This window comes from Notolepis coatsorum (assembly GCF_963971535.1).
Source record: "Notolepis coatsorum genome assembly, chromosome: 3".
Classification (NCBI taxonomy): domain Eukaryota; kingdom Metazoa; phylum Chordata; class Actinopteri; order Aulopiformes; family Paralepididae; genus Notolepis; species Notolepis coatsorum.
Genome location: NC_140167.1, coordinates 51588439 through 51866093, shown reverse-complemented (window position 1 = coordinate 51866093; position 277655 = coordinate 51588439). Strand labels below are relative to the sequence as shown.

At 43.8% G+C, this 277655-nt stretch overlaps 2 protein-coding genes across 4 annotated transcripts in view; both read left to right on the top strand.

Moving 5' to 3' along the window:
- The window catches only part of pacrg (PARK2 co-regulated), a gene marked incomplete at both ends in the record, with an annotated part of 495713 nt that extends 487844 nt beyond the window's left edge, over nucleotides 1-7869 (top strand). The window contains one exon of the mRNA XM_084311203.1: nucleotides 7709-7869. Within this exon, the coding sequence (XP_084167329.1) occupies nucleotides 7709-7869 (161 nt within the window). The remainder of the gene's footprint in view (nucleotides 1-7708) is intronic.
- A 32507-nt stretch (nucleotides 7870-40376) lies between these two features.
- qkia (QKI, KH domain containing, RNA binding a) lies at nucleotides 40377-206137 on the top strand. 3 transcript variants are annotated; one of them, XM_084310862.1, is made up of 8 exons: nucleotides 40377-40751; nucleotides 108572-108714; nucleotides 143658-143774; nucleotides 164448-164591; nucleotides 195988-196075; nucleotides 199644-200060; nucleotides 202803-202874; nucleotides 204121-206137. In XM_084310862.1, the coding sequence occupies exons 1-8, from the start codon at nucleotides 40607-40609 to the stop codon at nucleotides 204135-204137; spliced, it is 1143 nt and encodes a 380-aa protein (XP_084166988.1). In that variant the 5' UTR covers nucleotides 40377-40606; the 3' UTR covers nucleotides 204138-206137. The 3 variants fall into 3 exon arrangements, with proteins under 3 accessions (XP_084166988.1, XP_084166987.1, XP_084166986.1); XM_084310861.1 differs by lacking the exon at nucleotides 204121-206137 and having other exon boundaries at nucleotides 199668-200060; nucleotides 202803-204010; XM_084310860.1 differs by lacking the exon at nucleotides 204121-206137 and having other exon boundaries at nucleotides 202803-204006.
- The last annotated feature ends 71518 nt before the right edge of the window (nucleotides 206138-277655 follow it).

Below are 277655 nucleotides of genomic sequence, written 5' to 3'. Positions count from 1 at the left end.
TCATGTGATGGCTCCCAACAGAAATATGATAATGAGAAACATGATAAGGAAGATGTTACGTTTGCTCCATTATGGTGTCACATTAACTCCCGGTCTCCCCAGCAGCAGCATCATTTGAAGGTTCTGGGGAAGTCGTGGTGGAGGTCATTTACAGACTTTTGCTGCATCATTTCAGAAAGTTAAAGCCAGTTGAGAGTGTTGTGTAATGGGATCAAACAAACAGCTGATCAGTCATGTGTGACTTTTCCACAAATGCGTTTCTACAGCCAATTTAGTGCATAAAATCCTATCATATCAGCAAAAGCAAACACTACCTCAAGCGAGAAACCCTTTTTAGCAATATTGGGGACGTTTTTAATACATTTGGCCATTTCCATCCAGCTTTTCCAATTCGATACTTATTTCACTTAAAGGAACACTCCAACATTTTGGGAAATTAGCTTATTTGCCATCTACCCTGGAGTTAGACAAGAAGATACATACCTTTTTCTTCTCTGTGCATGCAGTAGGAGTAGGAAGACGTTGGGAACTAGGCTAATGGAGGAACCTACTTACAGTGACTGACGCTAAGCTAGGCTAACGGTGCGCGTCTTCCTACTCCTACTGCATGCACAGAAAAGAAAAAGGTATGTATCTTAACACTCCAACATTTTGGGAACCCTGGAGTTAGACAAGAAGATGCATACCTTTTTCTTCTCTGTGCATGCAGTAGGAGTAGGAAGACGTTGGGAACTAGGCTAATGGAGGAACCTACTTCCAGTGACTGACGCTAAGCTAGGCTAACGTGCGCGTCTTCCTACTCCTACTGCATGCACAGAGAAGAAAAAAGGTATGTATCTTCTTGTCTAACTCCAGGGTAGATGGCAAATAAGCTAATTTCCCAAAATGTTGGAGTTTTCCTTTAACATTATTCACTTAAAGGTACTTTAAGTTTATGGAAACACAACTGCTGTCACCAGGGACACAAGTGGCAGAAGATACAGGGGGCTTGGGAAGAGGCTGCCCTCTCTCACACACACATTACATGTATACATACACACACATACACATACACACACACACACACACACACACACACACACACACACACACACACACACACACACACACACACACACACACACACACACACACACACACACACACACACACACACACCCACATACACACATACTTGCCCTCTCTCTCAAACACACATTACATGCATACATACACACACATACACACATACTCGCCCTCTCTCACACACACACACACACACACACACACACACACACACACACACACACACACACACACACACACACACACACACACACACACACACACACACACACACACACACACACACACACACACACACACACACACACACACACACACACACACACACACACACACACACACCACTCCAGGTCACTGCTCATGGGCCGTGTGTGCATCAGCAGTGCGGTGTGTAACAGAACCCAAGCTCAGACCTACTGTACTGCACATGCTTCAGCCCCACACGCTTCATTCTGCCCTTCACTCCACACTCTGCCTCATTAAACCTACAGTTGAGCCATTAAGAAACACTGCTGTACCATTGAGTCACGAGTTGTCAGGAATAAGGGCTGTTGTGTCCGAAATCAATTGGAAACATTACGTTACCTGTGTGGCAGATTGTGATTTATCAGTGCAGCTTGTTTGAAGGTTCCGTCTCTGTATACACCTCTCTCTCTGTCTCTCTCTCAGTGTGTGACAACATGGGCACGTAGAGAGGCTGTGTAGAACATGGAGCGTTGGTATTTATTTATTTATTTTATTTTATTTGTTTATTTGGACGGGACAATGCAAAATTAATGAACACTGTGGAGTGTAAAAATTGCCGGATTTAGCACAAGGCTAATTTCCATCCGTTGTCCCCAAACATAAAAACAGGACTCCTAGAAACAGTAAGAAATGTACAAATACATAAAAACAGGACACATAAAAACAATAAAAAAAATGTACAAATACATAACAGCATGTCACATGTGTTCACATGACTGGTTGGACTTCAGCCATTTTTTTAGTTGCCCTCTAAAAGAAGCAAGGGTGGGGCTTTCCCTTATGGAAATGGGGAGACTGTTCCATGTTTGACTGCCTTTTATGGACAGGACGTTTTGGCCAAACGTGGTCAGTCTACGTTGGACCATGCAGTCACCTCTGGTGTCTGACCTGGTGCAGAGTCCAGTGTTTCTTTTTTTGTAGATGAATTCCTGTACAGGAGGAGGAGCTAGTCCATGTAGGCATTTGTAGACGAAACAAGAGCTTTTTAAGACTTTGAAATTTTCAAAGCTCAAAAAGCTATATTGTTTCAAAATATTGCAATGGTGGTATGCCAATGGTTTCCTGGCAAATACCTTGATGAGAGGTATTGAGATGGCGCCGCAACGAACGGCTGCCTGTCTGTGCGCTCCGTCGAGACTGTGCTTACTTTTGTTAATATTTATAGTTTTTAGAGTTTTGTTTGTACCAACTGTTGGTGCATTTAATGTATATGACCGTCAGTCACTCATAGACATTGGATTACGGGAAACTTACCAACTGGATTACTCACTGGACCAGCTTTCCGAACCGCAACAATGGCCTGAAGAAATTCTCCGGAGATTAGGACCAGATCCTTTGTTCCTTGATCCCAGGAAAAGAGGACCCAGACGGCGAGGAAAGAGAGCTGGAGTCCGTAACAGGCTGAGAACCAGGCGGCACAGGACACCACTACCCAGTATATTGCTAGCCAATGTACAATCAATTGACAATAAACTGGATGACATCCGAGCAAGGATTCAATATCAAAGAGACGTTAGGGACTGCAACGTTCTCTGCTTCACTGAAACGTGGCTCACGCCGGAGGTCCCAGACCACGCAATTCAACCGGCCGATCACTTCTTTATCCATCGCAAGGATCGGACATCAGAGTCCGGTAAACAACGTGGAGGAGGTATTGCCTTCATGTTTAACAAAAATTGGAGCGATCCAACTAACGTGAAGGAATTATCCAACCACTGCTCCCCAGACCTGGAATATATAACCATCAAGTGTCGTCCTTTCTTCCTCCCGAGGGAGTTAACGGCGATCATCCTGATCGGAGTGTATATTCCACCGCAAGCCAGCAACAACGCCGCGCTCTCCAGACTCCACGACGAGGTAAATAGAATACAAGTGGCGAACGTTAACGCCGCCATTTTGGTGCTGGGCGATTTCAACAGCGCCAATCTGAGAAAGGTATTACCTGACTTCTATCAGCATGTGACTTGCAACACCAGAGGCGGTAACATCCTAGATCACTGTTACACGCAATTTAAAGGTGGCTACAAGGCTCATTCTGATAGTGGCTTTGGTAAATCAGATCACGCGTCAATCTTTCTTTCACCAAAGTACAAACAGAGAATTAAAAGTACTCCTGTAGTCTCGCGAGAGGTGCAGAAATGGGATTTGACGTCAGAGGAGACGCTCCGGTCTGTGTTTCACTGCACAGACTGGAATGTGTTCCGCGACACAGATAACATTAATGTCTACACGGAGACAGTGCTGGACTATGTTTGTACTAGGGTGGAAGAAACAATCCCCACTACCACAATGAGAGTTTACCCAAATCAAAAACCCTGGGTAGACAAATCCGTCCGTGAAGCTCTGAGAGAGCGCACCAAAGCATACAAAGACGGCCTAGTGGCAGGCAACATGAATGACCACAAGGTGGCGCGATACAACGTAAGGAGGACAGTGTCAGAGGCCAAACGGCGCTACAGGGATAAAATTGAACTCCAGTTTGAACAAGCTGACTCTAGAGCTATGTGGCAGGGGCTCAAAACGATGACAGACTACAAAGGCGCCTCCCTCAAACTGAACAGTGACATCTCCTTAGCAAATGACCTCAATACCTTCTATGCGAGGTTTGATGCTGGTAATAACAACACCAGCTCACAAGCCACGGCAATGGGGGGGGGGGGGGTCGGCTGCTGATGGAGGCGCAGTGTTCAGGGTAACAGAGCATGAGGTGAGGCGGACCTTTAAAAAAGTGAATATCAGGAAGGCAGCAGGTCCGGACGGCATCCCCGGCCGCGTCCTAAAAGTCTGTGCCGACCAACTGGCCCCAGTATTCACTGACATATTTAACCTGTCCTTAGAACAGGCTGTCATCCCCACCTGCCTGAAGAAGTCCACTATTATCCCTGTACCCAAAAAATCCAAGCCTGCTTGCCTCAACGACTACCGCCCTGTAGCTCTCACCTCCATAGCCATGAAGTGCTTTGAGAAGCTAGTAAAGGGCTACATCTGCTCCTCCCTCCCCATCAACATGGACCCCCTGCAATTTGCATACCGCCCCAACAGGTCCACGGAGGACGCCATAGCCCATGTGCTGCACACAGCAGCATCACACCTGGACAAGAGGCAGGGGAACTATGTGAGAATGCTATTCATCGACTACAGCTCGGCATTCAATACCATAGTCCCCTCCATACTCATAGCCAAGCTCAGGGACCTGGGCTTGGGCTATGACCTCTGCCAGTGGGTCTTGGACTTCCTGACTGGCAGACCCCAGGTGGTGAGAGCAGGCAACTGCACCTCCTCATCCATCACCCTCAACATAGGGGCCCCCCAGGGCTGTGTTCTGAGTCCCCTCCTCTACTCCCTGTACACACACGACTGTGTGGCTCAGCGGAGTAGCAATACAATCATCAAATTAGCTGACGACACAGTGGTGGTGGGCCTGATCTCTGCCAACGACGAGAGGGCCTACCTGGAAGAGGTCAAGGTCCTGGCGGGATGGTGCCAGGAAAACAGCCTCTCCCTGAACGTCAGCAAAACAAAGGAGATGATTGTGGACTTCAGGAGGTCGGGGGTCAAGGACTACAGCCCCCTCAGCATCGACGGGGCACCGGTTGAGAGAGTCAACAGCTTTAAGTGCCTCGGAGCCTACATATCCGAGGACTTGACATGGACCACACACATTGACAGTGTTGTGAAGAAGGCACGACAACGCCTCTACTTCCTCAGGCGCCTAAGGAAGTTCCAAGTCAGTCAGAAGATCCTTAAGAACTTCTACTCATGTACAATAGAGAGCATCTTGACCGGCAACATCACCTCCTGGTTTGGGAATAGCACTGCACAAGACCGAAGCAGACTACAAAGAGTGACACGTTCAGCCGAACGCACAATTGGAGGGGGGCTCCCCACCCTCCAGAACATTTACAACAAGCGTTGCAAGGGCAAGGCTAAGAGAATCATTAAAGACTCCAGTCACCCGAACAACTGCCTCTTTGAACTGCTGCGGTCAGGCAAGCGATACCGGAGTCTCAAGGCGAGCACAGAAAGACTCAGAAGAAGCTTCTATCCCCAGGCCATCAGGCTGCTAAACGAACAATGAATGAACACTACACAACAACAACCACCAAACGCACATAGCACACACATCCACACGCACACACTCACTTTAAACAAACACACTGTAGCACCCACTCCACACACTTTATAGCACACACCCACTTTAAACAAACACACTGTAGCACCCACTCCCCACACTTTATATTTATTGATGAAGGATTGCACTACAACTCGTACACCTTACTGTAAATTGTACCTAAAATTGTACCTCATCCCATTTCTGCTTTGCACTAGATAGTACTGTACATTAGTACACTGCATAGTATTGTATATTATATGGTAACTCAGAACATTGTACATATGTCTATACCGAACACTGTGACCTCATTTTTCTTCTTCTAAATTACATGCTATATTATGTTATTTGATACTATCTTGTCTAGCACAGTCTCTGGAGCGTAACAGTAAGAAGCATTTTGTATGAAAGTATTCTGTACTTCTGTATGACAACTATTAAAGAACTTGAACTTGAACTTGATGGCTCTATGATAAAGCTGTTCGATGTGTTTCATGACAGTCACACCAGCAAATGACCAGTTTGTGAAGCAGTATTCAATATGTGAGAATATCATGCAATGAAGATACGTTTTTGCAGCATCAACTGTTAAAAAAGGCCGGATTTGTCTAAAATTAACTAAATTAAAATTAATTGTGCGTTTCACTTTTTTGACATGTTTCTTAAAGGATAGGTTCGAGTCCAAGATGATGCAGAGGTACTTGAAATGGGAAACCAATTCCAGTTCCTCCCCCCCAGAAACACATTAGATCTAGTGATTCTGACTGGTCGTTTGCTGAACATCATGCATACAGTTTTTTTTGTATTTAGCAGTAGGCATGAGTTTTGCAACCAGTGTTGGACCTTGTTCATTGCATTTGAGAGGCTACATGAGATCAGGTCAGTTTTTTTTACCATGTACAAAAATGACTGCGTCGTCAGCATACATCTGTACATTGAAGTCAGGGCATATGTCCGGCAGGTCATTGATGTACAGGGAAAACAGCAATGGCCCAAGAATCGATCCCTGCGGCACACCGACTGGATTGTCAAGATAAGGAGATTTGACACCATCAACCATGACACATTGTTTTCTGTTTGTTAGGTAAGACTTAAACCATTGAATTGTATCTGCAGATACATTGAAATGAGACAACTTTGCCAAAAGTACTTGATGGTTGACAGTGTCAAACGCCTTTCTAAGATCCAGGAACACAGCACCTACATATGGGTTTTTGTCCAACATATATTTAACCTTTTCAATAAAAACACAGTTTGCAGACTCAGTGGAGTGCTGAGCGCGGAAGCCAAATTGAAGTGGGTGGAGTGGGGTGTGACCTTTGTCCAGATGTTTAATGATAAGTTTCAACACCCACTTTTCAGCAACCTTAGATATGGTGGATAGGATGCTGATTGGCCTGTAGTTGGCTACCGACATCCTGCTACCAGATTAAAAAATTGGTGTTACCGTGGCCACCTTCCAGGAAGATGGTACCACCTTTGAACTGATCAATTGATTCACTAATATGGTGATAGGTTTTACTAGAGCGTCGGAGTGTGTTTTTATAAAATCTGTGTCCAGGCCATAAGTGTCCCTGGCCTTAGAGCGTTTCAGCGCCACAATGATTTTTCTTACCTCATCCTCTGTTATTTCCTTCAGCTCAAAGAGGGGCTCGGCTTCCACAGTTGGACTGGGTGATGCACCAGAGGGGGCAAAGAGTTTTGTTATTTCCAATACACTATTTAAAAAATAATCATTAAAAGTACATGCCAGTACAGTGGGGTTTTTAATCAGGATGTCGTTGACTTTTAATTCCAGGATGTCATTTACCTGTTTGTTCTGTTTACCTAGTAATTTATTTAAGATATGCCATACCTTTTTACCGTTTCCTTTTGCATCTTCAATTACACTGATAAAAAAGTTGGCTTTGGCCTTTCTTTGTTGGTAACTTTACTTGTATGTATGGATGTGGAGATGACTGTGTTTGTTTCTCCCTTTTTCTATAGGAGGCTGCTGTATTTATTATTCCACTGGACAAGTTATTATTAACTTACTCTGTGAAGACATGTTTTAAGACCTGTGTATGTGTCTCTCAACCCTCTGCTCAAAGGTTGTGATCAATGGGAATTTCTACCCCTTTCTTACCCTCGGTCTCTCTCTCTCTGTCTCTCTCTCTCTCTCTCTCTCTCTCTCTCTCTCTCTCTCTCTCTCTCTCTCTCTCTCTCTCTGTCTCTCTCTCTGTCTCTGTCTCTCTATCTCTCTCTCTCTCCCTCTCTCTCTCTCTCTCTCTCTCTCTCTCTGGCTAGTCAACACTGGGGACGGCATTGTCTACAACCAGCAGAAGAGAGAGAATATCGGGGAACTGATCCAGGAGACCCTGGAGCTGTTTGAGCATAACGGAGGACAAGACGCCTTCATCAACATCAAGTACATGGTGCCCACCTACCAGTCCTGCATGATCAACTGAGGCCTTGCCCAGACGACCCCATTACATTTACCTTTGCAGCTGTCTGTGTTATGGGTAATGCCACTGTATTGTTCTATAAAACTTGTACTGTTCTTCTAATGTCAATGCAGATTCCACACGCATGAAAAAACAAACTGTCCGTCTGCAACACTACTATCACCGACATCTAAGAAGGGAGATCCCCCCTTGAATGGCCCTTCTAAGGTTTCTCTCCTCCACATTGCCTGTGGTGCATTTTTTCCTATTGCTAGGTTTTAGTGAGTTTTTCCTTACCTTTGCGTGGGGTATGTTGCATTCATTTATTTTGCATTTATTTAAAATTTGTTGGACCTTATGGTGTTCTTGTTTTGTTCTTGACTTATTGTGATGTTTCTTCTTGACTTGTTTAAAGAAGACGTGTCCGGCCCATGGGGACATTAACGTGTTGTCGGGCCTTACAAATACATTTTATTTGATTTTATTTGATTTTATTAAAGCATTCCTGTCTCATTCATGTCCCATTATTTTGTGACCTTTTGTTTATGTCTTTTATGACGTTTCGTCAGCTGGCGAAAGGTGTCAGTATGTTGGAAAAGGAATGTTGGACTTGTCTGAAATAGACACATGCACGGTTGAATATGGAGCCCTTATAATAAGTACTCTGTGCGGCTTTGCAACACCAGGATGACCACGTGTTGAGTGAATCTGAGTAGTTTGGCCAGCAGGCCGGTGCTGGGGCGGCCCAAACCCAGTGCAGATCTCCGTATTCTCTGCAAATCTTGTTTTTACAAACCTGCCGGTTTCCGCAGTCGCTATACTGCCGCCGTTATGCGGATAACATGTTTCCTACTCGTTATACATTATGGTACCACATTTTAAGAACTGCTATTTCAGCTTCAGATTCAGATTTTATTGTCACATCATTCATACACTGTTACAGCATAGAGCCGATAGAGGAGTGACATTCCTTTTGTTCTGGCCTCCTCTGCCTTGCAGCAGCGTCACCAATAAAGTAGGACACAAAAAGAAAGCAATAGAAATAGCAGCATGAGCAACGATAAAATAGCACTAATTTACAATACGATAACCACAGTGTAATAATCACTGTGTGGGTGTAGTGTCTGCAGATCAGCAGTAGAAACAGCGGTAACAAATCACAGTCACAGGCAGGTAGCTTTTAAATGTAAGATACATGGATTTCCCATTCAGAAATGACAACCATCTCATATAGCTGCTATAGGGTTTTAGAGGCACTAGGCAGTTATTTTGTGAAACAAATTTGAAACGTAGATAATAACAAATGCATTATATGATATATTTTCACAACAGAACAAATTGTTCTCAGAAAAAAATGGGGTTGATTTTGATATATCATGTCATAAGATAAAATAATTCTAATTATTGAATGTATAGTAACATTTAAATGTAAGTGTTTTGGGAAGCAACAGTTGTGATTGGAGGATCAAGAAAAAAGGACAGGTTTAAGGTCTATAGGGAGGTGTAGTCTGACTTTTTTTTCTGACACTTTAGTTTCCCGCGCGGTCCACCCGTATAGTGATTTATCATTGGGACAATTTATTATCAGTTATTGTAATAATTCTGCCTCATGAACATTGGCAAGCTTTCCATTTTTGCACAAAATGAGTTCCCTTCTATCACTAACATTATTGTTTAAGCATTTTTGGTTCAAATAATTATTGTACGATTAATTGCTAATTGTTTCATGTTGAGCTATAGATTGTGGATGAATACACACAGAAAGGTACGCCATGCCAATGTTCATGCTTTATTTGTTTTAAACTAGACGATTTAGAAATGTGTCCATTGGAAATACATTGCAATTTCAAGTGAGGTGGACCAGCCGGAAACAACAATGACATAACCACTACACCTCCCTATTGAAAGGAAGAGAATGGTGACGGTTTCAGCAACCCTGCTACCTCTTCTTCTTCTTCAATCCAGCCATATTGACTGTGTTAATTAACTATGTCAAACACTAGTCCACAATCCAGAATATAACCATGACCAATTATGCAGAAGGATGTTTGTATCCATAATCTCACAATGAAAAAAAGCCTGTTTCCTTTGTAGCAACAGCTATTTTAACAGCTGCTGGATAATATGTCAAATTTGTAAAAAATTCAAAATAAGAAATAAAATCAAACAAATTGAGACACCGTTAATTATTATTATTATTATTATTATAAATGTTTGGAAAATTTTACATTCTGTCCTCCTGCCTGGCCATGGACTGTCTCTCTCTATTCTCCCCCTGTCTCTGCCATGGACATGTGTTCCCCCTGTTCTCTCTCCTTATGTCTGTCTGCCTGCCTCCCTCTCTCTCTCTCTCTCCCTCTGTGTCTCTTGCTTTTCTATCTCTCCTGTCCCTAGTTTAGTGTTTAGTTGAGTCATGTATGATGTTTCTCTTGTCCAGGTCTAGTTTTCTTGTATTATGTTCTCTGTTTAGAATTAGTCTTTGTATGATTGTTTGCCCTGTGTTTTGTATTAGGTTCCTTGTCTTGTTCTTAAGTTGTAGTTTCTTGTTTAGTTTCTTAGTTCTTTGTTAGTCTGTTTCCCCTCCCCGGTGTCTCTAGTTGTAATTATCCCAAGGGCGTCTCGTTTGTCGCTTGGTCCCTGTGTATTTGAGTTGCTTGCTTCCTGTTCTATAGGCTTGTCCATTGTCTGCTGTTGACGCTGTCTGCTGTTGACGCTGTCTCTGCTGTTGCACGTTTCATGTGGGCTTGTTCTTTGTTAGTCACGGAGGCTTCTGTTTTCTAGTGTTAGTGTTTATCTCACCAGTGTTCCTTTGTAATCCTTTGTATGTAAACACTTCTTTATTTTATGTATTTTTGCACCTTTGATTTGGCTTCTACACCCCTGAAACCTTCTACAGTTGTAACAGAAAATAGGTGCATTACAGCAGAATGTGAGCATCAATTCTGAGCAAATTAGCAAAAATCTGATTGTTCTGTTAAATTATTGCATTAAGTATTATTACATTATCAGTTGAAAGAAATTGTATCACTTTGTACATATTTCCTGCTGTCCTTGGTCTTTGACTTTGCCACTAGATAACTGCATCATAATGGTTCACAGCAGCAAGTCACAGTGAGAATGCAGGGCTTCCTGCTCGGCCGCAGTTTACCACCAATGACGTGTTTGTTTACAATAATGTAGTAGACGTGTCACTTCCTGGTCCTGACTATACTGTATTAGTGGCAGGGCTGCACGATTTTTGCTAAAATGTTAATCACGATTTTTATCTCTAAGAATTGAGATCACGATTCTCTCACACGATTCTTATTTTTCGTCATCATTTAAAAAAGTAAAGTAAACATTTTTTTAAATTATAATTTAAGTAAATTATCGTCATAATTAAAAAAAAATCCGATTAATGGTATACGGTACCAGTGTTTCCATACTGTCACAACATCTAAACACATTGGGGAAGGTCCAGAGGAATGATGGCCAGCAGCATTCTTCCTGAGACACACCCACGCACCTCTTTACAGCTAATTTACAGCTTTTGTAGACCATCACATTAAAAGTATCCAATGGAGTGTTCTTGTAGAACATGTGATATACAATTTGTATAGCAATATTACCCAAGATAAAGGTTTGGAATGTTTCCTAAATACACAAGCAACAAATGTTCCTTCTGCCATATTCATTCTCAATTTAGCTGCTTTTGTTCTGAAAAGTAATTACTTCTTTTACAATGATGTTGTCATGACTCTGTGTATTGAACCCAATATGCAGATAATGAGAAACGGCAGACAGGTCTTGTTAAAACCCGGTATGGGTATATTTAATAGAATAGAATAGACAGGTCTCCAGGCAGAGGTCGATTACACAGGGGGATTCTCTTACAGTCCAGGGGCGTGCACGGGACAGGATAGTCAGACAGGCAGGGGTCGATACACGGGTTACAGGGTAGTCAGTCAGGCAGGGGTCAAAACGGGTACAGGTCCTCATACGTTCCGGGAAAAGGCAAGGAGAGTTGTCAAGCAGGCGGAGGTCAGAACACGTTTTTCGAAAGCCAGAGATCAGGGTGAAGAGCCAGGTAGGACTGCGGAGAAAGGAGGACAACAAAGGGTTAGGCACGGTCAGAGAACAACAAACTAAATAACTATATGATATATCACTGACGTAATTGGCCCACAGACGTCAATCAGCTGCTCCGCTGACAGCAGCACACGGTCACCTGAACTCCATACCTGACTAACGAGAGAGAGAGAGAGAGAGAGAGAGAGAGAGAGAGAGAGAGAGAGAGAGAGAGAGAGAGAGAGAGAGAGAGAGAGAGAGAGAGAGAGAGAGAGAGAGAGAGAGAGAGAGAGAGAGAGGAAGGGAGGGAGTAGCCAGGCAGAGACTGTGACAGATGTCCCTGCCCTCCAGGTTTTTGGTACAATCATGTAAAACTAAAATGGTTTGTTTGTGTGTGGGGAGAATTGCGGAGGATATTCATCATGGCCCACTTAAAAACCCTTTACTGTAATACGTGGAAATGCTAATGTTGATGAGGTTTTTCTTTCACAGAATGGTAATGTTACAAAACTCCACAATGTCCTTCTATATCTGAATTCCAATTTTGAAGGTTTGAAATTCACCCTGAACCATAGTAGGCCTACTAAAGTGATCAATTTCTACGTTAAAGTAACTGAGAAAGGATCCCACCTCACCTCTGACCTTTACTCCAAACCTACAGACAGAAACACCTAGAAGTTATATGCTAGAAGTTTCCTTTAAAAATGTGTCAACTCACAAGGCTCCCAATTAGTCAACTCACAAGCCTCAAACGCATTTGTGATACTGAAGAAAATAATATGAAAGGAGTGAATCTCATGTTGTCAAAGTTCAAAGATAGACAATACAAACAGGAGTGGTCGGATTCTTCTGAACAAAGGTTGGAACAAAAAAACAGATTGCATCCAGGTTGGAATATGAAGAACATAATGATGAAGCATTGGCACATCCTCCAAAGTGATCCATCTTTGAATATTGTCTTCAGTAACCCTCTTTTTACTTACAAAAGGGCAAGCATTTAAGAGGGTTGTTACTTAGGGTAGGGTTGTTTGTGCCCTAATGAGTACTCACTATCTCACCAACTCCTTTAAATGTGGTTATTGTTGTGAAACTAACACTTTACTAAAAACATTCAACCACCCTGTTTATGGCACAAGTGCACAACTATCATGTAATACCAGGAATGTGATTAATGTTCTTTATTATCCATGATCTAAAAGATATGTTGGTGAAACTGCAAGACTTTTGAAACAACATATTTCTGAGCACACAAGTTGAATTAAAAGAGATGCCATGGAAAGTCCTGTGGCCATGGACGTTTAAAAGAGGCAGGAAACCAGTCCCTCTCTTATTGTCTTTGGTATCCAATGAAAGAGGGGAAACATGGACTATTTAAGAAAACACAGAGACCTTCTGGATCTATAATCTGTTTAGTATAAAGTAACGTTTTTTTTCCTACAAGCATGAATGAGGGATTTACACTTAAATAATTCACGCAAAACCATTTTCCTACAATGTGTTTTTGTCTTTTATTTTGTGTCCATGCCCTGTGCAGACTTACCTTATATATGTGTTTACAAACACATATATTAATCCGATTATGTTGTTATTATTGTGCTCTCTATTAGCAGCTTGTTAAGCTCCTCCCATCACCACCTGGTTATAATATCTGAACTCCTCCCTCTTTGTCTAACGAGATGTGTTTTAATTTGCTGGTTTGATTTTTGTTTTCATTCTGTTGTCCCAAAAGGAGTATTGACTTTTGTATTTTTCAAACAAGCTTATTTTTATGTACTTTTTTCAATAAACAGAAAATAATAAGCATGCCAGATATCCATTTTCTTTTCTGTATTTTTACACACGTACACACATACACACACACACACACACACACACACACACACACACACACACACACACACACACACACACACACACACACACACACACACAACACACATTATTAAACCTAATCTGTGTCGATCAATTGATTAAATGGTAAATGGCTGCATTTATATAGCACTTTTATCCAAAGCGCTTTACAATTTGTTCCATTTTACCCATTCACTCACATATTCACACCGCCGGCGGAGGCGACCATGCAAGGTGCCAATCTGCACATCGGGAGCAATTAGGAGTTAAGTATCTTGATCAAGGACACGCAGCGGGAATCGAACCGGGAACCTCCATATTACCAGATGACTGCTCTACCTCCTGAGCCACTTACATGAGATTATATCAATAGTATGTTAAATCAATGTATTTAGGGGTGCCAGCATGCATTGGCTTTAATTAATCTGAGATTAATTGGGAGTGCATGCTCTCCCAAAGTCTGTAACTTGAGTTACAGTAGGTCATTGGCTATTACTAAAGTCGGGGGTTGTAGATTAACCTGCATTTATCAAAAAGCAAGAAAAAGCCCAAAGACAAAACACTTAGTTACGATGATAATGGTGACAATACAATGATAATGGTGCCATGATAATACAATGATAATGGTGCCATGATAATACAATGTAAATACTGCCATGATAATACAATGATAATGGTGCCATGATAATACAATGATTATACACACACATGCTGCACACGCTCACACTCAACGGTCACTTTACAAAATGAAAAGGTCACTTTAAAAGGAAAAAATAAAGAACGGGAGTGGTTCTTGTATAGTAAATAGATGGATATAGCAAGATAGCATAAGGATATATAGTATAACTGTAGATTGTATAGTACAGTATTGTATAGTAGTGTACATAAGACTCAGTGCCTCATCCGTAGCTAACATTGTATTGCACTATCGCAGGACCTTAGCATGTCTTTTACCATGCTTTTTGTAAACTTTATGTACATTATACCTGTTATGTCTTATTCTTATTACTTGTATTATTGCACAAATGTCTTAACTTATTACTTGTATTATTGCACAATCGCTGCGGGCATGACCTCCCGCATTTCACTGTATGCTTGTATGCCGTGACAAATAAAACTCTTGACTTGACTTGACTTGCCATGATAATACAATGATAATGGTGCCATGATAATACTGCCATGATAATACAATGATAATGGTGCCATGATAATACAATGATAATGGTGCCATTATAATTCAACGATAATGGTGCCATGATAATTCAACGATAATGGTGCCATGGTAATTCAACGATAATGGTGCTGTGATAATGGTTCCTCAGGCCCTGGTGAGGCCTGCAGGGTGGGTTCACAATGTACGATCATTTGATCCTTTTGTGACTCTTAGTATTATCATTTTACTTATTCACATCACATCCCCTTTGCCTAAAGGACAACGTCATTTTAGTTCCTGTCATTGTTTACGGGGGACACATTTGTGTAACGGAAATCAGACAGCCTATTTAAAGATTTCACAACGGTAGGCTAAGTGGAACCTGAGCTGATAAGGTGAGCCTGTTATTTATTTAATTTGTAGATGCTGAACAGGCCACAACTTGTGTTGTTATAGTTTATGATTATAGCTTTTAGTTTATTGAAAATCGTCCTCAAAATACGATCAGCTTAATCCTCTGCTATGATTTTAACACAATTTTAACATTTCCCATCTGGCAATGCTGGAGACTCCACAGGCAATGTCTTTGGGGATGGTGTGTCCTACATTCCTAGAACACAGTATATACTGTATATATAGGTATTTTCACCATCTGTCAGGATCCACACATGTGTATCAACTAAATGCTTTGTATACGTGTGTTGGTTCCTTGTGTGGACATGTGTCCACACATGCATGCAAAACATGTGCACACATATATGTTACATATATGAGTATATATGTAACTTGTCTAAATAACTTTATTTCCTTTTTTCCTCTCTCATGCTGTCCTTTCCACAGTTTTCCTCAATACAGTTGATTTATGTTGCTCAAGAGTTCACTGAGGTCGAATAAAAGCACTCACGAGTACTATTTTTAGAATAGCTTCACGACACTGCATGCTACTGTAGCTGCTCACTTTTTTTATTAGCAAGTTTACCATTGTAGCTTTCCGGGTGTGATCCTTACCCCTTTCGGAAGCTCTGTAATCCAGGTTGGAAAAGCAATGTCCTTTTGGAGGCTTAATTTAAAACTAATAAATCCTACTGTGAGTGTGAATGTCTTCTGTGATAATTTCCCCATGTATCCACGTTGAAAGCAGCTGTTGTTGTTGCTGTTAAAGCAGCTGAAGCCTATACTATGTATCCCATAATGCATTGGTTTATCTGTTGATGAATCAGAGGCCATGTTGCTTGTTGCTGAGCAGATCGATGTGGACATGGATAATAGAGTAACATGAGGTCCTCCACCTTTGCTTTAGTCTGCATGCAGCCCAACAACTCAAATAATGAGTGGAATATCTTGAGCATAATGTAGATTATCCTTTGTGCATTTGGATAGTATTGTAACATATTATATATATATTTATATACATGATAACCTGTGGATATATAGTTGGTATTCCATTTGTACCAGGTAATTGGTATAATACAATTTATAATGTTTTTTTTTATATAGAATTGTATTGGCATATACAAAAAGCATGACAATAAAGGTGTAACATTTTGGGATCCCTCCTTCCATTTGCCAATCAGCCCAAGACAAGCAGGAGGACCATTGATTTAGGCAAAACTGTAGCAATTATGGCAAAACTAACGTATTGGACAAAGAAATGCATAGGGACTTGTTAATGGTGTGTGTTGGCTAGCATGTTTCTTTTTTCCCCTTGACTACCAAGGCCTAGAAGAACAGATTTAAAAAGCAAAAGGTCTTCTGCACTATTGTTCTATAGGTGATTTTAATAAAAAACTGAGATTAAATTGTATTTATCTTTTTCTATTCTACGTTTATGTTCATACAACTATTTATACGTTTGTGTGACATCACTGCAGCATACGTATTCTTATAGTCCAATTTGTCCCGAAAACAAAGATGTATAACATGATTGTGTGTTACAGTGTTGAGGTTGTACACACATTATTACACAATTACACCCAGCAAACCAAAATAGAAAGAAGAATGGCTTAGACAGATTACTCAGAGCTTAAAGTCACAATGCAAACATCTTCCCCAACACAATGGAAGTCTTAGTCAGCCTGCTACACACACACACACACACAACTCCAAGTAGCCCACAAGGGAAAACTGTGTAATTGATTACTAATATTCACATGGACTCTCACACTCTCTCTTATTACAAGTTATTCCTTCAGAAAAAGCAACTGTACACGCCTTCAGAGGAATCTATTCTCAAGCAGGACAGGTTCATAATGCTCATATTTCAACGTGTGTTCGTGATGAAAAGAAAGTTGGTTGAATAGGCGCTCCGTGCTGCTGAATGTGACAGCGCTGTTTTGCCAGGGGTTTCATCCAGAGTTACTGGTCAGACTGCTGTTCAGTTTGTGCTGCGTGGGCAGGAGTTACTGGTCAGACCGCTGTTCAGTCTGTGCTGCGTGGGCAGGAGTTACTGGTCAGACCGCTGTTCAGTTTGTGCTGCGTGGGCAGGAGTTACTGGTCAGACCGCTGTTCAGTCTGTGCTGCGTGGGCAGGAGTTACTGGTCAGACCGCTGTTCAGTCTGTGCTGCGTGGGCAGGATGGATGTGCGTAGTGCAGAGCATGGTAGCCTATTACTGTATGTCATCTTAATAAGACTAACCCTAGTAGAGAAAAAACAAGTTGGCTAGATCATGGGTACAGATACGTACACTGTGTAGACAATAAAAAAGGGTGCAACCAGGGCTGCACTGGGACCAAAAATCGGCCCTGGCATTTTTGGCCCAGACCGGCCCACCATAATCGGTCGGACACCACCCACCAGTACACCATCCTTGCGGTCCCCTTAAATATGCTTACCTACTGTACTATTCCCCCAAACCACTACAAAGCTGGGTAGTAAGTGCCATGGACAAGTGTACCAGTGCAAGTGGACCAGTGTACTCACTCACTCTTGGCTGAATATTGTTTTGGGTGGTGATGTAAAAACATCTGCATCATAGCAGGCTCAGGATGGGCAAAGTAGTCTATAGCCTGTTCATCCCTGTCTCTCTCCTCCACAACCTGGCTTGACTAGACATAAGGAGAGAGAGATGATTACAATTAACTGGTACATTCAGGTCCAGAATTGTTGGAATTCCCTGACAAAGATGTGCAAAAAGCTGTACAATTTAAACAATACCATACTGGTAATGAGCAAATAGTTGTTTATTCAATGAATGCATGGAGCTGTTCCATCTTATTTCATTTGATACTAACTACTCAGTTCATACAGATTTCAAGTATTCAAATATCAATGATGAATATTGCATAAGGTTTACACAGTTAATAGATCACCTTCTTGTTTTATATTCATGTTCAGAGAGGAGTAATAGTTAGATCTTTGTATGTGATTTATATGGCAATTAAATCAATGGTGTGCTTGTTCGTTTTGGGAATTTGACCTATAGTTAATGTGCCTACCATGTGAAGGTGCATGATCAATGGACAGCACAAAAACTATTTGTGTAGGTGGAGACTAGAGATACCACAGATAGTAATAAGTTATAAGAGTAAGTAATCCATACCATATATATCCTAATAGTTACCTTATTACCATACTTGGCTGAAAAAAAACGTTGCTGCCTGTTGTGAATGTGTTTTTCCCTGTAGGCTAATACATAAGTAGGCATACATTTTTGCAGTTGAGCAAAAATTAGCAGTTGAGTAGGCTATATGTGCTGTGTTTTTATGTCTTCCATCGAGGACCACGTTGGAAATAAGTGTTTTAATGAATGCTTTTAGGTGATATCCTCAGGAATACAAATTGGTCAAGATAATTTGTTTTTATGATGTTTTTTTAATTTCCAAATACAAATCTAATCAAATAAAAAAAGCAGTTTTTGCAGTTGAGCTACAGGTGTTGTATATTATACAGCCTTTTCATGCATCTTTATCAAGGGAACCCTTATCCTAATGATTTTTTAAATAATATTATGATGATACAATATGGACCTAGTAGTTGGGTCATCTGTGGCACTTCGTTTCTCAATGGATTTGTCATCTAGGAGGGTTAATAAACAAATTTAGCCGGGGTGTATTTTTTTTAAAGGCGGGGGAAATTTGTGAGAGACCAAAATCCAAAATGGCTGCTGTGGAAATAAACTTTTTAGTGGTTTGACCTACAATGATGCACAATACATGGTACCAGCCCCCTCTCAGTCATGTACCAGCCCCCTCTCAGTCATGTACCAGCCAGCCCCCTTTCAGTCATGTACCAGCCCCCTCTCAGTCATGTACCAGCCTCCTCTCAGTCATGTATACCAGCCCCCTCTCAGTCCTGTATACCAGTCCCCTCTCAGTCATGTACCAGCCCCCTCTCAGTCCTGTATACCAGCCCCCTCTCAGTCATGTATACCAGCCCCCTCTCAGTCATGTACCAGCCCCCCTCTCAGTCATGTACCAGCCCCCTCTCAGTCATGTACCACAGCCCCATCTCAGTCATTAGTTCTTTCTCACCTTGACTACTGTCCAGCTGTCTGGTCTAATGCCTCAAGACAAGAGCTCAATAAGATCCAGCTCACTCAGAACAGAGCGGCCTGTCTGGCCCTGAACTGCTCAATGAGAAACAGTGTGGAGGGGATGCATACCAAGCTGTCGTGGAAGGTGGAAGACAGACTGGATTGCAGCCTGATCTTGTTCATGAGGAATATATATATCTCAAGAGATATCTCTGTTTGTATTCACAGCTAACATGTACACATGATCGACATAAGTATAATACTAGGCATGCCTGTAGGGAAACGTTCACACTGCTACTACCAAAAACCAATGCAGCAAAGAAAACTGTGTTATAGAGCCATGTCATATTGGAATAAACTGCCAGTACATCTTACTCAGATAACCAGTAATAGGCTATATGTTTTAAAAATAATTTGAAAAGAGCATTGAGAGATAAAGAAATTCGTTTACATTAAAGAAAAACACAGATACTGTAGTTTACACTGTAAAGATATGACTGTCTTAATCCATTTTATTGTATTTTCTGTGATCTGATACTCTGTTTGTGTACTGTAATGCTATTTGGAATTATTTTTATATGTAGGAATATTGGAATATATTTTTAAATGTATGCTACTATAATGTTATGTATGTATGTACTGTTTTTGTTGTGTGTGGACCCCAGGAAGACTAGTTGTTGCTGTGGCGATGACTAATGGGGATCCGTAATAAAGATAAAAAGATAAAAGATGTACCACAGCCCCCTCTCAGTCATGTACCACAGCCCCCTCTCAGTCATGTACCAGCCCCCCTCTCAGTCATGTACCACACGACTGGTGGGGGGTGCTTAGTAAGAGATGTGATTGGGCCAGCCCAGTGTTAGTCAGTACCAATACATGGTACCAGCCCCCTCTCAGTCATGTACCAGCCAGCCCCCTCTCAGTCATGTACCAGCCAGCCCCCTCTCAGTCATGTATACCAGGCCCCCTCTCAGTCATGTACCAGCCCCTCTCAGTCATGTACCAGCCCCCTCTCAGTCATGTACCAGCCCCCTCTCAGTCATGTACCACAGCCCCCTCTCAGTCATGTACCACAGCCCCCTCTCAGTCATGTACCAGCCCCCTCTCAGTCATGTACCACAGCCCCCTCTCAGTCATGTACCACAGCCCCCTCTCAGTCATGTACCACAGCCCCCTCTCAGTCATGTACCACAGCCCCCTCTCAGTCATGTACCACAGCCCCATCTCAGTCATGTACCACAGCCCCCTCTCAGTCATGTACCACAGCCCCCTCTCAGTCATGTACCACAGCCCCATCTCAGTCATGTACCACAGCCCCCTCTCAGTCATGTACCACAGCCCCATCTCAGTCATGTACCACAGCCCCATCTCAGTCATGTACCAGCCCCCCTCTCAGTCATGTACCTGCACGACTGGCAGGGGGGTGTTTAGTTTTTTTTAATTTTTTTATTACAAAAGAAAATAGTTTTTTTTTTTTTTTTTATAAATACTTTTTTTTTTTAATCAAATCATAACGGCCCAAATATGCGTCGGCCCACCATTTGCCCGGTATGCCAGATGGCCAGTCCAGGCCTGGGTGCAACTCGATTTCTGTTCTCGCTCATGGCCTGCAGCTCTGTTGAGGTGTATCAATGATACCGTCCCTCCTCACTGTCCAGTTCCACTGAGCCACGGGCTAAACGGCGTTGCGGAGGCTAACAGCTCGATAGCAGAGGAAAGAAGGAGTATAGACAATGGATTGAACAGTGTAAACATTTCTCTTAGGATTTTTTTCATAGATTGACACGTAAACGAGTTCTCCACAGAAATCTTGTCAACATCCCTCAATTATCTCATCAGCATCCTTCATTTACCTTCCAACGACCTCACACGCTGCCAAGAAGTATCACACAGCCTCTAATGTAGACAAATAGCTCACATTTCGCTTGGCTTCGCCACAGGAAAGGCCAGGCTCATGTTGCTTTGGCTCAATTAGGTCACATCACAGGAACTAATGGGCGTTAAAATGCTAAATTGTGTCCGTTTCTACCTCCTCTGGAGCCCATGAAGCTCATTAGGAAAGGTGAGAGAGCCTGTAAAGGAACATCCGCATGTGTGGCCTGTCCCGGATGAAGACATGCAGGCATGCATGACGACACTCACATCTATGGTACACACACACACGACGCACACACACTCACAACATACTGTAATTGTCTACCAATTGTCTCCATGCTCATTCAATAATGAGCACAAATTTGCTTCACATCCAAACGACAATACAGAGCAATATTTGCTCATGCAAGTAATAGAGTGAGCTGTGAAATGAACGGGAAGGACGGCCAATAAGGATATTTCTATCTCAGCCATATCGCGCATGACTGGCCCTGACCTATTGGCACGGAAGACTCAGCATGACACAAGTTGAACCCCCTCCCTCCCTCCCTCCCTCCCTCCCTCTGTTCCCAGACATGGAGAAAAGAAATAAAGAAAGAAAAACCTTTAAAACAAATCCATCATAGTCTGCTGATCAAACCCTGCTGATCATAATATTCTGAACCCTTTCCAGAGATATAATGAGTCATTTATCATGTTGTCACTGTGGGTGCTGGTGTAAACACAACAAAATAAATGGTCTCTTCTTCGGTTTGTCTCCCCAGCTACAGAGCACAGGTTATAACATCATGCTCTATTTCCCTACAGCCGATAGCATCTGCCGCAGATAAAACCCTGTTATTATTATATATATATATATTTTTTTTTACTTCAGAGGATTTTTAGAGGGTTTGTTTGGTTCTCTGCCTATTGTGAAAGATCTGCCCGCCGCCGGGGCATGATGTGCAGAAGATATTGATCCAACAGGTTATTCAACCATTTTTGCAAAGTCTCTGTATTTCTCCGGCCGCTTGCTTTGAGTTCTTCTTTCCCGACGTTCCCAGATGTGTGGAGAGGAGATTGAGGAGATTCCAGCTTTGCCAAAGTAGCCTCCGTGTCACGTCTCTCTGCAGGATCCTCCTCCCTCCTTTGGAGGTTTGGTGGAAAAAGCTGAATCTGCTGGTGCGCACTTGCATGTATCCTAATCTGTTTGTATTATACACACTCCCAACTGAATGGATTTGAGAGCAAAACAACGTATGTGAGGCTAGACTGGTATACAGTGTTACTGACCCACCCTTTTCCTTAGACGTTAAAAGGACCCAAATTACAGAGGTTTTTGAACCACTCAAATGTATTACACAAAGAGTTGTGCAGTAATACACAATACCTTCCTGCATTGTTAAAAACACTGTTAAAAAAAAACTAAAACTAGGGCAAAAACGCAATGAAAAAAAAAAGACAGAAATGTCTCTTGTTTCGTTTTTTTTTATGGCTTAATTTTTTTCATATGCCAGCACTTGGCTGCCCACAACACACTGAGGTTTTGGTTCCTCTCTTTTGTTCTCAAGAAAACCGATATTTAATGGCGACATATTTGCTTTCCGCCGTGTTTACATGCTCAAATGAACGTATGTCCTTCAAAATAAAAGCCTATCATCAGAAATTCTGTAGACTCCCCCCCCCCCCCCCCCCCCCCCATTCACGACCCACCAGTAGAGAACCTTGTTGGGACTAGTAAACATAGTACCTAAAAACACACTTGCAGCGTGATTCCATTCATAGCACTACAACCCTAACATTACCCAGTGGGAAAACATTCTGGTACTCCACTCTCTTCCACCACCATTGGAATGGCCACCTCCCCAAAGGGGTGAAATAGCTTTCCCTAATACACAACCTGGCTTAATCCTCACCCTCTGTTGCAATTGGACTCCCGAGGGTCACCCATGAACGACGTGGGGCAGTGTGGGGGTTATTATTAGCCTGGCGAGGTCAACAACCACAGCAGCTGCCTCTGCCCTGCTGCTTAAGTCCTTCACCAAGAAATGCGTGCAATTTCACCCATGCACACACACACACACACACACACACACACACACACACACACACACACACACACACACACACACACACACACACACACACACGCCTCGATACACAAACGCATACACACATTCACACTAGCATTCACAACGAGTGTATATAAGGACGCCTGGGCATGTGGGGACACATGTCTCTAACGCACAAACACACTGAGGGCCTGTGTGGCTGGCACTCCACTAGCTCCTTCAGCAGGGTTAGCTAGCGTCGCAGAACGGAAGGTGACTTTCCCCAAAGCCCCGTCCATGGAGCTCACGTTTGTCCGCGGAGCTCAAGTTTGTCCTTGCGCGTCTCACCGCATCACAGCGGTGGCAGGCCAACAAAGGCTTTCTCTACTGCTGTGAGCCGCGCCAAACAAAGGCCACACAAACACACCAGTGACATTCTGTTGACGGAGAGGAAAAAAGAGATTGTGGAAAAAGTAGTGAGAGAATAAGATGAAGAAGATGAAACTGAAAAAATAAGACACTTATGGCAGAGGAAGACAGCATGAAAATGTACTGTGAGGAGAAAGAGAGAGGGGGAGAGAGAGAGAGAAAGCCTCTTGGAGAGAGAAAAAGAAGAGATTGCAGCCAAGCGATGTTGACCGACCAAGATGAATCCAGAGGAGAGAGAAATGGTGCGAGTGTTGGGCTGCATCAGAACTGACGAATGAAGCGGAGGGGGGTGTTGTGTCACCTGCTGGGGAAAGAGAGAGAGAGAGAGAGAGAGAGAGAGAGAGCTGTCTGGCTGCATCCTGGGGATTTAGGGGCAGTCAGCTGCAGAGAGAAAGAGAGGGAGAGAGACCCAGAGGATCTACAGAACCACAGGCTCCGCTCCACAACTTGTTTATCTCTCTCACTCACTTGTGACAAAACAGAGAGACAACTGAGGCAACAACTGGCACTTAACGACATCACCACGCTCACGTATCTGTTCAAGCAGGCTGAATGCGATTGTCCCTGTTCGTGTCTGTGCATAGTGCATACCGAATGCATCTCCCTCCCTGTGACGGAAACCATGTAACGCGGAAGATCCACGTGGAACTCACTCACGACGTGATCAGAGATGTACGTCTCTCTCATGTTGTAATGCAATCATCTCTACAGTGTAGCTTTTATTACCGAGCGATGAAGTATCTCTGTGTGAAATCCCTTTTTAATACTGGAACTGTATTAATCCCTCCTCCGCTCTCCTATCACTTCCCCTCTCTCCTCTCCTCTCCCCTCCTCTCCTCTCCTCCAATCCGCCGGTCTCTAAAGGTAGATTGTTAGGAGCAACAAGGAGACAGGGGGTTGTGCCGCGCAACAGAAATAAATTTCCCTCTGGGAACAATTCGTCTTGTTCGAATCTTCCAGGCAGAGGCCACACTCAACCCTGGGAGCCACTGAGCATGTGCAAGACGGGACGATACAATGGAGATTTATCTCTCCTTCCTTGGCACCGGGTGCCTGCTTCACAGGCTTAATTCAACAGCAGGGAGGATAATGTAAACACTTTCAAAGGGAGGCTCATATTCTGTTTTCCTTGCACCTGTAAAGCGCTTGCTTAAATATTAATAAAGCTGCTCTGGCCCGCCGTGCGCCACTTTCCCTTTACCTGCATGTTTAGGTTTGTGATGCACTTCCTTATCTGCGGTGGGCAGTGTTTGTGTGTGTGTCGATCTCAGTGGAGACCACACCACAGGGTCAAGCCTCTGCTCAAAGGAGGTGATCAATGGGGAGCATCCAAAAGCTGCAATACATCCAGAACAGCGCTGCCAGGATCCTGATGAGAGTCCGTAAACACGATCACATAACCCCCATCCTTCACTCACTACACTGGCTCCCCGTCTCATCCCGGATCAACTACAAAATCCTTACAATCACCCATAACTGCATAAACGGACACGCACCCCTCTACCTTCAGGAACTCATCACTCCACAATCCTTCACCCGCACCCTCAGATCCGCAGGTAGCCTGCTCCTTCAGGTCCCCAATACCCGGCTCTGCACCATGGGTGACCGAGCCTTCTGCACGGCTGCACCACGCCTGTGGAACAGCCTCCCCATCCAGCTGAGGGCACCACAGAGCCTGGACTCTTTCAAAGCAGGCCTGAAAACCTATCTGTTTAAAAAGGCCTTTGACTGTTAGCCTTTTATTTAAATTTTATTGCGCTCTGTTTTTAAATTGTCTGTTTATACTATGTTTTTAATTAACTATGTTCTATTTTTATTCTGTATTTTATTTTATTGTTTTACTAATAACTATTTTATTCTATTTTTTTTTTAACTGTTTTAACCATGTAGTGTAGCACTTTGGGATCCCAGCGAACAAAAAGTGCATTACAAATCCAATCTATTATTATTATTATTATTATCTCTCTCTCTCTCTCTCTCTCTCTCTCTCTCTCTCTCTCTCTCTCTCTCTCTCTCTCTCTCTCTCTCTCTCTCTCTCTTCTTACTGTCTTTCTCTCTCTTTCTCTCTCCTCCCTCTCTTTCTATCTCTACTCACAATGCTTCTCTTTCATGTTCCTCTCCTACTGGTCTTATCAGTCACAAACACTCTTTTCCATCCATACAAAACACACACACACACACACACACACACACACACACACACACACACACACACACACACACACACACACACACACACACACACACACACACACACACACACACACACACACACACACACACACACACACACACACACAATGGTAAACAGACAGGTATCTGTCTGCATGAATTTGACAAAGTGTGCACAACTGGTCACCAGAGCTGCCTCTTCACATTCTTCCCCTGGAGAGGGAGAACTCCGCTGTACTCCCCTGAAATCTGAGTTACATGTGTGATGTCACTAATAGATCAGACCTCTTGTGTGGTAAGTGGTAACTTGACAGCTTCCGCCTCAGCTACACAGAAAGCTGAGTAGGTATCGACATGTCTTGAAGGAATATAAGCTGCCGACTTGGAATTCCTGGTAAATATCAATGGGTGCTCGTATTCATAGATCCTTGTATTCTTAATGAGGGTAAAGGTAGCGAAGCTGCTAAGACATTTTCAGTGGTTTATTGAACAATTTCGTGGGAAAACTATATTTATACAAATTGTTCAATAGAACATGTTTGTAATATTCATGCTTTGAATATATCTTTACTATATTATTCATGCTGTGAATATATCATTTACGACAGGCGCGCCAGGCGCACCTTGCTTATGTATACCTGACCAGGGGTCCTCACAGGCAGTTGGCTGCCAGCCGTGAATGGAGTTACACTCATGCTGAACGATGCTTACCTTTGAATAAACATATAAACGTTATCTCCTCGTCCTGAAGATTATTCTATTTAATCGAATACGACATGGTGTCAGAAGCAGGGTGAACATGGATATCAACGGAGTCCCGTCGCCACGGATGAATTGGGATTCTCTGGACTTACCGGGAGAATGGAAGAAGTTCAGGCAGCATGCGGAGTTGATGTTTTCGGGCCCACTCAAGAAGAAAGGAGAGGACGAGAAATGTAGCTACCTGCTATTGTGGAGCGGAGAAAGAGGGAGAGACATTCACAACACATGGACTCTCAGTGCAGATGAAGCAAAGGTATTGAAGAGCTACTATGACAATTTCGAAGCATACGTACTTCCAAGGAGGAACACAATCTTCGCCAGGTACAAATTCCATGAGAAAACCCAGCAACCGAGCGAGTCATTCGAACAATTTGTCACTGCATTGAAACTACTGGTGAAAGACTGTGCATATGTGAACAATGATGAGATGGTTAGAGACCGCATAGTGTTTGGCATACACTCAGCAAAAGTAAGAGAGAAACTATTAAACGTAGGATCAGACTTGTCGTTAGACAACGCGATAGATATAGCTAGAGCCCACGAGCTAGCACAATCACAGATAAAGAGCTTTACTGGCGCCACGTGCAGCGCGCAGGAGCAACTCGTGCACGAGGTGCACAGACATGAACAGAAGCATAGCGCTCAGAGATATCGCCCCAGAGCAGAGTGGACAGAGAGAGCAAACAGAGCGAGCGACACAGACACACGTAAGAACTGTGGATACTGTGGGGGTAGAGCTCACAAGGAAGGGGATAATTGTTTAGCTAGGGGAAAACAGTGCACGAAGTGTGGAAAATGGAACCACTTTGCCAAAGTCTGCAGGGCCGGTAGCTTCCAGAAAAAGTCAGTACACGAGATTAGCATGCGCTCTGAGTCAGGAGAAGAGTCAGACGAACTGTATGTAGACACCGTGACAGACAGACGGTTTGATGCAACAGAACAAGCGTTCGCAGACATACAAGTAGGAAAACAGGGCACAGAGCTTAAATTTAAGTTAGACACAGGTGCACAAGTAAATGTAATTCCTTTGAGAGAGTATCACAGTTTACAAGATAAACGCAAAATACAGCCTACCTCACGCAGACTGACAGGATATGGTGGAGAGAAGCTAGTGGTAAAGGGCACATGCATGTTAAAGTGTAAATACAAAGAGCGTGGCATGTTGTTAGACTTTTACATAGTAGACACTCAGGCACCCCCAGTTCTAGGTTTACAGGCATGCCTGAATATGGACCTCATTAAACTAGTATTGTCAGTGAATGCACACACAGATAAACAGTCCATCATGGAAGAATACCACGACGTGTTTAAAGGGATAGGACTATTCCCAGGAGAGTGTCACATCCATATAGACCCAGACGCCAAGCCAGTAGTCTGCCCACTGAGAAGGACACCGATCGCCCTGCGTGGCCGACTAAAGAAGGAGCTACAGAGTATGGAAGACACACAGATCATCGCTAGAATCATCGAACCAACGGAGTGGGTCAGTGCACTGGTCATTGTTGAGAAACCACGCACAGGCAAGCTCAGACTATGTTTGGATCCTAAGGAGCTAAACAAGGCTATCAAGCGCCCGCACTACCCTCTGCCGACACTAGAGGACATCACACCCAGACTAACAGGCGCACGCTATTTCAGCGTACTGGATGCAAGGTCGGGATACTGGTCCATCAAGCTCTCCACAGAATCATCGAAGCTGACGACGTTCAACACACCGTTTGGACGGTACAGATTCCTACGATTACCATTTGGGCTCGCTTCTGCCCAAGACGAGTTCCAACGAAAAATCGACGAGACATACGAGGGACTGAACGGAGTAGCAGCTATAGTAGACGACATCCTTGTATATGGCGCGACCAGAGAGGAACACGATAAGAACCTACATGCAATGATGGCGAGATCACGGGAGAGAGGCGTTCGGCTCAACGCAGACAAGTGCACCATCGGAGCCACCGAAGTGAGCTACTTCGGGCACATCCTTTCAGCCGACGGCATGAAGCCTGACCCAGGCAAGATAGCTGCCATCAAGGAGATGGAGGCGCCAAAGAGCCGTGCAGAACTGGAAACCGTGCTAGGTATGGTCAACTATCTGGCGAAATTCGCCCCGAGCCTCTCCGAGATCAACGCACCCATGAGACAGCTGCTTAAACAATCGAATGAATTCCTGTGGGACGCGCAGCACGACGCTGCATTCCAAAAGATGAAAGACATACTTACCAGTGAACCTGGGCCAGTCCTCATCTACTTTGACCCAGATAAGGAGCTCAGCTTACAAGTGGACGCATCAAAGTATGGTCTGGGTGCTGTGCTGATGCAGGAAGGGAGGCCCATTAGCTACGCATCCAGATCACTCACGGACAGCGAGGTCAACTACGCACAAATCGAAAAGGAGATGTACGCAGTCCTTTATGGATTCAAACGTTTCCACCAATATGCCTACGGTCGCCATGTTATGGTGCAATCTGACCACAAGCCCCTGGAGTCGATCATGAAGAAGCCGATCGCCGCAGCCCCACCGCGGTTACAGAGGATGATACTGCAACTACACAAGTACAACTTCACGATCGTGCACCGCCCTGGGAAAGACATCCCAGTAGCCGACACGCTGTCCAGGAAATCACTCACCTCTCACGACGACGGTCTCAGTGAAGGGATGGACCTTCAGGTACACATGGTGTACAACAGCTTACCTGTACACGACGACAGGCTACAGGAGATCAGAGAAACAACAGACAATGACACACAGCTAAAGCTGCTCAGCCAGGCTATCCTGGAGGGATGGCCTGAGGAAAGAAAACAATGCCCCCAGAACATTACCGAATACTGGAATCACAGAGATGAACTATCCAAGACGAATGGAATAATTTTCAAGGGGGAGAAAATAGTCATCCCTACCAGCCTCAGAGGAGATATGCTGATCAAGATCCATGCAGGCCACATGGGAATGGAAAAATGCAAACTGAGAGCACGAGACATCATGTTCTGGCCTGGAATGGGTAGACATATAGAGCAAGTCATGGAGAAGTGCTCAATATGCCAAGAGCGCCGCCCATCAAACACCAAGGAGCCCATGATGCCTCATCGTATCCCAGACCGCCCCTGGCAGGTTGTAGGGACAGATCTCTTTAACTGGAACAACCAGGACTATGTTGTGACCGTCGACTACTACAGCAGATTCTTCGAACTAGACAGACTTCACAGCACCACATCGGCAGCTGTTATCCACAAGCTAAAGGCAGCCTGTGCCAGGCATGGCGTCCCAGAGACCATAGTCTCGGACAACGGACCACAATACAAGTCTAAAGAGTTCGAGGCATTCGCCAAGTCGTGGGAGTTCACACACGTCACGTCAAGCCCACACTATCCGCAAAGCAACGGACTAGCGGAGAGAACCGTGAAGACGGCAAAATCACTCATGGACAAGGCTAAGGCAGACGGAAGAGACCCGTACCTAAGCCTCCTGGAGTATCGTAATACCCCAGTCGACAACTTCAAATCGCCGGCACAACTGTTGATGAGCCGCAGGCTATGCTCAACCCTCCCGAGCACCAACCAACAGCTGCGGCCAGGGGTAGTAAGCCAAAAAGATGGACATAACAAGCGAGTGCAAAGACAACAGCACCAGAAGAAATACTATGACAGGTCAGCTAGACCGCTGCCCCCACTACATTGTGGTGAATCTGTCAGGCTACAAGAACTTGGACGCTGGAGGCCAGCAGTAGTCATACAACCAGCTGACACTGCGCGGTCATACCACGTTCGCACCCAAGATGGACGCGAATACCGCCGCAAACGCAGGCACCTGAGGGACACGAAAGAGGAACACTTCCAGGACAGCGACGGTATGCCAAGTCCAGAGAGCGTCGATCAACCGCCGGAGACCAACGACCCTGAACTGCCAGAGGACTCAGAAGAGAACTCAGCTTCATACTACACCAGATCCGGCCGAGCAGTGAAGCCTCGGGACATTTTAGACCTATAAATGTACAGGGTGCAGGCGGATCGCTGCCCTATTATAACACCATTTGCCCCATTGAAAAAAAAAAAAAAAAAAAAAGGGGTGGTGAAATGTAACAAATATTAATGTATGCTGAAATGATGACTTACTATATGTGTTGAATCTATGACCTACTTACCTTGCTTAATTGTCGATATATTCCCATTTTGTTAGCAAGCTACTTCTACAAATAAGAACTGCATATGGTAAGAGTGTTGAGACACGACCAAATAAGCCATGAATACATACCTTATTCACAGCTGAAGTATTCAAATATTAAAGCAGACTATCCAGAATAAGAGGGCACACAATATGAACTGTAATACCTTGATACATGAATCTTTATGTTTAACATATTAATCCTACCTGTTTACATTGCCTGGTCTTGACACAGGTAACGCACTTGTTATTGTTTACAAAGAAACTCTTACAGAGTATTGCACAACCATTCCTAATTTCAATTTTGTTCATAGCTTATTAAGCTTTCTCTAAAAGAAGGAGGATGTAATATTCATGCTTTGAATATATCTTTACTATATTATTCATGCTGTGAATATATCATTTACGACAGGCGCGCCAGGCGCACCTTGCTTATGTATACCCGACCAGGGGTCCTCACAGGCAGTTGGCTGCCAGCCGTGAATGGAGTTACACTCATGCTGAACGATGCTTACCTTTGAATAAACATATAAACGTTATCTCCTCGTCCTGAAGATTATTCTATTTAATCGAATACGACAATGTTGTAACTTGTAAGGGTTTAAAATTACGGAAGCCCTAAGGGGCCATACATTCATACATTTTATTTACTCCGTTTTCCTGTGATAACGAGTTAATTTAATTTGTTTTCCCGTGATAACGGGATAATTTTCTCGAGATCTCGAGATCACAAAGTCCGTTTTCTTGTGATAACGACTTATTATTTCGTTATCTCGACATAACAACGATCGTTTTCTCGTGATAACGGATTAATTTATCTCGTTATCTCGAGAAAACGAAGTCCGTTTTCTCGTGGTAATGGATTAATTTATTTCAGGGGGGTACATGACATACAAGTATACACAGTACTGTTACATTTGTGACATACAATAATATGCAAATATACAGTACTGTTAAACAGAGATCCTAACAGAAAATATATACATACGAGGGCGGGGGAGGAAACTGTACATTTGGAGGGGGTGGGAGGGGGTACGTCGTTATCACAAGAAAACGGACTTTGTGGGCGGCTGGGTGGCGCAGCGGAGATTGCGCTCGTCACCAATGCAAGAGACTCCGGTCTCGAATCCGGGTGTCAGCATTGCCTCCGGCTTGGGCCAGTCGTCACACTATCTCAATTGGCAGAGGTAGTGGATGGAAGTCGATGGGTGGGGATTGGACGTTGTGGACAGCGACTCCTACAGGTCGGTTGGGGACGCCTGCACAGCAGAGACAGGAAGTAGTGGGGGTAGTGTGAGCCTCCCATACGTTACACCTCGCCAATGAGAGTCTGCGCTGGCAGGTGAAAAGATGCGACAGGCTGCCTCCTTGTGTACCGGAGGGGACACGTGATGCAAGGCTTCTATCCTCCCTACGACCGACCAGTGGGAGGCATAGTCGAGCAACGTTCAAGACAGGGGAGGGGAGAATTGGAAATACGAAATTGGGATGGGAGAAAAAATTTAAAATAAGGAGAACAAGTGGATAAAAAATAAATAAAAAAAACTGACTTTGTTATCTCGAGATCTCGAGAAAATTATCCCATTATCACGAGAAAACAAATTAAATTAACTCGTTATCACGGGAAAACTGAGTAAATAAAATGTATGAATGTATGGCCTCTTAGGGCTTCCGTATAAAATACATCTGGAGGGGATCTTTAATTATGACCTGGGACAGATGTAACATTGGCTGGACTGCTGTAAGCTGTTTTGACACTGGTGCATTCAACACAAGGAACAGAGAGGAGGAGTCAGTTTTACTGTTTGTCCATATTATAGGTTGTTGTAAGTGAGAGTGTGTGTGTGTGTGTGGTGTTGTACAGCCCTGGCCTATTTTTATTTCATAATTCTATTCTATTCTATTGTGCTTCTATCTTAATTGGTGTAGTGGTTGACACTGTCGCCTCACAGCAAGAAGGTCCAGGGTTCGATTCCTGCTTGGGGACCAGGTTTCCATGATGCCAGGTACCCAGGTGGGGTATCTCCCAGGCCTTTCTGTGTGGAGTTTGCATGTTCTCCCCATGCTCGCAAGGGTTTCCCCCCCGATAAGATAAACCCAATGGAAAAACATGCACAACAACAGATCGCTAACGCTGTGGCGTCCTTGACGAAGACGGGCAGGAGCACTTCGATTGGTCCCTGGGCGCGGCCCTCGCCGACGCCTGTCTGCTCCCGGCTGCCCTTGGGGGGAGGGACGACGGGATGGGTTAAGCGCAGAGACTAATAGCAGCGGCGATCCTACAAAGACAATGCATGCGTGTGTGTTCCGGTGTGTGTGTGTGCTAACCATGTGTGCTAACCGCTAAACATTGAGGATAATTGCATGCCAATTAAAGACCTCTGAACAGGTCCTGCATTATTATTATTATTATTATTATTATTATTATTATTATTATTATTATTATTATTATTATTATTATTATTATTATTATTATTATTATTATTATTATTATTATTATTATTATTATTATTATTATTATTATTATTATTATTATTATTATTATTATTATTATTAATTTAGTTCATATTTCATCTGAAAGACCGCGGACTGAGATGCGGTCAATGACTCGGTTACGGTCAGACTCACCGGAAGCACCGCGGACTCAGATTCGTTCAACGATTCGGGTTAGCAATCTCCTGTTAGTGGAGTAATAAGTTAAATATTGCAATAAATGTGGCGTTATGTGGCTGATATATTTTATGCACATGCTATGATGATGATGATGATGATGATGATGATGATGATGATGATGGTTATGATGATGATTATTATCCGTAGTAGTGGTATAGATAAATAATGCATATTTTATTGTAAGCAAAACAACAACAAACTGTAGTTATATTATTATTATAATTGTTAGACAACAGACAAAAATTGGTTTATAGGCTACTTTAGGACTGTACCACTTAAGGAGTATCATAGCCCTACCTCCATTGGTTATTTTTCAGACTGTTTGATAATAATAATTATAATAATAATAATAATAATAATAATAATAATAATAATAATAATAATAATAATAATAATAATAATAATAATAATAATAATAATAATAATAATAATAATAATAATAATTGTTGTGAAGGGCCAGATTAAACTGAATATATATATATGTATCGTTTGATATACTTTGTATATTATTTATATATATACACAGAATATCCCTTTACCTGCGTACAGACCAGAGTAATATTCGCTCTCCTATTGGACAGCGCCCCCAGGCGCCAACGCGCAAGCCCCCAACGGCAAGTTCAAAGACAACTGCAGGCATGTCAGAACATGCCCAGAGTCTGCGTAGTAATACGAGACAAGGACTGAGGTTGGGACTAGATATTCACTTAAGTATAAATACGGCGCAGGTGTAAACGGCAGTACCTTACCTAAACCTTACCTAAACCTTACCTAAACCTTACCCACCTTCACCACGAGTCAACGTGCAGTGAAGTGAGCAACCTTGCATCTAAATAGAGCATTGAGAACCGCGTGCGAATAGAATGTTAAAGTGTCAGAGTTTAATGAAGTAACGTTGAGTTTGACTTAATCTAATGTGAAGTCAATAGTCGATCATTTATTGTATATCGTGCGGTCACAGTTCTTCCGTGTGTAGCATTACCCATCGGTTCGTCGTGTCTTTAGCTAGTGCACTTATCCAGGCTGTGTGGCCTAAATACGTCGCCCACACCCGATGAGTCCTAGGCGAGAACCGTTGGACATGTACACAGGAGAATCGGCGCCGGCGACTGCAGAACCATTCCTGGTTGGATTATATTGATTTGGGACGTGACTACCGGAGAAGAGCACCGTTGATTTCCACTATCGTTTGGGATTTAACCTCGTGAGGATTACCACTCGGGCCTGCCTCGTGGACGGGGCTGGCTAGCTGTCGTCAATGCTGTCGAGCATCTTGGATTACAACTATTGCTTTTGTCTGCTGATCAAGGGAGTACAAGCACCGACTCCTGTACCTGGAGTCTCTTTATTCCTCGTTGACTCAGACGGAGTACCCGAACATTCCTCTACCCTCCAGGCCTTACACCCCGGAGGGAACCCATTGTCTCCAGTTGGTACCGGTGTTGCCCTATATAATTGCTACTATACAACAGGTGGCATCAGCTTAGACCCATCGTAGGATTCCTGCTATTCTTAGTGACTTATGCTCTTGACTGACTTTACGTATATTCTTCGCCATACAAGCGCGACCCTAATTCTCATTCTGTAACCTAACGTTGCCTAATAATAATAAATTACCCTCCAATAGTATTTCTGTGTCAATGCCGTGTTCTTGTGGGTGTTCACCATCTATATTTGATGTACTGTCTGGCCAGTAATTAAAGTACATAACTAGCAGTGGTTTAATCTATCACAATCTTTAATACAGTCAGGGTTTTGTAACCCCTCAGTTACAATAATAATAATAATAATAATAATAATAATAATAATAATAAAATAATAATAATAATAATAATAATAATAATAATAATAATAATAATAATAATAATAATAATAATAATAATAATAATAATAATAATAATAATAATAATAATAATAATAATAATAATAATAAGGGGCGGCTAGGTGGTGTAGTGGGCAAGGCACTCGCCACCAATGTGGAGACGCTGGGTTCGCATGTTCGAATCCAGCTCTCCACATTGTTTTCAGTTTGGCTGGTCGTCCGTACTAATACAATTGGCAGTATTAGGGGGTGGGAAACTGATTGGTGGGGATCGGGCGTTGTGGACAGCGACTCCTACAGGTCGGTTGGTGCGCCTGCGCAGTAGAATCAGGAAGTGTCGGGGGCAGCGTGAGCCTCCCACGCGTTACTCCTCGCCACTGAGAGATCGAGCTGCGCAGGTGAAAAGATGCGACTGCTGTTACCTCAAGTACCGGAGGGGACTTGTGCTATGTATGACTTAGTCCACATTGCAGCCGGCTTGTGGGAGGCAAGAAACAGCGTTCGTGACAGGGGAGGGTTGAATTGGATGATACGAAATTGGGATGGGAGAAAATATAGAAAATGGGAGAAAAAGTGGATAAAAAAAAAAATAATAATAATAATAATAATAATAATAATAATAATAATAATAATAATAATAATAATAATAATAATAATAATAATAATAATAATAATAATAATAATAATAATACATTTTATTTGTAATGCACTTTTCATCACAGGATCTCAGACTGCTACAAGTTAAAAACATAGCATGCTTTTGGGGGGGGGGGTCAGCGATCTCCTGTTAGTGGAGGGGGGGGGGGGGGGTTAACGATCTCCTGTTAAGGGGGGGGAGTGACTCACGTGAAACGGATCACAGTGAGTGACTCACACTAACCCGAGTCCATAAAATTAACCGGATTTACCACCACTAGTGTATACACATGCGCTAGCTTGCGTGAGTGTGGTGTGGGGCCTTGTTCGGACATGTGTCGCCGGTTTGGGAGACTTGTCCTATCAGAGCACTCCACAAAAAGGTGGCGGGCTGCAGCTGTCCACATCCCTCCATCGTTTCCTCCACTCTCCACCCCCCCCCCTCTCTCTCTCTCCCACTGGGTAACAAGTTAACAACAGGCCTCTCCCTCGACCAAACACCAGACGACTGGAACAGCTGAAGAACAGCGGCCAACAACATGACCTCTGACAACAGTGAATAGCTATGGTAGCTACAGCAGCATGGGCTCCGGTACCTTAACACTCCACCAACCACCATTTCACCAGAAACGCCCTGGTCGGGCCACTGCGGTAAGGAGACGGGACCTCTGCCCTGGGTTTGATTAGAGCTGTGAACTGGGCGTCCGTCCTGGAGTGGGGCGGAGAGGCCTCCATCCATCATGTGATATCTGTCGCCTTCCTGCTGACTGGATTACCAGCCTAATCCACAGCACCACCAAAGTAAACACGTGGGACGGGAGTGAGAGAGGGCGAGGTTTCTAGTCTCGGAGCTAAAGAACACCTCCCCATCCTATAGCCCAGAAGACAGGGGCTCACAGGAGGAGTAGCTCATCTGTCTGTTTTAACATTCACCGATGCTAAAACATGCACATACTCTTGAATGCATGCACACAAATACATAAGCATATACACACAGACACACACACTCTCGCACACACAGACACACACCCTCACGCATGCACGCACGCACGCAAGCACACACACACACACACACACACACACACACACACACACACACACACACACATACACACACACACTCTCTCGTGCACAGATACACACAGAAATTACATTTGTTGTTTCATGATCATGATAGGAGTTATAATGGAAAATACATTATGTGCTTTTCTGTATGCTAGATAGATGAATGCTATGGTTGCCAGGGGAGATGTATTTATGTTTTGCTGCGCTCACACCTTTCTAAAAATGAAAATGACCCAGATTCTGACCCCCCCCCCCTTCCTTCCCATAGTCCCCAACAACACTAGTACGTGAAAAGGAAACAGGGACTGTGTTTGTTGTGTATGTTGTGTTTGTATGTTGTGTTATCAGAGCCTGTGGGCTCTCTGTTCTGACAGAGACACAGGGCTTATCACACCCAGCATTGCCTCGCTAGTGACACCAATTTCCCCTCAGCAGCCTCCGGCCGTAGCCCCTGCTGCGGAACAGGGAGGTACAGGGCCCCTACCGAAGGGCCCCATTGTCTCTTCAACGCCTCGGCTAACTGTTCGCTAAACCCAGGGCACTCTCCCAGCGCACCGCTGGTGAGCGAACAGCCTCCCTCTTCAGAAAGGGGCTAAATTCATGTTCATTAATTATCTGGAACCTTGTTAATTGGATTAATTGTTGAATAGAAACGCGTGTTATTAAAAATGACGAAAACACAAGGGCTGGGGGAGCAATGGGGGAGGAATTATAATCTTTACTGTTCACTCCCAGGCTATCAGGAGACTTACGCGTGAACACACACACACACACACACACACACACACACACACACACACACACACACACACACACACACACACACACGCACACACACACACACACACACACAGTCAGGCATACTTTCACTCTTCTCTTTCTCTCATTTACACACACACACACTAGCATAAGCAGCACGTGACGCAACTTGGAAGAATCAGCGCCAGGCAACATGCAAATTGCCATGCGTGCCGATAGAGATAAGAACTAAACCCATTTTCAAAGCCTGGAATAAATGCCAGATTCTTTTTGAACCCAGAAGTCTGTGACTTCCGCTTATATTCAAAGAAGGCCAGGGGAAGAAAGTGAAAATATAAAGCAAACACTGTTCAATATATCACCGTCACGTGAAATACAGATTCTCAGTCTGTCTGCCTGGCGATTCACCCTTGGTGTTTGAACTGAAAGGACCTTTTTTATCATCAGACATTATGGAGGTATGGGTTTGCATGGTAGGACCAATATGCGGCAGTTGAGACCAGTATTAAGACTAAAATCATGAAAGTATTGTTCTTGGTATCATCTGGGCCCAGTCTTGGTCAAATGCACATTTAAATACTAGTATAGACAATCTTGCCAGCAAACTGCAAACTGGTTCTTATCGAAACAGATCCAGCTTCCCAAAAAGGATTGTTGAAGCAGTTTTCATATCAGTGTTGGATTATGGAGATGCAATTTATAGAAACGCTGTTCCTTCCACACTTAAACCCCTAGACACAGTCTATCGTTCTGCCCTCAGATTTATTACAGGTGATAGTTATGGTACTCACAACTGCAAAAAGGTGGGTTGGTCTTCTCAGAGAGGTGAAATAAACCTGGTGGTATCTGTTTATCTTTATCTTTCTGGGAAATTACCATCTTAAATCGCAATGATACTGGATTGGAACTATGGTCCCTATCTAACTCGCTTCTTCCGATCACTGTCTGAAATTAAAAAGAAAAAAGTGGAAAAAATAACTGCCTTTTTTTTTTATTAAAGCCCAAGCTTCTTTGAATGATCTTCAACACACACAAAAAATCAATTCTCCACAAATGTATGGGCAATTTAAAACCATGATCACAAAACTTGCTGGCTCAATATAACTGTTTGAACAGCTTTTTCTTCATTTATTTGCATTTGTGTTTTATTCTGCTTATTCAACATGTAACTGTTACTGATTTTCTTTCCTTATATTTGTGTGTTTTGGTTTTGATTATTTATCTTACCTGTAATCTCGATGTCATTGCAAATTAGGGCAATCCTCAGTGATTCTCGAGTATAAATAAAGGTTGAATTAATTAATGATTAGACTGCGATGGTCTGGACTACAGCTGCCCAGCGACCACCACACTGATATAAATATAATGCAGCCATTGGCTGAAGGGCAGAGGAGCAGCATCCACTCGATGAGTTGTGTGGGTTGTTAAGGCAACCGTATCTGTCTTCCTGCTTAGGTTTGGAGGACCCTGTCAATTAACTTGCTCACCCTAAGCTAAAGGCTCTTATCTGGACTGAAGGAATGTGTCTGTGTGTGTGTGTGCGAACGTGTGCACATCTTTAGTGAGTGGTGTACATTTCCTGTGGGAGATTGAAAATTAGGTATACAAGGATTATTGTTTAAAAAAACACCTGATTTGACCTAACTGGATAGTTCAACCTTGCCTTTCTCAACTATCTAAGGAACACGGGTTCATGAGTTTGGAAACTAGAACGCTCTATGTCTGTTGTATAGGCCCTTTCCTAGCCTGATATAGCGGCGACAAATTGAAACCAGAAGGTCATAGTGCAGCTGTTTGGGTATTCATGCACTCAGCCCAGGGACCACTTTTACAGAGACATGAGAGGGAGAGCGCCCAACGGACACATTGGACGAGGGCCAAGGTCAGGGCTCAGATTTAAAAAGGCCCCACTCAGTCGACAGCTGTTAAAATCAAAGCAGGCCAATATGGTTTATTTACATTAAGCTGGATGCAGGAGACCGGAGGTAGCTGGTCTGTGTGTGTGAGTTCCATTGATCATGGTGTTAATCTTCAGAGGATGTAATGGAAAGGTCTTCCCAAGGACAGGACGATGAAAATGCTTTATTGATTATTGGCATATTGATTCATCATTGGTCCAGGACAGATCACAAGATGTACAAGACAATAAAGACATGTGTAACAATAGGCACCTTGTGTGATATTGAATGCATAAGAGAAAAGCAATGTTCACGTATGTGGATCATCAATCGAAAGCTAACCATGACTTCCATGATGATCAGCATACATGTGTGACAAGGTCAGAGATCGTAGGCCTACGGAGACCTGTGTAGACTGCTACCTGGCATTTTATCACCTTTCAATCTGTAAAGGAAAGGGGGGATAGCCTATGTGTGACTGACTACTACCCCTCTATCTAAGCGTGCATTCCTGCACACTGCTGCACACAATTGGCCCTAATCTCTGTAGATCATTTAACCAATGGTAACTATTGGCGCTTCGCCGCCCACATGGTGCGGTACTATGCGCCTATTCGTGCTTTCATCAGTCCATTGAAAGCCCTTCTGGCCAATGGGCGTTGAGGAGGAGGGACCCTCTCGATGAATCCTGTCTCGCGCTAACAGTGAGAGTCTAACGTCCCCGAGCCACACGGTGTTAGAGAGCACGGCGTGCCACTTGGAAGGAGATAACGGTTTCTTTTTACCCTTTCCGCTCAAACAACAAGAACTAATCAAACCATATTTTTTGGTCCAGAGGGTCGTCTAACCACAGCGATCGAAACGTGGGGGGGAAACGAGGGATTTGATCCGCAAGTTTTTTTCTTTTCATAAAAGAGGATTCTGTTGGTGGCGGTTTGTTCTCAACACACTCGGCGCAAAGATGATGGTCGGGGAGATCGAAGTGAAGGAGCGACCGAGGCCGAGTCCCGACTATTTGATGCAGTTATTAAACGAAAAGAAGCTGATGACCAGCTTGCCGAATCTCTGCGGCATCTTCACACACCTTGAGAGGCTTCTCGACGAAGGTAAATGGCCGTCTGGAGCGGCAGGGGGGGTCGGGAGGGGAAGCGTGACCACAACGCGGTCCGGCGGCACGGGTTCGACGGGCTGCATGACACACACTATCACACACTACCCACCGAGCACAACCATAACTCACAACAACGAATCACTACTTCACGGAACGGGATAGCCTACAAAGTCATATCTTAAGACGTCGTATTAGTCAATAAGAGGGCGTGAACAATTTGAACAGTTTTCTAACCAAGTGGTCCAGACAGACAGGAGCTCAGGATTGTGTCTGCTGAGTTTGTTTGACTTTAGTGACGACGAACGAAAAACTTTTCACCCCCGCTCAACAACTAAAATAAATCTCAGTAACCTCACCAACGTCGCCGTGTTGTTGTTTATACGGTGTTTTAGTTAAGTTATGTAAATAAGTTAGGAGTTGTGGGCTGTATATTGTCACCAGAAGCTCCGGTTACGGCCTGATTGCACAAGTGGCAGCAGAGCAACTTAGCTTATTAGCTCCAGTGTAGCAGCGCTGTGGGCACGAGGAGGGAGGACCGCGAGCCTCCCCGCTGCTGCCCGCGTGCCGAGCACTGGTGACGGTTACATGAGGAACTCGAGCCTCGCTGTTCAAACTGTTCCATCCAAGAGGTTTATTCATCACATTATTACACCAGACGACGAGGAGAGCTGCTCGAGCCTCGCTTTTATAACTGAATAAATGTAACAAGCAGAGGCTTTAATTACGACGCGTGTTGTACATTCGTCTCGCTGTCGTGATATTTGTTTTATATTTGTTTCTCAATAGTCGTGGACATGTTTTTCAAACTAATATCACGACAGCAGCGAGACGAAGGTCGTCGTATGGCAGCACATCGGAATGTGCTCCGGTTGTTGCCCAAACAATGGAGCAGTGAGTTGTGGGTCGCACGTATATTTTGTGTACCGCTTTCTTTGCTTCGAGAGGGGACATGTGTTGACGTCAATATTTTGTTTTAAAAGTCTACATTTTCTCCTCCCTCGGTTTTGCTGCAGTCGTCGTCGTTTCGGTCTTCCACCACCGAGTACAATGCAATAAGAGGACAATCCCGCCTTTGTCAGTTCCACCGTAGTGGCTCGCGCTTGTTACCCAGTAATGCGCTCTCTCACGTGGCCATGTAGTAACCACTGCCGCGGCGACGCCTCGCTGTTGACACTAGTATCGATCACCCGAGCGGCTTTGGTGGAAGCTTTGAGTTGAGGTTCATGTCATTGAGTCGGGGACACTAGAGAGCGCCACATCCCCCCCCCAGCACACTGTCCCCACGGTGTGTATTGGACAGCAGACGCCTAGTCACTTTGATGAAAGCAATCATTCATGTTATTTTAATTTTTTTTTTTTATAAGTCTCGTCAACGTGACTGAAGTCTTGTAGGCTACATTTACATTTAGTCATTTAGCTGACGCTTTTATCCAAAGCGACTTACAAGTACGACAAGTCATTTTAATTACATTTTTTTAATATTATTTCAGATAATGGTTGAAGTGCGTCTACACACCATCTACTTGGTTTCAGTGGCATATTTGGTAGATTGGCCTGAAGTTGTTAAACCGGTCGGGAAAAGGACGTCTGCGTCCCTTGACAAAGGGTAAACAACACATTTATGAGGCAGAGGTGTAAACTACTGACGGCTCTGCGAGATGCGTTTATTTATTTTGCTTGGGAGTTTTGTAGACACTCATTAACACAACGAATGGAGCATGTTATGTGCTACTGCCAGAAGAAAATATCTGTATTTTATCCACTTTAGTCTGCTAGTGACATTGTTGTCAAATACAGTGCCAAGCAGTCTTGGCCCACAAAGCAGCATGTTTTCTATTGAAGCATTCCTAAAATGATTGCGCCACCTGAAAACGTGCCTCAGCTATTTTGACTTTGCTCTTGGAGGGGCGGGGAGGGTTGAAGTCATGTTTTTATTGGGGGCGGTGAGACAGGAAACCGGGGTGTTGTCTTTTCTCCCCCTCCAGTGCCTCTCTTCCTGATTCCCGACCATGAACCCCACAACTCTCCCGTGAACAATGAGGGAGAGTGCGGACCCTGCTCCCTTTGCGGGCCTCTCTTACCCCAACGCCTCTCTGCTACGGCCTGCACACACTAACCCAACGTACACCAGGCATGCTGCTAACGGCTTACTAACAGTTGTGTGGATGATGTTTTGGAGGGTAATCTTTTCTTTTGCACTCGGGCACATGCACACCTCTGGAAGAGATGTACTGGTAGTCGCACTAACGAAAAAAAGTCTTGTGGCAAGTAAGAATGGCAGAGATAGAGCTGTGTTTCTTTTGGGTCGGACGCGGAGGGGTGACAGAGCGGTGATTGGACCCTAGATACTCCTGCTTTCTCTCTTTCTGCCTCTCACCCCTCCTCCAAGGCCACACGTCCCTTCAGTTTACTGGGAGTTACCACAGCACCAGTCCAAACTTTACTCCTCCGCCAAATGTTGCGTGTGCGTGTGAGAACAGCCCAGTGCAGAGGAGTCCCGTCTGGTTGGCCTCTCCCTGGACTGGGCCGGGGTTCCGATGTGGTATTTAGGCTGCTTTCCTCCTTGTAGTCCCCCACCCCTGTCACACCCTCATGTAAACCTTAACCTACTCCACCCAGGGTGAACTGTGTTAAAAGAACAGTAACATCAACTTGTTGCTGAAAACCACTGCTGTAGCTTCACACTTCTGTAGTAATTAGCATTTAGTCTTTTAATACATCATGCTACTTTAAGAAGAGTGTTATTATTGGGCTGTACTGACTTGTTGCATTAGATTGTTGTAATTGTACAGCGGTGCCATATACTTCCAATTCAGCCTGAACATGGTTTGGTTATGTTAATTATCCAAAGCCGCCCCAGATTTTCGCCGGTGGTTCAGTCAAAGGTAACGCTTGAAAGTGCTTTCATTCCAGCAGGAAATCTTTCAGACAGGAGACCCCCCCCCCCCCCTCGGGTGTGACCCAACAATCAAGCAGTTCTTCCTTCAGTACAGACGTCAGCACGGAGAGGCCTTCTCCTCCGGCTGTTCTTTTTCCCCTCGCCGGTGCGCCTTGAGAGGGCGACAAGGACGAAGGAGCCAATGCTTGAAAGCGAGACGGAACAAGTCATTCGCCACTGGACAAATAATTGAAGGTAGCTAAAGGGAGAGCGAGAAAGAAATTGTAGGGCACTCTTTAGCTGTCAAGGAGATTTGGCAGCTGTGTCTCCTCAGGGGAGAACATTTCACCCAGTTGTTGATGAAAATAGATTGGGACGTAAATTGCAGATGCCTGTCGCTTCCTGCCTTGATTGGAATACATAACGTGTCCTTCCATTGTCTGACTTAAAAGAGTACCTGTTAAAAACAACGGTGAGATGGTTCGAAGGGGATTTTTTTAAAACAAATTTTCCCAAGTTGTCTCCATCAAGATGCCTTCTGACAGCTGCACACACACACATATGACACGCATTCCCCCGACCACCCCCCTCTTTCTGTCTGCGTGTGTGTCTGCGCAGCTGTTTCCATGGCGAAAGAAAGCCGACACTCCGGGCATTACCCCCTGTGACCCCCGTGTGTGTAACAACTGCTCCCAGTCTCCCCCGCTTTATGGGTTTGTGTGTGGAGGTCCCTATATTGCATAGAGCCAGTCGAGCCAGTCAAGGTCACACTGGTACAGTTGACAGCCCTTTCAGAAATCCCCTTGCGTTGCAGTTGTTCGTCTCTCTGAGGTGACACCACGGAGGAGTTTTTATTTTTTTTATTTACCCCTCCCCTCCTTGATGATCCTCGCTTCACATACCAGCCAACAAGCTGCGTCAAATTGCTATATTTTCTCTTGGCAGGAGGAGACGGCCCATATAACATCAAGCGACAAGTTTGTAGAGCGAAGTACGGGCGCTGTTGTAAGTTAGTGGAGCGGACGAGAGAGTCAGAGTCACCTTTTTGACTGCGTGTGTCCTCTGGCTGTCGCTCCTCTGAGCGGTCCCATTGATCTGAGACCATTTACCCCTGATGTCTCCTTTTTCCTTACAGGCTTCCAATTTGAGCCTTGTTTTTGTGTAGGCTAATAGATTTAATAGTCCGTTGTTGCAGAGCGTGTCCTCCTCTATAGAGGGAGTCTGCTTCATGGCACAGGTTCCCGACTACACCCCCCCTCCCTCCAGCCTAGAGTTTCATGTCTGCCTGCTTGTCTCTTCTGCTGTGATTTAATAGGACGCTCCCCGGTGTGTTTTGGAGGGAGGGGCTGTCAGCTGACTAATGCAGCCTGTGTGTGTGTGTCTGAGACTAGTCCCAGGAGACTACAGCTTAGATTAGAGCTTTGATAAATACCAGTAGGGTAGTATTATGCTTGCTTCCCTGTCTGTGTTTGGTCATTCCCCTCTTAACTCTTTCTTTCGTGGTTTCTGGCTGGAGCGGCACTTGATTTCCCGCTGTAGACTGACCCTTAGCCATCCTTGGCGCAGGGATAGACTGCACTAACCTCCGACATGCAATCAATTTGCCGGCTAACAAGATTGAGTGCCGCTCGCAAAGTAAGACACAGCCAAGGGCCAGGAGGGAGCCCAGATAGGGAGACTGACTGAGGGGGAGAGAGGGATGGAGCGGAGGAGAGGTTAAGGCGGGATTGTTGTGTGAGCTCAAACCTGTTATATGGCCCTGCATGTATGCCCCCCCCCCCCCTCTCCCAAGCCACCACTTAATAAGCTGGAATTTAATTAACAAGAACCACTCTGTGAGCAGCTTTACTGAGCCGCCACCACCAGTCGTAAAGCTGAGTTGCAGGCTTATTGTGTGTCTTTCTGTGTGTAGCGCTCTCGCTGCTCTCCTCTCTCCCCTCTCCCTGCCTCTCTAGTGATAAATTAGCTGGTGGCTGGACTCTGACAGGGTGAGGTTAGGGTGCATAAGGGGAAGTGGTGGGGCCCTGGTCTGTCTTCCATCCCACCTATCTACCTAGCTACCTGCCTGGATGTCTCCTCCTTCTAGTAGGAGGCTCTCTATCTGACAGCCCCTCCGTGTTGCCTGTGTGTGTGCCCCAGCCACCACCAGTCCTGGCCCCAGCCAGCTTCCCCTGGCCCAGAGCCCAGCCCTGGTCCCTCTGGTGCCCGATAAAGTCATCCAGCGACAGCCTGCAGCTCTTATCTCAGGCCTCAATCCCATGAGTGGGGCCGCCTTATCGCTGCAGCCTCTGCCTGTCCTCCTGTCTTCCTGCCCTGGCTGTCTGGATGACTATTGCTAAAAAGAAGCGATCCTATCCATTATTGCTGTTTGTGTTGCTTGACACATTGCTACCGTCTTCATCTCCTTTATTCCCAGAGTCACTTAACACAGCTATTCTGACTAGTAAACAGTGAATGCGTTGAGCAGATGTACAGTGCTTAATAATGAGTTATATGCAGGCCCACTGCATGTTTCCTGTAAAAGAGAGCGAGTCATTGTTTTGTTATTTGTTACCTTGGCCACCATGACACAGCTCTGTGTTAGGGCTGTCCAATTGGCCAAAAAATTATGTTAGATTATTCCTTCCTTTAAAAAAAACGAATGGGTTTGAACTATTCAAATATCTATTATGGCGTGTTATGTCCACAAGAGGGCTAACCAATGCAATGACACATAGTACAGCTGTTCAACGGAATGCAGTTGGCATCGAACCAGAGTGTAAGTAGCAGCAAAGTGCACAGACTTATATAAATAAATGTAAGTACATAGTGTACATTACATGCGTAAAGTGCACAGATCAGATGCACAGCATGGATATACACATACACAGGCACGTATATAGATCTAAATGGATGAATACACAATATTTGCTGTATGGTGATGTATACTATACTGTCCCCTTTCCCTGTCGGCGCTATATACACGTTTTGACAAATTGGTGCCGGTCTTAGTTAGAGGCGGGGTCTACGTTCATTGTTATTTCGGTTAGCACTGGTTTCGCTTTGTTTTTCTTTTTGTCATAATCTGCAATTATAAGTCTGAGCAAAAAACTAAGCGGACGTGAGACCTGTCTGTTATCTCTCCGTCTCTCCCGAGCTGGTCGAGCCTGATGTGCAACTTTGTACTGGTGCCCCCACTGACACCAGGCCATGCTCATTTGGGTGCATATTTTTTAGATTGTTGTCCCGTTGCTATGGTGGAACACCTGTAGCTTAAATAGCCTGTGAACAACTTTGTCTCAAGGTTCCAATATGTTGCAGTCTACTGACTAAACCCAGACTGTGCTTTTTAGATTCTGGGGAGTGCACACTGGTCTCTTGCCACACGCAGTTGTTGAGTTATCAGCTTGTTTCAGCTCAAGGGATAGACAGACAAACCTTTACAGTAGAAATCCACGATAAAACACATACATGCTCTTACTCGTTCTTCCCCCCCTACCGGACCCCCCTTGAATACATCCATTATTCCGTTTGATACCAAGGATTAATAGTTCATATAATGTTTTATCCTCTCCACCACCCCTAACCAGATTTCTATGCTGGCTTCATTAATACCTAGAATTCGTGCGGTAGATATCTCCAGGTAAATCACATCAAGATATGTAAGAATCCATACCCATATCTATATCCAATCCATACATTTGATTTTCAAGTTCGCTGCGAAACGAACATGGCATTATGGTTCCTGTAGCGCACTGACCTATGCGAGAAATTTTTTTCTTTCACATTTTAAATATATATATAAAATGTATATATTTTCATTATTTAAAATGAATATAGAATATTGGTTAACAGCTCTAGTGTGTGTCTTGACTGGTAGTGTGAGAGAGGAAGAGGGATAGGCTGCTGTGTTGAAATAATTATGTCACAACAGCTTTTCTGCACTGTAAGGTTAGTTGTATGTGTTCAGTTATTTAGGCTACTTCTTGTTCCCGTGGCCACAGCGCCTCCCTGTTGTTTTTCTCACAGGCTACACTTTTCCCCTCCAGTGTGTGTGTGTCACACAAAAAAACATCTCCAGGAAGTAACGCCCGTTTTGGACAGGAAAGGACTCCGTAGCAACAAGCCAACAGTTTATTTTTCCTCCACACAGACTTGAGAGAGAAAGGAGGAGAACGTTGAGCCTCTCTCTGCTAGGGATGGGTACCGAATTCTGTACTTTTAATTAAAGGTACCGACCGAAACACGTCGTTACTACAGAGTATCGATTCACGTGAGATCCAACGGTCCCTACTTTCGGTTATGAGAAGGAAAAGAAAAAAGTCAGATGACGTCACACGTTTTGTTTACTGCAAAACTAAACCGCACGATATTAATGTCAACGGCACAATTACCGCATTACCGCAGTATCGCTGTTACATCACGGCCACCGCAGAGTAGGCTGAATACCGCATCACCGCTGTTTTTTATAATAATAATAATGAAGTACCCTCCTCTCGTTGGGCTTTCGGCTCTGCAGATATACCCTACTCCTATATCGAGGTTCCAAGCGACCCTATTGGGTACCAGAAAAGTCACGTGAAACATTGCAGACCACTGATTGGTCAGAAGAGAGACGCGTCACACGTTGGGAGCGTCCTGCAGTTTTTTACATCCTGAATGTCAGCCATTGATCAGAGCTCATCACAATACGGCTAATAACGTTAGCTTTAGCTCCCCGCCGGAGTGGACTACCATCGCTCATCAGGAGTACTAAACGAGACATAATGATTTTACTGTCTGCAACGAATGTTATAATAAAAGCCCTTCGTTCTATACACTTGTCTGATTGAAAACTTTATTAACAGACCGCAGAATGGGACTACTCAGCACGCTCTGAGCAAAGAAAGGAACTGAGATGGTCCGGTAAATACGCTGATGTTATTGAACGTATAACTATATAATGGTAATGCCACAAAACGAATGCCTTTATTATAAAGTAGTAACTTTATAGTAATAATAATAAGAAAGGGTCGGGGGGTAACCACCCCTGCCCGCGACACCGAGTGAACGGCGCACGAATCCGTGTTTCACTTTCAATAACTAATGCGTGCTTGCCGAATCCCAAACAATATTCATGCTGCAAAGTCATCCTCTAAAGATCGACATTTAGACTAGAGGCAGGCTATATGCTATAAAAAGTAGACTACTACTACTAAAAAAAAAATGCATTCAAAAATATTTTTATTTTTTTTGTGTGTGCGCGGTAATAACCGCGGGCGGTAGGAAATATTTTGCAAATCCGTGCGGTAAGGAAAACATCAATACCGCGGCAGCTCTAGGCACAATACATGTTTTCAAACTCTCTTTGGGTGTTTGCAATTCGTGGGGAGCAGGGTTCGAAATTAACGGGGGCTTGGGGCATAATGCCCTTGAAAATGGATAAAATGCCCTCGAAAATCAGTTAAGGGGGGCACTTAATGCCCCCGACAGTTTACTAATTATATATATATATTTATCCGGTAATGGAGCGTCTGTGTATCGTATACGGTTCAGATGACGCGCAAATAAAAAAAATCATTTGGCGGAGCCGGTGTTCTGCACTGGCTGCAGCAGCAGCAGCAGCCAGGTGCTAGTCAGTTTGTGTAAAAATGGCACGCACAATATAAATCAATCTTCATTACGACTTTAAAAACATAGCCATTAACATTACATAGGCCTACACACATCTTGCCATAGCGTTAGCAGTTTGTACAATGTTTGTAGCTGTTAGCTAGCTAGCCCTTCACAACAACAGCTAACACCGTAGCTACTAGCTACTGTAGCAGAGGAGGAAATGGGAGTCTGAGAGGCGGGGTGTTTAAAGACAATGATAGGCGTTTATTCAACATCCAAGAAGGCTAACATACAACTGTGTTTTACTAACTCCAACCGGGACTATTGCCGCTTTCGCGCTGCTTGTTGACGTTATGAACTGCTCCTAACGTGACCGGAGCTGAAGGTGGCGGTGCCACACGCTAAAATGTCCGTGGGGGCGCCAACCCATAGATAGTTCCAACTCACCGAATTACGTAATCCACCACAGTTGCACTCAATATTTAAATAATGTTAGTCTAAATATATGTAGACAGAAACATAATAATTTCAAGCAGAAAACGAATCTTTCCATTAAGAACTGACAAGCAGGGAATTTAAACATGGTTGACTGTTTTTGTGTGTTTATATTAATTAAAGAAAGGAAAGTCTAGTGCTGGCTGAGCATATTGTTTGTTTGCACTAAATTAATACTTTGACAAATGTAGCCTATATTTTTCAGTCAGTTCGGTCTTTGCGTGCCAAACATTATTTAAGGCTGTAAACACTGTAAACCTTTTATTTTATTTTTAATAAATGAGAAACATGTTTAGATTTGAGTGTTATAGAAAAAGAAAGCAATACGCTTGGACCAGCACTCACAGATTTTGGTATATTTAATGGCAGCCTGAAACAAACATGTTTCGGAACGATTATGTTCCGAAACATGTTTGTTTCAGGCTGCCATTAAATATACCAAAATCAGTGAGTGCTGGTCCAAGCGTATTGCTTTCTTTTTCTATTATACTCGACGGGATTTCAGCACCCAGTGTTATAATTTGTGAGCGCAGTCTATCTTGACTTTTAGATTTGAGTGTTAAATTTTTTTTAATAAAAATTAACGTATATCGAACTGAAAACCGTGACCCCAAATTCGTGATATGAACCAAACCGTCCATTTTGTGAACCGTCCCACCCCTACCGTTTATCATAAAAATTCAGTGCCCCCGAAATACAAAAAAAAGCCCCCGAAAATCAATTAAGGGGGGCAAAAAAAGCCCTTGAAAAAAAATGTTAATTTCTAACCCTGGTGGGGAGTATACTTGTCTCTGATATCTTGGTACAGTTGGGAGGTATTTGTGTCTCTGATATCTTGGTACAGTGGGCAGGTTGTTAGAATGTGTAGCTCAGTTTTCCACCTCTGCTCTTGCGCTCTGCTACTATCTCCAAACTTCCACTCCTCAAAACTTTATTTTATTATGTGCTCGCGCCGCAGGGGTTTTTCTTTTTAGCGGTCGGCTTACTCCTTCCATATAGTTTCACATATTTTGTAACTTATTTAACGTTATTAATTAAGCTAACGTTAGCTAAGCGTTGGACATAACGTTAGCTCCGTAGGCTAAGAGTAGGGCTGGGCGATATGGCCTCTAAATGATATCGCGATATTTTTTGGCCATATTGCGATACACGATATATATCGTGATATTTTGACATTTCCTCTAAAGCACTTAAAAATGCTTGATTTAACCCTTTGATGCATACAGTCACGCCAATATGATGATTATAATCATATAATAATTATATAATAATTATATAATAATAATTATAAGTCCCTGCAACATATGTTTGCATTATTAAACCATGAAGATGCTTTAAAAAATAATTTAATGAAAATGTACTAAGAGTAGTCTACTGACGCACTAATACATTTTTACATCTAAGACAATTTATATAAAAACTCTTAAGACTTTTACACAGTACTGTGTTTTCTATCCACTTTAGCCAAACACACACATATATATATATATTAGAGCTGGGCCGTTAACGTGCTGCGTTAACGCGAGACTAGTATCGCGCGATAATATAATTGACGGCGTTAATCTTTTTCTCAACGTTGGGTCTGTATTGTCCTTAAATACTTGCCGTAGTTCACAGCTGTGGTGCCCGGAAGTGATTGCACGTATGTACCGGAGCTGTAGTCAGAATAATGTGTTAAACTAAAGTAACTTTAGTGGTCCGGTAATCATTGTTATACAGGTGAGGTTAAGAAGTCCTCAGGATATAATACAATTCGGCGATGAGGACGTCTGAATTTGCGCAATGCAAGAAAGAAGAAGTCCGTTGAGAGCTTTGTTTACATTATTAGCGTTAGCTTAGCGAGTTAGCATGTTAGCTCACGTTGATCGGGCGGCACTTCTACAAGAGGAGGAAATCCACTTTACACACTAAAGGAAGGATCGACTGGACTATCGTGAGTGTTTACAACAGAAATGGCTTGGGTTATTGGAAATATTGGACCGTTTGATGACAATGTGGAGCAATATGAAATGAAAATGGGAGACCCTGATGTAAACAAGACAAACATCTTTCTCTGGTCTGCATCCCCTTAACAATTGTGTGTATTGAGCTAGGGCTGGGCGATATGGCCAAAAACGTTATCGCTATAAAATTATAAAATTATTTTCATATAACTCTATCGATAATTATCGTCGATATAATGTCTGTCAAGTTTAATTAACTTCTTATGCCCGGCGGCGATGGACGGGCTATTAATAGCATAGATATATATATAATAGACTTGTTTTGCTGCTGCGAATGTTGATGTCGTCATCAGTCCGCGCACGTTAGCAGTTAGCCGACAAGCGTATCTCATGACAATGTACTAAATATTACCCCAAAATACTCTCTTCCGCCCCAATATATTGAAACGACGTCCACTGTATACCCCACACTACTATAAACGTGGCCTCAGAATTCACGCCACACACATACTCGGCACGTAAATATATAAAACAGCGCCGTGCAAGCTAGTTATCCTAGCCAGCCTTGTTTACTACTAGAGTCCTACCTCTCTACCCAGAGGTGCACCGCGGGTCTCCTTCACTGTCGGCCATCTCCTTCACTGATTGGTTGTTAGTGTGTGTGCTCATATCCAAGCTTGGAAAATCGATATATCGAAACTTTGCGACCACGTTTCATGTTTATATCGAGGAAATAATTTATCGCGATAGTTATCGTTTTATCGCCCAGCCCTATATTGAGCTGTACTCGGACTGTAGTAGTTGTTCAGTGTTCTCTTGGAGGTGGACCTGAGACTGCAGTAGCTGTTCAGTGTTCTCTTGGATGTGGACCTGAGACTGTAGTAGCTGTTCAGTGTTCTCTTGGATGTGGACCTGAGACTGTAGTAGCTGTTCAGTGTTCTCTTGGATGTGGACCTGAGACTGTAGTAGCTGTTCAGTGTTCTCTTCATTCATGGAACTGTTACACTGAGCTTGCACTGAATTTGTTGAGAAACCTGCTTCTGCAGCAGTCTGTGTGTGAGCAGCAGCATTGTGAATTCAGAGATTCACTAAAAGACACATTGAGAGACAGGTTTGTGTGTGGATTAAGAAATTAAGGTGCACAGAAAAAACTACTGACATAGAGCGATTTGACACTGGAGAGAGCTGTCAATATCAGTGTAACAATGTTAATGGCATCAAAGAAAGGGCACAGAAAATTACGATAAATCTGGTTTTAAAAGAAACACTGGAAATTACAAAAAGAAGAGAGATGTTCATGCTGTTGAACAAGGAGATAGAACAGCTAGTGACTCAGATGAAGAGGAGAGGATAAATCTCCTCTGGTCATTATTTGGGTAGAACACACACATATTTTGAATGCCTTCGGCAGATTTTTTTGAGCCATTTTAATCTAGATTAATTCCAGGATTGCAGGTAGATTAATCTAGATTAAAAAAAAAGATCTATGCCCAGCTCTAATGTATATAATATATTAGGCTTGGGCGGTATCCTTTTTTTCACACTGTCAAACATAATACCCCGGTGCACGGTATTTGACGGTATGACTTTTCATTTTCATCAGCGCGCGGGGGGGGGGGGGGGGGGGGGCAACCCGTGTTACCAAGTAAACAAATCATCGTCAGCTCTCAGAATGGTAGTCCCGCACCGGTAGAAGCCTGCACCGTTTTAGCGTTGGCATCTAGCCATGGAAGACTATTTGATTCCATGGTCATATGCTCCTGTTGTTTGGCTACTTCTATGTGCAGTGAAAACTACTCTAATGCTTTATAACCTAGTCATTGATTTAGTTCAGGGTAATCTAAGATTAGCCGCAGAGCTAACGCTAGTTAACGTGAGCTAACGCTAGTTATTCAAGCTCAGTAGCTCACAGAGAGAGAAACAGCTGACAGCGGATAGTACAGGACTGTACAAATACAATAAAAAGGCGGGTGGGGGCTGTTGTGTAAACCTTGTACTCTTTAGTTCACATATAATAAGAGACGGATTATTTGCTTGCTCCACCAGTTGCTCCACAACAACACACACCAACTCTCATCACAACGCTTTACGGTATTTTCACAGCACTGTCGCAACATTACCGTAAAACGTGAACACCGTTGTGACACACTCGCTCCACTAGAGCGGTCTCACCCTCTGCTGGCACGTGTGTGCACTACACTCAGTGTGTGCACTACACTCAAAACTCTGTTTCACTGTTATAGAAACTGAAGCGCATCTGATTTTGATGGTGACAGGACGGTATTGATTTTCAATACCGTCGGGATTTCTAAATACCCTGGTATACAGTCATACCGCCCAAGCCTAATATATATATATATATATATATATATATATACATACACACACTACTGTGAGAAAATAATAATCACACACAAAGGTATAATGGCTTATAGCAGACTTAATGATTTTAGAATATTTCAGATAATGAAATTAAATGTTTATCATCAACTATCCAGTTAGTATTTATACTGTCTGTAACGTTTGGCTACTTTAAATCATTGAATGTAGAGAGTGAGCGAGGGAGAGAGAGAGGGGGCGAGAATGAACAAGGAGAGCCAGCCCCCCCCCCCCTCGGGTTTTGTTCTAGGTTCGCGTTTTGATCGTCTAAGCTGCCGTAGGTGATGACGTCACACTCTAATGTAAACGGGAAGAGATGGAGATGGAGACACACGGAGATGGAAATTGGATGATATACAGAAACGAATAACTAATAAATATGAAGTTGATATGATGTTTAAGCGTTGTCAATATAACCCACCCCCTTTCCTCACGAATGGAACTAGTCTTGTGGAGTCCGCTTTGACCGTTTTCCAGGGTTAGCAGCTATCGCTAGTTAGCTTAGCATAATCCTAATGGATACCTTGGTTAGCAGCTACCGTTAGCTCATTGCTCTTGTCAATTAAATTGCATGTTATTAAAGGTCCGCGCTGGTCTGTCTAATGAAATTACAACCGCAACATTATATCGCACTGTACAGCCCTGACTACACTAACGTTAGCCTATAGCTCCGCCGTCCCTTCTCGAGGAAAGCACTGCGAGTGTCTCTCGGCCGCGGGCGGTGCCATATAAACTAATACTCGATGTTCGCGATATAGTACAGTACTACATCTCGGGTAGAACAATCCGCGATACATTGCCCACCCCTAGGTAAGAGTAGACAGAAAAATAGCGGATGTGACGTCGGTAAACAAGCCACAGGCTGTTATGTAAGACCAAACGCACCGCAGAGCGGGTCTTCTCCAAAGCGGGGGTGGAGCGAAAATAACTGCTAGAATACTCAATCAGCAGCAGAGTAGTTCATTGCTGCTAGATTGTTTGTTTACCCTTGTTTTATACTTGTTATTTAGTCAAATACAATACCTTTATTTATTTTGTATTTAAATATATAGATGTGTACTTTTTGTTAAACATATTTTTTTAAATAAACATAACATTTATTTAAAGATATGTGTGTGACTGTGTAATATATATATATATATATATATATATATATATTCTAAATAATAACTATTTGTATATAGCACCTTTCATACAGGGGATTGCAGTTCAAAGTGCTTTACATCAGTAAGATGTAAATAATACATTATTTATTTATTTAAGTTTTGAAAAAGAAAAAAAAGTACCGGTGTCGATGTACAGGTATCGGTTCAAATGTGAACGGTACCCATCCCTACTCTCTGCCTCCTCTGTTGTCCTGCTGCCCCAGAGTCCTGTCTCTTTGCTTTCCTCGCTAATTTAGATTCAGTTGTGAAAAGGCCATCTGGGACCCAGTGTTTTATTTATCATACATTCCCATCCCCCGCAGACGCACACGGCACACACAGCAGAGAGGGAGTAGGGGCCCCACCCTGTTCACATTCCTTGACTGCTTGGAATAGCCCCCCCCCCACTCATAGTCTCACAGTACACCCCTCTCGCTCTCTCTGCGTGTCTTTTCTTGAGTCTCAGGCCCAGTCCACACGAGCGCTGGATTTAATATAACTATGATTGTATGTGCGCAGTTGCACTGTTCAGCCACACACAACCGGGGGTTTGCTACACTGCAACCCCGGTCTTTGAAAACCGGAGTCCAGGGTGAAGTTGTGCGGTTTTGCGGGTGCGTGTGGGCATAGCAACCGAGGTTATTCCCAGTGTTTACAGCAGAGCTGTCACAATTATTTCCCATGTTCACGGCAGACTGTCAAACAATAGCAAGCAGGGGAGGAAATTAGGCCACTTTACTCGCCAAATGCGAGTATTTTTTACGTTTGGCAAGTGATTCATGAAGACCACTCGCCAGTCTGGCGAGTTGACAGTGCCACGAGAGCACTGCACAAGACCCGCGGACATATAATGTTTAATAAAAGTTCCCGCAGTACTGGCCAACCCGCGGACATATATAATGTTTAATAAAAGTTCCCGCAGTACTGGCCAACCCGCGGACATATATAATGTTTAATAAAAGTTCCCGCAGTACTGGCCAACCCGCGGACATATATAATGTTTAATAAAAGTTCCTGCAGTACTGGCCAACAGTCAAGGAAGCACTCGCAAACAGATAACGTTAAACACAGAAGATGGAAAACAGACAGACTGAGCAACGGGGAACTGCATCCAACCCTAGTACAACTCTCGAGTCCAAGGCAAGGACACATTTAAATTACAGAGGTGTATGTTAGTCTATTGCGCACCGGACTACGACGTAAGGTTAGACATTTTATTTCATGCTCAAAAGCCCCTGGCTTGCACATCGCAGTCACGAAAGGGGCTAGCTCAACCAGTGCACAACAGCAGACCAACCCAACTGACGTTACCACAACACTTGACGCCGGTACTTCACAGCACTGTCGTAAGGCCACCGTGCCGTCTTAAAGGCACAGTGAACACTCGGATGCATACACAACATTGACGTGGCTTGACAACCGAGGTTCAAAGTTAACTTGATTGACTGATTGAAAACTTTATTAACAGATTGCAGAATGGGTACAATACAGTACGGCTCAATACACACAATTGTTAAGGGGATGCAGACCAGAGAAAGACTTTCGTCTTGTTTACATCAGGGTCCCCCATTTTCAATTCATCATAACATATGACATACACGACATACAGATAGACAGTACTGCTACATCTATACATTTCACATCTATCTATCTATACACTTCACAACATACTTCGGTTTTTTTCTTTCACTGCCCAACCCAGTCCAACCCAGCATCTTTCACTGCCCAGTTCAGCCCAACCCAGTCCAGAATAGATCCCTCTTTCATGTTAATATGTGTTATGCTAATATTGTGAAGAGTAGAGACTGTTATTAATGTTTTATGCTAATAAATATTTTAAAGAGTAGAGACACGGTGTGATTATTACTATGATTGAAAATCAATTTAGACGAAGACATACAAAGAAGTAATTATCACAATTAGCAATTTTTTTTGGCTGGTAAAAAATCAGTTTGTCTGGTAAAAAAAATCAGATACTTGCCAGTTGGCTGGTAAGCCAAAAAGTTAGTTTCCTCCCCTGATAGCAAGTTAGCAACCGAGCGCCGGGTAGAGAGATTAGAGCAGAGCCAGCTACACCAGTGTTTACAGCAGAGCTGTCCCAAGTAGCGTTATATGAAAATGATTGTTGAACAACTTTTGTTCGAAACGTATTGTTGAAGAGTGTGATCGACTGATGTCTGTTGTCTCATTCCTGACCCGACCAGAGTAGCTGTAGCTGCGGCTAAACTAAACTCATGTGTTAAGTTATTGTTATAAGGAACCCAGTCCAGACTGCATCCCCTTAACAATTGTTTGTATTGAGCCGTATTGTATTGTACTAGGGCTGGGCGATAAAACGATAACGATAAATATCGCGATAAATTATTTCCTCGAAATAAACATGAAACGTGGTCGCAAAGTTTCGATATATCGATTTTCCAAGTTTGGCTCCGTTCAGCCTCGGCTCAGCACACTAACAACAACCAACGTTACGTGATGACGTGCTTACGCACCACAGCTCAGGACTCAAGGCTGCTAGGATACTTAGCTTGCACGGCGCTATTTTATATATTTACGTGCCGAGTATTAGGGATGCACCGAATGGGAAATTCTTGGCCGAAACCGATACCGAAAATAGGAAACAGTTGGCCGAAAGGCCGAAAATGATTAATATAAATATATATGTTTATTTTTTTTTCTTTAGCTACCCGATTATGGCAAAAGACATGATTATGGCTAAACTTAAATTAAATAATATTAATAATCACTATTATGGGCCCATAAAACATTTATTCAGCACTTTTGAATGCATACATTAATTCCAGACTGTTAAGACTAAAAGACTACAACGATTGATGACGACTTCCTGTCCTCGCATTTCCATTTGCGGTTTAACGATACATTTTCAACAACAGATTGCTGCTAATTAAACACTTCATTTAAACGGAGTAACGTTAACGTTATGTCTAGTTCATACGTGTAGTGTAGTATGAACTCGTCATAACGTTAACATTACTCTGTGTCCACTGTTGCTGCCACCGTTGCGTCGCAGATGGATGGTACACTGTTAGCTCCGTAGCTAATCCGCTCCTAGACTACTGATAGCAGTACCGTTAACGTCGGAGCTGATCAATACTCCGGTTTTTTCTAATTTAGTTTAGTACCGGGTTTCGGGGGCATCCCTACTCCCAAGAGGAGTTAATTATCACAGGCTGTAGAATGCAGGAAGAGCTGCCAAGCTGCTCACGTTACATGTTGCGCATGCTACCGGTATGTCTGTAGTCGCGTTTTGATGACGTCATCACAACAACACGTTACTTATTTGACTTTCGGTCATATATTTTCGGTGCTAAAACCCTTTCGGCCGAAAGAGCCGTTTTAACCATTTTCGGCCGATAATTTTCGGTAGCCGAATTTTCGGTGCATCCCTACAGAGTATGTATGTGGCGTGAATTCTGATGCCACGGTTATTAGGGATGGGTACCTTTCACATTTGAACCGGTACCTGTGAATCGATACCGGTACCCAACGGTACCTTTTTCGGTACTTTAGTCTCTAAAAATTGTATCTACCTACCTCAGTTGTAAAAAAAAAATCCAAACTTAATATTTAATAAATAAATAAATAATGTATTATTATTTACATCTTACTAATGTAAAGTATTTTACAACTGATTAAACAAACAAACAATCTAGCAGCAATGAACTACTCTGCTGCTGATTGAGTATTCTAGCGGTTCTTTTTGCTCCACCCCCGCTTGGAGAAGACCCGCTCTGCTGCGGTGTGTGTGTGGCTTGTTTACCGACATCACATCCTCTACTCTTCTGTCCCGAGTTGTGCCGGCTTGCACTGTAGCCCTAGGAGCTAACGATATGTCCGACGGTTAGCTTAGCTAACGTCAGCTTAAGAACGTTAAACGGGTTACAAATATGTGAAACTATGGAAGGAGTAAGCCGACCGCTAAAAATAAAACCCACGTGGCAGCGCGAGCACATAGCAAAAGAATGTTTGGAGATAGTGGTGTTTCAAGAGACTGGCTACAGTAATATGATGCTGGGCTGTAGTGATCAGTTGTTCCGTGTGGCGCAAGTATGTAAAAAAGAAAAACAGAAACAACACGTTTGTCATCTGTAGTAAATAAATTAAGCTGGAATCCATTCGTGACCATGAACAGAGCCAGTGTCCCATTGTGTCCCGGATTCAATCTCCTCTCCTCTAAAGACGCTCCGTGGCTAGGCTAACCGCCATGTCAGACAGAGCAGATGTGGAAACTGAGCTACACTTTCTAACAACCTGCCCACTACCAAGATAGATATCAGAGACATATACTCCCCAGTCCCCATGAATTGCAAACACCCAAAGAGAGTTTGAAAACATGTATTGTGCCATAACGTGCGGTTTCGTTTTTGCGGTCAACAAAACATCTCTCCTTGTTTACCGACGTCACAGCCACCACCTGCTTGCACTGTAACGTTACGCACGCCTGCTATACCGATTAGCTAACGTTAGCTTAATAGCGTTAAATGGAAGGAGTTAGTGTTGTCACGATACTGGAATTTCGACTTCGATACGATACCTTGAAAAGTATCGATACTTCGATACCATTTCGATAAAAAATATTTAAACAAATTTAGCTTTTGTTGCTGGTTGATTCTCCTCAGCTTCTCTCTGGTACTATAAGAGAAGATAAATATAACACTTTTAAAACCCTTTGTTTATCTTTAGATCACACATTTAAAAATAACTAAATTATCTAATCTAAATCAAACCCCTCTTAAAAACAAAAACCTGTTTAACCTAGCCATCTATAAAACATCATGCTAAAACTGTGAACCAAACTCCTAAAGAAAGAAATACATAGCAAACATGACTCGGTTATGCAATAGTGCTGCTGCTTTTTATTTGGTTACAACAACAACGACAACAATTTTCATGAGAGAGAGATCTCCGGGAGCTATGCTCTGACTCGTAGCATTTATTAACTTTACATTTTCAACAAGATTGCTGCTACTTAAACACTTCATGGAAACGGGGTAACGTTATGTCGAGTTCATACGTGTACTAGTGTAGTTAGTATGAACTCGACTTAACGTTACTCCGTTTCCATGAAGTAATTATAAAGGTGGCCAGCTAGCTAGCATAAGCTAATGTAGCTAACGGACGGAGCTAACAGACTAGCTAACGTTAGCTAATAGCTTTGTTTACAAACTGAAGACAGGTCTGACGCGTCTGTGAGGGGGAGGAGGCTGCAGCAGCTTGTGTCTGTTGGTCTCTGAGGAGGAGGAGGACAGCAGCGTGTCTGTCTGTCAACAACTTGCGGGAGCAAGCCAGCTGGTATCAATACTGCAGAAAGTATCGGTATTTCGGGAAATGAGTATCGAAACCGTTTTAAATATTCACTATCGATATGTATCGATACTTCGATATTTTTGACAACACTAGAAGGAGTAAGCCGGCTGCTAAAAAGAGAACCCACTGCGGTTTTCACAGACGAAAAGGATGAGCGGGACCACCTAACAAGAGAGTTTTGAGAGGAGTGGAAGTTTGAAGATAACGGCATACCCCTTCAGTTGATCATGACAAATCCTCTCTTACCTTGACGATTAAAAAGTCTCCATAATTTAGTAATAGTATTCCCATGGCTGGTGTTGAGCTGTAGCCAGCCAGCTAACATTGATGCTTTCAAAATGCTATCAACATTAGCTAACCAACTAAATACAATAGACAGTGGTATCCTGAGGTAACGTTAAATACAGACAACGTTTGCTAGTCGAAATGACTGGACATGGGGACAAGTTAAACATCAATCAATTACTTTAATACAACACAGGTAGTTTGAGCCGCGGGCTCTCTCTCTCCACTCTTTTCGAAACTAACGTTACGGTTACGGTAGCTCAAAATCACAGAACCGGATGATAACACAACGATAACACTTCCGGTCGGGCGGTGTCAAAATAAGAGCGACGTCTAAAACAGGAAAGACATTTATTTTGTAAATTTGTGGCACGCACTTATTTCTTGAGATGATTTCGTTTTACGGAAACCTTTTTTAAATGAAAACGAAATGAAAAAGAAAATCGTTTTAGTCTGGACAAGGCCGCAGAGCTGTCGTTACAGATGTGGTTTCCAACAATTGCAGTGTGGGCTTTTTGTCACCGCATATCCCGTTCCTTTTTCATTCCTTGTTTTGTTTTCTTCTCGGAATGGAGCTGAAAAAAAGAGCTGAATGCTCCCTCTGTCTTTCTCTCGCTCTGTCTGTGTCCCTCTTTCCCTCGCTCTGTATTTGTGTCTCCCTCTATCTGTCTGGTGTCTCTCTCTCTGCATCTGTCTCTCTCCCCGCCGCTGACCCTGCCTGCATTCTTTTCTTTTTTCTTTCATGGCGGAATGGCAGGTGAGCGTTTGCATTCAGCTCAGGAATTTCACCGGGAGTGCAGTCACTTAACCTCCCGCACGGTGTTTGTTTTTCCTCCACATACTCTTTCATGGTGCTGTTCTTTTTAGATTTTCTTTTTAAAACTCTGCTTGATACAGCAGGTAAACACCACAGTTACTCGGATGAAGTAATTCCAAATGATTGCAGGCTAATTACTTTGTAATAGGACAGAGGTGATGTAACGCACAGCTGGCGATGGAAACCTCCGCTCCACTTGTGTGATGGTTGGTGTTTTCTCCCGTTTAGAGTCTTTGCTCGCGCAGGTAACCCAGTGTTAAGTCTCTTGTTTACCTTTGCAACATTTCTCTTGGCTTTCCCTCAAAGCTTTTAACCCCCCCCCCCCCCCATTCCAAGCTTTCAGTTGCCCCCCTTTACCCCAAACTGGCCCTAATAGATCGGTCCGCCTTGCGGTTTTGCAACCTTTGCCTCGGCTTCTAGCCGGTTGCCGGGCCTGTCCGATTTAAATGAAGGATGAATAATTTACCTGTCTGAGCGGCTTGTGTTGTTTCTGTGAGGCTCGGCAAGGGCAAGCAGCCCTGCCCTAACCTTCCCTGAGGGGCCACCGAGTGCAGCAGAGCACAAGAAAAAGAGCATCATTCAGCCATCAAATAATAAAGAAAAGACGGCCATCATTCTGACCTTAGAAAGGCCCCCCCCCACCCTGCTATTTCAATACTGCCGGTGATGCATTTCTCATCCATTTTGATCGCACAGTTGATTCCCATGTGACTCACAACAATTACCGGCCTCCCTGGTGCTTTATTTGTTCTGTCTGTGGATCTGGGGAAGCATGTAATGTATGTAAACAGCCACAGAGATTTGACCTCTGAGAACGAACACAAGTGCATCGGCGTAAAGTGGAGGCCTGTTTCGTTTGATGGGAGTGCTTGCACTCTTGACTGAAGGGGGAATACGATCTGTTTTTAAAGAATGAGGAACTGGTTTGAGTGCTTGTCAAGCGTGTAGAGTGTAAGGAGGCAGCAGAGGAGGAAGGGAACGGAGGGGCAGGGTGAAGCATCACATCGGAGGAGTTCCCAGAAGCCGCACGCTGTACCCTGCCTGCTGCGTCTCGGGGCTGAAAGAACAGCTCAGTCATTCCATACGGCAGTTGTGCAACTTCTTTTTATTTTTTTTTATGTTATTCTGAGCAGTCCCCACCTGCCCCCTCCCCTACCTCTCTGCAGGCCTGTGATTGGACACAGGCTGCTTGTGTCATCAGATCGGGTGATGTCAGTCAGTTGGAGCCAAAGCGGCTGAGGGTGGCATGCTCTACTCGCTAAGATGAAACATTGGCAACATTCTCGGGTGAAATCTCCCCAGAGCAGTCTCTTTACTGTACACCACCGACGAGATCCTACACAACGCCCTTTTCTCCGAAAGTGTCACGAGTTGTTAAGTTTGTTCAACTGCAGCCACATCACTCTTGTGTGAGAATCCAGGGACAAAGCCTAAGTAGGATCACGTTGTAACCAACTGTGGCAGCCTGCCCCACAGTGTTCAGTGCAGTAATGCAAAACAGGATCTACTTAGCATAATTCATGCTCAATGTGACCGAACCGGTGCCCTGAGTAAAGTCATGGGTTGGTGTAACCACGGAGTCCCGTCTCCCATGCCGTTTGCTCAGCCTGTTGTTGCCGCTTGGCTGTTCGCGGCGAGGCTTAAGTCTGGTCTGTTCTTATCGGGAGCCGTGGTTGGGACCAGATTACACGGCCGAAAACAAAGGCTGGGTTTGTATGATTAGGTTTTAATTGGAGAAACAATGGGGCTCTTTAGCACCATTAGGAACACGGGGAGGAAAGGCAGTAAACCCATAGATGACTAGCAGGGGGAAGAATGTGAAATCATTGTGGCCTATGGAAGGGTTAGCGAGTGTGCTGCGGGGCCTACTCAATTGATTGATTGTGTGCACTGAAAGGGAGAGGGGAGGGAGAGGTGATAAAGAATGACCGAGAGAGAATTCCAGTGCTGTGAATGAGGTCATCTGGTTAGCTAAGAGGAAGGTCACTGACCCTCCCCATCTAACCCTCTGCCTCTGTTTCCCCTCCCCCTCTCTCGTTACTGATATACAATAGACCTTTGTGTTGTAATGGACCAGACGTACATGCAACCGGGGTCATTGCAACCGGGGTCATTGCTACAACAAGTTCACAACATAGGAGTAGATGTGGGCAATATGACTATTAGATTGTCACCTCTGATATTCTCACAACTTAATTTATGTTCATAACTTTCGCTACAGCCGCTCTTAACACTTTGTCAGCTAAGTTGCACATTATTGTGCAGAGATCAAGCTGTAGTGCTTAAGGAGACTACACGCTACATGACTGAAACTCGTCAGATCGCTGTACTGTTCATGCAAAACGACTTTCTCTCTTGTAATCGTGGATCTTGAAGTCTTTGTGATTTCACAGTACATGATGGATCGGGGACAGGGTGTTGCACATTACAAGATCTTTCACCAAGAGTAATCGCTTGACGAGTTTGTTTGGTCACAAACGACATGCTAGAAGTGACGAGGGTTTTGGTCAGAGGAATACACTGGAGAAAGCACAAAGCAAGTTTTTAGTCAACACAACAGTAATGGCTAATGGGCTGTACAGTTAGGGATGGGTACCGAATTCGGTTCTTTTGAGGTACCGAACCGAAACACGTCGGGAGTATCGATTAAAGTGAGATAGCGTTTTTTTTTTTTTTTTAATTTCTTTTAATGTCAACGTTCACACGCACAATATATGCTTACCTAGGATTTGACTTGATTCAACAACAAAGCAGTTGGAGCAATGGCAAGCCGAAAACGGTCAAAATTGTAGTTATTTGAAGTTAGGATTTTTTTTTTGCGACTGAGGTAGGTAAATAATTTTTTTTTTAGACTAAAGTACAGAAAAAAGATACCGTTGGGTACCGGTATCGATTCACAGGTACCGGTACCGTATCGGTTCAAATGTGAAAGGTACCCATCCCTATGTACAGTAGGCTATTTCTCCGCCCATCTCCTTTAAAAAAAAAAATGTGTCCCTAAAATCACAAATAAATTAGTGACCACTATTGACACGGCAGGGTCATTGAGCATTGCAATAGGCTGAACAGTTTTGTAATTTTCCTGTTCTGATTCAGACAAGACTGCTTATGAAACTACAGCTTTTCAAGACCGAGTTTCTTCATTCTGTTCACGGTCCCTCACTAAGTCGATGCAACTCAACCACAGCAGAATGCTCTCTCTCCCCGTGCTCTCATTGGCTGTTGGGACTCCTCGACAGGTCCAGATACTTAGCCTGCTTGATATCTGTCTGGCGTCTACGATGCACCACTGAGGGCTAGATCCACAAAGAATGGATTGCACAGAGCAGGGCTGTACGCTAAGCTTTTTCACTAGGGGCACACTTGCCCCTAAATGAGAAATTTAGGGGTAAAAAAAAAAAAAATGTTAGGGGCAAATTTTCGATTTTTTGATTTAAATTTTTTTTAACATTATTTTATAATTTTTTTTTAATAAAATATATATATTATATAATCATACTTGTAGTTGTATTATCTGTGAGACATCGCCACCACGCAACAAGTCAAAATGCTCGCTATATGCAACCAGCTCCACTGTCTGTGTGTACTCGAGTAGCCTCCAGCTACGGCCAGGATTCTCCGGAGCTGCAGCTGGACCCTATACTGTAGCCTCCAGCTACGGCCAGGATTCTCCGGCGCTGCAGCTGGACCCTATTGACTATATTCAGCGTGCCCTCAGCTCGAATACGCATCGACTCAGTGTTATAACTTATAAGACATTGATATCAGGAGCTATCTGAACTATTTAGTTTAATGGGACGTTTCGTTTTGAACAGTAAGCTAACGCGAGCTATCATGCACTACTAGACTTGCTGGAGGATTTGTTGATATCAGTAGCTAGCCGGCTGGCAGGCTCACCGAGGTCCGTCCCAGTGTCCCACTAGAGACTAGTGTTTACAACAGCCACGGGTGCGGGAGGAGCAGCAGACGCCGCAGCTCTCTCCGTGTGTGAGTTCAGTTCAGTTCGGCTCACTATAGGAGGTCGACCGTGTCAAATATGAAGCAATACTAACTTTACTTTTCTTCATAGCTAAATCAGACAGTCAGCCAGTCTATCAGAGTGAGTGCTCAGTCGATTGTTCCCGCTGATCATACCTGCTGAGTGCTCACTGCTCAGCTCGCGTGAGTGGCGTCATCACCAGGCCTGTACGCTGCGACGAGATCGTCGCAAATTGCCCCCTAATTTGGCCGGTGCGAATGAAAAATTATATCTACTCGCAAGCTTGCGAATAGTGATTTCACCCCTTCATTCGCATTTCACTACACTAACATTAGCCTACAACCAGGGCTGTACAGGCGACATAATGTTGCGGTTGTAATTTCATTAGACAGACCAGCGCGGACATTTAATAACATGCAATTTAATTGACACGAGCAATGGGCTAACGTTAGCTGGTGGTCCCGAGTGAAGCAGGGACGGCGGAGCTATAGGCTAACGTTAGCTGGTGGTCCCGAGTGAAGCAGGGACGGTGGAAAAGTGAGGAAAGGGGGTGGGTTATATTGACGAGTGACGACGCTTGACAACAGAAGTTTAAACATAACTTCATATTTATTAGTTATTCGTTTCTGTATATCATCCACTGTGACTTTCCATCTCCGTGTTAGACTCTTCCTGTTTACATTCGAGTGTGACGTCATCACCTACGGCAGCTTAGACGATCAAAACGCGAACCTAGAACAAAACCCGGGGGGGGGGGGGGGGGGGGGGGCTGGCTCTCTTGTGCGTTCTCGCCCCCTCTCTCTCTCTCGCTCTCTCTCTACATTCAATGATTTAAAGTAGCCAAACGTTACAGACAGTATAAATACTAACTGGATAGTTGATGATAAACATTTAATTTCATTATCTGAAATATTCTAAAATCATTAAGTCTGCTATAAGCCATTATCCCTTTGTGTGTAATTATTATTTTCTCACAGTAGTATATATATATATATATATATATATATATATATATATATGTATATATATATATGTATATATATATATATGTGTGTGTGTGTTTGGCTAAAGTGGATAGAAAACACAGTACTGTGCAAAAAAGGGCACCCAAGAGTTTTTATATAAATAGTCTTAGATGTAAATAATTTTTTTTTATTAGTGTGTCAGTAGACTACTCTTAGTACATTTTCATTAAATAATTTTTTAAAGCATCTTCATGGTTTAATAATGCAAACATATGTTGCAGGGACTTATTATAATCATATTGGCGTGACTGTATGCATCAAAGGGTTAAATCAAGCATTTTTAAGTGCTTTAGGAAATGTCAAAATATTGCGATATATATTGTGTATCGTGATATGGCCAAAAAATATCGCAATATCATTTAGAGGCCATATCGCCCAGCCCTACTATAATGGTAAAATAGTTATTTAAAAATTTGCCCCTAAAAAATATTCTTTGCCCCTAAATTTCTCAATCAAAATGAGTCTGATTATCCTAACACTGATAACATAGATTCCTTACCTGACATCAGATGGTATCCAACTGGTATATTCCAATTCCTGATCACCATTCCAAAAAATCGATAGTGTATAGATCCGCCGTGATACAGTGATACATGATTCCGCGGGGCTCAGAGGATCCAGAATGAACTGTGATAACCCCGGCTGCATCAGTGGACTGGAAAATGTGGAGTACAGGATTTTTTTCCCCCATCCATTTTCATTGAGTCCATTCCAAAATCCCTTATGTCATCTGGGAGACGATAGGGGGCGCTTTTTTCCACATTTGATCGCCGGTGGCGCTCGGGTAGACTAGGGTAGGCTCGCGTGATGCAATATGATTTCAGATCGCTAAAAAAATAAAATAAAAAAAATTCAGAGAAAACTCGTGAGTGGCATAGAAAGTGTTAATAGGCATCAGATGGTAAATGTGTGAGGAATAGACTGTATAATCAGCCGTTCTGCGGGGAAACGAGGTGTGTGAAGGCTCAGTGGGAGGCAGGTGTGTGCACCACCCTCCAGGTGACAGACTTGTGTCTTGAGTGGCTGCGTTTACATGGACAGTTTATTCCCCTTTTCATTCGGAATTAACGTTAAATCCTATTTAAAGGTATCATGTAAACATCTGAAAATACTTAATTCCGAATGAAAATGGCCATTCCGAAATAAAATCCATTCCGATGTAAGTGGCCGGTTTATTCCGTTTATCATTCCGAATTAAAGCTTTTTCTGTCCATGTAAACGCTTTTCACGCATTTTTCGGAATTAGTTCCCCCCGGTCTTTCTGCGCATGATCGCGCATAGGCTACAGTACACATAGATGATCGCGAACAGGGGCACATATTGTTCCATAGCATAGGCCTTCAGTTGATCATGACAAATCCTCTCTTACCTTGACGATTAAAAAGCCTCCATAATTTAGTAAATAAAGCTGTAGCCAGCCAGCTAGTATTGATGCTATACAAAATTCTATCCACATTAGCTACATAGCTAACCAACTAAATACAATGGTATCCTGAGGTAACGTTAAATACAACATTTGCTAGTCGAAATGACTGGACACACACAGGGACAAGTTAAACATCAATCAATTAATTTATTCCAACAGGTAGTTTGAGCTGCATGTGAGCCGCGGTCTTTCTCTCCTCTCCTTTGGAAACTAATGATGATACGTTAGCTAGAAAAAGCACAGAACCGGCCGGCAAAAGTTAAGCTGCTAGCAACAGACACTATAATACTTCCGTCGGGGGATTTCAAAATAAAAGAGCGACGTCTAAAAGCACCGTAAATACGTTTATTTTGTACATTATCTAACGTTAACACGAACCTAAACTAACTTTAGATTAGTTTAGGTTCGTGTAACGTTAGATATTGTAAAGAATAAACGTATTTACGGTGCTTTTAGACGTCGCTCTTTTATTTTGAAACCCCCCGCCCGGAAGTAAAAATTATGCTTATTTGTCTGCTTGTTATCAATGGGTTGCTACATACGGGGTACAATGTTACATAGGCTGTGCGTCGATGTTGCAGAAGCATAAAGGCAGAGTGTCTGCAACACCTTTGCTTTGTCGATGTTGTGGTGCAGTTGCTTTGAAGTTGCTGTAGCATGTAGAGGCCTTTAACGTTAGCAGAATAGACACACCGAGAGTCTGGTTAATGTTGTTTGGTACGCTAGCACAGTAGCTGAGAATACCGGTCGCAGCTGTTTGTTTACTTCCGGTAAACGTAATGGCGTTAACATCCTGTTTACGTTTACCCAATCAGAAGCCTTCCCAGCCCCAAACCTTACGATGACTCGAAAACTCCCGATTAGACAGTGACTTTCATGTAAACACCTTGTCGGAATTAAGATTTGACATGTAAACTCGCATGATTTTTTTTTACATCCGAATGATTTGATTCCGAAGTTATAATTCGGAATTAAAAGTCACCATGTAACCGCAGCCACTGTTACCTCTAATCACCCCCCCCCCCCCCCCCCCCCACACACACACACACACACACACAGCTCTACTCTTCTCTTCTCCATCTCTCCTGGAGAGAATTTGTCTGACAAGAGTTCAGGCTGTTTGTGATGGGCGCTGTTCCCTGGGTCTTATTTTTATTGAGCGTCTGACACTCTGGATGAACCAGACCTCTCCTCCTACCTCATCACCATGTACAAAACGCTCCCTCATTCTCTCTCTCTCTCCCCAGGCGCCCGCCCGCCCCCCCCCCCCCCCCCCCCCCCCATGCACGCTCATCTCCCTCTTTCTTCCCCGATTCGCACCCTCTTATCTCGCTCTCACGCACACCACACTTCTGTTTTATATTACACGGCTGTCCGCTTTGCAGGAGATGGTTATTATTGTGCTACTCGATGTGAAAGATGGACACGCCGGCCGTCGGTGTTTTCCAAAGGAGGGGAATCCGTATCTGGTCTCTCATAGGAATCCATGGTGACTCATTTTCCCTAGCTTTGTCTTTTTAGCCATTTATTCACTCCAGAAAATTCTCTCCACCGCCTCTCTCTCTCTGTTTGTTTATTCACTCATCTCACAATCCTCCCCTCGGACCCTGCTCTCTCTCTCTCTCTCTCTCTCTCTCTCTCTCTCTCTCATTTCCACCCTTGCCTCCTTGCTTCCACTTTTGTCATCCTCTCTCTCTCCTCTGGTCTCTCTCTCTCTGTCTCTCTCTCTCTGGTGTCTCTCTCTGTGTATGTGTTGTGTAGTGGCAGTAATCCAGCCTGGGGGCTACATCTCTTCTCTTTCATGTGGGACCAGTGGTGACATTAAAGGCCTGGGATGCGGCCTGTCGGTTTGCATCAGGCCCGGCTCGGCGTGTCTCGGCGTTCGGGACGCTACCAGACGGTCTCGCTGACCACGGGAGCTGCTGCATGCACACACACACATGCTTGTGTTATGGTACAGAATAACATGGCTATTGGCTACTCCCCGGCAGTAATCACATGACACACATACAGATTCTGTCTTCAAGCCCAATTGCTTTGAGGAAGATCAATGGCTAAAGTCTTAAGCAGGGTGGAAGCCCAGTTAATAACAGTTTAATCTGGGACGGAAGATCTGTCTTTCTCTCTGGATGACATCTTGACAACCCTACCACACACCACACACACACAGCCGCTTCACACGCCCTGCTCTAATCGGGATACTCTGTAAATCTACACTAAGCAGATTGGCAGGATACACTCTAGGAGCAGACCAAACACACCACCACACAGACCCTCCAGACCAAAGGCACCACCACATGGACCCAAAGACTCCTCAAATCATCTGCTCTGATCTGCAGGTGGGAGGCGTAGTGCAGTGGTGCGCTAACTCTGTTTCTTCTCTCCTCGTTTTATTGTCTTTCCCCTCCGGGCCATGTAGTCGCACCATTTGGAAGCGTCCCAGGGAGCTGCGAGAGAGAGAAACTATTTCTGGAGCTGAACAGTGGCAGCGTTGTTTGTTCTTCTCAGAGAGACATAAACTAATTTGACAGATCTACAGGCCAGACTATTGTTCACACGCCGTACTCCCTGGATGCTTGGCCCAATACAGTCAAGGAGAAACTCCTCTGTACTCGGAACGTAGTTTCTACACCAACCTCAAGTTGTGTCTCGTACAAAGCTCCTCGCTCGAGATAACATTTAGTTTCTGGAAGAGAGGGATAAAACCGACATGAAGACACAACAGCAGGTGCCATGTGAGAGCCCCTGTATCGTCACTGCAGGAACAGAGAGGGACGGGTGTTGGACTGCAGCAGCTACAGGCCCCAGCATGCCCTGTGTGTGGGAAGCGAGGGAATTACCAGCTGGAACACACACAGACTCGGTGATGTAACCTGTTTTGTCTGCCTGTTCATGCATTGGTCTTGCTCTGGACTAGCATGTGTTTTCTTTAGTATTAGCATCTCACAGGCCATTGATGTCTTATCTTGATCTCACCCTCTTCCATGACTTCAGGCCTTACCATGTTAATCACTATTCTAACTCTTCTCCCCCTCAGTCTGTCTCTTGTCGTGCTATAGACTCTTCGTTGTCAGCGCTTGACCTCATTTCCTGCTAATGAGATGGAAAGGAATGTGGCTGTTCCTCTAACCCCCCCCCCCCCCCCCTCTTCGGTTTGTGGATGTCTCCTGAGTCCTGATACCGTTCTTATGAAGATCCAGGGTTAAAACACAGCTGCGGCCCTCAGTCGGGTGCCATCTGATTATGGTTGTGCGACTGCCGATAGTCACACCGCCACCATTTCACTTTCACTTTAACTTGACACTGCCTCCGTCAGACATTTTGTCTCTTCAGTTAGGGAAGCATAGCAGGTCCTAAACCTGTTTATTTACCTTTTCAGAGTCATTACTTTTCCAGTATAGACTTTGAGATGCAGGCTAATACAGTTAGAGATCTGTCATCTTTGTGTAAAAAAAAAAAATGCTGAAAGTCACGTTGCTTTGCTTAGATTACATGATTCACAATGGCTCTAAGGCCGTGTTCACACCTGAAAGTCCGCGGATAGTCCGGACTTTCTGGTGGACCAAATGTGAAAATGATAATGTTTGATTTTGGTCTGCTTTCACACTGCCCTTTTTGGTGCGGACCTAATTTTTAAACAAAGGACATACAGTCGCCAAGCCATTCATCTATTGGACTATAGCACTCACAAATGTAAACGGTTGCCGACAGCGTAATGAGAGAGAGATACTGTCATTACGCGCATGGCGCAAGTCGACGAGAGAGAGAGAGAGAGACTGTCCGCGCGCTGCGGTAGTCTGGCTTCAGAGCCACACTGCAATGCACTGTAGGCTACTTTGCTTCCTAGATTAGGTACTATAGTTCGATTAGAAATGGACAGTCCCAACTTTTCAAGAGGACCATGGTTTGGTTGTTTGGTCCTCAAAATAGTTCGGTTTGTGTTCACACCTCTACAAACGAAACGGACTATTGATTTAAAGGGACCATGGTCCACTTAAAGTGGACCAAACAGGGTAGGTGTGAACACGCCCTAAAATGTTCCTGTACTGGGATCTGTGCATCTCTGTTGACAGTAGGGCTGTCTTAAATACTTCGAAGCTTCGAAGCTTCTTTCGATGGCACAAGCTTCGAACCTTAAAAAAAAATCGAAGTTAAAAAAAAAAAAGTGTGAGAACTACCCATCCCAGTTAGGACAGCCGAATCCCGTCCAATCTTTCGCCGTCGACTAAAGACTCACTACTTCAACCATTATCTGAAATGATTAAAAAAATTAAATAAAAAATCTAACCGTGACTAACCTTACTGTCATGCACTTTTCCTAATAAACTAACCTACACTGTAACACGCAACACTTTGATAAACATTGTTACTCAGCTGATAGAGTTGTACCCTTCTTGCTGTCTTGTCGTACAGAACTTGTAAGTCGCTTTGGATAAAAGCGTCAGCTAAATGACTAAATGTAAATGTGTGTGTGTGTGCGCGCGCATGGGGCCATTGGGTGGGGCCGGGGGACAAATACACTGGAGGAAAGTAACCCAGCTCAGCACTGCCCAAATTATATCATCACTATTGCCTGTTTGAAGGATATCATCCTCAAATACATATACACCTACATGCCTTGTAGAATTCCACACATAAGAAAGAAAGATACTGGGATGAATAAACAAAATAGGAAATAAAATTTAGATAAGGTGCTACTGAGATGTTTTGGTGAGTTCTTTGTTTTTTTGTGGAAGTTGCCCTTCTTAAAAATGCATGAACATTCACTGATAATTGGTCTGTAGTGGAGTCTACAAGGTCTACATTGCCGGACCATGTAGAATCCGGACCTTGTAGACTGACATAATTCTGTGCATAGTTTAGCCTACACAGGCCATATTTCACTTACTTCATTCATCTTAAACATTCTTGATTTGGGGGATTGGTAGTTCCCATGAAATCTGAAGTTGTTCAAACGACAACAGCGATCCACCTTGAATTAAATCACACAGCCGAGTGAAACCTTGTTGGCTCAGTCACGAAAGGGGCTACTTAATTAATTAATCCAACCCACTTTATTTATAGAGCACATTTAAAAACAACAAAGTTTATGAAAGTGCTGTACAAGTCCCACAACATAAGATAAAAAAAAAAAAAATTCGAAGCTTCGAATTAAAATCGAAGCTCGGCCCCGAAGCTTCGATTGCCAAAAAAAGCTTCGAAGGTCAGCCCTAGTTGACAGTATCTCTCCTTGTAAGCATTTGTAACTAGGTACGCATCACTTCAGACCAACATGAGGCCAGTGTATTGAGCCTGCTCTACTCTCCCTGCTCCCCAGACTTGACTTATCTCAAACCCGCCCTCTTTTCTTGATCCTCCAATCACTGCTGTCACTTTCCTTGGGGGAAGCAACAGTTGTGATTGGAGGATCAAGAAATTAGGTTGGCACTTGAGATAGGTGTGGGAGCTGTCCTGTTTGTATGATGCAAACGTCATTCATAAAGGACAAAGACCAAGATCACCTCTCTCCCCTCCTCCTATTGGCTGTGGGCGGTGCAGTCTCCATGGTTACAGGAGGCGGGACAGGAAGCGATCGCTGGTTTATCTGCTCCAGTCACATTGACAGTCAGGGCCCTTCCTTCCTGCCTCGCTTCCTCCCCTGACGGCCGGACCTTTCCTGCCATTGTTGCATGACTGAGAAGAGGGGGAAGATTGAGACGGACAGGGAGAGAGATATCGAGATGGGAGGATTGTATTCATGTGCCTCCTCCAACCACATACACACTCGTGCAAACCACAGGAAGTGTAATATTGTGACGGGAAGTGTACAGTGGTGGTGTGCAGGGGAAAGCACCCCCCCCCCACACATACACACACACCATACCATCAGCCTTGCATCCTGACACCTCATCCTGTTATTCTCCTCTGTTCTTATCTCGCATCCTCCTATCCTAGTGATCTCAGTGTGCATCCTGCACTACATAGCATCTCCTGCATTGTTCTGTGTGTGTGTGTGGAGGGGGTTATGGCCTGGGGCCATAGTGGATAAAATAGTTTGTGTTTGATTTTAGTTATTTTGTGTTTGTCTGACTGGAGTAGCTAAATGGGTGAAGACTGAGTAGAGACTAGAGTGAGTTCCGAGTAATTGAGTACAGCAAAGTGCAGCACGACTCGGGTCTGGCTTTGTTTGCGTGCATGAATTCACTGGCAGGTGAAGAATGTGAAATGAGTTCCACCGAGATGATGGGAGAACCAACAATCTTGTTTGTGTGCGTGTGTTCATTGTGAGAAAAATGTTGCATGGTCAATCATAACTAGGGATGCCCCGATCACGTTTTTTGCCACCGATACCGATCACCGATCGTCGTGAGCCATATCGGCCGATACCGATCGTTTTTGATTAAAAAGAAATTAAAAATTATTTTATATAAAACGTTTTTTTTTTTTTTTATAAAATATATATATTATATAATTAGACTTGTACTTGTATTATCTGCGAGACATCGCCACCACGCAACAAGTCAAAATGCTCGCTATATGCAAACAGCTCCACTGTCTGTGTGTACTCTATAGTAGCCCTAGCTCCAAAAAGGATTCTCCGGCGCTGCAGCGGGACCCTATTGCCTTGGTAACGTTATGCTTTGGTCATTTCACATTCAGCAAGCCCTCAGCTCGAATACGCATTCAATCAATGTTATAAGACATTGATATCAGGAGCTATCTGTAGCTACTGCTAGCCGGCTAGATGACGTTAAGACAACTATTTAGTTCAATCGGACATTTCGTTTTGAACCGTGAACTAACGCAAGCTAACGCAAGCTAACGGAGATATCAACATGGGCTACTAGACTTCCTGGGGCATTTGTTGATATCCGGAGCTATCAGTAGCTAGCCGGCTAAATACCGTTAGACAATGCCTACTAAAAGTGAATAGTTGACTGGGTAATTTTGTTTAAACAGTAACGATAGCTAGGTAGCTAACGTTAGCTCAGGTCGAATGCACTATCTAGACTCAGCAGAGGAGGTCCGCCTCCTCTGTGTTTACAAACTCTACACGGGTACGGGCGGGGCTAGGGAGGAGGAGCAGTTTGCAGGTCCTGTGCGTCTGAGACAAGCGAGTGAGATATCCACTTGATCAGTTTCCGCGATCGGCGAATATGACTAATTATCGGAATTCCCCGATCGCATATTTATACTGATTATCGGCCGATAACGATCGGTGGCCGATCGATCGGGGCATCCCTAATCATAACTGATTAAAACACCCGTTATCTGTAAGCCTTTTGCCGCTCAGGATCCTTTTTTAAAATTATGCCAGGCATCTCTTTCTACCCTAACACACAGGCTTCATACCATGGGATCTCTTGGTGTTATAGCCTAGTTTTAACAGGACTGTCTTTTTTTCCTCTGAAATTTGTGGAACCATTTTCTGCTTATGAGGTTTCCCTGCTAAAGCCTGTTAAATTACTATTGCTGTGTCTTCCAATTTAACGCTACATATCCCCTCTCTCTTAGATGGCAAAAAGTGGCAGTAAAATGGCCACTCTTAACTTGGTATTTTACTCGGAGTCTGCATTTGTGTGCGTTTAGGGGTGGCAGTTTCAGCTGAGCTAAGGGCATCAGGCTACTTTTTTAAAGGTGAGGAGAGGAGGAATTGGCACATAGCTGTAGGGTTTACCGCTTTGGGATTTACCTCAATATCTGAATAATTACCGTGTTTGGACGCTACGCTGGAAATGTACTCTCTGCAGTGGGTTTCTGCCAAGTACTGCTCGTGTTAAAAGGGTGTTTTCTTTTGTTGTTTTTTGTCGAGGTGTGTGTTTATATACGTGCGTTCACTTCGTCTCTCTCTGCTCCCAAGGGTGATTTGTCTGTATTTTGTGTGAATGGTTACTAGGGACATTCACTGGGAACTATTTGTCCTTTGTGTGAAGGAAAAGGGGCTGTTGTACCAATGTAGGAAAGGCCTTGCTTTGCTGGGCAAATTCTTGCAGCCTGTCTCATTCTTCAGGCATCTGCGTCAACGCATTACTACCAGGTGTCGGGTAAAAAACAAGGGAAAATCTTATTTTGTAAGACTAGACGATAGTCTCAACTACTTTTATAATTTGATGACTTCGAAAAGTCTGAAATCATGACTCATCCTAATGGTTACTGACTGTGCGAAGATCCTTCTCGCTAGGCTTCCAGCTTGCTGGTACACCCTGGGGTACCTTCCTGACCTGTGTGTGTGGGGGTGCGCATGTGGCACGTGCATAGGGATGGGTACCGTTCACATTTGAACCGATACGGTACCGGTACTGGCAGGGAACAAAATAAGTACCCGCCAAGTGCCAATGGCGGGCAGATTTAAGGTTTGGCGAGTAACAATGAGAGGTCTGCCCGCCACCTGGCCGGTAACAAAATAGTTCATATCGATACTCTTATTTAGAAAATCCTGTGGCGGGTCTCATTTTATTATATATTAATAATAACACATGGCGATATACTAAAAAGATATTTATAATTTTTGGCTGGTAAAAAATCTGCCTGGCTGGTAGTTTAAAAATCTACCAGCCAAATTAAAGTCAAAAAGTTAATTTTGTTCCCTGGGTACCGGTACCTGTGAACCGGTACCCAACGGTACCTTTTTTTCGGTACTATAGTCTAAAAATGTAATCTACCTACCTCGTTGTGAAAAAAAATATCCAAACTTCAAACTTCCACACTTTCGACCGTTTTCGGTTTGCCATTGCCCCGACTGCTTTGTTGTTGAATCAAGTCAAATCCTAGGTAAGCGTATATTGTGCGTGTGAACGTTGACACGAAAAGAAAAAAGTTAAATAAATAAGTGTAAAAAAAATTAATATTTTTTAACGGTATCTCACGTGAATCGATACTCGATAGTACCGACGTGTTTCGTTAAGTACCTTTTCGGTACCCATCCCTACACGTGCATGCATACAGACTAGCTTCTTCACCCCAGGATCCTTCCTAAAATCCCCTGACATGGAGAGTAATGAATGCTGACCCTCGCCGCGGCAGCCATTAAGAGGAGGCCATTATGGCTTAGCGTTGAGCCCGCCCTCCCCGCCAGTTTCACCTCACTCCATGGCAGACCCCACTGTGCGCAGGAAGCTGGCACTCCTATGCCTCATTGAGTCGCTAGCGTGCCCCCCACCAGCATACAGCCCCATAAAGCAGTTCCACATCATCAAATATGATCCTTCTTTCTAATTTTAGCCTGAGATCTTAATGGCTCTGCAGATATTTAATGAATTTAGTTATTCAGCAAGGCCTCTTTTTCTCTGCTGCATACAGTGAATATTAGTGTGACGCCAGAAATGTGCTTATCATTTCAATGACGAAACAACTTATTACTAGTGTACATAGGACCCAGTGCCTTAATCCGTAGCTAACATTGTAATCTCGGGACTTTATCATGCCTATTTTATGCCCATTTTATTACCGGTGTATTATGTCTATTTTATTATTTAGTATTATTGCACAAAGCGGGCATGGCCACCTGCATTTCACTATGCCCTGGTATGTATGACAAATAAACCTCTTGAATTCTTAGAATCGTTATGGCTCTGCCATTTTGTATCAGATTTCAACGCTGATGGTTGCTAAATGTTCACAGAAGGTAGACTCCCTAACTGCGCTCCAATCTATGCCAATAACGTTCAGTTTTGTGATGGAGTATCCCGAGAATTATTATAATTTTTTTCATACAGAAGTAATTTGCTTGCAGGAAGCTAGAATTCGCTGGGTACTGTAGTTTTGTTTTAACGCTCATTGAGAGCTCTGGCTGCCCTGTACTCGTATCATCATTCGGTTAATAAAAATATTAACACATTTCAAACGAATCTCACCAATAACACTTTAACCTATTGGTAAACAAACGTATTGCTGAAAATATACACTGACTGCTGTTGTGACATGGTTAGGATGTTTACTCTTTGATACATTTGGAAAAAAAACGCAACATTATGTCATAGTCTAGACGGATTGATTTATGACTATGGCATTTTGGGACTGGTACCGGACCCGTCGGGCTTAAGAGGTTAAGACTAATTATTAGTTGATTAATGGTCTGTGCTCTTTTTATTGTCTTAACTCTGTCCCATCTACCCCGTCGGTTGTCTTGTGTCCAACAAGAAGTGATGGTCTGTAGTAGGGCTGCAACTAATGACTAATTTGGTAGTCTACTAATCTGCAGATTATTTTTTCGATTAGTCGACTAATCGAAAACCAATGTAAACAACAACAACTAAAAAAAAAAAGATTTTTTTTTTTTTTTAATTACCTATCTTTGTGAAAGTGGCTTCTCAGCTCTGGTCCAGCTGAAGACAGAGCAGAGGAACAGATTGGACATTGAGCATGACCTAAGAGTTGCTTGTCTACCATCACCCCAGACTTTGAGATTCTTGTCAGGACCAAACAACAACATCATAACATGATGATCCCATAGCAAATTAAAATAATGACTCATGAAACATTTGAATTTGGATCTTTATGCCACTTTAAATGAAAATGTATTTGAAGAACAATACAGCAATCACTCATAACAAGATAAATAAATTAAATAATACAAATTAAAGTGGAAGTGTACTTTAAATAACTTTTGTTTGCTGTGTGTGAGAGGAGTCCGTGTGTGTGTGTATGTGTGTGTGTCTTACTCTGATCGCTGTGTGAGTGAGAGGAGTGTGTGTAATTTGTGTGCGTGTCTTACTCTGATCGCTGTGTGTGAGTGAGAGGAGTGTGAATGTGTGTGTGTCTTACTCTGATCGCTGTGTGTGAGAGAGAGGAGTGTGAATGTGTGTGTGTCTTACTCTGATTGCTGTGTGTGAGTGAGAGGAGTGTATGTGTGTGTCTTACTCTGATCGCTGTGTGTGAGTGAGAGGAGTGTGTATGTGTGTGTCTTACTCTGATCGCTGTGTGAGAGTGAGAGGAGTGCGTGTGTAATGTATTGTGTCTAGTCTGATCATCATCTCCTGCAGGGGAACAATGTTTTCAATGTCCAAAATTTGCTATGGGATCATCATGTTATGATGTTGTCTGGAACCCTGAGAAGCCACTCTCACAAAGATTTTTTTTTTTTTTTCTTTTGACTAATCGACGCAACAATTTCTCGTCGACGATTTTTTATAATCGCCGTCGTCGATTATGTCGACTAATCGTTGCAGCCCTAGTCTGTAGACTCTACAGCTACCTAACACTAGTGTCTTCTCTTCCCTCCGCACTACTTTCTCGCTCTCTCTCCGCTCTGTCTGTTTGCTTTGTGTAAGCGCCACTCTTAACGTTCTATGACACAGTCCAATATCGTCGCCATGCTGCCAGCGGCAACATTAAGCTACATCCAGTTTGGCACGTCCCTCTTTCTCTCTGCATGCAGTCACCGTAATAGTCATGTCAGCCTCACGATACCCTGCATTCAATACTAGCACAGTGGCTCCACTGCTGGCCGTTCCCTGCCATTATCACACCTCCTATAGAGTAACATTAGCATAAATTCCCAGCGGTGTAGCCCTAGTTGAAGAGGTTTGTACCCGGTCTATATTATTCAGCCATAGTCATTAGTGGGTCTCCTCTCTCTCGCCTGTGCCTTGAGAAAAGGGTGGATATACTATGCCTTCCTGCATAAACCCTCGATTGCATATATTGCGTCTGCCTTGTCTTTACCAAAGAAACAACACGGCCTCACGGTGGATGAACGGAGCCAGGGAGAAACCAGGAGGGATGGGGTTCAGACTGGTCTTTTTTACCCTCTCTCTCTGTCTCGGCAGGTTAAAAGGAGCCGCCAGTGTGTTATAGTGGCTGGCAGTGGCTAGGCGAAGCTCTAGCGATATTTCCTACTTGTTTCCTGCTGTATTTGTTCAGTAGATTTTCTCCCTCCCTCCTGGGAGTGTTATTTTTGTGGGTTCTGTCTCAGGAGAGCTTCGCCTGTAAACACACAGCCTCATTAGTTTGTGTGTGTGCATGTGTCCGTGTTTTTAAGGTCTGATTGGATGTTTGTTTTATCATGTGCGGGTATTGTGTGTGCTTTCATTTGTCAGGACCGATGCATTTCCTTAATGTGTTTTGTTGGGAGTAAAGATGATTTGTGCGTGTGTCTTCAGCTCATTATTGATGATCAGAGTGTAACAAGCTTCTTTTGGGGAGGTAACTGTCTAGGGTACCCAGGCCTAACAAAAATAATAGTTGGTTTCAGGTTGGTTGTCAGTTTGGCCATGGGTAGGTAGGGAATTTTATTTTATTTTTTTATTTTATTCTTTCCCACGGCGACTATGGATAGGGAATTTCTTTATTTAATTAAAATGTTCACAACAACATGGATGCATGTACTCTGCCAGCATGTTTAATATCCATAATACTAAATGTTTGACTAAGATTTCTATGAAACTTTATTCTAAAAAAAAAAAAAAAAAAAATTTTTTTTTTTCTTTTTTTTTTTTTTATATAATTTTTTTTAAAAACTCATAAAATATATTGGGTCGCACCTAAATCGGCAGGGTCGGTCGGCAACCTGAAACCAACCATTATTTTTGTTAGGCCCCACAGGCATGTGTATACGTGCACACATAGGCCTGCCGCGATAAGCAATAAATCGATTAATTGCCGCGATAATTAAAATGAATGCAATGATTTTGACGGGCACGATTAATTGCTATTTGCGCGTTTGTTTTAATGAGGCGGAACCAGTGCCCCTTGCAGTCTCTCTCCGTGTGGGTTGGCCGCTGGCGTTACTACAGAGCACAGCACGGGAGCTCCGTGGGGCAGTAGCAATGCCACATATAGCTTAACTACATTTCTCAATAGTGTTGCTCCTTTTAACCAAGTAGCGTTATTTGTAGTGTAACGTTAGAATAACACAGAATAACGTTAATACAATTACATGCATCATTGTTTACAATGAACGGGTGGGGCTAGTCAAAGCACTGGAGACGGGGACAAGTTAAACATGAATTAATTTATTATAACGGGTCGTTTTCGAGTCGTGCTGCAGTGCCTACGCACCACAGCTATTCTATTATATACTGCTTTGACGCTTCCTCCTCATCGTTGATTGCCTGTAGTAGCTGCATCTAACGTTAGTAGCTAACGTTAAAACTAAAAAACACAACCACCGGACGAGACAAGTTGTCGGCTAGGATAATCACAACAATACTTCCGGTCCGGTCGGTGGGCTTCAAAATAAAAGTCTTAAACCGGAAAAGACGGAGCGGTGGGCTTCAAAATAAAAGTTTTGGGAAATAAATTTCTCAAAAAAATTCTCTAACCGGTCGCAATAATATCGCTTATCGCGATATTTTCGGGGGCAATTAATCGCCCAGCAAAATGTGTTATCGTGGCAGGCCTATGCACACATTTGCTTAATCTGTCCACACATGCACACAGTCGGAGCAAGCAAGCTCTTTCTGCATCAATTTATGCTCACCAACAGAGACCTACAGCATGTGTGTTTGTGCAGCTGTAGTAGAAAGCAGCAACCTTCTATCCCCAATTTGTGTGTATTTATTCCAGATCTTCTTGGCTCGTCGTTTGCCCAAGGGACCTGTGTATGTGGAGGATTCAGAAACCTTGTTACGCCAGTCGTTTATTGAGTGGCCTATCTGCTTAAAGACCTGATGCCGGAGCTTTCTAACCACCCAGCGTTGGGAGAATCCCCTCACACACGACACTAAATCTGTCCCCTCGGCTAGTGGCAAAATGCACTGTCAATCATTTCTACTGCCATGTAGACTGTAGAGCCATATGAAATCCGCGTTCACGGAATCGCGGACGGAATCGCGGAATTGACCAATAAAAATGGAATCGACTGCAAAACGTGGAATATTGCAGAATTTGGCCTAATCTGGACTGAAATTCCGTTTTTGGGTGGAACGCTTGGTGCACACGCGACCGGGGAGGCGGACGCTAGAGCGGGTTACACACAACACAGGCAGTCTCCCAAGCGTCTCGCTGCTTCGGTGTTTACATCGTCAAGAAGCTAATAAATTCCCCAATAAGCCCTCAATTCAGAGCAGAGCAGTATCCTAATGACTTTTATGCCTCCGGCGATAAGGTGTTTTGCTAATTCTGTCAACGTTCCGTGGTGATTAAATAGCTATAACGTTAGGACATGATCGCTTCTTGCTAAATCTAGTGCACCCATCCATTTGTTTAATGCAAACGAGTCATTATACACTGCCCTTTATAATCGAAATAAACTTAAATAGCTATGAAACGTTTTACAGTACATAGGACTATAGATGGAAATGATAGCTTCTTGCTAAATCTGGTGCAATCCATTTGTTTAATGCAAACGATTGTCATTATACACTGTCCTTTATAAACGAAATAAACTAAACTAAAGGTGCCTAAATTATGCATTACTATATTTCATCACAATAAAATAGATATAGCTAGGCTACTGACATTGTGATAATGTCAGTAGTAGCTAGCTGTATCTATTGTTTACACTTGAAATGTGTATTTTTATTTTGTCACAATATTATTTGAAAAGTATTGTGTAAAATGTAACTGTATTTCTGAGTTGCAGCACTTAAAAACATTAAATGGACTGTTATGTCATATTCAATTGTAGACATTTATTCATTCCCACTTATTAGACACTATTTCTGATGGTAAAATGAGCATAAAAAGCAAAATACAGAATTCTGAAATATTAAAACGGAAAAAACGGAATTTGGGAAAAAATAAAATGGAATTTGGAAAATAATAAAACGGATTTCATATGGCTCTAGTAGACTGCTCAGCCTGCAATGGGGCCTGCAATTATATCCACATCGTCACTGAGTAGTGAAAGTGTGTGGGGGGGGGGGGGGGCGGGGGCACAGTGCTTTGTAAACTACTTGGTGGTAAAAAGAGTACCTTTAAAAAGAATTATATATATTTTTTTTTATTCATGTAAAACTTTATTTTTTTTTATTCTTTTTTCCTCCGATTTTCTAGTCGTATGCCAATTCCCAATCCCCTTCCTGGTCGCTGCGCACTTACCCCCCACAGTCGGATCATCTGGGAGAGTGGAGGCTAGGGCTGCAACTAATGACTAATTTGGTAGTCGACTAATCTGCCGATTATTTTTTCGATTAGTCGACTAATCGAAAACCAATGTAAACAAAAAAAAAAACAAAAAAAAAAAAAGGATTTTTATCCTTTTTTTTTTTTAATTACCTATCTTTGTGAAAGTGGCTTCTCAGCTCTGGTCCAGCTGAAGACAGAGCAGAGGAACAGATTGGACATTGAGCATGACCTCAGAGTTGCTTGTCTACCATCACCCCAGACTTTGAGACTCTTGTCAGGACCAAACAACAACATCATAACATGATGATCCCATAGCAAATTAAAATAATGACTCATGAAACATTTGAATTTGGATCTTTAAGCCACTTTAAATGAAAATGTATTTGAAGAACAATACAGCAATCACTCATAACAAGATAAATAAATTAAATAATACAAATTAAAGTGGAAGTGTACTTTAAATAACTTTTGTTTGCTGTGTGTGAGAGGAGTCCGTGTGTGTGTATGTGTGTGTGTCTTACTCTGATCGCTGTGTGAGTGAGAGGAGTGTGTGTACTGTGTAATTTGTGTGTGTGTCTTACTCTGATTGCTGTGTGAGTGAGAGGTGTGTACTGTGTAATTTGTGTGTGTGTCTTACTCTGATCGCTGTGTGTGAGAGAGAGGAGTGTGAATGTGTGTGTGTCTTACTCTGATCGCTGTGTGTGAGAGAGAGGAGTGTGAATGTGTGTGTGTCTTACTCTGATCGCTGTGTGTGAGTGAGAGGAGTGTATGTGTGTGCGTCTTACTCTGATCGCTGTGTGTGAGTGAGAGGAGTGTGTATGTGTGTGTCTTACTCTGATCGCTGTGTGTGAGTGAGAGGAGTGTGTGTGTAATGTATTGTGTGTCTAGTCTGATCATCATCTCCTGCAGGGGAACAATGTTTTCAATGTCCAAAATTTGCTATGGGATCATCATGTTATGATGTTGTCTGTAACCCTGAGAAGCCACTCTCACAAAGATAGGTAGTGCACAAAAAAAAAAAATTAAATAATTTTTTTTTTTTTTTTTTTATGACTAATCGACGCAACAATTTCTCGTCAACGATTTTTTATAATCGACGTCGTCGATTATGTCGACTAATCGTTGCAGCCCTAGTGGAGGCTATCACGTGCTTCCTCCGACACACGTCCAGCCAATCAACCGCTTCTTTTCACCTGGCAGCGCGGATCCTCCCCGAGAGGGCGTAGCGTGTGGAAGGATCACACTATCCCACTCAGGTCCTATCCGCGCTTAGCAGGCGCCCCGACCGAACTGTAGGAGTCGCTGTTTACAACGACCCGGACCCACCCAGCCAGCTTCTCCCACCCTCTAATACAGCCAATTGTATTAGTGTGAACGGCCAGCCAAGCTGGTGACAACCCCGGAGCTGTGAGCTGGATTCGAACAGGCGAATCCAGCATGTAAAACTATTTCTATATTTGAGGACAATCTGACCAATATTTGGGAACATAACTCCTGGAGCAAAGCCTAGAGATGCTACCAACACATCCCTCTGATCCCCCAGAAAACCATCCAGGGTGCTGCTGCCACACGTAGTCATCTCCTCCAAATCCATTCTCTGTGGAGCGCTACCATGGCTTCACATCCCAGATATACACTTGACTCTTGGTTTCCACCTATTTCAGATCAATGTTCCCCGCCAGAGTCGGAGCAGAGTAATATGATGGCCACTGCTATTCCCTTTGTTTAGTCCATACATAGGCATGTGGCACCCATTAACGACACAGGAGAAAGTCGCCACATTAACATCAAAAGAATCGGTGCACAAGGCCTGCTGTTTTAAATCAAAGATTAGGGAGTAGAAAAATAAGACTGGGAGGAACATGAGGGGAAACTTTTTTTCTTTTTTCTCTTGTGAAGAGAGGCTGCAAGTTGTCGATAAGCCCTGGAAACGCATACGTTTTCATGGCTCGCTCACCCCGACCGCTGCACGTCATAGTTCTGTTCTCACACTTTAAAGAAACCTCCCCTCTTTCATACGCCTTAGCTGCCAAACCCCCCTCCCTCCTGAACGGTTGAAGTAGAGTGTCTCTTTTAAAAGTAGTCTGTGGGGTGAATAAAGGAAAGGAATGCATTAAAGCCTAAATCCTTTCGCCTGCAACGGTTAGCCGGGCTTTTGTGATGCTGAAGTGCATGGCTTCAAAGTGCAAAAGCTTGTACCTCACCAGGGTCTTGTCTCACTCACTGTCAGAACATGTGGGGGGGCTATTTTTTGTGACTATCCTATTCGGATCCCTCTCTCTACCCCTCAATCTCTACCTCTCTACCCCTCAATCTATACCCTTCTCTCGCTCTCTCTACCCCTCAATCTACCTCTTGCTCTCCATCTCTAGCTCTACCTCTCTTGCTTGGCATCGTATTCAATCACTATTCTTTGGATATCTGTTTTAACTATACAAATATTTCCAAACTGAGGACTCCCGGATTCACTCTCCTCTCCTAGGGAGAATTGGCGATGCAAAATTGGAGAAAAAATTAGGAGAAAAAGTGGATAAAAAAAAGTTTTTGAATTGGTGTAGCAGCTTTTTTTATAGTTCTTTTTTTTGTATTGGCGTTCCACTCAGGGACCGAAACTAAAGCCCGCCGCCCGCCAGGGGCGGTCTGTTTTTACCTTTGGCCCATGACACTTAGAGGGCTGCCCGCCGTGTGGCGTGTAGACGTGTAGTTCATAAGCAGGCCCCTAAAAATATTTGTATGCGAACGGTAAAAATCAATTACGCGCACGCTGTGCGAATACAGATTATAGCCTCTCTCGTCTTTTTTTCCCTCCGCTGCGAGATCGTTAAAAAACTACAAGTCCCACATTGCACTCAAGCCAACGGTCCAATCACAGTAGAGTGAAGTGACTGGTTTCATGGGAAATAAAGCAAATGACCAATCGGAAGCTCTCATTTTTCTTGTTTACTTCCTGAAACTCCGCGATCAGGGCTCTCGTTTTCCGAGACACCAACTTATTATAGTCTCTCTTACCAATAGCAATATATTTTAGAACACCTAGATTTATCGATAGCAATAGTAATATAACATTAATGCAACAAAACGAATGCCTTGCTTTGTTAATCATAACGTTGATGCAGTAGCGTATGTCGGTGTGTTGGCTGTAACGGACATGACAATAACATAACGTGTACACATTAAAATTGCGATAATCTATTCTAACATTTTCAAATCGATGCAGTTGAATTTCCCCCTTAGGATCGATGCATTGTTACACCCCTACACCAAAGTCACTGGCCCACTGTGTATCTGTGTGTATAATAACTTGGCTAGCGTTATCAACAGCAGAGGTGGGCAATGGGTCCAGCTGCAGCACCGGAGTGCAAGCGATGTGATGTAATTGGCAGACTCGACTGTCAATCAATGGTCTACCTGACACGCAAACTCAAACAATGTTTCTGTACTGGAGGTGTGATTGATTGATTGATTGAAAACTTTATTAACAGATTGCAGAATGGGTACAATACAGTACAGCTCAATACACACAATTGTTAAGGGGATGCAGACCAGAGAAAGACTTTCGTCTTGTTTACATCAGGGTCCCCATTTCAATTAATCAGGAAAGTGTACAGTATTTCAATAGGCAACCCTGAAAGGATTATTTTTCTAGAAGAGCAACACAGCCAAAACAGACAGTGGAGCTGTTTGCAGATAGCAAGCATTTTGACTTATTGCGTGGTGGCGATGTCTCGCAGATAATACAACTACAAGTATGATTATATAATATATATTTTATTTAAAAAAAAATTGTATATATAAAATATATATTGGCAGGTAAGAAATATGCTTGGCGGGTAGACTCTTCCCATCTACCCGCCACTGGCCGGTGAGTCAAAAAGTTAATTTCGCTCCCTGGTTCCACTCCATCCATTTCAGGTGGTGGGTATCAGGGTTGGAAATAAAATTCAATGGTTTTTTTTTGTCCCCCTTAATTGATTTTCGGGGGCTTTTTTTTTCTTTTTTTCTCGGGGGCACAATTTGTATAATGAAAATTAACATAAAGATTATAAAACATTGTTGACACTTTTTTTTACAGTCTTCGTCCCTATGTTTGATAACGTAATGTTAATGTCTCCATATATAGGGCTCTACGCTAACCTTTTTCCCAAGGAGCACATGTGCTCCTAAATAAAATGTTAATAAATTAAATCTAAATACAAATTTAGGAGCACACAAAGAAATTTAGGAGCACAGTGACAATTGTTCAAGTAACACACACACACACACACACGATGTGTGACATGGCTTGGTTTCATGTTTTGAGGTACCTTCAATTATCTGTAAATAATACATGCATACTCTATCTAAATAGATTAAATATCATTGTCCCTGTCCTGAGGGCAAGTTGTGTTGTTGTCTTGATATATCTACAAATAGCAGACGAATAGCCGGTTGCCTCTGGATCAATGAATGTCTAATATTGAATAATATTATTAGCTATTTTATTTTTAACATCCCTAATTCCAACAGTCAAGAGGCTTGTTTCAAATTGATACATGAAAAACCCCACACACGCAACAACATCCACCTCAAACACAACAAAAGAACAGAGCATCTCATGAACTTATGTCATGGACTCTATGGACTGTCAGCTGAACTCTCACCAATGCATAGGGAAATAGTCAGACATCCCAGAATTATTTCATAATACAAGTTTTTAATGGACGTTTGGATTAAAATCATCCCGAAGACAGCACTGGAACGTTTGTGAGTATAGGCTCTGGCCAGATCTATCAGTGAAATACCGATACGTTGCGCGCTCAGCGCTGTGGAATGAAGGAAATGCGCATCGGGATCGGATTTGGATGTTATTCTTTGAAGTTGTGTTACAAATGGAATGGTCTTTCCCCGCCGAACACAAGTTACTTAACGTTACACAGGTCGCGCTATGCAGATGCTTAGCTTGCTAACGTTAAGATAGCAGTGTAACATACTTGATGAGAGCAGAGCTATCCGTCTGTCTGCGTTCGCACCGCTCAAGTACCCTGTAACACGCAGCGGGTCCCGCCTCCCTCCCTCCTTGCAACAAACCTTGCATTCCACCCAAAAACTGAATTTCAGTCCAGTTTCTGAACTATTAACAGCGGAGCTGTTTTGTAATCTTCACTCGTCTCGCACACTGCAAGTAAATTATTTTTCCGGTTCGCACACGCACATATTATTAGGGGCAAATACAAGGGAAATTCTCGCACTGTAGAGCATATATATATAATTATATATATAATTAGTAAACTGTCGGGGGCTTTTCTTGCCCGCCTTAACTGATTTTCGAGGGCATTTGGTCAATTTTCGAGGGCATTTTGCCCCAAGCCCCCGTTAATTTCGAACCCTGGTGGGTATTATCAGGGTATTATCAAGCTAATGCCAGGCATCACAAGGCATCTAAAGCTGCTTTACTGAGGCAAGCTGATCACACTGATTTACTCCACCATTACACTTCTCTCTCTCCCCTCCACACAATGAGACACTTACAGCACACAGGCACTCTGTGGTTTGGAGAACAATGGCTGAGAGCTGCATGATGAGGGCAAAACAGCTATATTGTCCCTATGGATGCATGTATATTTCTGGCTTGTTAATGGGCCAGTTCTCAGCCACTGGAGGGACCGATCTAACTGGCTGATCTCTGCTCCTAAACCTGATTACATAGCTCCTTCTGGACCTCCTGTCATCTTTTTCTTCTCTTTCTCTCTCCCCCCTTTTTTTCAGATTCCTTTATTTTCACTTATTTCAGTACTTTACAGCAAAAGTGAATCTATTTATTGTGGTCCCTCGCAGCTTCCAATAATAATTTTAGCATAAAATAAGATGACTAAAATAAAGATTACTTTATACAGTTCTGTGCATTGCAGATCAGGATGTAGATATTATACTATGAAATTTGAATATGTACATTTCCAAAAAAAAAACTCTCCTGCCTACAATCTCTCCTCTCCTCCTGTTTATTCTACACTACCGTGACGCTACCAGTAGTTCATGATGTTTTTGGTGTCAGTTTGTGAAAATATTGAATAAAAAGCTCTTCAACCCCCCTTGCCCTGTGTTCAGAGAGGCTGCCTGTCAGAGATCACTCACATAGATGAGTGGGTGGGTTCATGGAACACTATAGCATCTTTTAATGTCTTGCACGCTCATGAGTGACACACACACGCATTCACTCTTTCTCTCCAGCGCTAGCTTTCCTGCGGAGCACCTAGGGGTTGGTGGATCGTGTGGGTGAAAGTCTGTCCTCTGTACTTGTGATCTCTGAGCTGCTGCTGCCAGCCACACTGCCTGCTGGCACGGCAGGGGACCTAGCCTGTTAGGAGCCAACGGCAGGGGGAGAGAGACATTAGTATGAGGGAGGGAGAGGGACGGAGGGAATTTAAAGTGTGCAGTGCGAGGTGAGCAGGCATAATGTCAAGCTCGTCCTGGGGCAGCTCTCAGCCTGTGAGTGCCGGGTTCATTTGAAGCTCCTGAGTGTTTTCACACTTGTGTATTTAGCTGTTATTAACTGATTCATTAACACAATCGATGCTTTGAATCAATTTGGGTATTTGTGATCGCTGCTGGCGCTACCGGCAGTTTGGTTTTCAATATGAATAGTCTCTGTTGGAGCAGGCCATCTATTTGAACTTAATGTTTAGTTTAGTGTGCGGTGTGGGTTGATGATGGTATTATTGAAGGGCCCGGGCCGGCTGGGTTTTTGAACATTAACATGTTGATTTCCTCACTATTTGTACCGACCGAAGTAAGACTGGTAGATGATTAGATCTCATCAGTGGAGTTGAGACTAGCTCCGTATCCATGGATGGTCTGCATCGGGTGATTTGGACTGAAAAGCACGTTCAGAATCTATATTCTTACGAGGGCACTTTTGTTTGAGTGTTGCTTAATAGTGTCAAGTGAGCAACTAGTTTAGTTTAAAAGAACAGATTAGCCTACATTTTAGTTAATTTATCCTTGGAATTAACTTCGACATGTCTGAAACGTCTAACCTGTTTTGTAGCTGCATTTGGATTAAAAAGTATCTCGATGAGAGTGATCAGTTATCTATGGTCGAACCATTCCTAGTTAAGAAGGGATATCCTCAAAGGTCCAAACTGTTTCTATCTTGTCATTCTATATAGACCATACATGGGCGAAAGTGGCTCAGGAGGTAGAGTGCTCGTCTGGTAAACGGAACTCCCGGTTCAATTACGGCTCCCAGGCAACGTGCAAAGTGTTCATGAGCAAGACACTTAGCCCCTAACTGCTCCCGGTGAGCAGGTTGGCACCTTGCATCGTTATCTCTGCCGTCGGTGTGTGAATGTGGGTGAATGTTAAAAAGCTCACAGCATGAAGTCACACAAATGGCCCATCCACAACATCTCACCAACTTGCAGCGAGGTGCTCCATTGTCGTAATAGATGAGAATGAGCCCTTATAGGGCTGGGTGATATGGCCAAAAATTATATCACGATAACTATGATAGTCATCATATAATCATTACAGAAAATGCTGGAAACGCCAGAATCCTCTTTTCCACTATTAATGTACTACTCAACACTGCCCCTACACCTCCTCAGTCATCAACGGTTAAGTGTGAAGAACTTGCACTATTCTTTAACAACAAAATAACCTTGATCAGGGCCAGCATTACTCATGATGGAAATAAAGTTGATTGCGGCAAACCGTGCAATGTAACCATGAGAAGTTTCACATGCATCACATTAGATGTACTCTGCAAAACTGTCTCAGAATGTAACTCCTCCACCTCAGACATTGACCCTATACCTACAGCTTTCTTCAAACGGGTATTTAATAGTGTTTCAAGCCCTGTGCTAGATATCATAAACACTTCCCTTAGGACTGGTATTTTCCCGGATGCCTTTAAAACAGCAGTTGTAAAGCCATTACTAAAAAAACCTAACTTGGATAGTAATGAAATGGCAAATTATCGTCCAATATCCAACCTACCATTCATTAGTAAAGTACTTGAAAAGATAGTTTCAGTTCAAATAAATTCCTTTCTTGAAGAAAACAACATCTTAGAAGAATTTCAGTCAGGATTCAGAAAATATCATAGCACTGAAACTGCCCTCACCAAAATAATCAGTGACCTCAGACTAAACTCTGACGAGAATAAGATCTCCATCCTTATCCTGTTAGATCTCAGTGCAGCATTTGATACAATCGATCACGATATTCTAATCGATCGTCTTGAAAACCATGTCGGTTTCTCAGACCATGTGCTAGGCTGGTTTAAAACATACATCAGAGGGAGGAAATTCTATGTTAAACTAGGAGATCACATGTCTGATATATACGACAACAACTATGGAGTTGCACAAGGGAGTTGCTTAGGTCCTTTACTCTTCTCCCTTTACATGTTACCGCTGGGTGATATCATCAGAGAACATAATGTAGATTTCCATAGCTATGCGGATGATACACAACTGTACATATCTGCTGAACCAAATGATACAGCGATTAGCTCCATTACAGACTGCTTACTGGCAATAAATAAATGGATGAGTAAGAACTTCCTGAAACTAAACGAGAACAAAACTGAAATTCTAATTATCGGCTCCAAAACTAAAAAAGAAACATTAATAAAGAACCTGGGGGGACTAACCCCTTGGATCAAATCTGAGGTCACTAGTCTTGGGGTTGTCATAGATTCAGAACTGAACTTCAATTCTCATATTAGCAAAGTGACGAAAACATCGTTCTTCCATCTCAGAAATATAGCAAAAGTACGACCATTTATTAATCAGAACGATGCTGAGAAGCTAATTCATGCATTCATATCTAGCCGGTTAGACTACTGTAATGCACTTTTCACAGGTCTCCCTAAGAAAACCACAGAGAGGCTTCAGCTAATCCAAAACTCTGCAGCCCGACTGCTAACTAGAACCAAAAGGAGAGAGCACATTAGTCCAGTCTTAGCCGCTTTACACTGGCTTCCTGTAACATTTAGAATTGACTTTAAGGTCCTTCTCCTTACAAACAAAGCTCTAAATGGACAGGGACCTAGCTACATCGCCAACACTCTAATAAATTACACACCAGCAAGAACACTGCGATCATCAGCTGCTGGACTACTAGAGGCTCCCAGAAGCAGTCAAAAGAGGATCGGTAATGCAGCCTTTATCAACTATGCCCCAAAACTATGGAACAAACTACCCCAAAACATCAGGGAAGCCAACTCGCTAGACATCTTTAAAAGACAGCTTAAAACCTATCTCTTTGCTCAGGCATTTCACTGATAGATATCTGCTACCACCTAGTGGCAAGAGGAAACATCAGGGATATCCTGACACAACTTGTATTTATTCTTACCCTGCCTACTCTTTTATAGAGCCATATGAAATCCGCGATCACGGAATCGTGGAATTGAGCAATAAAAATGGAATTACCTGTAAAACGTGGAATATTGCAGAATTTGCCATAATTTGGACTGTAATTCCGTTTTCGGGATAACGGTGGAACGTTTGGTGCAAAGCAAACATGACCGGGACGCTAAAGCGTGTTACACCGCGCGCGTCACTTCCACACTGCTTCACAACAACACAGCAATGTCCAAGCGTGTAGCTGCTCCGGTATTAACAGCATCCAAAAAGCTACGAAATACCACACTAAACCCTAAATTCAGAGCAGAGCAGTATCCTAATGACTTTTATGCCTCCGGTGATAAGGTGTTTTGCTAATTCTGTCAACGTTCCGTGGACTGGACCCGCAAAAACACTTGCGACACTATTGTGAAATAGCTATAACGTTAGGTCATGATAGCTTCTAGCTAAATCTAGTGCACCCATCCATTTGTTTAATGCAAACGATTGTCATTATACACTGCCCTTTATAAACTAAATACACTTAAATAGCTATGTAACGTTATAGGACTATAGATGGAAATGATAGCTTCTAGAAGTTCTAGCTAAATCTGGTGCACCCATCAATTTGTTTAATGCAAACGATTGTCATTATACACTGCCCTTTATAATCTAAATAAACTTAAATAGCTATGAAACGTTACAGTACATAGGACTATAGATGGAAATGATAGCTTCTTGCTAAATCTAGTGCACCCATCCATTTGTTTAATGCAAACGATTGTCATTATACACTGTCCTTTATAAACGAAATAAACTAAACTAAAGGTGCCTAAATTATGCATTACTATATTTCATCACAATATAATAGATATAGCTAGGTTACTGACATTGTCATTGTGATAATGTCAGTAGTAGCTAGCTGTATCTATTGTTTACACTTGAAATATGTATTTTTATTTTGTCACAATATTAATTGAAAAATATTGTGTAAAATTGAACTGTATTTCTGAGTTGCAGCACTTAAAAACATTAAATGGACTGTTATATCTTATTCAATTGTGGACATTTATTCATTCCCACTTATTAGACACTATTTCTGATGGTAACATGAGCATAAAAAGCAAAATACAGAATTCTGAAATATTAAAACGGAAAAAATGGAATTTGGGAAAATAATAAAATGGAATTTGGAAAATAATAAAACGGATTTCATATGGCTCTACTCTTTTACACTGCCTATCAAATTCATGTGTCGGTTATTGCACTTTTTACTTCTTACTGATTATTTTTAAACTGAATCATTTTAAACTATTCTTATTATTTGCAATGCTAGCTCATGCCTGTTTTTTTTTTTTTTTTATGTCCGTCGGTTAGTGCTGTAGCATTGTAGTAGAACCAGGTTAACTGTGTCCTGGCTGTAGTAGTAGAACCAGGTTAACTGTGTCCTGGCTGTAGTAGCATTGTAGAACCAGGTTAACTGTGTCCTGGCTGTAGCATTGCTGTAGCATTGTAGTAGAACCAGGTTAACTGTGTCCTGGCTGTAGTAGAACCAGGTTAACTGTGTCCTGGCTGTAGCATTGTAGAACCAGGTAAACTGTGTCCTGGCTGTAGCATTGTAGAACCAGGTTAACTGTGTCCTGGCTGTTGTAGAACCAGGTTAACTGTGTCCTGGCTGTAGTAGAACCAGGTTAACTGTGTCCTGGCTGTTGGTAGAAACACTATGCTTATGGCAGATCAATCAGCATGGATTGTCTGTAAACTTTAATACATGGCAGTTTGGTTTGTTAGAACAGACTGTAATCTTATGCTTATGGCAGATCAATCAGCATGGATTGTCTGTAAACTTTAATACATGGCAGTTTGGTTTGTTAGAACAGACTGTAATCTTCACTTGCTTATGGCAGATCAATCAGCATGGATTGTCTGTAAACTTTCACTTGCTTATGGCAGATCAATCAGCATGGATTGTCTGTAAACTTTATGCATTGTTGTCAATTGCCATATCTTGCTATGCTCGCTCATGCCTGTATTTTTTATGTCCGTTCTATTTTATAATTTTTATTTTATTTTATTTTATTTTTATTTTACTATTTTTAAACTGAATCATTTTAAACTATTTTTACTATTTGTGTTACTGAAAACTGTAAGCGGAGAGCCTATTGGGATGCTAGATCCTAATGTGAAACACTGTGATTCTACCTGTCTATCTTTTTATGCTCGCTTATGCCTGTATTTTTTATTGTTGTGAAGCACTTTGAACTGCAACCTCTGTATGAAAAGTGCTATACAAATAAAGTTATTATTATTATTATTATTATTATTATTATAACAATATCGATAATATATTGTCGGAACAAAATTTACTTTTTGGCTTACCAGCCAAGGTGGCTGGTAGATAAAAAAAAACTACCAGCCAGGCAGATTTTACCAGCCAAAAATTAGAAATAGCTTTTTAATTTATCGCCATGTGTTATTATTACTATACAGGGCTCTACGCTAACCTTTTCCCCAGGGAGCACATGTGCTCCTAAATAAAATAAAAATTAGGAGCACACAAAGAAATCTAGGAGCACAGTGAACATTTTTCAAGTAACAGATTTTATTAACAAACTATTTATTACATGCATATTATAGGGGTGGACTGTATAAACGGTATACGGTATAAACGGTATTAATTTGCTCTACGGTATGGATTTTGAATTTGCCCCTAAAAATTGATAGAATTAGTCATAGATAATAGATATGTGCAAACTGGAAAAGGTTATTTAGGAGGCTTCGCGCAGTGGGCGTGTCAACACGCAATTGTCATTTCATAATAAACACATCACCGCGGCGCACAGCAAGTTTCAATTTCAGTTCCTGGCATTTTAACCAGTGGAGAAAGGTAAGAGATGTCCCTATCGTTTTTCTTATATGAATTATTCTACGTTAATAAAACATACCTGGTGATCAACTACAGTTTGCTGTAAACATTATGATATGCGTGTAGTGTTATGATAACGACGGCTGCAGCGGGAGCCGGGAGGACGGCGGCAGCAGTGGATTCGCGAATAGCATGCAGCTGCAGAGCCGCAGAGCCAGCGGCGCTTTCAGGTCAGGTCCGCTCAACAGCGCCCCCCCACCCAACGGCTGAAAGCTGTGACCAGACCTGAAAGCGCCGCTGGCTCTGCGGCTCTGCAGCTACATATGCTTCTAGCAAAATCCAGCATCCTGCCCGGCTGTTTGCAATGGGAGCAGCACGGACTCGGGACTTATTTTATCTGGAATATAATGACTTTATACGCAAAAGTTGCCTAGTTTTAAGTTAAAATATTATAAATCTACATGCCTTGAGGATGTCATTCTTTATATAGCCTGCCTATCAGGCAAAAAAAATTATTCTAACGGAAACACTGATACCGTGATATATACCGTTACCGTCCATGCTTCAAATTATACCGTGATATAAATTTTAGACCATACCGTCCACCCCTAGCATATTATACTGTGCGTGCGTGTGCATACTAAGGGTCAACATCTGTGCAATAGCACATACCACCAAAATCACACATTGGCCCATGCCTACTAGACACAAAGTGTAACTGAGGGGTACAATTCCCTGACTGTATTGATAAGTATGGTATCATTAAACCACTACCGTCTTATGTACATTCCTACTGGCCATACAGTACACGGGTATCTAATGATGAACACTTCCCACAATGACTCGGTTCCACACAACTGGATTTAAGTATTTATTAGCAGTAATGATAGTACATAATATACTTTACTTTAGATGCGCTTATAAGGCAAAGGAATGTGCGTAGGCAAATCAATAACGTATGTCCATTCTCATATTACGCAGGAGATAATAATACAACCTGAATCTTAGGAATTATATCTATGGTACTCTGGTAATATAGCGGGAGATACTGGTAGGGTCCCCCCGGTTGTAAGCCAGCAAGGGTAGAGGATTTGTCGGTAGTAGAGTCTGGGTCAACGATGATAAGGGGACTCCAAGTACAGGAGACGGTGCAATAAGATCTTGATCCGCAGACGAATACAGCTGTTCTCCGTAGCATGCAGCTCCACATGGAAGAAAGCTAGCCGGCCTCAGGCTTCTGAGAGGCGGACTCGACGTGGCTCCTCACAGGGTAAATCCCACACAATTGTGGGTGTCGGCGATTCTCCGCTCCATTAATTACAGGACCAAAAGCAAATATAATCCAGCCGAAAAGGGCTATGCAGTCGTCGGTAGGTTATCCAGTGTACATAATCCACACGGTCCTCGTCTAGGGCCCCTCGGGTGAAAGCGCCATGGTAAGCAGCCCAGCCTGGATAAGCACTCTAGCTGGTACGAGGAAACGTTGGTGATGCTGGTCACTGTAGAACGGTAGCCGCACGATACACTATACACAAATAGACTATTACTGACTTAATAGAATCGGTCGAACTCGACGGTACAGCGTTAAACTCTGACACTTCAGTTATTAATTCGCACGCGGTCTCAATGCTCTATTTGGGGCCAAACAGGCCATACTTCACCGCACGTTGTATCGTGGGTGAGGCTTCAACTTATTGGGTAACTCTACTTCTGTATTCACCTGCGCCGTATTTATACGTTAGGTGAACAAACTAGTACCAGCTTTATTCCTGTCTCATATCCTTGCGCAGAACCGTTCATGTCCAGGCAAGTCCCCGGCGGTGACTTTGAACCAGACCTTGGAGGTATGGCAATGGCGCCTGTGGACCGCTGTCCAATAGGAGAATGAAATATTATGGTCTGTACTAGGCTAAAGGGATATTCCGTGTATATGTACAAGGAATATACAAGGGATATCAAACGATATACAAATATTATGCAATATATATCAATCAATAAATATATATATTCGGTTTAATCTGATCCTTCGTAACACAAAGGATATCGGTTGTCAAGCTGCTTTTGTATGTTGTACTGTTGTCACAATACCAACATTTTGACTTTGATACTGATACAGATAGGAAAGGTAATGGAATATATTATTAGATGACAGAACATGGAAAATTCTTTATACAATTATTTAATTCATTATAATTTAAATGCTATTGAATAATAGTTAATCAATAGTAATTAATACAATTATTCTGTTACAGCTACTGAGCTATATACTATTAGCTACTGTCCATCAATATCTTCCTTTTGAATTAAATAGGTTCAGGAGAGAGATGGATGGAGGGAGGGAGAGAGGGAGGGAGAGGGAGAGAGGGAGAGCTAGCTCCCTTCCCTCACTATGCCTCTGAGCGTCCCCAGTAGTTAGCGTTAGCAGGTTAGCTTAGTTGGAGTACTCAGTTAGCAGATAACATTACAGTAGTTATTGTTTCTTAGCGTGACATGGGTATAACTGGCGCGGATGCAAATCATGTTAGACAATTGGAACTGCTGCTCGCAGAGTTTCCGTTGCACATAGAAGCAGATTCGAGATGAGTTGTTAGAGCTGATCCACGCTGCTCCATCTCTATTATGAAATGACAATTGGCAGTTGACACGCCCCCCACTACGCAAGACTATTACTTGCACACTGTGCTCCTAAATGATTTGTCCGGTTCGCACAAACCTATTTTTAGAGGCAAATGCGAGTGAAATGCTCGCACTGTATAGCCCTGATATAATACTCTAATATGCTCACATGGCTCCCAATTATTTTACACGCCAGAGTGGCTGAGTAGCCTCTGTAATTTACCAGCCAAAGAGGAAATCTACACGTCATTGGCGTTTGGCGGACCGCTTATTTTGTTCCCTGTATATTGTTAGTGTTACAGCCCCTCACACTCCAGTTCTCAGGCTGCAGCTGGTTTGAAAGCGAAAGTAGGCTTCTCTGCTGGCTGTTGCGCACTCTACCCCCTACTGTCGGTCTGGGAGGGCGGAGACTATCGCATGCTTCCTCCGACACATGTGTAGCCAGCCCACCGCTTCTTTTCACCTGGCAGCGCGGACTCTCACTGGGAGAGTAACGTGTGGAAGGTCACACTACCTCTCCCAGATCCTTCCCTTGCTGTGCAGGAGCCCCGACCGAACTGTAGGAGTTGCTGTTTACAGCGACCAGAACCCACCCACGCCGGCTTCCCACCCACCCGCTAACACTGCCAATTGTGTTAGTATGGACAGTCGGCCAAGCCGGAGGCACCACGGCCGGATTCGATCCCTCTGGCTCTGTGGTGGTAGACAGACGCTTAGTCCGCTGCGCTACCCGGCCGCCTTCAAACTGTATTTTAAATCAAACGAAATAAATTAGGGATGCCCCGATCGATCGGCCAGCGATCGGTATCGGCCGATATTCAGTATAAATATGAGATCGGTGAATTCCGATAATGCTTTATTTTCGCCGATCGTGAAAACCGATCGATGACACGGAAAACATGATCCAATTCTCAGTGGAGTTCTCACTCGCTCTTCTCACAGCCACACAGCTGCTGCCTGCTGCACGTCTTGCCCCTCCTCCTCCCAGACCTGTCATGTTATCAACAAACCCTTCGGCAAGAGTCGAGTGCATGAGCACCGCAGAGCTCCTCTTTCAACATAACAAGCGTTAAACAAAATGGCCCAGTCATCTATTCACTTTTGTTTAATACATGAGGCGTTGTCTAATGTTATCTAGCTACTGATAGCTCCTGATATCAACGTGACAGTTTGGCATTCGTTTTCGCAAGTGCTGGGTAGCGTTGGCTAACTAGCTATCGCTTGTGAGCTACCGAGCTAACGTTACTGTTTAAACAAAACTACACAGTCAACTATTCACTTTAGTTTAATACATGAGGCGTTGTCTAACTGGCTAGCTACTGATAGCTCCTGATATCAACAAATGCGCATTTCAGTTTAAGAATGATAGGGATGCGCCAGCATGATACCTCCGTTAGCATAGGTAGCTAACGTTAGCTCACGTTAGATCACTGTTAGATCACAACGAAATGATCCAGTAAACTAAATAGTTCACTTTATTTTAATACATGATGCATTGTCTAACGTCATCTAGCCGGCTAGCAGTAGCTACAGATAGCTCCTGATATCAATGTCTATATAACATAATTGACTTTGTTTTTGCAGCTGAACATTGGCTAATTAGCTATCATGCTTCACATCTTATACGTTTCAGACCCTGTTGAACTATCGCTCTGACTGGGGACGCTGAGGGCAATGCTGAATGTGATTTGACCAAAGCAGAGTATACACACAGACAGTGGAGCTGTTTGCCGATAGCAAGCATTTTGACTTGTTGCGTGGTGGCGATGTCTCGCAAATAATACAACTACAAGTATAATTATAATATATATATTTTATATAAATATATTTTTTAAAGTATATATATATATTTTTTTTTTATATAAAACCAAAAACGATCGGTATCGGCCGATATGGCTCATAGACGATCGGTGATCGGTATCGGTGGCAAAAAACTTGATCGGGGCATCCCTAAAATAAATGGACAAGAGAAAAATAAATCTCAATTTGGTCAGTATTGTCATTTGGACAAGCAAAGCCATTACTATAAGTTGCAGGCAAGAAAGAAAAGTCTGTCCACTATCTCTGGTTTTAAAACTGCCCTGTTGCAGGTAAAAAAAAATTAAAAAAGAGTATTGATTTGTTTAATTATCAATCGATATCGATTATTAAAATATATCGCAATAATCGTTTTATCGCCCAGCCCTAGCCCTTAGTCTTGTCAGTGCTTCAACCTGCTGTGGTGGATAAGCCCTCTAGGCCTTCCAACCTCATCTGCCTCAGTCAATGTGTTCATATTTACATTCCTGTTCATTATTTATTTTCTACCGCCTTGTTCTTTCTCCATATTCTTCAGTCCTCCCCTCCCTTCTTCCTCACCCAGCCCTCTCTTCTTCCTCTCACCCAGCCCTCTTCTTCCTCCCAGTCCTCTTCTTCCTCCCAGTCCTCTTCTTCCTCCCAGCCCTCTTCTTCCTCCCAGTCCTCTCTTCTTCCTCCCTGCCCTCTCACCCAGCCCTCTTCTTCCTCCTCTCACCCAGCCCTCTTCTTCCTCCCAGTCCTCTCTTCTTCCTCCCTGCCCTCTCACCCAGCCCTCTTCTTCCTCCTCTCACCCAGCCCTCTTCTTCCTCCCAGTCCTCTCTTCTTCCTCCCTGCCCTCTCACCCAGCCCTCTTCTTCCTGCCTGTCCTCCTTTCCCTCACCCAGCCCTCTCTTCTTCCTCTCTCACCCAGCCCTCTCTTCTTCCTCCTCACTCACCCAGCCCTCTCTTCTTCTTCCTCCTCACTCACCCAGCCCTCTCTTCTTCCTCCTCTCACCCAGCCCTCTCTTCTTCCTCCTCTCACCCAGCCCTCTCTTCTTCCTCCTCTCTCACCCAGCCCTCTCTTCTTCCTCCTCTCTCACCCAGCCCTCTCTTCTTCCTCCTCTCTCACCCAGCCCTCTCTTCTTCCTCCTCTCTCACCCAGCCCTCTCTTCTTCCTCCTCTCTCACCCAGCCCTCTCTTCTTCCTCCTCTCTCACCCAGCCCTCTTCTTCCTCCTCTCTCACCCAGCCCTCTCTTCTTCCTCCTCTCTCACCCAGCCCTCTTCTTCCTCCTCTCTCACCCAGCCCTCTTCTTCCTCCTCTCTCACCCAGCCCTCTCTTCTTCCTCCTCTCTCACCCAGCCCTCTCTTCTTCCTCCTCTCTCACCCAGCCCTCTTCTTCCTCCTCTCTCACCCAGCCCTCTTCTTCCTCCTCTCTCACCCAGCCCTCTCTTCTTCCTCCTCTCTCACCCAGCCCTCTCTTCTTCCTCCTCTCTCACCCAGCCCTCTCTTCTTCCTCCTCTCTCACCCAGCCCTCTCTTCTTCCTCCTCTCACCCAGCCCTCTCTTCGTCCCGCCTGTCCTCCTCTCACCCAGCCCTCCCAGAGACAGACTCATCCCAGTCAGGTCTTTATCTGAGCTTCCACAGGGCAGATAAGGATATCTGCAGCCACGGACTGTGACATTTCCTTTTCTTGCTGCAGATTAGAGGGAGAGAGAGAGAGAGAGAGCGGAGAAAGATGTGTTTTAACTTACATGGAGGTAGTGGAGTGCTGCAGTCAAGAAACCAGTCTCCTTTCTCTCTTAGCGCTGTGCTCATCCCTTTCTCTCAGTCTGTCTGTCTCTCTCACACTCACTCTCACCCACCCAGTCTATTCTCTCTGGTTTCTGCTTGCCAGACGTCCGGATAAGAAGCTGAATGGAGACATTCATTCTTTCCCCAACTCTTGTGTGTGTGTGTGTGTATGTGTGTTTCTCAGCCCACACTTAGGTGTATAGACAGACCTGACAGTCAAGTGCTGTGTGTTGAAAGGGTTAGACTGCTGAGTCAGTTCCTGGGTGATACACTAGCGCTGAGCTGAGAGATGGTGGAGGAGCACAGGTTGTGTTACTGCTCACAGCCCTTCATATAACCCTCTTAACACACACTAGTGTTGTCATAAATATCCAGTATATATTTATACTGAATATTTCAAACTGTTTCAATACTCATTTGCCACACCATTCATACCCATCGTCTGCACCTGCATTTTTCTCACTCCTGACGGTGACACACATACTAGGTGCTGTCGGTGGGTGCTACACACAAACCACTGCTCAACAGTCTGGTCTCCTTTCTTCCACTTCACTTGAAAATAGTTTGTGGATCTTATCTGCTGTTGGCTTGTTAATAAACAAGGAAATGGGAAGGATACACAGGGCTCGAAATGTAAATGTTTACTTGGTAGCACCAGCTAAAATATAGTAGAACCCACCAAAATGTAAGGAGCACCAACAATATATATGTAATATTTTTTTTATTGATAAAAAAACGACTATATAACAGTACTGTAATGCAGTAAAACAGTGAAAGTAGCCTTAAACTATAGTATAGGGTAGAGTGACCTAGTAGTGTAGCTTATAGTGTAGACTAGGCATGTGCCGGTATGACATTTTGAGGGTACGATAACCTTGGGCAAAAATACCACGGTTTCACGGTATTCGGTACATAAAAAAATTGGCAGCCCTAATTATTACTGGATTAAAGTGGATTAATCTTTTGTGGTGGCTCAACATAATTCACACACGGAACTATGTGTTGGTGATAAGGGTTCCGCACGGACCATTATTGTTTGTCGGACCACATTGCTGTCGGCAAACAAGCTCAGTGTCAACCTAGTGTTGACGTTGAGATGATGTTAGCTGCTAGCTGGCTACCCGAATCCACAACAGCCAAGCAGCCAACCGTACAAAATACAGTCTCAGCCAATCACATCGATGTCTACAGTTAGTTAACTCCACTCCATTGCGAATTAAAAGGTAGCCATTAGCCAGCCAGCACAGCCCGTATTAGCAAGCTAACATTAGCCACCCGAATAACGGTAGCTAACGTTAGCCACAGCTGCAAAACTAATTTCAATTATGTTATGCGCTATCAGTAGCTAGCCAGCTAGATAACGTTAGACATCGCCTCGTGTACTAAACTAAAATGAACAGTTTACTGGGCCATTGTTTAATTGTTGCTTCAGTGATGTTAAAAGAGGACCTGCACGCTTGCTATCTTCGGTGCGAATGAGGCGGGGAGGGGCAATGAGGGTGTGTGAGCGTGTGTGTGCGTCGACTTAACCAATCTAAAATCGGCATTAAAGGTAAGAACATCAAGCTCACTTTTGATTGGTTAGAATCGTCACTGTCGATTCACATACTGAGTGACTTAGCGAATGGACAGAGAAAGGGATGTTCGGGGAGGGAGGAGGAGGTTGCACGAATGCTCCCAATTATATTTTGAGATACAAGATAGATACAAGCGTTTTATTTGTCACAGCATACAGGTATACATTGAAATGCGGGGGGTCTCACCCGCAACGATGTGCATAATGCAAGTAATAATAAGAGTCCAACCAATAGAGCGACATGGTGCAATAAACAAAGTAGGCATATCGGTATCTGTACATGAGCTATTTACAGAGCATGGTAGGACATGCTAGGTCCTGTGGCAGTGCAGTACACTGTTAGCTACGGATGAGGCATTGGGTCTTTATGTACAGATTGCACAGATACAATTTCAGTCGCATATGCAACCAATTCGTTCGCAATTTCAAGCCCTGATACATTACTAGCAAGCCCATATACAAACGATGCTACAGAGCAGTGCCAAACAAGGCGGGGTGTTAATGCAACAGATTTAGCAAAGCACCCAACGTTCAAGGTCCGACACACCAAACTCTAGTCAGTCTATAAAGAATTTCAAGATGTGTCACAGCTCTGGTTTCAATATCACTGAAGCATTATGTCTCAGATCGCTAAGCTTACTCCTCTCACGGAACATGCAGTACACCTCTATAATAAAGCCTAAGAAAGTGATGCATATACATTTCTACTTAATTTCTAAAATTATATAATTATTATAAAAAAGTTTAAGAGCTAATATAAGCAAAAATAATGTATCTTTTCTAAATATGGTGATATTCCTTTTTTAGTATAAGAGATGGAAATTAAACCAACACTCGCAGCCTACCCTATATATGGATTTGAACAACAAAGTATAATGCAAACTTGTATGAAGCTAAAACTGCACACATGGCACACGTGTGTATGGCTCGTCTAGGCTAACGCTTCCCAACTCCAGCTAACTTTCCTTCCATTCCTTTGCAGTTTTTTAAGGTGAGACCTCTCCGTCTCAGTCTCTCCCCCTCCCTCTCTCCCTTTCCCCCCTTCTCAGTCGTGGCGTTCTTTCTCCCCTGGGTGGACAGCTAGACAAATTATTTTGTCGGAAGCGCGAGGCAGGGGGGGTAATTTTTAGGTGAGCGCAGCGCTTCAGAAAAGACTTGTGAGGAATTTTTTACGGTGCTGAAATTAGAGGTTGTCAAATGTCGCACGTCTCCACTGATGCCCCGGCTTGGCCTCCATATGGTAATGTGGCATTTCACATGGAAGGAAATGGGATGGAGGGGTGGTCGTCACGTGCATGTGTTCCACTTCATTCTTTTGTGGATTGGTCACATTCAGATGGATCACATTCTTGGCTGGATTGGTGTGTGTGTGTTAATATGTTTTATGCACCTTGCCCTTTTTTATGTCTTTGTGGGTTCATGTATGCATGTTTGTTTCAGGACACTAGCAAATGATATGACATACCTTCAGGACGTTGTAGTTTCTCTAACATTAGAGGTCCCACACGCCAGGGCTGCTCGATTATGATATTGAAATTAGGGATGGGCATTTTAAAGAAATCCAGATCGATTGATCGCATGCTATACTCTATTGATCGTGTATTACTCGAAAAGGGGGGGGACGGACGGGGGACGTAAAATGTTTTACTTGTTTTTGTTCATTCACGTATATATGTTTAAGGAAACCAACAAACGGTAGAATCTTACACATACATGTGAAAAGATATGTTAAAAAAATCATCATCAAAATTAATAATTTCGATATTTTATTTCGCTTTTACTCATAGCTACGAGTAATTGATTATTACTCACGCCCATCCCTAATTGAAATCACGATTATTAAAAAAAATAACTATTGATTTGACGGGCGCAGCACACAGCTGTGAAGGAAGGGTGCGCTGCATTTACAAAACGAGACCAATTGAGAGCAACACGCCATGCAGCATTTTAATAATTGTATGTCTATCTTATTTTCATGACTGTGGGAAGCCAACATTGTAATTTGAAATTGAAACTTGATTAATCGCCCAGCCCTATCACGCAGACATATTCCCTTTAGTGGCCAGTTCAACAGGGTGTTGTGTGTGCGTGCGTGCAGGCTGGGCGAGGCTGTGGAAGCTAGGTGCTTTAGTCAGTGGGGATGAGATATTCCATAATCCACAAATCTAAACCCATCCTGTTCTAATGAGCATTTCTGGTTTTCTTCTTGGCTTGTCCTCCTGCTCACACCCGCGGCCCCAGTGTAGAGTTCCACTCCCTATAGCCCCTGTTCATATAACTGCAATATGGGCCGAAGTCAAACGAGCGGTGGGAACGGATATGTAATATGTCTCCTTAGGGCCCGGGTCCACCTATCTCATATTTATGGGCGCCAGCGCTTTTTTTCAATGTATCCCAATGGGGAGGGAGCGTATGCGGCCGCATGCGCCGCCTATAGGAAATGCGCTGCAGTCGGCTTCTTTTTTCAGCTTTTTTGTGCGGCCGCACACAGCGTTTAAAGATGAAACTTTCTGAACTTTCCAGAGCGGTGCGCTGAGCTCATTTTCAGACAACCAATCACAGCCATTCATATCTACCACTCTGTTTGTAACCTGACACCGGAGTTGCCTGCCTGTCTTGGCTGTCTAGTGTCTACCCACAAGAGACGGGCCATTGAGATTTGCGACAAAGCACTTAATACACTAATAATAATAACTACACGAATACACTACTAAAAAGCTAATAAAAAGCAAAGGGCGAACTGTGGTGTCAGGCAATAACTATATATATAATTAATATACAATAAAGTGTATTAAAATATGCTATGTGCAAAACCGCGGCAGGAAAAAACGATAAAAAGATGGCTGTAGCGGTCATCTACAAGATGCGCTTCATGCCAGCACTACCGGTGCACTGCCAGCGTTTTTGTGAGATGGGTGGACGGTATAAACGTATACGGTATGAATTTGCTCTACGGTATGGATTTTGACTATACCGTGTAACCGGTAGATAGCAATGACGTCATGTAACCACAGCGCGACTATTTCACTCGCATTTGCCCCTAAAAATAGATAGAATTAGTCATAGATAATAGATATGTGCGAACTGGAAAAAGTTATTTAGGAGGCTTCGCGCAGTGGCCGTGCCAGCCCCTACCGCACGCATGTAAACACGGGTCTAGTAGTCTAGTGGGACGGGACACGGGAGGACGGCGGCGTCTGCCTGAGCTAACGTTAGCTTAGCTACCGTTACAAAATGACCCAGTCAACTATTCACTTTTAGTTTAATACATGATGAGGCATTGTCTAACCGAACGGTATCTAGTCGGCCAGCTACCGATAGCTCCTGACATCAACAAACGCTCCACAAAGTCTAGTAGAGACGTGTGTGCTACCTGTTAGCTGTTAGCTCACGTTAACGCAAGTTAGTTCACCGTTCAAAACGAAATGTCCCATTGAACTAAATAATTCACTGAGGCGTTGTATTAACGTTATATATCCGGCTAGCAGTAGCTACAGATAGCTCCTGATATCAATGTCTTATAACACTGATTCGATGCGTATTCGAGCGGAGGGCTTGCTGAGCACAGTTAAGTAACGTTATACCAATAGGGTCCAGGTGCAGCTCCGGAGAATCCTGGCCGTAGCTGGAGGCTACTAGAGTACACACAGACAGTGGAGCTTGTTGCGTGGTGGCGATGTCTCGCAGATAATACAAGTACAAGTCTGATTATATAATATATATATTTTATAAAAAAAAAAAAAAAATTATATAAAAAAAAAAAAAAAAAATTTAATCAAAAACAATGATACCGTGATATATACCGTTACCGTCTATGCTTCAAATTATACCGTGATATAAATTTTAGACCATACCGTCCACCCCTAGGTGGACGCATGCCCTTACTGACCCTCCGCTAGATGCAGGGAGGATGAGTTCATATGGTATTAAGTGGGTATACCGTATAAGTGTGTGAGTGAGATCTGCTCATGTGGTTAAGGTTAGAGTGGGAGCTCTTAAGTGGAATCTCTTCTTCCCTTGTTTGTGAGGCTTGATGTGTCTCCCTGTTCCCCCAGTCTGCACAGCTGCTCACCAGATGTGCGTCTGTGACCCCATCCATCACTGTGCTGTCGATACTTTTATCTGGGGACCCTGAGTAAACACAACTCGATCCGTGTCGAATCGCACCGTTTTTTCTGTCCTTTCTATAGCAGTAGTATATAGGTTCACATTGATCCCAAATCATATCGTAACCACTTACATGAACTGTGCATTCAGAATGTCTTCTTTATAGGGGTGTAACGATGCATTGATTAATCGAAATGCATCGATTCTAATGTGTTCGATTCGATGCATCGATTTGAATGTTAGAATCGATTATAATCTAAATTAATCTAAATGTAAAGACTTTTTTTCTTTTTTTGTGTATTGTTTTTATTTACCTATAGTCCATTCATGCTGAGTGAATCAGTTCCCCCAGCCACATTAGTGTATTCAACATTCTTTGGGGAATTAACTGATCCGAAAATTTATCGAATCGTGGTCAAATGAAGAGATTTCATGATGCATTGAATGATGCCTGAAGAATCGTAATCTAATCGTTGTGAGGTTGAATCGTTACACACCCCTACTTCTTTATTAATCTATGAATGTATTCTGCTTGAACAATATAATTGTTTTTTTTTCACAAGCAAATGTTTTGTGGGCTAGTCAGTTCTAACGTCAAGAGAGACTGAAAACTAGATTTTGTTTGAATTTCTAAATGTATTCTTAAACCTTTTTTGAAGATTGCTTCCTTCTGACAAAGAAGAGGGTGTGGTTTGAGGTCTGAGGTCAATTGTTATACATGACGTATAGTTCTTTCCTGCCTTGTACCTTGTGTTCTTCTTGCCCAGAGGGGCTCCGGTGTTCAGGGTCAGACCTGAATCTCTTGAGGGCTCCAGTGGGAAGCGGGGGAGGGGGTTAAATGGAGCCCCAGGCTTTCTGAGAGGCCCCACAGGTGGAGACCCCCCCCCCCCCCCACACACACACACACGCATTCCATTTGATTCCATTCCACATGGCCTGACCAGTTGCTGTCTGTCGGGTTATTTTATTTCATAGTCACACACTCTCCATCTGTTCCTTCATTTCTTGCTCTTTGGCTCTGGGATTGTGTGTGTGATCACTGCACATGCGGGAAGTCGGTTAGCGTGACCGATGAGTGTGTCCTCTGCTAAAGGGTGTTACGGCTGCAGTCGTCAACCCTCATCACATTGCAACACACACACACACAGTATGTGTGTAACTCTGGGCAGGATGAATGAGCGCCTTGTCTCTCCGCCCCGTGGGACTACATTCCTCAGCGCTGTGTGTGTGTGAGAGAGAGGGAGAGAGAGAGAGGGATTTGTATGATTTAAGGGTGAGTGCACTTGTGTTAAACTTCTTTCCTTTTTTAGTGACTCAAATGGAGAAGCACTTTTGTCTCCAGTTTTTTGGGCAGCAGTAGTACACTGCATAGATTTCTGTTGGAGAATAGAGCTTTTAACATGAACATTTAACTTATTAAAAAAAAGATGTTTCATCCCCATGTACTTCTTCACCAAGTATTTGACGTGTTATTCTCCATGTTGTGTTTCAGAGATCAACAGAGTTCGTAAGGACATGTACAGCGACTCAGTCAACGGCCTGATGGACAAACCCTCCCTGGAGCTGCCGGAGCCACAGGGACCCATCGTACACATGAACGAGAAGCTCTTTGTGCCCGTCAAAGAGTACCCAGACGTAAGGACCACACACACACACACACACACACACACACACACGGATACATCAGAGCATCAGTACCAATGTACTTACTTCATTAACACAGTTTGAGTAATATTAATATATTCATCCTTTTAATGTCAGTATTGGATCCATGCACCTTGTATCAGTCCAACATGCACAAGCAAGCGAACAAGTAGTCTGTTACCTTGCCCTTGGCTGCGTGTCTGGGTGACGTGGCATCACTAGCCTGATGGGTGCTGATGGTTCAGCAATCTGTCGGCACTGGGGACAGTCTCTTTCTCGGTTTCTCTCTCCTCCCCCTCTCCTTTCTTCTTTCATCGTATGCCAGTGCTGGAGTGGTTAATTACCGTATGCCAGTGCTGGAGTGGTTAGTTACCGTATGCCAGTGCTGGAGTGGTTAGTTATCGTATGCCAGTGCTGGAGTGGTTAGTTATCGTATGCCAGGGCTGGAGTGGATAGTTATCGTATGCCAGGGCTGGAGTGGATAGCTATCGTATGCCAGGGCTGGAGTGGTTATCGTATGTGTTGAAATGTTTATCCTTGCACCTCACAATAAAAATAAGCTATTATGATCTGTGTGCACCGGTGACTTTTGTGAAGACACTCACTCTTGTTACAACTTTAAATGGACTTGTCAACCGAATCAGGGTGAAACTGGGCTATTTATTCATCCCACCCATAGAAATCCACTTTCTATTGACTGTTTATTTACTCCGCCAGTTTCTCTGTGCGTAGCGTGTGTACCAAGTTGTTAATCTACCACCATGGCATGGCTATATCAGTCAGCAGGCTAAATCAGTCCTGGCCAAAGGAAAGCACGGTCAGCTGTTTACAGGCAAGCTTGGGGGCAGGTGAGGGTAATAAACAGGAGGAGAGGGCAGTGAAAACTACTTTTCCATAAATGCCCAGGATGTAGAAAATAGAAGCTAGTGTTCAATGAGTGCTGCCAGAGGGCCTGGTGGACACATGAGACTGTCGGACAGACAGAGGGGCAGGGCACAGGAGACGGTCAGACAAACGGAGGGGCAGGAGATGGTCAGACAGACTGAGGGGCAGGACACGGGTAGGGCTGACCTTCGTTTTTTTTTTTTTTTTTTTTTGAATTCGAAGCTTCGGGGCCAAGATTCGATTTTAATTCGAAGCTTCGAGATAAAAATATATATATATATATTATAATTAAATTTTTTTTTTTTTTAATGTGGGACTTGTACAGCACTTTGTTCAACTTTGTCAGTGCTGTAAAGTTTAAACCTTTTTAAATCTTAGACAAACAAAACACTTTGCTTTCATGAAATATTGTAAGCCGTCATTTGAGGCAGCACAATGAACACATCTGTCAGTGCAGAGTCCGACAAATGTAGCCTATATTTTTCAGTCAGTTCGGTCTTTGTGTGCCAAACATTATTTAAGGCTGTAAACACCAACACCGTAAACTTTTTACATTTTTTTAATAAATGAGAAGCATGTTTAGATTTTTTTGAGTGTTAAATTTTTTTTAATAAAAATGTACGTATATCGAACCGAACCGAAAACCGTGACCCCAAAACCGTGATACGAACCGAACCGTCCATTTTGTGAACCGTCCCACCCCTACAGTTTATCATAAAAATGCAGTGCCCCCGAAATAAAAAAAAAAGCCCCCGAAAATCAATTAAGGGGGGCAAAAAAAGCCATTGAATTCTTTTTTTAATTTCTAACCCTGAATCAAAGACCCCAGCCACCCAAACAACTGCCTCTTTGAACTTCTGCAGTCAGGCAAGTAGGGCTGCAACGATTAGTCGACATAATCGACGATGTCGATTATGAAAAATCGTTGACGAGATATTGTTGCGTCGATTCGTTTTTTTTTTTTTTGCTGCACTACCTATCTTTGTGAAAGTGGCTTCTCAGCTCTGGTCCAGCCAGCTGAAGACTTCTTAGCTTAACATAACAGACAGACAGTAAGTTTGGGGGAACTAATGGGATAACTGGGGATGTTGTTTGGTCCTGACAAGAGTCTCAAAGCAACTCTGAGGTCATGTTCAATGTCCAATCTGTTCCTCTGCTCTGTCTTCAGCTGGACCAGAGCTGAGAAGCCACTTTCACAAAGATAGGTAGTTAAAAAAATCCCCAGGCCGCCTATTCTTTAATCCCAGCCGAAGAGTGCTGCAGAGTGCTTCCGCATTTTCCCTGATTGGCCGCTCTGCCGCGGCATTATGCAGCCGTAATCCCCCCTCTTTTAACATCGACGGTTATTTCAACTCGTTCGCCGCCTTGCTGTGGAGCCTGCGGTGCGTTGGTGACGAGTTCGAATCACTTCAATTTTTTTTTCTTTTTTTTTTCTTCCGTTTAATTAATTTATCATCTCTCGCTATAAACGTGCATTCTTTCGCCGGTTAAGTTTAGGCATTCTTTCGGAGTTGGTTAAGGTTAGGGTTTGGTTATGGTTAGGGTTAAGTTTAGGCATTCTTTCGGAGTTGGTTAAGGTTAGGGCTGGGCGATATGGCCAAAAATGATATCGCAATATATTTTGGCTATATCGCGATACACGATATATATCGCGATATTTTTACATTTCCTCTAAATCACTTAAAAATGCTTGATTTAACCCTTTGATGCATACAGTCACGCCAATATGATGATTATAATAAGTCCCTGCAACATATGTTTGCATTATTAAACCATGAAGATGCTTTAAAAAATAATTTAATAAATGTACTAAGAGTAGTCTACTGACACACTAATAAAAAAAATTATTTACATCTAAGACAATTTATATAAAAACTCTTGGGTGCCTAAGACTTTTACACAGTACTGTGTTTTCCAGGGTTAGAAATTAACATTTTTTTTCAAGGGCTTTTTTTGCCCCCCTTAATTGATTTTCGGGGGCTTTTTTTTGTATTTCGGGGGCACTGAATTTTTATGATAAACGGTAGGGGTGGGACGGTTCACAAAATGGGACGGTTTGGTTCGTATCACGATTTTGGGGTCACGGTTTTCAGTTCGATATATGTTAATTTTTATTAAAAAAAAATTTAACACTCAAATCTAAACATGCTTCTCATTTATTAAAAATAAAATAAAAGGTTTACAGTGTTTACAGCCTTAAATAATGTTTGGCACACAAAGACCGAACTGACTGAAAAATATAGGCTACATTTTTCAAAGTATTAACTTAGTGCAAACAAACAATATGCTCAGCCAGCACTAGACTTTCCTTTCTTTAATTCATATAAACACACAAAAACAATGTCAACCATGTTTAAATTCCCTGATTGTCAGTTCTTAATGGAAAGATTCGTTTTCTGCTTGAAATTATTATGTTTCTGTCTACATTTATTTAGACTAACATTATTTAAATATTGAGTGCAACTGTGGTGGATTACGTAATTCGGTGAGTTGGAACTATCTATGCGTTGGCGCCGGGTCCCCACGGACATTTTAGCGTCACGGACCACCAGCTCAGACAATGTTATCAGCTCCGGTAACGTTTAGGAGGAGACGTTCATAACATCAACATGCAGTGGAAAAGCGGCAATAGTCCCGGTTGGAGTTAGTAAAACACAGTTGTATGTTAGCCTTCTTGGATGTTGAATAAACGCCTATCATTGTCTTTAAACACCCCGCCTCTCAGACTCCCATTTCCTCCTCTGCTACAGTAGCTAGTAGCTACGGTGACATTTCATTGACTACAGTATTAGCTTGCGGGCTGCGTCGGGCTACCATAGTTAAAACGTGCGTTGTGTTTACAAACTCCTAACGCTATGGCAAGATGTGTGTAGGCATATGTAATGTTAATGGCTATGTTTTTAAAGTCGTAATGAAGATTGATTTATATTGTGCGTGCCATTTTTACACAAACTGACTAGCACCTGGCAGCTGGCTGCTGCTGCCTGCAGCCAGTGCAGAACACCGGCTCCGCCAAATGAATTTTTTTTATTTGCGCGTCATCTGAACCGTACTCCCACAGACGCTCCATTACCGGATAAATATATATATATAATTAGTAAACTGTCGGGGGCATTAAGTGCCCCCCTTAACTGATTTTCGAGGGCATTTTGTCCATTTTCAAGGGCATTATGCCCCAAGCCCCCGTTAATTTCGAACCCTGAGTGTTTTCTATCCACTTTAGCCAAACACACACATATATATATATATGTATATATATATACACACACCCTACTGTGAGAATAATAATCACACACAAAAGGTATAATGGCTTATAGCAGACTTAATGATTTTAGAATATTTCAGATAATGAAATTAAATGTTTATATCATCAACTATCCAGTTAGTATTTATACTGTCTGTAACGTTTGGCTACTTTAAATCATTGAATGTAGAGAGAGAGCGAGAGAGAGAGAGAGAGAGAGAGAGGGGGCGAGAATGAACAAGAGAGCCAGCCCCTCCCCCCCTCGGGGTTTGTTCTATGTTCGCGTTTTGATCGTCTAAGCTGCCGTAGGTGATAACGTCACACTCTAATGTAAACAGGAAGAGATGGAGATGGAGACACACGGAGATGGAAATTGAATGATATACAGAAACGAATAACTAATAAATATGAAGTTATGTTTAAACTGCTGTTGTCAAGCATTGTCAATATAACCCACCCCATTTCCTCACGAATGGAACTAGTCTTGTGGAGTCCGCTTTGACCGTTTACCAGGGTTAGCAGCTATCGCTAGTAGCTTAGCATAATCCTAATGGATACCTTGGTTAGCAGCTACCGTTAGCTCATTGCTCGTGTCAATTAAATTACATGTTATTAAAGGTCCACGCTGGTCTGTCGTAATGAAATTACAACCGCAACATTATATCGCACTGTACAGCCCTGACTACACTAACGTTAGCCTATTGCTCCGCCGTCCCTTCTCGAGGAAAGCACTGTGAGTGTCTCTCGGCCGCGGGCGGCGCCATATAAACTAAATACTCGATGTTCGCGATATAGTACAGTACTACATCTCGGGTAGAACAATCCGCGATACATCGAGTATACTCTATATATCGCCCACCCCTAGTTAGGGTTAAGTTTAGGCATTCTTTCGGAGTTGGTTAAGGTTAGGGTTTGTCGCAGAGCATGGCAATAGAATGCCTGTCTGTCTTTCTTGACGCGGAGGCAGCAGCCTATTTCCGCTCTACCGCGCGTCGCGGTCACATGGGCGTCGTGGCCAATCAGAGAAACGCGAAGCACTCTTTGGCTGGGATTAACACTTTGGTCGCCAGGCTTATATTCTTAATAAACCATCCCACGCCAGCTCTATTTGTCTATGGAGAAGTTTCCCTTCTTTGCAGGGCTATAACTTTTTAAATTGTATTGCTAAATTGACATTACTATGGCCCATTCAACATCAAGTATCTATTGTTCAGGGTGTAGCAACGTTATACTTTTTCATTCACATATTCATACTAAAATACGGTCTAAAGTATAAGTATGTTTTTATCGTTTGCTGCAACTTTCTCCAGAACGTGATTTATAGCCCTAAATGCATTATATTGATGATTGTATACAGTTTGATAGCAATCGGCGCGAGATAAAACATTTCAAATGGACGTTGTTACTACTTAACAAAGTTACTACTTATCATCTGATGTTGACCGGATGGGGGGGGGGGGGGGGTCGTTTATAATTCCGTGGCCAACGTTAGATGATTCATCTAGTGTGGGTGATATGATCATCAGAGCAGTTTATATCGAACACGTTAAAAAATAACGCTGAATCTTACCGTAGCTTCCTCGGGCCGTTGGGCGATGAGCGTGGAGCAGAAATATTCCTATTATGGGATGTAGAAATATGCGATCCATCTCCAGGTTGTATAATAGTATATACGTCCAAATCATGTTGTTTATCGAGTTATTGGTAACTGATTGCTATCCATTGTGTCATGCTCGAGTCCCGGGACCTATAGCGATTGATCGGACCGAATTGGAATGAGCACCAGCTTCCATTTCCTGTTTCCGGTTTGAGCGATCCGCCGATCGGCCACCAGATGGCGCTCTTGAACCGTTGGAGAGTTGAGAGGGGATCAACAGTAGATCTCAAGTCTCTGGGGGAGAAATATGATTGCGATCACAGATTTTTGAAATATTGATATCAAAGACGTGGTACGGCGTCTTTGGCAGAATGAGCATGGCGGGGAATGACGTGGTAAGGCGTTTTTGGTGACCATAGTGTTAATATAGACGCCCCCAGGCCATCAGGATGCTCAAGGAACAATAACAGACCATCAAATACACCCACAACACACACATCCACACGCACACACACTTTAAAATAAACAACACACTGTAGCACCCACTTTACCCACTTTAGACACTAACGCACACTTTATATTTATTGGCATCAATCCCATGCACCTCATTGCACCTCACCACCACAAGGTGGCACCACAAGCTAAGCTATACCTCACCATTCTACACTGTACTGTATAGTAGCTGACTATAGACTGTACTGACGTACTTGACTTTCTATTTTATACTTATATTATACTATTTACACTATCTTGTTATTTTATCTAAGCAAAACAGAAAGAAGCATTTCATGCAAAAATATTCTGTATCTCTGTATGACAACTAATAAAGAAACTTGAAACTATACCCTTCAGAGCCTGTCTGAGCTGGCAGACGGTCAACACTGCCCTCTACTGCCAGGCGGAGCTATTGCATCTCATTGTGAGCGCCCCGCTACGACGGCCATTTCATGTATGGACGAGGAGACATAATAATGATGATCTAGCGTTGATTTCAGGTTGATTAGATAATCAGCCGAAAAATTACAACGTGATGACTGGATTACAGTAAAATGCCTTTTTCTCCTTTTTCCTGGAATTACTGAAAAACACCCAAACCATACTCTATTCAAAACGGTATAAAAAACAATCTGTCTCGGGCATGTTGACTAGAAGCAACTCACTGAGACTCGACGGCGTTATTAGATGGATATAATATAAGATATATTTTAAGCACTCTCAAATGTCAGTCTAAAACTATATCCATTGAATAAAGACCTGGCTATGAATGGGGTATCGGCGCCCCCTGCTGCTGGCGGTCAATCTGTTAAGGTAGATAAAAAAAAAGATTTAAAAAAAATGCGATTAATCGTGAGTTAACTATGGACAATCATGAGATTAATCAGATAGAATATTTTAATCGATTGACAGCACTAATATATATACACACACACAGCTGAGGGCATGTAGAGTGGTCAGTCTGGCTGTAGAGGTAGGAGATGATGGAGGAGAAGTTAATCTGAAAGCCTTGTCTGGAGGGTGACAGATGTGTGTCTGGGACTGAGGTGTGTGTACTAGGGGTGGGAATCGCCAGTTTCATCACGATACGATACGATATCGATTCTTTGGACAACGATACGATATTTGCTGATATCACAGTCTGCCACGATACGATTCGATTCAGGTGCCTGCGATCGATATGAGACGATATTATGTGCCCATTTTTTGTTTTATGTTGCATGATGCTCGTTTAAATATCAACATTATCTGTCCATCCTCAGTAAATAATATCAATATAATAATACTCCTGACTTCATCTGGTATTTTCAAACACACACACACACACACACACACACACACACACACACACACACACACACACACACACACACACACACACAAAGACGGAATGCCCCCCCCTCCTCCTCCTCCTTCCCCTCTCCTCTCTCCGTTTCTCTCTCTCTTAGGCCATGGTTAGACTAGTGTATTTGTGGCGTTTTTTTTATATGTTTTTGAATACGTTTCATGTCCCTATTACACAGAGATGCGTTTTTTGGCGTTTTTTTGTGGATACGGCTGAAACGCTAAATTGTGTTTGCGTTTTGGAGAAACGCTAAAATACGCGCCGTCAACAGCGTGTAGTCTGCACGGAGCCGTTGTTGCGAAAACGCCCATGCGCAGTAGATGCCATCTGCGTGCCCTTCCGGTGACAACAGTGTGTGTGTTTGGGACATAGCTCCGTGTCCCAAATAGCTTCAGCTACCATGTGTTGTCAAGTTATTGTTATAAAGACCCCAGTCCAAGCTACAACAGTCTGCATTCCCTTAACAATTGTTTGTATTGAGCCGTATTGTATTGTACCCATATGCAATATGTTAAATAAAGTTTACATCCATTCATTCTGCTAGCATTACCGATTGCATGAGCAGCTGGCTAACGTGAGCCATCAGGATTCAGACCCTGTTAGCTCAGAGCTCCTCTTTCAACTTAACAAGCATTAAACAAAATGGCCCAGTCATCTATTCACCTTTGTTTAATACACACAGCGTTGTCTCTAATGTTATCTAACTACTGATAGCTCGCGATATCATCAGTTTGGTGCTGGCTAAGTAGCGTGAGCTAACGTTAGCTTCTAGCCACAATGCTATATTGTTATAATGGCATACTCCATTGACGTTAGCATGCAGCTAACAATGCTACCGATCGTTTTTTAGACTAAACTATCCGCTCTTGGTGGTCACTTGTGTTGATGTTAGTTTTGTTTCATCAACAAATGACAGGCAGAACACACAGTGAATGTATCCGTTTTGTTTATTGCACTTTTATTAGGCTTTGCTGAAAAAAGAATTGCTGCATTGAGTAAAATAGCAAGATGGTGGCGCGGCATAGGCGCCTGCCTTATTGACATTTTCTTTGCTGGAGCTTCCACCAGGAAGTGTATTGGCACATTCGTTCTGATTGGTTGAAATTGCCTTCATGTTTGCCACCTACTGCCACCTACTGCTTTGGCAGTGTACTACATCAGTGTGCTCGGCTGACAAAAACGAAAAAAAAGTGTGACTCAGGCGCACGGCGTCGCGGCGATACGCGGCGATACGCATAAGAAAACAATACGAAGATGATACGAAAGGTGTAACCTCAGCCTCAAGTGGTGTGTGTTGAGAGAGGGTGAGAGACTGTTTGCCTGAGCAAGGGCTCATTCAGATCTAATCGGACAATGCAGCACCTCGCCGCAGGTTGGTGCATTGGTGTGGATGGGCCATTTGTGACATCAGGCTCCATTCTGCATACACTTGCATATACCTGCCTGTTGATGACAACCATCCATTTCCCTGGATGTGATATTAAGGATAGTTTCTAGTGCACACACTGAACTCCCATTTGTGAATCTCCTGTTTCACTATTTTCTGCTTTTGTGTATTGTCCTTTCATCTGGCTAACATGCCGAGCACAAACGGTAGCTGATTAAGAAAAACACCTTTTTTATATATGGAAATATCAGCCACATTCCAAAAGCAGTCTAGTCTCTAAGCCTTCTATCGGGTGTCCTGGAGTGAAGAAGCCTCTCAGTTCACCTCTGCAAGGTTAGGAAGAGAAGCACATGATGCATGCTGATATGATACATAGTGTTAAATACGTGTGTGTGCTAGGGGTGGACGGTATGGTCTAAAATGTATATCACGGTATAATCTGAAGCATAGACGGTAACGGTATATATCACGGTATCATCGTTTTTGATAAAAAAACATTTTTTTATTTTATAATTTTTTTTTTTTTTTTTATAAAATATATATATTATATAATTAGACTTGTACTTGTATTATCTGCGAGACATCGCCACCACGCAACAAGCTCCACTGTCTGTGTGTACTCCAGCGTTTCCGTTAGCCGGTAATTACCGGTATTTGACTGGCAAAATCTGTTGAAGTCCGACAAATTTAATCTCTCCGGTCATAGTGTCCGGTGAAAATAGTTCCCTCTGGGCACAGTTTGATTATTTGAATTGTATTTGGATGGGCTGGAGTTGGGTGGCCTATGCGATGAACGAAACAATCATTGCGTTTGTTGTCGTTGCTTCGCTCAGCGAGAGCTTGCTGCTGGATTTGCGGAAGGCATGCAGCTGCAGACCCACAGAACCCACCAGCTTTGCTGGCACAGTGCGGTCCCCAGACCTGGAAAGCTGCTCTGCGGGTCTGCAGCTGGATGCTTCTTGCAAACTAACTGCGGCGCTCGCGCTGATATTGTTGGACCGGCTGCTTGGTGGAGCAACGATGAAACGAATGTAATGAATCGTTCGTCGCATGGGCTATTTAATTTTGGCCTGTTTTGGTACGGTTCGGGTGGTCAAGTTGTGCTTGGAGGGAGTTGTTTTCACCGGACATTATGACCAGCACCAAGTCGTTGGGACTAGGTGGAGATATACATCACGCAAACCCACGATAATGTTGCCGTCTCTCTGCCAAATTTCTCAGTTCTTCGCTTGATATAATTAATACAAATGTCCAATATAACGGAATTCGTTAGCTCATAAATGTGATTATAACAGACTGCTGTTTATTAATGTCGGGCCGACTGCCCACAGACACAGGTCTATTTGATTTAAAGTCGGCAGCAGCACGGAGTCTCTGGACTTATTTTATTTGGAATATAATGACTGTATACGCAAAAGTAGCCTAGCTTTAAGTTAAAATATTATAAATCTACATGCCTTGAGGATGTCATTCTTTATATAGCCTGTTGTTTTTAAGCTCAATAAACTCTGACCGGAATTTCTCTCATTTGACCGGTAGATAAAAATCTACCGGACCCTGAGACCGGCAACAATTTTTTCTAACGGAAACCCTGGTGTACTCTAGTAGCCTCCAGCTACGGCCAGGATTCTCCAGAGCTGCATCTGGACCTATACTCGAGTAGCCTCGAGCAGAGCTACGGCCAGGATTCTCCGGCGCTGCACCTGGACCCTATTGGCATAACGTTACTTAACTGTGCTCAGCAAGCCCTCAGCTCGAATACGCATCGAATCAGTGTTATAAGACATTGATATCAGGAGCTATCTGTAGCTACTGCTAGCCGGATATATAACGTTAATACAACGCCTCAGTGAATTATTTAGTTCAATGGGACATTTCGTTTTGAACGGTGAACTAACTTCCGTTAACGTGAGCTAACGGCTAACGGAGCTATCATACACGTCTACTCTCTACTAGACTTGATGGAGCGTTTGTTGATGTCAGGAGCTATCGGTAGCTGGCCGACTAGATACCGTTCGGTTAGACAATGCCTCATCATGTATTAAACTAAAAGTGAATAGTTGACTGGGTCATTTTGTAACGGTAGCTAAGCTAACGTTAGCTCAGGGAGACGTCCCGTCCCACTAGACTACTAGTAGACCCGTGTTTACATGCGTGCGGGAGGGGCTGGCACTGCGCGAAGCCTCCTAAATAACTTTTTCCAGTTCGCACATATCTATTATCTATGACTAATTCTATCTATTTTTAGGGGCAAATGCGAGTGAAATAGTCGCGCTGTGGTTACATGACGTCATTGCTATTTTAGAGCTGCACTACCGGTTACGGTTACACGGTATAGGCAAAATCCATACCGTAGAGCAAATTCATACCGTTTATACCGTATACCGTTTATACCGTCCACCCCTAGTGTGTGCATGTGCACTCACTCACCCATGGGAATGTGTCATGGAAAGACTAACCTGTGCATGTTTCTGCCAACTCCTATTAACCTCTACAAGTTTACGACTTCTATTTGTGTGTGTGTATGTCTGCTTGCCTGCCTGCCAACCAACCTTCCTCTTTTAAGCTCCACACCAGTGTCGGACTCATGAGACTGTGGAATGGCACCTGTGGCAACAGCGACTGGTGTGACTGGTGAGGCCGACCCATAAACACGGCTCGGCACCCTGGGCTGACCTCGGTATCCTGATCGCTGTGTGCGTGTGCTGCGCTGTGCTCTGTAACCCTGCTGAGCCCCACTGTAACACAGTAATGTGTTTACGAGCTGCCCGGCAAGCTCCTAAATTAATTAGGCTTCCCCCTGGTGGCTAAGATGAGTCACTGATGGTCTAAGCAGACAAACATACACACACGTGCACTTTCACACAGGCATGCGTGACAAATGGCAGACATTACACATGCCTAGTTTCTCCCGTTCACTCTTTGTGTGTGTGTCGCGCGCGCTCGCACACACACAACCAGAGTGTGTCATTAAGTACATAATGGAGTAGAAAAAGGCCACAGCTCTGCTCTATATATAGCAGTGTTGATTGAATCCAGGAGAATTGTACAGTAGGCCTTTATGTAGAGCCATATGGAATCCGCGATCACGGAATCGCGGACGGAATCGCGGAATTGAGCAATAAAAATGGAATCAACTATATAATTTTTTTTTTTTTTTTTTTTTTTTTTTTTATTATATATACTTTTTTTAACTTTCTTTCTTTTATGTTGTGGGACTTGTACAGCACTTTGTTCAACTTTGTCAGTGCTGTAAAGTTTAAACATTTTTAAATCTTAGACAAACAAAACACTTTGCTTTCATGAAATATTGTAAGCCGTCATTTGAGGCTTTAATAAAAGCAGCACAATGAACACAAATCTGTCAGTGCCGAGTCCGACCTCATCTTAAATAACAAACAGCATTGCTTGTTGTAGTTAACAAAGAGAGGCAGAGTTGATTTTGCAGAAATATATACACACATATATATATATATATATATATATATATATATATATATATATATATATATATAATATATTTCTTATAATCGAATTCTTTTTTCATATTCGAATCCCATGCCCATCGAACGAAGCTTCGAATTATTTAAGACAGCCCTATTAAATGGACTGTTATATCTTATTAAATTGTGGAAATTTATTCATTCCAACTTATTAGACACTATTTCTGATGGTAAAATGAGCGTACAAAGCAAAATACAGAATTCTGAAATATTAAAACGGAATTTGGAAAAAAATAAAATGGAATTTGGAAAAAAATTAAACGGATTTCATATGGCTCTACTTTATGGAATGAATGAGTTGGGAGTAGCTGAGTTCGCTATTATGGGTCAGGAACACTACAAGAGGTAAGTAGAGTGGGACTTCTGAACTGTTTGGCTTGTCTTGTGTTTTCCTGTATCAAAGCCGTAGAAGATGCTCCTTGCATCTTCTCTGTCTATGTTGGCTTCTTGTATTGTTTATAAGGAGGAGAGCAGGAGAAGTCTTTTACACAAGGAGAGACGAGAGGGGTGGGGGGTCAGGCATGAAGAAAGTGGAAAAAGCTAAAGAAGGGGGAGAGAGAGAGGAGGGATGTAGGTATTAGTAGGGAAGAGACATGTCACTTCCAATCCACGTCTCCCAGCTGTTTAGAGGAAACTAACGATCATTATTATTAGACTGTGGAATATCCCCCCACACGCGTTTCCTTCTGATTTCCCCCCAACATGTGTTGAAGCAGGATGCTGGCTCTGTGCGTGTTTGTCTGTGGCACTGATTCAATACTATGTACTAGGGATGCACAGAAAATTCGGCCACCGAAAGTTTTCGGCCGAAAATTGCCAAAAATGGCCTTTCGGCTTTCGGCCGAAAGAGTTTTTTCACCGAAAATATATCGCCGAAACAGAAGCAACCTGTAACCTAACGCGTGTTGTTGTGATGATGTCATCAAAACGCGCATTCATTACATGCGCGCTGTGAGCTCTTCAGTCCTGCGTCCTCCTCTTGGGAGCAATGCATCTCCTCGGTAGTCGCGCTGTTTCTATGTAAACTCTGCGCGCAACGAGTCCAATAAATGCGTCTTTAACATACTTTATCCTTATTTACTATATGCCCGTTGCGGTTAATCACTGAGTGATCTAATATGCATATTATTCATGCCATAATCATATATTTTTCCATAATCGGGTAGCTGAACAACATTGGTAAAAAAGAATTCTATTCTATGAATCATTTTCGGTTTTCGGCCAACTGTTTCCTATTTTCGGTATCTGTTTCGGCCAAGAATTTCCCATTCGGTGCATCCCTACTATGACGTACTCCCAAGAAAAGTAGAGAACAGCGGTCCATATTGCGTTCTTGGCATAGAGACGCTCCTGTCTTGCCGTGGAAAACGCGTCTTCATTCATCCCCCTTTTCCCCCCCCTTTATTTTCCAGCCTGTCTCCCCAGTGGTTGTTTGGTGAAATCATCTATAATAATGTTTGCGATTCTGCATCAATGTGCAAAATTCAATGATACATTTTCTTAATACGGTTTTCCCAGTTTTGAACGTGTTGCAATTTTAAGTCCAGCTAAATGGTGCAGCGTCAAACAAAACGTGTTACAGCTGGATATGCCATCGTTGTTTACATAACCTCACTCAACCTGGTGGAAGAACAATTAAAATCACAATGTATTGAATGGAAAAATGGCTGTGCATCAAGTAGCCCTAATCATCTGTCCCTCCCACTCTTCTCTCTCCTCCTTTTTTCTCTCTCTTTTACTCCAATCTTCTCCTCTCCTCCTTTTTTTGGCTTCAAACTACTCCTTCCTACTTTCAAAAACCATGACCTCTTTTTCCCCTGCCCTAACCTAACCCCCCCCCCCCCCCCCACCTCCTGCATACCCATCAGTTTGGTCTCTCCTCCCTCCCTTCACTAGCATATAATTAGATTGTCTTGGTGCATGTCAATTCCACCAAAATAACTTGTCTTGCCAGCATGCCCCTGCTCTAATTCCTTTATGTGTGTATGCCTGCTTTTGTGTGTCTATGTGCCCAGTCCCTTGGTGTGCTCTACCTCGTTCGTTTGTTGATGTCATTGGTGTGCAAAGGTGTGCCGTGAAGCGTCACCGTGGTGACTGATGTGACTGACGGCAGAGTGGCGGGCCATCTGATAACTCCCGCCTTCAATTAACCACTATCTGGCTGGCTGGCTCGCACGCACACGACTACACGCACACACGCTGATAGGCGACTGACTGACAGCTCAGTGTGTCATTTTCCCTGACCTTCAGGCTTCGTCTGATAGGAGGCGTGTGTGTCATTTTGTATGTCTTTGCCTGTACTTCCTTCCCTGTGAGTTTGTTTACCTAGACTTTTATTTCTGCGTATGATAATTCCTATGAATGAAACTCCCCAACACCCAGCATGAACACACACACACACACGCATACATACACACGCACACACTGACCCTCCACCCTAGCTGTGCTGACTCCTCTGAAATGGGACACCTCGTCAGACGTAAGCCGTTGAGCAATTGGCAAACGGGCGTGATGAGCTCTGAAGCCACAGCAGAGAAGAGGAGGGTCTCTTAGGCCGGAGTCTGTTACCGGTGTTATTCTGTGTTTAGGCATCGACGAGTACATTACTGGCCCACCACCCCTACCGGTGTATACTTTTAAAATATTATTTATTTTAGAAATAAAACTAATTTAGTTCATTTTCGCATATCCGTGCCCACATTCAAATAAAACAAACCTACATTTGTAAAATACTGAGCGTGTTACGTGTTACCAAGTAAACAAATCATCGTCAGCTCTCAGAATGGTAGTCCCGCACCGGTAGAAGCCTGCACCGTTTTAGCGTTAGCATCTAGCCTATAGCCATGGCAGACTATTTGATTCCTTAAGGGCTAGAAATTGCCTGGGTTTTGGTGATATGCTCCCGAAATGCTCCCGTTGTTTGGCTACTTCTATGTGCAGTGAAAACTACTCTAATGCTTTATAACCTAGTCATTGATTTAGTTCAGGGTAATCTAAGATTAGCCGCAGAGCTAACGCTACTTAACGTGAGCTAATGCTAGTTATTCAAGCTCAGTAGCTCACAGAGAGAGATAAACAGCTGACAGCGGATAGTACAGGACGGTACAAATACAATAAAAAGGCGGGTGGGGGCTGTTGTGTAAACCTTGTACTCTTTAGTTCACATATAATAAGAGACGGATTATATGCTTGCTCCACCAGTGCACCACAACAACACTGCTCTCGTCACAACGATTTACGGTATTTTCACAGCACTGTCGCAACATTACCGTAAAATGTGAACACCGTTGTGACCCACTCGCTCCACTAGAGCGGTCTTGCCCTCTGCTGGCGCGTGTGTGCACTACACTCAAAACTCCGTTTCACTGTTATAGAAACTGAAGCGCATCTGTGATTTTGACGGTGACTGACGGTATTGAAAATCAATACCGTCGGTATTTCTAAATACCCCGCTATACCTTAATACCGTCATACCGCCCAAGCCTATAGTGAAGGTCAATTATTTTGCGACAATGACAGAGTATAGCTATACATTATCCCGCTTATTACATGGCTAACTTACTAACAATATACCTAATTCATTTTACACCATCGACGAGACGAGATCAAATGCAGACACAGTTGTTCTGTGGCTCCGTCTGCTGTCAGCCCAAATAAAGTTATTATTATCGCCGGCAGGTGTGTGGGCTGATTGCACTGCTGCAGTGCGTCAGTGGGCTTGATTGCGAACAGCGGTCATTATTGCTCGGCAGAGTTCTGTTATTGAGTAATAACGGACCTCTGACGAGCGCTATTGACCAATCACAATCAAGCATTTCGGCGAATGTTAAAACGCCATGTAATAACATTACTTAGTGAGACACCATTATAAATTGAACTTGTCTGTGCGGACAGCAGATCTATTGTATAGGTTATCGCAGTATATACAGTACAGAGTAGCTTAAGTTTCACTTTCAGAGTAGATTTAACTTTGCGTGAATGAGATAAAGGAGGCTCTAGAGACGACACGACGGGTTACACAACGATGGCATGGAAATATTTCAGATTAAACCTGGTAGCGACTGGAGATGAGCTCAGAGGACCAGTCCAGATCAGCAACAGTGTTTGCGCAATGCACTAAATAAGGCTGCAGCTACATTGAACAGTCAATGAAACTTAAAAGCATAGAACATTTATGGGAGGTAACTGTCTGTTGGTTTATTTTTAAATTGGAACATATTATGTCAACTCTGTCTGCCAACAAATGGATACTAGTCATTGCAAATGTATTAAAAACGGACTAGACTCAGCAGATCAATGTAGCTGTATAACATTAAATATCAAATTAACCGCTCTAAAGATATTGAGTGTCATTTAGTAAAATGTCCAGTGTCATCGGTAATACTGTTATGAGTATATTAGTCATGGGAAATTTCACATCACCGCACAACCCTGTAGACTGCTGGCAGATTATTCAACTCTACCCTACATTAGTTTCAAACTTTCAACTCCATCCTACATTAGTTTACTTGATTTGATTAATATGGAGTTAATCCACTCTTGTGTATAGCTGCTTTGTTGACTATGGAATAGTTTACTTGCATAACACTAACCCAAATGTAATGTTACTCTGTATAACCCCACTTCCCTGTATGTTACCCTGTGTAACCCCACTTCCCTGTATGTTACTCTGTAATCTAACCCCACTTCCCCATATGTTACAATGTATATAACCCCACTTCCCTGTATGTTACCCTGTATAACCACACTTCCCTGTATAACCCCACTTCCCTGTATGATGCCCTGTACAACCCCACTTCATTATTTGCCTGTGTTTTGAAGCCAAATGACAGTTGAGCGTGGTAAATGGCTTCTCTGCTCTTCTGGAAAAAAAGCAGTGATTGATAGAAAATGGCCTGTCGTCGTTGGGCAGGATGTCTGATGCAGTCGCTGTTGTTGTGATAATGCAGGATAAATAAGGATCAGATCAGGAGCTGTTTTTATTGACACTAGCACGCAGCATGGGTTAAACACTCATCAGACAGGCTTAATGATTTGTTTTCTTGGTCTGTGTGTAGACCCCCTCGCCATCTAGCCTCTGCCCTCTCTCACAACAAGGAACATACCAAGCTGAAAGTATATAGAGTAGAGGAAATGTACTGCATGCAGAAGCCTTTCAAAAGGCCTTGTCAAAAGAAACTGCAGCCTATCGGTACACACAGCAGGGACAGCAGGCTCACCCTAACTGAGTGGAATAATGACAAATTGAGTAGCAGTGTAATTTCCAGTTTGTGCATGAATCTGCTTGCATGCTGGGGACAATAATTAGACTGGAGGCCGCTGCAGACACACTCTTCCTGGCAGGTGGACAAGATGCGTGCTACAGTAATTTCCCTTGTGAGAGTGATCGTGTTTTCTGCGGCAAGTCTTAATGAGTGACCAGAAAGAACCAGAAAGGGGAGGATCAGTGTAAAAGAGCGGAGGAGGGAATCATCCCTGACCTATACTGGATGAAGGACAGATTTCAGAATTCAGACGGATGAATAAAGACGGACTGGGAGGCTGCAGGTAACTGGGCAGAGTGGATCACGAGTTAGTTACTGCAGTGAAATAACGGCTCAACCAACCAGGTAACTGGGCTCTTGAGTGGATGGGGAATGATCTCCCTCTCTTTGCTGCAGTTAGCATAACTACGCTCCCACCAGCCAGCCAGCGCGCTTCAACGTGAAAGTCATCAAACCCGTTTCCCATGAGGAAAGTCATCACTTATCATGCCTGCTCCTTATATCCTCCCAGCGCCCTTAAGTCATTACTGGCACACAGAGCTCTCCTCGCCTCACCTCACCTCGCCTCACCCCATATCGCCTCTCCTCGCTAATTGAGCCACAGAGATGGGAGAGAGCAGTGTTTTTGATATCTCTGGCTGTAACTACTGAATCCATCCCACCAGATAGGGCTTTCATCTCCAGCTAGTTAACTATTACATTAGTGTTTGATTATGATGATGGTTTCGAGAGAATTGGAGGAGATTGTGGTTTGTTGCAGCCTGTTAATGTGATCATGGAGGATATAGTAGATGAGTGTTTCACGGCTTCACTGATGCTGGTGATGGGCTCCGTATTGGCTACCTGTGTTCGCTGCGCCAGGTGGATTTATTGGACTTGACTGTAGGTGATGGTGTATCCAGCCTCCGTGCCCTCTCAGTGTCTGTAGTCATTAAGCCGAAGGAGGGAGAGATGGGGAAAGAGAGGGAGATGGGGAGGGAGGGAAAGCGATGGGGAGGGGGGGAGAGAAGAGATGAGAGAGGGGGGGGGGAGAGAATTAAGGATGGAGGAAGCGGGTTGCTCATAGAAGCATCAAAGGCTGCACCAGAGGTGTAGTGAATGTGTACAAACATGCACACACATACACGCACACACAGGAGATGTGGATTAAACATGACAGTCGTCACTCCTCATTGCTGCCAACACATCCCCACTGCTGCTGATGGAGCATGCATTACACACACACACTTCCTTCAGTCATCCACAACCATAACCTTCATTCACACAGGCTCGCCCTTCATACATCCTGATATCATTAGTGTCCTGTGTGTCATTACAGTCATCTATCCTGCTCTAAGAATAGGCTACATGGTGTATGTCCAGGGCGCCTCTACTTTTAAGGCGGCCCAAGAGCCCTTCCGAGCGGCAGAGCGGAAATAGGCTGCATTCTATTGCCATGCTCTGCGACCAACTCTAACCTTAACCAACTCCGAAACAATGCCTAAACTTAACCCTTCTAACCTTAACCAACTCCGAAACAATGCCTAAACTTAACCCTAACCTTAACCAACTTCAAAACAATGCCTAAACTTAACCATAACCTTAACAAACTCCGAAAGAATATTGCCATGCTCTAAGACAAACTCTAACCATAACCAACTCCGAAACAGCGCCTAAACTTAACCCTTCTAACCTTAACCAACTCCGAAACAATGCCTAAACTTAACCCTAACCTTAACCAACTCAAACAATGCCTAAACTTAACCGGCGAAAGAATGCATGTTAAAAAAAAAAAAGAAAAAAAAACTGAAGGGATTCCAACTTGTCACCAACGCACCGCCTGATCCACAGCAAGGCGGCGAACCAGTTGAGCTAACCGTCGATGTTGAAGGAGGGGGAATTATGGCGGCGGCGTTGTCACGTGGGGCGTCGCGGCCAATCAGAGAAACGCGGAAGGGCTCTTGGGCTGCCTTTTTAAAGATTTAGCGTCCAGGGCCATGCGATACACACGGCCTGAATATTCACCTCATGTCTTTATTTCATAGAGAGCATGCATGCGTCCACGTATGTGTACATGTTCACTTCACACACTCAGATTTACTGTCTGTGTTTTGTATATTAACCAAAATAGGAGATCTGGCTAATCTTACTTGTGTCTGATCTTGTATATTCTGTATTGCTTTCTCTCTCTCTCTCACTCTCGAGTATGGCTGCTATCCTGCGTAGTGTGGCTAGCATAATTCCAGGATGCTCTCAGCCTTGTCAGAGGGCAGCAGCCTCCTATTGACTTTGGCTGATTTAACCAACGCTCTGACGGACACTTGAGGGAGAAGCTGGATGTTATTTAGGATCTCTCTCGTTTCTCTTTCTGACTTATTTAAGAGTTCATGACCTCTGCTCAACCCTCTTACCTCCCATCCTTAGTCTGACTGGCATCTCTTCTTTCTACCATCTCTCCTCCTTCTGCCTCCTCCTCAGTCTATTTTACTCTTTGCATGCAACCCCGAAATAAACCCAAACAGAATTATCAAAGGAGCCAAGGATTAGGTGCTAAATGCTGTGCTGAATAGAGAGCTTTGAAGTCTATAGGGCTTTGAGGAGAAAATGTCACCCGTCGTAATCTAAAGTCTAATTTTCACTGCCTCGCCTCGTCCTCCTCTGCTCCTCTGTCCCTCCCCCATAGACGGAAGAGGCAAACGTTCTACTCCAACCCCCCCCCCCCTTCCACCCCAGCATCCTCCACCCCTAACCCCTTGCTCCATAATGCCGGCATCCACCCTTCAGTGAGATGTGCCAGTGCAGAAGAAGGGGATATGTAGAGAGGGAAGGAGTGTGTGTGGGTTGGGCAGTGTACTAGTAGAGGTGAGCGAGACAAATTAATTAGATCAGATTCTATTGGATTCAAATGTATTGTCATTATACAGCACAAGGTACAGTACTCGGTACAGTACAACGTAAATAAGTTTGGCGTGCAAATGTAAAGTAAGTAAGTCCAATAGTAGGGGTGGAACGGTTCACAAAATCCACGGTTCGGTTCGTATCACTGTTTTGTGATTATGGTTTTCGGTTCGGTTCGATATACGTTGTTTTTATAAAAAAAAATTAAACATGCTTGATGCTTCTCATTTATTTGAAAATTTAAAAAAAGTTTACAGCGGTTTGCCTTAAATAATGTTTGGCACACAAAGACCAAACTGACCAAAAATATAGGCAAAGTATTAACTTAGTGCAAACAAAATAATTAAACCTTTCTATTTTTTACTGGTGGCTGGGGAGTGTAGTCTGAGGGGCCTTTCTCACTCACCCATTCGGTTCCGTTCTAGTCCGTTCCGAGATCTGATGCGAACTCCCCCCCCCTCTAGTTTGTGTACACACAACCCAACCCGAGTTACCAAGTAAACAAATCATCGTCGGCTCTCAGAATGGTAGTCCCGCACCGGTAGAAGCCTGCACCGTTTTAGCGTTAGCATCTAGCCATGGCAGACTATTTGATTCCTTAAGGGCTAGAAATTGCCTGGGTTTTTGTATGCTCCCGAAATGCTCCCGTTGTTTGGCTACTTCTATGTGCAGTGAAAACTACTCGAATGCTTTATAACCTAGTCATTGATTTAGTTCAGGGTAATCTAAGATTAGCCGCAGAGCTAACGCTACTTAACGTGAGCTAACGCTAGTTATTCAAGCTCAGTAGCTCACAGAGAGAGATAAACAGCTGACAGCGGATAGTACAGGACGGTACAAATACAATAAAAAGGCGGGTGGGGGCTGTTGTGTAAACCTTGTACTCTTTAGTTCACATATAATAAGAGACGGATTATTTGCTTGCTCCACCAGTGCACCACTCGACAACAACACACACCAACTCAAGTCACAACGCTTTACGGTATTTTCACAGCACTGTCGCAACATTACCGTAAAACGTGAACACCGTTGTGACCCACTCGCTCCACTAGAGTGGTATCGCCCTCTGCTGGCGCATGTGTGCACTACACTCAGTGTGTGCACTACACTCAAAACTCTGTTTCACTGTTATAGAAACTGAAGCGCATCTGTGATTTTGACGGTGACGGACGGTATTGAATCAATACAGTCAGTATCTCTAAATACCCCGGTATACCTTAATACCGTCATACCGCCCAAGCCTAATGTCATTGATCTACTGGTCGACCACGGCCGACTGGTTGGGCACCACTGGTCTAATAGCAATAAATGCATTAGAACAAGAAACCAATGTATAGACATAGCATGGCAAACAAAATTGCCATGCCTAATGCGAGCCAGGGAAGTGCTGTGCGTTTGTAATGTGGCTTCATGTTTTCATCCACTGAGCTGTGAGGCTCCACAATGCTTGTTTTTGGTTGAGGTCTGAACTCTCAAATTCCCCATAAATATCGTTTTTGTGGGTATTGTCCAGTTGTTGCTGTGTGGTTTTATCTGCCCAAAATTCAAGCAAGCATGAAAGCATATTACAGTAACAACGTTGTGTGTCACGCCCCCCGCTCCCACTGGCCCGCACCCGAAACCACCTATTTCAACCGTCCCAGGTTCAGCGGGGGGTATTCCGAATCAGCGCCGCTTCGCATCCAAAAGGGGTGTGTCCGTCTGAGTGAGAACACTCCCCCCCCGTCCCCCCACGTCCCCGGGGGCGCTGATTCGACCCCGATTGGTGAGTGAGAAAGGCCCCTGAGAGAAACATCCATTTATACCAGAGAGCCGCTCAGGGGAGCTGGAGGGAAGAGAGATGGATATGCAAAATAGCGATGACTGGATAAGACTACAGAGAGGGGAGAGATCTTCTGTGGTTCAGGAAGTGAGCTGTGAAGGGATGCGGAGAAGAAAGATGAGTAAAGAGGAGGAGGTGAGGCCGGGGCGAGGTGGGAGAGCAGTGGTTAATGTCCACAACCAAGAGCAATGTTCAACCGGACACCTGCCTCCCTCTCTCCATGCTTCCCCCCGCTCCTAGAGGAGAGGGCACACAGGGTTGAACATTGCTCTTGGTTGTGGACATTAACCACTGCTCTCCCACCTCGCCCCGGCCTCACCTCCTCCTCTTTCTTCTCCGCATCCCTTCACAGCTCACTTCCTGAACCACAGAAGATCTCTCCCCTCTCGCGTGTATACTTTCCCCAACGGAGTTCGGTTTCCGGGTTCCTCTGATTGGCCGCGACCCCCACGTGACCCGCCCCCCTATCCAGAGCGAGCGGCCATGGACTTGACTTTCGCTTTCAATTTGACGCTCGCTTCCTACGCTTTGCTCGCTGCTGTTTAACACTATGGTCGCCAAAACCGCCGTACGACGTCTTTCCTCGCCATGCTCATTCTGCCAAAGTCTTTGATATCAATATTTCAAAAATCTGTGATCGAAATCATATTTCTCCCCCGGAGACTTGAGATCTACTGTTGAGCCCCTCTCAACTCTCCAACGGTTCAAGAGCGCCATCTGGTGGCCGATCGGCGGATCGCCCAGGGCGGAAACAGGAAATGAAAGCTGGTGCTCATTTCAATTCGGTCCGATCACTCGGTAATAGTCTCAGGACTCGAGCTGATAGCAATCCGTTACCAATAACTCGATAAACAACATGATTTGGACGTATATACTATTATACAACCTGGAAATGGATCGAATATTTCTACATCCCATAATAGGAATATTTCTGTTCCACGCTCATCGCCCAACGGAGCGAGGAAGCTACGGTAAGATTCAACGTTATTTTTCAAAGTGTTCGATACTTACTGCTCTAATGATCATATCACCCACACTAGATGAATCATCTAACATTGGCCACGGAATTATAAACTACCCCCCCCCCCATCCGGTAATCATCAGATCATACGTAGTAACTTCTAGAAGTACGTCCATTTGAATTTTTTTATCTCGCGCATATTCCTATCGAACTGTATTTCATCATCAATATAATGCATTTGGAGCTATAAATCACGTTCTGGAGAAAGCTGCAGAAAACGATAAAAACATACTTATACTTTAGACCGTATTTTAGTATGAATATGTGAATGAAAAAGTATAACGTTGCTACACCCTGAACAATAGATATAGGACGTTGAATGGGCCATAGTAATGTCAATTTAGCAATACAATTTAAAAAGTTATAGCCCTGCAAAGAAGGGGAACTTCTCCATGTTAAATAGGGCTGGCGAAGGATGGTAAATTATGAATTTAACCCTGGCGATCAAAGTGTTAATAATATTGTCGCTTTTCACATCGCATGCTCTTGTGCAGTCATCTAGTTAAAGACAGTAGAGGTTGGCGTCAGTGTAAGTTAGTGTTGTGTTCATTCATAGTTAAAGACAGTAGAGGTAGGCGTCACGGTCAGTGTAAGTTAGTGTTGTGTTCATTCATAGTTAAAGACAGTAGAGGTTAAGTGTTTTTTTTTAACAAGTGTTTTTCTTTTTCCCTTTTTTTTTTTTTACATGAAACAAGATAAACAATACAGTAACTAATAATCAACGATGAATCACAGGACAATAACAGAAATAATAACAATGACAGTCCAATAATTAAATCAGAATGAAACAAACAACACACTGCAGCACCCACTCTCCACACTTTAGATCACCTAAACACACTTTATATTTATTGGTAAATGATTTGCACTACAACTCGTACACCTTACTGTAATTGTACCTCATCCCATTTCTGCTTTGCACTATATAGTATTGTATATTAGTACATTGCATTGTATATTGTATGGTAACTCGGTTACTTCTATTCTGCATCGAACATTGTACATATGTCTATACTGAACACTGTGACCTCTATTTTTACTAGGAATGCACGATATTGATTTTGACACCGATACCGATAATTTTATGCTCCTCAAGCCGATACCGATAACCGATATTTATTGTATTATAATATTTTTTTTAACTGTAATATATATATATATATTTTTTTTTAGTATTTATAAGCTCCGACGTCATCGGTACTGCTATCGGTACTCGAGAAATTATGGAGTTTTTTTTTGAGGAATTTAAACGTTGCAAACTAATCTTGTTGGCCGTTGTCTATATCTCTCCTGCCTCTGTGTGTCTGCCTGCACGGGGAGCGGGCTGCCTGCTCTCTCCTCTCTTCCCCTCCCACACACTCACACACACACACACACACACACACACACGAGTACAGACAGCTCTGCTCTCATAATGGCGGACAGAACGAAATGTTCAAAAGTCTGGGTCTATTTTACTAAAGTCGACGCTGACCACGCTCGTTGCCACAAGTGCAACAAGACATTTGCCAGTAATGTATAAGCGCTGGTACTTGTCAGGGCCTAACAAAAATAATGGTTGGTTTCAGGTTGCCGACCGACCCTGCCGATTTAGGTGCGACCCAATATATTTTATGAGTTTTTAAAAAAAATTATATATTTAAAAAAAAAAAAAAAAAAAAATCCGTTTTTTTTTTTTTTTTTTTTTTTTTTTTTTTTTTAGAATAAAGTTTCATAGAAATCTTAGTCAAACATTTAGTATTATGGATATTAAACATGCTGGCAGAGTACATGCATCCATGTTGTTGTGAACATTTTAATTAAATAAAGAAATTCCCTATCCATAGTCGCCGTGGGAAAGAATAAAATAAAAAAATAAAATAAAATAAATTCCCTACCTACCCATGGCCAAACTGACAACCAACCTGAAACCAACTATTATTTTTGTTAGGCCCAATGTGGCTGGCGGGGAGATAACGTTAGCTCCGAGTAGAGTAATGGCTGACAATCCGGAGGTAAATAAACGAACGAGAGCTTCTGATTGGTGGTAAGAAGAGGTGGGTGCAAGCCGTGGGACGTAATTGGCAGATCGACTGTCTGTCTCCGAATGTAACGTGACTACGTCACAGCCAAGAAAGGGAGCGCTGGATTTGTGAAAAACTCCCTGTTCCTAAACCACACGCTATCAGTTTTACCACAGTACTGGCAAAACGGGAGGAGGCTATAATAAAAACAAGCGCCCTTCATCCAAATCCACCCACACCGGATTTCTTTTAACCAAAAAATTTATTATATGTTATCGGAGCTATCAATAACGTTATCGAGTTTATCGGGATGACGTCATAATTGCTGATATCGGCCCGATAATTATCGTGCATCCCTAATTTTTACTTCTATTTTACATGCTATACTATTTTATTTCATACTTATCTTGTCTAGCACAGTCTCTGGAGTGTAACAGTAAGAAGCATTTTGTATAAAAGTATTCTGTACTTCTGTATGACAACAATGTATGCCTTTCAAATGATAAATGATACACACTGAAATCTACGCTCTCTCATCCTGCTTTCCACAACTCCTATACTTCCTGAGTAACGCGCCCAACACTGCTTAATGGTGGTTTAAATATTTTACATGTTTTGATGTGGTGCATAAGCAGCATATTAAGATGACTGCGTTTTTTGAACAGCTGATAACTGCATAAGCAGCACATTAAGATGAGTTACCAACAGCGCGTTTCTTGACAGCAGAGTGGCGCGTTTCGTGACTCAGGAAGCGAGCGCTCTGCGCTGCAACACAGCGGCGAGCGGCGGTGGCAGCGGCAGCGATAAGGGGGGCGGGTCACGTGGGGGTCGCGGCCAATCAGAGGAACCCGGAAACCGAACTCCGTTGCGGAAAGTAAAGTATACACGCGTCCTTGGTGCAAGCTCCATTAAGACTTGAGGCTTATTTCCATGCTTAGTGAGTTATTAGCTGAAAACTGTTATGCACATCTCTGGTAAGGACTGGATTTAGAGATGGTGGTATGAGCTGTTGTTCAATAATATGGCTGTACCTGTGATGTTTAATGTTGTATGATATGGATTTATTTAATCACTGGAGTAATACAATATGCATAATATAATCACTGGCACATTTGAATTTTCAACAAAATATGTCAGTCAGATTGGGTGTGACACCTTAGTGGTACAATTACAAACAAATGACCATCGCTAACACAAATTGGTAGGCTTATTAATTCTAAGGATGGTTGAATTGAATAATTGATTGACAGCCTAGTGTGTGCTATGCTAGACTGCTGCCACTGGCTCCTGGAGAAGTTGTATTTGCAGCTATGTCCAACAGTTGGCTTTGTTAGATAGTTAGGCATAAAAAAGTGAGTTAACAAACTGATGTTGTTAGTGACTCAAGAGCATGGAGATAGCCTCTGAGCATGGAGATAGCCTCTGAGCATGGAGAGAGACTCTGAGCATGGAGAGAGACTCTGAGCATGGAGATAGCCTCTGAGCATGGAGAGAGCCTCTGAGCATGGAGAGAGCCTCTGAGCATGGAGAGAGACTCGGAGCATGGAGAGAGACTCGGAGCATGGAGAGAGCCTCTGAGCATGGAGAGAGACTCTGAGCATGGAGAGAGACTCTGAGCATGGAGAGAGCCTCTGAGCATGGAGAGAGACTCTGAGCATGGAGAGAGACTCTGAGCATGGAGAGAGACTCGGAGCATGGAGAGAGACTCTGATCATGGAGAGAGACTCTGAGAGAGACTCTGAGCATGGAGAGAGACTCTGATCATGGAGAGTGACTCTGAGAGAGACTCTGAGCATGGAGAGAGACTCTGAGAGAGACTCTGAGCATGGAGAGAGCCTCTGAGCATGGAGAGAGCCTCTGAGCATGGAGAGAGACTCGGAGCATGGAGAGAGACTCGGAGCATGGAGAGAGACTCGGAGCATGGAGAGAGACTCGGAGCATGGAGAGAGACTCTGAGAGAGACTCTGAGCATGGAGAGTGACTCTGAGAGAGACTCTGAGCATGGAGAGAGACTCTGAGAAAGACTCTGAGCATGGAGAGAGACTCTGAGAGAGACTCTGAGCATGGAGAGAGACTCTGAGAGAGACTCTGAGCATGGAGAGAGACTCTGAGCATGGAGAGAGCCTCTGAGCATGGAGAGAGACTCGGAGCATGGAGAGAGCCTCTGAGCATGGAGAGAGACTCGGAGCATGGAGAGAGCCTCTGAGCATGGAGAGAGACTCTGAGCATGGAGAGAGACTCGGAGCATGGAGAGAGACTCTGATCATGGAGAGAGACTCTGAGCATGGAGAGTGACTCTGAGAGAGACTCTGAGCATGGAGAGAGACTCTGAGAGAGACTCTGAGCATGGAGAGAGACTCTGAGAGAGACTCTGAGCATGGAGAGAGACTCTGAGGAGACTCTGAGCATGGAGAGAGACTCTGAGCATGGAGAGAGACTCGGCAGCTGACGCAGGAGCAGGAGAGAGAGACTGACCTGTTGTTAAACCTTCAACCAATTCTGCTCATAGTTATGTCTATATAGGCAAAACTGAAAACTGGGCACAATGTTTCTCTTCTCACTGTTGAAGTGTTGACGTGAAGCACTGCAAAAATAGCCGTGGATAGTGTGAATGTTGTCATAGCGACTCCCCGACGCACGTTGTGCAAATCAACGTATATCTGTAATCAATGATGTCGATGAGTCTACCCAGTTCTACTCAATACGTCTGTAGAGAGATTGAGTAAGACTGAGAGAGTAAGATGCACACAGAGAGAGATGGTGGTACCTGGCTGTGCTGGTGTTGCCACTGTACCCACAGCCTGGCCTTGTGCGTCCGTCTGCGCCAGTGAATGAACTGCTCCTAATTTCCATGTCCACCCAGCGAGTCTGACTAATAAGTGATTCGTATTCTCCTCCTGGCACAGCCCGCTCCTCTCCAAGTCCAGCGTACACACTGCCTGAGCCCTTGCCATGATCTCATTTCCTGTCTCTCCTCTCTCTTTCTCCGCTCTCGACCACAAACAAACGCAGTCACAGACGCAATTGTTCTGCTTCCCCGGGCATTGTTGGGAGGAAGCGCTGTTGTTGCCTGCTTGTTCACACGAGCACCAATCATAATGCACGGATGGGCGCACGCACACGGATACATATTATACGCGTGTGCACGTCAACTTCTGAGTGCAGACCAGGGTCTGGTGCCTGCAAGTTCTCCATACAACCCGGCCTCATCTCTCTCTCTCTCTCGCTCTCTCTCACCATAACCCGCCTGTGGAGTAGCGATAACTGGGAGTAAACAAAGAGCCTTTAATGTCGGTGTAAGCCCTCGTCCTGAAGGTGGCCAATGGCAGGGTGTGTGTGTGTGTGTGTGTGTGTGTGCATGCACACGTGAAAATCTGTATGTGTGGCAGTTAGCAGGGGCTTGGAGGAAAGGGAGATGAAAGAGTGGAGCAAGGGATAGTCGGTCCACCAAAAAGGTCCCAGTGTCTAATCTTCTAATGCTGTAAATGAGCGGCGGGAATAAGAGGGGGAGAGATGAAGTCAGAGGAGAGCGAGAAAGTCGGAGGAGCGAAGAGTGCCAAGAGTTGCAGAGTTAGCAAAACGAGTCAATAGTTTGTACATGCGTTCTGCTCACCAGATGTGTGGTGACATTTGTGAATGGAGCTACTGAATATATTTTCACCACTATTCCCACTTTCCCAGGCATTTCAACGTGATGTAGCATAGAACAGCTACTGGTAGATGGATAGTAGTTAGTGGGGAGAATGAAGGTATTCTCAGTATAACCATACATTCATTATGTCAGTGTGCTGATTATTAAAAGTAAATTGACTAACTTAGTTGTACTATTTGTGGTCAGGAACACAGCGTGGGGGGGCAGGGCTTGCCAGGTTCACCACGACTGAAATCGAGCTTTATTCCAATCTCAGATTGGAGGCAGTTGAGAGAGATTAGCTATAGGTCTATTCAGAGTTCCAGGCAGAAAATGTGGTTTTTAATTGGGTATGGCATTATTTTCTCCTTCAGACTGTAGACTAGTTTGACGAGGCTGTTAGTGGAAAACGAGACATTTGATGTGGCTGCGTCTTGGAATTTTCCCGGAGTAGGAAGAGACGACATGTGTGTTTATTGTATGTGCGCGCACGGCCGCACGCCTGAGTTTCCACTAGAAACTATTGGGGCCGGTCCACGTGTCCAGGAAGATTTCAATGTCCAGGACAGATGGGAGAAATTCACGTCAAATATTATCTATAAATGAAAACGGTGGGTAATAATTAACGTTACATTACCTCCACTCTGTCTGCACGGTCTGGGTCCATGTAGCACAACTCCGATCCACAATTTCAGTGTTTGTCCGTATCGGTAGTAATAATACCTCTCGTCTCCACTCTTTGAACGGCAGCTTTCTTGAGGGGAACAAAGTGTTTTGGTGCAGCCAGGATGCCTTCAGTGCAGCTCAAGCCACAACTTGGGTGTGTCAGTCCGTATCAAAAGCCTATGAATGGTGTAGGCAACATGTTGTTGACACAATTTGGAAATGCACAAACATGAACCATTGTTTTTATCTTTTAGATCAGTGTTTCTCAACTGGTGGGTTACGACCCAAAAGTGGGTCGCAGGGCCATTTTGAGTGGGTCGCGGATGTGTGTAAAAAAAATAATAATAATAAAAAAAAGAAATTACAAATGTTTATTTTAATTAATTTTTTTTTGTTATTTTTTTAGCACTACCTATCTTTGTGAAAGTGGCTTCTCAGCTCTGGTCCAGCTGAAGACAAAGCAGAGGAACAGATTGGACATTGAGCACAACCTCAGAGTTGCTTTGTCTACCATTACCCCAGACTTTGAGACGTGTCAGGAGCAAACAACATCCCCAGTTATCCCATTAGTTCCCTGGGATGTTAAGCTAAGAAGTCTGCTAAGAAGCATATATTATTTATTATTATTAGAATTTTATTTGATTAGGTTTTTAGCCCTAGTTGCACTTTTGTTGCATCCCCAGTTATCCCATTAGTTCCCCAAACTTAGGTATGTTATGTTAAGCTAAGAAGTCTGCTAAGAGAAGCAGCATATATTATTTATTATTATTTTACTTCATTGGGTTTTTAGCCCTAGTTGCACTTTTGTTGCACTTTTTTGTGTTTTTCATGTTTTTAACAGTGCATGAAAGATTGTGTATTACTGGATTTAAAAAAAAAATAAAAAATTGGGTCGCGACTTAATGACTAAGGGAAATGTTGGGTCCCGAGACTAGACCAGTTGAGAACCACTGTTTTAGATGACACTAAGGTAGCTGTATTCCAATGCAATAAACATTACTCCAGTCCTAATTTGTTTTCCTGGTTCACACATGCGCGCACACACATCTTGTAAATCCAGCTGCATTGCAAGGTAAACGCGCACACGCTTCAAGGAATTTCAGAACTTCACTATGAGCTTGATTGTTTCAGTGGCCAGAATAACGTGCATTACTCCGTAACCAAATAAAAATAAGAGGGAATTATTTTCACAGGACATTATGACCGGAGAGATTTTAACAGATTTTGCCGGTAAAAAAAAAAGTGGTATTAGTGGCTATTTGGAAACCCTGGCGCATGCGTGTGTTTATGGACTTGGTGGTGACTGCTTAGCTGGACGTGATGCTTTGCTTTTCTCTCTTCTCCGTTGGGGTGTTAGGGCTCCACGGTGTTACTCACATTTGCGACTAAAAATATAGATGTGTGCGAACTAGGAAAATAATTTACGAGCACAGTGTGTGTAAAGATTACAACCTACCGTAATCCCCCCGCCCACTGCATATAGGTCAGTGGCTGCATTGAGCAACTATTTCACTGGTTATGTGATTACGTCAGCTGAGCAGAGACTCTTGTTTACATTTGCTGGTCCTTGGCAGTAGATGCTCAAAAGTTTGACTGAGCTTTACAAAAAACAATACAGAAAAATCCAATACATGCAGCAAGACTGTTTTGTGCAGCAAGGAAGCACCTCCAATATGACAAAGTATTTGCTTCAACCCTCTTTCGACGTGTTTCAGTCTCCCAGTTATGTAGCGCTTCACACTTATCTCCTGTGCTGGCGCAGTCGAGCACTAACGTAGTGTGGAGAGAGGTCTGGCTATGCGAGACACTCCAGTGTAACAATATGGGGTTGACTGGTTGACATTCGTCTTCTATGAGAGGTACCTGTAAACTATCAATAGGCCTAATCCTAGATGCAAGTTCACAGAGCACCCTGTCACGTCCAGTTCATCCACAGACACCCCTATTAAAGACAACCTTCACTTTAACTGAGAAGTGATTTATGGCAGTGATTAACGGCTTACATTCCTTGACAACAGTTGTCCCATTCCTTAATAATAGTAATATCTAAGCAAAATACCTTATCATCCACAGCAATATTAAATAATTTAATGCCTCCTTTGATATATTCTCGTCATAATGCATCAGAAACGGATGGCAGAATCTAAAGGCTACAGCAGGTTTAGAGAAACTGATGCGTTCATGTCATGGTTCACAATTTACTGACTATAGCCTAAATCTGCCAGAAATGAAAGGTAGAATCGTTTTGGTTCTTGGTATTTAATGTTCTCCCCCACCACAAATATTAGACTTGGAACAGAGATCCATTAAGAACTGGATTCAATAAGCAGAACCGGAACTAACCCTACTGGAGAAATCTGTACAAACATTTGTGTGCTCCTAAACTTTTAAATTTAGGACCACATGTGCTCCTTGGGGGGGGGGGGAAGTAAGCATCAAGCCATGTGCCTGTCCCTCATAAGCGTTTCGAAACATGGCTGCCGCCCATGCAATAGCCTGGTACACATGTACTTGTCTCCTGCCCAGCCCCTCCCCCTTCCTACCATAACACCTTGCCCTTGAGTAGCCCCTCTCACCACGTATACATGACTGCAGGGAGCACCAAGTGTAAATCCAGACAGAGTGGAAAAACTATCACGTGTTTTATGAGGGAAGTGGCGGGCGATGTGCTAGTAGTCACAGCATGCACCAATCAGAAGTAGCGTCTTCTGCCCCCTTTTAATGCTTAATGTCTGAAGGAGTCCACTGAAGGCTCCTTGTCCTCTGCTAAAGCATGCAATTGGTCCACTGATGGATACATCTTGATATTTGTCTACTCTAGTGTGTTCATTAGATGGGTGAAATCCTCTTTCAGTGCCTTCAGTGTTTTCTTAGACAGTTAGCCTCGCGGGTATGTGCGCTATTAGCGCTAGCCACGCTTCTAGGCCTCTTTGCTTTTGGAAGGGGGGGGGGGGGGGGGGGGGATTCTTAAGTCAGCCAATAATCATAGAATTCTGTCTTGTTTCCTGATGGGTAAATGTAACATTCCATTCCCCACATCACCGTCCTCCTGCCATGAATGCAAACATCCAGAAGGACATGTCTAAATTGAGTGCTCCAGTGACGACTGATGAAAAATAACAAACATAAAACACAACTAATTAGGCTAATTAAAGAATCCGTTAAATCTTGGCCTTCGTTGTATTAGTCATTACTAAGACTAACTGCCCTAATACAAAACAATGGTGGGTGTTTTTCTGTCTGTCTTGGCTTGTCTTTTGTTTGTCACATGTGCTTTGTGGCGCCACATGCTAGAAGACCTGGACCCACGTCTCTGCCTAGAGTCTTGTTAGCAGGTCATATTTTTCTGTGTTTTCAGTGTGGGTCTTTCCTGCTCTGCAGTAGCTACTGTGGCAGACAGTTCACTCCTTTCATTCCTTGAGGATGTTTGTGTGTGACAAACACAAACACACACACGTCCGATCTTTCGGGTAGAGTTCACAACAGACGTTTGCCCAGCAACACACACGTCCCTCTAGCAGCTTACTGTGATCCTCCACAGAGACGGTAGTCTGTGTCCAGCTACAGGGCGCTCCTGCTAACCAGACTAGAGCCACAGCAGCTGTGGATACAGGCAAGGATTAGGACAGGGACACAGAGAATAACAGGCTTGGGTTTCATCTCTCTCGCTCTCTCGCTCTCTCTCACGCTCGCTCTCTCACTCCCTTTCTTGCCCTCTCTCTCATGTTAGTTTTATAATGTTTATAGATGGCCTTTTCAGATTCTGCTGAGGCATCAGTGCACTGGGGTGTGTAACCAGATTTGGGTGTATTTGAAGAATTGAATGAGTGTCTGTGTCGCTATTCATTGTAATAAAAAAAAAGTCGTAAAACAAAGAAAAAAAAAGCGTGCTATTTGAGATTCAGAATATTTCAGGTTTATGCAAAATGTGTACGCAGTGTCGAGGTTAATTTACCTAACATGCTCCATGCCAGCAGCCACTGTGTGCCATGTTAAAATGCAGGTGGTTTGTTTACCTTTCTCTTCTGTCCCCCCCCCCCTTTTTTTTTTTGGAAAATTGTTGGGATTATTTCAACACATTTCCCCTTTATCCCGGCGGAAGCCAGTTTCAAGTGGAGAGGATTACGTTGGTAAATACGTTTCCTTCTGGTACAAAGCCGCAAAGCCACTCGCCAGTGAAAGAGGACCTCGATAAGAAAACTGTGTCAAGCAGAGTACCTCCACTCACCACTCTCCATCACCCCCCCACCCCCCGCTCTAATACCCTGCAGTTTCATTCAGAGATGTACCCTTTCTGGGGCCTAGTAGCAGGCTTCTGCACTATGCGATGATGGTACAGAGAGAGAGACTAGTCCAGCTAAGATTTGAGTACTGGGAACACCAGGACAGAATATGGCTGATGGGACTCTTTTGTGAGAGAGAGACAGACTTTTGTCTTAACAGCTACAGGGGGAGGTGTAACCTTGACTGGGAGCGACGGTAGCTCAGGAGGTAGAGCAGTCGTCTGGTAATCCGGAGGTTCCTGGTTCGGCTCCCGGGCAGCGTGTCGAAGTGTCCTTGAGTAAGACACTTGACTTAACCCCTAATTGCTCCTGATGAGCAGGTTGGCACCTTGCATGGTAGCCTCCGCCGTCGGTGTGTGAATGTGAGCGAATGGGTAAAATGTGTGGAACAAAATTCGAAAGCGCTTTGGATAAAAGCGCTATATAAATGCAGCACATAGTCCTGAAACCTTCAAGTAGGCAGGATGAAGTGCAACACACTCTCGGGTTAAAACATTCCATTCATTATTCTGATCTAAACTCATAGACGTTTCGCTCTGTGGAGGTCTGATACAAAAAAAAGACTCCTCCTGCCCACAGCTTGGACTCTTTTTACTTAATTTCACCTCCTGCTTTGTCTCCTGAAAGAAGGAAGAGGCCACATTGTGTCCACCTGCAGTAGACTGGTATGTGTAGTCGTGGCAGCAGGGAACTGATGTCATGCTCTTCGGCCTGCATGGAAACCTGGAGAAGGATCTTTTTTTGCTTGGCTTTTTTTCCAGTGTGGTCTGGTTTGATTTCAGCCACTGAGGACCTGATGAGGGAATACTCTCTGCACAGCCCTCCGTCAGTAATGTCTTGATCTCTGGTGCTCTCTATACAGTAATGCTCTATAAACTCACCAACCCCTTCCTGTGTCTTTCTCCTTGCAGTATAACTTTGTGGGGAGGATCCTCGGCCCTCGTGGACTCACAGCCAAACAGCTGGAAGCAGAGACCGGATGCAAAATCATGGTGCGAGGCAAGAGCTCCATGAGAGACAAAAAGAAGGTGAGCTCATCGGCGCAGACTAACTTTATCAATCTGGGTATCGCCAGATATCAATTTGGGCTGAAATTCTTGTATGATTGAAAGGTGCTATACAAATAAAGTTGTATTATCACATTGAGAAAAAAGAAATCAATGTAGGCTCACTCCCGAAAGTCACACTAAGCCCTCCATGTAGGCTCACTCCCAAATGTCACACTAACCACTCCATGTAGGCTCACTCCCAAATGTCACACTAAACCCTCCATGCAGGCTCACTCCCAAATGTCACACTAAACCCTCCATGCAGGCTCACTCCCAAATGTCACACTAACCACTCCATGCAGGCTCACTCCCAAATGTCACACTAAACCCTCCATGCAGGCTCACTCCCAAATGTCACACTAACCACTCCATGCAGGCTCACTCCCAAATGTCACACTAAACCCTTCATGCAGGCTCACTCCCAAATGTCACACTAAACCCTCCATGCAGGCTCACTCCCAAATGTCACACTAAACCCTCCATGCAGGCTCACTCCCAAATGTCACACTAAACCCTCCATGCAGGCTCACTCCCAAATGTCACACTAAACCCTCCATGCAGGCTCACTCCCAAATGTCACACTAAACCCTCCATGCAGGCTCACTCCCAAATGTCACAGAGCAGAGCTTGCTTTTAATTTTCCCAAGAGTAGGGCTGGGAATTTATACGCTTTTATTAATGCATTATCGATTCTGCTCATGGGTCTAATTCTTTATCGATTCCCTTATTATTATTTTTGATCAACTTTTTCTCCCATCCCAATTTCGTATTGTCCAATTCTACCCTCCCCTGTCTCGAACGCTGTTAGGCCATGCCTTCCACAAGCCGGCTGCAATGTGGACTAAGCCTTACATCACGTGTCCCCTCCGGTACTCGAGGAAGCAGCAGTCACATCTTTTCACCTGCACAGCGTGATCTCTCAGCGTCGGGGGTCTGCGTTTGGAGGGCACGCCGCCCCAGTCGCTTCCTGATTCTGCTGCGCAGGCGCACCAACCGACCTGTAGGAGTCGCTGTCCACAACGTCCGATCCCCACCCATCCGCTTCCCACCCCCTAATACTGCCAATTGTATTAGTATGAACGACCAGCCAAGCTGATAGCAATGCGGAGAGCTGGGCTCGAACCCAGCGTATCCAGCATTGGTGGTGAGCGCCTTGCCCACTGCACCACCTAGTCGCCCCTTATCGATTCCCTTATTGATTCCTGATGAATGTTTTGTATGTGGGGAGAAAAGTAAGCCTACACAGGCCTAGCTGGAGCCTGAGAGCTGGCTATAACAGTCTTGTCAGTCATCATGTAAAATGGATGAAATTAGTATTTGTACAGCATCCATTTTCATTTACCGTAGGTTTTAAAACTCGAAGAACCTGCTAAGCCTGTGTGGCGCTAACGTTCTTAAAACATTTACTCTCGGTAACGAACATGCTGCTCGGCCGGGAAGCACTCCTGCGCTGAGTGTTAAATACATGGCATTCCTGGAATTTAAGCCCATGTTGCATAGAAAGCTGTTTCAGCATATTGCTGCGGTTTCCACCCTTACTTGAAATTATAATTTTACAGAGATTACAACTACAGCACTGTTGTCATATTTGGACCATTTCTTCCTCTCCACCATGAGTAATTCTCGTTGCAAGTTTCCACCAGCGTAGATGCATGACTTGATTGTTTTGTTAAAAAAGAAAAAAAAGTGAAAAAAGAAATGCCGGCATTGATGAGAGGAATTGATAAATGAGGCATACGATTCTGATTCTCAACTGGAATTGGTTCTCGATCTCCAGCCCTACCCAAGAGACAGAAAATTGTTGATTTAATCTCTACTGTAGTTTAGTCTGTTGTTTAACATAATCACGTTGGCAGCATGTCTGGTGGACTGTTGCCCACACACGTTTTCACTTTTAATTTCCCCAATGTAAAAGAAATGGCACATTTATATAGGTTGCTGTGAAACGGGAGCAGTATTGTTATTTGTTCCACACAGTGGTACTCAAAAGGCCAAGGGCCAAAACCATTATATCATTGGTTGGCCACGGGGCCAAAATATGCAGTAAGATTTAACCAACAATGGCTATTGGGCTCTTCGGTCTTGATGTCGTCATTTATAATATGCAAATGATCCCCAAATCACTTCTGAATGCATACAGTACATTAATTCCATCTTTTCTCTGGCTGCGCAGCGGACATCTGTGCTCTACTGAGCGCACCTTTCTAGTCCCCAGCTGAATGTGCTCGCTTGACTCGGCACAGTAGACGCGCGACAGACAGACAGCGTCAATGTGAGAAACACAATCCCCCCCCCTCTCGCTCTGAATAATATGCATATTAGATCACTCAGTGATTAACCGCGGCATATAGTAAATAAGGATATAAAGCATGTTAAAGACGCATTTATTGGACGCGTTGCGCGCAGAGTTTACATAGAAACAGCCCGACTCCCGACAGCGCGACATCATCACAACAACACGCGAGGTTGTTAGGTTGTTTCTGTTTCGGTGACATATTTTCGGTGAAAAAACTCTTTCGGCCGAAAGGAATTTTTTTGCCATTTTCGGCCGAAAACTTTCGGTGCCGAAATTTCGGTGCATCCCTACTAAATAGATCACTCTGAAACTATTTGGAGGGCCAAAAAGAATAGTGAATTGCCAAATTCAGCCCCAGGCCCTACTTTTGGCTACTGTGGTCAAGGTATGACATACTACAAAACTACACTGGCGACTTCTTACCCCCACCTGTGTACATTGCTACCTTGTCCTAAATGATTAGCTTTTACAGTTTGAGGTGAAGCTCAGTCTAGTCTAGTGTACCCCACACACAGAGAGAGAGAGAGAGGGAGAGAGGGAGAGGGAGAGGGAGGGAGAGGGAGAGGGAGAGAGAGGGAGAGAGATGCCACTCAACACTACTCAAGGGAGAGCAAGCATTGTCCAGTTAAAGTGAAGCTCTGTAGAAACATCAAACTCTCAAGCATGAGGTACAGAAGCCAACCTAGACATAACCAAGAAGCTGAGATGGAGAAATGTCACCACCTTCATTCTCAAAATCTACCTGAGAGCAAAAGAGTCCATTAGTCCAACTGCAGCCCTTCGCAGTAGGCAAGACTTCCAGAGGAGGCGGTTACAGGTGTTGCACAATCTGGTTACAAAGAAGAAAAGATAAGGTCTTAACGTTAGTGTTTGAGCCAGGATGAATTGGGAGGAGTTAATATGATGCCCTTTAAATTTTTTAGGGGGACACTGAGATATTTGATTCATTTTCTTTGTCCCTTTCTTTCCACTCCCACCTCCTCTTCCCTGTGAACAGTTCAATCTATACAAATAAAATCTGTTCATTCATTCAAATGGAGTGTTTATAAAAACAAAAGATTGTTTAAAAAAATTTCAGGTTTTTTTCTTAAGGTGCAATCACATCCCAGAGAGAGAGTGAGCGAGCGTTGTGGCTGCATTGAGACATCTGATAGGGTTGCTTAACTTGCTTCCTTGTGAAGGGCTGTGCAGTGGAAAGTGCAGAAGGCAGGAGTAAACGGGACAGGCAGGACCAGGAGCTGCTGCTATTTCTGGACCAAACCATCTGAGCCGGGGCAGGAAAGGCCACTGTCCTGTGTGTTCCAGTCAGTCTCATTTTCACTTAACACTTGAATTGAGGCCTTGCACTGATATTTTGTGTAGTTAGCTCCTTCTTCCCACACTCCTATGCAGAGCTGTCTCTATGCCTGTATGTGACAACCTGTGAACTCGCCCGAAGTGCCTTTTATAACTGTACCAAGCGGTACAGACGTCCGCAAACAAATTTGTTGGGAAGACATTGTGGTAATGACTATGAATTGAGTGTATACAGAGTATCACAAATAACCAAAAATCATGCTTTAATATGGTTCCAAAAGAATTACTGACGTAACATTTTGGCACAACGGTGTCTTCTTCAGAGTATACTACCGGTATTTCTTGTGTGTAAGGATACCATACCTTTTATGGTTGCGTTCATCGTTTCCATGGATACAGTGAATAAGCAAGGCTGCACAGATGCTGTGCAAACAATAATGAACTATTTTCAAAAAAAATTGGTTATTTATAAAAGAGACAAAAGAATATGAGGAGAACTATAATATTATAAAATCTTTTTCAATGTCAAGGGAAAATAATGAGTAATGGTAGCACCGGTTAGTTTACTTTCACTTTTGAGATGTTTGACAGTGGAACGTCATCCAACTCTCTGGTTAGGAGTGTGATTTCTTACAGTAGTGCCCGTTTGGAGGCATGGCTGTTTGGAGCACGTGGCCACCCAGTAAGAAGACTCCAAATGATTATGTTTTTGTTGATTGTATTTCCCATATCTCATAGCCACCACTGTTTTCCACATAGTAACCGCTGTCTCTTCCATTGCCATGTACAAAACAATGGTTGATATGTTACGGGCAGCCATGCTGGAAGACTTGAGAACTACGCCAACATCATTCTGTGATTGTTTCAGGTGGTAACGAGGTTTCTCTTGTAGGAGATTTAGTGTGAATGTAAATATGGGTGATTATACACCAGTCCCCACAATATCCTTCTAACAACACATTGTTATTTTCTGAACACTTCATGTAGCTTTGGCATTGCCTTTGGAGTTGTAGATAGATCTGTGCACCCCCCCCACCCCCCCCCAAATCTCTCCCCTCTGTTTTTCACACACACACACACACACACACACACACACACACACACACACACACACACACACACACACACACACACACACACACACACACACTAATTTGTCAGGCTGCAGCGCGCAGCATTATGGGCATTTGCATAAGTAAGGCAGGAGTACCTTCACAAGGGAATCGCCACAAGGGAACCACCTCCCACACACACTTGTACTATGTTTTATATATTATGTTTATTATAATATATACATACTCTCGCACACATTCTCTTTCTCTCTTTCACATACTCTCTTCTTTTCTCTCTCACATACTGTCTTTCTCACACACATTTTATACTAGAATGTATACATAACATACAAAATGTGAATCCTGGACCGTACTTTATTATTATTATCTTATTCTTAGGCCTTTTTTCCCTCTTTTTTCTTTTTTTGTTCTTATTCGTGCCTTTGTTCTGTCTACCTAAATGTTTACTGTGAGCGATTTGTAGTGCCAAATCTCCCTCGGGATGATTAAAGTATTTCTATTCTATTCTATTCTATTCTATTCTATTCTATTCTATTCTCTCTTCCACCCTGCCCACAGGGCCTGTGCTCCATGCTGCATCAGCGGAGGAGGGTGAGTCCCAATCCTAGAAGCTCCAGTAGAGGAGCCCTCAGGACCAGCTTTCCTTCTCTCATTCTTTACCCCATACCGCTCGTCTCCCTTTTTGAGGACGGGTCATCATCGCTACACAGATCTTCTGCTCTGGAATTAGATTTAGTGAGAGTTAAAAGGGTTTAATACATTTGGGAGTACACACAGTCACACACACACGCACGCACGCATACATACATATATGCGTGTACACATATATATATATATATATATATATATATATATATATATATATAATATACAGTTGAGTATATATAATATACACACACTGCAAGACTATTTTTTACTTTCTCACGCCTAATTTCAGAGTTATCTCTACTCAATTCCATTAAGCTGTGATTACTTGATGATCTTGAAGCTTGATGACCCACGTACGCCTGTTTGTTTTCATCTTCCTCCTCTGCTTGGCTCAGAGACTTGTCCACGTCTCCGGCCAATCACACGGTCACACGAGACAACAGAGGAGCTTTTATAAAAGCACTTGGAACGGAGAGGAAGAGGGATAACAAAAGACTGGCGATGTGTTTTCTAGATCGCTTCGACTGGCCGCCGTAGAGGTGTGGTGATCGGAGGGGGTGGTGGGGGTTGAAATTGAAGGGACTCGATGTTGAGGAAAGCAGAGGAGGCCAGCTCTTTGTATTCTTGTTGTTTTTGTCATTCTGACTCTGTGGTTTTACTGTGGTCAGTTACGTGGTGTTGTTCACACAAGGTGTTACCGTATTCACAAGAGTCATCTCATCATGTTTTTGATATATTTTGTAAATTCTCCCATCATTCTCTTTGAGATTGTTTGTTTTTGTCATTCTGACTGTGGTTTTACTGTGGTCAGTTACGTGGTGTTGTTCACACAAGGTGTTACCGTATTTACAAGAGTCATCTCATCATGTTTTTGATATATTTTGTAAATTCTCCCATCATTCTCTTTGAGATTGTTCCATTCTTTCGGTCTGTGCGTCCATCAATCGCCTTCCTTGGTAGTGATAGACCGATTAATCAGGCAGATATCTGGCATTTTGAAATGTTGGCGCTCCCCCTTGTGTCAATTGATTTAATTATTATAAAACATTTAAAAAAAAGATTATATATAACATACACTTACATTTCCAAATTTTGTTTGATACATTTGTTAATTTTAAAATAATGAGTTCATATCTACTAAAGGAAATTGTGTTCCATTTGTTAATATTAAATTGATCGGATGCAAAGAATTATCATTATGGTCCATCAGACGCCCTGTTCTCTAAATATCGGTATCAGCCTTTGAAAAACCCGGTCGACCACTACTCCTCAGCATATATCCTGTGTCCCATTCCATCTCCTATAACTAGACTCCAAAGTCAATCTAAGATATTCCTTTATTGATCCCCTTAGAGAAATGTAGGAATCTCCAGAATTAAATATTCACTAGCATATTTAATAAAAAATCGACAGAATTGAGGTGTAGTCCCCCCCCCCCCCTGTCCCCCCCCCCCCCCCCCCATAATACTATAATGTACTAACATAAAACATGGTTTTGCTTGAGTAAAGAAAACATTATGTCTTTATATCAAGCGGAAAGTAGCAGAAAATGCCTGCAGATAGATTCCATGTGGAACCTTCTTCCTGTAGTGGTGGTGGCCCACAGTATTCTCCACCTCAGCAGCAGGCTGAGCCGGTGTTTATTCAGGATACATTAACGGCAGCGTTTTTATGCTCTCAATAATTCAGCTCGCTGCTCCCTCCTGGGCCACGCTGCCTGAGAGAGGGAGAGAGACCACTGGAGCTACAGGCAGGGAGAGAGAGAGAGACCACTGGAGCTACACACAGGCAGGCAGGCAGGGAGGGAGGGAGGGAGGGGGAGAGGGGGAGAGGGGGAGAGGGAGAGAGCCCGAGAGCCCACTGGAGCTACACACGCAGGCAGGGAGAGAGATCCCACTGGAGCAGGGGTCTCAAACTCGCGGGCCAATTGCGGCCCGCTGGATGATATTTTGCGGCCCCCCAGATGATTCCCAATTTTTTTTTAAATAAATTAATATTTTTTTTTGCAGTCATGTCATCACAAACACTGGCATTTAAAGGGTACAAATAAAACATTTCCTGCACCAGAATGCAGGAAATGAAGTAATTGTAACAGAAAATCTCCTGGTGGGGGACCCCCCCCGCTTAAAAAGTGGCCTGACTGGGGCTATATTTCGCACTATATTTCCTGGCCTGAATGATTTCCCCACTCTGGCCCTGGTTAAAAGCCTCCAATGCTTATTAGTGTGTGTGCGTTTGCATGTTTCAACCATACATTTCCATAAAAAACTAAAAAAAACATGAAACCCTTTTTGTGTGGAATATTTGATGCGGCCCAGACTCACCCAGACTCTACCTCCAGCGGCCCCCAGGTAAATTGAGTTTGAGACTCCTGCACTGGAGCTACACACAGGCAGGCAGGGAGGGAGAGGGATCCCACTGGAGCTACACACAGGCAGGCAGGGAGAAAGAGGGAGAGGGATCCCACTGGAGCTACACACAGGCAGGCAGGGAGAAAGAGGGAGAGAGAAGTAAAAAGAGACAGGAAAAAAAAGCTAGAGGAATCTGTGGAAGAGGGAGGGAGCAGTTGGGGCAAACAAAAAAAAAGTCAGGATGAAGGCAGATGAATGGAGAGATATTTAAATGTTTAATATAAATATTCATATTTTGTATCTTCTACTGTGAGGCATGCTTTGGGAGTTGACTGGACCTGGAGTTGAGTCGTGTCAGAATGGGGTGGAGAAGAGATGGAATGGATTGGTAGCCAGTAGAGCCCAACAGGATTTTATGCATAGAAACATTCTCAGGTTTGTGTTTGTCCTGTCCTTGATTATGGTCTGGGGTCGTGGGAGTCAGAAGTGTAGCGGTGCATAACCAATATTTTCTGGCTATACATAAATATGCACACACAGTGGACATTTCGGGGAGAGAGAGAGAGATGGGAGGATATGCAGCACATGTCCTGGGCCGGATTCGAACCCAGGATGCTGAGGTTTACGCTGAGCGTATTATAAGTGGTGCACCCCCCCCCCCCAGAAAGGACCTTGGATAGCGGACATGCATGATCTTTGAAAATATGGATTTTAAAGTGGAGATGAAGCAGTGAGCAATGTGATCCTAGTTTGTTTGTTGTGTACCTTGTGTAAGACAGGGTTCTATAATCAAATGTGAAATCTATCTTATTTGTCTGAAAAATATAATATAATATCCCTGTTTTCAACATGGGCGCCGCCATTTTGTTGCTGACGTCATGGCTGACGTCATACCGTGGCTTGGGTGTATACACTCTGGTTAGCTGCCTATATTGAATGGGTCAGTCAGCAAATAAAATGTTGCCTACAAAACAACGGGACCGCGGTGGTTCTGTTTGTATTGCTCCTGGCTGTTCAAACTAATTTTACCATGTGAGAGAGAGGAAAGTTGGTTAATTTCCACAAACTACCAGTGAAAAAAACAGTGTTGTTGACATGTTGGCTCGGGCTGCCTGCACCCAGACGGCGCGACCAGCCTGTTGGACAGGGAAGGAGGATCTGCAGCGAACACTTCATTGCCTCGGATTATGTTGTTGGGGTGGGATGTTTGTCCAGAAGACCACTAATCAGCTGAAGCCGGACGCGGTTCCCTCGGTCTTCGACAGACAGACCGGCGTTAGCTCTCGGGAGCGATCGCTAGCTAGTTGGCACCAGCCGGGGCCAGGCGTTAGCTCTCGCTAGCTAGCGTTAGCAATTGGGTTGTCATGACAAAAACTGGCTCCAGTTAACCTAATTTATACCGTAATGAATCATTAAAAAATATTCCGTTAACTGGAATATGTTGTTTCTTTACACATATGTTGGATTATGTAATTGGGTTGTCATGACAAAACAATAAAAATCGCTACTTTACATCAGGGTGAACGCTGAACCGAGTCAAGCCGCGGGCGGCGCACTGAAGCCGGTGAATGAACAACCGCATTGCCCCGCTGGCTCCAGTTAACCTAATTTATACCGTAATGAATCATTAAAAAATATTCCGTTAACTGGAATATGTTGTTTCTTTACACATATGTTGGATTATGTAATTGGGTTGTCATGACAAAACAATAAAAATCGCTACTTTACATCAGGGTGAACGCTGAACCGAGTCAAGCCGCGGGCGGCGCACTGAAGCCGGTGAATGAACAACCGCATTGCCAGCATTCAGCCTGCTGGCTACCTAGACCCACTTCAACCAGCGTCGCGGAGCATTCAGCCTGCTGGCTACCTAGACCCACTTCAACCAGCGTCGCGGAGCATTCAGCCTGCTGGCTACACAAGCTGTGTAGCCAGCAGGCTGAATGCTCCGCGACGCTCCGGTTGCTAACGCTAGCTAGCGAGAGCTAACGCCGGGCCCCGAGAGCTAACGCCGGTCTGTCTGTCGAAGACCGAGGGAACCGCGTCCGGCTTCAGCTGATTAGTGGTCTTCTGGACAAACATCCCACCCCAACAACATAATCCGAGGCAATGAAGTGTTCGCTGCAGATCCTCCTTCCCTGTCCAACAGGCTGGTCGCGCCGTCTGGGTGCAGGCAGCCCGAGCCAACATGTCAACAACACTGTTTTTTTCACTGGTAGTTTGTGGAAATTAACCAACTTTCCTCTCTCTCACATGGTAAAATTAGTTTGAACAGCCAGGAGCAATACAAACAGAACCACCGCGGTCCCGTTGTTTTGTAGGCAACATTTTATTTGCTGACTGACCCATTCAATATAGGCAGCTAACCAGAGTGTATACACCCAAGCCACGGTATGACGTCAGCAACAAAATGGCCGCGCCCATAATGCTAAATGCTTCAGAAATGTACACAACAAATCGTTTTTTCTTAGAAACTGCTTATTTTTATAACGTGACTTCTTCTGTGGCTTATCTAAATACTAATGTGATGCTATGAATATGTATTTATCGCACTGCTTCATCTCCGCTTTAAGAATTATTTATTTATATTTTCATATCAAAGGACAAGGTTTTTCACAAGGTCTACTAAAATAAAATAAAAGATTTCGCCACTGACTTTGTAGATTGTCATTATATGCATCTTGACAACATTATGTAAATGTAACCCTAACCCTTTGTTTTCTGATGTTTACTAAATAAGTTGTGAATTGGAAATAAATCCATTACAGATATTTCATCCCTTCATCATAACTACACACTACTGGCTTATTGAGTGAAATGCACTTGCAGCACAGGGCAGTAGTCTACTATGCATTCAGTAAGCCACAGCTGCCACACACTTAACTTAATGCATATTCACATGCCAGGGTCAAGGTTATATATAGGCTATAGTGTGTGTATATTAGGGCTGGGCGATATGGCCAAAAACGTTATCGCGATAAAATTATAAAATTATTTTCATATAACTCGATATCGATAATTATCGTCGATATAATGTCTGTCAAGTTTAATTAACTTCTTATGCCCGGCGCCGATGGACGGGCTATTAATAGACTTGTTTTGCTGCTGCGAATCAGCGAATGTCTCGAGTTGATGTCGTCATCAGTCCGCGCACGTTAGCAGTTAGCCAGAGCAAGCAGTGTATCCCATGACAATGTACTAAATATCCCTAAAATACTCTGTTCCGCCCCAATACATTGCAACTACGTCCACCGTATACCACACACTACTATAACCGTGGCATCAGAATTCACGCCACACACACACTCGGCACGTAAACTTATAAAATAGCGCCGTGCAAGCTAATTATCCTAGCCAGCCAAGCTATAAAATTGCGCCGTGCAAGCTAATTATCCTAGCCAGCTATGTTTCCTATGTACTAAATATCCCTAAAATACTCTGTTCCGCCCCAATACATTGCAACGACGTCCACCGTATACCACACACTACTATAACCGTGGCATCAGAATTCACGCCACACACACACTCGGCACATAAACTATAAAATAGCGCCGTGCAAGCTTATTATCCTAGCCAGCCTTGTTGACTACCTCTCTATCCAGAGGTGCAGCGCGGGTCTCCTTCGCTCTCGGCCATCTCCTTCACTGATTGGTTGTTAGAGCGTGTGCTCATATCCAAGCTTGGAAAATCGATATCGAAACTTTGCGACCACGTTTCATGTTTATTTCGAGGAAATAATTTATCGCGATAGTTATCGTTATCGTTTTATCGCCCAGCCCGTATATATATGTATGTTTTTTATTATCTTTCTTTTTTAACGACCACAATGGCCGTCAACATTTATGCCAATTGAAATTCTCAACGGTCATTCATTGGTCTGTAAATACCAGCTGATGGAAACCCTGATGGCTGGTCCGAATTCCTCAAGTTCTCTAGTTTCATATTGATGGCTGGTCCGAATTCCTCAAGTTCTCTTTCATATAAGGGCACTATCTTCACGCTAGCTTGGAAAATGAGTGTGTGCCTTGATGATGTTGAGCTATAATAGGAGACAGGCAGGACACAAACGTAGGATAATAACCTGTCCCCAGGCTGCACTTCATGCTTCGATCAAACAAGACCTAATCGGAGTGCGTGTGTATGTGTCCACGCCTGTTTAAGCGGTGTTCTGCAAATAGACCACATCAGAAGCTTCTGGACGTACTTTTTTTTGACACATTGTGTTCATGCTGCACTGATTATACACAGGTTCCATAGAGAACCTCTTGATTCTTGAACACTTGCTCTTTGAAGGTGCTTATGAAAACCTGACACTCACACGTGTGCACACACACACACACACACACACACACACACACACACACATTACACACACCTACACGCATGCATATGCACCTGTGCACGTGCATACACACAAACACCTCTTTCCTTTCAGTCTTTTGTTTTCTGTGGGTCTGGTGGTCTAGATTGTTGCCTTTAGATGCAGCCCACAAGGATACTGCAGGCTAATCATGCTCCTATTGAAGACTGTTGTCTGATCTCTGAGAAGGTCAAGGATGCCCTTCTGGAATCCTCCTTCCTTTTCAAAGTTTCATCTACTGTGTGATGGCTTTGGTCTCGTTATTGTGTCATTGCTGTTAAATAAAGTTTGAAAATTACAACTATATCACTGCCAATTAGTTGAGTTTGATAATTTACTCAAAAGATTGGTGAATTTGTCGTGCCCCTGTTGCAATGTGATTTTGGGTACTACACAAATAAACGCTACTCCAGTTAGCAGTGCGTCAGCCACATGAAGTGTCCTTTCACAATTGCTCATATCGAATTAATTTGTTTTGGTAGATTATTTTTTTCGCTGACTGCCGCCTCGCATAATAGCTGAAGTTGTAGCATCAGCAGGTATACTCTCTGCCAGCCAGCAGACACGGCCCGTTTATTACTGCTTTAGGACAAATGCAGGGCATTGGCAATCAATAGGTTGAAGTTGATTGGCCTGTTGGCATCACAGCAAGCCCCACTTGTTTAGTCGTTTAGACTTTTAGCTGACTTGTATTTTTTCACCTGTTGAGTCCTAATTACTTGCCTCAGTGCAGTCTAAGGCTCGTTTCTCCTTTTATTTACAACGTTTACAAGGAGCCGTTACGTTGATGAGAACGGCGGAGGGATATCCACATATCTTCTGATGGAAATGGCTTCTAGTAAAAGCTTTTTATTTCAAGGTCAGGATGCGTAGAGCGACCAGCAGGGTTCCTAAGACCACTGCTTTGCAGTTTATTTGCAAGTAATTTAGAACAGTCCCACTGACTAGGTATTTCATAGAGAGGCACCCAAACCTTAAAGGGCTAATACCCCAAATGTAATACAAATAAATAAATTGATATATTTATTTTCCTTACCCGGAGACTGAGTGCTTTGCCTAGTTTTGGGTCTGTCAACACTCCAATGCAATGTTTGTGGCACCAAAAGAATAAAGAGAGAATTCAACGCAACAGCAAGGTCTCTTTTTTCCAGATATCATGACGCTGTTACTCAAGTTAATCCATACCTTGTTGTGAGCAGTTTCATGTAGGAAAAATTTTCTAGTATAAATACTATAATAATGAATCGGGGTGTACTTCGGTAGAAAATAGTTCCTAGGGCTGGGCGATTCTTGCTCAAATGTGAATCACGATTTTTCTCTTAAGAATTGAGATCACGATTCTCTCACACAATTCTTATTTTTTCAATAAAATCATTTATTGCACTCTTAAACAGACAACATAACATATCAAAGTGCTTGACTTAAACTTAAACATAACATATATGAAAGTGCTTGACTTAAACTTAAACATAACATATATGAAAGTGCTTGACTTAAACTTAAGTGTCTTGTAACATACAAATACCCGGTAACTCAAGTCAGAATCGTCATCATTTAAAAAGTTAAGTAAAAAAACAAAAAATAAATATATATATATTTAATTTAAAAAAAACATAATCATTTAGAAATGAGATTGCATAGGTCTATGAATCGAGGTTGCGATTTTACTTTGATTACTCGCCCAGCTCTAGTTCTGAAGTGTATACACTTGAAATAAAGGTGTACTTGGATGAACATTCCAGGCACAACGTAATTATTGTAAGTGACGTGACCAGACTGCAGCAGGCTGTGACGAGCACGCTAAATCTGTAGGTGTAAAGTCTCTTTTCCATCTCGCTGTATCAAGTCGGAAATCAAAGCCACTTTATATGGGCTGTGATACCATTAGTTATATTCATCCCCCTGTAGCCCTGCCCTGCCCTCCCTGTGGCCCCTTACCGACCCCTGCCCTGCCTTTACCTCCCCATGGCCCCTCACCACCCCATGTCCTGCCCTGCCCTCCCCTCCCTATGGCCCCTATGCTGTGCTGGCATTTCAGTCAGAAATGCTTGAACCCCCAGGTTAGGAGTGGTCTTCTGGAAGCAAAGGGGCAAGAGACTGGGCGAAGAGGGACGGAGGGCGACAGCTGGGTCTAAACGGGGTAACTACTAACCGTTAGGCCTGCGTTGTAGAGCCCAGGTCTGCCATCGGTATGGAGAGCCTATTTTTAGCTCCGTTGTTCCCCCCGATTTTATCAGGCACCAGCTGACCGCAACGCCTGTTATGGAACCTTCCCTTGTACGCCCATGTTCCAATACAACTAACACACAGAGAGAGAAAGGGGGTCATATGAAAATGACACATGGTCATCTATTCCTGTAGCCTTTTTGATTTGGTCTGTCTTGTGTTAAAAGCATAGCCTGAGCTTCTGGATTGATGGCGCCTATGGGATGGAAGGGTGAAAGCAGCCGGCATTGCGGCAGGTGGAGGGTAGAAGACAGATTTACAACCAAATGGTTTTCATTTTCCTATTCCTGTCTTCATGGATGTTGCTCGTAGATGTTGTCAATGTTATTTACTCGAGTTGCATATTTGCATTACATTATTGTGCCAAAAGTCTCTGGAATCTAGTCCATCGCTGTGGCTTCAGATGACAGCCAAGAGTGGGCATGCTCTTCAAATGCCTTCCCAGCTTGTCTTTCATTGCTTGCCTGCCCTCCTCTCTCGTCTCTCTCTCCCACCCACCCTCTCCTCCCTTCCTCCTGTCATGCCGTCACTTTCTCTCCGAGGGCACCTAGTGACCTTGTTCAAAGGCACTCTGCTTGTGTGAGTGGTGCACGTGCAACCAAGTGGTGCTCCTGCCTTCACCACATCAAATCAGCACCCCTAAGCATTGACACACACACTGGGTTGAGACGAGGGGCATTTCTCCATAGAAGAACTCCTGCAAGGTGGTCTGCTGTATGTGAGTGATACTGTGACTCTACATGTACCTACACAGGCTGAACCCTTTCTCTTTCTTTATACCTGTCTGTATGCCTCCTACAGTATGCTGAGTCACCACCCAGTCCCCCATGGCCTAACGGGCCATAAGCAAACAGCCATGGTAAAATAATGGCCTGGATTCTGCGTCCCCCCCTACGTGGAAAAGGGGAAAATGAGAGTAATATAATTTTTTTTATTGTGTGTGAGACTGAGTGTGTTGCATAGAGCAGCGCCATGGCAACAGCTCGTTTCAGGGTAGAAGGCAGGTGGGTGGCACTCAACTCTAGCCCTACACCTTGTGTGCGCGCATGCGTACTAGTGCGCAGCGTTACAACACCGTGTGGAAGATGTGTTCACAGGACCTCCTGCAGAGCACAACAATGCACTCAACTGAGGCTCTCAATTCACAAACGAGCAGTGATCTAAGGATGGGAGGGAGGTTATGGGGTCAAACGGCACCACATTCATCAACACGGTCTCTTCTAGCGGCAGGGGTGGAGGAGGAGGAGGCGGCGCTGCAGCCGACACTGTGTATTGACACCGTGCCCTGATTGTAGGAAGCAATTATGTTGATTTAGCATTTAAATATCCCTTAAGTGATCTATTATCATAAATATTTTATTCAGATGTTGATGGTCCCCGGCTGTATTATGTAACGCTACACTAGCTACATACATACAGATTAACTTAAAGCCCCTGTGGGTGTTGTTATATCATGTAATTGCATATATATTTTTTTACTTTCATTCTCAGTTGCCTGATCATTACATTTTAGCTACTTCTTTGTCAAACACTGGCCCAGAAGTTGTTGAAATGGTCCCAATTTAGTCGAAGCTTCAATGGAGAATCTGTCTGCTGATGTTAAATCCATTGTGACTTTGAATGTTCAAATTGTTATTTTCACTCAAAGATTCAAGATTTCAGCACCCAGAAAGCAGACAGTCTCTGTTGAAATGTAACCATTTCAACAACCTTGAGGTAAATTCTTGGGGAATGTCAACCCATCTTAAAAATCCACATATTTTCTTCCTGTGCCCCAGGACAGTTCAGTCAGTATTTGTGAAGACTCCCTACACTCCTAAAGCTAGAAATCTGAGAATCCCCCCTCCAAATCGTTGATGTAACTGATGGAAAAAATCTCTACATTCTGTAGAGATGGATTTATGGCGTGATGTCATTTGCGGTCCAGTACCGGACCACTCTGGCAAAAACATCGGGCAAAAATGGGTCTGTTTTTGTTTTTTACTATTGCATACCCAAAGTAATCTGATTTATTATACTTTATACTTATAGCACATGGATGTGTCTGGTCTCTTTTTTGAAAGGTAACATTCTGAAGTTTCTTACACAATAAAGATCACCTTAGGGGGGGACGGTTAGCTGGATGGAAGAGGGGGGGTTCTAATATCGCTCCACTACCTCGCTGTGCCAGAATCCCTGCTCCCACTGTTTTGCTTTCTCCACCGCCAACTGACTATTTTAGCTACTGCTCTGGGGGTCGGTACCAAAGGTACTGTCCGTGCTGCTATGTGACACGGCAGACAGCCGATTGGTAAATTGTAAAAAAATAAATAAAAAAAACTCATCCCATGTTCACCGCCAACCACCAATTTTTAAGTGGCGCGGCAGCAGATAGAGTAGCGTTAAATGGGAGAGCGTGGCGGCTGAGTGCCTCACACTGGCTTCTACATATCCCACGTTTACCTGCTCATGAGAGGCGGCTGTGATTAGCTTTTTACTGAACGTTTTGGAAAACGCCACAAAGAGCCCATTTTCATTTTCCCCTCTCACCCTCCCGTTTTCAAACACGAGCACTGTGGGCAGATTGAAACGGCTCTCTATTTAATGGTGTTGAAAGGTAGGTTTTGAATACAGCACATCCCGCCTTTCAAGGAGCGCCGACGCCACAATTTGGCGTCCTTCAGAGTGCTTGGGCTCTTTCTTTTCAGCAGGGTAAACGGCTCCCCTTGGGGAAGCTATTGGTACTGCACGCGATTGTCTACACACAGACATGGATACATCTTCAACCGTATCAACGTCCCCGTTCCTAAATTTGCGCATTCCCACTGACCACAGTGCGGGTAGGCTTGCCATGCTATACCTTGTCGTGTCGTTTTCCCAGTACACACAACACACCCGTTTGGGTGTAGGTAGGAGGAGCTGAGACGACAGAGCAGCCCTCTGGCAGGAGTCACTCCTCTCACATTTCACGAGAGACGCAACAACACAATGGAAGAAGTTGAGACTGTGCTGTACTTGGTTTTGGATTAACCATAGTTTTTTTTGTAAAATGCAAAGAGTGAAGGCAATTGAGTCGGAGGAAGAGGGAAGAGAGAATGTTTTAAACATCTATTCGCCTCCGTTCACGTCGTTTAGATGCTCAAACGCAGATCGAATGTGAATTAAGATCCAGCATAGGGCTGGGCGATATGGAAAAAAATCATATCGCGATAACGATATGATAATTTTATTTTATTTCTCGATATCGATAATTATCGAATTGTTATAAGTATACAAAAAATAAATAAAAAAAAAACATTTTTTTTTTTTTTTTTAACAACAGATGTATGTTTATTTTGCAGCAATTCTTTGTCATTGCCGCCATCTTTAGTGTTACATCCCCTCACACTCCAGTTCTCAGGCTGCAGCTGGTTTAAAAGCTAAAGTAAACCGGCTTCTCTGCTGGCTGTGGCTCCAGAGGAGTTGAACAGTTCTGGCTCTGCTAGTTTATTTTTGATCTTTTGGCGCTTTTTTGGTGCACTGACTCGTGACTGGAGTCTAGTTCTGCTAGCACACATAGCCTACTGTGTAGGGGTGGACGGTATGGTCTAAAATTTATATCACGGTATAATTTGAAGCATAGACGGTAACGGTATATATCACGGTATCATCGTTTTTGATTAAAATTTTTTTTTTAATTTTATATAATTTTTTTTTTTTTTTTTATATAAAATATATATATTATATAATTAGACTTGTACTTGTATTATCTGCGAGACATCGCCACCACGCAACAAGCTCCACTGTCTGTGTGTACATTAGTAGCCTCTAGCTACGGCCAGGATTCTCCGGAGCTGCAGCTGGACCTATACTCGAGTAGCCTCGAGCTACGGCCAGGATTCACCGGCGCTGCAGCTGGGCCCTAGTATTGGTATAACGTTAAATCACATTCACAAGCCCTCAGCTCGAATACGCATCGAATCAGTGTTATAAGACATTGATATCAGGAGCTATCTGTAGCTACTGCTAGCCGGATATATAACGTTAATACAACGCCTCAGTGAATTATTTAGTTCAATGGGACATTTCGTTTTGAACGGTGAACTAACTTGTGTTAACGTGAGCTAACGGCTAACGGAGCTATCATACACGTCTACTCTCTACTAGACTTGATGGAGCGTTTGTTGATGTCAGGAGCTATCGGTAGCTGGCCGACTAGATACCGTTCGGTTAGACAATGCCTCATCATGTATTAAACTAAAAGTGAATAGTTGACTGGGTCATTTTGTAACGGTAGCTAAGCTAACGTTAGCTCAGGGAGACGTCCAGTCCCACTAGACTACTAGTACTAGTAGACCCGTGTTTACATGCGTGCGGGAGGGGCTGGCACGCCCACTGCGCGAAGCCTCCTAAATAACTTTTTCCAGTTCGCACATATCTATTATCTATGACTAATTCTATCTATTTTTAGGGGCAAATGCGAGTGAAATAGTCGCGCTGTGGTTACATGACGTCTTTGCTATTTTAGAGCTGCACTACCGGTTACACGGTATAGGCAAAATCCATACCGTAGAGCAAATTCATACCGTTTATACCGTATACCGTTTATACCGTCCACCCCTACTACTGTGTACAGACGGTTTCAAAATGTATTTTAAATTAGAAAGCAAACAAAATAAATGGACAAGAGAAAAATAAATCTGAATTTGGTCAGTATTGTCATTTGGACAAGCAAAGCCATTACTTTAAGTTGCAGGCAAGAAAGACAAGTCTGTCCACTGTCTCTGGTTTTAAAACTGCCCTGTTGCAGGTTAAAAAAAAAAAAAAAAAAAAAGATTTTTTTTTTTTCGATATCGATTATTAAAATATATCGCGATATTTATCGTTATCGTTATATCGCCCAGCCCTAATCCAGCATACCCTATTTCTCGAAAATGTTGTCTGAAACATATTTGAGTGAACCATTTGGGTGATTGGATTATTTGATCCCCAATACAGTAGCTCCTTCTCCGGAGACGGATCGGCATGTAGTGAGAAAGCAGTGTGTGCACATTGGAAATAACATGACTTCACCCAGAAATACAACTTCATGCTTTATGCAATCTTGTTGTAACCAAGACATTTGCTGAAAAGTAATCCGGATCACTAGGCTAACCCAATTTATTTTACAGAGTTTCATAGCATTTCCTTGATTATAACAAGATGAGAGGCTGAAACGGCCAATGGCAAACTTTAGATACTTAACCTACAAACGTCAAACAATATTGATGTAACTAATTTGATTTGCTGAAAGAAAGTTATTATTTCTGTGCATAGATCACTAATCTTTTCCAGAATGAGGTTGACTGTAAAGTGTTGCCACAGATTAATGAATTGATTAATCAAGTCTGCAGGACCCAATTGTAGCACGATAGTACCTACCCCAGAGCAGTGCCCAAAGTAGCACAGGTAGGCGCTGTCCCACACGCGTGAATATTTTAGGCAACCAACTTGTGTTTAGCGTTTCTCTGATTGGCCAATACGCCCATGTGACCACGGCAGCGCGAGAGAGCTGCAGCGCGGAAATAGGCTGTCTATTGCCATTCTCTAAGACAAACTCTAACCTTAACCAGCTCCTTAACAGCGCCTAAACTTAACCCTTCTAACCTTAAGCAACTCCGAAACAATGCCTAACCTTAACCAACTCCGAAACAATGCTTAAAGTTATGCCTAAACTTAACGGCGAAAGAATGCGAATGCACGTTAAAAAAAAAAAATAATTGAAGGGAATCGAACTTGCCAGCAACGGGCCGTAGGATCCACAGCAATGCAGCGCTGCCAATTGAGCTAGTTCTGGATGGTAAAAAAGGGCGGATTACTGCTACATAATGCTGCCGCGACGGAGCTCGGCTCTGCTGCTGCCGCGGGGGCGTGGCTAGACGCAAGTTGGGCGTGGTTAGACACAAGTTGGTTGCCTTTAATATTTAGGCGTCCCACACAGGTCAGTTGGCAGTTGAAAAATCAAAGCAGGAGCACAGATTACAGCACGGTATGGCAAGGTAGTGGAAATGCGCCAGTAGTGACAGTCATTCGAAGCACCCCCACCCACCCATCTCTCTCTCTCTGTTCCGTCCATCCATCCATCTTGGCTGACTGATGTTAATTGCTAGAGGGCTAGCTGTCGTAGGTCTGTCTGTGAAGCAGGGGATGTATTAAAGTAAGGTGTCCTTTCAAAGTTAAAGCTAAATTGCTGACTAAAGGACCATGCCTGTCATCCAGCCTCCTTTCATCCCACCCGCCAGCCTGTGTGTGTGTGCGTGCGCGTGCCTGCCTCTCGCCTCCGTTCCCTCTGATGTGCCATTTTACTACACTGCCTGGCACCCCATCACACACACACACATACACACAAACACACACGTTGACATTCACTCACTGTCTCCTCTCTCTTTCTCTCTCTCTATCCAGGAGGAGCAGAATCGAGGGAAGCCAAACTGGGAGCACCTAAACGAGGACCTTCATGTCCTGATCTCAGTGGAGGACACCCAGACCAGAGCTGAGATCAAGATGAGGAGAGCAGTGGAGGAGGTCAAGAAGCTCCTGGTGCCTGCTGTGAGTACACACACACACACACACCCCGCGGCTGACTTTTGATGACCTGATGACCATTCTCCCTAAGCGCTGGTTCAGGGCTAGGAAGGGATTTGGACACCGCAGCGCTGCTGACCTTGGTAGAATTAATTTCCCTGCCGAAGGAGATGAGTGTTATAGCTTTCCCACTAGGGCACAGATGGCTCACTCCCATTGTACCGTTCACATCCTGTTTACACGGACACGTTGCTTATACCCCCTAGTTCAGTGGAAAAACACAGCTAGCCATACACACATACACGCACACTGCTGAGAGCACCACTGTTCCTCTTCGCCTCCTCTCAGTCTCTCCTCCTGCTCCTTTCTGGGCCACCGGAGATGGTAGTCAGTTGGGGTTGGTCACATGCGACAACCGTACCCGGTTGCCCGCGGCGACCAGGTGGTCAGGACAGCTGAAGGCCCAGATCTGCCATCAGGTGGCGAGGCAGAGAGTTGGCCGACGGAGCAGAAACGGAGCCACACTCTGCCAGGAATCTGCACCCGGGCATGTGGCTAGATTTATACTAGTGGTTTTATGGTGGAGACTTTCTAAACAGCTTATTCTCTGTTGGATAGACCCCTTTCACCGCAGACATTTGATGTGTCATAGCAGGGTAAACGCAGATGTAACTAATAACATTAATAATGGTTATGTTCCGGTTAGGTGAGCCAGAGTCACAGAGCCCTGACAGGCACTCCTAAATATGAGACGGAACCCTACTTTTATTAGTTACACCGGTGTTGACGTGCCGACTTCCAAAAGGCCTATGGAGTATATTTTGAATTTGTGTCAAATATACATATCGGCCTACTTAAACCCAATCGGACCAATACCGGACCGCGATTTATTTCACGCCATGAATAGATCAATACAGTCTGTATTAATTAATGTTGCGTTTCTTTTTCAAATGTAGCCAAGAGTAAAGACCCTAACCCTATCAAACAGCAGTCGAAGTGTATATTTTCAGCACTACGTTTGTTTACCAATGACTTTTAGTAGGTATGTCCCGATGCCACTTTTTTGCTGACAGAGTACTGACATTTGGGTACTTGCCAATACCGATACAGAGTAATTAACCCCTTAACCGCCGCACTACCAAACAGTTAACCCTTTCACTGCGACAATGCGCAGAATGTTAACCCTTTCACTGCCACGCAACAGCCGGTTAACAGTCGGTTGTGTGATATTAAAGGGTTAACCTTCTGTCGTGTGACAGTGAAAGGGTTAAGCTTACCCCACATTTAGCATAAAACGCCTGACGATTGCATACCCAAAGTAATTTGCAATTTATTATACGTTATACTTATACACTAGTGTTGTCAAAAATATCTAAGTATCGATACATATCGATACTGAATATTTAAAACGGCTTCGATACTCATTTCCCGAAGTACCGATACTTTCTGCAGTATCGGTACCAGCTGGCGAGTGTTCTACCGCAAGTTGTTGACGGCAACGCGCTGTTCAGAGCGCTCAGCGCGCTTGCTCCCCGGTTCCTCCGAGTCCAGCCCTCCCCCTCACAGAGTCAGAGAGAGCCGTCTTCTTCAGTTAGTAAACAAACATTTTAGCTGAAGATGGTAAATGCAGAGCCTCCGCAACTTGTGCTTGTGGATAAAGAAAACAGCAGAAGTGCTGTTTGGAGGTACTTCGGGTTTCAAGTAAACAACGAAGGACAAGCTACAAATGCCCCAATGATATTTGCAAGCGGTGTTAGAGCAGTGCCAGCGCCGATCTCCATAAAGAAATTAAAGCTGCTCTTTCAACGTCACTGTGACTGAAGCATTAAACCATTAACTCTAGTTTAATACATGATACGTTGTCTACTGATGGCGCATAATATCAACAGCTGATTCGTTGTAACGTTACAGCTACCAGCTAACGTTAGCTACTGCTAGCTCCATTAGCTTAGCTGGCTACTTGTATAATTACTGCATGGTAACGGAGTAACGTTAACGTTTAAACGTTATGTCGAGGTCATACAATACTACAGTCGACATAAGGTTAACGTTACCCCGTTTCCATCAAGTGTTTAAATAGCAGCAATCTTGTTGAAAATGTAACGTTACTAAAATGCTCCGAGCATAGCCTCTCTCTCTCTCTCTCTCTCTCTACCGCTACCTCTCTCTCTCTCTCTCTCTCTCTCTCTCTCTCTCTCTCTCTCCTCTCGTTATCTTTAAATAAAAATGAAACTGTTACTAACTAATATAAACAGTTCACTTTGTCAGGTACATGCAACACAGATTACAGTGTTTACATCTGTCTGCTTGAGAAAATACCATGTTCTGCATTTGCAATAAAAATGATTGAAGTGAGATGAACAGTTATTTTTAAATGTGTGATCTAAAGATAAACAAAGGGTTTTAAAATTGTTATATTTATCTTATCTTATAGTACCAGAGAGAAGCTAAATTTGAAGCAAAATTTGTTTAAAAAAAAAAATATATATATATATATATTTTTTTTTTGATATCGAAATAATATCGAAGTATCGATACTTTTCAAGGTATCGTATCGAAGTCGAAATTCCAGTATCGTGACAACACTATTATACACATGCAAGAGTAGGGGTGGACGGTATGGTCTAAAATTTATATCACGGTATAATTTGAAGCATAGACGGTAACGGTATATATCACGGTATCAGTGTTTCCGTTAGAATAATTTTTTTTGGCCTAATAGGCAGGCTATATAAAGAATGACATCCTCAAGGCATGTAGATTTATAATATTTAACTTAAAACTAGGCTACTTTTGCGTATAAAGTCATTATATTCCAAATAAAATAAGTCCCGAGTCGAGACTCCGTGCTGCTCCCATTGCAAACAGCGGGGCTGGATTTTGCTAGAAGCATATGTAGCTGCAGAGCCGCAGAGCCAGTGGCTCTTTCAGGTCGTTCAGCCGTTTGGTGGGGGGGCGCTGTTGAGCGGGCCTGTGACCAGACCTGAAAGAGCCACTGGCTCTGCGGCTCTGCAGCTGCATGCTATTTCGCAAATCCACTGCTGCAGCAGCCGTCCTCCCGTCGTTATCATAACACTACACACATATCATAATGTTTACAGCAAACTGTAGTTGATCACCAGGTATGTTTTATTAACGTAGAATAATTCATATAAGAAAAACGATAGGTAAGATCTCTTACCTTTCTCCACTGGTTAAAAATGCTGTGCGCCGCGGTGATATGTGTTTATTATGAAATGACAATTGCATGTTGACACGCCCAGTGTGCCCACTGCGCGAAGCCTCCTAAATAACTTTTTCCAGTTTGCACATATCTATTATCTATGACTAATTCGATCTATTTTTAGGGGCAAATGCGATTGAAATAGTCACGCTGTGGTTACATGACGTCATTGCTATTTTAGAGCTGCCCTACCGGTTACTCGGTATAGTCAAAATCCATACCGTAGAGCAAATTCATACCGTTTATACCGTATACCGTTTATACCGTCCACCCCTATGCAAGAGTCTGGTCTCTTTTGAAAGGTAACATTCTGAAGTTTCACTTTGAGTGCTAATGTATTAGAGAAACGGGTTTGAACAAAATATTTTGATTTAGACGCGATGAAATTACGGCGTCATGAAATAGTTGTAGTCCTAAAAAAGAGGAGTCCCAGGGCTTTTCGATGGACATTGACATTTCATAAAACTACACTACCCAGCTCACACCAGCCTGTTAAAGCTGCTGAACATATTTTATGCGAAAAATATTGATGTTATTTTTCATGATTATATCTCACTGGTCGAACAAACCTGAACATTATTGCCATAAAATACAGTGTATATTGTTTCTTTACCTTTCTGTGAACGTGTACAAAAAACGGCGTCGCAATCTGGTGAAAAATGGCAGAGCTATGGACATTATACAAAATTGTACTTTACAGTAGATTTCATTCAGTCTTTGCTGGCCCGATCCATAGATGTATGACTTGGCGATAATAAGGTAATTTATAGGCCTCATATTCTATATTAATATTTCAGTACTGTATCTGTATCTGAATGAGCTCAGTGGCAGTTTTCCACGTCTGGTCAATGTTAGCATGGTGTTTTTCACTGTCAAAGATGGAAAGAAAACTAAATAATAATAATTAATATTCTTTTTTGGTTCATTACAATTTACTCAAGCATAGTAACGGACACAATATTTCTGACACTGGGAATACATACCCATGTCCCTAGATACCAAGTACATGCAAATGGGCCTTGTAGAAGTGGAGCAATCTTCCATTTACTTGGGTATGTACTTTTAGGAGAATTTTCTGAAAATATGGCTAGGGCTTAAGAGGTTAAGTACATCTTAAATATTGCTAAAATGATTCCCCTTTCCTCCTGCAACCAGAGGGCCTGAAACACACTGAAACAAATTACTTCATTTGTTTTTACAGCTTTTTGCTCCTGTGAACACAACACAGGTTTCTGTCGGTTTTCCATTCCTTCATGCAGGCGTCCTCTTGACAGCGTTGTGGTTCCTCTCTTGTCCGTCTCTGGCAAGGCTTCAGTCCAGCACAGCAGCATGCGTGCATGTACACACACACACACACACACACGCACACACACACACAGTCCCGTCCTCTTGTTGCAGGATTAGTTGTCTCCATTATTCCTACCTCTCTGAGGCTTGATGGCTTGTTTGGTTTCTGACTGAGGTAACACTTGTGATCTCTACAGCCTGTACAGAGAGATACACACACACAACCAGTATATATACACACACACGCACGCACGCATAGAGGTATACAATGGGAGCATGAAGCCATGTCTGGCTGTGACTGCTTTCTGGTGATGCAGAGTGAGTCAAACGCACACGCACGCACGCACACACACGCACACACGCACACCTTGAACAGCCCTCAGCAGCTTTGAAGTCGATGACTGCTCTCAACAGCTCCCACTCATCCGAGTGAAGAGTCACAGAAATAGCCCCCTGGATTGTGGAGGTGGTGCAGTGATTCAGTGTGACCTTAACCTTCTGACGGTGGGCCATGAGGTTCACATGTTGGCAGCATGCACAGCCGACACCCGGCCCCCGTCTCACGCTGGCTATTCGGTGGGTTGAGTTTCCAATGAGAAGCCCCCCCCCCTTTAATTTCTCCAACACAGAGCAGCTATATTTGTTCTTTTTAGTTCCTAATAAAATCTTGAGTAGAGTTTCACTCCTTCATTTAAGTAAAGTGTTTTATGGAGTGGATTAACGACCCGTCGCAGCGCTTGAGAAGCAATTTGTATCTCACTCAACTCATTTCTGTTCCTTTAAACATAATGAAAATATCTTTCCATTAAAGACCCTGTTTTTGGCCCCCGGGTGTGTTCATTATGAGAATGAATGCATGGATTCTTGAAAGATGAGGACTTGCATATGTGAAATAAACCTTTACAGCACTGTAGTCCTTTTGTTAACTCTGCATACCGCTTTTATTTTGTTCTTTGGTTGTTTTATTTTTTACTCCATCCGATACAAAAGCCTTTCATCACTCCGAGAAGGATTTCAAAATTCACGTGGGTTGTCAACTCGACCAGAAAGCAGCTACATTATGCACCCAGTCTCATGGTGTAGATTTTCATGACACAAACGCACGGATACAAACTGTCAGGCCTAGTTTGTGTCCTCTATGAAAATGCCTAATTGAAGTGAAATTATTTTGGCTGTGACTGTGCAGTTCCTCCAACCGCAGAATTCCGCTGACAGTCCACCGTCTCTGAACGTCAGCGAGGCATTTTATCTTCCCACGAGCACCCGGGCACGTTTCCTTTCACTGTTGTCTTACTGTGTCACTGTGTGTGTGTGGGTGGGCAGGCAGGCGGCAGGGCTGACTGGCAGTGATGCCCTTTATCATGCATCAACTAAATTGGATTAAGCTGTGAATGTGCGTGAGGCGCCGCAATCTCTGCCTGGGTAGACGCTGATCTAATGAAGGGCATCTTCTCCACGTTTGCCGGTGTGAAATCGCCTTTATTAAATCGCACGGGAAACAAAAATGGTCACACTTTTTATTTATTTATAAATTGTCTCGACTTGTCATCAAAGCCGACCCAGCAGAGTGTTGAAACGGAGACTCCTCTAGCAGGCCGCATCCTAGCCTGCCTAATATCCACAGGTGTGTCATGGCTTCAGCCTGAGATTGATTGACAGCCAGGCAGAGGGTGCTGATGGGAAGTGGTAAAGGTTCAGCCTCGGTAGCGTCTGTTTGCTCCTCCGTCCTGTGAACTCTTCAACTCCCTACAAACCAGGAGCGAGGGAAAGACAGAGACGAGGCGAGAGCTTGGTTGAGCCGCTCTTTCAAGTGTGGATTTACCACTGATCCTGCCATGTGCACGTGAGCACACACACACACACACACTGCCACCCTCTGCCCATCCCTCTCCATGGTTAATAAGGCCCTCTAACAGAGCCTCCAGCACCGCCCCACTGCACTCTGGGTAACCCCAGCCCAGCACCCGCAGCACAGTGTGCCTGAAACCCAGCTGCGCTTTGATTGGTTCATTCTACTTCCTCTCTAAATGGGCTGGAGAAGAGTAACGATAGGCTATCGGAACAAGGTTTGTATCATCGTAAGATTGACCATGAACCAGACCAGTACAAAGAGAGAGAGCGAGAGAGAGGCAGGGACCCCTTTCCATGTGCATATGAGAGCTCTGCAAGCAAGAATGAGGGTTGCTTTTATAAATATGAATTAGGTCTCAGTTGACTTGCGTAATTAGATAAAGGCTTAAATCAGACTCCATCTGAATGATCTCTTGGGCTTGTTAATAATCTCTGCAGAATCGTACTCATCAGGCAAAGCTTTGGACGAGGAACAGAGTGCTTGTGTTGCTTTGCCCGGCGACTACCACCAGGCTGCCGTGTCTCCACGCTGCCTTGATTTTTCAGGAGAGTGCATGCGTCAGCGCTGCTGAAGGGCCAGACCTGCAGCACAGACAACGTTAATCGCCGATTGTTACGATAGCTGAGGGAGATGCATCTAAATGACTGCTTGCTAATTGAATCCACGAGCTGATGCACGCAATGTTCCAAAGGAAGCAGGAGAGGCGAAGACTGGGTGGAGGCAGGGATAGAGAGAGGAGAGGGAGGAGGAGAGTGGCACTAGGATCTCTTCCAACCGACTAATTAGCTTCTCAAATCTGGTAAGAACATGACAAATTGATTTCCATTTTTAGCCACCTCAACCAGTATAAGAGACCAGTGCACACACACGCTTGCACGCACGCACGCACACGAATGCACGCACGCACACGAATGCACACGGTCTTTAAGCTAGAGTAAATGGCAGCAGTGGTGTGATGTGTGCGGGTGTGGTGGCTCAGTGTGACAGCTTATTTAGATCTATGACTGATCCTCTCTGCAGGGAGGCTTTGGTAGATGTGACGGCACAGCCCAAGGTGACACTGTCTGTGCACGTGCGTGCCCCATGCATATGTGTGCACATCCATGTGTTTGTGCATCTGTTTGGGTGAGGGTGATTGACAGATGTGTTTGCTGGACATTGTTATGGATATAATGAAGCTATTTGAGGGGTTCCTAGAGAAACGTCAGGCAGATGGGACAGAGCGCATTGGCCTCATCTGAGGCCTGGAACAAACGCACAAAGACCTTGTCCTCCGGTAACGCCCTGCATCCTGTAACATTCTCTTTTTGCCTTAGTCTGTACTCTGTTGTATTGTTCAGTCTTAACTTTGTTTGCGAAGACCTCAGTCCTCGGGCGCTCTAAGTATTGCTGGACCTATGTCGTCTCCGTTGAAGCTGTGTGAGACGAGGGACGAGCAGGGGACATCAAATGTGTTTGTGTTTCTCTGTGTGTGATGCTGAGCTGCCACGCTTGTTGGAACTCATTTTGTTATGTTTTGTCTCCGCTGTGCCGGCACTCTAATGTAACGACATGAAAGGGAAGAGTCCGTCGCTTGGCCTAGAATCTCGGGACATACAAAACGCACGCGCGCACGCATTCATGAATCGTCTAAGAAGCATGAAAGGCCAATATTGGAGGGTGAGAGTGGAAGAGAGGCTTTGAGAATAGGAGCACTTTGGCCTCACAGGGCTGGGGGGCTCGTCTCAGTGAAAGGAACTGGCCTTGCCGCGAACAAAGTGAGCGCGGTAGCAGCTTGAACAGGCCTCCAGCAATACACTCCATTTACTGGGAGGTGGATCTATTTCTCTCTCCCTCCTTTTGCCCCTTTTTTGTATGTCGTCAGACTGTGACCTAGGCAAAATATTTGTGATTGTATTTCAGTGGGGATACTGGACACACCTCAGGCTCTATCAACAGAGGTCTGGAGAAAGTCACAGTATAAGAAGCTGCTAAACTCATTACAGAGTATCTTTAAGTTGTCTTCTATTTTGGTCTCTTTTCACTTAAGGCTGCATAATTGTGCACCCATTCGGACTGTACATTATGCAAATGAGAAGCATTATTGTTGTGTATTGGATTGGTGAGCCATTAATATGCTAATATCACAGTAGTGTCCGAAAATGTGACATGCTTTCACAGCCGTCCTCCATAGGGTTACAGTGTTTTGATTCCCCCCCTGTCCCCCCTTTTTTTTTTTTAGACCAGAGAGTCTCTCTCCATCGTTCTATGATCACCATGGATGTAGGACGTTGAGGGTGTTTGTGTGCTGGGCAGACAGATGGGCCATAATGGCCGCCAGGTTTTGGAGACCTGCGGGGTGCCTCGTCCGTATCTGCCGGCTCTGACCCAGCTTGGCAGTGACACAGTGGTGGTGCTGCCATCACAAACAACTAGTGTTGTCAAAAATATCGATTTTTCTATACATATCGATTCTGAATATTTAAAAAAAAAAAAAAACTATTAAAGAGTCACCTTTATTTGACAAAGTGATGTTTGGTGAAAGTTAGATTTGCACTTTATTAATCCCAATAGGGAAATTCATTCTTGTTTGATGATCAATAGGCACCTTTTATTTGTTTTAAGTGAAGTTTGGTGAAAAAGCAAGTTATTGCACTATTACCGGTAATCCCAATAGGGACATTCATCTTTGTTTGATCAAGAGTAACCTTTTATATATATATTATTATTATATTATTTTTTTTTTAAATGAAGATTGGTGAAAGTTAGGTTTGCACTTCAATCCCAATAGGGAAATTCATCTTGGTTTGATATTTTTTTTGTGTCAAATAAAAACAAAGGTTATTTGAATGATCTCTAGTTTTCAAGAGAAAAAAATCAATTAAAATCGTAAATCGGATGTAAAAGAAAATCCGAGATTTAATTTTTAGGCCATATCGCCAAGCCCTAAAACAAAGGGTTTTAAAAGTGTTATATTTCTCTTCTCTTCTAATACCAGAGAGAAGGTGAGGAGAATCGACCAGCAACTAAAGCTAAAAATTAAAAAAAAAAAATAATAATAAAGAAATTTACATTTTAAGATTAAAATCTTTTCCCTGTGGTATCAAAAATGGTATCTAATATCGATACTTTTCAAGGTATCGTATCGAAGTTAGAAATTCCAGTATCGTGACAACACTAGTACAAACAACAACACTCTGGACAGAACAGACGCACGGTGAAAATGTGAACACACACAAGCTGAAGATGTGGACTTATGTTCTGGGGAAGCGGTGTACTGTAGACTGGTCGATAAATACCCCTTCTCTCAGTCTCTCTTTCCTTCTCGCTCTCTGCCTCCCCCCCTCGCTGTCAGCCGTGTATGACAAATGAGTACAAAACACCATCTGGCTGCATCCATCCATGTGTGCCTCTCCAATTAATGATGTTTACTCTCCGTTAGGCCTACCTAGCACCTCCATTCTCCTCTTATTTACTCTTGATGCACTTCTCCCTCTCTCATCCCCTGCCATGCGGGCGATCCAGCCAAGTCCAGAAGGACGGGGGCTGGCGGTTCCTCATGGAGCCTGATTGACTGACTATGTTGTAGTACTCTGGGTGGTTGGTGTGGAAGAAGAACTGCTGCCGCCCCCAGTGAGCCCTTGTGCAATATGTAAGGGATAATCAACTAGTAGGTGTCTCTCAAATTAGGGATGCACGATATTGATTTTGACACCGATACCGATAACTTTATGCTCCTCAAGCCGATACCGATAACCGATATTTATTGTATTATAATATTTTTTTTAACTGTATATATATATATATATATATATATATATATATATATATATATATATATATATTTTTTTTATCAAAATAGTTTTTATTTTTTTTTTTTGGGTATTTATAAGCTCCGACGTCATTTTTTTTTTAGGAATTTAAACGTCTCAAACTAATCTTGTTGGCAGTTGTCTATTATCTCTCCTGCCTGTGTCTCTGCCTGCTGTGCTCTCCTCTCTTCCCCTCCCTCCCACACACACACTCACTCACTCACTCACTCACACACACACACACACACACACACACACAGACACGGGTGCTGCGCTGCCACAGACAGCTCTGCTCTCATAATGGACAGAACGAAATGTTCAAAAGTCTGGGTCTATTTTACTAAAGTCGATGCTGACAACGCTCGTTGCCACAAGTGCAACAAGACATTTGCCAGTAATGTATAAGCGCTGGTACTTGTCAATGTGGCTGGCGGGGAGATAACGTTAGCTCCGAGTAGAGTAATGGCTGACAATCCGGAGGTAAATAAACGAACGAGAGCTTCTGATTGGTGGTAAGAAGAAGAGGTGGGTGCAAGCCGTGGAACGTAATTGGCAGATCGACCGTCTGTCTCCGAATGTAACGTGACTACGTCACAGCCAAGAAGGGGAGCGCTGGATTTGTGAAAAACTCCCTGTTCCTAAACCACACAGTATCAGTTTTACCACAGTACTGGCAAAACGGGAGGAGGCTATAATAAAAACAAGCGCCCTTCATCCAAATCCACCCACACCGGATTTCTTTTAACCAAAACATTTATTATGTTATCGGAGCTATCGATAACGTTATCGAGTTTATCGGGATGACGTCATAATTGCTGATATCGGCCCGATAATTATCGGCCCGATAATTATCGTGCATCCCTATCTCAAATGCTTTTAAGGCACGACGCACAACAGAGGGTGGTTTGCTTGCGCAAAGAATTTGTCATTGGTGTGGTTTTCCTTCCTGGTCGTTAGTTTATCTTGAAGTCAGCTGTGCTTAGTCAGCTGTGCTTTGCCACAGTTGATAACGAGTAAGCTTTGACAGCTGTGCTCTTTAATGTTTCTATGGTTACGGGTTGGGCAGTGGATGAATAGCTGGTGCAACCCTTTGCTGGTTTCCATGCTGTACCACAGACGAACACCACTCTGGACACCCACCCACACACTGGCTGCAGGGGCCACACCACCAGAGCATCATGTTGACACCCACCCACACACTGGCTGCAGGGGCCACACCACCAGAGCATCATGTTGACACCCACCCACACACTGGCTGCAGGGGCCACACCACCAGAGCATCATGTTGACACCCACCCACACACTGGCTGCAGGGGCCACACCACCAGAGCACCAACTTGACACCCACCCACACACTGGCTGCAGGGGCCACACCACCAGAGCATCATGTTGACACCCACCCACACACTGGCTGCAGGGGCCACACCACCAGAGCATCATGTTGACACCCACCCACACACTGGCTGCAGGGGCCACACCACCAGAGCATCATGTTGACACCCACCCACACACTGGCTGCAGGGGCCACACCACCAGAGCATCATGTTGACACCCACCCACACACTGGCTGCAGGGGCCACACCACCAGAGCATCATGTTGACACCCACCCACACACTGGCTGCAGGGGCCACACCACCAGAGCATCATGTTGACACCCACCCACACACTGGCTGCAGGGGCCACACCACCAGAGCATCATGGGGAGGCGAAGAACGGCCTGGTATTTCACTAACACATTTGCCTGACTGAGGAAAACCATTGGGCAATATTCCCTCTGAACCCCAAGGAAACAACAAAACCAGCCAGTGTCCACTGTCCAGTGATGCCAGGTACTAGCTCAACCAGGCTTAGAGGCTTTTCAGGTGAGTTAGATGGTTGAAGTCCTCTTGCCCCCTCACCCCCACCTTCTATCTCGCCCACCCCCTCTCCCTCCCTCCAGGCTGCTAATACTTTCATCAGGCTAATGAAGCGACTGGATTGGATCATATTAACCTCCTGATCCCCACCTCCCGGGATGCCACCGTTTAAAACAGACTGGAATCACACTACTTGCAACTCACTCTGTGTGTGTGCGCGTCTTCAAACCCCCTACGCTCCTTTACATACACTTATTTCCTCTCCCGCATGAATGTTAATCATCTTTTTAATTGCCTGGTATGACTCTGTGACCTCTGCTTGAGAACGCCAAGACTACATCGTTCTCCACTCCTTCTTGCACTGTGTGTATGTATGCAGCCTCTTCTGATCGCCGTGATGTTGACTGAGGGAGTGCACAGGCCCGGAGAGAGTGTAACCCTTGACCCTCCTGTCCTCCGCCACTCGTTCATCATCATCATCATCATCTCACTGTTTCCACTCTCTCTGTCCTCTGGCCTCCCCTGCCCTGGCGGTACAGCTGAGTTCAGGTGCTAAACACTCGTCAGATGCGCTCTCAGCCCGGCCCTCCGCTGCCTGCTGGAGTATGAAGGCCCTTCTGGTTAACGGACTGGAAGTGATGACGCTAATTGGAACCAGCTCTCCTTTCCACCGTGGGAAACGGACGTTGCCTTTTCCGACACTTCTGCCAATAACCATCACAACAGCTGGTCAGTCAGCTGAGCGGTCGGTGATTTTAGGTGAAACATCTCACGTGTGCATACACGGACTCACACGCGTGCACGGTTCCAGTTGGGTAGCCCGCCTCGCCTCCGTCCAGTAGCTGATGGATTTGGCATATTTGCCCATACTGACCGATAACTGGACACGTCCGTGTCCAGCGGCTGCCCTGTGCGTTAATGACGAGTGGGAACCAAAGTTCTTTCTTGTGGACCAGATGATCAGCTATAGCGTTGCTGGCAGCAGCTTCAAACACCAGCCTGGCATCCCATCACACCAGCACACTCACGCTCTCACTCTCTCTCACGCACACACACACACACGCACACAATGATTGACAAGGGATTGTGGGAACTTATCTTGGTCACACTTTGCCTAAGGCATACAGCTATGGAGTAAAACATGTGAAGATGGCACCAGGCTTTCATCAACTGGTGATGTTAACTTAATATATCGGTGATAAGCCAATATCGACCAACCGATATATTGGTCGATATATATGTTGCACCTGTCATTTTAACGGGTGTTTTAAAAATGGATAGGCCTATTTGTATAGGCTATTTGTTCAAACCAGAACTGATACTCAGGCTAACCCCATAGAGAAACGATGGCCTCAAGTCAAATAGGTGAGTCCACCTGGTCTATTTGGCGCGGTGGGCAACGAGGTGCACCTGGGTTGAAAATGCACCACTTTTACATCTTGGAGAAAAGAGTGAGACTTTGAGACAGACGGTCTAATGAGTTAATCTGCACCATAGAGTAACTTTTTATCACTTCCGAAATGGGCACGAAGGGAACTTGCCTTCCCGCTTCCTTATTGTGATGGTAGTTAGGGAACGGAGGCTGTCATATGCTCCACGCTTATTTTTATGCACACCATTTTTTCCATTTCATTTTTACACCCCTCAATTAGGGACATCTCTCTTGGTGTGTGGATCATAAAGACAGAAGGGAGGTCTCTCTCGATGTGTGGATCATAAAGACAAGGGAGGTCTCTCTCGGTGTGTGGATCATAAAGACAAGGGAGGTCTCTGTGTGTGGATCATAAAGACAGAAGGGAGGTCTCTCGGTGTGTGGATCATAAAGACAGAAGGGAGGTCTCTCTGTGTGTGGATCATAAAGACAGAAGGGAGGTCTCTCTCGATGTGTGGATCATAAAGACAAGGGAGGTCTCTCTCGGTGTGTGGATCATAAAGACAAGGGAGGTCTCTGTGTGTGGATCATAAAGACAGAAGGGAGGTCTCTCTCGATGTGTGGATCATAAAGACAAGGGAGGTCTCTCTCGGTGTGTGGATCATAAAGACAAGGGAGGTCTCTGTGTGTGGATCATAAAGACAGAAGGGAGGTCTCTCGGTGTGTGGATCATAAAGACAGAAGGGAGGTCTCTCTGTGTGTGGATCATAAAGACAGAAGGGAGGTCTCTCGGTGTGTGGATCATAAAGACAGAAGGGAGGTCTCTCGGTGTGTGGATCATAAAGACAGAAGGGAGGTCTCTTGGTGTGTGGATCATAAAGACAGAAGGGAGGTCTCTCTTGGTGTGGATCATAAAGACAGAAGGGAGGTCTCTCGGTGTGTGGATCATAAAGACAGAAGGGAGGTCTCTCTGTGTGTGGATCATAAAGACAGAAGGGAGGTCTCTCGGTGTGTGGATCATAAAGACAGAAGGGAGGTCTCTCTCGGTGTGTGGATCATAAAGACAGAAGGGAGGTCTCTTGGTGTGTGGATCATAAAGACAGAAGGGAGGTCTCTCTTGGTGTGGATCATAAAGACAGAAGGGAGGTCTCTCTCGGTGTGTGGATCATAAAGACAGAAGGGAGGTCTCTTGGTGTGTGGATCATAAAGACAGAAGGGAGGTCTCTTGGTGTGTGGATCATAAAGACAGAAGGGAGGTCTCTCTTGGTGTGGATCATAAAGACGGAAGGGAGGTCTCTCGGTGTGTGGATCATAAAGACCGAAGGGAGGTCGCTCTCGGTGTGTGGATCATAAAGACAGAAGGGAGGTCTCTCTCGGTGTGTGGATCATAAAGACAGAAGGGAGGTCTCTCTTGGTGTGTGGATCATAAAGACAGAAGGGAGGTCTCTCTGTGTGTGGATCATAAAGACAGAAGGGAGGTCTCTCTCGGTGTGTGGATCATAAAGACAGAAGGGAGGTCTCTCTTGGTGTGGATCATAAAGACTGAAGGGAGATGCGACGCTGCAGTTTATCATGTTCACTGCGCTGTCGGTATAACGTTTTTACTAGGGCTGTCAAAGTTAATGCTTTAACTTTGGAGATTAATTTAAATTATTTAAAGTGGATATAAGAAAGAAGTCTAGTTGAGTCAATGTTGATGGTTTTGTTGAACATTTGTATTTCACAAGAGAGAAACTATTCAAAGAAAGCTATTAAAATAGTCTTTGAATCTAAATATACTTTCTTTGTGTTGATTTTACATTAATTCCATGATTTGACTCAAGTAAATATCTGTTACAAGCTTCGGTCAAGTAGAAAAATGCTATTTTTAATCTAGATTCATTACAGAAAATTGTGAGATTAATTAGTTAATTTTTTTTTAAATCTATTGATGGCACTAGTTTTTACACAGGACACGTGTGCATCATTTATAACAACTAGACGGCTCTTTGTTTGTTTTTAGTTTTCTGTGCTTAGTTTTTAATGGCACTTATCTCATCTCTCCCACACTGGCTCTCTCTATATCTCTCTCTCTGTCTCTTTCCCTCTCTCTATCTTGTTTGTCATCCTCTTTCTTTGGTTCTCTCTTTTCGCCCCCCTGCCCCCGCCCGCCTCTTGTATTTTTTCTCTTTTTTCTTTGTCCTCATCTTCCCTCTATCTGTTTTGTCTGTATTCTCTCTCTCTCTCCCTCCGTCATTCACCACTCTCCCCCTCTCTCTTACCACCATCTCTCTCATTTCTCCCTCTTTCATTCTCTTCTCTCGCTCTCCCTCTCCTCCTTCTCTCTGTTGTTCACCACTCTCTCTCTCTCCTCTCTCTCTTCCATTACAGTCTATCTCGTATGGCCTGGAGGTCTCTGGCTCCCATTAACACATGGATTAGAAATCCCAGAGCCAGAAGCTGTCTGCCACAACTACACCAGTTACACAAGATATACTGCACTATTGACGCTACTGACGTTTCAAATGAACTGACTGAAATATGTCTCCGTAGATTATGTTGCTGAGAATAAGATAATGCCACAAACAGCCTTCAGTGTTAATGATTCACAAGTAGGATCACACATTTTCCGTTTAGGTGTTAATGTCTGGATAATGATCCTACTGTTTGTTTTTCCTGTAACATTCAGTACCTTGGGAGGGGGGTTGTTTTGGTAGAGGGTTTGGCCTTCCTGTCCTCTGGGCTTCCTCTCCCCTCCCATGCCTCCATCTGTCCATCACTCCTGATCTCCGGCTCTCCCAGGCGGCAGACAGGTGTCCCTGACCCCAGGACGAGACACTCCCCATGGCGAACAGGCTGCCAAAGGCCTGGCCCTGTACTCTCCCTCGCTAATCCCCACAGGCCACCACTGAGAGGCAGGCAGGTACAACCTGTGGTAAAGAATTCTGAAAATGCCTGTGGAGAAGGTTCTGGAGCCCCGAGCTCCTCGGCCAAAGCCCCTCCTGAAGGTCACGGTGCCAGTAGAGACGTGGTGATGCGTCTCACGGTGCCAGTAGAGACGTGGTGATGCGTCTCACGGTGCCAGTAGAGACGTGGTGATGCGTCTCACGGTGCCAGTAGAGACGTGGTGATGCGTCTCACGGTGCCAGTAGAGACGTGGTGATGCGTCTCACGGTGCCAGTAGAGACGTGGTGATGCGTCTCACGGTGCCAGTAGAGACGTGGTGATGCGTCTCACGGTGCCAGTAGAGACGTGGTGATGCGTCTCACGGTGCCAGTAGAGACGTGGTGATGCGTCTCACGGTGCCAGTAGAGACGTGGTGATGCGTCTCACGGTGCCAGTAGAGACGTGGTGATGCGTCTCACGGTGCCAGTAGAGACGTGGTGATGCGTCTCACGGTGCCAGTAGAGACGTGGTGATGCGTCTCACGGTGCCAGTAGAGACGTGGTGATGCTTCTCATTTGAACCGGCTGCTGAATAACAAATGGCCATGATATCCCTGCCATCCATCACATGCTATTTGTCACAACAGTTCATATGATCCCAGTACTTAAAGAAATCTGATCAATAATATATTTTTATATAAATTGTTAGCAGCCTCAATTATTTTGAAACTTTGGGAGAGTACAGCATGTATTTAATAGAAATGCTTGTGTACGCTTGTCTTCCGTGCTTCCTGGTTGGCGGCTTTTAAAGAGTGTATAGGCGGAACAGCCTTAATTTACACTCCCCCCTGCTGTTCTCCACATCAGGACTCACTGCATAGAGGCGGGGGGTGGGGCGGAGGGGGGGTGGTTAGCGGCAAGGAAAAGATTCATATTGCAATAATAATGGTGCTGGGTAACATCTTTCATCTCAGTCTCCCCTTCCACCCTCCTTCCCTCGCTCACTCACCATGTCGCTAGCTAGCGTTCAACCCTGGGGAAGGAAGAGAAAAAAAGGCACTATGTTGCATGCACACACACACACACGCACATGGCACATACACACTCCTATCGCACATAACACACACACACACACACACACACTAGTCAATTAGTGGCTGGTGGAAGAAGCCTGGACGGCTAGACTGAAAGGGACTTGAAAGTGTCGGGTCACACTCGTTGTCTGTGATGCTCGCTGCTGTAAACCTCACCTCCTCAACTTTGGAAAGTTAGCGCTCCCTACTCTCTCTAACCAGGCCCCTCCTGATCACTCACATCCAGTTCACTCACTCACTCACTCACTCACTCACTCACTCACTCACTCACTCACTCACTCACTCACTCACTCACTCACTCACTCACTCACTCACTCACACACACATCCATCTCCTAACGTGTGTTGGCAGAATGTCCCTGTTGCTAATGCATCTCTCTCTGTCCCTTCTCTCTTGGGGGACTTGGGTCATGTTTCCTGTCCTGCGTCACTTTTTTAGGCTTTGAAAGTGAACTCTGTCCCAGATGTCTTTCCCCTCCACTTTGTGTCCCCAAAACCCTCCACACCACTTAGAGAGAGAGAGAGAGAGAGAGAGAGAGAGAACTCTGCCAGATCAATCCTCTTTAAATGTAAGTACAGTACATGCACACATTTAGATCTCTACCCTCCCAGCTCCCTACCCTACCCCATTATAAACTAACTTGCTTCATAATCTGTGGGGGTTGGTCAGGCGTCCTGGCCCAGTGGGGGTGAGGTGGAGAGGGGCTGCGCGGCAGGCAGAGGAGCTTTTAATCTGCCCCGCTCCTCCAGAGGAGAGGAGGAGAGGGACCCTGCAGGCTCCTGGCCAATCGCTGCCTCTCTTTGAAGGTCTGCTTAATCCCCTTACAGTGAGGAAAGGAAGTGTGTGTGTGTGCACGACTGCACGTCTATCTTGGAGAATGGGGTGCAGTGCTGTTAGGGCGATGCTTGTCTCTGCAAACCCAGTGCCATTATAGTTGCACACAAATACCCACTCTCAGACACACACACACACACACACACTGTGATCCAACCCCAGTGGGTTCTGGACTGGCCCAAGGGGCCCAACTAGACACATACCGGTATATATATTCTCATACATATATCTTCTCATATAGCCAGGGAGTGCCATGGTAACACACACATACACAGCTTTCATCTCTCGGCCTCTCCCCCAGTGTCTGTGTCCCAGTGTTTAGGCAGGAAAATAGGATTGTGTCAAGCTAAGCGTTTAGAGAGCCCAAAGGCCGCCTGTCAAATTGAGCTCCTCCAGTGTGTGACGCCAGGCGCTGCTGGCTAATGCTACAGTCACTTTAAACCAGCTGCACTCTCTCTCTCTGGCCAGCTAGACTAACTCCGTCTCCCATCGAGTCTCTCCTGCTTTGTTTCTTATTTGCTTCCTCTCTTATCCTCGCCTGCTCACTTCTCCCCCCCCCCCCCCCCCCCCCCCTCTCTCATGTGATGTTTTCAAATTTCAATACATAAATCTCTAGTATCCCTATTCCACTGACTGGTTGAGATTTGAAAGAGTTAAATCTGGGTCATGTTCAGTTGTAGGCACATAACATAACTAGATCCTCTTTTAGAGCAAAGCATTTGATTCAGTCCACGTATTGGCTTGATGAAATAAATAATGCTTTGTTTCACCCAAGCAGACGCACGGCAACAGCAGTGTGACAATAACATGGTGAGAGGTAGTTATTCGTCCACAACCTATAGACTGTAGCGCCACAGTGTTTGCCCTTCGAAAGCAGCAGTCTCATTCCTCCCCCTGTGAAAGCCACCTCCAGTCTCTCACCTCTTCATCTCCAGCTAGTCGTGGGTGTCCTCGACAGCCACAGACCACGTTTGGGGGGTTCATCCCAGGGTCGGGTCTTTGATAGAGGGGCTTTGCCTAATAGCGGGGCCCCCCTGTTATGCTCTGGCCCCGTTTAGCTACCATCTGATCCCGGCCTGCCTGCCTGCCCAGGGTGCAGGATCATGGCTCAGCCTGGGTGTGCCTCCCTTCCTTCTCTGCCATGCGGAGAAGGGACACACTCGATGACGGCCTCAATGTCCTGCTCCATAACAGCGCTCACGAAGCCTGCCTCACAATGAGTATCCAGACCTGGAGTAGAAGCAGGTTAGGGTTGAGATGGAGGCTGAGATATACCACAATCCTTTATTGTGGATGGTAAATGGCAGTGCGCACTGGGTTACTGGGCCGGGAGTTCAGGTCTGGCCGGATCCATTCAGGTTTGAATCCCTGGTCATGACGAGAGCCATCGAGATTCCCTGTTTCAGGAGAGGGCTCATTCCGCTGATCAGCTTTGGAGTCGGGATCTCTGAATCTGATGCAAAACCGCCTGCAGTATTTAAAGCTCCCGAATCATCCCCGGCTAAATCCCTTCAAGATATTCCCTGCTCGATTGGATGGCATTAAAGGATCACAGCGACAGAACAATCCAATGTCTGGCTGAGGGAGGGAGGGAGGTGAGGGGGGAATATAGGAGGAATGAAAGGAGTGGAAGAGATTGAAGGGACGGTTAGACGGCGAGGTCGGTGAGGAAGCGGAAAGGGAGAAGATTAAGAGAATTTAGAGAATTAGGACGAGAGGAAGCGGAGTGAGGAGAGAGGGAGGAAAAAGATTGATGAGAGGTGGGAGGGAGGGAGAAAGTGACAGCTGTCTGTTGGGGCTTACAGCTTGTTCGGGCTGTAGGAAACGCCTATCAGTTTAATGTTCTCTTGTTCCGGCTTCCAAGATCTTTCTTTCCCTGCTGTTCAGCCTGTAACATCATCTGTTTGTGGAAGCCGGCGCAGACCAACACGCTTTCCTAATCGCGTTATTAATTTTTTTGTTTTATCTTTTTTGTTATTTACACGAAGTGAAATCCCCCCCTAATGTCTGTCCTGCTAGATGGAAATAGCAGCGCTGCTTCCAGGGATAAACTCAATCACTCACGAAATCACTCTCCATGCATTGTCCACTGTGTATTGGACTCCTATTGGAACAGTTTTTTTTAATAACAGAAAACCTGAAATGTTTGTGGTGACACTGCAGTGAGAGAAAGGAAGGCGTGGGGGGTGCACTTTTTCTCCTTACTTTCCTCTCCCCTCTCTCTGCTGATATTGATGGTTCTGCCACAGAGCACCAAGGCTGCCCACTCCGCTCCTCTCTGGCCCAATAAAAGGCTGTAATAAGCCCCATACATCCAGCGTCTGGTGCTGCCGTTCAGCAAACCCTCACCTTGCACCTCCACCTCCCACAGGCTCCACTTCCTAAAGGGATACTTCACCCAAGAGAAAAATAGATTCTTGCATTCTTGCGCTCCCATGCTCTCTCCCATGCTGTAGAGCAGACTTGTTCTCACCTGGTGACCTTTGCCCTCACCTCTTCAATAGTCATGATATTAAAAAAGAAAATATTCAAAAAGTTTACTTTGACGGCAGAGAGTTGAGTTCATCAATGTGCTGCTTTCAACAATTATGTCCATAAGCGGGTTTGATTGACTGTAATGGGGTGGAGCAGCCTTGATGCGTTTGTAATAATCTGACAGGCGCCAGGTTCACTTCTATGCTAATAAGCTAGCGTGGAGGTTTAGCATTTAGCTAACTGACATTATGAGAGAATGAAGAGCAAGAGAGGGAGAGCTGGACGTACTTGGAGAAATGAGTCTGTGGGAGTGTTGTGGAGGTTTAAGATTCTGAGAAGAGTGTTGTTTAAGAGTCAGGGGTGGATGTTTAAGAGTAGTGTGTTGTGGAGGTTTAAGGCAGTCAGGAGTTGCAGGAGATTGCGTTGGTAGTCCTCGGAGAGAAGGAATGTACAGTTGGGGGGGCCTGATTCTCTTGGCAAATCTGTTTCTTTTCAAAGGGGAATAAAGGAAGAAAAGTGCCTTTTGAGAAGGCAGCAGTAGAACAAATGGCACTTAAGTTAAGTTACTCCAGCATTCTGTAAAATTATGCTGTGTTTATGAGAGGGAAAGAAACATTTCCTTTCCATTTTTATTTTATAAACATTTTTAATACTGTCCATGTTGTCCTCGTGTTAGCTGAATGATTTCATCTTGTACGCAAAAGGATGGATGTCAGCTTTGCTGTGTATCTGAGCCCCAACCACCACCATTCCTGCCTACAAGTTTGCTCAAGTCGACAGGAATTGATTAAACTTTCCTTCCAGTAATTTATTTATAGTTTTGGGAGATGTTTTTGAAGCTTTGCTAGAATCGCTACGAGTACTCGTTCCTTCCTCCTCTCTCCTCCGTTCCTCCTCTCTCCTCCCCCTCATGTTTCTGAAGTGTATGTGTGTGGAGATGTTGATAAGTCGTCTTGGCAGCACAGGGAGAGTAATCATTTTTCTCCAGATGTTAGAGTTTGGGAGGGAACCAGAGGGGGGGAGGAGGAGAGGAGGAGGAGGAGGTGGTGGAGGGAGACGGAGGAGGGGAAAACCCAGCTGCCTCCGCCACCAGCCCCACCCCTCAACATGAAGTAATTTACTCCTCACTCCTCCTGGAGGCCCTGCATAACTCCTCTCCCCCACACTACTCTCCCTCTCTCTCCCCCCCACACTACTCTCTCTCTCTCCCTCCCCCATACTTCTCTCTCTCTCTCCTCTCTCTCTCTCTCTTTCCCCCACACTACTCTCTCTCGCTCTTTCCCCCACACTACTCTCTCTCTCCCTCCCCCACACTACTCTCCCTCTCTCTCCCCCACACTACTCTCTCTCTCCCTCCCCCATACTCCTCTCTCTCTCTCTCTCTCTCTCTCTCTCTCTCTCCCTCTCTCTTTCTCTCTCTCCCCCACACTACTCTTTCTCGCTCTTTCCCCCACACTACTCTCTCTCTCCCTCCCCACACTACTCTATCTCTCTTTCCCCCACACTTATCTCTCTCTCTTTCCCCCATACTTCTCGCTCTCTCTCTTTCCCCCACACTACTCTCTCTCGCTCTTTCCCCCACACTACTTTCTCTCGCTCTTTCCCCCACACTACTCTCTCTCTCCCCCCCACACTACTCTCTCTCTCTCCCTCCCCCATACTTCTCTCTCTCTCTCCTCTCTCTCTCGCTCTTTCCCCCACACTACTCTCTCTCGCTCTTTCCCCCACACTACTCTCTCTCTCCCTCCCCCACACTACTCTCCCTCTCTCTCCCCCACACTACTCTCTCTCTCCCTCCCCCATACTCCTCTCTCTCTCTCTCTCTCTCTCTCTCCCTCTCTCTTTCTCTCTCTCCCCACACTACTCTTTCTCGCTCTTTCCCCACACTACTCTCTCTCTCCCTCCCCACACTACTCTATCTCTCTTTCCCCCACACTTATCTCTCTCTCTTTCCCCCATACTTCTCGCTCTCTCTCTTTCCCCCACACTACTCTCTCTCGCTCTTTCCCCCACACTACTTTCTCTCGCTCTTTCCCCCACACTACTCTCTCTCTCTCCCCCACACTACTCTATCTCTCTCTCTCTCTCATTCCTACACATCCCTCTCTCTGAGTCCCAGGAGGCAGGCAGGGCAGGCTGTGTTTACTGCTGAGGTAATTGGAGTAGTTTGGAGAGAACCTGACCTCCTGCTCCGGCCCACTCCTTTGTCTGTGTGGGTGCATGTGCTGACTAGCAGAGAGGCCAGTGAAGGAAAGTGGGGCCCAGCCACAGTGTGGCTCACTGGGGAAACGGACTAATTGGTTTTCACTACACTTTCCATCTCCTCTCTGTTCCCTCCTTTCATATTCTCCTACTCTCCCTCCATTCTATCTCTCAGTCTCTCTCCCCACCACCAACATACATGTTCTCTCGTTGCTCTCGGCCTCTCTCTTCCTCCTACTCTTTCTTCCTCCATTACATCCTCCTCTCCCTTTCTCTCTTTGTTCATCATTCCATCTCTGCGAAGCTGTGTGTCAGAGCGAGGGCTTCTTGCCAGACGTGAGCAAACGATCTCACCCTTACTGCTGCTGCAGCAGACATGAGCAAGTGCTCACGCCCCAGTCCAGGCGCCTGGTGTGTTTATCCGAGGGAGGGCGGGTGGGTGGGTGGGTGTATGATTGTGGTTATCTGAGGTTGGGAGGGGTGAATGGGGGGTGTTTAGAGAAGGAGTAAGGGTGTGGCTTTATAAACACTTATCACACATCCTACCATCTGTTGCTCATTGTATACACACACACGCTGCTGAACCCTGTCTTTCATAGTCATTAAAACCGTATCAGTTTTATTGTGCGTAACGAGAGACATTTGTCACGGTTTGTATACAAGTCTTTTCAGCATTTGTGTGTGTGTGTACGCACTTGTGTGTGTGCTTGTTTGAGAGGGAGCAAAGGAGAGCTTTAGCATGCATCCAGTGACCTCATCTGCAGAGTTGTCAGGTATGCAGGGGGACACGGCTCGCCTCATCCCTCTCTCTCTCCCTCCCTCCTTCACCCCCCTGTCCCCCATCCCCTCCTCTCTGATAGCTTTTACCGCTCTGCTGATTTCACAAATAGGCCTCATTGATTGAATCTGATTCCTGTGGATAGAGCGGCTTTATTGAGTGGCTTTTCGTTTATAGACAGGAGCGTGCGTGTGTGCGCGTGCGTTAGGGACAGTAAAGGAAAACTTCCTTTTCTCATCCCTCTGTTTGTCATCCAGTAGACATTCCCCTCTTGGGAATTCCGGCAGCCCATTCCCTTATCCTATCTATGGCACGCACAGGATTTCTCTGACTCTTTCCCTCCCTTTCTGTCTCTCTCTCTCTCTCTCTCTCTCCCTCTCTCCATTCCCCACGAACACCCACCTTGGTGACAGCAGTGTGAGTTTGAATGTTTAATAAGGCTGCTGCATGTGGAGCGAGGAGTGGGTTAATTGTGGTGGTAACATTAAAGGGTTGTCTGGTCTCCCTGCCTCTGCTCATCAAACATTAATCTAGGATGAGCCTCTACAGGAAGAACCTGGCCCACACACACATTCACCCATAACATCACCTACTGACTAGCTAGTAGTAGCAGTAACTTTTCCCCCAATCAAGTTTGAACTAATCCAAAGTAAAAGACAATCCGTTCGAAGTCATTTAAAGTTTTTACATTTCAGAATCCTCTATTAGAACCACCCAGCCAGCCCCATGCCTTTTCATAATTGCACACAATTCCAAAACTATTATTGTCGTCGGTTTGGATACTGTAATTGCGTATTGCCTCTGGACAGCACGCACCAGAGAGAAGAGAGTGAGAAAGACAGAGAAGGAGTGAGCGAGCGCTACTGGTACAATTACAACCACACTTTGTTTTGACAAGACTATGGAACGCACTCATTTCTGGCGAAGGAATGTTCAGATTGATGAGATGACAAGACATCCTTTTATTAAATGATAGTGTGGACATAACTCCTGTAGTGAGTTTTGTGCCCATATGATTTGATCAGTTAGGATGAACTGGCTCAGTCCCAGTCCACAGTTCCCGCCTCCATCAAGCAGAGAGGAGGAACAGGGATACAGACGTGCAGCTAGAGCAAGGCATCTGAATATTATGAATGAATAAATATTGAATTTGATAACATCATTACAGTTCGATCAGTTAACATTTTGCCACGACCGATCGATATTCTGGGGGGGGGGGGAGTGACAGTCCTAGCTAGTAGTCCATTTAATACACTGTCAACTTAACCAATACCTTTACTGACTAGCTAGTAGTCAAGTTAATACACTGTAGGGCTGAGCCCGAACGTTCGGACCTTTGTTAGTTACGTTGGCATTCGAATTCTAAATAAACATTCAAATATTTTATTTTTAATAGAGAAAAATATTTTCTTTATTATTTAATGTGTACCGGTATTCATTCTGTTTAAACCAATGGGGTTTTTCTTCACAGTTGCAGATAAAAATTAGCCTACACTAATATTATAGTATTAAAACTGAGTTATATTCATTAACACTTTAAGTGCCGAAAACGTGTTTAGGCGTCTTTCCTAGCCATGCTAAAGTTGCTGAGGACACCCTAACTCGTCTTTAATATCAATATTTCAAAAATCTGTGATCGAAATCATATTTTTCCTCCGCAGCCCTGAGACAGTGCTGGCCTCCTCTCAACCCTCTAGCGGTTCAAGAGCGCCATCTGGTGGCCGATCGGCAGAAGCGCCAAACAGGAAGTCATGTGGATGAAGTGGTGATCGCCCATATTACTTCCGGGCACTCGCTATAGGTCCCGGGACTCCATCTTGACACAATACATAGCGATCCGTTGCCAATAACTCGATAAACAACATGATTTGGACGTATATGCTATTATACAACCTGGAAATAGATCCGGTATTTCGACATCCCATAATTGAAATGAAAACTGTCTTCTCCACGCTGATCGCCCAACGGCCCGCGGAGACTGGGGTGAGTTTTAGCGTTTATTATTACCATGTTAGATACTAACTGCTATGATGAACATTTTGACCCACATTAGATGAATGGTATAACGTTGCCCACGGAATTATAAACGATCCCCCGCCCATCCGGTCATCATCAGATGATACGTAGAAACTCCTAGAAGCACGTCCATTTGAAATTTTTCATCTGGCACTGATCGCTATCAAACTCTATTTCATCATCAATATAATGCATTTGGGGCTATAAATCACGTTCTGGAGAAAGCTGCAGAAAGAGATGAAAACATACTTATACTTTAGACCATATTTTACTATGAATATGTGAATGAAAAAGTTTAACGTTGCTACACAATGAACAATACATATAGGACCTTGAATGGGCCCTAATAATGGCAATCTAGCAATAGAATTTAAAAAGTTATAGCCCTGCAAAGAAGGGGAACTTCTCCATGTTAAATAGAGCTGGCAACGGATGGTATATCATGAATTTAGCCTTAGGCAATCAAAGTGTTAAAGAGTTGGTTTCATAAAGAAAAAGACTAAAGGGGCGACAGTGGCTCAGGAGGTAGAGCAGTCGTCTGGCAATCCGGAGGTTCCCGGTTCGATTCCAGCTCCTCCCGGGCAGCGTGTCGATGTGTCCTTGAGCAAGACACTTAACCCCTAATTGCTCCCGATGAGCAGGTTGGCACCTTGCATGGTTGCCTCCGCCGTCGGTGTGTGAATGTGTGAGTGAATGGGTCAAATGTGAGTAACAAATTGTAAAGCGCTTTGGATAAAAGCGCTATATAAAAAAGCAGCCATTTAATTTAATCAGATTAATAATTTTATTCAAATTGAGGATATTTATTTAAAAAAAACGTTATTTTTTTATATTAAAACCAAAGGTTCGAACCCTGACGAAGTTCGAAGCCCAAAAACAGGCTTCGGGGACAGCTCTAATACACTGTCAACTTAACCCATACCATTACTGACTAGCTAGTAGTCAAGTTAATACACTGTCAAAATCATAGCTTGACCTACCGACTAGTAGTCACAATAATCACACCCTGGGCTACACTGTCAACTTAACCCATACAATGACTGCATTGTGTTCCTGTCGGTGATGATGCAGCTTTTGTGTATTAGCTTTATTTTATTTAGTGTAATGAAACATGAGTTTGTGCTTTAGCGTGTTTGGCTTTTAGCTAACAAGTTAGTGTCATTGAGTATATGGAGCTGTATCTGTCGGATTCACACACTCTCACTCACTCACTCACCCGCTCTCTCTCACATACACACGCACAGCTCATCCTAGCAGCATGGGTGTCCTCTGTCCTGTGTCTCTGTGCTCACCAGGCGCTGTGCCACACAGCCAGAGATCGCTGGATGATGGGACGCACTTCCCCAAAGCCTGTTTAACCCCATACCACCCTGCAGATCCATCGTCCAACAGCACTCACTCACACAGACGCACATAAACATTGTAACATATTGCATCTCTCACCTTTTCAGAGACTATGGGGGGTGAACCTCCGACCCTCTAGGGCGGTCCAGGGGCATGCCCCCCCCGGACTTTTTTGTATTTTTTTGTACATTTTAAAGTTAAATGCATCAATCTGGTGCACTTTGAGAGCAAAATAAAGAGGCTAGATCTATGATGAACTTTGTGCTCAAAACACAAAATCGACTAGACTAGTGCTTCCCAATCCTCTCCTCGAAGCACCCCAGCCGTTCAATGTATTTGTTAAATTCCACCACCAGCACACCTGATTCAACTTAACTAGCCCTTTATTAGTTGAATCAGGTGTGCTGGTGGTGGAATTTAACAAATACATGGAACGGCTGGGGTGTCTCGAGGAGAGGTTTGGGAACCACTGGACTAGAGCATACATTTGAGCCATCAAAGAAATGAAGCAAAAGTGGTTACCTGTGTTGAACTGGTTTATTTTTTAGAACATAAAAAAATAGTGTATTACTATTACGACTACTACCACTGCCAATACTACTGATACATCCCTATTGGCAAACTTTATATTTAAAAAAGAAAAAGAATTATAATTCAAATTATAATTATTTTTTTGGTTCATTATACAACTGTGGCGGGACTAATTAGACCGCCACAGTCTAGGTAATTAATGGGAATCCCTGCTCTCATCTCCAGCTTGTCATGGACAATACATACTCTTTCTCTCTTTTTCTTTCTCTCCCAACATCCCTTTCTCTTCTTCCGTCTTTCTCTCCCTCAGTGCCTCTCTTGTGAATTCATTACGCTCTCTGAATTTTAAAAGGTTAGCCACGTCAAGAGGCATTCAGGTGTTGCCGTGAGGAAAGCCCCAGCAGGAGTTATTCAACCTCTGGTCATTGTCCTGGTTGCTGTCAAGATTGGAGACTCGCACCGCAGCCCAAAGGGCCACCAGCACTTGATCTGAGCCAAGACGCTAAGGAGCTGTTTCATTGTTGGTCAATAGCCTTTTTATACGTCTGTGTGTGTGATCCATGCAGTTTGAGGCTCACTTTCAGCCCAAGACCAACCAATCTTACAGGCTGTTCTAAGGCTGGGTGATATGGAAGAAATTAATATAATGATAATTGCAAGGATTCTTTTTCATATGTACAGTATATAAAGTGTGACATCAAGGCTCCAAATAACATTTCAAACTAGCCTAATTTAATTGTTTGCTTGTTATTATTAAGCTTGAGACCACTTATCGATTTATCAATAACTGCGTCGCGTATAAATTTGTTTTGTGTTAAAAAAGAAAAAACGTATTTACGTATAGGGTGTGTCGTGGGCCAACTACAGCATCGCAAAAACTACGGAGTGCACGTGACACACACACACACGAAACAATGTTAAATAATTTATATTTTTTAAGAAAAAGGTATTTTAAACTTATTAAAATTTCTTTTCACATGCAAAATAATAATAAAGAAATCTATATTTATCGATAATTTTGTCCCGATTTATCGTTTATTCCAAATGGCATAGTCTCAGCCTTAGTTATTATTCATTTAGGACACGGAATGCACCACAATATGACAAACTTATTTCAGCATGATCCCATTCACCCTATTCACATGGAGGTTGAGGTCCTGAGAATGACATAAGAGCGAGAGGGAGAGAGAGAGAACTTGAGTGATTAGTGAATTTATCAAGCTGTCTTTTTTCCACTTGTTTCTTTAGCTGGAGTTGTTGTAGAAGAGGTCAAGTTCTGATTTATTTACACAAGGAGGGAGAGTAAAAGGCAACCCATTGATATTAGAAGGATGATCTCAAGATGTTTGCTATACGTTGCCCCTAGGCATGATGGGCTAGTGTCTAGTATTAACACAGGCTAATTAATAATGATTAGTAACTCCCCTTGTTGACCTCGTTATCCGACTCCGACCATGTTTAATTGGCTTTGTTGCGATGATCGCCATTACTCTACACCGCTCCACGTGACAAATGGCCCTCAACTCGCCTCCCCGTAAAACATTTTACAAGTCGATTATTAATTTCAATATAGAATATTCGTTGACAGCCCTACAAGTACAATTACCGTACTTTTCGCACTATAAGCCGCACCAGACTATAAGCCGCAGCAGCTAAATTGAATGATGTGTACATATATAAGCCGCACTGGACTATAAGCCGCAGGTGTTTTAATGTTCAATTACCATATGTAATTAGCATTGGGACACAATACTGTCGGACAAATAACAAGAATTAACTCATTTACAAGTTGTATTAAGTTTAGCAAATAAGGGAACAGATAAATAACATTTCAATGCAGTCAAAAAAGCAATATTTAGATTTTTACATTTTCGGGTTTGGTCACGTCGAGTCACATATAAGCTGCACCGTTATATAAGCCGCAGGGTCGAAAAATGGGGAAAAAAGCCGCGGCTTATAGTCCGAAAAGTACGGTAGTTACTGCACACTACATCACCCCTGAGTGGAACATGGAAAGCCAAACTTTCCCCCACTGTACCGAAAACCTGTACCGAACCTTGACTTCAAAACCGAGGTACGTACCATACTGTGGTTTTTGTGTACCGTTACACCCTAATGCGTTTGCTTAATGGCCCCCACTTGTTTGTTGATATGACTTGTACATGTTGTCTGCAGGGAGAGGTAGTGTGACTTGGACCTCTGTGGTTTTGCTCTGGTGCACTAGCGTTGACCTCATTAGACGAAAAGATGACGAGATGGCCAGAGAGGGAGAGAAAGAGGCTCTTGCTTTGTTAATTGGCAGCAGTGTGGTAGTATGAACCATCACACGCACAAACGACCCAAAGCCATAGTCTTATAGGTAGTCAAGTAAGACCAGACACTGTTACTACTTCTCCCTCTCCCTCTCACTTGCTCTCTTTCTCTTCCTCTCTCTTCCCTTCACTCTCTTTTTCTCTCCCTCTCATTCTGTGCCTTGAGAGTCTCAGGGGAGAGCTTAACTCTTTCTTCACTTTTTCTTCCCCTTTTCTCTCTCTCTGTCTCGGTCTCTGTTGCATTACCTTCCTGGGGCTGAATAGAGCATCAGACAGCTGTTGAACAGTGAATGGCTCCAGCAGACAGACTACACAGAAAGACGGAATCGAGAGATGGAGGAGGATAGCAATCTAAACCCTGCTTTTATTACCACCAATAACAGGCTGCTGGCCTCGCCCCTTTGTGTCTTGTGTGGTTTGTGTGCGAGTGTGCCTATGTGGTTTTGTGAATGTGTGCGTTTCATCCCCTTGAAACGGATGCTTTGTGTTATTGTTCTTTCTGCCTAATTTGCGGGTTCTATTCTCCGGCCTGGTTGGTAATTGAACCCACATCTAACTGAAAGGTATTTTATCTTTATCTGGCTTCATTATGCAGTGTTTTCTGCCCCATGGCCTGTTGGTGGTTCATGTGAACAGTAATAAATAATTCATATTGTATCTTTGAATACATGTTTGACTATGTTTAGGAAGAGAAACGGACACTGTGAACAAGCCATCAAAACAGTCATGTAGCAATAATAAAACGATGCACTGTACAAAGACACTGTGAACAAGCCATCAAATCATTGCCTTGTAGCAATAATAAAATGTCTCACTGTAGTGAGTCAGCTACTAAAGGATGGTCTTGCAGCTGGAATGTCCGCCTGTCTGTCCTTAGGTTTTTACAGTGAGTGAATCGCACCAAACCAGATACATGTATGATGGTACACTACCTGAAGAATCCCAGGGGCATTGTCATGGTTATTATTGGCTACTCTCTAGCTGCAGGGGAAATGGAAAGGGGGTGTAGGCGGTGGTGAATTGATGGTGTGTGTGTGTGGGGGGGGGGGGGGGGAGGTGCGTGCTATCTTAATTGCTTCCTGTGAATAATTTCAGTCCCCTAATATTTGGCGATAATGACGTTGGCTGCTGCTTTTGAATTTATTTATCCAAAACATTAACTGACATGACTGACATTAGCTGGAGCAGTTAGTGTGCGTTTGATTCCGCACAAGGGAACAAAGAAAATTACAGCAATTAAACATTTTGATATGGATTATGAATATGCACTCCTAACATCTCCGTCACTGGTGGTAGCACCTGTCGTTCTAGTGGTGACGGCCGTGTAGCTCATCTTAATCTCTGCTTGGCTAAAGAACCAGAGCAAACCAGTGCTTGTTGAGGCGTCTCCTCCAAATGATTAAACTGTCCCCACAACCCCAGTTAACAACATCCACCCGTGTAGGCTGTGAAGTGGTGATTGATTGTTTGAGGAGCCTGTGGAGAGGTGTGTGTTGCATTGACACGTCTGTGTAATTGGTGTGAGTTATGTTAACGTGCGTTTTGTGTGTGATTTATGTTAATGTATAAACATTTTTGTGTTTTGCAGGCGGAAGGAGAAGATAATTTGAAGAAGATGCAGCTGATGGAGCTAGCCATTCTCAACGGGACATACAGAGACACCAACATCAAGACACGTAAGCATTACACACGCATACACACTAGGGGTGTCACGATTCCCATTCCCGGTAGAACAATTATCGAAATGAGCACACACACAATAAGTATTTTCATTGATTGTCAAATAATGTTTGACAACACCAGGAATAATCATTATCCCAAAGTCTTTCACTGATCACACAGAATCACATTTCCAAAGAGAAACGAAGACTCATCTAGAGCCATATGAAATCCGCGTTCACGGAAACGCGGACGGAATCGCGGAATTGACCAATAAAAATGGAATCATCTGTAAACGTGGAATATTGCAGAATTTGCCCTAATCTGGACTGAAATTCCCTGTTCGTGAGAACATGGAACGTTTGGTGCAAAGCAAACACGACCGGGGACGCTACAGCGTGTTACACGCAGCAATGTCCAAGCGTCTAGCTGCTTCGGTGTTAACGTGACGTCGGAAGAAATTCCACACTAAGCCCTAAATTCAGAGCAGCGCAGTATCCTAATGACTTTTATATGACCGGCGATAAGGTGTTTTGCAAATTCTGTCAACACTGTGCTTCCCAAAACACACCAGCTCTCTAACGATGATCCCTGGTGATCACAATAGATACAGCTAGAGGGCGAGGCTAATCACTGACACTATTGTGATTAAATAGCTATGTATTGTTACAGTACATAGGACTATAGATGGAAATGATAGCTTCTTGCTAAATCTGGTGCACTCAATCTATTTGTTTAATGCAAATTATTGTCAGTACACGCTGTCCTTTATAAACTAAATAAACTAAAGGTGCCTAAATTATGCATTACTATATTTCATCACAATAGAATAGATATAGCTAGGCTACTTACATTGTGATAATGTCAGTAGTAGCTAGCTGTATCTATTGTTTACACTTGAAATGTGTGTTTTTATTTTGTCACAATATTATTTGAAAGATATTGTGTACAATTGAACTGTATTTCTGAGTTGCAGCACTTAAACACATTAAATGGACTGTTATATCTTATTAAATTGTGGACATTTATTCATTCCCACTTATTAGACACCATTTCTGATGGTAAAATGAGCGTTAAAAGCAAACTACGGAATTCTGAAATATATATATATATTTTAAACGGAATTTGGGGAAAATCAAATGGAATTTGGAAAGAAATTACGGATTTCATATGGCTCTAGACTCCTCCTATATCTCAGGGACTAATGTTTACCTCAGACGGTATCTTATGGACTAATGTTTACCTCAGACAGTATCTTATGGACTGTTTACCTCAGACAGTATCTCATGGACTAATGTTTACCTCACAGTGTCTCATGGATTAATGTTTACCTCAGACATTATCTCTCATGGACTACATTATCTCTCATGGACTAATGTTTACCTCAGACATTATCTCTCATGGACTAATGTTTACCTCAGACGTTATCTCTCATGGACTAATGTTTACCTCAGATGTTATCGCTCATGGTCTAATGTTTACCTCAGACGTTATCTCTCATGGATTAATGTTTACCTCAGACGTTATCGCTCATGGACTAATGTTTACCTCAGACGTTATCTCTCATGGACTAATGTTTACCTCAGTCTCAAATTTAGTTTAATATACAGTAAACACACCATCATTAGGGATGGGTACCTTTCACATTTGAACCGGTACCGGTACCTGTGAATCGATACCGGTACCCAACGGTACCTTTTTTCGGTACTTTAGTCTCAAGAAATGTAATTTACCTACCTCAGTCGTAAAAAAAAATCCAAACTTCAAATAACTACAATTTCGACAGTTTTCGGCTTGTCATTGCTCCGACTGCTTTGTTGTTGAATCAAGTCAAATCCTAGGTAAACTTTTTTTTTTTTTTTTTTTTTTTTTTTTTTTTTCTCTCGGTTTCTCACTTGATTCGATACTCGGTAGTACCGACGACGTGTTTCGGTTCGGTGCCTCAAAAGTACCGAATTCGGTACCCATCCCTAACCATCATACTAGACATCGTTCTCTCTTAATGACATTCCAAACAAATTCCCATCTACCTACACAAGCATCTATCCAAGGAGAGCACCTCCATCCCTCTCGCTTCTCTCTCTCCTGTTGAATCTATCCATCCATCTACCCCTTCCTCCTCCCCTGCCATCCAGATGCAATCGCACTGCCTCAGTGTCAGGCTGGGTGGCCTCTAAGCCTTCAGCACACTGCGAAATCCCACCCACTGATCTCTTGCATGATAGTAGCCTAGTTCACGCATCTGTCACAAACAACCTCAATCACCAATTGTTAGCTCTCTATCCTTAGCTATGCCTGTGATTCATGCCAAATTCAACCCAAAGCCTCTTTTATTAGTGGCTGCTTGGTGTTCTTATTGTCTGGGGCACCCGTTTTGACCCATTTACGTGTTTATCATTATCATTTCCATTGTACTGTAGCAGTGATAATGAATCTTGTTTACATGTTTATCATTATCATTTCCATTGTACTGTAGCATGGATAATGAATCGTGTTTACATGTTTTATCATTATCATTTCCATTGTACTGTAGCAGTGATAATGAATCTTGTTTATCATTTCCATTGTACTGTAGCAGTGATAATGAATTTTGTTGGCCACCATGGTTGTACTTTCTTCAATTCTCAATCTAATAAAATTATTGATTTGACTATTGAATTACCATATGGTTTAGCACCATTGCATTTGTGACAACCATGGTAAAGAGGGCTTGCCTACTGTATAAAGCAGTAGTTTAGGCACTCTTCCTTTTGGGAATGATCATTGCTGTGTGTGATGCAGTTGAAAGCATCCGCAAATGCAGAACCATTTTGGAAAACCATTTCTATTGATTCATTTTTGTGTCAACTCAAATGGACTTCCAGCCATGTAGAGGAGCAATATTTGTTATGGATTAACAACTTCCAATATAATGTGGCCTCATTATGACAACGGAGAGCCCTCATATCCAGGCCCAGGCCTACAGATTCCAATATGTTGTTACATTTCCAATAAACCCAATGTGCAACTGGCTCTCCATTGTGGGTCTCCTCTCCATGTTAAAACGGCTCCTTTTCTGTTGGCTTGTGTTGTGTTTTCTACCTGTTTGATCAGCTGTACCATCTGCGATACATGAATGTGTAGCCTTAGTTGCCATGGTGATTGGTATGCTTGTTATGGCCTGTGCATTGGGGATTGCAGCATTTTATGCCTTATGTTTTTGCTATGTGGCATTATTATTATTTTTCTTCTGTTTTTATTTTGCAACAAATTGTGGCTCTTGTGGTTCACCACTGTGATCATTGCATGGACTAATTTGCCCTTTTTGCCCCTCCCTCTTCTCCCTCTGCCACTCCCCCTTCTTCCCGGCTTTTGGACCTTTCACTCGCTGATTTTTTTCACCTGTGATTTTGACCAACCACACCACCACACTACGTCTCTCTCTCTCTCTCTCTCTCTCTCTCTCTCTCTCTCTCTCTCTCTCTCTCTCTCTCTCTCTCTCTCTCTCTTCTGTCCTTTACTCTATCCTCCTTTGTCCTTCTCAATCTATCTCCTCTATTTCTCCATCTCTCTCTCCTTTCTCTCTCTCTCTCTTTCTTATGGCAGCGCCCCTTGCGTTTTCTCTTGCAGCAGCGGCAGCGGCTGCTCAGGGCCAGCGTCTCATAGCGGGCCCAGGCCAAATGTTGCCGCCTCAGATGATGCGGCCCCAGACGCCTGGTGGCCCCCCTCTCATGAACCTCCTTCGGCCCCCTCATATGGCCGCCATGATGCAAAACGGCACCCCCACTCTGGTGCCCCCATCGCCGGATGGTGGTATTATCTACGCCACCCCTTATGACTACCCCTACGCCCTGGCACCCACTTCCTTGCTGGAATACCCCATAGATCACAGTGGGGTTCTAGGTAAGAGACCGTGGATGGGCGCAGCAGGCTTTGGCCAGCCCGGACAGGACGGCGGCTTGTTTTACCCCGGAGGGGTGCTGGACGCGGCTTCCATGAGCCACAGTCAGGACTTTTTGAAAGGTAAATATGTCGTGTCCACCTGAGGAGCTAAACAGACAAACTCACTGTGTGGAGATGGTGGAGGTGTTTGATAATGGGATGGCCTGCTACATGGCTGACATGGACTTACTAATACAAGGGCGAAGGGGGGCAGGAGTCACCTTCTTAGGGGATCGGCTCTTCGGCGGTAGGCTCTTGTTAGGAGGTAGGCAAGATTGTTTTCCTATATTAGCTCCTCTCTCACCAAGCAGCTAGGTTCTCAGGTTTTATTTAGCCTTCGTTCTGCAAGGTTTATATAGGAGGAATTGCCTTAGTCTGAAATGAGACATCCATGCTCGTTGACAGACATGTACACACACACACACACACACACACACAGCTTGCACTATAACCCTTTCATGCACTGGCCTGGAGGCATATTCAGTCTGGCAGCAGATCCCCTCGGATTTCTGCAGCTTTGGAAATGATTTCTCTATGCTGTTCTCCGCAGGCAGGACTTGATGCTCGTAGAAAGTCCCCCTCTCTCTCCCACTGGGGATGTTCATTACGTTCCTCCAGTCTTCTCGTTCTTTCCCCTCTCCCTGTTCGCCATTGTTTTAGTATCGCCCTCATGAAGTTCAGCACTGTGTTAATACCCGATATTCCCTTTTTAGTTTGTGTGTTGTAGCTCTGTAGTAGGCTCTGTGGTGTGTGTGTATGTATGTATGTGTGTATATATGCGCGTGTGACAACATTTAAAGCTATGCATTTCCAAATACATACTAACTAAATAGAAAGGCACTCGCAGAGATGCCTACACCTATACCAAGCAGGCAGCCTCCCCATAAGGGTAACGTCAGCTATATTGATTTCAATGGACATAGGTGGAAATTAATTAAATTGAAATCCTTGTCATTGACTGATATGAAAATCATCCTATATGCCCAGTGTGGCCCAAATCCGATCAGAACTGTTGGGAGTTATGGACACAGACAAACGTACAGAGAGACAGACACACACACACAGATTACGTATATATGAATCTATCTTATATAGACGGCCTAAAGCCGTGCTGGATGAAGAAGAGTCGTCGATGGCCTATGCTCCGCTTGGAGTTAAGGGGCCAAGAAGATATCTTGAGACTGCATCGAGGCTATAGTGTTCCAACGCCATGCTTGTACACCCCATGTCTTTTCACCTGGGAGTGTTCCTGCTTCAGTCATGCAGGACATGACCTCAGGTGTTGTCTATGCGCGCGCACACACACAGTGCTGCCCTGTGTGTTTGAGGTGTGCCCCTGGGAGCCGCGTGGGGAACTGGCTTTTCTCTCTTTAACTCGCTGGGTTACACCAGCTTAGTGCGTTTTATTTACTCACACTATCGATTGGTGCCTTCAGCTACACAAGGCCCTGTGGAACACACACACACACAAACACAAACGGATACACACAGACTTGGCTTGTGCTACTGTACCTAGACACAGCATATAACTGAACTCGGCAAGTAGAGGTAAACTTCAGGACATCTAGGACATCCAGAGAGGAATGTAGGCAGCTGTGTAGTCTGCAGCCAAACACGCACACTTTCCTATTTTGGCCAGGGGAGATGTTGGCTGATTTCAGAACCTAACCGTCGCTGTCATGCAGCTTAACAATTCCTGAGCAAAATCCTTCAGAAGTTTCAAACTTTCTTCCAAGGTTCTAACCGCCTTCGGAAGTGTGATTTTTCTTCCCGCCCGCAAGTGTGCAGAGTGCACATTTGACTCTATGCCCAGGGTGTTGCCGCGGCGACCCATCCTGCATCTCCGATAGGCTCCCATTTAGCCAATGAAGACTTCAGACACAAATCTCTCTAAAGGCTTTCAGTGTAATGAAGAGAGGAGAAATATGGTGCTTGCCGCATCACTCTTCAGTCTCTGGTCCCATAACAACCGAGACGGAACCGTTCTTTCTGGCAGCAAATCTAACTCTAAAATATTGATGCTGCATGGCATTAAAAGCAGGAGAGAGATGACCTCTAAGATGGTTTCCATTTTTTTTATTTATTTATTTTTATTTTAGACTTAGCCTTTTTAAGATCAGTTATTTTAACTTGGCCATACATGAACACAGAATGACGATACAGTGGAGGTGGAGGTGTGTGTGTGTGTGTGTGTGTGTGTGTGTCCTATATACCCAGAGAAACCATACGGTAGGAAGAACAAAGTCATTTGTGACAAATATCCTGAGGAAAATGACGTCCTCAGTTGTCTGCAAGCAGATTTACTTGGAGATTAAATGGTGAATTTGGAGATTAAATGGTGAGAGAGAGACACAGCCGGTGTCTGGCACTATTCAATTACCACCAGAGCTCTATATTGGATTTTGCCACCTTTCAAAATAAAGAGACTAATTTCTCTGAGTCCCCCTCTGGATCCCACAGGAAGAATCACATTATTTCCCCCAGATAGCCAGAGAGCCTGTCCCCCCTGCCCCCTTTCAGATAGTCCTCCATATATAACATTGAGCACTGTGGAATTTTATTACCTAATTTATACATTTATAAATACCAAGTATAAAAAACTCAAAATAAGGTATTTTTTCCATTGCATTTGTTCTATACATTAAATGAATGCCTGTGTGTGTGAACATATGTATTATAATTTGTGTAATGTTCCATGTATAACCTAAGTAGTACAAATGCCATGTTAAAGAAATGTGAATGTGATTACTGTACAAGATGACGATGTTTTTTTTGTCCCTCAAAGTGAATGGTTTCTAACCTTGTGGACCTGTTGCGATCTAGGTGCAATGGCTACTAAAGTGAGACGGCATGAACCCCGGGTCCATCCTTACCAAAGGATTGTGACCGACAGAGGTCAGTTTAGTCTCAAGATACACTCTATGTTGCATTACATTCTTATGTTATGCCTTGATGCCTCATTTGGGTTTTTATATATTGTCTATTATGTTATATTTTTTTATTATAATTTTTATTTTCTATCGCCACCGTTCCGACCCCCGTACACCCACACTCCAGCTAAATGGTCGACTGTGGTATGCACATTTTGTTTACATTTAGTACTTCACATATATCCATAGGGTGTATAGTGTATATATTTGTCAAGCGCTCAGGCGATCTCGTTCTCGATGGTTGTGGTTTTGTGTGGCTGTGGAACCCAGGACAGGTAGTACTACACAGGCAGTGTTTTAAGCTATTTTATGACATTCCTCTGATGGGAGATTAGCGCCTAAAATAGGCCACACTTGTTCCCATACATTGTTTTATCCCCCTCTCCACATAATGAACTGCAAGGAGATCTGGCTCCATTCTGTAAGTTTTCACCTAAGAGCTAGTGGGCTACCAAACGGCGTTTATTTTTATTTTTGGATTTTATTTTTCTAACTGAGGACAGACACACACAGACAGAATCAGAAGTAGCTTGTATTCTCATCGGAAATAAAGATAAAGTGCTTTTTTCTTTTCCTTTTTTATATGTCAGTTGTACATGAGGTACTGTCATTTTATAAATGAACATTTTATAACAAATGTATTTATGGTTCTTGTGTGTGTATATATATATATATACATACATATATATTTATATGTATATATAAATAAAATATACTGATAAATAAAGAGAAAGGATCGGAAATCTACTCATTGCACATATAACATTAGTTCCCGTTACCCATTGCATAACATTAGTTATTGTAAGTCTTCTTACCACTAATCACACTGTTCATAACTTGCATTCCAACTTTAAAGAAACTAAAACACTAGATTTTTGTACTATTTTTGTTTGTTTGTCTTGTTTGACCTCTTTGCTTCTGTTTGTTGGTACTCGGGGCAGCAATGTGTAGCGCTTTGATTAAAATGCCACCTTAGCTTTACCTGAATCAGGGTGGGGGCTCATGGTGTACCCATACGGCACGCCATGACTTTTAACCAAGATTAGCTCGGTTTTGTCTTTTTTTGCAGGGGAAATGAAGGGGTTAAACAATAATAAGAGATTGCATTCATTTTCTTGTTAAAATGATGTCATATCGGTCTCTTCTTGCTGACACTAATATCCTTTCTATCTTTTTGTTTTTTTCTGTTGTTTTTGTTTCTAACCACCTAGCCGCCACCGGCAACTAACACATGACCTTCTGACCTCTGACCTCTGAACTCTTCACCCAATGACGAGCCGCCCCAAGCCTGCCTGCTGATCAGTTAACTGGTAATTGCCTTTTGCTAGCCTCTCAGACGCAAGTGGGAGAGAGGGAGAGAGGGAGGCACCTGCTCGTACAGTTACCCTAACATGTTTTGATAAAAACATTATTAAAAACGAGAACGAAAAAGAAGTTATAAAAAACAAACACAATCTTCACAGAAACACGACAAAAACCCCAAACAAGTTGTGTGAATTATAATTCCCCCCCCCCCCCCGTCTCTCTCTCTGTTCATTGAGTTTTTAATTCCCATTCTTTCTCTTCCTTTTTCTTCATGAATCACATACTGGGTGGACGTGTATATGTTTGTTCCTCCACGAATCTGCACTGAATTATATAGCAATAAATATCCCCACCCCATCCTATTCCCCCCAACTTCACCCCCATCTGCTTTGATTCGGTGACCCTCGCTAGTTAACAAATTGAACAACGCTAAATGGGAACTGAACCCCCACACCATACTGTCTCATAATTATGACATCACCCCCCTCCTTAAAACCTAAGACCACCTCCCTACATCCCACCCTGTTCCTTCACCCGCTTGTTGGAAGAAAGAAAAAGAAATGGAAGGAAAGAGAACAGACACTCACACCAACTTGTTTTAATTTCTGTCATTTTTCACATGTAGTCCTGTTGTTAATAAGCTCTGAGACATAATTGCGTGCTGACACATTCTGGGTGTGCCCCTGAAAACGGCTGTCTTGTATGTTTAAAAAAGAAAGAAAAAAAGCATGGCTAAATTGATTGCAAGTGGAGCTTTTTATGATTTCTGTGTTGTTGTTTTTTGTTCAGTTTCCCTTTTTTTGTTTGGTTTTTCTTATGGTTTTTATGGTTTCTCTTGTTCCACATTTCTCTAGCTAATTAGCTCTGTTTTTTAAGGACTAGCCAACAGAGGCAGGTTTGTTGGATTATGAGGAAAAAGATGAGGCGACATAGGGCAGCCTTGTTGTGGAACAGGTAGCCAAGACTAAAGGCACTGAAGAGCAGGATGGGAAGGGGAATAATTGGGTTGATGTGTTTTTAATACTATAATGACAGTAGGATGTGTTGGTGGTTTAGGGGACAGTAGTGGATATATATATATAGCCTGCTAGCTACTGACCATTACTTTGCCCCCATCCACACTACGTCCAGTATACAGTGCCTGATGTATTTAGAAAATTATCTCAATGAATAGCTGTGATCTAAAAGATAAAAAAAAACTAAGTATTAAGTGTGCGTATTTAGCCAAAGGGTTTCCTGATTAACTATATCTATAATAATCCTGTATCTAACTCGCAGAGGGCTCTCTGACTTTTTAGAGTTTGGAAGGGTGTGATGTTGTTGTGGTGCCTGCATTCAGTCTGAATTGACAAGCCAATCAGTTATTTCTCTAAGTTTCCCAGAAAGTGACAAAACACAGATGACACTAAGTCAAGATGCTACTCAGTTACAGTACATTGCTGGGGAGGGGTTTTCGTGAAGATTTTTTTTGTATATACATATTTTTCTCATTTGATTTTTGAGTTGTTTCATCCACAACCACCTTGCCAAAATAATGTTTGTTTTTGTTTTGTTTTTGCATCTCAGCATTTTGGCCAATTTGTCTTTTTGTGTTGAGTGCTTTTCTTTAATTTGTTTAAAAACCTTTTTTTTGTTTAGTTTTTATTTTACCATAATCAAGACACCAGGTTGGCATACTAGCCGTCCTGCGAAAAAAATCTACTTGAGTTTCTATCACTTTTTAATACGAATTAATTTCTTTTTAACATTTAACACACCATGTCAAAGTTATCGCATCCACAATGTGTCACACCTCCCCGTAATGATAGTCCAGCTCCTGAGCCCATGGTCTTTTCTTTAACTCTTTCTCAAAAAAAAAAGAAGAACAAAAAAAAAATAGGATCTGAAAGCCATGCCTGCCTGTTCAAATTGCTTTATACATACCCGTTTTATATATATATATATATATATATATATATATATATATATATATATATATATATATATATATATATATATATATATATATATATATATATATATATATATATATATAATGTAGATACCCGTCATTGCATATACAAATACAGAGGAGAACAAAATTAGATAATTTTACAGGGTGCTGGAGAAGAAAAAAAACAAATCTATTTTTGGCAATTTTAGCTTTTTATACTAAACTTGCATTACAAAATATATAAAAAATAAAAAAAAAGTATAAAACAGTCTAAGAAAAAAGGATTAAAAGAGTTGATGAGGAAGAATGCTATTACCGTGGATATTATTGGCTAGGAACATGAAGACCAAATGAGTCATACCCTAGGGAAGTCACAAGAAGCAGGTTTTAGGGCAAGCTGAGAGACGGACATCCAGAGAGGTTAAGGATCAAATCAAAGTGCCTTATCGACAGTCGTTTCTGTTTTCCAAGTATTTAGATTATGTTCAATAATATCCAGCACCAGGATGGCGCAGAGAGGAATGGCTTGTGTTATGTGCTCTTCAGAGTTGAGCAGGGTAGTTCCGGCTCGCTTGCGGAGCTGCCAAAGTTATTCTATGCAAAAAGAATAGCAGTCGTTTGACCAGCTAAATATGTGCCATGGTTTTGTCTTCCTGAAATTATTTAGATTTTAAATTGTTTTCCTTTCCGTATCGGCCCTTTACTCTGCCATATGAACAAGCTTTGTTTTCTTTTATTGTTGTTTTTGATTTCGACGATTATATCAATTATTGTCTTGATTTTCGGTGACTGTGACTTACTCTTCCAAGAACAAATTAAACTGCCAAAAGCAATGCAGTAGTCTGCCAGGACTTGTATTAATCATAAGCTGAGAAAAAAAGGTGATTTGAGTAAGAACATTTAAAAATAAAAATAGGTTGAAAGAGGGTGGTCCCATAGCGAGAATGCCTCATTTGTTTCAAAATCTGCAAACTGAAAACATCCAATCAATGCCAAATGTTTCCCTCATGTCGTTTAGACAATAAAGACAACTATTAATATAATGAATGGATTTTGTTGCGGCAAACAGACGGCTGAATATTAAATCAAGCCCTAACCATTTTACAGCCAAACAGTTTTCAGCTCTTGAAACAACCAGGGGCTCATGAAGACTCAGATTGAATCATGGATGTGTTCTCTTGATGCGCAGCTTCCTGGCAGAACTGTTCTACGTCTCCTGGTTCTATCTCCTCCATCATGCTGTTACTTCGAAAAAGAAAAAGAAAGGTCAAGGAAATTAGTTTTTCTCTTTTCAGTGTTATTATTATTATCAACTCTATTTTAAAACGAAATGCAATATTAAAAGAGGAGCAAGAGATGACAATTCAGCATTTGACAGTATTAAGGAAATTCCCCTCTGCAATGTTACAACTTGCTGTGTCATTGTAAAAGGCTGGATTAAGTCCATCAGGTGAATGGTGAACTCTTATTACCTATCGTATTCTCTCTGGCCTGCCTAATACATGTATCATAATGTAATTAACAGCCATTGTTACAGGTTTATAATGTATTTTTCTAATCTCATTTTATATGTATATTATAAATCATTTTTCTGACTCCTTTTTTTTATGAAACCCACTGCAACTTTTTTTTCTAAACGCCCCTCTCCTCCCTCCACCCCTGCTCCCCCCTTCTACACCCCTCTCTTACATCTTGAAATCTGTCTCTCTTGTGGGGAGTGTTGCCTTTCCGAGTTACATTTTGTTTTCTTGCCAATTCCTAGCTTGTTTAACTCATTAGCGTCTTTATTAGTTTCCTTGTCATAAGTATTTTTACATGCTTGCATTTAGTTTTCATGGTGTATGCTGTTATTTTTTCTTATTAACCTCTTGGCATTTATTTTAATAAAACATTCTTAGTAAGAATTTTACTAACTTGCTGAAATTTTTGTCTTGTGTTTTTAACCAGTTTCATGAATGTACTACCTTGGTCTGGTTCACGGACTAACACAATTAAAACTGGTGTCTGGCCACCATCACTTATACTGATGCACGCACGCACACACACCAAATTCAACCTCTTACATGCAAAGACACTCATTAAACATGCTGTCTGTTGAACATTCACACACACAAACACGCACACACACACTCCCAATACAAACAGCCTAACTGGAATCTGTGCACGAGCCAATATCCGTCCCTCACTCACGCTCACGCACTCACCTTTGTTGCTAGAAAAATCTGCTGACACTCTTCATACCCCCCCCCCCCCCCCCTCTTCAGTTCCAACACCGCTACTGTGTCTCGTCAGTCTCTGTCAACTCTCTCGTTGCCTGTCCTTCTGTGTCAGTGGACCTGAGAGAGAGGAATGGGCCTTTTCTAGTTTATCATGGTCATTGTCTGTGGTACACTGAAGAACGTTGTCACAGGAATGAACATTGTTTGACATGTGGGCAATGACGTGAGGCTCAGACTTGTGGAATGTTCATCACAAGCTGATGCTGGAATGCTCACCCAAGTGATGCTGTTGCCATTGTAACTGTCTGAGCCTCCTGCGCCAAATCCAACATGGGATTTCCGTCTCCACTGATTTGCCACATAATCAAAACGTTCTGTGGCCGCCTCTTTATATGGTGTAACAAGTCACATGACCATGAGAATGTAGATGACAATGGGAAGGGCCAGTCTCTAGAAGGGAATATACTGTGATACAAGTAGGATATGGGATGTTACAGCCAGCTACCAATTTCAGGGTTAGTTAGTTACTTCTTCAACAAAACACACTTGTGTTAAACCAATATTTCTATATGATTTATCACAATTTGCTACAACTGTACATGAAAATAGCAATACACATGGGCCGCTTTGATGGATTCAAATGAAGCCTAATCCTGAGATGAGATTCCATTTTCCATTAATAACCTCCTCTCAAAAGCATTAAGTGCAGGGCTGGTCTTAATCTGCAATACAAAGTGTCCCTATGCGATGTTTCTGCATAGTATTAGTCATCTCCAAAGGATTCAATTCCATGTGGATCATGACGAGCAGAAATAGTCACTGATCACCACATTTATTTTTAATATATATAAACGTGTAGCTTGTTCACACAGACACCTGGGACAAGTCATGGCTATAATGGTGATACCTTCTCAAACTGTCCCTATTACAGTATATAAATCAGACGTACAGTGCTGTCATTTGGTTATAATACCTGGATAACGGTATGTCAGTTACTGCCAGCTGTCATCTGTTGGATGAAAACATGTATCCAGCCCCATACATCATGGGGCTTATTGACGTTATGGGTGACACACTAAGCCATCTGGGAGTGTCCGTCTACATGCAGCATATTGCTCTGCTTCTCTCTGCATCCGCAACACCGCCCACATTTTGCACATTGCAGAGTAGCCAGTGTGAAACTTTGGGATCAAATCGTATTCTATTTTTTTCATGTTAAAATGTATTGTGTGGCGTTTAGCTAGCTAGTGTTTCTTGTGGTATTTGCGAGATTTTGTCTGAAGTGCAGCCAGTGTGAGTTGATTCTACTGCAGTGTCTCGCTGTCATCCCTGGGTTCATTCAGCTCCTTTCTCTCTATTCTGCTTCTCTTCCTTCTCCACTAATTTGAGGCATTGAGACTGACACACAAGCAAAACATTAACTTTTATTAATCTCTTGATTATTATTATTTTTAACTCACTGAGTGATGCCTCTTTTTTCCCTTTTTAAAGCATCTGCACAACTACAAAATACTTTAACTGTTCTAATTCCTTTTTAGTGTCTCAGCAAGCAAAGAACAATTAACGTGTCTTAACATTTTGACTTATTCTCTGCTTTCTGAAATTAACATGTTGTTTCTCTGATCTGAAAGCAGGCGTTTTCTCCTAACACCTGTTTTTACACCAGCAAGCTAGAGACAGATACTGGATGACTGGGTGCCAAGTCCTTTTCCCCCCCTTCTCCATTTACAAACATGTTTATTTAAATATGTTTACATGTTTAGAGGTATTTTGAACCATACTCTTTCTCTTCAATTCATGCAGGATTTAATTGGCTTTTCACATTTTCGATTGGCTTTCCTGCATTCCCAAAAGGACCTAAAAAATTGTTTCCCGTCCATTAGCAGTGGTTGTATTGTATGCTTTTGCGAGCGTAAAGTGTCTCCTTTTGTATCGCCAAGGCCAATGGCTTGCCTTGTGAATTGAGCTGATGATAAAGTGGCAAGCCATTTCCCAGAGCACATTGTGTTACAAACACTGCCAGAAACGTTGCATCCGTGAGTAACGAGTGCCTTTTGTGAGAGATTGGAAAATTATATATTTTTGTACATTTTTATCATTCAACTGCCAGTTTTCTCCAGCTCCCTTATCCTCTTGTATGGAGCGTTTTGAAATACATGCTCAAGGTTTTTCAGCACAATGTAGATATACCACATTTATTTGTATCCTTGAACTGGAAACATTTGACCAAAAGATGAGGAATTTGGTTGCAATTGTTCTCCCCGACCCCATTAAACTTGAATGGTTTCGATTTTAGATCTGTTTGAACTAGTAGCCCCAGTCCCTTCAGCGTGCCTGTTATGTTTGGACCACATTATGCATTCAAATGGATGTGTGTGGACACAGCCATCTATGGCCAGGTTTGCCGTGCCTTTCCACAGCGACTAATGTAGGCCATTCACTGTATTTCATCTACTCACTACCTTTTTGCTGTTATGTCAAGTCGTATCTTTTCTTGGAAGAAGAGAGAAAAAGAAAAACATTCCTCAAATGATGAAATCCAAGCGACGGAAGCTCAACTGGTCAGCAATGGTTCCTCAGGTGGTTTTTTGGGCAAAATGCTAGCAAAATACAGAAATGAGAGATTTTAGCCCCACTGGATTATTTTTTCCTGTTTGTCTTGTCATGTATATGCAATGGAAGTATACAAAAAAAAGAACTTTTCTCCTGAAGTTATATGCAGTTTGCCATAATACTGTAAGTTCCTCATATAATGGTGCACTAAAAATCTGAATTTATTTTTGTTTTTTTGTGGAGTTGTGTACGTTTTTTATGTGGAGTAGTTTTTATTTTTGTGTTACCTTGTTTTTATAGAGGATTAGACTAGGGTGTAAAATATGTAATGGCAGTTTTGTTGCTCACACCAAAAAAAAAATAAGAGAATAATGTGTGCAATAAAGAACCATATTTACAAGTTTTCTTCTGACTGCTCTACCTGGACTCATCCTTGTTTCTGCCCTTCTTTCGTGATGATGTCATAGTTATTGGGGCATCTTCGGGCATTTTGAAAGGTAGGTTCACCAACACACACCAAATGAAATGTGGAAGTTCAGCAATACGGGGGAAATGGAGCACATAAGCTCTTGGAAGTGAGACGGGAGTCTGGATTTGTCGAGTCTGTAAATGTTAGAAACTTTGACCCCCTCTATTGGGGTCAGAACTGGACAGTTCTCACTGGAGCTGGTATATAGTGGACAAATCCTTTCCCTGGCGGAGGTCTGCTTAATATTACAACTGACTTTTAACCGGGCTCTGCCAAGGAACCATGGGCATTTCACTATACCTGTTTGACTTTACTAGAAGACTGGAAAACAAAATGTCCTCTGGCCTTTTTACCCTTGTTCATATTCATGGGTTATATTTCTCTTTCAGGTATGTGAAATGTGGCACAATGGAAGCTGTTGACTACATAATTATTGCACACTAAATCAAACACTTAGTTGACACAGTCTTGTAATTCTTCTCCACAGTTAAGTAGTATTTATTGAATACATACCAAGTTACATGCTCTCATTGTGACATACAATCAAATCAACCACAGAAATGAACTGCATTTAATAAAAGTTTAATGATATACTGAGTTCACTCACTGCTCATTTGCTATACTATATAAACCCAGGCATAAGGGGGCAACTCCACCCAGACATGGAATATAAACGGATGCAGTGGTTTACTGGTAACACCTCTGGATCCCACAATGCAAGCTGCCTCTATGGTTAACGCACAGTTGTCTGACTGAATTATTGGGGGGGATCCAACACTGCCCTGCTGATGACATGTACAGCCCCCACAGGCTTTCTGATTACCTATATGACCTGTCAGAAGGTGAGCAGGGGCGTGTGGTACGCATCAGTGTGGTAGTAAAGGAATGTTTGTTAGAAACGGTACTCTATAGCATTGGAAGTAATGTTCTTAGATTTCCCTGATGCATACCGGTAGATTTTTATTTTACTATATTAAGTCATCATTGGTAGCAGTCTACCCACACTTTACTTAGAGTTATTTCACTTTAGTAGAATTTATCAAAAATGTTCAGTCTTCTTACCTCTATCAAACTTAATCTACAAGTAAGCTAGTGACCACTGCTGTCCGCCATCAACACCATCATTTTTCCCAGCTGTTTGGTTCCTCATTCACTTTAATTCATTTTGAGGACCATGTCTAAATATACTTCTGAAGTCAAAGGTACATGTTTTTCTTTTAGCTCATGTAGCCATTTTCAAATGATCAGTAAAGGAAATATTTCTCAGTTCAGGTGTGGTTTGATCAACTTCTCACAGAATGTTTTGTGTCTTTCTTTCATCTAGACATGTAACTATGGTAACCACTCCCTGAACATTCCATGCAGGGCAAAGATGCACCGCAAACTCAAACCTAAAAAAGCAAATTGACTGGATCTGCTGGATTTTTCTATGGAAATAAATCTGTGAAGACGAGATCAAATGCCAAAACAAACATATACCTTTTATTGAAATATGCACAGCAGTAGTTTACTTATACTTAAGAAGTATGATATTTAGACTTTGTTCCCAAAATTAATGAGGAGCCTGACCCCTGGGAAGAATGGTGGTGTCTTGTGTGTGTATGTATGTGATGAATAAACATCTTGCATCTTGGTCCTGATGGCGGACAACAGGGACAGCTGTGGTCGCTAGCTTACTTGTAGATGTACTTACATAAGAAGTAAGACTGCTGAAACTTGACAAGTTCTACTAAAGTGAAACATCCCTTTAAAACCCTGATTAGATCAAGTGCGAAGATATGGGGTTTATTTAAAGTGAACAATTAATTAATTCGGTTAAGTTAATCTGAACTGGCGCAGTCTGCAGACGAGATCAAAAGGGGAAGTGGGATCTCCCGCCGGAGGACAGAGTGGCCCAACAGGACGGGAATAGCGGTTCATGGAGCGAGGGGCGATGGGCCTGCTGGAAGTGACTCTAATGTCATGCAGGAAGAGGAGAGTGAAAAGAGGAGAGAAGAGGTGGAGTGGGATGGTGGCTCTGGCCCCCGGGAAGATGCATCAAAGGAGTATTTGTCGCTGACACCAGCTGGAGTATAATCAGAGAAAGAGATAGCTGTATATGTGTGTATGCATGCAGAGAAGCCGGTGTGTGGTAGAGTGGAAGGGTTGTGTCAGTAGTGACAGATGAACCAGCTTCCTGTGTGGAATGAATATGGGGCATTCATCAGAGTGCAGCTGTTTCTCTCTCTCTCTGTGTGAGAGAGTGTGCATGGTTGTGTGGGGAGGGGGAGGGAGTTGTTTTAAAGTACACAGTTGTTGCAGGTTTCAAGCCCAGTTTGATGAATGAAGAGCCATAGTTCTCTGGGCATCTGTGACGCAATGTGGCAGCTGGATCCTGGGTGTGTGGTTGAGAGAGGAGGGGGGGGACACGCCTGACGTCTCGGCAGGCAGACAACAGGTGACTGTAATCAAATAACAGGTGAGTGTCATTAAATGACAGCCGTGGCCAATGAGCTGTGTTTAAGACATTGTGCCATATCGGTAGGAGATGCATTGTGTATGCATATGTATTTAGTACAGTATTGGGGGCGACAGTGGCTCAGGGGGTACAGCGGTCGTCTGGTAATTGGAAAGTTCCCACCCAGTTCGATTCCCACTCCAGGCAGCGTGTCGAAGTGTCCTTGAGCAAGACACTTGACCCCTAATAGCTCCCAATGTGCAGGTTGGCACCTTGCATGGTTGCCTCTGCTGGCGGTGTGTGAGTGAATGGGTAAAATGTGAGGAACAAAATGTAAAGCCCTTTGGATAAAAGCGCTATACAAATGCAGCCATTTACCATTACCCTTTATAAGAATGATCTAATTCCCTTAAGTCATTCCCCGCCAACGACGAGTATACTCGTTATTGGGCGCCAATCGTTGAACGCCAACGAGTATACTCGTTATTTGATTGTTATTTTTATTCGATATTTCTATTCATTACAGGCGCACAGACTCAGGGTTAACATGGGGAATCCTAATGAGAATGTAAAAGTGCAATACCGGCCGCACTCTAGACGGCGGTATCGAGCACCCTTTCTACCCTTGTATCTTTCTCTGTGGGACGGCCCCAGGTCTCCGGTTTCATGTTTCCTTGTCGGGCAAGGGCAACCGCTCTGCCGGTTCCATCGAAGCGCGTCAAATATCTCCGATCCATATGTTGTGGTGAATTATGCCGTCGACGAAATGGACATTGGATATATCAGATGGCGATCAAACAATTGGAATATTATTTTTGGAATACTCCCGACCACAGGTAAGGGCGATATTCTTTCTCACATATTGAACGATAGATAGGTAATGTCAAATGGGCCATAGTATTGTATCCATAGCTATAATATAGAATATAGTTATAGCTCTACAAACAAGGTGACTCAGTCCTATATTTTAACGTGTGGCAATGCGACCACAGGGCGATGGCTAATCCCCGGCGCAGAATGAGTTAAAGGGGAACTACGCCAAATTTCTACACGTATATGGATCTTTTTCAAAACGGCAGGGTTTAAAAAAATACCTCCGTCCAGACGTAAACGCATATGAATTAGACGTAAACCCAATTTTCTTTTAAAAAGTGTCCACACACTAAACAATTCCACTTCAAAAGGTAGGCGATACTGCCACCTGGCAGGATTCGATCATCATTGCAATTTTAACGTAGGCAGCGGTGCAAGGGAGATACAGGAAGGTCCGCGCAGTGGTTAGAATGGGGATCAGAGGAAAAAGATCAAAACCCGAATATACTTGCAGAAATGGATAATATGCTCCACTAAATTGCATGGCCGAAAGGAACAGGAAGAAGACAATTCTTATTGTACCTGCCCCCAGGGGCATAGCTGGGGGGGGGGGGTAGCTTAGGATGATTCCAAGGGCCCAGCACTGGGGGGGGGGGCAATTATAATTATAATTTTTTTTTTTTTTTTTTAACTAGACATCACTCAGGTGTATTATTGATGCTCTCATTGATACTATGTTTGTTTCTGAAGTGTGTGTATGTGTGTGTGATATATAGAGAGATAGGGGGGGCTTTGGTAGATTATTGCATTGGTCCATTCATTGAAGATGAACGCAATGCGACATCCTTTACTAGGCTCACCCACCAACAGTGCAGATGCTGAACTGCTGATCCGAATGTATAGAAAACCATATTATGCGTTTTCATCAATAAATAAATGGCAAAAAAGAAGTTCTCTCGCGCGCTTACGCGCGCTCACATTCACTGGGGGCCTACTTTGGGGTATTTTGGGGTATACTTTGGGGTATTTTAGGGTACTTTGGGGTATTTTCTGGTACTTTGGGGTATACTTTGGGGTATTTTATGGTACTTTGGGGTATTTTAGGGTACTTTGGGGTATTTTCTGGTACTTTGGGGTATTTTGGGGTACTTTGGGGTATTTTAGGGTACTTTGGGGTATTTTCTGGTATTTTGGGGTATACTTTGGGGTATTTTAGGGTACTTTGGGGTATTTTCTGGTACTTTGGGGTATACTTTGGGGTATTTTATGGTATTTTGGGGTACTTTGGGGTATTTTCTGGTATTTTCTGGTACTTTGGGGTATACTTTGGGGTGTTTTAGGGTATTTTGGGGTATTTATGGGTATTTTGGGGTATTTCAGGGTACTTTGGGGGTATTTTGGGGGTATTTTAGGGTACTTTGGGGTATACTTTGGGGTACATTGGGATATTTTGGGGTACTTTAGGGTATTTTCTGGTACTTTGGGGTGATTAGTAGGACCCCCTGATATCAATGTCTTATAACATTGATTCAATGCGTATTCTAGCTGAGGGCTTGCTGAATGTGATTTGACCAAAGCACAGTAACGTTATACCAATAGGGTCTAGCTGTAGTGCCGGAGAATCCTTGCATGCTGAATGTAGAGTATAGGGTCCAGCTGCAGCGCCGCAGAATCCTTGCTGGAGCTGGAGGCTACTCAAGTATACACACAGACAGTGGAGCTGTTTGCAGATAGCGAGCATTTTGACTTGTTGCGTGGTGGCGATGTCTCGCAGATAATACAACTACAAGTATGATTATATAATATATATATTTTATAGAAAAAAAATTCAAAAAATATTGGCTGGTATGAAATATGCTTGGCGGGTAGATTCTTCCCATCTACCCGCCACTGGCCGGTGAGTCAAAAAGTTAATTTAGCTCCCTGCCTGCAGGGGTGGTAGTGCAATACCCGTAGTACGCTCTGCTGAGCGCACCACTCTCTGGAGGGCCTTCCTGTTCTGTGCCGTGCTGTTTCCAAACCAGGCAGTGATGTTTCCAGTCAGAATGCTCTCTACAGCCCCGGAATAGAAGGAGTGGAGTTAGGGCTGGGCGATATGGCCAAAAGCGTTATCGCGATAAAATTATAAAATTATTTTCATATAACTCGATATCGATAATTATCGTCGATATAATTTCTGTCAAGTTTAATTAACTTCTTATGCCCGGCGCCGATGGACGGGCTATTAATAGACTTGTTTTGCTGCTGCGAATGTCTCGAGTTGATGTCGTCATCAGTCCGCGCACGTTAGCCAGAGCAAGCGGTGTATCCCATGACAATGTACTAACTATCACCCTAAAATACTCTGTTCCGCCCCAATACATTGCAACGACGTCCACCGCATACCCCACACTACTCTAACCGTGGCCTCAGAATTCACGCCACACACCCACTCGGCACGTAAACTATAAAACAGCGGCGTGCAAGCTAATTATCCTAGCCAGCCTTGTTTACTACTAGAGTCCTACCTCTCTACCCAGAGGTGCACCGCGGGTCTCCTTCACTGTCTGCCATCTCCTTCACTGATTGGTTGTTAGTGAGTGTGCTCATATCCAAGCTTGGAAAATCGATATATCGAAACTTTGCGACCACGTTTCATGTTTATTTCGAGGAAATAATTGATCGCGGTAGTTATCGTTATCGTTTTATCGCCCAGCCCTAAGTGGAGTATCTTCCCCGATACTCTGAACTTAATTGTCTCAGGTGATAGAGGCGCTGTTTCGCATTTTTCACCACAGAATCTGACCATGTCAGGTCCTCTGTGATGTGGACTCCCAGGTACATGAAACTGCTCACCCTGTCCAGTGTCCACGATAGCCCCATTTATATACCGTGGCGTGTGTGTCCCCTGCTGTATTCTCCTAAAATCCACGATCAGCTCTTTGGTTTTACCAATGTTCAGGAGTAGGCTGTTATCCCGGCACCAGCGTGCCAGTTCATCAACCTCCTCCCGATAGGCCTTCTCGTCATTGTTAAAGATCAACCCCACCACCACCGTGTCGTCCGCAAACTTCACTATGGAGTTGGAGCTGAACCTGGCCACACAGTCATGTGTGTACAGTGAATACAGCAGGGGGCTCAGAACGCAGTAGATTGAAATAAAGGTGTTCTATTTCAATTTCAACCTGATTCAATTGGATCTTTGTTTCCATATGAAGTATCATAAAATGTATCATATGAAATGTATAATTTATTAAATGTATTATAAATATATTAACATTATAGACCATTGCCTCAAGTGACTTTACTTTGCAGTAACATTGAATTTGTCAACATGCTTCTCACCACTGATAATGGGCTTTGGACTGAAGACTTCCTTATGTCAATGTTTCATTTTCTTTCATTTAGGACACCTCATACATTTACTGATGTAACTCCCTGACCATGCATGCTACATTTACACATGTGGGATTGCTGGATTCAGCACAACCACACCTTTCCGAAAAAGCCCTCGACTGTGTTGTCTATGACAATCCATGGCAGAGCTACTACAAAGTAAATGAGAACATTCTGCATAGATATAAATTTTTTACATTTACGCTTATTTTAAGTATGTGTACATAGGTAGATATTTCCTACATGCATAAAGATATTCACAACCAGGTTTTTCTATTAGGTTAAGCAACTGTCTGACTGCTAGCATGTCAAGTTTTAAAGCTCTTGGAGCTTGTATTATTAATCTACATGAGTTTATATGTCTCAACTCCCATACGGCCAGGCTATATTTTGGTTGTTTTTTCCTTTAGGGGTGTATAACGATATGTATCAATTTAACAAGTTTTGCAGTAAAATATTTTTATACAAGAATCCATTTCATATATGGGAGACCTTAGAGATGAGGAAAAACATGGTTGTGTTTTGTTCTACCTCCGGTAGGGGTATCTCAAAAACGAAAGCCCTTTTTGACAGTTTGTCACAGCACTATAAGAGGATGTTGTTCATGAAGCTTGCTTTTCAGCAATATAGCTTGACATTTTGAAATTACTTCCTAAGTTTCTTACCTCAAACACAGTGCAGGCTTGTCACTGCTGTTCTGTCACAAGGCTAGCGCGCATGCTTTGAACAAGTAACGTTAGTTCAAAGCACAGCCACCTGTAGCGACCAAGTAGTGCTGTAGCTATGCCGGGGGGAGTACCATTGCCAAACATCAGACATTACCCGACATTTTCAACTCCCGACTGTACATTTATATTGTGACCTTTCTATGATATATATTTATAATTTATTTGAAAAAAATCTTGTTTTTTCCATAATCATAAGAAATACATTTGGGGAATAATTACAGAGGTCCGGACCTTGGTGACCTCATAGCTGGCTACAGCCCTGGTGGTGGGGCAATGCTATATATTCCTCCCAAAGCACATCACTCCTTTGGGTGCTGGGTTAGGTACAGTAATAATTACAATAAAGATAAGAGAACCCGGCACACAGAATACACATTTTATTTATAACATTTCGTCAGGTCCATGAGGAGTAGACACTGGAAACATGGCCAATGAAAAGTTTATTCTGGAGTATATGATAATGCAGGTTCTATTATCTTAACTAAACATTAAATACAATTTTCTCACTCCAAAAATATTCCTAAATGAGACAATATTTTCACTGGCAGCCTAACTTTGGTCTAAAGATTCAGCACCATGGACAGGTCTGCTCAAAATAATTTATTTGGGGATGACATGACAAACAAATGCAATGACAAAAGATAGTGACAAAAACAAAGGATACAATGTGTCATGAAAATACTAATTAAGCAAGCTCTATACATTACGAAATAAACTAAATACAATACGAAATAAACTAAATACAAATGGTGAAAAATACTGTTATGCCTATGCCTCATTTCTGTTTTTTTTTTCCCTTCCTGATATCTGCCAACAGCTCTGTCAGGTGCAAACTGCACTGACAGATATCAGGAGCAAATTGCACACCTATGGGCGTCTTTGTGCTAGTTACTATATCGTCCGTGCAATATACTTAGTGAATGTCTTGCATAGACGGAGCAAATAGCGGGTGCTAATAATCGCATGCAGTTAAGGGTGCTATTAGCGCTGCGCAATCCATTATTTGTGAATTCTCCCCTCAGTGTCGTTAGTACAGTTGGTTGATTTCAGCATTTTATGCGCATATCTGTTATTTAGTTAGGCCTACTGGACATATGTAGATTTTTAGTTTTAGTTTATTTATTAAGTTAATATATAACCGTGTTTAGAACATGCCATTTACGTGTGGATGAACGGCCCAAATGTAGAGGAAAATGTGCGTTTTGAAAAATATCCATACTCGTTGCCGAGTATGGATATTTTGCGAAACGCACATTTTCCTCTACGTTTGAGCGAGAGAGAGAGAGACTGTCATTATGCGTGCACCGCGAGTCTGACTAGAGAGAGAGAGACTGTCTTTTTTTTGATCCACTTTTTCTCCCATTTTTTCTATATATTTTCTCCCATCCCAATTTCGTATCATCCAATTCAACCCTCCCCTGTCACGAACGCTGTTTCTTGCCTCCCACAAGCCGGCTGCAATGTGGACTAAGTCATACATAGCACAAGTCCCCTCCGGTACTTGAGGTAACAGCAGTCGCATCTTTTCACCTGCGCAGCTCGACCTCTCAGTGTCGAGGAGTAACGCGTGGGAGGCTCACGCTGCCCCCGACACTTCCTGATTCTACTGCGCAGGCGCACCAACCGACTTGTAGGAGTCGCTTGTTCACAACGTTCGATCCCCACCCTTCAGTTTTTCCCTCCCCGTAATACGGCCAATGTGTATTACTGCGGACGACCAGCCAAACTGAAAAACAATGTGGAGAGCTGGATTCGAACACGCGAATCCTAGCGTCTCCACACTGGTGGCGAGTGCCTTAGACCACTACACCACCTAGCCGCCCTGAGAGAGAGAGACTGTCATTACTTTTTTGAGCGAACCTAATTTGTAAACAAAGGACATGCAGTCGCCAAGTCGTTCATTCTATTGGACAGATGATTTTCGGGAAAATCCCGCTCGCACACACACACTCTCTCTCATGCTCGCTCGCACACACACACGCTCGCTCGCTCGCACACACACACACACACACACACACACTCTCATTCACACTCACTTCCAAAAACCCTGCGCTTCCTAGATTAGGTACTATATAAATTTGTATTGCGTTCACAATACACCAACAGCAAACCGCACCATTCTCGAAGTCAACTACGGTGTGGAGGAAACATTCACCCCGGGTACATTGTGAACGCTTCATTTAGTGCAGAAACTGATCGGAAAAGCGGCAAATTAAACACAATCAAGGGTAATTTTCTTCAGTGCATCTCAATGCCAAAGAGCTCCTGTGTTACGTTTTGTACTAATAACAAAAACAAAAATCCAAATCGCAAGTTTTATATAATACCAGAGTCGAGGCATCACAGAGGAAAAAGTGGCTGGCGGCTATCAAGAGGGCACGTATATGCAGACGGGAGAGTCGACCAAAGCAGACCCTGGCCCCAGTGTGCGACCCATAGCATGATCTTTGGGGGGGGGGGGGGGTGCACGGCGCGCGGCGCGCCTCTCAGCGAGGAGTGCTCAGGAGTCGGACTGTGTAATCGCAGACGTTACTAGTCTGTTAGCCTGTAGTAGGTAGAGTAGAGTTAGAGTAGACAACTCACTTACCGTCCGGCCGTCTGGACGGGGCTTCCACAGCACATTCCATGATAAAAAAAAGTATCTATTTAGTTAGATAGAGATGATTATCTCTCAGACTCCTGACTTACTAACAATATGAAATACTCCTGGTCCCAAGTACTCCCAAGCATTATTTTCTCGACTGACGAGTCACTGAGCTTGCTTCGACCACTAGGAAACGCGCCCATATTTCATATCATATTTGAAGACCCTAATAGGCTACATTTATTTGCTTGCTGCATTTACATTGGCTGCGACGAATCGATACATTGGCTGCCTGCAGTGACGCTGACGCTTACCACAGTCACCACTGTGAGTGACGTGAATCTCAAAACAATGATTTATATTTAACTAATAATAGTCCCCACGGTCACCGGAGCAGCACCAGCCACAGGTGTAATTGCGCCTGTAGATGATCCGATTCCCGCCTCCTGCTGCTCTGTCAGCTTCACTGTCTTCGTGAAACCAAAATTGGTTAGGCTTACTTGTTTTCGTTTAGACATTTTACTGGCTGTCAAAACGATCACTGTCTGTGTCAACAAGTAACAGCCACAGCACAGGTTACATACAAAGTGGGTCAAGTTTGATGTGTGCCGTGCAGGCTGCAGCGCCGCCACGCTCCGAATGGTAATTGCAAGAATAGCATGCATGTTGCCATATTACGTGTGAATTAGTGCGCAAATCATTAATCATACATCCAAAATAGCATACGTTTATTATTATACACGATGATGATACAGAAAATTACAGAAAAATGAGAAATGCATGGCAAAAGTAGCATTTATTTTCAGTAATTTAGAGACCCCCCAAAAAATCGCAAATCAAGTTTGCAGGGGAGCTGATGTCTGATCTAGGGGAGCTATAGCGGACCGGGCTCCCCTCGTGGATCGCACCCTGCCTGGCCCCCCATGTCAAATCATACGTATGTCTGCTCTACCCATTTCATAACAGGTGAGAATAAGGAACAAATATTTATATAGTAAATTAAGTTGTATTGGCTGTGAGGCTGTAAACAGCAGATACATGTTATTGTTAGCTGCTAGATACTTCGCCATATAGTCCATTCTCAGTGTATGTGCACTGGAGGCTTCAAGTAGCCTACATGCCTTTTTCATTTTTATATGTTACTAGTATACTATTTATTATTCGAGAGATAGCCATGTCTTTGGGTTGTTCTCCCAATGGTCTGCAGGTGTCTTGTATGGACATGATTTCAAGTCAATCAGGGCGAGCTTTGACTCATATCTCGCCTTAGAATCACCAGAAAGGCTTTCGAAATAGTGAAATGCCATGTTGGCCTCAATATTTTCAAAACAAATTATATGAAAAGGTTATGAAATGAACAAGAATGTGATAAAACATGTAATAAAAACGGAGCTCAACGCATACATTTGATCAGTAGAAATCCGTTTGTTTCCCCAATACCAAGATGGCGGCGGTCTCGTGACGTCAGCGTGTCTTCGAGACAGTATTATGGCTTTTACAGTTTGTTTAAACAAGTGAACGTCCTCCGAGCTCTCTTTCTCTGCCAACAGCGCTGTCAGGTGCACTGCAGACCCGCAAGCCAACTGCGCTAGAGCATATCAACACATAATGTGCGTGTCTGCGCTGGTATCTCATCCGTGCAATGTCCTTAGTGGATAGCTCGCAAAGACGGAGCAGAATCCGCGTGCAAACCCTGCGCAGTTAAGGGTACAATACAATTCCCACCTCGCAATCCATTCTTAGTGGATCCCGCCCTCAGTGTCGACACAGAGTACTACTAACTGAGTATTTGAATGAGGCTATTATTATGATTATTTTGCAACAAGATAGCCTACATAGCATACCTACATTTTTATCCAGGGATGGGGAATTCCACATGCGCCTCTCTCCGTTACATGCAAGCAGCGTCTGACGGTTGAATCTGTCTGATGGCCAAATCTGTCTGACGGCGCACTGGAGTAGATTGAGAAACTATATGAAATATAGAAATACTGTATGCGTTCGTTAGAGAAAACTAATTTCAATAACATGCCCTATTCTTTATTTATTTTTATTTATTTATTTTTTTGACAATAGCCATTTGAATTCTTTTTTGGATGAACACAAGAAATAAAAATGAAAGAAATGACAAAAAGAAAATACATCACACAAAATGAAATAAAACTAAAATAAAATAAAACAAATAAGCTAGCGGATTATACTATTATTATTATTTTACTATGACCCTGTATATTTCATGTATACACATGTATATACATCCATATCCATGACCATGGTCATGTCATTACTATAGTTTATTTTTGTAACTTGCTTCGCCTCTGGAGGGTGGTTTGTTTTTCCTGGTTCGCCTTCCCCCTGTCTGCCATGTCATCTGTTTCAGCTACTCCATCAACGTCTCTGGCGCCCCGATTGGTTTGATAGGTAGACCTCTCTTAGCCATGTCTTGTGTCGCTTCCATTGCCGTCTCGTAGACCATGGTCCCCTCGTCATATTTCACTCTTAACCGGGCGGGGAATATCGTTTGGAAGTAGATGTCTCTGTCCTTCAGGATCCTCCTCACCTCTGTAGGCCTATATTCTTTACGTTTTTGGAGAATGCGTGGGGCATAGTCATTGTCTAAGTCCTTTCTTCTGCCACGCCGTCGGTAGTGTTGTTTCTTTGGTTCTGGAGCTGAGGAATTTGACCAGAATTGATCTAGGGTGTGCGTCTGCTGGTGGTTGTGGTCCGATGGCCCGATGGGCTCTTTCTATTTGCAGACTCGTTGTTTCGGGGATGTTGTGACACAAGTGTAGTATTTTTTTCACAAACACAATCATGGACAGGGAGTCCTTTTCCGCCCCCTCCTGGATTCCATATATCCGGATATTGTCGCACCTCGTGCGGCCTTCTAGGTCTGTTAGCTTGTCTTCCATTCTAGCTTGTAGCTTTAGCATCTCCGCCATGATGTCGTCCATGTTCTGAATCCTCTCTTCCGTTTTCATAATTCGCCCCTCCGCCTCGTCCAGTCTTGCATTTGCTTTCTTTAATTGCTCGTTGATATCGTCAAGTTGTATCTTGTTGTCTCTTCTAAAGTCTCTGAGTTCTTTAAGTATCACACCCCAGTCCGCTGAGTCATCTTCGTTGCTATTGTAGTTAGCCGGGGAGCAGCTTTGACTTTGCTCGTTTTCGTTTTGCAACTTTAGCTGTGCTTGTTTCTTTTCTTTTTTCCTAGCGGTCATTTCTGCCCTCTTTATTTAGTTAGTAAACTTCTCTTTTAAAGTAAAATTTCACCGTTGAGGGACTTTTAGTCCGTTTTTGAACGGGAGCTCCTTCTTCACGCTGTCATCCCATCTGTGTCTAAACCGGAAGTCAACATATGCCCTATTCTATGTGCACTGCCAGCCAGCCTTAATGCGAAGGAGATATAGACTTTCAATTTTGACAGAGAAGATAATTTCCTGATTCAGATACAATTTATAACACAAACGGTTCCAAAGATATTTAATGTTTGTCGGCATGTTTTCACACCGCCAACAAAGTACTGGGTCCGTTGTCTCTCATTCAGATTGTCTCTCACAACATTATTTTACTTTTCAGTTGCTGCCGCCAATGAAAATCAGTTCACTACGCATGCTCAGACTGTTGTTCTATGGTATTTGAGATATCGCTTATCGCCACCTACTGCGCCGGCATGCTTGTTGGAGAAATGTAAAATATGCGTTTACGTCTGGACGGAGGTATTAAAAAAAAAAAATGCGGTGTGGACGATGATGTTTTTTTAAACGGAGCCTGAAAATATCCATTTTAAGCTAAATATCCATATACGTGTGGACAGGGCCTTACGGCACAAAAATATTAGTGAAAATGAGCAACTTTCCAACTAAAACTTGTGATGTCCTCAAATATAAAGTCTGAAGCTGCTCTATAGACAATTAATTGAGAAATATTTGATGGATGACACTGAGAGCACCCAGGGGAATGTTCTGAGTTCATACTGTAGGTACATTTTCTGTTTCAGACCACTATTATGAATGAATTTCATTTGAGTATAACAAATAAAACAAACGTTCTATGGGGCCATAACATTTGTCTTCCATTCATTGTCAATGGAGCAGCTCCAGACTTTATACTTGATGACATCACACGTTTGATTCTTACCTCTCTGGTTTCTGGCTTTGGGAGAGAGTAGTTCATATTCACACATGTTGATTGAACTGTCTTAGGCCATGGAAATAACATATTTGCTTCTTGTTTACCACATGATGATGATATGTCAGGGTTTTTGAGTGCCAGTGCATTTAGCAAATGCCAGATAGGGAGCAGCCCATCATCTTTCATTCAACCTAACGTTACAGCCCGCGCATTGATCACACAAGTCAGAGGACTGTTACTGTACTCGCTAGCTAGCCGTCTTTATTGTATGCTAAGGTTAAAAAATGGCGAAACAAAGCAGTTTGCTTAAGTGTGTCACAAGACACTCTGAAGAGCAAGAGGAAGAGAAGTTCAGCCATCATTCTCAACCAGACACCTGCTCCTGCGTCAGTTTCTCCTCAACAAGTGCCAATGTACATTTTTACATACATGTACATTATACCTGTTATGTCTTATTCTTATTTACTTTGTCCCTTCCTGTAGAGGGCCTCTGGGATTGATTGAAAACTTTATTAACAGATTGCAGATGGGTACAATACAGTACGGCTCAATACACACTGAGCTGTGTTGTCCGACCAGTCCAGTTAATTGTTCAGGTGTACCCCAAGGAACTTATATGACTCCACCACCTCCACCTCATCCGGGGGGGGGGGGCTCTTCTTTCCCCTCCGGAAGTCCACCACCAGCTCAATGGTTTTACTGGTAATAATAATAATAATAATAATAATAATAATAATAATCTTTATTTATATAGCACCTTTCATACATAGAATGCAGCTCAAAGTGCTTAACAGAGCAAAAAATAAAAACACAACATTTGACAATAAAGCAAAAAAAAGTTAAGAAAAGAAAAGCAGGAGTTTAAAATCACAAAAACAAATAAAAATTGCAAAACATGAAACAAGAAAATAACTAAAAAGCATAAATGACAATAGGGATTTTAAAATCAGCTAAAAGCAAGAGTATAAAAATAGGTCTTGAGCTGTGCTTTAAAGGATAACTCCACTATTTTGGGAAATTAGCTTATTTAACATCTTCCCTGGAGTTAGACAAGAAGATGCATACCTTTTTTGTCTCTGTGCGTGCATTTTAGCTTTGGGAATAGATGCTCCGTTAGCATAGCTTAGCTTCATCACTGGAAGTGAGGCAGGACAGTAGCCTTACAGTGCCTTACAGTGTATTGCAAGGTCTGACATTGACCAAACTTGATATGCATGACCTTGGTGGGCTCTAGGTCAACTCCTGAAAAGGGGGTCAATGTCAGACCTTGCAATCAAAAGTTAGGGGCGCACTGAAATTATGGCAAGGGTTATTAGCCCCCTAACTTTTGATTGCAAAGTCTGACATTGACCCCCTTTTCAGGGGTTGACCTAGAGCCCACCAAGGTCATGCATATCAAGTTTGGTCAATGTCAGACCTTGCAATACACTGTAAGGCACTGTAAGGCTACTGTCCTGCCTCACTTCCAGTGATGAAGCTAAGCTATGCTAACGGAGCATCTATTCCCAAAGCTAAAATGCACGCACAGAGACAAAAAAGGTATGCATCTTCTTGTCTAACTCCAGGGAAGATGTTAAATAAGCTAATTTCCCAAAATAGTGGAGTTATCCTTTAAAGCTATCCACAGAGGCTGCCTGTTTTATATGTAGTGGGAGATTATTCCAAGCCGTCGGCCCATAGAAACAAAAAGCTGCTTCGCCATATTTTTTATATTTCATTGTAGGCACCTCGAGAATGTCCGCACTAGAGGACCTGAACATATCTATGTAGGCAGTCGCAGAGGTGTTGAGTTGGAGGTGGTTGCTGTCGCTCCACCCCACAAAGCTCTCCACCAGGGCTCTATACTCCTCATCATCGTCGGTGATGTAGTTTACGATGCAGGAGTCATCAGAGAACTGGAGTTGTGGCAGAAGTCTGAGGTATAGAGGGTGAAATGGATGGGTGACAGCACAGTTCCTTGGGGGGCGCCGGTGTTGCTCACCAGTACGTCAGACTGACTGTCCTGTAGTCTGATGTACTGAGGTCTGTCAGTGAGGTAGTCCTTGATCCAGGCCACCAAGCCGTGCTCCAGCTGCATCACGGAGAGCTTCTCCGCTAGCAGTGAAGGCTGGATGGTGTTGACGGCACTGGAGAAGTCAAAGAACATAATCCTCACTGAGCTGTGTGGCTTCTCCAGGTGCGTGTAAACTCTGTGGAGCATATAGATGATGGCGTCCTCCACCCCGATGTTTGCCTGGTATGCAAACTGCAGGGGGACGAGGGAGTCATACACCAGGGGCTTGAGGTGTTGCAGGACCAGCTTCTCGAACATCTTCATGACGTGTGACATCAGAGCGACTGGCCTGTAGTCGTTGAGGGTGCTGGGTCATCCCTTCTTTGGGACAGGAACAATGCAGGAGGTTTTCAAATGGTCCTCAAATGTATATACTCTCTTTTTAGACTATTTTTGTACTCATAAACAGTACTGTATATTTGTAGATCTGGTATGTCATAAATGTCTAGATGTAACAGTACTGTCTATCTGTATGTCATGTATGTCATATATGTTATGATGAATTGAAAATGGGGCACCCTGATGTAAACAAGACGAAAGTCTTTCTCTGGTCTGCATCCCCTTAACAATTGTGTGTATTGAGCTGTACTGTATTGTACCCATTCCGCAACCTGTTAATAAAATGTTCAATCAATCAATCAATGAATTCCATAGCTGGGGCACCCTCTTCAGCCTCAGGGAGAGGTTGAAGAGATGTTGGAGTGGTGCTGCCAGCTACCCCGCACATGATTTGAGCACCCTGGGATTGGTGTTGTCCGGTCCTCTGGCCTTATTCACACTAATCTTGGAGAGCTGCCTCCTGACCTGGCTGTTAGTGATGGTCAGGGTTGGGGCTGATGTCTCCATAGGTAGTGTGCTGTTGGCTGAGGTGGTGGGGTTGGTGTTCGTGGGTGGTGGTGGGCAGGCTGCTGCTGTTGGGGGTGGGGTGCCGGTGCTGCTGGGTGTGGGGGGAGGGGTGCTTGGTGGGTGGGGATGGATGCTGGTGTTGATGGGTGGGGTAGGCTACTCTGGTCAAAGCGGTTGAAAGACGTGTTCAACTTGTTTGCATGCCCTCCACAGCCGTGCCCTGCTGTTTGAACCCAGTAATCCTCCTGACACCCGTCCACACCTCCCTGGTGTTGTTGGCCTGTAGTCTGCCCTCCAGCCTGTCCTTGTAGCTGTCCTTGGCTGCCCTTAGCTCTTTTTTTAGCTCCTTTTGGACAGCCCTGACCTGCTCAGTGTCCCCTGCCATGAAGGCCCTATTTTTTCCTATTTAACTCTTTCTCTGCCAGCTATTATCCTCATCCTGTAGTAAATGCACCACGCTTTAAAATATAGGCATTTTCACTGTGCGTCGCAGTGTATATCTATATTCTTTTTTTTTATCCACTTTTTCTCCCCATTTTTCTATCTTTCCCCCATCCCAATTTCGTATTATCCAATTCTTCCCTCCCCTGTCTTGAACATTGCTAGACTATGCCTCCCACTGGTCGTTGTAGTGAGGACAGAAGCCTTGCATCACGTGTCCCCTCCGGTACACGAGGAGGCAGCCTGTCGCATTTTTTCACCGCAGCAGCTCGAACTCTCAGTGGCGAGGAGTAACGCGTGGGAGGCTCACGCTGCCCCCGCTGCTTCCTGGTTCCGCCGCACCGGCGTCACCAAACCGACCTGTAGGAGTTGCTATCCACAACGTCCAATCCCCACCCACCGGCTTTCCCACCCTCTAACACTTGCCAATTGTGTTAGTATGAACGACCGGCCAGCCGGTAGCAACGCCGAGAGCTGGGCTCGAAACCAGCGTATCCTGCGTTAGTGGCGAGCGCCTTGCCCACTGCGCCAATCAGCCGCCCTCTATATCTATATTCTATATTATACTATGACAATACTATGGCTCATTTGACAGTAACTATCCCTCGTCCAACATGTGAAAAAGAATACATTTCGCGTGTTATCTCGTCGTGAATATTGTATAGTTTCAGAGTGATCCTGGCTAATTCCTGGAAACGGCGTTGTAACTGAGGGGTTACAAAACCCTGACTGTATTAAAGATTGTGATATATTAAACCACTACTAGTTATGTACTTTAATTACTGGCCAAACAGTACATCAAATATTGATGGTGAACACCCACACAAGAATACGGCATTGACACATAAATTATATTGGAGGGTTATTTATTATTATTAAGCAACGTTAGGTTACAGATTGAGAATTAGGCTCGTGCTTGTATGGCGAAGAGCATACGTAAAGTCAGTCAAGAGCATAAGTCAATGAGAATAGTAGGAATACTATGATGGGTCTAAGCTGACGCCACCTGTGGTATAGCAATTATATGGGCCACACCGGTACCAACTGGAGACACTGGGTTCCCTCCGGGGTGTAAAGCCGGGAGGGGTAGAGGAATGTTCGGGTACCCAGTCTGAGTCAACGAGGAATAAAGAGGCTCCAGGTACAGGAGCCGGTGCTTGTACTCCCTTGATCAGCAGACAAAAGCAATAGTTGTAATCCAATATGCTCGACAGCATTGACGACAGCTAGCCAGCCCCTTCCACGAGGCGGGCCCGAGTGGTGATCCTCACGAGGTTAAATCCCAAACGACAGTGGAATCAACGGTGCTCTTCTCCGGTGGTCACGGTCCCAAAGCAATATAATCCAACCAGAAATAGTTCTGCATTCGCCGGTGCCGATTCTCCTGTGTACATATCCAACGGTTCTCGCCTAGGACTCCTCGGGTGTGGGCACGGATTTAGGCCGCACAGCCTGGATAAGTGCACTAGCTAAAGACACGACGAACCGATGGTAATGCTGGTCACGGAAGAACTGTAGCCGCACGATATACAATAAATGATCGACTATTACTTCACATTAGATTAAGTCGAACTCAACGTTACTGCGTTAAACTCTGACACTTTAACATTCTATTCGCACGCGGTTCTCAATGCTCTATTTAGATGCAAAGTTGCTCACTTCACTGCACGTTGACTCGTGGTGAAGGCTTTACTAGGTTTTGGTAAGGTACTGCCGTTTACACCTGCGCCGTATTTATACGTAAGTGAATATCTAGTCCCAACCTCAGTTCTTGTCTCGTATTACTACGCAGACTCTGGGCATGTACTGACATGCCCGGAGTTGCCTTTGAACTTGCCGTTGGGGGCTTGGTCGTTGGCGCCTGGGGTCGCTGTCCAATAGGAGAGCGAATATTACTCTGGTTTGTACGCAGGTAAAGGGATATTCCGTGTATATATATAAATAATATACAAGGTATATCAAACGATACATATATATATTCAGTTTAATCTGGCCCTTCACAACAGCCGCCTCCTAATTAGTCCGCACCTAATTAGTTAAAAGGAAGACAGATTAATAGTCCTGTCAACTACTCAATGTCTGTTGTGGGGAGTAGGGCAATCTACAAAGTCAGTGGGTCATGATCGTCATCAAGGGAGTCAGGGAGCCTTGGCAATTCTATCAGCCTCGCTACGGGTCGGGTGTGGCGGTGAGGCAGGTCGGCCCTCCTGGGTATACTAGGCTGTGCTCGCCACTGGCGACAGTCTGGTCGAGTCCGCTGGAAGCGACGTACTGCTTCTCTTCCGTTCAGTATCCAATAGCGACGTCGGATCTCAGCGAAGACTCTCTCTGCCCCAGCGTGGTGCACATCCTCGTCGTATTTCTTTATGATGAGCTCGGTGACCTTGTGTCGGCTGTTGAGGACTATAGGAAACTTGACGTCATCCGTTAAGTCCGGGGCCCGTCTCAGACGACCACCCACCCTGATGAAGCCATGGGTGTCGCGCTCGGGGGCCAAGTGGAGCAGTCTGCTGTCTGACGGGACTGGCTTTGTTCCCTGCAGGCAGTCTAGCTCGTCAGGGAACGAGTCTCTTTGGGCTCGCTGTAGCAGAAGGAGTTCTGCTTCTTCGTAGTTAGCTGCGTTAATGTCGGTAGTGGGGGGAACCTCAGGGTGGTGCCACAGGAATGTCTTTAACTGCGCACTCTCAAAGGTGGGGCAGTCGTCTATGTTAGGGTCAGTGGGGACTGGTGTGTGCGTCAACCCACAGAACATAGATTTCTTGATCTCTGCCTCCTCTTGACTAGCCTCCCGAGGGGTGGGGTTAGGCCACTCTTCTTCCGGGAGCTTGAGGAACTCAGGACCGTCACTGTAGATATTGTGACGTGTGAGGTCATCTAGGGACATCCCCCGTGTGATGACATCTGCTGGGTTCTGTTTCGTGTCCACGTACCTCCAGCACGCTGATCCTGTTAAGTCTTGGATCTCTGTGATTCTGACTCCCACGAAGACCTTGTATCTACACGAATCGGACTGGATCCATGTGAGTACGGTCATGGAGTCTGACCACAAGATTGTTCTTTGCACCAGGATGGTGAGTTCACATTGGATTAACGTGGCGAGTTGCGCGCCTACCAGAGCTGCGCAGAGCTCTAGACGCGGGATCGATTGTTGCTTGCGGGGGGCTATCCTTGAGCGAGCCAGGCTGAAGGCTGTGTGTATTTTTCCTCCCTCCTCTCGGGCCCGCAAGTAAGCCACCGAGCCGTAGGCCACTTCGGAGGCGTCGCTGAAGACGTGCAGGTCCATCTGGCACGTCTCCAGCCGCACTGTGGGTGGGAAGTAGCTTCGGCGTATGTTCACATTTTGGAGCGAGTTGAGTTCTCTCTCCCACTCTCTCCAGGTGGAAGCGAGGTGGTCGGGTATGGGGTCATCCCAGCCCTGTTCCTTGTCCCACAGCTCTCGTACAATAATTTTCGCCCGGGTGGTGTAAGGTAGGATACACCCCAGCGGGTCGTATTGCCTTGCGAGTGTTCTGTATACGCTCCGTCTGGTGGTCGGTAGAGGGGTCGACCTTCCCTGCTCCGTGGTCAGGGGTGTGTATCTGTAATGGAGCGAGTCTGTTTTGAAGCGCCAGACTAGGCCTAATGTCATTTCTTGTGCTTCACCTGGGATGGTCGCCATCCAGGTCTCGCTGCTTGCTGCCTTTGTCTCTGGGGAGAGGCTGCGAAGTACTTGAGGGTCACTGCTGGCCCACTGCCTGAGATCAAAGCCGCCTTTGATCAGTGAGGCGCGGAGCTTGAGTAGGAGGGCTTCGGCTTCTTCTGGCGTCGAGACGCTTTGCAGACAGTTGTCCACGTAGAAACTCCTCTCTACACTTTGTCTGACCTCCTCGTCAGCTTCAGGGTCTTCCGTCACATGTTTTTGCAGTGCGAACGTAGCACAGCATGGGCTGCATGTGGTTCCGAAGGGGAGGACTTCCCATTGGTAGATGGATGGTTGCTCATCCCCGATCCTCTCTCTCCATAGGAACCGCAGCAAGGGCTTGTCCTCTTCCACTAGTCGCACCTGCAGGAACATCCCTTTGATGTCGCCGCTGATGGCCACCTTGTCTTGGCGGAAGCGTAGTAGTACGCCGAGTAGAGAGGGGCCGAGTGTTGGGCCGGGCAAGAGTTCTTTATTCAGATTCTGTAGTCCGATCTGGTAGCTGCAGTTGAATACAATGCGATCCTTGCCGTTGTGGTGGATCTTGTGGTGGGGCACGTACCATGATTCGGTCGTCTGGTCGGCCTCTTGAATGTCAATTTTCTTTATGTGTCCCGCTGTGATCAGCTTGTCGATCTCAGCGCGGTACACAGTGGCTTGAGTGGGGTCTTTGGCTAGACGCCGCTCGGTGTTCAGTAGATATCGCTCTGTTGCTTCTTTTGAGGCGTGGAGGGTGGGCATACCCTCTCGCCTCAAGAGTGGAGTTGCGTATCTCATCACTCCATTGACCTCGACTCTCTTTGTCCTCTGCTCGAGGAGGGTTATGGCATAAGTGTCTTCCTTTGAGCGAACGAGTTTCTTTTCATTCTTAAAGGGCATCGCGTCTAATGTCCATAGCCTCTCGACGTGCTGTAAGAGGGTGGTGTCTTCATCATTTATCCTTGAGTGGAGGCAGCGAGTGGCTGTTGGTCGGTTGGAAGACCCGGAGAGGGGGCCTTGTAGTGTCCAACCTAGGCGGGTCTCGACCACTGCTGGACAGCCTCTGGGCCCGATGTGGACCCGGTCCGTTGGGACGATGAGGTGTGCGTGGTCGGATCCTATGAGCAGGGTCGGGTGGCGCCGTCGATGAGCGGTATAGGTAGTTGACGTAGGTGCACGTATTTTTCCATCAGCTTTGGGATGGGGTAGGTGTACTGTGACAGGCCTATGTCTTGGCTGGTGAAGGCGTTAGTAATTCTATACTGCTTCTCGGGCTGCCCGACCGCTGCTATCGTGAAGGAGACATTTTCACCCTTTATGGTCTTCAGGTCTCTTCTAATAGTACGGATTGTCATTGTTTCTTCGCTCCCCCGCAGACCCAGCCGGGCTGCGGCGGATGCGAGGAGGAGAGTCTTTTCTGACCCATCGTCTAGGACGGCGTAAGTGTCCATGACCTTGTCCTCGTAGCTTAATATCACTCGGACCACCTTCAAGAGCACTCGGGAGCTCCCGCTCTTCGCAGGGTCTATGTACATGACGTTCACTCTCGAGCTGCTTGGGGGTACGGGTTTCTTCTTGTTGCTGTCGTGTAGGACCTCCAAGTGGGCGCCGTCGCACTTGCTGCATTTCTTCTTTAAACGGCACTCAGCTGCCATATGGCTGCGCGCGCAGCGGAAGCAGCGGCGGTTGGCTTTGATCCACTGACTCACCTCGTCAGCGGTCATCTTCTTGAAAGTGTCACATTGAGACAGCCAATGTTCCTTTTCACAGTACTGGCATACAATCTTCCACTTCCCCTTCGTCGGGGGGGTGCTGTGGTTCTTGTGCTGCGGCACTGACTCGGCCTGGTGCATAACGGTCACTGACCGGCGGTTATCGTTAGGTCTCCGAGATCCATCTCTTGGGCTAGATCCACTCCACACGAACGTGTCCAGTCGTAGGCTGCTGACTTCCCTCGCGAGGAAGGCGGCCAGGTCTAGGAGGGATGGCTCGGGGCCGTCGGGATCACGGTGGTCTCTCTGCCGCCGAAAGCGCTCTTGGCGGGCTGGAGGGAGCTTCTCCAGTATTCGCTCCACATTAGAGTTAGCATATAGTTCATATCTCCCTTTCTCCTTTTGGGACCCCAGAATCCCTACCAGGGATTGTACCTTGATAGAGAGGTCATCCAGTGCTCTATTGTCTTTGGCTGGGGGGAGGCGGTCGATATCTCTTATTTCTTGTATCACGTAGTCCCATATGCGTCCATAACGCTGGTCGAGGGCCACTAGAGCCGCGGAGTATGGGGTACTTGAGTTGGAATATGCCAGCGCTATGTTATGCGCTCTGGGCACCTTGAGATGCTTGAGGAGGATGGCATATTTGTACGACTCGTCGGGGACGTCGGACATCATAGTCTCCAAGCACATGCGTAATTCCGTGTACTGTGCTCTGTCCTCGCGCGTAAAGTCTGGGAACGTCGGTGTGCCAAGGTACGATGCCATGGATGGCTGGCACATTGGTGAGCGTAGGGGAAGAGGCCTCCTGGGCGAGTCTCCCGGTACGTGTTGTCGTGGGTTGGTACTTGGTGGGTACCAGAGGCCGGGTACCCAGGTGCTGTTCCTCGGTGCTGACTGTACGTCAAACTCACCCGTGAGTTGAGTCGGGGGTTTGTAGTGCAGTGACTCGGGGCTGAAGTCTGGGCTGTACTGGGCCTCCTGGTCCAGAGTACGTTGCTGCTGGTGGGCTTGACTTTTCTCCTCTTCCTCTTCCTCTTCTAGGTCCTGAAGTCTTCTAGTCAGACTCTCGGCGACGTAGGCCGGTTCTTCCCGGTGGCTGGGTCTCGTATGGACCGGTCGGGGAGGGGGGTCGGAGACGTAGACAGGATCCTCCTGTTGGCCGGGTCCCGGGTCGCTTTGTCGGGTAGGGGAAGGTGCCCTAGACCCTTGTCGTGATGATCTCCGGGATCTCCGTGCGGAGAGAGGGGGTTTCGCCCTGGCAATCAACCGTTCCATCATCTGCGCCTGCAGCCGGTCGCGCTCTGCTTCGCGCTGGGCATTGGCGGCGTCGCGCTGTGCATTGGCGCGGTCTCTTTCAATGTTCTCTTCCGTCTGAAGGCGTCTCTCCTCCAGTCTTATGCGGTCGTCTTCACTCCGTTGTTGCGCCTGGAAGCGCTCTCGTTCGGTTGCAGAGTGTTCGCGTTCACTAAGGGCTTGCGCTTGGAGTTGCGCGTGAAGGCGCTCTCGCTCCGCTGCATAGTGTTCGCGCTCGCTTGCTTGTTGCGCCTGGAGGCGCTCTCGTTGTTTGCGCTCGCTCGTCTGTTGAGCCTGAAGGCGCTCTCGTTCCATGGCAGAGTGTTCGCGCTCACTTAATTGTTGCGCCCGGAGGCGCTCTCGTTCCACGGCAGAGTGTTCGCGCTCACTAAGGGCGTGCGCTTGGAGTTGCGCGTGGAGGCGCTCTCTTTCCGTGGCGGAGTGTTCACGCTCACTAAGCGTCTTTGCTTGAAGTCGATCGCGTTCGGTGGAGGCTGTCAGGGTGGCGATCAAGGCTTGCGCCAGTATCTGGTCCGCCTCGCTGGGGGATGACACTGACGGAGGTGATCGGCTTCTGACAGTGCTCGTTGGAGATCTGTTCTCCTGGCGCGCCCCGAGGTCCATCTCCTGGGCGCGCTTCTCTTCACTTGGTTGTGTGTCGGGTTCTGTCCCTGGAGCGCTTTCTTTATCCTGGAGCGCTCCGGGGACTATCCCGGTGACGCTGTCCGGAGGTATAGTCATGTCATGTCCCACCTGGTCCCCCCGTGAGCTGAGTCAGTTTCGTTTGAACCCACTGGGGTCTCTACTGGCAGGGTCGCCTGGTCGATAGAATTTGACATGCTTTGACTATCCGCTTTATCCGTCTGTTTAGATAAGCTAGGTGGTAGAACGACAGCGAATTCCTCCAGATAGGGAGGTGGCTGACATTTGCGCTGCAGGCGTTCTAGCTTGGGAGAGCCGCTTGGGGAGTGTTCACCGCTGGCCATGGTTAATATTAATATTATATTAAATATTACACTGATACCCTCCGGCTCGAAGGACCAATTGTAACTGAGGGGTTACAAAACCCTGACTGTATTAAAGATTGTGATATATTAAACCACTACTAGTTATGTACTTTAATTACTGGCCAAACAGTACATCAAATATTGATGGTGAACACCCACACAAGAATACGGCATTGACACATAAATTATATTGGAGGGTTATTTATTATTATTAAGCAACGTTAGGTTAGATTGAGAATTAGGCTCGCGCTTGTATGGCGAAGAACATACGTAAAGTCAGTCAAGAGCATAAGTCAATGAGAATAGTAGGAATACTATGATGGGTCTAAGCTGACGCCACCTGTGGTATAGCAATTATATGGGCCACACCGGTACCAACTGGAGACACTGGGTTCCCTCCGGGGTGTAAAGCCGGGAGGGGTAGAGGAATGTTCGGGTACCCAGTCTGAGTCAACGAGGAATAAAGAGGCTCCAGGTACAGGAGCCGGTGCTTGTACTCCCTTGATCAGCAGACAAAAGCAATAGTTGTAATCCAATATGCTCGACAGCATTGACGACAGCTAGCCAGCCCCTTCCACGAGGCGGGCCCGAGTGGTGATCCTCACGAGGTTAAATCCCAAACGACAGTGGAATCAACGGTGCTCTTCTCCGGTGGTCACGGTCCCAAAGCAATATAATCCAACCAGAAATGGTTCTGCATTCGCCGGTGCCGATTCTCCTGTGTACATATCCAACGGTTCTCGCCTAGGACTCCTCGGGTGTGGGCACGGATTTAGGCCGCACAGCCTGGATAAGTGCACTAGCTAAAGACACGACGAACCGATGGTAATGCTGGTCACGGAAGAACTGTAGCCGCACGATATACAATAAATGATCGACTATTACTTCACATTAGATTAAGTCGAACTCAACGTTACTGCGTTAAACTCTGACACTTTAACATTCTATTCGCACGCGGTTCTCAATGCTCTATTTAGATGCAAAGTTGCTCACTTCACTGCACGTTGACTCGTGGTGAAGGCTTTACTAGGTTTTGGTAAGGTACTGCCGTTTACACCTGCGCCGTATTTATACGTAACCTCAGTTCTTGTCTCGTATTACTACGCAGACTCTGGGCATGTACTGACATGCCCGGAGTTGCCTTTGAACTTGCCGTTGGGGGCTTGGTCGTTGGCGCCTGGGGTCGCTGTCCAATAGGAGAGCGAATATTACTCTGGTTTGTACGCAGGTAAAGGGATATTCCGTGTATATATATAAATAATATACAAGGTATATCAAACGATACATATATATATATTCAGTTTAATCTGGCCCTTCACAACAGGCGTTATGGAGCGATATGTGAATTTTGCTAAATGCGTTTGCGTTGCTCGCCTGGACATGCTACTGTTTCCAAATCAAAGGTATACAATAGGTATTATGTTTCATCATGAATGCATCAAAGGGGGGGGCGGTTGTTTTTTGATGCTCTGATCGCCATCAATGGCATTAGTTTTGAATACTACATACGTTGATCGGCTGGATCGATATGAAATCATTGTAGGATCAAGGTGGAATTGACGTCAGATAGTCCTTACCTTTGATCTGGGTTATTCCAAAAAGAATATTCCAATTGTCTGATCGCGATTTCCAGTATTGATGTCCATCGGGTCCCCGACATAATCTCGCACAACACATGCATCGAGGGGCCATGGACACGTTCCAATGTGTTCGGATGAACCGCTAGACTTGCCTGGACCAAAATTCTTTGCCCGGATGACATTAGATGTGACACACAGTCTGGAACAGGGTTTCAAAGGGTGGGTGATACTGCCACCTAGCAGGATCTGGCCGGTATTGCACTCTCTGGGTCTCAGTATGCCTTTTAACGGTAACATAGAGGTCTGTGACACTGAATAGAATATTAAAATCGATTTATACGTGATTGCCGTTCAATGGTTGGCGAGCAAACACGTATATATACGTGAATGCCGCAGATTGAGTTAATGTCCTGTTAATCCAGGGTTTATTGTTTGAAAAGCAGCGTACCTTTTTTGTAGGTACGATGCTCTCCTCACAGAATCAAAGGTAGTCTGTAATGCAGTGGGATAGTCCATCAATGTCATCTCCGTGGACCCTCTCCAACATGTCCCAGTCTGTTGACCTAAAGCGCTCCCTTAGATCCTCCTCGACGTCATCAGACCACTGTGGGACAGACCTGGTGGTAGGTGGCTGTCTCTTAACACTTTCAGTGCCAGGCCGTGTTTTCCTTTTTACCCCGTTGATGCCACGGTCCACGGCCCATGTAACGTTAATATCGCCTAATCTATGTTTTAAATTATGCTATGTGTCTAATCTGCCCATCGCTTATCAAAGAATCATTTTCCAGTCAACATTGGCAAAGCAGATTGTGTTTTTATCGCTTCATTTCCTTTTTATAGCATTTTGAAAACCACTCGGTTTCGAAGAAAAAACAACACATTCCCTGATAAACGCCTTTTACTGGAATATTCCAGAACGTTATCATTTGTCGGTCTATTTATGAATCGTTTTCAAATAAATGCTAGATGGTCGATAGTATATGTGTGCGCACGCACGCTCGTGCCGTGCGCTAATAATCGCTGCTATTATTTCCTTATGGCTTTTACAGTCAAAACAGCCATATCACATATAGTGGAAACGAGTCTGATTATCCTAACACTGATAACATAAATTCCTTACCTGACATCAGATGGTATCCAAATGGTATATTCCAATTCCTGATCACCATTCGAAAGAATCGATAAGTATATTGATCCAATGTGTGTACAGTACTATAACCCATGCTCGCCGCGGCTCAGAGGCTCCAGAATGAACTCTGGTAACTCCGGCTGCATCAGTGGACTGGAAAATGTGGACTGGAATATTTTTTTTCCCTATCCATTTTCATTGAGTCCATTCCAAAAGGGTGATTTACCATCTGGGAGACGATAGGGGGGCGCTTTTTTCACATCTGGTCGCCGGCGGCCCCTGGATATCCAACGGTAGGCTCGCGTGATGAAATATGATTTCAGATAGCTAAAAAAAAACAAAAAAACAAAAATATCCGAGAAAAGCCGTGACATGGCTTTCAACGTCACAATCGTAAACCCGAGATTAGCCGTGAGTGGCGCTCAAAGTGTTAATGATAGGCCTGTATGTAGATACAAGCCTCACTAGATTGTGGTCTGACTGGCCAAGGGGGGGAGGGGAGTCGAGCTGTATGCCTCCTTAACATTAGCATACAGCAGATCCAGTGCTGTGTTTCCCCTGGTTTTGCAGGTGACATACTGGGTAAAGTTTGTCAGGGTCTTGTTTAGTCTGACATGGTCCCCATTTATAAAGATAAATGCATCCGGGTGTTTCATTTCGGTGGAATGTAAGCAGTCAGAGCCAGCACATGTGTTAGTTCTCGCGGTAAATAGTACGGCCGCAGACTCAGTGCCAATAGTTCAATGTCGGGGGAACAGATGCATTCTTTAATGGTGATGTGCCCAGGGTGGCACCAGCTGGAGTTAACAAAGACAACAAGCCCTCCGCCTCTCCTCTTGCCACTTTGTTTACCCCTGTCGGCGTGCACCACCGTAAAGCCGTTTTGTTCAATTATACTGTCTGGGATGTTATCATTCAGCCAGGATTCTATAACGCACAGTAGGCTATAGCCTAGGCTAGCCAGTCCTTGGTTGTTCACCAGGACTGAGAGCTCGTCCGTCTTGTTGGCCAGCGATCGCACGTTCCCCATAACGACAGAGAGCAGGTAAGGCTTAAATCTCCTGTTATCCTTTCTCCTGTCCCTCACAATCGTGCCAGCTCTTTTCCCTGTCTGCGTATCCTTATGTCGGCTGGTAGATTCCTCTGTGGTGCTGCAACTCTGTCTCGAAAGCAGAGAAGCGCCTCACGCGAGTACACTAGCCCGCCGGTGTTGTTGTTCAGCTAGACTCAACCTAACTTGCCTAACTCTGCTAACTTCTATCTGGCTAACTTCACAGAAGTTAACAATTTGCATTAACTTGGTGTAAAGCAACGTACAGTCACTTAGACACCTAGTTAATAGTAGAATCACAAAAAAATAAGTAAATAGGAGTACATAGGGGTCAAAAGTAGAGGGAGGTGGGAGCTGCCACTCAGAAAGGCTGCCACTCACCTCTGTGTCACATCACATCCCAGCCTTATATCCGCAAAAAGAAAGTGCCTTAAATAAGATATTCCTTTATTGATCCCCTTGGGGAAATTCAGGTGTCATAGCAGCATGGGGGAGGGGTGATGGGAAAAAGATAATAATATAAATAACAATAATAATAATAATAATAATAATAATAATAATAATAATAATAATAATAATAATAATAATAATAATAATAATAATAATAATAATAATAATAATAATAATAATTAATAATAATAATTATAATAATAATAATAATAATAATAATAATAATAATAATAATAATAATAATAATAATAATAATAATAATAATAATAATAGAATAGAACATCATAATAATAATAATAGAATGGCAATAAACTGTAGTCAATGTATACTCTATTTTAGATGTCTAAAAATCTACCAAGAGGTTGTTGAAGACGGATATCCAATTAGCTAAACCTGAGTCGTGAAGTGACTGTCCAATGCTTTCCTGACCTGGAGCAGCTCACAGCGCGGAGCAGTCCGTTGTGTTCATTTGTTTGCTCTCCAGTGGTGAGGAATGGGAGGGGCTGTGGCTGGATTCCCTCTCTCTAGCTGAAACCATACACTATAAAAACAAACTGGATAGTTGATGATGATAATAAATAGTTCAGTTCATTAGCTATAGAAGTATCAGTCTACTAATAGACTGTGGTGTGTGTGTGTGTGTGTGTGTATGTGTGTGTGTGTGTGTGTGTGTGTCTGCTAAATGCTAATCCTAATGCAGAAAAAGAGGTCCCACAGCCTGTGACTATTTAATTAAAAAGGAAGATACAGGTTTTTATTTATTTGTATATGCATAATCTTTAAAAAGAAAATTATAATCCTAAAAAAATACAATAATCGTGAAACTGTGATATTTCCCCAGACAATACAATCTCGTATTGTGATTTGTTGTGGTTAATTGGTCAAACAGATGTATAAATCACAATTGATTCCAGCATTGCAATTCTTATGGTATCACAGAACATTATGAATCACAATATTATCGTATTGTGGTTCAAGTATTGTGCCAGAGAGCTCTGTGGTTATTCCTTCTCAGATAGTTGATGTTATTCATGTGTATCCCTTGCCTCACAGCAGAATAGATGCCATACTGTTTGAATTCAAATAATTTACTTACTTATTAAAGCAAGGCTACACTGCCGAATAACACACGTCTAATTTATTAGAGCCTTGGGCGAACTGGTGCCAGTACAGTGTCAGTGTCAGTATTACCAATTGGAAATAGCAACTCTGAGCAGTCATTTCCAGTTTCTTTTTTTTTTATATTTTTTTTATTATTGCAAAACAAAAATTATTAAAAGTCAGTACTCAACACACAATGCATAATGAAACTTTCAGTAAAGGTGGTTAAAATATATGCAAGTACAGAAACAAGATAAAACAAAATTTGTCTATAATAACATTTTAACCGTATACAGTGTATATCCAGCGAAATTACAATTATATAAATGTTAGTATATAATATACCCCTAATACCTATTTTCTAAAACCCTACACACATATGCTCCAGCTCGAACCCCCCCCTCCCGGACCCCCTCTTGGATAGTACCTCCATTATCCCTCACTCCTAACCAGACACTACCATTATAAGCTAGCTTTTATTCTCTCCACCACTTCTAACCACATTGACATTTTGGATTCATTGAGACCCAGAATTCTTGCTGTAGATATTTCTTGATATATCACATCGAGATATGTAAGAAACCACACTTTTCGGCACATTTTTTCCGGTTGAAACCAACGTGATGCGATCAGTTTTTTAGCTACTGTGATACCCGATAAAACCAATCTCTTTAGTTGTGGATTCACTGCAAACTCAAAAACATCATTCAATAGTAATACCGAGGGGTGTACAGGTATATTCCAAGATACGAGTATTGATAATTGTTGGGACACATCTTTCCAGAATGCCTTAACTGGTGGGCAGTCCCAATACATGTGCATAAATGTTCCTTCGTCCCCATTTGTACATTGGGAGCATTTGGAGTCTTGTTTAAGCCCCATTTTGCACAGCCTTATAGGAGTCAAGTATGTCCTGTGAATATAGTTCAGATTGATTTGTTGATGATCCGGGTTCCTTGATGTAAGTCGGACATTTGCCCAGGCTCCTTGCCAATCAAAGTCATTTTCCAGGTCTGGTATATCCCTCCTCCAGACAGTGTCTAGTTGAAGGGTTTCATACGAGGACGTTAGTAATTGATAATAAAAACCTGATACAAAACCTCCCAATGTTTCTCTTTCATAGAAAAATTTGTGGTATCTGTGGTGTTCAATTGGTATGAGTAATGGAACACCGTGAGACCTCAGACAAAGTCGTAACTGTATGTGAAAAAGCCATGTGGACACGGTGAGGTTAAACTTTGTGCATATTTCGACATAACTACAGAGGCCCTTGTTATTAAAAATATCCCCTAATGAGTGTATGCCTTGCTCTTCCCATATAGGGAATCTTATAGGGCGTTTTCGCATTAAGAGTGCATTGTTATTGAATATGGGAGTGTGATTATGCCATTCTTGAGGGTTAGGATATTTCTTTTGTGTTTCCCGACCATGTTCTGATTGCATGGGTAATTATTGGGCCAAATTCTCGCTCACAATGCTTGATTGAAAGTTTAGTGTGTGCTATGTCTTTTAGTCTCTGTGGGGCTACTATGTTTTCTTCTAATTCTCTCCAAGATACCAAAGCCTGGGGGTCAAACCATATCTTCAGTGGTCTTAATGTGAAGGCCTTAAAATATTGTAAAAAATCTGGAACTGCCATGCCACCGTCTGCTTTATTTCTCTGTGCGGTGGATCTTTTTATGCGAGGTGGTTTGTTATTCCAAATAAATTTGTATGTGGAGGTTTGTAATCTTTTCCAGTAGCCCTCTGGAGGAGGTAACGGAAGCATTGAGCTGAAGAAATTGATTCTTGGTAATACATCCATCTTAACTATTGATACCCTTGCCTGTACTGAGTTTTTAAGTTTTGCCCACCTGTCCAGGTCGTCTTTGATTTTGTTCTGTATTTTTGTGTAATTGTGCTTCACCGTTTGTCTTATGGTGGGAAATATTTCCACTCCCAAGCATCTAAAATGTTTGACCATGGGTATCGCACCTGGGAGGGTTGTGTCTTTTTTTGCACTGATGTTAAGAGGAAGAAAAGCCGACTTAGGCCAATTTATTTTAAATCCCGATAAATCACCAAAGTTCTCTATCAACTTGAGTATATGCGGCAATGTGTTGTTGGGGTTTTGCATGAACAATATTACGTCGTCCGCATATAAACTAATTTTATGTTGTGTGCCCTTGATTACTATTGGTTCTATGTGTTGGGATTGTCTTATAAATTGTGCTAAAGGTTCTAATGATAGATCGAATAGTCCGGGACTAAGAGGGCAACCCTGTCTGGCTGAGCGTGATACCGGAAAGATATCGGAGATGAATGTGCCTGTTGTAATCCTGGCCGATGGGTCCTTGTATAGTACTTTAATCATATCAATGAATCCTTTTCCTAACCCCATCCTTTCTAATACTGCCCATAGAAACGACCATTCCAACCTGTCAAATGCTTTCATAGCATCCAGGGATAGCATCGCCTTAGGTGTGGTGTCCTCTTTGTCTGCGTCTAGTACGTGCAGTATTCGCCTTATGTTATCATTGATCAGGCGACCTTTTATGAAGCCTGTTTGGTCCGGGTGAACTAAAGACGTCATATGCTTTTGCAATCTGATGGCTAATATCTTAGAGTACAGTTTGACATCGGTTCCGAGGAGGCTTAAAGGTCGGTAACTACCGCACTCAGTGGGGTCTTTGTCTTTTTTGTGAAGAACTGAAATGAGTGCGATATTTTGGTGTTTATGGAAGCTTCCCTCTTTGACTGAGTATAAGATCATATTTAGTAATAAGGGTCCAAATATGTCCCAGCAAGAAATGTACATTTCTGATGGGATACCGTCAATTCCGGGAGCCTTGCCGTTTTTCATTCCGGATATGGCCTTCTTGAGTTCTTCTAATGTGATCGGTGCTTCTAACTGTTTAGCGTCGTCCTCCGAAAGTTTAGGGAGAGTAATTTGATTAAGATATGTGTCTAATTTGTCTTGATCAAAGGTCGTCTCTGAATTATACAAATCGGAGTAGAATTCTTTGAATGTATCGTTTATTATTTCGGGTTCTGTTACTAGAGCTTGTTGTTTCCTAATGGCAGTTATATCTGCAAATTTTGCATTAACTCTTAGTCGCATGGCTAATAGGTGACTAGGTTTAGATCCTTGGAAGTACTGCTGTTGTCTTGTGCTGCGTATTTGCAATTCCGATTTTTGTCTGTATATTGCTTTGATCTCTGTCTTTAGAATGTTAACTTGGTTTTCTAGTCTAGTAGAGTTGTTGTATTTTAAAGAATTAAAAAGAGTTGAGTAAAGCGTTTCCATTTCAGACAGTTTTGTGCATTGATTTTTGCGCAATATGGAGGAAAATCTATCCGTGAAATCCTTGATCATACTCTTTACCGACATCCATAATATTCTGGGATCTTGCACCGAGTTTGCATTATCCCGTAGGAATACTGTGAGAGCTTCTTTAATTTGTGTAATGAATTCCTTGTTGTTAAGCAGCATAGAATTAAAACGCCATCTTGGGGCCCGGGAAGATAGTGTACCAAATGTTGCTTTCAGGATTAAGTAGCAGTGATCTGATAGCGCATTGGGTGTCATTTCCACTTCATATTTATCAAATATTCTCGGGGATGCAAAGACGTAATCAATTCTGGATAGTGTGTTGTGTCTCGCCGAACGACAGGAGTACTTGCGGGTCATGGGATTAAGTGAACGCCATAAATCAATTACCCCTGTTGATTTTGACCAATCTTTTAATGCTTTAGATGAATTTTTTTGTTCGCTGGAAAAGGTAAGGTAAGTTTTGTCCATCCTTGGGTTCCAAATGGCATTAAAATCCGCACCTATTATATATGAGTACTCGGGATGGTTTAACATTTCTCCGGTTAGTGAAGTGAAGAAACCCACTTCGTACAAATTTGGGGCATATACTGCTGCCAACGCAATTTTCCTGTTATTGTGTATAATCCTAGCTATAGTTATGCGCCCCTCAGCATCCGACCATACCCCTTTCAATTTGATATTTAATTTGCGTCTGACGACTATGGCTACCCCTCTAGTTCTCGTAACAAAAGAAGAGTGACTAATATTATGGTATATGTTATCCGCTAACGTATTTATGTCTTCCTCTAAAATGTGCGTTTCGCTTAATAGAGCCACGTCCACATGTTCTTTTTTCATCAGTGTGAGCACGCTTTTGCGTTTGTGTTGTTTGTTTATCCCACCGGTGTTCCATACCATTATATTCAAACTAGCCATAATCTATGCATGTTTTTGTGTAGTTTTTGGTAATGCTTCTGGAGTGCGAAGCTACAATAGATGTACATCCAATTAGTGAGGTCCCGTTGAGAGCTGAGCTTAAAAACATATATATATACAAATAAAAATCCCCTATTTTCCCCTCACCCAGAAAGTCGTACAGGCCTGTGTTCCAAAAACACATCCTCCGCGATTGACTTTCTCCCATAGTCCGCCGGATTGCCCAAACTGAGCATTGTAATCTTAATCTTCCTATGCTAATTGCCATAGGATCTAACATTTCCATTCTATTGCAATAGAATGTCGCTTTTGGTCTTGCACCTTCCCTTACTGTAATGAAGTATTGTGATAAATGACAAAAAATAAAAAATAAAAAAAGAGAACAAACTTTCATCGACATATTCATTTGAACCCTCTACTAACGTGTGGGAAAAAAGGAAAAAAGGAAAAGATTGTAGAGCAATATTGACACCTTAATGTGAAGAACAGTGGAAAAGAACAATGTAAGGTAAAATATATATAAAAAATAGAGTAATGAGAAGAAAAAATTAAATAAAATAAAAATTAAAGGAAAGATATAGATAAGGAATGAGAGATAGAATAATTATCAACGTGGAGAAGCCACTAGAACCGAATTAACAGATTAGATAAGATAGAAAAGCAGAGCCTTTTAGAGCTTCAATGTGCCAGTCACCATCAATGGAGTGATTACTTAAATTGTTAGAATAACCTTGTAGTGTTCATACGTTTAGGTGTGGTTAATTTTTTAAGTATTATTAAGGACAGATTGAACTTCATTCAATTGATTATCTCTATGTGTATACACACCGGATGTTTATTGTTAGAGTTGTAGGCCTTCGTTGTCATGGTGCCTTATATTCTAGAAGGTTGTAGAGTATACTAGTGCAATAGACTATTTTTATGTTCCAGAATGATCTAAGAGACCCAGGGCATTTGAGCGATAAACCCAGAATATTCCAGATAGATCTTTTTGCAATGATATGTATTTGTCTCCCCAGAGACCAGAGTCTGAAATTATAATGTATTACGAATCGTATTATACACAGTACACATTGTTATAGACGGCTTGCATATCGTCTTCTACCTTGATGAACACAATAAAGTCATTCTAACACTGGTATACATTGAGAAAGAGGCTTATCTGTTTCCGGCATTGTCGTCCTGCCTTGGGTTATTAGCTCCATTTCGCTTCAGAAAATCCTCAGCTTCTTTAGGTGTGTATACACCAGACCTGAGGCCGCCACTGCCCACGAATGATAACAGCGCCGGGTATGATAACCTTGGCTTGTGACCAGATTTGAACAGCTTTTGCATCACCTCCTTGTATGGTAGACGTCGAATGATGGCTTCTTTGCTCAAATCTTCGTAGATAAATATTGATTTATCACCATAATTCAGATTCCCACGTTGGATGCGAGCAAATTTGATGATGTCATCCCTTGTTGTAGTCTTCCGCAGAGTGACAATGATGACTCTTGGCCCGATGCTTCTTTGCCCCCGAGAACCGATTCTGTAAACATGGTCCACTTCTGGCACTGTGTTTGGATCGTTGTTACCCAAAATCGTTGATAGCACTGTTGGAAAGTTGGCATCTTCGCAGTTTACTGCTTCATCAAGCCCCACAATGCGGATGTTATTCCGCCTGTGGTAGCGTTGGGATTCTAGTAGCCTCTCCGTCGCTTCGTTTTTAAGCACTTGTATTTCCCTCCGGTATTCTTCTTTCACACTTTCTATCTCTTTTTCCATCTCTGTCATGCCACCTTCGTTCGCCTTGACTGCCTGTGTAATTTCTGTCACCGTATTCTCCACTGACGTGATTCGCTTTGACTGTGCATCGATCGCTTTCTTGACTTCTTCTAATTTCTCATCGATGCGATCGAATTTAGCATCGATGCGATCGAATTTAGCATCGACGTTTGCTTCGAGCGCCTTGATGTGTGTAATCTGTTCTTTCATCAGGTTAGACTGTTCTACCATCAGGTTAGTCAGTGTGTTGAAATCGGGTGGAGTGGTAGTACTGCTTGCTTCAATTGGCGGCATAGATGCAGTGACGGTGACGGTGGAATCTTTTGCTATTGGTATTCTCTTATCCAGATATTTGGCTGCTCTCTCTTTCACGGAGCTTGATTCTGTCCCTTCTGTTATGTTGGTATCTATTAACTCTCTTTCGGGGACCGTAATCGATGGTCCCGGTAAATTTTCCTCTTCATTCTCCTCTTCGGAGCTTGTCGCCGTCGGCTCAGAACCAGCGTCGGTTAGGACGCGTCTTCTTTGTTTTATTACGTCCTGCGCCGCTGAAGTTACCGTAGTTTGTTTCCCTACCGTCTTTCTACCTTTAACCATTTTGTCTTTTGATATGGTTAGTAGTCTTATCAATACATACGATGTGGTCTATTCTCTTTCTTTACTGTCCAAATAATGTTTTTAAACGAAATTAGCGTTGGTGGGAGCGGAGCAATTGCAAAATGCGTGCACTACATATTGTGCTAAAACCGGAAGTCCGTCATTTCCAGTTTCTGAAGTCAGGATTCATTGCATCAAAAGGACATTTTCACTTTTGAAAGTTATCCCTTCAGGACTGATAATAATAACATTTTGATTTAGTGAATCCAGAAATCCAGACTTGCATGCTATTTACAATCAGTGCTACAGTACGAACACACACTGTATACTGTACTATATGTTCACCTAAAGGTTGTTTCACGCTAGGGTGCTCGAGAGACATTAAAGTGTCAGATGATGTTTATAATAATTTACTCTAAATGTAGTGAAACCATGAAAGTGTCAGGATCCGGGCTCCCAGCCTGGTTCGATTCCTCCCCAGGCTGGCCACACGATCCCTCCACCTCAGAAGACCTGCCTCTCTCTCTCTCTCGTTCCTGTTATTGCGCTTGGGTCCACACCACCAACAACGAATCCTTACAGAACGGACCGACCAGAATTGGACCCAGCAAGCAGGACGAGGGAGACCTGGCACAACCTCTTCCACCGGCCTCACTGCCAGCACGACCGCCGCAGCCAGCGCCGCCTCCTCCGCGGACATGGAGCTCCAGGGAGAGTTCTCCAGAGACCAGGCGTCGCCATGCCCGCTGAAGGGTCGTGCCCTCCGAGGAGCCCCCAGGACGAGGCACGGCTCTCAACGCCGCAGCCCCAGGAGGAGACGGGGCTCCCGTCTCGACAGGTCCCCTTCGCCGCCCTGGTGGGAGGACTATTATGCGGAGGCAACCCAGGGGGCGCGTCCTTGGGAGGACTACACCGAACCATCTCGGGAGGAGGGTCCCTGTGTGGCCTACCACGCCGAGACCCAGGAGGAGCGTCCTGGTCCTGCCGCATACCCCCGGGTCTGCTTCCACGTCGGGTCGACCTCGGCGGCGACACGCTGCAGGGCGCTCGACTCTTCCGCCGGCTGAGTCGGGGTCTCTGGTCCCAGCCCCGGATCCTGGGCTGTTGCCGTCATTCCCCCGCTCCGGTCCCCTCTCCGGGCCCCTGTCCCCTCTCCGGGCCCCTGTCTCTGTCTCCAGCCCCCCCTTGCCCCAGCCTGATCCTGTTCCCCGTTTCTCCGAGACTCTCCCTGTGTGCTCCCACAACTTCCCTGGGTCCCGGCCCCCCGCCTTCCCCGTGGCTGCTTCCGTTACGTCTGGAAGCCGTCCTTCGAGGGGGGGGTCCTGTCAGGATCCGGGCTCCCAGCCTGGTTCGATTCGTCCCCAGGCTGGCCACACGATCCCTCCACCTCAGAAGACCTGCCCTGCAGCTCCCCCTAGTGGACTTATTACATTACTCCCTCTGTTAATCGGTATTCATATGTTTAATCTCCTGATGTCCCTAGTGTTTACCTCAATGTTCAATGTGTTAAATGTATTCCTGTGTGTGTTGCCCACTCTGTTTCCCGGTCTGGTTTAGTGTTGTATTTGTATGTATCATTGTTGTTCCTTACTGTCATGTTATACATTGTTGTCATTGTTTTTCTGTCCAGGTGTGTCTTGTTAGTAATTAGTCTTCCTATATATTCTGTCTGTTCCTGTCACTCCCCTGTCGGTCCGTAAATCTTTCTTGTCACATCCGTTGTTATCCTTATCTGCCAGCTTTTGCTGTGGTACTTATTATTTTGTTGTTGTAGTTGAAAGCCTTGTGAAGAACAAGTAAAGCCTATTCCCAACTACACCCCATTGTGTCCTGCCTCTCTCTCTCTCTCGTTCCTGTTATTGCGCTTGGGTCCACACCACCAACAACGAATCCTTACAGAAAGTATATCCATGGCAAGGTTGGCATTTCATCCAATCCTATCCACTGTGTGACAATGTATATGATGGTGTCCACGACATAACAAAATCATTGAGGTGTGTGACGTGAAAGAAAAATGCAGAGCAACACTGTCTTATGTCAAAAATTTGTCTTTTCTGTTTAGCGACTGCATGTTGCCAATAGTATTGAGTGCCTTATTAAAGGGGCACTTCACCGAAAAACAATGCAGATTTATTTTGCACATAATGGCACACATACCCCTTTAAACTGTTTTGTACACATTAATTTAGTTTGACAGTTATTGAGAGTTAATGAGTTTGAATTTCTCCTCCTGTGATGTCATCAGAGGACACTGAATGCTTGTGTTGTGTTCATTACAGCTCAATGAAATTATGTAGATGAAATAATAGAGATAAGGTTTGCAATAGCGATTGCTATCTTTTCATCTACATCATTTCTTTGAGCTTTAATTAACACAGCACATGGATTCCGTGTCCTTTGATGACATCACTGACCATAGTCAAACTCACAAACTCTAAATAACTGTCAAACTAAATTGCATGTGCAAAACAATTTAGCACCTTGGGATATGTGTGAGATTACTGTATGTGTAAAATAAATCTGACTAAATGAGATGCAGCATGTTCTGTGGTGTTGCATTCACATGGGACAAATATGACTAGGCAAAAATAGATTAAATATGTCTCTCTGAACTGTCCTCCTGGGAGAGACATCTATCTTGGTAGGATAGTTCTTACTACAACATATCTGCTGAGTGCTAATGCTGACAAAGAACTAGCATGTGAGGTGTATATAATATGTGTGTGTGTGTGTGTGTGTGTGTGTGTGTGTGTGTGTGTGTGTGTGTGTGTGTGTGAGTAATGGTATCTATCTATGTGTGTGCATACATGCAAGCAATTGTGTGTGTGTGTGTGTGTTTGTGTGTGTGTGTGTGTGTGTGTGTCTGTGTGTGTGTCTGTGTGTGTGTGTGTGTGTTGATGACTTGCCTCTTTTTGTCCATCTGAAAGCCTGTCAGTCCCTGGTTGCAGCAGCACATTAATCAAAACCAATTAAAACAGAGTGCAGTATCCCATGGCAGCACTACAAATATTACACTACACTAGTACATACACACACACACCAGTGGCGGCTGCTGACCAAATTTCTTGGTGAAGCACAAATTATTATATTATATTATATATTAAATTATATTTTTAAAACATCCCCAAGGCTGGAACACCCCCATTCCTCCCAGGTGTCAGGCTCCTCATTCGCTTCCATTCATTTTGGGGACCATGTTTAAATATCATACTTCTGAAGTATAAACAAACTATACTGCTGTGACGATTTCAATAAAACAGACCATTCTGAGTCAATGGTACATGCTTGTACAACTGTACAAGCAAAACTGTACATTGGAATATCTAACATGTATTTACCACCTTCCTCTGCACGAGGCCACAGATGGGTTTTATGTAACACAAGGACAATTAAGTGGGTAATTCGAAAGTAAACACACGCCTTTCAGCCACACACACGTCACTGACACACTGGCCCAATATATATATATATTTTAAATCCACTCACCATTTGATGTACTTCTTTACGAGGAAATAGTGTCCCTCCCATCTGATCACTTGTAAATTTAATCCATCCTTCGATATTTTCTGATGAAACGTTCAATGACCTCATCTGCTTGCAAACAGTTGCAAATCCAGCAATGCAACAAACAGCAGTCTTTTGTGATCTAATCGATCCTTCATTTGCGTGAGGATGAATGAATGAATGAATGAATGAATGAATGAATGAATGAATGAATGAAAACTTTATTTAACAGATTGCAGAATGGGTACAATACAGTACGGCTCAATACATACAATTGTTAAGGGGATGCAGACCTGAGAAAGACGTTTGTCTTGTTTCCATCAGGGTCCCCCATTTTCAATTCATATAGACATTTATGACATACACAACATACATGACATTTATGGCATAGGGACATATAGGTATTTAGTACTGATACATTTGTGACATAAACGGTATTCAAATATACAGTACTGTTACCCCTAGATCCTGACAGAGTATATACATATGATGGGGAGGGGACTGTACATTAGGAGGGGGTGGGTGGGTGGGAGAGAAATATACATACGGATGCTGTCGAAATCCACTAAAAATTGTTATGTTGATGCGTGACACACGTTCCATTTTCGGGACTCCGACTCCGACAGGTGGTCACTCAGACAGTCACCCAAGCGATTGCCAAAGCAGTGCACTCATCAAAGCTGTGGGCACCTATCCCATCTTCCTCTTCTTCTTCTTCCTCTGGGTGAACGTTTCGATGACTTAGCTATTATCTCACGTTAGCTACAACAAGTTAGCTTACAGAGTCCAAGACGGCACGTTCACGTCAATTACACTACTTCAACTGAGATAAAAAAATATATATATATATCATCAAACGATGCACAATAAGTTCATGAACAATTGAATAAAGATCTTATTCTCGATGTCAGTCTCTTTCAAGGCAAATTGCACACAGTCAGTCTCAGTGGTGAGATGATGACAGAAAAATCTAGAACATTAGATGGTGTGGTAACATTGACTGTGTATTTCATAACTAATATGTGTGTATAATTAGAAAAACCATAATGCTAAAATCTGGTGTGCCCTAAGGGGTGATACTAGCGTGACAGGAACTGTTTGAGACCCTATGAAACCCCCGCTGTTGTTGAACTGTATTCAGGAGACAGTCAACAAACCCCCACTCTAAACAGATGTACTCAACACGAGAACAAAGGAACTGAAAAAGTCACACCCAGCTGAGAGCAGATTTCAGCAGCAGACAGCTGAGCAGATTACAGGCAGAGAAACAGAGGTCTGATTACAGACCTAAACTGCTTCTGAGAATAGCTTAAGCTATATGGAAACTAATTCACAAACAAGATCATATTAATTAAACTGACTTAGTAGATAAAAGGTATTTGAATATCATTTAGAATGTCAAACTGGTTATTTAAGTAATAATGCTATTTCACTCTGGTTGTAAAGCTTGCTAGAACCTAAACCTTAGAACTATAAATTCAGTCTGGAAAAAGCAGGCTTGTGATACTTTATATAGGAAATCTGGTATTAAAATATAGACAAACTCCACATTGGGTTAATGCTGAATATATATATATGTAACTTCTTACATTTAAGGTACAAATTAGAAAAGGTTTTAGTGTTAAACTGTCCATTCATCAAGAAGCTGAAGTATCCTTCTTGGCTTCATTCATCTCTATTTGTGATCGTATAGTTTTCTATTACCCTTTCCTCTGCATTGGTTTAGGTATTTTCAGATGTTCGGTTTCAAGTAAGAGGAGACTGACGATATGGTCAAAATCAACGGGCGGCGGTTGTTTATTAATACTACAGCTTAGGAATCAAAAACAAGTACATCGTCTCTTTGGTTCAAATCTAATTGTCTCTTTGGTTTGTGGCTGTTTGGTCCATTGCTCGGATCAGCTAGGCCCGATCAGAGCTTTCTTCTTCCGGTGCGGTTCTCTCGTTGTTGTCTTGGTTTCCAGGCCAACACGCGCCTTCTCTCTCGTGGTTCGCTGGTCTGGTTGTCAAGGCAACCTGGTCTCCTCGCCGATCAGGCAGGGAGCGCTCGATTTCGTATCGGCGGAGTCTGCTATGAACCTCGGCTCGGTCATCTGGTCTCAATGGCTCTCTGTGTCATCGGCTCTCAGGATCCTTCTCGCTGTGTCTCAGGCTCGGCTCTCCAGGGATCCTTCTCCGTCTCCTCTGAGTGTCTTGCTCGGCTCTCGAGTTCTGTGTGGCTCTGCCTCCCAGGGCCTGTCCCCTGTGTGTGTGGCGTGTCCTTTCTGGTGTGTCAGCGCTTCTCTCCGTCTCCTATTTCATGCCTGTCTTATATAGGAGAAAAGACCCAGCCCCCCGTGGTCGAGTCTCTGAAACGTACTGTTACGTCTCAAAGACTCTAGCGGTCTTCTCATTGGCTAACGGATCTCCTCGCTCGATGACACGTCAGCCTCGTATGCTGACACAACGTTTCACCATAGAATCTGTCTGCCCGTTTTAGCAGTTTAGCCATTACCTTATTAGGGGGTCCTTTAATGAGTGACACGTCGTACTGTTCTTGTGACACAATGTTTTACACAGTCTAAATAAGAAACAGGCTACTCTGTGTCCTGACAACAAACCTTTTTCCGTCCTTTAATAGAACACTTTATTTCCTGATGACCAATATTTGTATAGTTTTACCTTCTAGTATTTAAGAATTTTTATTCTTTATTGTGACTAAGTTATTCTATTTGTTCTAAGAGTTATGCCTATATGTAACTTATGAAATTGCCTTATTAAATGTTTCCATCCTGCTGATGGTTTGTCTGTTCTCTTAGTAGTAACCTTTTCTTTAACCTTATTTACTACCTCTGTCTTACTCCTGGTTAACTTGTTACTTAGTCTATAGTTAATGGGTGACTGGTGTCCTTTTCTGCCACATCCTCCTGCTTGTGCTTGCAGAATGTGTTTGTTGGCCCGGGGGAGGTTTAGACAGGGTCAACGGTTTTTCTATTATCTTTAGGCCTTGTGTGCCAGCTGTCACCACTTCCCTTTAGAATGTGCTGTTGGGAACGGGGTTTTTTCTCAATCTCTATCTCAAATCTAGGTGGGGGAGAATGCCAAATGGTCTCCTGTTTGACGTATACAAGGCTATTTGGTTTAGTGACCTCTGTGGCCTTGCGGAGCTATTTGACAGGGGGAGGGTTTCTCACAGTGGCCAGTACACTAAAATACCAACTCCTTTCCTGATTACCTCAATATAGTCTTGAGGGGTCATTGATTATCTTAAAGTCAGCCATCTGTTTCTGGGGAGTCAACCTGCCTCTACCCGCTGTAGGCCTGGTGGTAACGGACACCATTTTCTCCTGGAGCCCCGGTCGCTCCTTTACAGTTTACCAACAGCATGTCCAGTATTATTTTGTACAGTTGCATTTATTCATGTTTTCATTTAGAAATATACGACAATCCACCCTTAGGGGGTTTAATAACCCACTATACAACATTAATTTTCTAAATTAAACATGTTAAAAATCATAATCATAATTTTTGCTAATATTTTCTAAAATTTTCAAAAAAATCCAAAATTTACCCAAATCGAACTACAACCCCCTTTCCATCTGTACAGTTACAAAATCATCATTTTACCTACCTTTTCCTCCTTTCACAGTTATACACATTTATCAGTTATTATTATGACATCCAGTCTAAGAAAGCTGTTCCTGTTTTTACAAGAAACACTCTTTCAATAATAGCTTTGTTGTTTAGACTATTTTTTATCCGTGTAATTAGCTTAAATGTCTATTTTGTGTAATGGACTCTGCAAGAAAAGATTAATACATCACACCACTAAAAGATTAACTCTCTAAACATTTGAGGGAAATTCAAACAAGCAACATAAATTATTTCTTCTCCTTGAAAAGACCACTGAGGCCTCAATTATCCTTCGCTTTCATCCCTGTCAGTTATCCCTATTCCAACCTCCTAAGGCCTTTACTGCTAACTCGTTTTTGACCGTTTTCTTCTTGTTGTATCTTGTGCTAATCACCGCCTCTTCGTTGTATGCATGTAGATCTCTGTCCTGCTCCGATTCTCCACAGAAGGAAACGATTTTCCCTCTGTCCTTTTTGCATTTTGGATTATTATTTACAAACACACAATAGATTGGAAACATTTATTTTCGCAGATACATTTTTACTGTTCTGCATTTTGACAATACATTTATCTCCAAATCAATTATCTATGTATTTCACAGCTTCTTAAGTTATTTATTCAATCAAATCACCTTTGTCTCATTTCTTTTTGTGCTGTACTGTTTTACTAGATATGCAATATCTCAAGATCAACACAACTACCACTTCCACCCTTGACAGTGGAATAACCATTATTTCACTTTCAAATACCTTGTTTCCCGACAGCTCCTCGGTCCGGACAGTCAGCTCTAGACGAGGCCAATCACCAACAGAACCTATGTGCATGGTCAACAAACCACAGTCCCTTTAAACACACATCACACACACTCCGCCAGCTTTCAACAAGCCGGTGCAGAGCCTCCCATAAGTCAATCATCAAATTCACATGTCTGCACTCTACATGAACACTGTCTGGCCAATTTGCGACCAAAAACCTACAGAGCTTCCTATAGACAGAGAAATATGTTTCCCCAACACTTATCATAACCCAAAAAGTGACACAACCCTCCAGATTCTACATCTGGAGTCTTAATGAGCGGAAAACAAACCATGAACCAGCTCCCGTCCATTCTCAGTTCCCAGCTCATTATATCAGACTTCCTACCAGTCCCGCTGTGTCACCACCACCTGCTATCCCTGACCGGCGAGAGATCCCCCCCAGCCAGCCAGTTTCCTATTAAAATATGGAGTACCAAACAAAAACAAACAAACTAACAAACAAAAAATTGTGAGCGCCTACTTGCTACACACCCATCAAACAGAACTTAACAATCATCTAGAGGCATAAATACCCCCGCAAAACTAAGACAGCAAAATTAGAAATCCAAAAAGAAATAAAATAAGTAATGAAATAATAATTGTGGTTTTTTATATATTTTTTATTTATTTTTTATTTTTTTATTCCTTAATTCAACTTTGACCACCCTTTGATCAAGTATTGTAATCACTACTATAAATAGTCCTTTGTTTCTAACTCTGTCTAATATTATATGTTCCATTGTTCCTGTCTAAAACCATAAATTTTGTTAGTTTAGATTAATCCATGCAATTTTCCCAGTTACTTCATCCCTCTATAGCCCCAACTTACCCTGGTTAGTCTTCCAAACCATTTTAGTAACTTGCACACTTAATCAAACCTTATCTATGTATCTGCGTCTCTATCTTTATTCTAATCAGTCTCATTATCCATTTTAATTTATCAATAACTCTATTTACTCGAGCACCCAATAGGCTTTGTTTGTGCATTTCCGCTTCGCTCTTAATCAACCTATGACCTATGCAGACACCCCCTCTGAAAATGTCCCAACTCTCCACATTCCCAGCAACCCTGTTTGGACTCTCGCTTCTTACTGGACGTTCGCTGAGTCCGCCACCCTTTGTCACATGACCGAGCGAAATGGCCAACCTCCCCACAATCCCAGCACACAGCCGACGCCGGCCATCCCAGGGGTTCCAGTTTACCCCGACTCCCGCAGTCTCTCGGCTGGCCTCCCACCGTCCTCGCCAGGTCCACCCCTCTCCTGTCCTCTGGTCGCATGTCCGGTTGCCTGGAGGAGAGAGGGGCATACCTGTCCTTTTCTGCTGCCTCTCCTCGGGCCTTCTCTTGTTGGGAGGGGCCTGGAAACTCACCCCTCCTGCGGTTCCGTTCACCCTGTCGCGGCCCAGTTCCCTGTCCGGGCAACGGAGCACAGGGCACTCTTTGATCCCGGCGGCCTAGGTCAGACGCCCGAAGCATGATCTCAACAGCTGTCGCTTCTAGCAGCGCAGCCTTTCTTGCCAGTTCTCGTTCCAATCTCTGAGTCTCGTGTGCGGCTTGACCGATCTCCAGCTGTGTCTTCATCAGATCTCGATGAACTGCCTCGTGTTGTTCGAACACTGTCACAAACGCTCTCTGTTGTCTATAGTATGCTGCCTCTTCCCCCATCTCAGCACTGGCGGTTTGACGTCCCATCGCTGGGCTCTGCCTCTCATCTTGGCTTTGGTGCTGAGGGCAGGGTGGACATGGGAAACGGGTGGGCTGTAGAAACTGTTCGTGTATTCCATACCTGCTGTCGGTCTCAGTTCCAGCCATCCAGCCAGAGTGGACTTCGTGGGACTGCTGTAACCTCAGTCTCTTTTTCTGCCCCTTTGTTAAACCGCAGTCGCCTGCAATGGACACTCCAGCTTGAATCGGTTCTGGTTGGAGTAACACCGTTGTCACTGGTTCACTCCCCTGTATTGGAACCAAAGTCAACATTTCAAGTCCTTCTGTCGTACTGGTCACATGAGAGAAGTCCATATTCCAATCAATCAGATCATAATCACTGGTAAAGTCTATCTGGGAAATGTCTGCAGAGGCTCTCGGCCTTCTCCCCCCAATGGCCTGATCACTAAGGCCCTTCTCCATATTGTTGTTGTTGTTATTCTATTGTTATTGCATCTAACGCTTCAGTTATTCCTATCAATGTTCCACTAAGGTGAACTTCCTATGTTACTGTCATTCACTCCACTTTCAAACACTCCTGTAACACCGTTCGAAAAAACAAGTTTCTCTGTCTTTCACTATTTCTACTTACTTGAGTTAAAACACTCACACTGTCAAAATTTTACTGTGCAGACAAGGATTGATAACTGGCTTATCATTCATACTTATACCAAGGCTCATTACAGCCGTTTTCCCTAGATGGTTATGGAAATCGTTAGAGCTCCTGTCCGGCCGAGCACCTGTACAGAAAGAAAGCAAAAACATCCAGACTTAATACAGTGGCATTTCCCTATTATTTCCACTATTCGTTATGCATTGGAAATGTCGGGCAACACTATACTAAAATATTTAGAGAGACACAGTGTGATCTGTTTGAAAATAACGATACAGCTTATCTTGATTGTCCGTTCCTTCAACAGGAACACTGGAGGTTTCCAATCCCCTGTGTGTTCTCTCCACCTGATTTTCTGGGAAATATTATCATTAGTCCCCTGTCTATCAATTTGTCTAATAATCCTGGTAAACCTGGTCTTTCATCCGTTCCAATCTCTCTTTGCTTGATGAATCTGTTTATCCTAATCTTATTTCTTACTTTACCTGCCCGATTAGCGTATCGACTAAATGTATTATTCGCTTTTGCTTCACACTCCTCATACAACATCAATTTCATTCACACTCCTCATACAACATCATTACCCCCCACAACACTTAATAAAAATCAATTAGTGTTGTTACTGCTACCAACCACCAATCAGGGAAAACAATAAACTTTTAGCAACTTAGATCACTAAAACCCTGACCGACACATAGTACAGCTGGCCACGTTAATAAATTCATGGACACTCGCACTATGCCACCGCAATATTCCCAGACCCTTGAATACACAAAGAACCGTCAACCTACAGCCCAAAGCGTCCTCCCTTCAGTTTCGAACCTGACCGGAAACACCCCAAGCCTTATCACCCCAAGAATATCACAAATCATCCTACCACCACCTGCACCCAGACAGGCCAGCTCCCATCCGGTACCTACCTCACATACACAATAACAACGTAGTTCAAATAAACCTACAACCAAATGCCCCCAACACACGCCGCAATCTAGGGATGGCGATACACAAGGAGAGACAGAGGGGGGGCGAAGGGAAAAGAAAAAAGGAGGGAGGGATACAGGGATACAGGGACTAAGGGGAGGAAGGGGGGGGGGGGGGCACACAATGCAACATTAACTATTACCAAAACCGTCTAAATCAACCTTAACTTTAATCAGACCAAAAGAATGACCATGAATATTCTATTTATCCTTATGTAATCCTATTTTAGCAAGTAACACTATTAATATAACCAATACTCCAAGCCCACCATAAAGACAATCCACCCTATACAAAACTCCCCTTGCGCACCCGTCATCTCACAAAGTCAAGCTGGGAGATAGGGATGGAGCGGAGGGGGGCGGGGGGGGGGGGGAGGGAGGGAGGGAGGGAAGGAGGGAGAGAGGGAGGGAGGGAGGGAGGGAGGGAGGGAGGGAGAGAGTGTGAACGAGGAAGGAAGAGACAGAGGAAAAAGGGGGGAGGGGGGGGGGTTCACGCCAAATCCCATCACAAAACGCCGCTGCTCTCACTTCAACCATACTTGGCCCATAACAAATACAGATTTATAATCAAACAAGTATACACATTCATCATCAACAACTGAAAAAACCGAATATAAAGAATTTACAAATCCCCACAGATGGCCGCTACTCAAAACCTATAATAATCACAACTGTTCTCTATTGCTTACTGCACCACGTCAACCTGTGAAGGAGAGGTGTAACTATCAAAGAGGCAACACTGCCCTCCACTGGAACGTACGCTCATCACCCTCATTGCACCACAGTTCTCACCACGTCCTGCAGGAGGCGCCCACGCCTCCCCCGCAAGTGCGTCATCACGCCGTACCACACCAAGACGCCAACTTGATGTTCCACCTCAACCACAAAACTACAATTCCCAGAATCCCCTACACCGGAAGTCCCTGTCCACCGCCTCTCTAAGATCCCGCGCCAGCAAAGAGTAGCAACACGCGATACTTCCCCGAGAGTTCAATCATGCTATATTGTTAGCACAGGTAGCTTAACATCTTAGCTTCGTTAGCTCAGTGCTGCTAGCTCCTATTAGCTTAGCTTAGCATCCAACACCACTCCTCCTAAACGGCCCAGTCTCCTGTTGATCCGAGCGGCACAACACATCGCGACGTTTACACAACCCCTGCTATACCTCCTAACAACCTTAACCCTATCTAGCCCCCGTTCACAGAACATATATCATTATCCTTTTTCTAGCACGCTCGCCCGATTGGCCCCGCCTGACCGAAATACACAGTATACTAAACCCAACGCTCCCCCAGCTTAGACGCTTCCAGTGACGTCATCAGCTCCAAAATCTCAGTTTTCTTTGATCGTTACTACATTACTTTTAGACTTCCACACCACCGTTTTGAAAAATTTCAACGCACACTTCACATCATCTAGGTTCCATCACACATGCCATTCATTCAATTCACTCGACAACGCAACACAGCGACCACACGCTAGTCCCGTCGCGCCAGCTAACACTGGCAGCTAAATAAACGCCTCTTCCCAGACAGGGGTGCGGTTTCCCCGTTGCAGCCTTGGCCACCTGGTTCATAATAATACAAAAAATACCTTGGCATTCACTCAGAGCTCCTAACATTCATCCATTTAAACACATATACTTAGCAAAACAATGTCTCATTCATAAGCATACCATTCATTAGCGCACATCCATCCTAAACGCATTTGCTCGCTTTTTTCACACAATATCCTCCTATGTTCTAATCACATGTGCAGTATCTACTTCCAAAGTGCTTCATATATCTACTGAGTCCGACTTGCTATATCCCTGAGAAAACCCACTCCATTCATGTATAGTAGCCCGTGAAGAGTTTTAATAGCGCCCCTTGTTGGCTTGTATCGGAGTGTTATATAGCCAAATCGTGTGTTCGACCGTACTCCCCGCTACCCGTAGAGCCCCTTGTCGGCTTGATTCCTTCTACATTCCCTCATTCCTCCACGCGGCTGATGTTCTTCAGATATCGACCTTAGCCAATCTGAGCCTAAATGACGTCGGATTAGAATTGGTAATTCGCTTATGGAACGTCTTCCAAAGTCCATTACTCCGTCGTACCGATTCTAAGTGTGGCTTCTATAGCATCCTAGCCCGAACCCTATCCTCTTCTCATTACTCTGTTCTCTGTTTTCTTCGCGGAACCAGGCTACCCCTGTACTACACCACGGTTCTCAGTACCCTACACTCCGTCCTCTGTTCTCTTCGTGGAACCAGGCTACCCCTGTACTACACCACGGTTCTCTCATTAAACTCTTTACCTTACCCTCTAATGAACCACCTCGTCACTCACAGTCCCACGTCCCGCTATCTGTGACTAATCCCCGTCCTATCGCTTCCACGCCGGTCCCCTCAAATATTTTACCTATCCCTAGCCTATCCCCCTAAGCTAACTAAATATAGACATCTATTTCCTCTCCTCACTCGGCATTGTACCTAACCGAACACCCCCATCCCCTACGCTTCCTAAGTGCAGCGCCGGCGTGTGGCTGAGACCAGAACCAGGTTGTGAACCCTGGACCCCGATCCCCTCCAACACCAACTTTATCCTGGTCCATTTACAACTCATTTCTACCTAATGCAATAGCAACCCCAAAATGCGAGACTGCTTCGACCATTACCAATCTTAAACGCCATCACTACTTACCTAGTCCTGCTGGCCTGTCGAAGTGGTGACGATTATCTTATTTCAGTCGTAGAGGCGTCGACGAGGTCCATCTTCCAGAAGTAGCTTTCCGTCGTCTCCAACCGGTTCTGGTCGAATGTAGCACGGGTCACGGACCAATTGAAGTATCCTTCTTGGCTTCATTCATCTCTATTTGTGATCGTATAGTTTTCTATTACCCTTTCCTCTGCATTGGTTTAGGTATTTTCAGATGTTCGGTTTCAAGTAAGAGGAGACTGACGATATGGTCAAAATCAACGGGCGGCGGTTGTTTATTAATACTACAGCTTAGGAATCAAAAACAAGTACATCGTCTCTTTGGTTCAAATCTAATTGTCTCTTTGGTTTGTGGCTGTTTGGTCCATTGCTCGGATCAGCTAGGCCCGATCAGAGCTTTCTTCTTCCGGTGCGGTTCTCTCGTTGTTGTCTTGGTTTCCAGGCCAACACGCGCCTTCTCTCTCGTGGTTCGCTGGTCTGGTTGTCAAGGCAACCTGGTCTCCTCGCCGATCAGGCAGGGAGCGCTCGATTTCGTATCGGCGGAGTCTGCTATGAACCTCGGCTCGGTCATCTGGTCTCAATGGCTCTCTGTGTCATCGGCTCTCAGGATCCTTCTCGCTGTGTCTCAGGCTCGGCTCTCCAGGGATCCTTCTCTGTCTCCTCTGAGTGTCTTGCTCGGCTCTCGAGTTCTGTGTGGCTCTGCCTCCCAGGGCCTGTCCCCTGTGTGTGTGGCGTGTCCTTTCTGGTGTGTCAGCGCTTCTCTCCGTCTCCTATTTCATGCCTGTCTTATATAGGAGAAAAGACCCAGCCCCCCGTGGTCGAGTCTCTGAAACGTACTGTTACGTCTCAAAGACTCTAGCGGTCTTCTCATTGGCTAACGGATCTCCTCGCTCGATGACACGTCAGCCTCGTATGCTGACACAACGTTTCACCATAGAATCTGTCTGCCCGTTTTAGCAGTTTAGCCATTACCTTATTAGGGGGTCCTTTAATGAGTGACACGTCGTACTGTTCTTGTGACACAATGTTTTACACAGTCTAAATAAGAAACAGGCTACTCTGTGTCCTGACAACAAACCTTTTTCCGTCCTTTAATAGAACACTTTATTTCCTGATGACCAATATTTGTATAGTTTTACCTTCTAGTATTTAAGAGTTTTTATTCTTTATTGTGAGTTATAAGTTATTCTATTTGTTCTAAGAGTTATGCCTATATGTAACTTATGAAATTGCCTTATTAAATGTTTCCATCCTGCTGATGGTTTGTCTGTTCTCTTAGTAGTAACCTTTTCTTTAACCTTATTTACTACCTCTGTCTTACTCCTGGTTAACTTGTTACTTAGTCTATAGTTAATGGGTGACTGGTGTCCTTTTCTGCCACATCCTCCTGCTTGTGCTTGCAGAATGTGTTTGTTGGCCCGGGGGAGGTTTAGACAGGGTCAACGGTTTTTCTATTATCTTTAGGCCTTGTGTGCCAGCTGTCACCACTTCCCTTTAGAATGTGCTGTTGGGAACGGGGTTTTTTCTCAATCTCTATCTCAAATCTAGGTGGGGGAGAATGCCAAATGGTCTCCTGTTTGACGTATACAAGGCTATTTGGTTTAGTGACCTCTGTGGCCTTGCGGAGCTATTTGACAGGGGGAGGGTTTCTCACAGTGGCCAGTACACTAAAATACCAACTCCTTTCCTGATTACCTCAATATAGTCTTGAGGGGTCATTGATTATCTTAAAGTCAGCCATCTGTTTCTGGGGAGTCAACCTGCCTCTACCCGCTGTAGGCCTGGTGGTAACGGACACCATTTTCTCCTGGAGCCCCGGTCGCTCCTTTACAGTTTACCAACAGCATGTCCAGTATTATTTTGTACAGTTGCATTTATTCATGTTTTCATTTAGAAATATACGACAAAGCCACAAACCAGCCCACACAAGGAGGAAGACAGGGGCGGACCAGCCCCCAGAAGACAAACCTGATTGGACCACTTTAAAATATTAGACTGCTATTATTGGCTGAGGCCAGAGTATAAATGAGAACGTATGGTTAGAGAGAGCAGGCCAGACCCCCTAGGGTCTGCGTCTCTACCACCGCCCATCCATAAGAATGCTATTGTCTTGCATGTGAGTAAATCATGGGAAAAACCATTGTTGTTTAGGTTAGAGTAATGTACAGATCCCTCCGTATCTGTGACCAGGTTTACTCATGTGTAATGCTCAGACTACTCTCTATTTCATTTGATAACCATGACTACTGTTTATGTACATACTAGGTTTGATGTGCAAACCTTATTAAGCCTATGTACAATATATTTGATGTACTATGAAATAATCCTTGTATGTAAACAGCCCTTTGGCAAAATAAATCAAATGAGTTTTGAACTATAGCTCTATTGTCTGGGCTGCACAGTTTATTTCTCCACTCAGTAGAGAAGACCATTCTATCATTATGACCTTCTTCCTTTCCAGATAGCAACCTCATTGTACTGTAAATAACCTTAGATATTGATTAGAATATACGACAATGGCTATTGACGCCACAGTCAATAGGGTCTAGCTGCAGTTCCGTATCATTAGCTGGCACCATTCTCTGATTGGATTTCAAGGCTGTCAACAGAATGTGGCACGACGTGAACGCCAATCAATCAAGTGCACTCCGTCTCACTACCCGCCTTTTTAAAACTCAAATAGCCTATTTTGATTGGATAATTATATTCTTAAGCCCAACCCGTGCAACTATTTTAGCAGTAAGTGATTGACAGCTGGCCATTACTGCAGTCAGGTCAGAGAGCTCAGAGCTGTCACTTGGACATTTTTGAACAGGCTTCAAAATAATGCGGAAAACAACCCAATCTGGCAACAGCAAGCTGCCTGTGACGCGTACGCGCCTGTCACCCCTGGCTGTCAGACTCCTCACAACAAGAACAATGTGGAACCGGTCAAAGAACAACGAAAAAGGAAAAGTTTAAATATCTAAAACAAAATAAAAAGTGACAATTCAATGATATAAGATAAAAGGAAGGATGAACACGAGAAAAAGCTAAAGAAAAGCGACCCCAGAAGAGATACAAGCACCGGAGGATTTTATCATCATTTTATCATCAATTACTAACGTCCTCGTATGAAACCCTCCACCTAGACTCTGTCTGGAGGAGGGATATACCAGACCTGGAAAGTGATTTTGATTGGCAAGAAGCCTGGGCAAATGTTCGATTTACATCAAGGAACCCGGACCATCAACAAATCAATCTTAACTATATTCACAGGACATACTTGACTCCTATAAGACTGAAAAAAATTGGTCTTAAACAAGACTCCAAATGCTCCTTATGTACAAATGGGGACGAGGGGACATTTATGCACATGTACTGGGACTGCCCACCAGTTAAGATATTCTGGAAAGAGGTGACCCAGCAATTATCAAATCTCTTAACTCTGAATATACCTGTACACCCCTCTGTATTACAGCTGAATGATGTTTTTGAGTGTGCAGTACATCCACAGCTAAAGAGATTGGTTTTATCGGGTATCACAGTGGCTAAAAAGCTGATAGCATCACGATGGTTCCAACCGGAAAAAGATTTGCCGAAAGGTCTGGATTATTACATATCTCGATGTGATTTATCAAGAAATATCTACAGCAAGAATTTTGGGTCTCAATGAATCCAAAATGACAATGTGGTTAGAAGTGGTGGAGAGAATAAAAGCTAGCATATAATGGTAGTGTCTGGTTAGGAGCGAGGGATAATGGATGGATTATCCAATGGGGGGTCCGGGAGGGGGGGGGATACGAGCTAGAGCATATGTGTGTAGGGTATTAGATAGCAGGTATTAGGGGTATATCCTGTATAAGACATTTAACTAAATGGTGATTTCATTGGATGTGCACTGTTAATAATGCTTGTATATCTTATCGTGTGTTGTCATGTTTGTTTATACGTTTGTTTAAAAAATAATAAAAAAATAAAATACAAAAAAAAAAGCACAGGAGGAAAGTTATCGACACGAGGAGGTGACTCAGGAAAATCAAGCTAGCATGGCGCAAGACGACAGAGCAGAGGTTCCCACTTGGGTAGAGGAGCTACAAGCTAGCATACAGACTAGCATCCAAGCTAACACGCAGAACATCCAGAACAATATCGACAGACTCAGGGAAGAATTAATGAAGGGTCAGGACGAGCTCATAGAAGAAATAAATAAGAGACTCGAGACAATTGATGGAAAACTACAGGAACAAAAGAAAGACATAAGGATGTTAGAAGAAAGGACAGCTGAAACGGAGGAATGGAATACAGAAATACAAGGAATTCTAAGGGCGATGCTCAAACAACAAAACATGTTGAGAGAAAAGCTAACGGACTTGGAGGGGAGGTCAAGGAGAAATAATATACGAATATGGGGACTGAGGGAAGGGATAGAAGGAGACTCGATGACCAAATATGTAGACAACCTAATTCGAGAAGAATTAGAAATGTCAGACTGCGACAAGATAGAGATTCAAATGGCGCACATGGCTCCAGCGCCGAAGCCACAGATAAACAGACCACGAGAGCAGTTATAGTTAATTTCTTGAAATTCGAAGTCAAAGGCGGCTAGGTGGTGTAGTGGGCAAGGCGCTCGCCACCAATGCAGGAGACGCTGGGTTCGAGCCCAGCTCTCCGCATTGCTATCAGCTTGGCTGGTCGTTCATACTAACACAATTGGCAGTGTTAGGGGTGGGAAAGCTGATGGGTGGGGATCGGACATTGTGGACAGCGACTCCTACAGGTCGGTTGGTGCGCCTGCGCAGCAGAATCAGGAAGCGACGGGGGCGGCGTGTCCCTCCCACGCAGACCCCCGCCGCTGAGAGATCGCGCAGTGCAGGTGAAAAGATGCAACAGCTGGTTCCTTGAGTACCGGAGGGGACACGTGATGTAAGGCTTCGTCCACATTGCAGCCGGCTTGTGGGAGGCATGGCCTAACAGCGTTCGAGACAGGGGAGGGTAGAATTGGACGATACGAAATTGGGATGGGAGAAAAATAGAAAATGGGAGAAAAGGTAGATAAAAAAAAAGAAATTCAAAGTCAAAGAAAACATTCTCAGAGCAGCCTGGCAGACGAAGATGGAGGTGGAGGGGCACAGGATAACCTTCGACCATGACTATTCAACAGAGGTGGCTGTAAAACGTCGGAGCTATGTTCAGATAAAAAATACTTTGAAAGAGAAAGGAATCAGATTTCAATCACCAATGACCACGCTGAAGGTCCATTGGAAAGAAGTCATCAAGGTGTAAAACGGCGTGCGGGAAGCGACGAGGGACATGAACCGGAGAGGATGGAGGGTGCCGGGAGGAGAAGGAGAGAGACCGACGCTGATGCAGAGGTTGGAGAAGGCAAGAAGATGGACCAGGGTCGAGGGACGAGGACGAAGAAAGGATGACAGGAAGGTGAAGGAGACCTGAACCGATTCAAAGCGGATCAACTGAGAAGAACGGCGAAAAAGACACGGGGAAGGGGAGCAGAGAGGAGACGAGAGGAGACGAGAGGGGACACGGTGATCCCAGGAAGGATAAGTACAATACACATTAGACTGGTATATGTGACACACACAATACAAGTAAATGTAAACATGAAAATGACTTATGCAATGAGAAGATGGTAAAGTACATACGAGATAATTATATCAAAAGTTATAAAAAAGGACATGGCGATTCAAGAGATATATTGGAACGGACATGAAAGAACCACAGGATTACATGTGACACATAATACAAATAGACGGGAACATGTAAGTGACTAATGCAGAGCTTTTGACCGGGAGCTCGGAGGTCGCACAGAACAAGTTGGACATGTATAGTGTGCATCTTTTAGCCACTAGGGGCAGCCCTCTCACTAGGAGAGCCACTACTCCCCACCCGCCAGCGGGGGAAAGAGGGATATGACTGAGACCCTCTACTACCATGGAAGTACCAAGTGTTAATGTTGATGTTAATGGTTATATGTATGTAAATCAGACAGGGATAGCAGAGGCTACAACCACAAATATTATTTTATGTGACATGGGTAGAACGGGAGAACATTTGGAAAACAAATATGACACAAGTTAAGGGTATCAAAATGATGTTGTTGAATGTTAATGATATGAATAGTCCGATCAAAAGGAGTAAGGTGATGACGAAACTTAAGAAAGAAGAGGTGCAGGTTATCTTCTTACAAGAAACACATCTAATATCACAAGAACATGAAAAGCTGAAGAGATTCGTGTATGAGAATTTGTTTTATAGTTCTTTTAAACAGAACCTTAGAAGAGGAGTAGCTACAACTAATTAAGAACACAGTAAAGTTTGAAATGATCAGGGAAATAAGGGATAAAGAGGGGAGGTATGTAATGGTCAAGGGGAAAATAGAAGGTCAAATGGTAACACATGTGAATGTGTATGCTCCACCAGAAAGTGAGCAGAGAGGAGACGAGAGGAGACGAGAGGGGACACAGTGATCCAAGGAAGGATAAGTACAATACACATTAGACTGGTATATGTGACACACACAATACAAGTAAATGTAAACATGAAAATTACTTATGCAATGAGAAGATGGTAAAGTACATACGAGATAATTATACCAAAAGTTATAAACCAGAAAGTGAGAAATATCTATTTGAAACAATCTTTGATATCATAGCGATGGAAGGGGAAGGGGTCCTAATCTGTACAGGTGATTTTAATGTAGTACTGAACTATGACATAGACATGACAAGCACAAAGAAATGGAGGACAAACATTAGCAAATATATGAATATACAAATGGCAGAATTAGGAATCATGGATATATGGAGAGAAATGCACACACTAGACAGAGAATACACACATTATTCACATCCACACACAACATATTCAAGGATAGACTATTTTCTCATGACAACAGGGGACAGATACAGGGTAGAAGACTGCATGATAGGGGTAATGGACATATCAGACCATAGAGCAAAATATCTGACAGTGAAACTTAAAAGTAGGCGGAGAAATACAGTTTGGAGACTGAACGTAGGACTATTAAATAACAAAGGTTTGGTTAACGAAATAAAAGGAGACATAATTAGATACAGAGAAGAAAATGATAATGGAGAGGTAGATCCAAAATGTTTATGATATGCACTAAAGGTTGTAACTTGCCGATCATCCACCAGGCGGCAGTATTGAAGCGTTGCAGAGTTGTGCAGGCTCCCACTGCATCAGACCAGGCTCCATGAGGGAATTATGAATAACATGACGAAAAAATGAAATATGATCTCAATAACGGCGTACGCCGTGGAATGGCAGAATTAGCATGAACTTGAATCACGTTGTACGACGTTTATGGCGCAGGATGTGTTAATGTAGATTACAAGATGTATACATCAATAATATCCAAAAGATTTGAGACATTTATGACAGATATTATAGATGAAGACCAGACCAGATTAATTAAAGGAAGACAGACACAGGATAACATAAGGAAGACAGTGCAGATAGTAGAGGAGATACAAAAGGAAGGAGGAAGTGCAGTATTAGTTAGCCTAGATGCAGAAAAAGCATTCGACAGTGTAAGCTGGATATTTCTATATAAAGTATTGGAGAAATTTGGATTAGACAAAAACGCTATGAAAACAATTAGGGCATTATATCGAGAACCGACGGCAAGGATTAAGGTAAATGGCAGTCTGACGGACAGGATTAAACTAGAGAGAGCTACCAGACAGGATTGTTGTCTTTCGCCAACACTCTTCAATGCATTCATCGAACCACTGGCTCAACTAATTAGACAGACCAAAGACATCAAAGGGGTGGAGATAAGGGGAACAAAACATAAATTGGGACTGTTCGTAGATGACGTGATAGTATATATGAGACAACCAGACACAAGCTTTCCGACACTGATGGATTTACTGACAGAATATGGATATTACTCAGGGTATAGACTCAACCTGACGAAGACACAGACTTTAGCACTGAACTACACTCCAACGATAGAGATCAAAGAAAAATACAAAATTAAATGGGACATGGACAGGATCAAGTACTTAGGGGTGAACATTACAAGAGGGGTGGAGGGGTTATACGAGGCAAACTATACACAGATTAATCAGAAAATCAAGAGAGACCTAGAAAGATGGACAGTAATGCCCCTAGATTTCAGCTCAAGGATCTAAATCATTAAGATGAACATATTACCAAGGTTATTATACCTATTTTCCAGTTTTTACCTATATTAATACCACACAAATAATTCAGGGAATGGGATAGACCGATATCAAGATTCATTTGGGGGGGGGGGGGGGGGGACGGACGGACGGACGGACCAAGGATCAGATATGTGACTCTACAGCTACCAAAGGAGAAAGGAGGAATGGCAGTACCCAGTTTAGAAGGCTATTACTATGCAGCACAGCTTAGGACAGTAGCATGCTGGTGCAATGTGAATTATGAAGCCAAATGGAAAGATATAGAAACCAAAAGAGAGGGATTCAAAGTGCAGGCACTAATAGGAGATAGGGAGCTCTTCAGAAGACAGGAACAACTACTAGACCCAATTACCAAATTCACTATAAACATATGGAACACAATAGTAAGAAAATACAAGCTAGAAAAAGAATCCAAGATACTGAGATGGATAAGACACGACAACAAATTCAAACCAGGGATAGGTGACCATGGGTTCAAAAGATGGGAACGGGGGGGGGGGGGGGGGGGGGGATAACAGCACTATGTACAATGATAGAAGGAGAGGAGATGCAGACTCTACAAAAATTGAAAGAAAGATTCGGACTAGAGAATAGAGACTACTATAGATATTTACAGATTAGAGATTACTATAACAAAGAAATAAAACAAGACAGAGACAAAGAACAGAATGGGGTAATTAAGATAATGGTAAACTCATATGAAGGAAGGGAGGGGAGGGTTATATCAGCACTATATCAGGCAATAATGGACAGTAAGGAAATTACAACCTTGTATATAAAAGAAAACTGGGAGAAAGAATTAGAAATAGAGATAACAGAGGATGAATGGTATAACACATGTAAGATACAACAATCAACCACAGGATCAAGGATATGGAGGGAGTTTGGGTGGAAAAACATAATTAGATTCTTTATACCACCAGAAATACAGGGTAATTACACGCCAACACAAAAGCCATGTTGGAGAAAATGTGGGCAAGAAGTAGCGAACCACACACACATATTCTGGGAATGTCAGAAAATAAGAAACTATTGGGAAGAGATAGGAGAGATAATAAATGAAATAGTAGGATATGAAATACCCCAGACAGGTCTAGTACTATACCTAGGGAACTTGTCACAGAAAGACATTCAGGGAGAAGACAATTTTTTTTTAATTATTATTATTATAATTTTTTTCCTCCTTTTTCCGATTTTTTCTCCCATCCCGCTGTTAGTCATTATGCCAATTCCCAACCCTCTTCCTGGTTGTTGCGCACCCCCCCCTACTGTTGGTCCGGGAGGCCGGAGACTGTCACATGTTTTCCAGCCGGCAGCCAGCCTGGCAGCGCAGATTCTCACCGGGAGAGTGTAACGTGTGGAAGGTCACACTACCTTTCTCCAGATCCTACCCTCGCTGTGCAGGCGCCCCGACCGAACTGTAGGGGTCGCTGTCCACAACGCCCAGGACCCACCCACGGCTTCCCTCCCCCTAACTCAGCCAAACGAGTTAGTATAGCGATCAGCCCAAGCCAAGGCAATGCTGACTCTCGGGGAGTCGAGAGAAGACAAATATTTGATTAAGATACTATTAGTAGCAGCCAAGAAAGCATTGACTAAACTGTGGTACAGGGTAGAAGCACAGACGAAGGAACAATGGACAGAGATAATAGAGGGGATACAGGAAATGGAGAGAATCACACATATGCTGAGGCTGCAAGAGGAGAAATTTGAGTCAAAATGGGAAAAGTGGGAGGAATATAGGAAGAAAAGGAACGACATCACAGAAGAATGAAAAGGAAACAAGAAAAGAAATTAAAATGTAAATAAACAATGTAAAAATAGAATGGACCGAAGGACCCATGTCACCCTTTTTTCTTTTCTAATTTTTGTCAATCTTCTATTTGTTTTTATTTCTTCTTGATATTATGTCTTTATAGTTTTGTATGTCGAAATGTATTGTCTATGTTGTTTATAAATCAAAACTTAAAATAAAAATGTAAGTTAACCCATTCTCCGCCAATACCGTGTTAAGGCGTGTTTCTCCGCCATGCGTTGTCTGCCAATCACACCGTAAGGCGTGTTTGAGATCAATATTTCATATTTTCATCATGTTATTCATATTTCACCCACGGAGTCTTGGCTGATGCTGTCTGAGCCAGCACAACTCTGCAACGCTTCAATACTGCCACCTGGTGGCCGATCGGCGAGTTGCCAAACCGGAAGTGCCCGTTGGAGCTCGGTCCGTCCCCTAATTTCATCCGGCCACTCGTTTATCGTCCCGGGGCTCAATACAGACACCGTGGATATGGATCTTTGCCATAACTCAATAATCAACATGATTTGGATGTGTATTAGTAATATACAAACCGGAAATGGATCGCATCGATCAACATCACATAATTGGGATCTGTTTGCTCCACTCTCATCGCCCAACGCTACGAGGAGACTGACGTGAGTTTCAGCGTTTTTCTTTATCATTTTCGATACAAACTGCTCTGATCAATATATCACCCATACTACATAAATCATTTAACGTCGGTCATTGAATTATAAACGACCCCCCCCCCTCCTCCGTTCACCCGCAGATGATCAGTCATGACTGTAAGAGCCGCATTTAAGCTTAACTGTTTTGATTCATTCTGAACCTGCATTAATACATTTCTCTGTTTCAGTGAGTGGGGCGCTTTGCTCAGGTGAATGGGGCGGGGCTAACGCTATAAGCCACAGGTGCGGCGTGTGACGGCAGAGCAGCAGGCAGCAGCAATACTGTCATTGACACGCAACGCAGACGCAACCTTTTGTTCCCGAGATTATTAGGATCTCTTGTTTATTTCTATGTACGATATTGTTTTCATATTTTGTTCTTGCTGGACATTAAAAGAGCAAAAAGAGCAACAAAAACGTGCAGTGGTTTCTGTTCTGCGACTGCGAGTCTGACACTGCTTCCCAGCCCTACAAGTGGCCAAGAAAGGAAGATTCCAATAGAGTTATAGGACAGACCTGTTTGGATTTTGGCCACTACATCAAGTCAATGACAAGCTGTGATTGAAGAGCATGGATTATTGGAGGATCAAAGGGATCCGAAGGAACGAAAAAGGATTATTGGAGGATCAAAGGGGTCCAAAGGAACGAAAAGCGCCGGCCCGACGCGCGGCTACAAACAGAGGAAGGAAACGCCGGCCTGGCGTGCGGCTGTAAACAAGCAAACAAGCAAATAATTGAGGTATGTGCTTGCAAAAACCAACGCCACATGAATAATTATTCGTTTGGAATAAATGCATGGATTATTACTAAACAGACTTCGCCTCTGATACTGGTGTTTATGGACAGTGAATATTTTATTTTGTGCGTGTGACATTCATGGGTAAAAAGAGGAGCGCAGTCGTAGGAAACGCCGGCCTGGCGTGCGGCTGTAAACAAACAAACAATTGAGAAAGACAAGGATAATGAAATAACCAGCCACTGTTTCTAAACACGTTGAAGACCTTTTGGATTTATTTATTTGTTTATTCTGAATTAAAATGGCGAGTTCAGATGAGGCAGACCTGCCCGTTAATGATATGGACGAGGCGCAGCTGCGCGCATCGAGACAAGGAAAGGCTTCCCATTTAACACGGAGAATGAACATTGTGCACAGCCTAATGTCTGATAAAGAATGCCTGGATGAAGTCAAAGGGAACATGATAAAGTTTAACGGACTTTCGGATGGTTTTAAAGCCTTGCATGTCTCATATGCGCAAATGTTGGATGAGAGCGCAAGACAAGAGGACGATGAGAAATGGTATCAGCCGAGAGCCACACAGATAATCTCATTCCTTGCCAAAGTTACAAAGTGGATAACCGACGTAGAAAATGCTGATTCACTCAACTTGATTCAAGTGGAAGGTCTGCCAGCTGACGAAGGTGAAAATGAAGGTATAGGGTATATCTGCAGTGCCGCAGCCCGAAATGAAGACTGCGATCCAAATATGATGGCCACACGCTCAACGAGGTCTAGCCACTCTTCCTCCCACTCTTCCTCTTAATCAAACGCATTACGCATCAACGCGGAGGCAGAGAGAGAAGGCTTATTCGCTAAAGCTAATATGTTACAAGAAAAACATGCCATTGAAGAACAGGAACAAATGTTACAAAAAAAGAGAGAAACATTAGAATTACAAGGAGAAATAGCAGCCAACACAGTCAAAATTAACTATCTTAAAGACATTGAATTAAAAAGGTGCCACCCTGCACAGGCTGAAGCAGCAGCTACCACGCTGGTATATTCAAAGCCAGATGTTTCAGTTCATCCTTATGACATAAGTGCTCCAGTTGTTAGGAGCAAGGCAGGCGCACGTCACTTTGTTATGGTTTGTAACCGACCCCAATCGCACAACACAAGACAGGTATGAGAGTAAGCCAAAACAGGGCAATTCTTTATTATAGAACAAAGGCGGCACAGTCCCTTTATGGGAGAACACAAAAACACTAGAGTCAAGGAAAACTGGAAAATGCGGCACTGTGCCTTTAAGAGGCAAACAGGCTAAGGGACTAGGGCTAAGGGACAGGGCCAGGGCTAAATGTCAAGGACCAGGACCAGGGGCACTGGAGAGGGGAACAGGGGAGAACACAAAAACACTAGAGTCAAGGAAATAAGGAAAATGTGGCACTGTGCCTTTAAGAGGCGAACAGGCTAATGGACTAGGGCTAAGGGACAGGGCCAGGGCTAAATGTCAAGGACCAGGACCAGGGGCACTGGAGAGGGAAACAGGGGAGAACACAAAAACACTAGAGTCAAGGAAATATGGAAAAAGCGGCACTGTGCCTTTAAGAGGCGAACAGGCTAAGGGACTAGGGCTAAGGGACAGGGCCAGGGCTAAATGTCAAGGACTAGGACCAGGGGCACTGGAGAGGGGAACAGGGGAGAACACAAAACACTAGAGTCAAGGAAATAAGGAAAATGCGGCACTGTGCCTTTAAGAGGCGAACAGGCTAAGGGACAGGGCTAAGTGTCAGGGACAAAGGCTAAGGGCCAGGGCTACGGGCCAGGGCTGCTTACAGGGATGAGGACATGGTTCCGACGGCGGAGGCCTGGCAAGGGGACAGGGGCCCGACGGCGGGGGCCGGGCACGGAGACAGGGGCCCGACAGCGGAGGCCGGGCACGGAGGCAGGGGCCCGACGGCGGAGGCCTGTCACGGGGACAGGGGCCCGACGGCGGGGGCCGGGCACGGAGACAGGGGCCCGACAGCGGAGGCCGGGCACGGAGGCAGGGGCTCGACGGCGGAGGCCTGTCACGGGGACAGGGGCCCGACGGCGGAGGCCTGGTACGGAGACAGGGGCCCGACAGCGGGGGCCGGGCACGGAGACAGGGGCCAGACGGCGGAGGCCTGTCACGGGGACAGGGGCCCGACGGCCGAGGCCTGGTACGGAGACAGGGGCCCGACAGCGGAGGCCGGGGGGAAGAGGCGCCATCCTCCCGTGGAAATAGGGAGCGATGACGCGCCGGCTTGACGTCTGGAGTGGGAACACTGGCAACCTCCCGTAGAGAATTAGAGAGCGAAGACGGTGTCCCACTCCAGGCAAACGGCGACAGGTGGTGATGGCTGGCACGTCGTCTCACGCCGGAGACGCGGCAGGTGATGGTAACGTACAGGATGGTAACGTACAGAACTCCATGAACACAGAGTGAACACAGATACAGAACGACCCGACCAGGACTGGAAGGGAGGTCCAGGTATATAAAGCCCTCTGGGGCGCTAATCATAAACTATGACAGCTGCGTGAAGGTAGTCCAAGGGTGGGGGCTGGTGAAGAGTAGAGGAGAGTAAATCATCGCAAGGGTGGGGGCTGGTGAGGGAGAGTAGACAGGGAAAAGTTCAGGGAACAGGCAAATCCTCACAGTACCTCCCCCTCCACGGGAGCCACCGGGCGACCGAAACACTACCATGACGGGGCAGAACACTAACATGACGGTCAGAACACTAACATGACGGGGCAGAACACCAACATGACGGGGCAGAACACTAACATGACGGTCACAACACTAACATGGCGGTCAGAACACTAACATGACGGGGCAGAACACTAACATGACGGTCAGAACACTACGGAATCAGACAGCGGGGCAGGGGACAAGACAAGGCAACAAACAAAAAAACTGGACCATGCAAGCAGGGGAAGCTACACCTAAAGTGGGGCTAGCAGAGGGACTGGGTAGCTGCCAGAGCATTGCTAGCTACAGGGCCTATGCTAGCTGTACTGCTACATTAGCATAGAGGCTGCGCTAGCTGCCGGAGCTAGGCTAGCAGACAGGGCTGGACTAGCAAAGGAGAACAAGCTAGCTGGAAGGACAGTCCTAGCTGTGGGGAACAGGGTAGCTAACAGGGGAGCTAACGAGGCTAACAGGGGAGCTAACAGGGGAGTCAACAGGGGAAACTAACAGGGGAACTAACAGGGGAACTAGAGGGAACTAGAGGGAACTAGAGGGAGCTAGAGTGGGTTAGAGGGAACTAGAGGGAACTAACAGGGGCTAACTCACATACACTGTCTGTGCTGGCTGGGGTCGTCGACGGGTCGGGTCGTACTGTTATGGTTTGTAACCGACCCCAATCGCACAACACAAGACAGGTATGAGAGTAAGCCAAAACAGGGCAATTCTTTATTATAGAACAAAGGCGGCACAGTCCCTTTATGGGAGAACACAAAAACACTAGAGTCAAGGAAAACTGGAAAATGCGGCACTGTGCCTTTAAGAGGCGAACAGGCTAATGGACTAGGGCTAAGGGACAGGGCCAGGACTAAATGTCAAGGACCAGGACCAGGGGCACTGGAGAGGGAAACAGGGGAGAACACAAAAACACTAGAGTCAAGGAAATATGGAAAAAGCGGCACTGTGCCTTTAAGAGGCGAACAGGCTAAGGGACTAGGGCTAAGGGACAGGGCCAGGGCTAAATTTCAAGGACTAGGACCAGGGGCACTGGAGAGGGGAACAGGGGAGAACACAAAACACTAGAGTCAAGGAAATAAGGAAAATGCGGCACTGTGCCTTTAAGAGGCGAACAGGCTAAGGGACAGGGCTAAGTGTCAGGGACAAAGGCTAAGGGCCAGGGCTACGGGCCAGGGCTGCTTACAGGGATGAGGACAGGGTTCCGACGGCGGAGGCCTGGCAAGGGGACAGGGGCCCGACGGCGGGGGCCGGGCACGGAGACAGGGGCCCGACAGC

Excerpts from the sequence above, each read along its gene's own strand:
- qkia (XM_084310860.1), top strand. The coding sequence starts at position 40,607 with ATGATGGTCGGGGAGATCGAAGTGAAGGAGCGACCGAGGCCGAGTCCC. Across the intron at positions 40,752-108,571 it reads TGAGAGGCTTCTCGACGAAG|AGATCAACAGAGTTCGTAAG; the intron begins GTAAATGGCCGT and ends GTTGTGTTTCAG. Across the intron at positions 108,715-143,657 it reads CCGTCAAAGAGTACCCAGAC|TATAACTTTGTGGGGAGGAT; the intron begins GTAAGGACCACA and ends TTCTCCTTGCAG.